Source organism: Eubalaena glacialis, chromosome 12 (genome assembly GCF_028564815.1).
Source record: "Eubalaena glacialis isolate mEubGla1 chromosome 12, mEubGla1.1.hap2.+ XY, whole genome shotgun sequence".
Taxonomy (NCBI): Eukaryota; Metazoa; Chordata; class Mammalia; order Artiodactyla; family Balaenidae; genus Eubalaena; species Eubalaena glacialis.
In genome coordinates this window covers 103,243,438-103,531,795 of record NC_083727.1, presented here as the reverse complement: position 1 = coordinate 103,531,795, position 288,358 = coordinate 103,243,438, and the positions used below count along the sequence as shown (strand labels likewise).

The window sequence follows — 288,358 nt, the reverse complement described above, 5'->3', positions numbered from 1 at the left end:
GTGATCAACTTGTCAAATGTGACCGAGACCAAGATGAGCATTTGAATTCCCCACTGGATTCAGCAGAGTAACAGTCACGGGTGATTCTGTGAGAGCAATTTAAGTGGAGTAGTGGTGTGATAGATGGATTAGGGTGGATTCAGGAGAGAAGGAGAAGAATTGAATTAGAGAAAGAGAGAGAGAGAGTACAGATAAATCTCAGGGGGAAGAGCTTGGCTATAAATGGGAACTTAGAAATAGGTAGGAGCTGCTGTGGGAAGTAAGAGTTGTTGCTTTAAGATGAGAAACGATGGTGTTTGTAAGCTGAGGGGAGTGATCTACGGGGCAGGAAAATTAGTGACATGGAACAGAGAGAGAGGTTCTCAGAAATATTGTGCTACTTCCCTCCCACCCAAATACACTCAAACCTTCATATTCTTCTCCAGTCTCTGTTTCTATGCCCCAGGCAACAAAGCCAAGGCCCAAGGCCTTAGACAAACCAGACCACTTATGACTCTCTAAAGCCCTCAGGATCCTCAATCCATCTAGCCACATACAGAGTTTTGTTTTGATTTTTGCTTTTGAAAAAGAAGGAAGGAAGCAAGGAAAGAAGGAAGGAAGGAAGAAAGGAAGGGAGGAAGGGGAGATAAATCATACTGTATATATTTTTGACAAATAGCTTTTTATTTAAACCTGCTTCCTCCTTTATTCTCTTTTAATTTTTATAACAACCCTTTGAGATGGGTATTATTTCCTTTTTCCAGATGGGTAAAGTGAGTTTATAGTGATTAAATAACATCTTCAGGATCTCAGAACTCGTAAGAGGCTGATTCAATTCAAACTCAGATCTATCAGACCCCAAAACACCAATTTCACAGATTTCTCTGACGTAGGAAACTCATGATAGGTCCGTGGTTTGACTCAACCTTGGAAACACAGATTCAGCCCTAACTTGTTTGCTTACATGATTTCATCACCTCTGTAGCAGAGCCATCTTCAATTATGTGATTATTAAGCATCCCATATTCCCTTTACTGAAAGCATTTGTTTCAAAGTCAAATTTATTTTACTATAAAAATGACCATCTCAATTAGTAAAAAAGAAGCGATCCTATGCAGAACACCCTATACACCTACCCTGCATTTACTGGATACATCTAGAAATAAGTCATTTTCTGAGACACAGAAGGACTCATGTAATTCTACCCTTAAGAGGAGGTTAGCGGAAGGGTCTTATTCTGCCCAGACCTTGTGAATATGATTGGAACAGAAAATGTAACAGGCAGCTGCTGACAAGGGGCTTCTGGAACCAGCAAAATCTGAGTTTACTTTTGTGTGTCCTCTTAGCCAGTTCAGCCCCAGGTCTCTTGGCTTCCTTCCTGTTGGGATATCTTGCTTCTCCTTACCAGTCTGCAAACTATTAGAAGAGAGAATTTCTCTACTACTGTGTTTGGTGCCTTGAAACTCTAAGTTTCTTACAGAAATGCTGATTCTGCTTTCTCAGGAGGAATTCTCACAGCAGGTATTTCCAACAACTTCTTCCTGGATGAGGAAGTCTTTTAGGGTATTCCTTGCAACAAAAATGAGATGCACCAAAATGGTTTGGTTGAGTAGGTTGGTAGAGTGTAGTCAAGTACAATCAAACAGGTGTGTCAGCTACCAATTCGTCACAAATGGCGTGTGATTGAAAAGAATGGCTGGGAAAAGTTAGGCAGCTGGTGAGTGCTTTGGAACACACATGATTCTTTACAGTCAAATAATTGGAGCCATACTAGGTATGTTGTCTTTGGAAAATAAGAAAAAAAAAAGGTACTCAACAAACAGTTCATGAATACCTACCAGCTATAGACTACAAAGTGGTTAGATGAGTTTCCTTCTAGAATGCCCAGCCTAGTGGAAGAGACTGATAATTAGGTGATAATGTAAACACCATAATTCCTACCATGAGACATTACTAAATGGTTATCTCCTCCAATCCCACCCCCCAAATCAGGGATGCTCCTGTTTAACAGTTTCGCAACCAACATGATGAGATATGTTGTCACGGAGAAGAGGGAAAATAAAATTGTATTTATACTTTCTTTTACCAAAATGGAAATCAGATTAAAAGAGTTCAGCCAAATTAAACACAAAATTGAAAGTTATCAAAGCTAATCCATAGCTTGGTGACTGAGAGGACAGCAGTAGAATAAGGAATATGAAAAGAATATGCAAAAGTTGAATTAAGTAGTCGTATTTATAAGGCATTTGTATAAAATCTAAATAAATTGTTTTTACTAGAGGAAAGAAAAAAAAAAATCCTTACAATTGAAAGTCAGCTCCATGACTCAATTTTGTAAGTTTTTCTCTTTTCCTCAATTAGTTTTTTCCTTCCATTCTCTCTCTGAGGTTTGGTAAAGAGGTCATCCAAGATATGTGGTTTTCTTCTCCTATTTCTTTCCCTGTTTGGGGATGTTCATGACAAGGTTTATTGGGTAGTATTCACATATTCATAAGCTACTAATCTTTCCTTTGTGGAATCCTCTTACTTCAAAGAATTCAAGATATTTTTATACAGGTTAAAAAATAATTTTTCCCTACACTCCTGGGAGATATATAGTAAAAAAAAAATAGGAGTTATTAAGAAAATAATTAATGGCTTTTTCATCCGAGTTTCCCTAGTATATTAATAAAAAATGTATTCCACAAAGTTTATGGGTACATGACCATAGGCCTGGTTACTTTCTTACTTATCAACAAATTCTTATTGTTTAAAGAGATTTAATTTCTTTCGATACTTGTTTTAAACTATACCTTCCTCTTTCATATTTGTAAAGAAGGATTATATAAATGTTACCTATTTAGCAGCACTAATATTACTTTTTATTTTTTTAATGCTTTTTTTGGATGCGTAGCTGCTAGTATTTTACAAGCTGAAGACTGCTCTTGTGCAATTTTTTTTTACCTGTTAAGTCACTATTTCCACATTAATAATAGGGTAAAGATATCAGGCTTCAGTTTAGATTATGACAGTACCTAATGTCTTTTCCACATTTACTTCAAGCAAGGAGAAGACTTCCTCTCTTGTTTTCATGGGAATTTTATGAATTCCAACATGTATATTTTTCCAGCTCTAGTATTTTAATTGCAATTGGAAATTACCAGATGAGATATCACTTTTCTTAAGAAAAATTTCCTAATACTAAATACTAGCAGTTAAAGCTGACTTAACTACTCAAGTGGCATGATTTCCTTATGCTTAACATAGAATTTTTAAATCTTTTCTTCAGTTATTTCCATTGATACTTTTAGGTCAGTGAGACGTTAGATTATATTTTTCTCCTATAAGCCACCTTTTCATAAGTGGAATTTCCTTTTTTTGGTATGTGTGTTATGGCCCTAAATAGGTGGTTAAGATAAATGGAAGCTCTCTTAGTTAATATTGCTAAAATGAAGCCATTTGATCTGATACCTGTTTTTGATTGCAAGTGAGACTCCTTGATTGCAAATATTTAGGTGTCCAAAAAATCCATGGTGGTGATGCATTATAGCAGCAAGTCTTAATCTTTGTTTCCTTTCAGTTAAATTGTTTCCTATTATAAGTTTAATAGACTAGCTCAAACAGACATGCAGGGCTAAACGGAAGGTTGTGGAGCTCACATGGTACTTTAGAGTCATTAGAAAAGACTTTTTCCTGAACAACACCTCTTTTGTTGCTGTTGTTTTTGAGGAATCTCCTGTTGCTTCCAAGAAAAGGAGATAGTGTTTCTTTTTTAGTGGGGAGCCTAAGCATGTGGGAGTCGGGGTATTTGTATCCACTAATTAATTCAGGGAGTCACTCCATCACCTGAGTTGAGGCTCTTCACCTATAAAGTGTGAGGCAGGATGAAAGTGAGACAGGGTGGGACCTGGGACCTGGGACCCTTTGCAGCAGTGCTTACACCTGAATAAACGTCTCCTTGAGCAATAGAATACAAAGAAATTAAAAGGGACTAAAAATAATTGTGTGCATGTGCAGTTGGGGCAAATTATGGACAAGACACAAAAAGACCAAAAACCCAACTGCTACTTCTGAAGTGACAGGAGCAAAAGCCAGGTACTGCGCATGGTCCCTGCACACAGCACCACCAACGGGGTGGGCAGGCCACCCAAGCCACCCCTCCAGCCCGACCCCTGGGCCCGCCTCACCCTCACCCCATTTAAGGGACCAGCTCGCCCCGCCGCCTCAGGGAGCGAGCAAAGGAACTTGTTTTTGCTCCCTTGTGCTGCAGCAGGGACCCCAATAAAGGCTTGCCTGAATTTCTGCTCTGGCCTCTTATCAATTGCTATTGATGAAATAGTTCAAGAACGCATGTCGGTATCTAAGGGATCCTGAAGGGATCCCTTCTAGGTAGGGTTGGAAATTACCTTATTTTCTCTACCTTTACCTACAAGTTATCCATTTATTTTCCCCTGACTTTGTGGTTGATAAATCTTTTAAAGCAGCCTCTAGAAACTAGGAGAGATAGAGTATCTACTACCCCAGGGAGCCAAATTTTGAAACTATTCCCATTCTGAGTATTCTCCTTTCTGAGGGAATGTACCGAGTAGGTCTGCGGGCAGCTATTATGTTGTAAGGCAGGATGCAGGCATTAATGATGGCATTCTCACCTAAGAGCCTAGAAAAGAATTGCCTCCATGAATATATGGCAGTAGCAACTTAATTGTACCCCCAAGGAAGTTACATTTAGCATCTATATATTATGATGAAAAGCTGACTGGAAATGGAATTTCACTGTCTCACGACTCTAATTTAAAACATTGTTTGTTTCCTCCATCATGTCTGCTTATTTCAAACTTCAAAATAAGGTTGATGAACTGTTCTATGAGCAGTTTTCAATCAGGCCATTCAGTTTAACAAAGTGAACAGTTAATAGTATCAGATGTAGAATGTGTCACGATTAACCATGCTTTCATTTAAGTGAAGAGCTACAATGACTGTCCTGAAGGGACACAGTGAGCCAGTGGCATAGAAGGAAAAGCCACCCAGGTGTCAGTTCTAGGAGTTGTAAATGTCACTGCCTCTAAAGTAAAAGTTCTCCTGTTCTCTGCAGGAGACATCAGATACACTTCTTTCCTTGTGTGTCATGGGAACAGTGAACTTTTTTCTTATCCATCTTTCTTAGTACATGGGTCACTTTTAATGATGATGAAATTTTTCTTACTGGCCGATGATACCTGTAAAGTACTATTTTTCTTAATGGAGATATCTAAGGATGTGAGAGAGAAACATGGAAAACATTTAAATGCAGAGAAATACCAGTCCCCAATTCAAAAATTTGGCCCTAGGCAAATATCACAGTGAATGGAGATAATCTTTGTTGTCTCCTATGTGTGATACAGAATACATTTTCAATATAAGATGAAAACATGAAGTAGTATGAAATTAAGAAAAGTCATAAGAGAAAGTTACATGATTCAGTTTTATATGATTATATAAGATTGATCATTTTGTGCTTCTGCTTATATATCTGAGATACTACAGAAATTAATGAACTGGCTTCTCTGTTACGAAAATTAAAAGAAAGGCACTAACTTTGTATTTAGAAGTTGTATTCTCATTATACTGTAGAATTGGTTTCAGGAGTATTTTACCAAGAATATATTAGTGTATCAAAAGTTACGAAGATGACTTTAAGAAAGGGAAAATGTACTCTTTTGCAATTTTAACTTTATCTTTGATTTTTTTGTTATTTATATATCCATCTCTCCTCCTTCAGATGACTCTGAAGTATTGGATATAGAAAGAATATGTTATTTAAGCTCATTGTACAGAGTTTTGGAAAAGACGAAAAGGCTGCTTTACCTTCCAAGGTTAGTTAATGGTAGCTTATGATTATAAGTTTATCATGTACTAATAGGGAGGTTATTTTAAAATGCCGTCTTGTGGGAAATCCAGTCCGAAAAGAAAATAACAGTTTTAAGTCCCAGGTCAATGGTAAATATGCGTTACATTACTGGTTTAGCTGGAGAGTTCAAACCTTCCCCATATGCTGTCTTTGGCTTTACATCTCCTGCTAACGCATCTTCTCTAAATCTGCTTGTGTCATTTCTGCTTCAAACGTTGTCATTAAGGATAAAAAGTTTTGTCTGCAGTTGCAGGTGATTATGTTTATACAGTTGGGAGAATAGTGGAATAATCTAAAAAACAGCACATTTTGTTTATATGTGTCAACTCCCACTTCCGTAGTGAATGGATTTTTATGCTCCTAGGATGTCATGTTACTGTCATCAAACTCTAGTCACCCATTGATAATAACAATTGCATTGATTGCTTCAGCATCACCTGACCTCTTGTGACTAAATAGCTTCACATAGCAGACTTCATTCAAAAAATCAGACCTAGAATTGCTGATATTTCTTTCTCGTTCTATGCCCAAAATCTCCATACATTTTTAGACTGAAATGTTGTCTTGAGATAGAGCTTTTCTTGAGATAGAGAAATGGAGCTTTGCTCCAGATGTTTAAGTAGTTTTTGTAGGCTTCATGATTCTTTCCATAGACATTTATTGTTATTTTTATAAGTGCCACTTAAGTAGCTTATGACTGAGAGTATTGCCTCTCCCAGTCCAAAGTTAGGACCCATCTTCTCCCCAGGATTTTTATGTAAGAGTGATTGATACTCCCTCTTCCTCTCTCTGCAGCCCACTTCTCTGCTACCTTTAGGTGTTTCTCATTTCAGGAAGTTAATCATGAAATCTATAAATTTAAATTGAACTAAGCTGTGTGATCTCCATGTTGATATGAAAAAGTAAAAAAAGCCTATTGATCACAGCACCAAGTCAGTTAAAGGGCAGGAAAGTAACATTCCTAACAACTGAGGCTGTGGAATAAGGCCAGTGTGGATTTGATTGAGTTCAAATTTGTCACTTTCTAGTTGTGTGATTTTCATCAAGGTATTTCATTCCTTCAAGTCCGTTTCTCACATCCATAAAATGGTGTTGATAATGCCTTCTTTGTAGTATTTTTATGGTATACAAATGGGATATTTTAAAAAGGCACTTATTATATTATTCAATTTTTAAACATCTTTATTGGAGTATAATTGCTTTACAGTGGTGTGTTAGTTTCTGCTGTATAACAAAGTGAATCAGCTATACATATACATACATCCACATACCTCCTTCCTCCTGTGTCTCCCTCCCACCCTCCCTATCCCACCCCTCTAGTTGGACACAAAGCACCGAGCTCATCTCTCTGTGCTATGCGGCTGCTTCCCACTAGCTATCAACTTTACATTCGGTAGTATATATATGTCCATGCCACTCTCTCACTTCTTCCCAGCTTACCCTTCCCCATCCCCATGTCCTCAAGTCCATTCTCTATGTCTGCATCTTTATTCCTGTCCTGCCCCTAGGTTCTTCAGAACCATTTTTTTTTTTTTGATTCCATATATATGTGTTATCATATGGTATTTGTTTTTCTCTTTCTGACTTACTTCACTCTGTATGACAGACTCTAGGTCCATCCACCTCACTACAAATAACTCAGTTTCATTTCTTTTTATGGCTGAGTAATATTCCATTGTATATATGTGCCACATCTTCTTTATCCATTCATCTGTCGATGGAGAATTAGGTTGCTTCCATGTCCTGGCTATTGGAAATAAAGCTGCAATGAACATTGTGGTACATGACTCTTTTTGAATTATGGTTTTCTCAGGGTATATGCCCAGTAGTGGGATTGCTGGGTCGTATGGTGGTTCTGTTTTTAGTTTTTTGAGGGACCTCCATACTGTTCTCCATAGTGGCTGTATCAACTTACATACCCACCAACAGTGCAAGAGGGTTTCCTTTTCTCCACACCCTCTCCAGCATTTATTGTTTGTAGATTTTTTGAAGATGGCCATTCTGAATGGTGTGAGGTGATACCTCATTGTAGTTTTGATTTGCATTTCTCTAATGATTAGTGATGTTGAGCATCCTTTCATGTGTTTGTTGGCAATCTGTATACCTTCTTTGGAGAAATGTCTGTTTAGGTCTTCTGCCCATTTTTGGATTGGGTTGTTTGTTTTTTTGATGTTGAGCTGCCTGAGCTGCTTGTATATTTTGGAGATTAATCCTTTGTCACTTGCTTCATTTGCAAATATTTTCTCCCATTCTGAGAATTGTCTTTTTGTCTCATTTATGGTTTCCTTTGCTGTGCAAAAAGCTTTGAAGTTTCATTAGGTCCCATTTGTTTATTTTTGTTTTTATTTCCATTTCTCTAGGAGGTGGGTCAAAAAGGATCTTGCTGTGATTTATGTCATGGAGTGTTCTGCCTATGTTTTCCTCTAAGAGTTTTATAGTGTCTGGCCTTACATTTAGGTCTTTAATCCATTTTGAGTTTATTTTTGTGTATGGTGTTAGGGAGTGTTCTAATTTCATTCCTTTACATGGAGCTGTCCAGTTTTCCAAGCACCACTTAGTGAAGAGGCTGTCTTTTCTCCATTGTATATTCTTGCCTCCTTTATCAAAAATAAGGTGACCATATGTGTGTGGGTTTATCTCTGGGCTTTCTATCCTGTTCCATTGATCTCTATTTCTGTTTTTGTGCCAGTACCATACTGTCTTGATTACTGTAGCTTTGTAGTATTGTCTGAAGTCAGGGAGCCTGATTCCTCCAGCTCTGTTTTTTTCTCAAAATTGCTTTGGCTATTTGGGGTCTTTTGTGTTTCCATACAAATTGTGAAATTTTTTGTTCTAGTGCTGTGAAAAATGCCATTGGTAGTTTGATAGGGATTGCATTGAATCTGTAGATTGCTTTGAGTAGTGTAGTCATTTTCACAATGTTGATTCTTCCAATCCAAGAACATGGTATATCTCTCCATCTGTTTGTATCATCTTTAATTTATTTCATCAGTGTCTTATAGTTTTCTGCATACAGGTCTTTTGTCTCCTTAGGTAGGTTTATTCCTAGGTATTTTATTCTTTTTGTTGCAATGGTAAATGGGAGTGTTTCCTTAATTTCTCTTTCAGATTTTTCATCATTAGTGTACAGGAATGCAAGAGATTTCTGTGCATTCATTTTGTATCCTGCTACTTATACCAAATTCATTGATTAGCTCTAGTAGTTTTCTGGTAGCATCTTTAGGATTCTCTATGTATGGTATCACGTCATGTGCAAACAGTGACAGTTTTACTTCTTTTCTGATTTGGATTCCCTTTATTTCTTTTTCTTCTCTGATTGCTGTGGCTAAAAATTCCAAAACTATGTCGAATAATAGTGCTGAGAGTGGGCTAAGATTTCCTGATCTTAGTGGAAATGGTTTCAGTTTTTCACCATTGAGAATGATGTTGGCTGTGGGTTTGTCGTATATGGCCTTTATTATGTTGAGGTAAGTTCCCTCTATGCCTACTTTCTGGAGGGTTTTTATCATAAATGGGTGTTGACTTTTGTCAAAAGCTTTTTCTGCATCTATTGAGATGATCATATGGTTTTTCTCCTTCAATTTGTTAATATGGTTTATCTCATTGATTGATTTGCATATATTGAAGAATCCTTGCATTCCTGGGATAAACCCCACTTGATCATGGTCTATGATCCTTTAAATGTTCTGTTGGATTCTGTTTGCTAGTATTTTGTTGAGGATTTTTGCATCTATGTTCATCAGTGATATTGGCCTGTAGTTTTCTTTCTTTGTGAAATCTTTGTCTGGTTTTGGTATCAGGGTGGTCGTGGCCTCGTAGAATGAGTTTGGGAGTGTTCCTCCCTCTGCTATATTTTGGAAGAGTTTGAGAAGGATAGGTGTTAGCTCTTTTCCAAATGTTTGATAGAATTTGCCTGTGAAGCAATCTGGTCCTGGGCTTTTGTTTGTTGGAAGATTTTTAATCACAGCCTCAAATTCAGTGCTTGTGATTGGTCTGTTTATATTTTCTATTTCTTCCTGGTTCAGTCTCGGAAGGTTGTGCTTTTCTAAGAATTTGTCCATTTCTTCCGGGTTGTCCATTTTATTGACATGTAGTTGCTTGTAGTAATCTCTCATGATCCTTTGTATTTCTACAGTGGCAGTTGTTACTTCTCCTTTTTCATTTGTAATTCTATTGATTTGAGTCTTTTCTTTCTTGATTAGTCTGGCTAATGGTTTATCAATTTTGTTAACTTCTCAAAGAACCAATTTTTAGTTTTATTGATCTTTGCTATTGTTTCCTTCATTTCTTTTTCATTCATTTCTGATCTGATCTTTATGATTTCTTTCCTTCTGCTAACTTTGGAATTTTTTTGTTCTCCTTTCTATAATTGCTTTAGGTGTAGGGTTAGGTTGTTTATTTGAGATTTTTCTTGTTTCTTGAGGTAGGATTGTATTGCTATAAACTTCCCTCTTAGAACTGCTTTTGCTGCATTCCATAGGTTTTGGGTCGTCGTGTTTTCATTGTCATTTGTTTCTAGGTATTTTTTGATTTCCTCTTTGATTTCTTCAGTGACCTCTTGGTTATTTAGTAGTGTATTGTTTCGCCTCCATGTGTTTGTATTTTTTACAGATCTTTCCCTGTAATTGATATCTAGTCTCATAGTGTTGCTGTTGGAAAAGATACTTGATACGATTTCAATTTTCTTAAATTTACCAAGGCTTGATTTGACACCCAAGATATGATCTATCCTGCAGAATGTTCCATGAGGACTTGAGAAGAAAGTGTATTCTGTTGTTTTTGGATGGAATGTCCTATAAGTAGCAGTTAAGTCCATCTTGTTTAATGTATCATTTAAACCTTCTGTTTCCTTATTTATTTTCATTTTGGATGATCTGTCCATTGGTGAAAGTGGGGTGTTAAAGTCCCCTACTATGATTGTGTTAGTGTTGATTTCCCCTTTTATGGCTGTTAGTATTTGCCTTATGTATTGAGGTGCTCCTATGCTGTGTGCATAGATATTTACAATTGTTATATCTTCTTCGTGGATTGATCCCTTGATCATTATGTAGTGTCCTTCTTTGTCTCTTGTAATAGTGTTTATTTTAAAGTCTATTTTGTCTGATATGAGAATTGCTACTCCAGCTTTCTTTTGATTTGCATTTGCATGGAATATCTTTTTCCATCCACTCACTTTCAGTCTGTATGTGTCCCTAGGTCTGAAGTGGGTCTCTTGTAGACAGCATATATACAGGTCTTGTTTTTGTATCCATTCAGCCAGTCTATGTCTTTTGGTTGGAGCATTTAATCCATTTACATTTAAGGTAATTATCGATATGTATGTTCCTGTGACCATTTTCTTAATTGTTTTGGGTTTGTTATTGTAGGTCTTTTCCTTCTCTTGTGTTTCCTGCCTAGAGAAGTTGCTTTAGCATTTGTTGTAGAGCTGGTTTGGTGGTGCTGAATTCTCTTAGCTTTTGCTAGTCTGTAAAGGTTTTAAGTTCTCCGTCGAATCTGAATGAGATCCTTGCTGGGTAGAGTAATCGTGGTTATAGGTTTTTCCCTTTCATCACTTTAAATATGTCCTGCCACTCCCTTCTGGCTCGCAGAGTTTCTGCTGAAAGATCAGCTGTTAACCTTATGGGGATTCCCTTGTATGTTAATTGTTGCTTTTCCATTGCTGCTTTTAATATTTTTTCTTTGTATTTAATTTTTGATAGTTTGATTAATATGTGTCTTGATGTGTTTCTCCTTGGATTTATCCTGTATGGGACTCTCTGTGCTTCCTGGACTTGATTGACTATTTCCTTACCCTTATTAGGGAAGTTTTCAACCATAATCTCTTCAAATATCTTCTCAGTCCCTTTTTTTCCTCTTCTTCTTCTGGGACCCCTATAATTCAAATGTTGGTGCATTTAATGTTTTCCCAGAGTTCTCTGAGATTGTCCTCAATTCTTTTCATGCTTTTTTCTTTATTTTGCTCTGTGGTAGTTATTTCCAGTATTTTATCTTCCAGGTCACTTATCCGTTTTTCTGCGTCAGTTATTCTTCTATTGATTCTTTGCAGAGAATTTTTCATTTCATTTATTGTATTGTTCATTATTGTTTGTTTGCTTTTTCGTTCTTCTAGTTCCTTGTTATACGTTTCTTGTATTTTCTCCATTCTATTTCCAAGACTTTGGATCATCTTTACTATCATTACTGTGAATTCATTTTCAGGTAGACTGCCTATTTCCTCTTCATTTGTTTGGCCTGGTGGGTTTTTACCTTGCTCCTTCATCTGCTGCATATTTCTCTGTGTTCTCATTTTGCTTAACTTACTGTGTTGGGGTGTGCATTTCACAGGCTGCTGGTTTGTAGTTTCCGTTTGTTTTTTGGTGTCTTCTCCCTGTGGGTAAGGTTGCTTCAGTGGGTTGTGTAGGCTTTCTGGTGGAGGGGGCTGGTGCCTGTGTTCTGGTGGATGAGGCTGGATCTTTTCTTTCTGGTGGGCAGGACCATGTCTGGTGGTGTGTTTTCGGCTGTCTGTGAACTTAGTACGATTTTAGGCAGACTCTCTGCTAATGGATGGGTTTGTGTTCCTGTCTTGCTAGTTGTTTGGCATAGAGTGTCCAGCACTGTAGCTTGCTGGTTGTTGAGTGGAGCTGGGTCTTAGCGTTGAGATGAAGATCTGTGGTAGAGCTTTTGCCATTTGACATTACATGGGGCCGGTAGGTCTCTGGTGTACCAATGTCCTGAACTCGGGTCTCCCACCGCAGAGGCTCTGGCCTGATACCTGCTTGGAGCACCAAGACCCTGTCAGCCACACGGCTCAGAAGAAAAGGGAGAAAAGGAAAGAAAGAAAGAAAGAAAAAATAATAATAAATAAAATAAAATAATTAAAATAGAAAAAATTATTAAAAATAAAAAAATGAAAAAGTAAAAAAAAAAGAAAGGGAGAAAGAAAGAAGAGATCAGCCAAACCAAAAAACAAATCCTCCAATGATAACAAGTGCTAAGAATTATACTAAAAAAAAGAAAAAAAAAAAAAAAACGAACAGTCAGAACCCTAGGACAAATGGCCAAAGCAAAGCTATACATAGAAAATCACACAAAGAAGCATACACATACATACTCACAAAAAGAGAAAAAGGGAAAAAAAGAAAAATATATATATAAAAAATTTAAAAAGGAAGAGAGCAACCAAATCAATAAACAAACCTACCAATGATAATCTCTAAATACTAAGCTAAGAGAAACATAAAACCAGAAAAAAATTAGATGCAGTAAGCAAACCCCAAGTCTACAGTTGCTCCCAAAGTCCACTACCTCAGTTTTGGGATGATTCGTTGTCTATTCAGGTATTCCACAGATGCAGGTACATCAAGTTGATTGTGGAGATTTAATCCGCTGCTCCTGAGGCTGCTGGGAGAGATTTCCCTTTCTCTTCTTTGTTCACACAGCTCCTGAGGTTCAGCTTTGGATTTGACCCCACCTCTGTGTGTAGGTCACCTGAGGGCATCTGTTCTTTGCTCAGACAGGACAGGGTTAAAGTAGCAGCTGATTAGGGGGCTCTGGCTCACTCAGGCTGGGGGGAGGGAGGGGTACGGAATGCGGGGCGAGCTTACGGTGGCAGATGCCGGCGTGCCGTTGCAACAGCCTGAGGCGCACCGTGCGTTCTCCCGGGGAAGTTGTCCCTTGATCCCGGGACCCTGGCAGTGGCGGGCTGCACAGGGTCCCGGGAAGGGAGGTATGGATAGTGACCTGTGCTTGCACACAGCCTTCTTGGTGGCTGTAGCAGCAGCCTTAGAGTTTCATGCCTGTCTCTGGGGTCCGCGCTGATAGCCGTGACTCCCTCCCATCTCTGGCACTCGTTTAGGCAGTGCTCTGAATCCCCTCTACTCGTGCACCCTGAAACAATGGTCTCTTGCCTCTTAGGCAGGTCCAGAGTTTTCTCCGGACTCCCTCCCGGCTAGCTGTGGCGCAGTAGCCCCCTTCAGTCAGTGTTCATGCAGCCAACCCCAGTCCTCTCCCTGGCATCTGACCTCCGAAGCCCGAGCCTCAGCTCCCAGCCCCCGCCCGCCCCGGCGGGTGAGCAGACAAGCCTCTCAGGCTGGTGAGTGCTGGTCGGCACCGATCCTTGTGTGGGAATCTCTCCGCTTTGCTCTCTGCACCTCTGTTGCTGTGCTCTCCTCTGTGGGCCCAAATCTTCCCCCCTGCCCACCCCCTGTCTCTGCCCGCGAAGGGGCTTCCTAGTGTGTGGAAACCTTTCCTCCTTCACAGCTCCCTCCCCGAGGTGCAGGTCCCGTCCCTATTCTTTTGTCTCTGTTTGTTTTTTTTTCTTTGGCCCTACCCAGGTACGTGGGGAGTTTCTTGCCTTTTGGGAAGTCTGAGGTCTTCTGCCAGCGTTCAGTAGGTGTTCTGTAGGAGCTGTTCCACATGTAGATGTAGTTTTCATGTATTTTTGGGGAGGAAGGTGATCTCCACGTCTTACTCCTCCACTGTCTTGAAGACGCCCCCCCATAAGTATATTATTATTATTACTATTATATCATTATGTTGAGTCAGTAAAATATCAGTCAAAATAGATTGTTAGACTTTGTTTCTGAACATGATTGCCTAAGAGAAAACACTTATTTTCCTGACATAAACGGTGGAAGACAGAGTAAAATGTATGAAACCACTGTCATCAAACATTGAGCCACAGGCAGTGTAAGACTCTGTTTCCTGAGTGGAGAGAGACAAATGAAATTAATCCAACCACACAACCACCCTGGCTTTCTGCCTCAGAGCACATTTTGGAATGTGGTATGAGAGGACTATCTTCTATCTCCAGCAGAGCAGGTTATTCTTAATGTGTTGAAGATACCCATATCAGAATTCAGTGAGGTCGTGTTAGCTGGAAGTTGTAAAGTGGAGTTCTGAAAAGGATTGAGCTAAGCAAACAACAACAACAACAACAAAAAAAACAAATCTGCATAGGGGTTCATTTGAGCCTTTGCTGAATCTTAATATGTGCATGTATTTGGTGAAATTCTGCAACGCAGGGCAAAGAACCAGAGAGCTGTAAGCTGAACACAGAACAGGGAGCTTTTTGAGCTATATTCAGACAGAGTGGAGAGTCTTTGTTGATTACACACATCATAGACAACTTAGAAAGGTCATGCCTTTATAGTAGGACTAAACTACATCTAGAATAAAGATTACTCTCGGCCCACTCTAACAAGGAATAAAAACAAGTATTAAAGGATCAAGTAATCCAAAAATAAATTGCTTGCTAAAATAAATCTCAATACTGTCAAAAAAAAAAAAAGACAACTAAATCCAGATACTCGTTGTCATTACTCACAATGTCCATCATCCAATCAAAAACTGCTATATGTGGCAAGAACTAGAATAGTTCATAACCAGGAAAATAATATTCATAACCAGGAATATTCATAACCAGGAAAATAATCATTCAATATAAATAAAACCAGGAGTCATAGAAATGATAGAATTAGCAGACAAGGACTTCTATATGGGTCTTGTAAATAGTTCAAAAATTTAATGCAAAACATGAACATAATGGGAAGAGAAATAGAAAAGATAAAAAAGACAAAAATGGAATGAAAGACTTAAATGTGAAAAAATAGAGTATCTGAAATGAGAAATCTATGAGATTCATGGATTGTTAGAAACTACAGAAGAACCCATCAAAACAGAAACCATCTAATCCAAAATGAAGCACATGGAAGGAAAAAGACTGAAAAAAGTAACAAAGAATATTTAGATCCCAGGAGTTGAAATCTGAAAAAAAAAGTGTGAAGAATCTGAAGCCAGATGATCACAAAGAAAAACATGCCAAACCACATCATAATCAAATTACTGAAGACTAGTGATAAAGAGAAGAAATTAGAAGCTATCAAAGACACAAGAGGAAAAAGGATGATCTCAGGCTTTATTTTCAGAAGATGATGGAAAAACATCTCTAGCGTGAAAAAAAAAATCCAATGAAGATATCCTTTAAACATGGAAATGGAATTTTTCAGACACACTGAAGCTGGTAGATTTTATTGCCAGCACATCTGCACTACAAGAAATGTTATAGGAAGTTCTTCAGATGGAAGGAAAGGATACCAGATGGAAGCTTGCATCTACATAAAGGAATGAAGAGGGCTAGAAATATTAAATATGTGACTAATAGGACAGGTATTTTTTCTAATTTAAAACATTTCCTTAGAATTTAGTCATAAATTTAGAATTTAGTCATAAATTGACTGTTTAATAAAAATTTATAACAATGTATTGTGAGCTTTTTAACATACATAGAAGTAAAATGTATGGTGACAATAGCACAAAGGACAGAAGTTAAGAAAGTGGAAGTATACTGTTCTACATTATGTGGTTCTTACATTATATGTGAAGCAATGTGACATCACTTGAAGATGGACTGTTATAAATTAAAGGTACATATTGTAAACCACAAAGCAATCAATACAAAATAAAACCAAGAGGTGTAACTTGTAATGCACTAGGGAAGATAAAATGGAATAATTATAAATTAAATTCAAAAAAAGGAATAAAAGGAAAAACAAAAGAAATATAAACAATAGTAAGATGGTGGACTTAAATTCAACCATAATAGTAATTACATTAAATGCAAGTGGTTTAACTAGTCCACTAAAAGAGAGAGATTATTAGATTGGGGGGAAAAAAACCCACAAAAAAACAAAAAAACCCCACACTCAGCTATATTTGTTCTTAACATTTAATCATTGTCTGATCATTCCAACATTTGTATATCTGAATCTGATTCTGCTCCTTGCTTTGTCTCTCATTCTTTTCTATTTTTTTCTTGACTTTGAGCATGTCTTGTAATTTTTTGTTAAAAATTGGGTATGATGTATCCATAATAGGAGTTGAAGTAAATAGACCTTATTGAGATTTTATGTTATTAATCTGGCCAGGAGTTGAGGTATATTTATTGTTTGCTTTATCTGTTGGTACCAGAGGCTTCAAATTCCTCCAGTGTCCTTGTTTTTGTTTCCCCTGTTGATTTTTAGCTTCTCATATACTCCTTCTCCAAGAAAGACTGTGTCTTGCAGCTTCTAGCTGTAATCCAGTGTTAGATACTGGAGGCCTGTTGAGGCAGTGGTGTGTGAGAGGGAGTAATTCTATAATCTTATGATGAAATTTGTTTCTTAGTGAGCCTGTATCCCTGGGCTGTGACCTTTACAAGTGTTTCTTACCTCCTCCCCACACCACCACACTTGGGGGGATACAGGAAGACTAGAAAGTGCTGGAGTGGGGAAAATGTTCTCTTCTCCCAGTTGGATAAGCCTATGGTAAAGTCTTCTCCCTTGGAGAGTAGGTCTTTCTGATGAAGTATGCTCTGGGCATATTACACAATGATACCTCCCCAGCTCTTCCACAGCCAAAAGGTTATCTTTCTCAAGCCTTCACTATGAGAACCTGGTGGGATTCCTGGAGGTAAAACCCACAAAAGTCTGGAGGCCTCCCCTAAAAATACAGTCCTCAAAAGTTTCTCCCAGTCATGTTAATCCACACCAGCCTCTAACATTTCTTCATAATTATAATTCAAGTGTTTATACTAGCTTATGGCTATAGTTGCTGTGCTCTTGGTAAGCAGATCTTAGCTATGAATCTCTAAATTCACCTGTCTCTTCAGATTTTGGGGTAGCAGTTGCCATGCAGCCTCAGCTGGGTCCAAGAAAAGTTACTGATTTTCAATTCAGCTTTTTCTTGTTTTAAGGATAGATGATGCCTTCCATGCACTTTACATGTTGGATCTGAAACCAAAAGTCTATACTTTCTCTACAAGGAACATACTTAAATATAAAAACAGATAGGTTCAAAGTAAAAGTATTAAAAAAGATATACCAAGCAAGCACTAATCTTCAGAAAGTTGAAGTAGCTATATTAATATTAAACAAATGGACCTTTGAACAAAGAATACTAGCAGGAATAAAGGGGGAACATTTCATAGTGATAAAGGAGTAAATTCAAAACGTGCAGTCCATAAGTATCTATGCATCAAATAACAGAGCTTCAAAATATTCAAGGCAAAAGTTGAAAGGAAAAGTAACATCCACAATTACAGTTGGAGGTTTCAGCACTCTCTTCTTGGTTTTTGACAAAAAAGAAGATAGAAAATATGGATGTGGAATACTCATTTTCTCCCATATTGAAGTACAAGTTCAGTATAATCCCAATTACAATCTCAGTAGCTTTCTTTTTCTTTTGTAGAGGTTGGCAAGCTTATTCTAAAATTTATATGAGAATGCCAACAATCTAGAGTAGCCAACACCATTTTGAAAAAAAGAATAACAAAATTTAAGGACTTAAAATACTTGATTTCAAGACCTACTACAAAGCTACATTATTATAACTATTGGCAAGAGGATAAGCATGTAAAGCAATAAAACAGAATAGAGAGTCTAGAAACAAACCTACACACAAAGGATTAATTGATTTTTGACAAAAGTGCCAAGGTGATAGAATAGCGAAAAGATAGTCTATTCAACAAAATGGTGATGGAATAATTGGATTATACATATGAAAACATATGAAACTTTTATAAATATTATATGTATTTATCATATACATAAATCAATTCAAAAGGGAATCACAGGGCTTCCCTGGTGGCGCAGTGGTTGAGAGTCTGCCTGCCAGTGCAGGGGACACGGGTTCGAGCCCTGGTCTGGGAGGATCCCACATGCCGCGGAGCAGCTGGGCCCGTGGGCCACAACTACTGAGCCTGTGCGTCTGGAGCCTGTGCTCCGCAACAAGAGAGGCTGCGACAGTGAGAGGCCGGCACACCGCGATGAAGAGTGGCCCCCGCTTGCCGCAACTAGAGAAAGCCCTCGCACAGAAACGAAGACCCAACGCAGCCAAAAATAAATAAATAAATAAATAAATATTTTAAAAAAAGGGAATCACAGACATAAAGGTATGACACTTCATAAAGGAAAATCCTCATAAAACTGGGACAGGTAAAGATTTCCTACTTCAAACATTTAAAAGGATGAACCATAAAAATAATTGATAAATTGGACTTCATCAACATTATAAACTTGTGTTCTTATAAATAAAATAAGGCAAATCACAGACTAGATGAAAATATTCAAAAAACATATATTTGACAAAAACTTGTACCCAGGATGTATAAAGAACTATTACAGCTCAGTAATAAGAAAACTAATAGCCCAATTAAAAGTGACAAAAGATTTAGACAAACACTTTAGAGAAGAAGGAATGATCAACTAGCACTGGAAAAGTCACTGAGAAAATGAAATTAAAATCACAATGAGGTACCACCTCATACCCACTAGAATAACTACAATTAAAAAGACCCACAACACCAAGTGTTGGTGAGGAGATGGAGCAAGTGGAAGTCTCATACATTGCTGGTGGGGATACAAAATGGAACAGCCATTTTGGAAAATAGTTTGGCTGTTTCTTATACCATTAAACATGTATTCAACATACAACTCAGCAATTCTACTCAATATTTACCCGTAGTGAATTGAAATTATATGTGCACACACAACTTTAAATAAATGTTAATAGCATCTTTATTCATAATAGCTCCATACTGGGAAGTACGACTCAGAAACTGGTGAAAGGATGAAAGAATTGTAGTATATCTTAGGATGGAAGATTATTCATCAATAAAAAAGAAGAAACTACTGATGGACACAACATCATGGATGAATCTCAAAGGCATTATACTAAGCAAAAGAAGCCAAACACAAAAGAGTACGTACTCATTCATGTGACAATGTAGAAGAAACAAATCTAATCTAGAGAGAAACAGAGCAGTGGTGGCCTGATGTTGGGACTGGTGTGGCTGACTGTCTGTGATGAGGCACCGGGACACTTTGCGGGTGGGAGTGGGGTGGAACTGTTCTGTATCTTGATTGTAGTCTAATATTTGTTTTACAAATGTATACATTTATCAAAACTCACCAGACTATCTATCTATCTATCTATCTATCTATCTATCTATCTATCTATCTATCTATCTATCATCATCTCTCTCTCTCTGTTTTTCCTATATATAAATTATACCTCAATAAAATTGATTACAAGAAAGGGCTTATGAGCAATTGACTAACTTTAACCTACAAACTAATTTTTTTGGATTAATGAAAAATAATGTGTGTCTGGAATCTTAAAACTTTCACATATGCTTTCATTTAATCCCTGTAATAAGCCAGAAATGTATATTTTATTTTTCTTACTTTATTAATAAAGAAATCCTTGCTTCAGATAAATACATTACCCAAATTCTCATAGTTATTAAGGTTTGAAACTTTAGTCTTCCATCTTCTCTGTTCTTTCTTCTCCTGTAAGTGGCAGCCCTCTACGCCATTTCTGGAAGAAAGAGCATAGGACAGTATGATCTAACATTAAAAGTCATTCCTATCCTTCCTGGAGAGGACTCTGTAACCATTAAGGGCCTTGCTACTTCTAATTTTAGATAAGCAGACTGAGAGAGAGAGGTACAACAGAGCAGGTATATGAGGCAGTAACATAGTGGGGAAGGGACTCAAAGGACGGCCTTTGACATGGCTCCTTAAATTGAGATGCTGTGATTTAAGAAATCATTAATTAATAATATTCATCCTTAGGCCTGAACTTAATTAAGATCTCAAGTAACTTTTACTTGGGAAGATCAACAGAGAAGAAGAATTGCAGAAATGCATTTTTTATTGAAGAGAAAGTGACATTAATCTTCTAAGTTTTATTTAGCCATGAGCTTAGTTGGTGCTTGATTTTTTTTCCTGTTTAAATAAACTTGGATAAGCAGTTGGATTGAAACAAAAAGTATGATATTATAGCTTATTGGTAAAATCCCAGAAATTATTATAAACTGACTCTGTTCCTGACTTTCATCGGATTAGCGGTGGTGGGATTCTGGGCTTTCTATCCGTCTATCTATCTACCACCTATTTACCTATCTATCTTATTTAATCCCAAGAACCCAGTAGTATACATATGATTATCCTGAGTTTACAAATGAGAAAAATGAGGCTTAGTATAAATACACTTACTGCTTATTTGTATTTCCTAGTTTTCTGTAATGAACACCTGCTGACTATACAATAAAAAAGTTAAATGTGCTTATTTAGTATTTACTATAAACTGAATTAAATTTATTTTTTAAAATTTTATGGGATTTTAGGGGAGTAGTTTCTAACACTTGGCAAAAATTTCATGCTTCCATTCTGAACATATTTCACTTTAGAGGCGGGAATAATTTCGATCAAGTTAACAACTTTCTATAAATAGAATTCTATTTTCTCCTTCAAGTTTTAATGTTAAATTATAATATGTTTTGTAAAATGTTTTAGGTTATGAAAAAGAAACCAAAGTATTCTTCAATTCTAATTTCTGAAACCAAATTTTTTTAAAAATGGAAAAGCAATAGAATAATACACTGATAGTAGATAAAGGAGGCTTCAGTATTGTGAGGAATAGTACTGCAATTTTACAAAGAAGTTAATTTTCTCAAAGTCACACAGCAGGCTACTGAGGGCCAAACATTTCCATTCTGTCACACCACCTGCATGATACTAATAAAATAAGTATTTGCAGAGTGGGGATGTGATGTATCTTGTTTTGTTTATTTGCCCACAGTAGCATAAATGTCTAAAAGTACAACAAATGATGGTCAGGGAAGAAGATGCACAGCATCTAAATAGCTGGTCTGCTTATTACTATCTGCCCCCATCCCTCTCCTACCTCCAGTAAACTGTGACAAAGCAGTCCACAAATCTACTTACATGCGTCTGTTCTTATCACTCTGGACACTGCCATCTCACGGAAATAAATAGCTTGACCTCCACTGAAGTAAGGAGCAATACATTTACTGATTATTGGTATTTTCTAGTTTGCTGTAATGAACATCCACTGATTATATAATAAAAAAGTTAAATATAGTTATTTTCTACTATGAATTTAGTTTGATTTATTTAAACAAATTAAAATTTTCAAAAGGAATGGCATCAAAAATTCAAACTGCTATAGTAAATGAACTAATTGAAGGAGTCATTGACACAGTCAGAACCATAAATTAGATGCTGGGCAGGTAGGATAGTTGTGGGAGAGTTCACTTACTAAAACTCCTCCTGAGTGTCTCTGAAAAATTGTATCTATTTTCTTCAAAAGTGTTTAAATCTGTTCCACGGTACATTCGGTAGCTGTTAATACCTACCTCACCCACCTGTGTTAGTGAGATAAATACTGAATCTGAAACACAATAGGTAAGATAATTTACAGTTTACTTTTTGAAGTTTGTATGATATTCTTCATTTGAGCAAGTTCCTAAAAAAGGTTGAACTCATTTCCTCCACTGAAAAATATTGCTTAGCACTAGCTTTAGAAGTTAGCTTACCTGCTCTCCCCAGCTAAGCCACTTCATCTTAAGAAACATCTATTTCTGAATACTAATTTGATGAAAACCATTCTAGAGATGTAGAATCACACTAAAGGCTTTCTCCAAACATCTGGCTCTGCTCCCTCATGGGAATGTTTTTCATGCAATTACATAAGGTGATTCAGGCAGACATTGTGAGTTGGAATGCAGTTTTCACTAGGGTTTTCAACATTCTTGAAGGTTAGATAAATCTCAGGAAATTCGTAGTTGACACATCCAATTATCACCTTGCTGTAGTTTACAGTGACCATGGCCAATGTCAGTCTTTCCTGACAGGCAAGGGGGAGCTTAGTGATGATTAGATCATACACATAGAACGTAAAATTTAATGCTGGACTTAGTCCTCATGAGCTTAGGAGTTATACTTAAATTCTTTGGGGCAAAGAAGAAATAATAGTTTTCTGGAAGTTTCTCTACCTCCAAATGAAACCCTAGGCAGCAAATCCCATTCATTTGTATTAAATTGTTCATCTGATGTTCGCACTAGAAGACTAGGGTTTCTTCAGTGTAGAAGAAATTAATTAAAGAAATTAATTAAACAAGAATTCAAATAAATATAACCTCAGTTAACTTTATTCTCTCTCTTTCTTTTCCTCCCTCCCTCCCTCCCTTCCTTTCTTCCTTCCTTTCTTTCTCTTTCCTTCTTGGCTTCCATTCTTTCTTTTTTTACTTATAAAATACTTGAATGAAGAGAGAACAAAATTATAGTATCAGGAACTTAAATGTAAAAATAATTCTAATATAATTTCCATACAGCGTCCTAAGGTTAGTAGATTCTCTGGCAGAGCTTATTTACCTGGGCTCTCTTTAATGCTGTCCCAGGAAAAGCAATTTTAAAATGAAAGCTTGAGGTCCTGTGGGGTCTAGAATCACACAAGATTCCTTGATCATTACAAGATACTAACACGACAGACTAGAATTTCATTACCTGAACATTTAAAAAAACAAATTTTACACATATATATGGAATCTAAAAAAAATGGTCATGAAGAACCTAAAGGCAAGACGGGAATAAAGACACAGACCTACTAGGGAATGGACTTGAGGATACGGGGACGGGGAAGGGTAAGCTGGGACAAAGTGAGAGAGTAGCATGGACATATATACACTACCAAATGTAAAATAGATAGCTAGTGGGAAGCAGCTGCATAGCACAGGGAGATCAGCTCGGTGCTTTGTGACCACCTAGAGGGGTGGGATAGGGAGGGTGGGAGGGAGGGAGACACAAAAGGGAAGAGATATGGGGACATATGTATATTTATAACTGATTCACTTTGTTATAAAGCAGAAAGTAACACACCATTGTGAAGCAATTATATATACTCCAATAAAAATGTTAAAAAACAAACAAACAACAAACAAGTTTTAGACTGTAATTCACATCAGATTGTATCTCATGCTGATCTTTAGAGAGAAAAGATATCTTCTTGCAAGAAGAAAGCCCACTGGTTTAAGGAGAAAAGCTCTTTTCTAGAGTGCAAATGACATTTTCCTCTGGTACGAGGGAGAAATGTGTTTTACATTTATCTGATTTTTATCTTATATTTAACATTCTTAAGTCAAGCTGTTTCAACAGTGTTGTCAAGAACATGATGGATTTAATTGTCATTACAATTTGATTTGTGGGGGGACTTTATAGAGAAGAGTGACCCCAGGAGGAGCTGGAATTATGGCATTAGGTTGTTGGTGACAGCTGGGGGCGGGTGTTGGGGGCTACTAGATTAGGAATGTCCTGCTGATGAGGAAGCTATTAGACCTCAGAAGAGCTCACTGCCAAAGCAAATCAAGTGAAAACAAAATAGATGGTTGAATGTAGCACTTTGGGGAGAGGGTCATCCACATTTAGGGGGCTGCCAAAGAAGCCAGCCTTGCTGTCTGGAAAGGAGTCAGAATGATAAACTTCTGATGACTGCAGAGTGACTGAAATGAAGTCTGTGGTTCTCAACGCTTCTTCCCAGCCTCAATTCACCTGCAGTCTATTCTTAATCGCTAAGGGGCCCACCATTGTGGCAATGCTTGGTGGAGTGGGGAGCTTCAAGAATCAGAATCTTGGGAAAGTCTCACGTGGATCCAGATATGTCCTTATTTGAGGATGGAGGTGGCTATCATTAAAGCCTCATTTGAATCAGATGAGCCATATTCTCATCCTGCTCAGGAAGGGTACTGCACATAACTTCGATTAAGCTACTTAGCCGAGGGGAGCAAGTCTATGTACAATACTTGGTCACTAAACTACCTTTAAAGCATGTGGATTGTTGTTCACCAAAGAGAATCAGTTGTGTGTGCAAGTTTGGGGGCAAGAGGAATTGCTCTGTGAAACAGAAGGTGGGTTTAGTGCTCTGTGTGAGTGAAAGAGGAGAACTAGGACTGGTATCAAGGGGAGAGCAAAACTGGAGAGAATAAGGTTAACAGAGAGTGGTTTTTGAAGTAATTTTGAAGAGTTTACTGACTTGCCCCTACAAAACCTTTAGTACATTTTTCATTGCTCACTAGTAATTTTGGTGCAAGTGGGGAAAATGCTGGGGGAAGGTGACAAGTACTTAATCTCTCTGGACCTGTTTTCTCATTTGTAAAGTAAAGATATCATGATTCTAATCACCCACTAGAGATAGTTAACCTTTGACTTCTCTCCAAAGAAAAATTTATCAATTCTTGGAATAATACTGTAAGGATATATAGTATTGGGGAAAAATACTACAATGGGAAAAAATGTTACAACTAAAAGGCTTGAACTGAAGGACGTAATTCGGAGAAAGGAATTCTTAGTTTTTGTAAAAAATTACTTTTATGGCATAAAAATCCTCTGTCCTATTACAACCATTATTTATTTTTTTTAAATTAATTAATTAATTAATTTTTTGGCTGTGTTGGGTCTTCGTTTCTGTACGAGGGCTTTCTCTAGTTGTGGCGAGCGGGGGCCACTCTTCATCGCGGTGCGCAGGCCTCTCACTGTCGCGGCCTCTCTTGCTGCGGAGCACAAGCTCCAGACGCGCAGGCTCAGTAGTTGTGGCTCACGGGCCTAGTTGCTCCGCGGCATGTGGGATCTTCCCAGACCAGGGCTCAAACCCGTGTCCCCTGCATTGGCAGGCAGATTCTCAACCACTGCACCACCAGGGAAGCCCATTACAACCATTATTATTCTTTAGAATATTTTCCCAGTATAGTATATGTTTGCACTTTACACAGTCATTACTGTAATATATAAATGATGTTGTATCTTCCTTTTTAATTTTACATGTGAAATGCATGTGATAGTATCTATATTTATATATATCTCTGTGTATTTATCATCTATTTATTTCTCTAATTATCAATCTATCAATAATTTTCTATTATTTATCAATAATCTCTGAGTTTAGCTTTCTAGCACTCTAGAAATTATTTACCTGAGTTTCACTTCCTAGTTCTTATTTAATGACCTCTTAGCTTCTTTTGTTCTGATATAGTTTTATCTGAAGACGACAATAATAAATATATTTGTTTGTGCATGGTCTTTATAACCATTATTTACTTTATATAAATCTGAAAGGATCTTCCAAAATGTACTTCCTTACTCTTCTATTATTGAATATAAAGTTGTTTGTAAATATTCACTATCTTAAATAACTCTGTAATGTACAACTCATGCATCTATCTAAAGGAACCAGTCAAAAAAGTTTAATCATTATACTTGTCCTTTTCCCTTTTAGCTTCTAAATAAACATGCATAAGAGGAGGTGTTGCAATATTAAAACTGTTGATTTTGAGGATTTAAAAATTTTTATTGGATGTTAGAGACTGAAAAACAATAGAAAAATCAATGGACCTAAGAGCTGGTTCTTTGAAAAGATAAACAAAGTTGATAAACCCTTAGCCAGATTCATCAAGAAAAAAGAAAGAGAGCTCAAATAAATAAAAGCAGAAATGAAAGAGGAGAAATTACAATGGACACCACAGAAATGCAAAGGTTGAAAAGAGATTACTACAAACAATTGCACACCAACAAATTGGATGACCTAGAAGGAATGGATAAATTCCTAGAAACATATAATCTTCCAAGGCTGAATCAAGAAGAAATAGAAAATCTGATCAGACAGATTACTAGTAGTGAAATTGAATCAGTAGTCAAAAAACTCTCAACAAACAAAAGTCCAGGACCAGGTGGCTTCACAGGTGAATTCTACCAAACATTTAAAGAAGAGTTAATACCTATTCTTCTAAAATTATTCCAAAAAATTGAAGAGAAAGGATCATTTCCAAGTTCACTCTACGAGGCCAGCATTACCCTGACAGCAAAACCAGATAAAGACAGTACTGCCCCCCCAAAAATTAGAGGTCAATATCCCTAATAAACATAGGTGCAAAAACTTCAACAAAATACTAGCAAACCAGTTCAACAATATATTAAAAGGATCATACACCATGATCAAGTGGTATTTATCCCAAGGATGCAAGGATGGTTCAATATATGCATATCAGTGTTATATACCACATTATTGAGACAAATGATAAAAATCATATGATCATCTCAATAGATGCAGAAAAAGAATTTGACAAAATCCAACTTCCATTTATGATAAAAACTCTCAACAAAGTGGGTATTGAGGGAACATACCTCAACATAATAGCTATGTTGTACACCTGAAACTAATATGATATTGTATATCAACTATACTTTAGTAAAAAAAATTCTATTGGAAACAAGTTCCTCTTTGGAAAAAAACAGCACCTTATTTTACTAAACAAAACAATATAAAATGAAGCAAACACCTCCTTCCCCCCATTTTTGTTCCTACACAGATTACACTCATATATATATTAATCATTTTCTTTGTAGCAAGAAATATCCATGTTGTAAATTTTGGCTCAGTGTTGTTTCAGAAGATATATATTATAATCAGAAAAATTATTCTGAAACTAAATATTAATACTTAAAATTTATTTAAATACTGTCATATATAAGGCATTATAAGCAGTATAAAATTAGTTGCATTAATGAAAATAGATTATAATTTCAAGAGTAAATTTTAGGATAATATTAAATGATAATGATAAAAGGAGGTAGATGATATATATATCAGTATGAACATATTAAACTATGTTAATGGTATAAAGTATATTTAAAGCATAGTTGAACTTACTATATTAAAGTATATTTACAAAACTTTAATTGAATGTTTTAATAGTTCATCAACTTGTGATACAGAATAAACTTCTGTGTGCTTTGGAATCGCAGGAAGTGGTTTCTTCAAGAGATTTTTGATTAATGTTCCTAAAAAAGTAAGCTTGGTCTCTCTCCTGGAACTTGGATAAAGGTGGTATTTAATTCCTAGTCTATGGAATGCGTGGTAGGAATCCTGCCAAGCATCTTACAAACTTAGCTCTAGGTTATATATAGAGAGAATGGTAATTGGTAGCAAGAAGGTATACTGCCTTCCAATGTGGCACTGAACTTTTACATCTTGAGCAAAAATCCTGGTGTGTGTGTGTGTGTGTGTGTGTGTGTGTGTGTGTGTCTGTGTACAGAACTAGAATCCTTACTCATTCTAACTTTAGGTTGGAGATGGTTGCTTAGTTGCATAAATCCCTATGTAATTAATCATTTGCAAGATTAGTGCTGCCTTTTTCCATCTTACCATGGGGATAATTCCTTGAAAATTTCACACTTTTGAGATTAGTTAGGCCTGCACAGTGCTGTCTAATTCAGTAGCCACTAGCCACACGTGACTATTTATATTTAAATCTAAATGAATTAAAATTAAATAAAATTGAAAACTCAGTTACTTGGTCTCACTAGACACATTTCAAGTGCTTAGCAGCTACATGTGGCTAGCAGCTGCTCTACTGGACAGTGCAGTGCAGGTCTGTGGCTGAAGGACATTTTCATCATAGTAGTTAGCTCTGCTGGACAGTCCTGAACAAGACAAAATATTTTATAAAATAGCGTCTTTATAACTAGAATCCTATATCTTGCTTGATTTCTCAAATAACGAAGAGTAAATAAAGTAGTGAACCAACAAAATAGTAAATAATAAATTTAAATGGCTGTTATCCTAAAAGCATGAAATTAAATTTGTTTAATGTGGCATATATGGGTTTATATTAAAATGAAGACACCTTTTATATGGATTGGTAAAGCAATCCTGAAAGGAAACTTGATGATGTTCCCAAGTTGCATTTGCATAGCTGCAGCTAACACTCGTGCAGCTCACAGGGACAGAGAAATTTCAGATTATTTGTCCAGTGCATTTTTTCTGTCATCTTAAAATTGTTGTTTTTTTCCTGCTTCATTTGTTCAAAAGATATTGCAGAAGTAGGAAGGAAAATAAAGTTCTCTACTTGAATAATGATAGTATTTTGCTTTCCTTTACCCAGTTTTTTGGGACTAGGTGTTAATTAGATCATAGTTTTTATATTACAGAGAGGTATTTTCCCAGGCAAGATACTCTTGAAACTATGACCTATTGAGACTTTACCTGGATGATCTCTCTTAAATTTTGGAAGGTATACAGAAAAAAAAAAAGAATGTCAACTTAACTTAGTTAAGAATAACATGGTTTAATGTATCTTGAATATTACCTCATAGCATACAAAAATTGGTATAAACATGAAAGATAACATTAAAATATTTTGGAAGAAAACATACAAGACTATCTTTGTGACACTTGGGGTAGGGAAATATTTCTAGCTATAAAGGAAAAAAATTGGTAAATTGTATTATGTTGAACTTAAGGACTTATGTTTATTAAAACATAAGTCCTTAAGTTCATATCATGAAGAAGGTGAGAAGGCACTCAGAATGGGAAAAGACACCAGAGAGCAGACAGCAGAAGCAAGAGGAACTACAGTTCTGCAGCCTATGGAACAAAAACCACATTCACAGAAAGATAGACAAAATGAAAAGGCAGAAGACTGTGTACCAGATGAAGGAACAAGATAAAACCCCAGAAAAACAACTAAATGAAGTGGAGATAGGCAACTTTCCAGAAAAAGAATTCAGAATAATGATACTGAAGATGATCCAGGACCTCTGAAAAAGAATGGAGGCAAAGATCGAGAAGATGCAAGAAATGTTTAACAAAGACCTAGAAGAATTAAAGAACAAAGAATCAGAGATGAATAATACAGTAACTGAAATGAAAAATATACTAGAAGGAATCAATAGGAGAATAACTGAGGCAGAAGAACGGATAAGTGACCTGGAAGACAGAATGGTGAAATTCACTGCCACAGAACAGAATAAAGAAAAAATAATGAAATGAAATGAAGACAGCCTAAGAGGCCTGTGGGACAACATTAAACACACCAACATTTATATTATAGGGGTCCCAGAAGGAGAAAGAGAGAAAGGACCTGAGAAAATATTTGAAGAGATTATAGTTGAAAATTTTCCTAACATGGGAAAGGAAATAGCCACCCAAGTCCAAGAAGCACAGAGAATCCCAGGCAGAATAAACCCAAGGAGAAGCATGCCGAAACACATAGTAATCAAATTGACAAAAATTAAAGACAAAGAAAAATTATTAAAAGGAACAAGGAAAAAATGACAACATACAAGGGAACTTCCATAAGGTTAACAGCTGATTTCTCAATGGAAATTCTACAAGCCAGAAGGGAGTGGCACGATATATTTAAAGTGATGAAAGGGAAGAACCTACAACCAAGATTACTCTACCCAACAAAGATCTCTTTCAGATTCAATGGAAGAATCAAAAGAATTATAGACAAGCAAAAGCTAAGAGAATTCAGCACCACCAAACCAGCTCTACAACAAATGCTAAAGAACTTATCTGAGTGGGAAGCACAAGAGAAGAAAAGGACCTACAAAAAAACCCCAAAACAATTAAGAAAATGGTAATGAGAACATACATATTGAAAATTACCTTAAATGTGAATGGATTAAAATGCTTCAACCAAAAGACACAGGCTTGCTGAATGGATACAAAAACAAGACCTATATATATGCTGTCTACAAGAGACCCACTTCAGACCTAGGGACAGGTCAGAAGATATTCCATGCAAATGGAAATCAAAAGAAAGCTGGAGTAGCAATACTCATATCAGATAAAATAGACTTTAAAATAAAGGACATTACAAGAGACAAAGAAGGGCACTACATAATGATCAAAGGGATCAATCCAAGAAGATATAACAATTATAAATATATATGCACCCAACATAGGAGCACCTCAATACATAAGGCAACTGCTAACAGCTATAAAAGAGGAAATTGACAGTAACACAATAATAGTGGGGGACATTAACACCTCACTTACACCAATGGACAGAACATCCAGGCAGAAAATTAACAAGGAAACACAAGGTTTAAATGACACAATAGGCCAGATAGATTTAATTGATATTTATAGGACATTCCATCTGTAAACAGCAGATTACACTTTCTTCTCAAGTGCACATGGAACATTCTCCAGGATATATCACATCGTGGGTCACAAATCAAGCCTCAGTAAATTTAAGAAAATTGAAATCATATCAAGCATCTTTTCTGACCACAACACTATGAGATTAGAAATCAATTACAGGGAAAAAAAGGTAACAAACGCAAACACCTGGAAGCTAAACAATACGTTACTAAATAATCAAGAGATCACTGAAGAAATCAAAGAGGAAATCAAAAAATACCTAGAGATAAATGACTGAAAACACGACAATCCAAAACCTATGGGATGCAGCAAAAGCAGTTCTAAGAGGGAAGTTTATAGTATTACAATCCTACCTCAAGAAACAAGAAAAATCTCAAATAAACAATCTAACCTTACACCTAAAGGAACTAGAGAAAGAAGAACAAACAAAACCCAAAGTTAATAGAAGGAAAGAAATCCTAAAGATCAGAGCAGAAAAAGATGAAGTAGAAACAAAGAAAACAATAGCAAAAATCAATAAAACTAAAAGCTAGTTCTTTGAGAAGATAAACAAAATTGATAAACCTTTAGCCAGACTCATCAAGAAAAAAAGGGAGAGGACTCAAATCAATAAAATTAGAAATGAAAAAGGAGAAGTGACAACAGACACTGCAGAAATAGAAAGCATCATAAGAGACTACTACAAGTAACTCTATGCCAATAAAATGGACAAACTGGAAGAAATGGACACATTCTTAGAAAGATATAACCTTCCAAGACTGAACCAGGAAGAAATAGAAAATATGAACAGACCAATCACAAGTAATGAAATTGAAGCTGTGATTAAAAATCTTCTAACAAACAAAAGCCCAGGCCCAGATGGCTTCACAGGTGAATTCTATCAAACATTTAGAGAAGCGCTAACACTCATCCTTCTGAAACTCTTCCAAAAAATTGTAGAGGAAGGAACACTTCCAAACTCATTCTATGAGGCCACCATCACCCTGATACCAAAACCAGACAGAGATACTACTACAAAAAAAGAAAATTACGGACCAGTATCACTGATGAACATAGATACAAAAATCCTCAACAGAATACTAGCAAATAGAATCCAGCAACGCATTAAAAGGATCATACAGTATGATCAAGTGGGATTATTTCAGGGATGCAAGGATTCTTCAATATATGCAAATCAATCAATGTAATACACCATATTAACAAATTGAAGCATAAAAACCATATGATCATCTCAATAGATGCAGAAAAAGCTTTCGACAAAATTCAACACCCGTTTATGATAAAAACTCTCCAGAAAGTGGGCATAGAGGGAACTACCTCAACATAATAAAGGCCATATATGACAGACCCACAGCAAACATCATTATCAATGGTGAAAAACTGAAAACATTTCCTCTAAGGTCAGCAGCTAGACAAGGATGTCCACTCTCACCACTGTTATTCAACATAGTTCTGGAAGTCCTAGCCACGGCAATCAGAGAAGAAAAAGAAATAAAAGGAATCCAAATTGGAAAAGAAGAAGTAAAACTGTCACTGTTTGCAGATGACATGATACTATACGTTGAGAATCCTAAAAATGCCACCAGAAAACTACTAGAGCTAATCAATGAATTTGGTAAAGTTACAGGATACAAAATTAATGCATAGAAATCTCTTGCATTCCTACACACTAACAATGAAAGATCAGAAAGAGAAATTAAGGAAACAATCCCATTCACCATTGCAACAAAAAGAATAAAATACCTAGGAATAAACCTACCTAAGGAGGTAAAAGACCTGTACTCAGAAAACTGTAAGATACTGATGAAAGAAATCAAAAATGACACAAACAGATGGTGAGATATACCATGTTCTTGGACTGGAAGAATGAATATTGTGAAAATGACTATACTACCCAAAGCAATGTACAGATTCAATGCAATCCCTATCAAATTACCAATGGCATTTTTTACAGAACTAGAACAAAAAATCTTAAAATTTGTATGGAGACACAAAATACCTCGAATAACCAAAGCAATCTTGAGGGAAAAAAACGGAGCTGGAGGAATCAGACTCTCTGATTTCAGACTATACTACAAAGGTACAGTAATCAAGATGGTATGGTACTGGCACAAAAACTGAACTGTATATCAATGGAACAGCATAAAATGCCCAGAGATAAACCCACACACCTATGATCAACTAATCTATGACAAAGGAGGCAAGGATATACAATGGAGAAAAGACAGTGTCTTCATTAAGTGGTGCTGGGAAAACTGGACAGCTACATGTAAAAGAATGAAATTAGAACACTCCCTAACACCATACACAAAAATAAACTCAAAATGGATTAAAGACCTAAATGTAAGACTGGACACTCTGAAACTCTTAGAGGAAAACATAGGCAGAACACACTTTGACATAAATCACAGCAAGATCTTTTTTGACCCACTTCCTAGAGTAATGGAAATAAAAACAAAAATAAACAAATGGGACCTAATGAAACTTCACAGCTTATGCACAGCAAGCGAAACTATAAACAAGACGAAAAGACAACCCTCAGAATGGGAGAAAATATTTGCAGATGTATCAACGGACAAAGGATTAATCTCCAAAATATTTAAAGAGCTCATGCAGCTCAATATTAAAAACACAAACAACCCAATCCAAAAATGGGCAGAAGACCTAAACAGACATTTCTCCAAAGAAGACATACAGATGGCCAAGAGGCACATGAAAAGGTGCTCAACATCACTAATTATTAGAGAAATGCAAATCAAAACTACAATGAGGTATCACCTCACACCAGTTAGAATGGGCATCATCAGAAAATCTACAAACAGCAAATGCTGGAGAGGGTGTGGAGAAAAGGGAACCCTCTTGCATTGTTGGTGGGAATGTAAATTGATACAGCCACTATGGAGGTTCCTTAAAAAACTAAAAATAGAATTACCATATGACCCAGCAATCCCACTACTGGGCGTGTACCCAGAGAAAACCATAATTCAAAAAGACACATGCACCCCAATGTTCCTTGCAGCACTATTTACAGTAGCCAGGTCATTGAAGCAACCTAAATGCCCATCGACAGACGAATGGATAAAGAAGATGTGGTACATATATACAATGGAATATTACTCAGCCATAAAAAGGAATGAAATGAGGTCATTTGTAGTGAGGTGGATGGACCTAGAGACTGTCATACAGAGTGAAGTAAGTCAGAAAGAGTAAAACAAATATCGTATATTAACGCATATATGTGGAATCTGAAAAAATGGTACAGATGAACCGGTTCGCAAGGCAGAAATAGAGACACAGGTGTAGAGAACCAACGTATGGACACTGAGGGGGGAAAGTGGGGGTGGGGTGGTGGTGTGATGAATTGGGAGATTGGGACTGACATATATACACTAATATGTATAAAATAGATAACTGATAAGAACCTGCTGTATAAATAAATAAATAAATAAAATAAAATACAAAAAAAAAAAAAAAGAATGGGAAAAAATACAGACACAGAATGGGAGAAGGTATTTGTAATACATGTAATGGACAAAGGATTTGTAACCAGAGTATATAACTCCCCCAAGTCAATAAGAAAAAGGCAGAAACCCCAACAGTAAAACAGGAAAAAGCTATCAATAATATGACCTTCAAAAAGAGGATGCCCAATATATATGACTAATATATATGAAAAGTTGTCAGCTGTATTAATCCTCAGGGAAATGCAAATTACAATTATAATATGATCGTATGACATATGTATCAAAATGGCCATGACGAGAAACTGAAAATACCAACTCTGAAACCCTGCTGGTTGGTGTGTAAATTTGATCAAACCTGTTGGAAAACTATTTGGCATTAAAACTGAGCATATGTGTACTCTAACACCAGCAGATCCACTCCTAGGTTTATATCCAACAGAAATATGTACCAGCGTGTGCCAAAATGTACACACCAAAGGGCATACAGAAGAGTGTTCATAGCAGCATTATTCACAGGCACACCAAACTGGGAACAGTCCAGACGCTCATCAAGGGTAACATGGATTCTTCTTGGTCTATTTCTGCAGAGGAATACTATACTGTAGTGAGAATGAATGAACTCCAAAATATGCAACATAGGTTACATCTGATAAATATAATACTAAGTAAAAGAAAACAAGACACGTTAGGGTACATAATTTATGAATCCACTTATATAAAATTCAAAAATCGTGTAAACTAATCAATGGTATTAGCTAAATCAGGATGGTGGTTTCTCTTGAAGGAATAGTGATTAAAAGGGGGGTGGTTACATGGTGTGTTCACTTTGTATATACTTACAATGAGCACTTTTCTGTGTGTATGTAATTTTTCAATCAATTCAATACAATGCTGAGAAAACGAATAACAGGTCATCAATTTATGACTTTGCTGCAGAGTAGACAGGCACCTGGGCCTTTGACAAAGTGCCTGTGTTGCAAAGTGCATCAAAAAAGATTTGAATAGAAAGCCTAGTTATTAATAAGCACTTTTCTCTTATGCAAAGAGACCTACAGAAAATATGGATATCTCCCATAAATCTGCAGAAAAAAAGCTTCCTGGGACCTCAGAAAACACTAAGGAAAACCTAATTGGTTCTATCCAGGACCCCTCAGCAGGGCTTTTGTTTTCTGAGCCCTACCAGAGGCTCACAGAAAGTCTTCTCGTTGTCTCAATCCCAGGGAAAGGCACTCTGATGCCACCGAAACGAACAGCATGAGCAGAAGGGGAAAGACAGGCCTGACTTATGTGAGAAATGCTTTCTGTTATCACCTACTGACCTCAGTGACCTCTGAGGGCTGTCAGAATGATGGCTTGAGAAAGCCCCAGTGCAGCCGCTTACTCATGATACACCAGTGTTAGTTCAGAGAACTCGGAGTGGTGGTACAAAATGTACTTAGATCATCATGGGCCTCCTTCCAGTGAAATGTCAAGCTGCGTGTGCCTAGGCATTTTGTACTTATACACGTACACACGTGCATACACTGTTAATTTATTCAACAGATGATTAATGCGAGGGTCCACATTGTGCAAGTCATTTATAGAGAAAGCAACATGGAACCTAATGCCACTGCTGGAAATGAACTCTAGTTTGAATTCTCTTGGGGTAAATGTCATGCTACCAATATTCTTCTTCTCTAGTGCCAAAAATCTGCAAGTGAAAAATTGTATGCTCAATTAAGTCCAGAAAACCAGACTAGAGCTCCCAGACTGTACTTTTCACAGTTTGTATACTTTTTGCCAAGACAAGTTAAGTTCATTACCTTCTAGGACATTTCTAAGTATTAATACACACAAGCGAAAACAAACACTGCTTAATATTCTCTGAAATTAGCTGCAGGGTATTTACCATAGGAAATCTTCCTCCTGAAAGATATTAGGAAGGAAAAAAAATACTTTTAAAGGAGAATTTTATTTTGAAGAAGCAAATTGCAGAAGAGTTTAAGAAGAATCACTAAGATGCATGAGGAAAATATTTGAAATAATTCCAAATAAAGGAACAGAGTACTTTTTATTACTTTGCTAAAAGAAAGATTATTTTGTTGTTTGATGGACTTGACTCATTAAAATCTACTTATATAGGTGATGAACTTGCTGGGTGAGAAGCTCCCAACTTTTGGAGAGAAATGTGATAATTCTTTGAATGCATCTGTCCATGAGCTGGGGGTCCATGAAGAAGAAATTCAAGCCTTTAGCCACATTTCATCTATGAATATTGAGAAGGAGCCCCACGAGCCCCACATTTAATCCACATTCACTGAAAACACTTGTACCTTTTACACTCTGCTTATTCATGCCGCTGGATTAACTAAGTACATAAGCTGCTGCTTTTAGCTCTGGTTCTCCTGTTTTCTGCCGGTAAAGGTCACACTGACTCATACACGAAACCTTTTGTTTATATCTCAGAGGTAGCTGACCCCATTGCACCTGCTTTTGAATATCTGGCAAGAGACAGGCTTGCAAATGAATATAGCTCTTTCAAGAAGTTGCTTATTTTCAAAATGAAATTAGCATTTCCATAGGTGCCAAACCGCTGGCAGAGGAGAATGGAGACCTTTGTGTGAGTGAAGACAGGTATACAGTCTTCACAGGAATTGTGGCAGCATCTGCATGTTCACCTCACACTATGAATGTGCCTCTAAATGATTGCTGAATGAATGAAGAAATGAACTAAATAGTTTCCTTTGCCCTGTTTTACCCAGTTGTTAATATTTTATTCTGTTTGCAGAGACCTATCTGATGATTACATCAGGGAGGAAATATGATTTCTGCACTTCTCCTTTTTTCTCAATACTACCTGCCCTTCCCCAGATATCAACCATGTGTGTTATATGGATTGAAATCCTTGCTATCACAGTGACTGATATTCAACCATTAGAACTCTCTTCCTTTTAGATTAACCAGTGCTTACACCTTTCAAAGGACGTGCAAGTGAGCCAAAAGGATAAACCTGGAGGGTATTGAGGATTAATTGGGGTGTGGGTTTAAATCACTACAGGCAATACCAAGAGGTTGGATTGCATTCTGGGATCTAGTGGAGAACCAGTGGAGGTTTGGGAGAAGGGAATACCATGGACAAATGTGTGTTAGAAAGAGTTGTTTGGTGGTTATGTGCAGAATTGATGAGAGAGAGTCTAGAGATAGGATGTTTAGTTCAGAGGCCATCCTAGTAGTACAGGCAAAAGGTAATCTGTGCTATTAGCCGTTAGGACAGTTGCTATCCCTGTGGGGTTAGTGACTGGGAGAGAGCACGAGGGGAGTTCCAGGGTATCGGTGAGATTTTGCTTCTTGATCTTGGTGCTGGATATTTGCAAAAATGCATAGAGCTATCCATTTTGTGCATCTTTCTGTATATATGTTACAGCTCAATAAAAAGTATAAAAGAAAGGTAATGATGCCTGAATCAAGGTAGTGGTAGTGAATAAGAGGGAGTAATTTCTAGAGATAGGCGCAAAGATTTGCACAATGACTGAAAGAGGAGAATAAAGGAAAGGAGAGAATAAAAGATGACTTTGAGATATTTAGTGTCAGAAATGGAAGATAGTTATTCCATTTAAAGAGTTAGGAATCTAATGAGGAAGAACTTCTTTTTTGGAGCGGAAGTGATGAATTAGTTCAGTACTGGGTATTTGAGATCTCAATGAGCTATTTGGGCGGGACTATGCAATAAGCAAATATGAATACTATTTAGAGCTCAGATGAGAGTTAAAAATAGGAGTCTATCAGAAGTTATACAGACAGAAAAAAAAAGCAAGTGGTTGAAACAGTAGAAATATAGGAGATCCCTGAGAAAGTAAAGGAAAAAGACAATTGAGTACTAAAACCTTAGAAAACTCTATTTCAAAATTTTGCCTATACCAGCCTAGTCTATGAAATAGTAGTTTTGGTATAAAATGCATTTTTCCAAATTGTCTTCAATTAAAAAATATTTTTGTAATTATATAAGAAATTTATACAATGAAATAAATATTTTACATGGAATGACAGAAGACTGAAGGTAGCAGAGTTGTCTACATAATATCTGCAAACGATTTACCCCACTGGTTTTATGATTGTATATTTTTGGCTTACAGAAATATGTATGTTTAAACATTTATTTAAGTTTTTTTCAAAGATACCCAAACAAATGAGGTTAGTGATCTTTGGACATGGCAGATTAACCTCACCATTTGTACCTTCTTCTTGTTCATTTTATTAAATTTGCACGCTTTTAAGTAAGGTAAAATATAGGTATATCCTCAATGCATATTTTATAAAGAGTATAAATGTTAAAAACATTATTACAGTAAAATAATTCGATTGGAAAGTATGTTTTATTTAAAAATTCAGCCTCAAGGAGGGCACCAAAAAAAAAAGTTCAGGGAGTGGGCTTTTGTTTTTGGATTTAGTCCTATTTGAAATGGTTTAATCAGTTCATTAATTGAAAGAGGTCTTAGAATGGATTAATAGAAAAGTTATAAAGAGAAAGTACAGTCTTAAAATAAATTCTAAATAACCCTAAACTCTTCTAAAAGGTTTCCATTATTAATATGAATTTTCTGGAAATGTTTGCTATTGTGCAATATACATGAATTTTCTCTGTAAACACTGTAAATTTAGTCTTTCAGTCATGAGTTCTTTTGCACTGATGGATGTGCTGTGACGATCCCATTTAAAACCATGAGACACTTATGCTGACAAGAGTTTGCTCTAGCTGTCACATGCTGGAGACCAGTGACAAGCACCTACCTTGGCCGAGTGTCCCTGAGACAGTAAATATGCCATCCCTATCTAAATAACGCAGGTAGGAAGCTAGTTTCCTGTAGCAATTTGGTCCTAATAGGGAAGGCTGGTTCATTGGATTTCTTATGTTTGAGGTGTGAATATTTTCAGAGTGCAAGGTAATTTCTGAGATTTGTAATAAAATGATATGTTTGGATTATAGGCTCCTGGAGAGCAAGATTTCTTTTATGTTCCTTAATGCCACCTCGTACAATATTCTTTATGTTCCATGAAAGACATGCTCATTGCTTGTTGTAAAAAAGAAAGGTGACTGCTATTTTCAGTATTTCACTTATTTAAGGAAAATACACTTATATCTTTGATTCCCCCAAATACATACATTTTTACCTTTGAAACTAGGGAACTGGAAAATTTTATCAGATGTACCAAGATACAGTAATAATCAATCTAGGATCAATATATATGATGACTGTAAAAGGCAAATTGAGACTTCCCTCTTCCTTAGGTAAAATGATTTTTATATTCTTAGAAGGATAAGATGATAGTATACGTTTCTTTCATGGTCAGTCTCTTTCAATACCTAATACTCTACTAAGGTGCTTAAATATATCAGCGATGTGAAATATCCAGGGCAGAATTCCCATATATGACAAGAATTTTACTCCCCATCCATTCCCGAGCTTGTCCCCATTTTTCTAAAACCCTTCAGTACAATGAACACATTCTTTACCGCCCCCCTTTGTTTCTGAGGCAACTGATGGACTCTACTGCCGACAACGATGATTCAAGATGTTAGAGGGAGCAAGGCCAGGACTGTCACTAGCCTTGCCTTTCAAAATGTTCCAATCACATATTAATCCTTTTCCACATAGTTGCCGGACAAATCCATTTTGACCCAGAACCAGAACGATGAAGCCAAATCTAGAATCATCCATTTTGGCTAAGGTCGCATCACTGGCAATACATTTTTCAAAATTTCGTTTTGTAAGGAATTAAATCCAATTCCTTTCCACATGGGGAAAAGCCAACAACGAAAGCTGATGATTGTAAAACTGAGACCAAAGAGCCACAGGACATATTTATTTTGGAAAGAAACTTAAAAGACTAAGAAATTAAACCATAAAACATTTTACACTGGTTTAGATTAAACCAACAGTTTAAAAGATAAATATTTTGCATTTTTTTAATGCAGATGTCCAAGTTAAAAATAGCTGTTGTGCTAGGAAAGCTCAAGATTACTGTGGAAAAGTCTCCATAAATGGTTCCCGAGGTATATGCAAAATGGGAAACAGTGTCATTTTATAGGGTTTTTTTAAAAAGTGTTTTTCAGAGAAAATTAATTTTCAAAATAATATATGTAGCTCGAGGGGAACTTGCAGAGTGAGGAACAAGGAAATAAATAACCTGAACTTGCTTTACTGTCTCCCTCTGATCTGCCGAGGCTCCAACCTTGGCTGAGCTGAAATCTAACTTAGATGTCCTTCACTGCAGAGCGATCTCTAAAGCAGTGAGCAGGTGGGGAAGGTTGGAGGGTGGATCTTGAGGGGCAAATTGAAGACACTTGGGCCAGACCACTAGCCAGTGATTAGATGGAAACCGAAAGATCCTGCTCCCCAACCTCAAAAGACCTACTTACCACCTCAAAAGCTAAGACATTTTTCTTTTTTCCCTTGTGCCTTAATTACACTGGCTTATTTCTAGTTATTCTCTCATGGTTTCATTCATTAAGTAGCCCTGTATGAATTTGAAGGTAATAACGATTTCTCTTGGCTTTCTTTATTCTTTTCAGTTTGAGCTAAAGTTATACTTAGAGTGATTCTTATCTTTTGACCTCTTATCGTTGCCCTCTGGACCCTGGACCCTCTTTAAAAAAATTCATCTCTTAAGAATACTGTTTGCCACATACTTTAATTATTCTTGTGTTTGCATACACACATCTGTGTGTGTGTGTGTGTGTATTATTCTTATTCTAACACATGTCCACAATATATGTATATGTCTTTGCAAGAAAGTTTTTCTTATCAAGGCCATTTTGGTTTTTTTTCTCACTGCTTTATTTATAATTTTTGTTTTATTGAAGTATAGTTGATTTACAATGTTGCATTAGTTTCAGGTGTACAGCAAAGTGATTCAGTTTTATATATATATGTGTATATATATATACACATATATATACATATATATATATATATATATACACATATATATATATTCTTTTTCAGTCTTTCCTTTATAGGTTATTATAAAATACTGAGTATAGTTCCCTGTGCTATACAGTAGGTCCTTGTTGTTATCTATTTTATATATAGTCGTGTGTATATGTTAATCCCAAACTCCTAATTTATCCCTCCCCCACCCTTTCTACTTTGGCAACCATAGTTTGTTTTCTATGTCTGTAGGTTTATTTCTGTTTTGTAAATAAGTTCATTTGTACCATTTTTTTTCTTTTTTAGATTCCACGTATAAGTGATATCATATTATCAAGGCCATTTTGAATTATAATTCGAGTATTAACAGGCTGACTAGTTTAGTAATGCTTGTAAATTTGAAAGCATATGCCTCATTCATTCTCTGCATTACCAAATAAATGAATTAAAAAGGGACAGCCTCAGGGATGACTAATGAGCCTTTGGGTGATATTATAAAATGTCTAACTCTTTCTTAGATATGATCTTGAAGCTAGACATTGACTGTATCAAGATTAGAATGGTCAAGATTATTCTATCCTCGTTGGAGATGAAAATGTCTTTAGGGCTGAGACAAAAGTATGTATCTTAGAATAACACTTATTTCTCATTACTTACCCATTCTTGGCTACCTACTGTGTGACTACCATAGAATGATATAATTTCCTCTTCACAATGTTGTAGTGTTAATAGAATTCTCTAGAATGGACCCAGTCCTAGACCATATATTTGTCAACACTTTAGTTAAAGTACAGATTCAACTCATCAATTCTCACGTGTCTCATAAGTTGTGTAACAGACACTTGAGTGTTCCTTGGATCCCTTTTACCAGCTCTTGTCTCCCAGCTTTTGTGTGTGTTGCTGCTATCCGCTTGCACCTGTGTTCTTCAGAGGCTTGCTTTTGGACACTGGAGCCTTCTTGCCCATAAGGAGAGCCAGAAGGCTGGGGAGTTTAGTAGAATATGATTATTATATAACTCAAACCTGTATAATAAGTCGATGTGATATTTTCTGTGTAATATAGGTGAAGAGCCTGGGTCCTAGTGCATAATAGTCTTATTATATTTAGTATTTATGACATATAGGGTTTTGTGCATAAAACAAAAAACATATTATGCATTTTAAGCAGATTTAAATACAGTGAATTATAATAATAGTTGTTGGAAGGGCTGGAAATCAGATGCTGGACTGGTCCCCAGGGAATGGCTCACATAATACTATGAGATTCACATGCCAAGGGGAAGCTGGGGAATCAGAAGGTTGCCATTGAAAAGGGTGAGCTCGAGAACATTCGACCACAGCTGCAATCTTCGGATCAGTAAAGAAGGATTGCAGCAATTGCCTGAATACTGTATGGGGAACACAGCTGCCTCAGTGGCTAAAGTCTCTCAATACCCATCAGACTGGTGATTGGATGCTGAATCTCTATAAACATTCCTGGCAGTAGGAAACAGCCAAAAGCAGTATGGAGATAAGATGGCCTCCACCTCATTTGTGCATTCCAAATATCTCATGATTGCTTCTAACTGGGAGACCAAAATCCTAGCAGGAGGAAAGGCTGAGAAGTAGAGTTTTAAGATTTCCAGTTATTAGAGTACTAAACAACATACTTGAAGGAGGTAGGAATAACTGCTGAGTGTTAATCTGGGCCATTATGTTCCCAAGGAGCATGATTCACCATGCCAGAGGTGGCTGGGCACTGCCAAATTAACTGTATTGCTCACAATACCAATTAAAGATCATCTAGAACCAAGTGTTCAATTTCAAGTGTCACATTTTAAAATATACATTGAAAACTAGTGTGTTCCTCGGTAGCCATTAAAATGGTAAGAGGTGTTAAAACCACATCAGAACAAGTAAGGGTTGGAAATGGGAATGAATATAACAATCTACAAACATCTGAGGACACAGGTATAGACTTGTTTTGAGTTTCACTCTGTGGTAGAAAGAAGATCAATTAGGACAGGTTAATAAAGAAGCAGCTTTCGGGTTGGATTTTTCATTTGAACTTTCATTTAATATTTCTTTCAAATCTAAGATTCTATGATCCTTCTAGATATTTGCAGATAGATCTAGAGTCCCTTAGTACTTCTTGAAAGGTGTAATAAAGTATGATTTTAACAGCCCCTTCATTTTCATTATTTTTTTACATTAATTCTATCTTTTTAAAAAGGGGTGTGTAATATTTTCATCTCTTTTACTACCTCTGTTCATTTTATTTTATTCAAAAATTCAGTTTTCATTATATGTACTTAAATAATGGCTTTATGTTATACAAAATTTCAAGAGAAATGTGCCCTGAACTTACAAGGCTTTTTTTTCATTAATATTTTAGTGTTTTTTGAAAATACTTCATTGTTAAGAAACGAATATTCCAGGCAAAGTTGGAAAAAAAGAAGTGAAGGCATAGATCGGTAGTTTGGGCAATGGAGAATCAAAATGAATTCTAACAGGAAAAAATTCAAAGTATATTAATAATTTGAAAAATAATAGTCCACAACTCAAGTATTTTATGGGCAGAAGAAACCTAGACTACTGAATTGCCAAAAGAGAAACAGATGAAACTAGAGATCGAATGATTTTGCCATATGTGGTGTCAATAAATTAAGGCTGATGTAACTTTGGCCTGTTAAGGAAGGATCCTCATGGACCAGGGTGGAGGTGGTTTTACAGCTTCAGCAGTGCAGTAGTCAGCTTTGGGTAGCTGAATTCTAGAAATAAATGACGGAGAAGTGCAGAGATTCAAGGAAACTGTTGGGTAAAAATAATTAAGAGACCTGAATATGGATACACAGGAATGATAAAAGAAATTGTGCACCAAGTCTAAGAAAATATTTTAAACGAGGTAGACAAATACCATAAATAAAATTCCTAAAATTAAAATTCATTTCATGTAACTAACCAATCAGGAAACAGCAGTAGAGTATGTTTAAAAAAAACCACTTTTATATGAAAACTCTTGGGTTGAGCAATAGCTGAAAAATAATTCCCATCCTTTAAGGGAGAAATAGGAAAATAAATCTTTATCCCAAGTCAATAATTGCCTAAGTGAGCAATACATTGCAAATCTCATCCCTTCCAATGTACGTTATTTGCTAATGGGAGAAAAGAATATAAATAATATCTTGAGAATGTGTATGCAAAATCAAACAAAATTTAAATCAAAATGATTAGCACATGGACAAAGGGATATTTAAATACAGCAGTTCTAGACTCATAGACATAGAGAACAGACTTGTGGTTGCCAAAGGGAAGGAGGGAGGGAGATGGATGGACTGGGAGTTTGGGGTTGGTAGATGCAAACTATTTTATATAGAATGGATACACAACAAGGTCCTAATGTAGAGCACAGGGAACTATATTCAATATCTTGTGATAAACCGTAATGGAAAAGAATATAAAAAAGAATGCATATATGTGTATAACTGAGTCACTTTGCTGTACAGCAGAGATTGCCACAGCATTGTCAATCAACTGTACTTCAATAAAAAAATAAAAATCAACAAATACATAAGTTCTAATTTTGGTTATCTATGCAATATAAATAAAAGAAAAGTATTTTTTCTTAAAAACCCAGGGTACTTTTCTCAGTATACTTTAGTTCTATTTCCTTAATTGACAGCGTTCATCCACTACCCCATCAATTGTGCACTGGTTTTCCTAAGCAGCATGTTTCATATATTGAGCTGAGCCTGCTTGTCAACTATTGTGTGATCCTGAAAGTAATTAGCTTAACTACTTACCCTTAGGCTGTGTCTCCTCTTGATGGCAAAACATTAGAAAAACAGTTGAATGTTTTGATCAGTCAACCAATTTGTTTTCCTACACGTAGTTGCTCAAATAGACACCGATGGGCAGAGGTGGAAAAAAAGGTCTCCATTAGGCCAGAGGTTATCAGCTTGTTGCTGTGACTTTGGAATATGAGATTTTCCTGTGGGGAAAGCAGAGGAGACCTGCTCTCAGTGAGGCTGGCTACTGCATTGCAAGATCAATAACCATGCAAACATGTCCCTCTGAACCCATTACTTACTATGTGCCAGGCGCTATATTTATATATGCTATACATATCTCATCATCAGTTTTCTCAGCCTTCTGAGGTAGTTGATATTATTATATCATCTCCATTCTACAATTAACTGGGGGTGTGCACTAGACAAACACAGTATTCAAACCCAGGCTCTTAACCATCAGCTGAACCCTACTGCCTCTATTACTTGGCATGAGAAAGAGATCAAGTAGCATCATCACTTTATTACTCTGAACAGAAAAATTTGCTTACACTTAAAATGGAGAAAGGAATTAATGTCTTTGGGCTATGGTTGGGTATATGGGGGAGGGACTAAGGAAGTAGGTCTAGGTTGGATGCTATCAGAAAGAGGGGTAATTGTATGATTGGGCATCCCAATAAATCTTACCTGTAGAAAGAGGAAACTAGGACCAAGGTAAAGCTATAATTTGTAAAGAATTAGCAGTCACTCATTTGGGCCAAGAGAAGAGGTGTCTGGCATTTTGTGGGTGCCACAATCAACTTGTTTTTGTCTTTGCTTAGATAAAATGTTGAATTAGCCTTGCTTCTTATTTTATTACGGTCTCAGAGTAACCTCGTCTGAAGTTGGTATTCTATTTATGTCCAACAGGACATAATAACACGGCTAAGCTGTGAGTGCCAGGCCAACTTCTGAATGTCTTTGGTTGCTTTATTATTCCATCTTGATTTCTTCAATAACTGCACGTACCTGGGACCCCTTCTCTCTCTACCTGCTGGAGAAGCCAACCAGCCCATGCTTGGGAGATAAATTCATGAAGAATTGAACTCAGTCATTTCATTGAAGTCCTTCAGAATTTTTTCCCATTTGGAGGGAAGGACAATCATATTTTATAAAGTAATAATAATATTTTTTAGTTTAAATTGAGCTCCAATACTTTCTTAAAGCCCTTTTGCATTGGGTTTATTTTGTTTTCCTAGGAATAAGTCCCTCTTTGGGATTTTGGTTTTCTGATCATATTTGTACTGTCCTTTAGTGAAGTTGTTTTTTACTACTTAATACCTGCTTGTCTGATGCCTTGTTAGTCTGTCTGTCTTGACTGGTGTTTGTCTATAGGGAGAGGATGAGCCCATAAATCTGTTCTCAAGCCAGCCTGGGGGTTGATATGTTCAGAAAATTTCTTATCTGCTTCCTTTGGACAAACTTGGTCCCAGGTCACCATTTCAAAACCTTATAAGGACTTCTTCCTCAATCTTGTCTTTGTGTTCCTGAGAATAGTTTCTGTTTTAGTTTCATCTACCCAGAATCAGGAGGTTTTATCTGGTTCCTGATAGGTGATGGTTGGTCATTGACCAAGCTCCAGTGACAAAAGCTCACTCAAACACCCATCTCACAGACACTTTGTGAGCTCATGGCATATTTTCAATCTAAAACTGTGCCTCTTCCAGGCCATACACCTGCTTCCTTTATGTTTTCTCACTATAATGCTAACCCGTGTGCATACTTTTCTCTCACAATTTCACCGAAGACAATTTGGAATTATAGTGCTCACCCTGGGGATCTTTTGATCTGGACAAAGTTGTTCATCTGAGACGCAGCTTAAACCAAAAAGAAACAAAATTTTGACTGTCCAATGGTCTACTTTCTTTACTTGGTATGAGGAGACTTCTAAACACAATTGGGACTAAAAAAATGCCTCCTTAGAGATTCTTTAGCAAAAGCTGATGCAAAATGTAAGAAACATAACTCTTCTTGTGGAACTATTCCAGTGCTTTCCTTCTACATTGCACTCTTTCCCTGACATCCTTTGCTTTAACCCTCAGACTCTTGTTCAAGATTTTTAGAGTGATGATCAAAAATTTCATGTCAGAACAGTTGGATGAAGAGATTGAACTTTTCTGGAATATTCTTTCATTTGGACACTGGGGTCCTGTTTGATTTCTTCTTCATGGGCACACAGGAAAGCTACATATTCCAGCTTCTTGGGAAGCTGTGTTGGAGTCATATGACTATGTTTTGGCCAAAGGGATACAGGGACAATGACGTATGCCACTTCCAGGCATGGCTATAAAACCCCCTGCATAATCATCTCACATTAACTCTCACTTTCTTTGGCAACCTTGATAGCCACATTTTTAAGATGGCAATGTCACAAAATGGAAGAAGCTTAGATCCTAAGTCATCACTTGGAAGAAATCCACCAGGAGAATCATCAGACTGTAATGTAGGTGAGAAACACATTGTTACTGTGTTAAGGCACAGAGATTTGGGGGTTATTTGTTTCAGCAGCCGATATTATTCTTCCTCATTGATGCAGTGCCCAAGTAATAACTCTCTGGTCCCATTTTTGGACTGAATAGATAATAAATATGAAGATAGAAAAAGGTACTTGAGAAAATAGAACATTATTTAGAGACAAAAACATATCTAGACATCTAATTAGACAGCTCACTTCACACATTTTAAACTTAAAGTTTGATACATTGATAAAGTTTTATTAAGCAGGTGAAAATTACATCAATTGGTATTAGTAAATAGAAGTTTTTTGAAAGAAGGCTAATTTGGCTTTTGAAGATTTCTTAAGTGGCCTCATTGATTTAGCAAACATTTATTTGACACCTACTGTGTGACAGGAGCTCTCCTGAGTGCTGGTGATACAGCAGTATAAGAAGGAGATAGGAGATTATTCTAATGGAGAAGGAAAAACAAACAAATGAATAAACAATTACAGTATTTATATTTTAGGAGGTTATAAGAATTGGATGAGAAATAAATCAGAAAAGGTGCTGGGGGGCTAGTAGAGAATCGTGCTTTTAGAGAGGGTGGCCAGGGAAGCACTCAGAGGAGGCAGTTTATGAGCAGAGACTTAACTGAGGTGAGGCAGCAAGCCCTAAGAGAGCACGATTCCAGAAAGAGGAACCAGACAAAGGCCCTGAAATGGGAGGATGCCACACATGCTAGAGGAACAGCAGGAGGCTACTGTGGCTGGAAAGGACCAAAGATGGGAGGAACTCTAGGAAATGAGGTCAGATGAGTGATGTGATTCAGATCCTGACCAGCCTTGTAGACCATTGTACAACATTTGGTTTTTGCTTTGATGGGTCAAAAAGCCACTGGAGGGTCTTTAGCATGATGCATCGACTGGTGTTCATTTTAACACAACCACTCTGGCTGCTGGGTTGGGATTAAACTATAGTGGGCTAGAAGGAAGGGGAGATACTGGTTAGGAAACGGTAACTGGAATCTGGATAAGAAATGGCGGTGGCTTGGGCCAGGGTGGTAGCAGTGATGGTAGTCAGAAGATCCTGCACATATTTATCGGTAGGTGCAGCAAGATTTGCTTTTAGACTGGATGTGATGTGTGAAAAAAAGAGAGAGGAATCAAGAATGGCTCGAAATGGGAGGATGGATTTGTCATTAACTTAGAAGGCTAAGACTGTGGGAGAATAGGTTTTGGGGGGTAAGAACAGAATTTCAGCTTTGGTTTTGTTAAGGTTGAGATGGCTCTTAGACATCCCCATATTCAAGAGAGCACCCACAATTTTACTTTACTAGTATAATATCTTGAACAGTTTGCTGTTTGCTTACTGTGTTATTCTTTCTTTCAAAGAGACTTTGATCTCCTTGAAAACAGGGATAATATTTTAGATTCGTTCTTTATCTTCCACATTGTCAAGCACAATTTTGAAACCCATCGTTTCTCTGTAAGTCTGTTGATTTATTATGTAAAGAATCAGATGAATGTATAATAAATCAGACATGTGAATTGTTTCATGTAGACTATGTTTAAAAATTCATGTTAGTATTGTTCATGTGTTAGCAGGCTCATGTGCCTTAGTATTCAAAGAACACAAGGGAAAAAAAAAAAGGTTTGGCAGGTAGAAGAGAAAAGCTCTCTAGCAATTAAATCCTGCATGGAAAATGTTACCTGAAGTGACTCCTGAACAATACACACATTTACAGGAAGAATCTCGTTTGTATTAAGTCTGCATTTCAGCTCATTCACAATGAGAGCTCATGTCTTAGGAGGCATAGCCAGGAAATATGCCAGAGACCCAGGGACTGAGCCCAGTTAGGTGGGACCCTGGCAGGCAGGCATGTAAGAGCAATCTTTCCTGCATCTTGCAAAGTTGATGGTGGGATTTTATTACCACGCCAAGAGTTCAAAACCAAATTATAATGAAACAAAATGACTTAAGTAAATGGCTCTTTCTTTAAAAAAATCTCTCATATGTGTTCTGGAAGGAAAGAGTTCATTTTATCATTTTTTTGTTATCTTTGAATAGAGTATTCAGCAAAGTAGCTTGATTCAGGTATAACATAATCTGTGACCTTGTGAACCTAAATGTAAACACTCTCAGTGGATGCCAAATTAAGCTGCTTTCAATTTGTCTTATTCTCTGATACTAATTCCCGGACACAATAGGTACTTAATATGTACTGGTTGACTTGAATTAACTTGGTATAAAATGAAAAAAATATGTAGGGGGGTGAGACTGTAACTTTCACCTTTCCATGGGTCAGGATAACTCAGAAAGAACACTCAGAGAAACTTGAAAAAAGTGACACATAGGAAAGATTTTACTTCCTATGAAAAATTGGGAAAAAATACATATGGTATTGTTAAACTAAAAAATATAGCTTATGTTAGCTAGAAGACATCAGTTATGTTCAAAAGGTGCATTTCGTCATTATTCTGTTAATTCAATTTCAGGTATTAGGTTCATGCTGAGACCAAAGTTGAATCCAAGGCTGTGATCTGGTCTTACATACACCAGGAGATTCCTCATGTTGGTATATGTCTCCCCAAACAGAGTACGTGACTAAGCACTGATATAAAGGCATGTGTTAATTCTTTCCTTCATTAATGACGTTATGGAAAGTTCTTATGCATTTGGAAAGGATAAAATTTCCCCTCACCTCTGTACATTATTCCCTTAGTTGTACAGTTTGATTTATTTTAAGGTTAGCTGGCTTTGCCAGTTTAGGATTAATTATAAAAATGATAAATAACAACAGGCTTTTTGTTGTGGCTTGACTTTTTGTTTCTCAGGAGGAAAGATTATTACTTGGTATGACTGTTTTACAGCGTAACGAAGAATTCATTTAGGGTCCTGGGTTTGAGGGTAGGGGCAGGGTGGGAAGTGGGACCCATTTTCTGATACTTTGCAATCTAGAGCCACTTATATTCTAAAGCAGAACCTCTCCAAGAAATTAATGTTAACATAGATACCTTTCTCTGCTAGATTCAGCTGAATTTTGTGGTCTTTGTGCTAATAAAGTAAAGTTTCCGGAAAGGATAAAAGTCCTGCAAAAGCAATTAGAATCAAAATGAGTCATAGTGCTAAAAGGTGAATTTGCTTGTCTACATTTACAATACATACGTCATTCCAATGATTCTTAACTAATTAACAGTATCACCATGGTTTTTTTGTTACTGTCACAAATCTGTTTTACTTATGTAAGAGAATATTTTTATTTTGAATTTTATGTGTGAGCTGATAAAAGGAGGCTAGAACTTTTTAAAAAAAGAAACTTCACATTACAATATCATTTATTTTTTATGGAACTTAGTGTCTAAAATGTGCTTGTATAGAATCGTGTCCAGTAGTATCTTACGATTTCTGCATATGCAGAACTGTGCCTATTTGCTTGGCTGAGGCCAAATATGTTCACTTTTTGTGTCTACATTTTGGTCACTAAGTCCAACTAAACTTCCTAATATAGAAGACTTTTTTCAGGAGACAAATGTCCAAATAGCTAATAAATGTTATACCTTTCCATATTGGCTTAGCAATAAACAGGCAGGGAATAAAAAGGATTTCAATATAAATCCTTCACTGAAGCTGTTATTATTTTGAGCTAATCATATTAGAAATGAAGCTATTAAATTCCAAAAGAGCAAATCACTATTAGGAATGCAAAATAAACAACAGTACATCATTCCTGACATCTGTAATTATTTATAATTCTCCTAAATCCACCCCCCCCCATTATTAGGCAAGCTTAGGTTAAAACCCTTAAGCATTTATTTGATATTAGTTGAGATCGCATTAATAGTTCTTTGCCAGAGAGCAAAGTAGCTCCCTTTCCAGTGGGACTCTGATGAGATCTTGACCCAGTTGACTTTGGGATAGTTGAACCCAATGGGTCTACTCCTTCATTTGCACAGGGAAGAGAACCTGGCACTTTGACTACACTGCCCATCTGCTCTCTAGAACTTAAAGGCACAAGTCCCTCGATCTCATTTCCTGTGGTAGGAAATCATACTGGTCCAGGTGCCCATTTCCTACAGAAACAATATGGAAAGAATCTGTACATCTGCAAAATAATACTTCTTGGAAAAAGTCTGTTGGGTTTGGAACAACTATTTTGATAAGCTGAATGGGGAGGGTGGTACCACACCAAGGAGATGCCTGAATGAAACTAATTGTGTTTCCCTAGGAGTCTTTACAGAGCTACGTTTCTCTGCTACCTTCGGATGAATGGTGTCATCTTTATGCAAGAATTGTTATCATTATTTCTTTAGCTTTTTTCTTTCTTCCCTGTATGGAGGTGAGAGGAATATAAGAGTGTGGGGGGGCAGAGTTGGTTTGGCAAAGTCGAGGAGAGAGCTTACAGAGGGGTTGAGTGTAACTGCTATTAAAGCAGTGGAGTCTGGAGAAGAGCAGGATTTGAGGGTGGTTTGCCTTGAAATGTGCTATACATAAATCCCCTATTTCATTTCTGCTCCGACGTCTTTAGCAAATTTAAAATTGCTCAACAATACTGCGTATGAGTGGGCTCCTCCAGGCAGAAGTTGAGAGTACAAGAGAACTGACTTCAGTGTTACGCCAGAGAGGAAAATCTTCTGGCAAAATCAAATGAGGGGCAAAACAGACTGACCAGCAACTAGAATCTATTTTTGTTTGCCATGTAATTACAGTTGGAGACGCAAGCCAAGATATATTGCCTCTCTAGTTCCTCTGCGGGAATGACTCCCAGCAGTGAACATGGAGGGCCATTTTAGGAAATGATAAACCTGGCAGACTCCGTCTGCCTGGACATATCCAGAATATTCTGCTCCATTCTTTTAGTATGAGCATTTTCCTGGGGCTGATGAGACATGGTGATGGCAGGAGACACATGTGGCCAGATTCCAAACTGAAGGAAGCAAATCTAGACCTGTTGTCAGAGAAAATTCCTGGAACTAGGAACACTTCAAGCTAGTTTGGGAAAAAAGAGGCCATGGCGTTTGTAAAGTTCTTCCTCCAGAATGGGCCTGCAGAATCAATGTGGATTCTTGACCAACACCGCATATTTTCACATTTAAACCCAAAGTGATACATGTGAAATGCTACTCAATTTTGAAATCTTTATTATCTGAGCCAATCCCAGGCCATCAGAATAACCTGCTGACCACTAAAATTTCTCAAATGCTTTGTTCACAACCACATATAGACTCTGTGAAGTCTTACCTTCTATTAGAATTTAACCCTGAAATGACATGTCTAGTCCCCCCTATTTGTGTGGAGGGTTCCATGATGCTGTGATTAAACACTTTAGTGACTTTTTCAGTTTTTTCCCTTCAATGGAAAGATAAATGTCTAGCTTTCAGTTGAACAAATTCAGAGCTGTTTTGATACTGATCTCCAAATAGATTTCAATTCAATGAAACTAATACTGATTAATTCTTTGTATAATACAAGCTTTATGCTAGGTGCTAAAGTAACTTAGGGAATCTAAAAATAGTGTCTGTTGTTCAGCTATTCTTATGGAATTGGTTCAGATTTGTACAAACCTTCTCTTATTCAAAAGGCTTTTGTAGTAGATAACTTGAGATTGTCTCTGTGAAGTTTCCCTACAGTATATTCACCACATAGACTTTTGCCTTTATCAACCATGGTGGTCTAACAACAGTAGCAAAGGATCCTATTTTAGTTTTCTTTAAAAATTTTTTATTGAGCATGTCTTTGACTTCTTTCACACTCATGGTCATTAATATGGATGTTGCAGAGTATTAGGTCAGTTTATCCTGGCCCTCATGATGTATCTTAGCTCCTGAATTTTATCATTAATTTAAAAAATGAAAGTCACTTGTTACCAAGTGGTACTGCAGCAGTTTCTGTCTTTAACAGAGGGTATTTTATTTCATTTTTTTACACTTTTCTGAAATTTTATTTCTTTTTTTATTGGAGTATAGTTGATTTACAATGTGGTGTTAGTTTCAGATGTACAGCAAAGCAGTAAAGTGATTCAGTTATACATTTATATGTATTCTTTTTCAGATTCTTTTCCATTATAGGTTATTATAAGATAGTGAATATAGTTCCCTGTGCTCTACAGTAGGTCCTTGTTGATTATCTATTTTATATATAGTAGTGTGTATCTGTTAATCCCAAACTCCTAATTTATCCCTCTCCCCCTTTCCCCTTTGGTAACTATAATTTTGTTTTCTATGTCTGTGTGTCTATTTCTTTTTTGTAAATAAGTTCATTTGTATCATTTTTTCTTTTAGATTCCCCATATAAGTGATATCATATGATATTTGTCTTTCTCTGTCTGACTTACTTCACTTAGTATGACAATCTCTAGATCCATCCATGTTTCTGCAAATGGCTGAGTAATATTCCATTGTGTATATAAACCACATCTTCTTTATCCATTCCACTGTCGATGGACATTTAGGTTGCTTCTGTGTCTTGCCTATTGTAAATAGTGCTGCTATGAACATTGGGGTGCATGTGACAGAAGGTATATTAAGTGGTACACACTCTCAAGGGAGCACTTCCTTTCAGAAATGCTATACTCTATGTCCATAATCCTGTTGGAAGAGCAGTGATTCTGTGTAACTCAGTCTGTGCAGGACTTGATTTGTTAGAACTGAGCCTGCATTACAAGTATTCTGTTGACCTCTATGGCAAGAGCTTTCCGCTTGCATATTACAGTAGCCTTTCTAAAGAGATTTCTTTTTTAACTCTTTGTTTATACAAACAGCAATACAGTCCTACTGGCTAGGTAACTTTCATTGGCTATTTAATGGTGAAATGTTAAAATTGACTTCAATCAAGGTTACCTTTATTCAATCAAGAATACCTTTGAAAGACTTCACTGAGAATTCTCCATAGAAGTAAATTCCATATTATATTGCCCAAGAAATTTCCAAAGTGGTGTGTATTCATTGCTTTCACTAGACTTTTAATTTAAGCCATTAAATTCTCTAAAATGTCCAACGTACAGTAAAAGAGTCCTTTTTAATACTTTCATGAATTTACCAAACGTGTGCATTCTAGGAGAGATCCTATCGTGAAATATCTTGAAGACATACTGATTAGGTTCCTCTTGATTGTTTTCGACACGGAGTAGTGTTTTCGGCATTTGAGTTTTGGAGATTCATCTCACCCCACACTCTGTGCTTTGCTCCAGCGTATTTAGTTTAATCAGAGTCAGCTCAAGTTTCACATGGAAACTCCAAGTCTGCTTATCAGGGTGCACCTGTTTGCCAGTTTAGGTTGAACTTATGATTGTATGACTTGCAGCTTATTACCTCCCTCTAGTTTATTTTTTCAATAGGCTGCCGTTCTGGTCACCAGAAGATGTTGAGATAGCAGAAAATAGGCAGGGGATAAACAAAAGTTCAGCAATATTTATTAACTGAGACTAGAACTAGTCTGAAGCAATTCTCTCTTCATTCTTCAATCCCATTATTTATAATTAGGAACTCAAAAGGTTATAACAATATGAATAATATATAATGTTAATATTGTACTATATGTTACCTCTAGTTATCAATAACTTCAGTTTATCTTGTAAAATATATTTCTTGTGTAAGGTATTGGCATGGAGAGGAAATATTGAGGAACTAGAATATGCAGTTTCTTCCTCTTGTACAATTGAGACTATAAGATCTCATTTGATAATAATATATTTAATGAGAGGACACAAGCCTAATAATATACATTGTTAGGCACCAATTTATCAGAGTAACTCCTGGATGTATAAGAAAAGCTTCTTATATTCCTACTATGTGGATGGAAGAAATTCAGTTCAGAAACATTAAGCACTAATTGATTATATGGTAGATGCTTGGAATACAACATCGAATAAGATGGACACCTCGTTCAAGGAACTCACAACTGCATGGGGGAATTGATCTAATCCCAACTAAATAGTCTGGGAAGGGGAGGCAGGCTTAGCCATCCATTGCTTCAACTCCCTGGAATAAAATCTGGCATTGCAACCCTTAAAAAAATATCTACGATCCCATTTTCTTTTTGGAATTGGTTAGAAAAACATATAAATCAGACATCTGAAGTATGCACACAGAATTCTTGAAGCCATAAAGACAGGGATTTTCCTTAGTTTTCATCTAATAAAATAGAAAAGCAACCCACTTGACAGAAAGTGGGCTTCCTGAAGGCTCTGGCAGAGCCAGGTCTGCTGTACACAGCGCTGTACATTCAGAGAACAGTGCTGTGTTGACACCCCGCAATAAATGGGGCGCCGCTGTTGCTGCTGCCGCCACTACTAACTAAAGGAAGCACTTCCAAGATACCTTTTCCAGGGCTAAGATTTTAATGACTTTCCTTAGTTCTGGTGGTTCACTCTAGCAAAGTACAGATAACTCTTGGCAGCACATGTGGAAGGGTCGTCCATGGACCTCTGAGTGCCATTGTGGGGCTTCCAGGGAAGAGTGCCACGTGCTTTTTACAGTCTCAAAACAGCCACATTGGTTGGGAGGTGGAGATTGTTAATCATTTTTCACGATGAAGACAATCTTTGATCTTCCTACATTTTTACTTTGTCCCAGTTCACACTCCTTTTAAGAGAGCCTTAAAAGGAAGGCTCTGTCTTGGTACTCTAGAACCCTCTATTGGTAATAATAAGCATTTTTGCCTCAAGGGAGGTGTGAAGAGAGATGGAGATAAGGAGCACATCGTAGCCATTTTAGTTTTAACTTATTTTATGAAATGTTTCCCCCACACACACACACAATTTTTCTTTCAGGGGTTTAGCTGTGCTTCTGCTTTATTGATAGAGCACAACTTGCTAGGAAATGGATAGAACATTAGAGAAAGACGTGAAAGATTTAGTCCTCAAGCAAACAGAAAATGTGTGAAGCACTTTGACAATAATAGAATGGAAATTATGAATATATGCATGTTTCTAGCATTTTATTCCTTCCTCACGTACCACCTGCTTCTACTTAACCTCAGAGGGTATGAGGTGTGAGAGTATTTTATGCTCTCATGGTGTACAATCGGGAAGAAATGAGGAGGAGAGAATGGGATCGAAGTAGAAGAGGTAGGGAATCTTTAAGGAGAAGCATTAGGAAGCCCCTTTGGTGTGAGGAAAGTGGATTGTAGGGAGAAGGACTTCATGGAGCATTATTGTGGTCTGTAGAGTCCCTGTTTGATATTTAGTAGATTGCATGTGAAAATTATGAGTAATTATGAAAGAGTTTTTTATCTTCTGGACGGGATTTTCTCAACTGTCATGCCATGCCAAGAAGCTGCATCACGTGAATAGTGAATAGCCACTTACTGAGTCATCTATTCAAAGATAACTTTACTTAGTTTAGTATCCTTTCTGGGTATCTCACCTCATAAAGGTTTTCTTTAATTTTTATGGCATGTCTTCCATGGATCCCTTCGAAACAGAGCCTGACCAGGAGTTCAGGTGCCCTTGATTTATGGAGGGGGTGGTCTTCAGAAAAAGCCTCTCTAGGAGGGAGTGAGGCCGAGTAAGGAAGGAGAAAGAGGCAAGTGAAGATGTGGTTTCAGGTCAAGTCCAGTCTTGGTCTGATGCGTGGGGGAAGCGTTGGACTCTTCACTGCACTGAAGAGTGCATCCTTGTACCATAATCACTCAGCCATGGGTGTGCTAAAGAAAAAATTATCCATGACACTTGTTAAAGACGATAAGGCAGACTTTGTTCATGGAAGATTACTACAATGGGGTTTTATAGTAGGGAAAAGAGATCGGACTCAATTCTGACTCCAACAAGGACAAGTGGAAATTTATAACCAAGGAGCAGGGTCAGTGGGTGAAAAATTATTAAGGAATAAGGGTTTTTTTGTTTTTGTTGTGTTTTTTTTTTGCTAAACTGACTCAACAGAATTCTTGCTGCAGGCAGGCCAGGGTGATAAGATAATATCAAGGGTAGGGGATGAGAAATGTCATCAGATAGAGGGGGTGGTCAGATACCAAGGCTGGAGGATTTTTGCCAAACGGACTAAGCCAGATTCTTGCTTGAACTGGATTCTACACGGACAGACTGGGAGGCCCAAGGTCCAGCCAGTGGAGTAGAGGATTCAGAGGAGCCTGATGAAAGCTCAGTTAAGGGAGAGAGCCTTTGTCAGGTGGTGCATATCCCTCCTGGGTGAAGTGGCTTCCACTAGCTCAGGGCAGTTTTCTGGAGGAGGGCAACATCTATGAGCTGGTAGCCACCAACACTCACTGCGGCTGGGCCATGGGTAGATGCACCAGATTGGTAAAGGTGGATTGGTAAAGGTGAAGCACCAGGATTTGGATTCATAAGAGCTGTGGCACAGAGTTGGATCTGCACAAGGCAGATGAAGCTGGCATGTGTGTTGGGCAATTTAAAGAAGTATAGTATTTTTCTCTTCATGTCAGTCAGACCACATGATATCTGGACTCCTTTACAGGGACCTTTAAGACTTGTGCCATGGTCTCCAGCCTCATTTAAGAACACTGTATTCCTCACATTTTATCTTTATCATATTCCAAGCTTCTTTGATTCCCTAAATCCACCATCCCTTCTCTCATCCATACCCTACTCCTTCCTCATAGGTACTTTCATTTGACTGTTTCCTACCATCCTTCTTGCCATAACTTAGATATCACTCCCTCCTAGAGGCTTTTCTTCATACCCTGAATTAGACATCCCCTTCCAGCCTTCTAAGGCACTTTGTACTGCCCTTCATAGTAATTTCCAGAATACATTTTAATTGCTGGTTGGCTTCTTTATCCGTGCATCCTTATAGACTACAAGTCTATGAGGGCAGACATTAGCACCCGGCAAATAGTAAGTACATGCATTATGAATTTATATATGAATATACAGAATAAATAAAAGAATATCTAAAATTTTCATTTTTATGAGAATGAATCTTTCTGTTAAAATGTACAATAATACAAAATACAGATTAACCCACACATCTAAAAGAAGACCTTCTAAGTCAAATGTAAGTTTTGGCAGGATCAAGAAAGAGCTAGATAGTGAATCCCAATGATTAGGCTGCAGATTTAGGTAAACAATTTATCTCCCACACAATAGTAAATCTATTTTTCTAATGTATATGGCTACTGTCATACCTAATAACATGCCCGTCTGTATGAAAGTGTATCTGCAATCAGGGTAGTGTTTATCTTTGTGCATCATCCAAAAAGAAATGAAAAAGTCCAAGTATCATTGAGGAGGGATATGATAGAAGTCTACATAGTTTTTATCTTTAAAGAGAAGCTATTCAGGAAAAGGCTGGGAACTGCTTGCCTAGAGCAAAACCACTTCTTCAGATGGATCTGGATACAAGTACTGGTACAGTGTGATGAGGAAGTTCGTGAGCTTTAAAGTCAGACAGGCTTTTGGTTTAGTGCCAGCTCTGATGCCAGGGTGACCTTGGGTGACACCATCACCATCCTCATTCTACAGGTTCATCGTTTGTAACAGCTGTTGTGGAAAGTCAGTGAGATTATGCCTGTGATACGGCTGAACACCGTATCAGAGCACAGTCAAAGCTCATGGCCTTTGCTAGTTCACCATAACACACCGTGGTGGGACAGCATGGGGTGGGGGTGTAATTGCTTAGCCTGATGGATGTGAGACTCCTGGCCAGCTTCATGAGAGGAGGTATCCTTAAGTAGAATGGTGGGGGAGTACAACGGACCACAGAATCCACGCATCATTCCATTGTGCCTAGTTCAGACCTGCATATAGAGTGTAAGAGTGTGATGACCCTTGCTACATCTATTAGCATTTTCTGTGTGTCAGGCACTTTAACTTACACTCTCTCTAGTTTTTACATTGTGTGAATATTATATACTATCATCTCAATTTTACATACACGAAAAATAGGCTCAGAGACATCAAAGGATTTGCCCAAGCTACTACAGCCATGAAATGACAGAGCCAGGATTGGACCCAGATTTATCTAGCTGAAGGCAAACGTTAAGGTTAATTTTAGAAAAAAAAAATATTTGAGGGAAAAATGAAACCCAGGATCTTGGCACTGCCTTTTCTTTTCCTCCGGTCCTGTTAGCAAGCCATTAGAATGTCACTAAAAAGTAATTTTGTTATGATTTCCCTTGACCCTGGTCTCCAAGGTGACTCCGCACCGTATCTCATTCCAGCTTCTCTAAGTGCTGGGCAACGGATATGCTTTGGGTTCCTTTTGATTCGTTCTTTTTCTCTGTAATTTACTCTGCACTGTCCACCCATATACTGGATATACATCAACCTTACAACCACAGGTGTCTATAAAGTGGAAGCATCTATTTAAAGATACTTTTTCTGACTCTTCATTTTATGTATTTGGCAAATGATAAAGATGTTCTCTGCACAAGAAAAAGGATACTACTGTATAAAGGCTCCTTATTTGAGATGTGAAAGCAGTAACCTTTAATGCTTAATAATCTTATATCTATTCCATTTTCCCCTTGATTTATGTTGCTGTTTGACAGCTCTTTGTGGTGTGGAATATCAGGAAACGGGAGTATTTGGCATCAATCATTTTCAGTAGGAATTTTATTAGTCTTTTATTTTTCACCATATTGTAAATTTTCTGACATAACTTATATTGTAAAGTTTGCTGACATAATTGTCTTATAATCAGGACACATCTCACTACTACTTTTTAATAGACCAGCATAGCATCAGCAAATTCCAGGGCTAGACGGGATGCTAATAATTATAAAATCTAGTTTCTCAAAGTGTATTCCAGTGTTCAAGGTTCTCACTATCTCCACCTTCTCTGTAAAACAACGACAAAATGTTTGCATGCTTAAGTGAACTGTGGAAACAGTGATTTAGGATGAATTACAAAGGTTTCTTCTAAGTGTCCGCTTGGCTAATCCACACTGCCTCTCTAACAGGGAGCACAGGGTACAGGATTGCTCAAGTTCACTGTGTTTAACCATCCCCTTATCCCACTCCACCCCTGCCCATCTTTTATGGACCATCTTGTGGGGCCAGTATGCCTCAGAATACACTGATCTATTCAAATATTTGTCTGCAGATTAGGAAACTAAGCCCCAGAGAAGTTAATTATCACCCACTGTGAGACCATGGGCGCCTCCATGTATTCTTTACTTTTGTTGCTGAAATCTATTCACCTGTCCTTTAGGCCTGGGCATAGCAGTCAGACTAGAGAAGGCTTACCCTGCAGGCTACAGAAACTTTGGTAAAATCACGTAATAGTCCATAATATCAAGGTAGAATCGTTTCTGAAGAAAGAAATGCATTACAGAAGCTAAATCAAAACAGGAGTTTTAAAATTCTAATTTAAAATGAATGATGGTTTTTGTTAATGGGATTTGACCCAGCTTCTTAGTTCAGAAAAGTATTTTTTAATCACTGGAAAAACTAGTGGACTTTTGGTGTCTTGCATAAAATCTGATTTTTGAAATAGTCAAAATAGTTCAACACGTTTAAATGTGCTAAGTGATCTAGTTGAGATTACTTTTTGAAAAAATAAAAAGTGATTCATGTTTCCAGATTGTATTAATGTAACACTAACTCTTATAAGTTTTGTTTTTATTTATGGAGAAGTATTTAGTCAGGAGAGTCAAATGATTTTTAATATCTAGTTTATTTTGAAATAGAATGGATTATACCATTGACAGCATGTGACCAGTTTTGGTAAAGTACTTATTTTGGTGTAGTATATAACAAGGCAGTATAGGAAAGAAGGATAAGGCTAAACTGAGAAACTACTTAACAATTCTCTTTTTTCATCATCTAATCAGGTAGGAGGAACAGCTGGCAGTCTGGGGTGCTCTTAGCATCTGATCATAATGTCCTTAGGGGTGTATGACACAGCAGTGAAGGAATTTCACTTTTGGCTTTGTCAATAATTACAAAAGAAAGGTCTGTAAGCAGTTTTTTACTGCAGTTCCTTCTTCCCCACTTCACCCCCATTCTTCTTCCCCTTCTTCGCAGCATCCTTTAAGTGTAGCTTGCTGAATTATACTTGGGTAGCTGCTAAGGAGTAGAAGAAAATGTATTTATCTTTCCTCTCTTCTCTTTACTTAGCCATCTAGTTAAATCATTGGTCTAGTTAAATCAATAACGATATTTTATATTTGTACAGACTATTGTGATATATATATAGTACTTTCACAAGCATTTTTATTTAATTCTTACAAAAATGCATCAGGTAGGCAGACCAGACGTTGCTAATTGTCTTTACAGATGATGAAAATGAGGATTAGGGAGGTCAAGTGATTTGTCCAGTTCACAGCTGAAAAACAACAGACTGGAATCAGAGCCAGGTATGCTTTTTATTTTAATAAAGTGTAGGCTGTGTTTTTCTCCACTACAAAATGAATTCATATGTATTATAAGATATTAGAAAAAGTAAAGAATAAGAACATGAGGAAAAATTACCTATATCTCCAACATCCAGAGATAATCATTCTTCTGTTCAGTTGTTTTAAATATTTGGATTTTTAAAAAGTAATTTCGGTCAAATTGCATATATGCCTACATCCAAGTTTTTTTCTGGTTGACCTTTTTAGATACATATTTTTAAAGGTTATTATAAAATATGTTTACTTGACCCTTTTGAAAATACAAAAATTAGACTTACTAGTTTTAACAAGTTAAGCTACATAAGTGTCAATCATCTTCCACTCCTGACACCTCTGTTAACAGCCCTGTTGTATATAGCTTGACACCCTTACAAATCAGCATATGTAAATTAAACTCTATTTCTTCCTAATTTTATATATGTAATATAACCATATAAACATATATAAACAAAATATGTATTACAATATATAAATGAGATCTTAACGTACATATCATACATTACGTGCTGGGGTTGTTTTTAGTGTGGTATTTCTTCTTTTAAGAGTTGCTGTCTCTCTGACCCTTTCTTTTTTCCTCTTTCTACATTGCAACGACATCAATAGAGGGTGCATGTAGTAACAACATTTACTAAAGACATAAATGTTCTAAAGTAGAGGAATGTAAAAACAAATTATGATACCTTCAACATCTTGAACAAGTTTTATAGCTTTTAAAGGTGTTTATGGTGAGTGTGCTATACTATTAGGAAACACTTATTAAGTATGTAAAAAATTCATAAAAATAAATTGGGAAGGAAATACATCAGAATATTGATGGCACTTTTCTCTAGGTGACATTTTAAAATTCTATTCAAAATTTTTATTATTTTAAATAACCCAAATTATTAATAATAAAGAGACACATTTTGAGGTAGAGATGGGATTCTCATCTGTGTATTTGCCCTTGATCTTTTCCTTGACTGTCCTACTCGGTGAAGTTTCTTATTTTTTGAACAGCCCTCTCCTAGTCTATGGTAATAATTCTAATGTGAATTATGAACCAATTTACTCTTTCTCTTATAGGATCCTCAAAGTTTACCTTTTTCCTTTAGTGAGCTGTTTATCAATTGATTAAGAAGACTACATTTTGGGAGATTGGCTTTCTAAACCCCCTTTTGATTAAATGGACTCTGACAGAATGTAAAAGAAAAAAACATTTACTTTCTTCATTTACTAGATTCGTGTCTTTATCATATAATAGACGCGTTGATAATATTTAGCTAGGTTCTTATTAGTCATTTGGGCAATTAGGAGTACAACTGTGGGGCACTGAATTAAGAAAAAACACATATAGAAAATCACTCAAATTTTAAAACTTTCCTTAAAAGCTTTGTGGTTGGCAGTACATTGCGAGACACTTTAAGAAGGCTCGTAGGAGCTCAAGAAATACAAAGTAGCATAAGGTATCCTTTGCTCAAGCCTGGACATATCTCTTAACAGTACAAAAATGAATGCTTGGTCCAGTTTATTTTTAAATTTCTCCATTACTCTGTAATGCGCAGAGTATATTGAAAGCATTCTATATCTCCTTTTTTGTGAGATGTGCATCTTCTGTGACAACAATTTGTAACCAAGGCAACCAAACCTTTGCTTAATGTCCTATACTTTAGTAAAATAAAATGCATGTCATTTTAAGTACAGTTTTTTTTTTTAAATAGAGATGGTTTGAGATTTTACTTCTAATGAAGACGAAACTGTTTATTATTCTATTTCCCACCAAATCACATCTTTCTAAGTGTTGAGAGGGATCCTTCTCAGAAATATGATTGCTTCAGGTCTGAGGACCCATTCTTCTCTCCCTCTGCCTCCTAAGCTTGACACGTTAACAATTATTATCAGATTTTGTTTTTGGTCTCCATCCATCTATGCGATTTGAACTTCCTTGATCCTGTTTGAAACACAAGTGAGTATAAAAAAATAAAATATTCAAATTGAATAAGAAAGTGAAGCTATCCAAAAAATTCAGCCTGTAGAGACAATCAGCTGGACAGATTCAAGCTGAGTAATACTTTTAATTTTTTCCCAGTGGTTTCAGTGTCCCTATGGATTATCAAAATTAATATTGATGCTTTCTGCTTCAGATTTGAAGACCATGTTAGATATATGCAATTTCCCAACATTCAGCTCTTCCAGGGTTCCATCGCCTGCTTTTTTATCTGTAAAGTATTTGATTTGTTGCCTCAGTTTATCCATGGAGGACCTTTGTGATGGAGAATAACTTTTCCAACTCTTTCAAAGCCTTCAGTATGAGTCTACTTTCATTTCAGATTGAGTTGATTTGTTCTGTTCTCGACCACCAACAATATAGTGTATTTGCTGGTTGGTTCATTCATTCAAAAGAATCTTTATGTCTAGGAAAGTGAGGAAGAAAGGGAGAACAGAGATCGACTCTATTCTGTGGATCTAAAGCAGAGGATCGAATACACAGTCTTCCTTGTTAATTTCTTGAAAGGAGGTGAGGAACTATCAGCCAGCAACCATGACTGTAAGAACTTTGTAAGATTCTCAAACTTGTTTTCTTTCTGCTGTTCATTATTTGTTAGTTCCTGTTATCCCAAACCGAGTGGCATTTAACAGCTTAAAGACATAGGATCGACGAGCTGGTCTCCAGAAGCTGCGAGACTTGGGGAGATTGGGGAAGGAATGGTAAAAGGGGGGGAAATCATCCAACTGCTCAGCAATTTGAAGGAGATGGAGACAATTGTGCAAGAACTGGGTGAGTGAATGGCAGCACTGAAGGAGAGCTCACGGGACCCCTGAAGTCTGTACCATGGAAGAAAGGAGGATGACGATGGAGATGAACCAGAGCTTGAGACTGGCCAGCACTAACAATGGAAATGCCTGTATGATCTTGGCATACAGCATCCTTTAGTCAGCTTCCCCAGCCTAATCTTGGCTTTCTCAAATGCTTCCCTTCTTGGATAAGATCGCCAAGATTTTCCTACTTGCTCTTTTGACTTCACGGGATGTTGGGATGGAGAGACGGAGGTCACAATCCTTTGTATGTAATGAGGCAGGATGCAGAGAAAAGCAGGGGTGACCTCTGTGAGCTTTAGTTTTTTTTTGTTTTTTTTGTTTTTTGTTTTATCTGTGAAGAGTAAATAATAGTATCTGTCTAGTAGTGTCTGTCAGCAATCAAATTTGATAATCGCTGGTCCTACTTTGATTGTTGTTTGTCTCTTTTATTTACATTTCTTGTCTTCTTAGTTGGTTTGTAATATTCTTAAATACCAAGATCACATCTTAAACCTGTTGTATCTCTGGTGCCTCGTACTACATACTCTGGACTCTGGGACTCAGTAAATGGCTTTTTATGAATGTTGTGTGCCCTTGGCTGGAAAATAGCAATAGCTAAAACTTATGGAGCACTTACTGTATGCCTGTCTATATTGTAAGTATGTTGTGTAAGTAATTGCACAACGACGTTGAGGGCAATTGATCGTCACCATTTTACAGGTGAGGAAACTGAGGCCCAGAGCTGAAGTAACTTGACCAAGTGGTCCAGATGGTAATGTGGCTCCAAAAACCACTCCCTTAATCACTGTGCTCTACTGAGAACCACGTGGCATCCCTCACTAATTCCCTAAGTCACGGAAAGAAGAGGAAACATTTGTGCCTGTACACAACGGGCAAGGGGCCACCACTGCTTCTGAGACCGGAGTGAGTTTTGTATGTGCTTCATGCCCAATAGCAGAATATGTTCTTCTTTTCCCAGGAAAGTAGGAGAAATAATCTGACAGTGCAGATCCAGGAGCAAGAAAAGTGTGGATCTGTTGCTGCTGTTCTAGCAGTTAGCTCTTGCTCTTTTTTCTTCACTGAGTAGTTTCCACAGAGAAGCTGTCTTGCTCTGCACACCTAAACAACAAGAACAAGAACAATCACAGCAGTGACACACTCATACTAAAAATGTAGATCTATTCATATGCCATCACTGCTCAACTCATGAGTTTTCAAATGGAGGGAGCTGACTGTCATCATGTTCATAAATATATTATAGATTTGTATTATTTATTTTAAATGGTGTCTTTTTCCTCAGAAGATCCTTAGGCTGTGCTGGGCAGAAAGAGATGGTGGAATGGGAGGACCATGAACTGTAGGGATGGACAGATCTGTGTTCAAGCCTAGCTGTACTGTGGATTAGCTGCATGAATTTGGTCAAGTTACTTACCTTCACTGAGCTCCCGGGGATGATAAGGCATGATTGCAGGGCTCTTATGAAGATTATGTTTTGAATTTCAAACAAGTTGTACGGACAATGAGAATTTTTTAGCTGCCCCAAAGTGAGCTTTGCTTACTTTACCAGTATGGCTGCTCATGGTTACCCAGACTCATGAAATCGTTACACAATTACATATTTCCTTTTGGCTTCACAAACCTGAGCGTAAGTTTCTTTCAGGGTCTTAGAAAATTCAAATGACAACAATAGTTTTTTGTCTTGGGCACTAAATACAGCACCTCACCTCCAGGTGCTCTAAGAAATCTGTGCATGTGCTATTCCATGAATCATCACGATTTTCTTATATGTTGCAGAATAGAAAAATATGATTATGTTGATTCAATGGCTTAAAAAGAAGTTGTGTTCTAATGAGTACTGTGAATCGAAACATACTCTGTATTATCCAACATGCTGTTGTAAATGTTAGCTAATCAATGAAGTTACAGCAATATTTTCTTTTCCCAGTATTGATGTGTTCCGTACAGGTGGTATGATCAACCATCCCAGTTTCCTGGGATATAGGACTGTCAGTGATAAAACTAGGAAGGTCCTTGACAAACCAAAACAAGTTGGTCACCTTACATATAAGGGTGAGAGGGAACTGTGTTAATATCAGTTACACGAATCTATCTTCTGATAAATTCATTAAAATGTCAAATAATTATTTTTACTTAGTTGCTCCTAAATGAAGTGACTGTGAATTTTATTTTCAACTTAAATTTCTAGGTTTTATATTGTTTGGAGCTTGTATCAGAGTAGGTATAAGAAGTTATTAGTCTTTTATCAAAATTAGAGAGAAAATTGTAGGTTTCAGTGGTTCGAGACCTAACCAGAAGATAATTTTAAGATTTTATAATTGGATTCCATTCCACATCCTTCTGCATCCCAGAAATGGCCATCTCAATGCCTGGGCCCATCATATTATACTATTACTGTGTAATTTACAGCTAGAGTCCACTTTTTGCCAGGTTTTGAGCCATACCTAGATTCTAGAACAATTTTAGGAAAACTCATTAAAAAAAAAAAGGGAAAAACCTGCCAGAAAACTGTCACTACTTATCAAGAATAAGAGAAAACAGAAAATCTCAAAAAGAACAAAAGTAATTTTCTTTTCAGTATAGGATAATCCAATTCTCATTTTCTAATAAAAATGCACAAAGACTCAAAGATTGAGAGTTTGAAATTGAAATTAGTTTTTGTTCTTTTGGAGTGGGTCTTTGATACCTTTAATGTGTTTCTCCTGTTCCCTACCGATTTAGTTCCAACTTAACATCTTGGAATCTTCATTATAATCCTACCTCTCTCTTCTGCTTACCAAAACTAGTTCTCAGAAACAACACAAAATTAGTTCACACTGCTGTGTAATAATGTAGAGTTTAAATAATTATCCATCCTCCAGAAATTCCATTTTAACATGAGTAAGTTTCCTAGTCTAAGAAATAGACCTCTAAAGGTATGATTCCAGATACAAGGAATTCTAGGCAGTAGGAGGACAGAGGTGAACCTTGCTGTTACCTCTGAAATCATACCATGGAATAATCATTTTCCTGAGGAAAAATCAGGAAAGAGGTTTTGCCTGGTCATGACTAAAGGCCCATATCTGAGTCCAGGTGTAACTTTGAATTAACTTGTCAACTACTTCTTCAGCAACAATTCTCAATGTATATGAAATACATTGCCACCTTTGAATGCCTAGAGACCAGACTAATTTTTACATTCTTCTTATTCTCGCAGGTTGACTAAAAATGCAGAACGCTATGGCTGAAGCAAGGATCCATCACGGATACAATGAGAGAATGATGGTACCCGGGGATGTGCTGGTGAGTAGCTTTAATTCTTGCATGTCTGCATAAGCCCCTTGCAGCTGTGTGGCAGCCTGTGACTCTTCCCTGTTGGTGACATCACAGCTGTGTTTTGTTAGGCAATGTAGGCTCTTCAGCCTCCAAGGGCATGATTAGTGATCAGTACAAGCCAGTCTTGGCAGTCCTATTCCTCTTTGCTTCTGTTTGGTTTAAGGGTAGATATGACTGAGTTCTGGTTACTGGGATGTAAAGAAAGGGTCCTGGGACAGATTTTCTCCTATGTTTAAAAAAAAAAGCAGAGCCTCAAAGACGGTTCTCTCCTTCTTTTCTTGAATGCTGCTGGGGAAGGGTGTGATGCTTCAGCTTCAGTAGACGTCTTGACATCATGGTGATATACCCAAGGACAAAACTACATGCTCTGATGATGGTGGGACAGACAGCAACTCAGTTTGGTGCAGCAACTGTAGAGTTGCTGCACCAAATTTAGAATTGCATGTCTTCTGGCTTCTTAATTTTTAAGATAATTAAAAATTTAGCCAAATGTTCTGCAACTTGCAGCCAGAAGTATCCCCGGGTGCTGCCATCTCATAATAATAAAATATTTTAATATGAACTATAAGTATTTAAAAATATTATGCAAACTGTGAATAGAGCCTCTTTAGTAAAGTGTGTTATATTTATTTTTCTCTAATTTACATTTAAGGAGAATAATGCCACTTACATAAAAACATAATTAAATGATAAATCCCTTGGTTTTCTCTTCCAACCAAATTGCTACCCCTAACTGTTTCCTATAAATAAGATCTAGAACCACCACTGACAAGAGGATCCTGATAACTTGGTGTTTCGTATATTTCAGATGTATCATAGGCTGAATTGGGTAGTTTGTAATATACATAGCCCCATGGATTCATGTCTCATCACCATTAACATCTCCATCCACTCACTTCCTTCCACATAAACACAGCAATTTAACAGCTGGCCTTTCCTGTTTTCCCTGTTCATTTTTCCTGCAAGCTTTAGTTTGGTCTTTTGTATTCTTCCTTGTTTTTCTTATTGCCAGATGTCTTTGATACTCAGGATTTTAGCTTAATTTGATTTTCACCTTGCACTTTCACCTGATTTCACTTCTCCATCATCTACTTTTGCTTCCTATTTGCAGCCATTCCTGATCTGTTTACCAAACCATCTATCTCTCTTCTTTACAACCCCAATGAATTAGGCATTCAAATGGATCAGGCCCTAATAACTGGAGTTCCAGTGTCATTTAGTATCACGAATGATCACTGGAGTGCCTATACTTTTAAAGTGTTTGTTTAGTTGTCCATAAATACCTGACAAGAGTGACAGGAGGCATTGGTAGAAAGCACAAGATTAGTAGAATAAAACTGCACTAGAGGTTTTCTCATGTATGCTTCCGTATGTTACATAATCTGTGAATGAAAAGATTCATAGACTCAAATAATGTAGCACTTGGAATTGAAATAAGAATATATAGCCTAAATTTCTGAAATCTCAACCATCTATGACTACAAAATAAGGTTCAATCATGTAATATGTTCAAATTAGCATACCCCAGTTGGCCTGATTGCTTGAAATCAGCTTTCTCTTAAGTGTGTTTCCTGCCTATTTTTTGAGATGCCCCATGAAAGAGCATTGTAGAACTTTTACATTTCTGCACTTGTGAAGGAATGCAGTTAAGTGATATGAAGTTGTATTCTGATGCTTCAGGGAGAATTATCTAAAAATTAAATCTTAATTGGGAAGTGAGAGGTGGGGTAGGAATGGAGGCAAAAAAGAGTAAGGGCCTGGGATGCTTCTCTGCCCCTTTCTTGCATTACAGATTCTGTGTTTATCTTTGCTCAGCACTGATAACTCTTTACTGCATGAATCATTACAGTTACCTGTAAGGTTTAAGGAACCAACATAGAAACATCATGAAAAACCACAGGAGGAAAAGAGAATTACTAAAGAACAAGTGGGGAAATAGCATTAGATAGAACCATGTCATTTGAGAAAAGTTAAATTAAACAAGACACTAAAAGCAAAGCCCAAGAGGATTTTATAGCGCAATGATAATAATAATAAAAAAATGGTTATGAAGAACCTAGGGGCAGGACAGGAATAAAGGCGCAGACGTAGAGAATGGACTTGAGGACACGGGGAGGGGGAAGGGTAAGCTGGGACGAAGTGAGGGAGTGGCATGGACACATATACACTACCAAATGTAAAATAGATAGCTAGTGGGAAGCAGCCGCATAGCACAGGGAGATCTGCTCAGTGTTTTGTGACCACTTAGAGGGGTGGGATAGGGAGGATGGGAGGGAGACGCAAGAGGGAGGAGATATGGGGATATATGTATATGTATAGCTGATTCACAGTTATAAAGCAGAAACTAACAGACCATTGTAAAGCAATAATACTCCAATAAAGATGTTAAAAAAAAAAAGATAATAGTATATTTCAACAAATCAGTTATATATTTTTTAAAAACCCTACACTTCTCACTGTGTGAAAAGTATTGATAAATCCTTCTAGGAAAAATTTACTTTGCTAAAGGAAGCATGGGAAATTGTAGCATATGCCAAATCTCTTGAAGTGGACCACTAGCAAATGACAATATAATAAGAAAAAAGGTTAGTCTCTGAATCTCAAGAAATAAAGCTTTTATCCACCCTATTTTTTCCACGTTAGCAAGGAGTCCCTCAGAAGGATTCTTTGAGGTCTTTATTTTTTTTCCCCTATTGAATGAATGAAGAGAAAACTGGTCTTCAATGGCCAGACAGGGATGATTTAACAATCTAGGTGAGACTAATTTAGTTAGACATCACTGCTATGGCCAAGCTTTCCCCTCAGGACTACAGTGAGTTTGCATTCTTGGTCAAAGTGTCTGTTGACTAGTGAAATAGACACTAATGTAAACATGTTGAGGTCAGGAAGCGTCATACGTAGCAATAGAGAAAGCCGTTTACGTTTTCTCTGAATCTTTCTTTAAGAATCTATGAAGTACAATGAAATATTTAGCACTAAATAGAAATGAGCTATCAAGCCATGAAATGAACCTTAAATGCATATTGCTAAGTGAAAGAAACCAATCTGACAAGCCTACATACTTATGATTCCAACTCTCTGACATTCTGGAAACGGCAAAACTGAAAACAGTGAAAAAAGATCAGTGGTTGTCAGGGTTTTTAGAGGTAGGAGGAATGTATAGAGGATTTTCAGGGAGGTAAAAATATTCTGCTTGTTGCTCTCATGGTGGATACGAGTCACGTTTTTTCAAAACTCATAGAGTATACAATATCAGAATCCTAATGTAAACTATGGACTTAATGTATCAGTATTAATATTGGCTCATCAGTTGTAACAATGTACCACACTAATGCAAGATGTTAATAAGAGGGGGAGCCTGCTGGAGTGCTAGGGGATATATGGGAACTCTGTATTTTCTGCTTATTTTTCTGTAAATCTAAGACTACTCTAAAAATAAAGTCTGTTAATTAAAATATTATAATAATATTTGCTATAAAATAAAAAGCTATGAAGAAGCTGAACTATTCAAATGCATAGGTCAGGACAACTTGCACTCTTATTAGTAGTAAACCTTTGGTCTTGATAGGATATGCCTAAACCTTATCACTAATACTATATTTATAAGGAATATTTTGGTAGGAGATGAAAAAAAAGGGGCTCAAGGAGAATTATAGGGATGCATTAAGAAGTGAACACATTTTTAAAGAGAGAAAACATACAGAAGTAAATCCCTCCAAAGTTTCATATTAGAGAAATTTTAAGGAATGTTTCTTCTTTGCATTTGACTGGCAATATATATCTTGTTTAATTATAAAGACAAAATTTAGAAGGGACCATGAGGAAAAGGCATAGTTAAGCTATAGTGGTGGTAGGATTACAGTTGAACAATTTCATTGTTAAAAGTTACCTCTTTCAGTATTGTGTTTTGATACTGTTTATTATTTTTTCCTGATTTTTATGCTTATAGTGGAAAATTTGGAAAATATGGAGAAGAACATTATAGAAAACATGTATCTCCTACGATCATTTCACTCAAATATAATCAGTATCAACATTTTGGTACATGTGCTTTCAAACTTCTTTCTCACATTTTCATTCATTCTTCATTTATTCATTTATCTTTCCTCACTGTTTAAGAAAATGTTTGACTATATCCCTGAGTGAGTTTCCTAAGTCTGCAGTAGTAACTTATCGCAAACTTGGTGGCTTCAAACAATAGGAGTTTCTTTTCTGGCAGTGCTGGAGGCCAGAAGTCTGGAATCCAGGTTTTGGCAGGCCTGCGCCTCCTGTGGGGCTCTAGAGGACAATCCTTTGTTGTCTCTCCCAGTTTCTGGTGGCTCCTGGCCTTCTTTCTCTTGTGGCTGCATCAGTCCAGTCTCTGCCTGCGTTTTCACGTGGCCTCCTCCTCTTCTCCCCGTGTGTCTCTCCTCTGCGTGTCTCTTATAAGGACACTGGTCATTGAATTAGGGCCACCTGGATAGTCCAAGGTGATCTCATCTAGAGCTCTTAAGCTTAATTACATCTGTAAAATCCTTTTCCCAAAAGAAAGTCATATTCACAGGTTCTGGGGAATTAGGATGTGAGCATATATTTTGGGGGGCTGCCATTCAACCCACTGTGCCAACTATTATTGAAAATCAGTGGGTGAATGAGTTTGATTTTCTTTCTATATTAAGATTCTTGCAATAACGTATCTCATTGTTCTAAATTGCCCACCTTTTTACTTTTTTTTCATCTCTGCAATTCACATGCATTTTACAGATGATGGCATATCATGTTGTTAGCTTGTTTTTGTTTTTTTGTTCTTTTTTTTTTAGTGATACTTAAAATTGTGCTGTACCTTACACTCACTCAGATAAGATGAAATACACTATATTGCTTTTTTTAAAAAAAAACTTTATTTAGATATGATTGACATGTAAAAAGCTGTACATATTTAATGTATACAACTTGATGAGTTTGGAGGTAAGTATATACCTGTGAAACCATCACCACCATCAGGCCATAAACATATCCATCACCTCCCAAAGTTTCCTCCTGCCTCCTTTATTATTATTATTATTTTGTGTGTATGTATGTGTAGTAAGAACACAGCATGAGATCTACCTTCTTAGCAAATTTTAATTTTATAATACCACATTTTCAGTTATAGGCACCATGCTATATAGTGAATTTCCAGAACTTATTTATCTCGCATAAATGCTACTTTGTACCATTTGACTGTCACCTCCCCATTTTCCCCTCCAACTAGTCCCTGGCAACCACCATTCTATTCTCTATTTGTATGAGTTCAACTATTTTAGATTACACATATAAATGAGTTCATACTGTATTTGTCTTTCCTTGTCCAGTTTTTTTTCACACAGCGTAATATCCTTTAGGTCCATCCGTGTTGTCGCATATAGAAGGATTTCCTTCTTTAAGGTTGAATAATATTATATCTACATACCACATTTTCTTTATCTGTTCATCTGTTGATGGACATTTAGGTTGTTTTTATACTTTGGCTTTTGTGAATAATGCTGCAATGAACATGGGAGTGCAGGTTTCTCTTTGGGACCCTGATTTAAACTTATTTGCGTAAATATCCAGAAGTGGGATTCCTGGAATATATGGTAGTTCCATTTTTAACTTCTTGAGGAACCTCCATATTGTTTTCCATAATGGTTGTACCAATTTATATTCCCACCAATAGTGTACCAGGGTTCCCTTTTCTCTACATCCTTGCCAACACTTGTTATCTTCTGTTTTATTAATAACAGTCATCCTAACAGGTGTGAGGCGATATCTCATTGTGGTTTTTAATTTGTATTTCCCTGTTAATTAGTAAAGCTGAGCACTTTTTCATATACCTGTTGGCAATTTGTAGGTCTTCTTTAGAAAAATGTTTATTCAGGTTCTTTGCGCATTTTTAAAAATGTAGTTTTATTGAGAAATAATTGACATACATCACTGTCTAAGCTTTGCCCACTTTAAAATAAGATTTTTTTTTTTAACTATTGAGTTGTATGAGTTTTTTATATATTTTACACATTACCTATTTATCAGGTAAATGGTTTGCAAATATTTTCTCCCATTCAGCAGGTTGCCTTGTCATTTTGTTGATTGTTTCCTTTGCTGTGTAGAGGTTTTTAATTTGATGTTGCCCCACTTGTTTATTTCTGCTTTTGGGGCCTGTGCTTTGGTGTCATACATATCCAAAAAATCATTGCCAAGACAAATGTAAAGAAGCTTTTTCCCAATGTTTTCTTCCAGAAGTTTTATGGTTTCAGGTCTTACATTTAAATCTTTATATGTTTTGAGTTGATTTTTGTGTATAGTGTAAGATAAGGGTTCAATTTCATTCTTTTGCATGTGAATATCCAGTTTTCCCAGGAACATTTATTAAAGAGACTATCATTTACCATTTGTGTGTTCTTGGTACCGTTGTTGAAGATTTAGTTGACTGTATATGGGTGGTTTTATATCGGGACTCTAATCTGTTCCATTGGTCTGTATGTCTGTTTTCATGTTAGTACCATACTGTTTCAATCACTATAGCTTTGTAATATAATTTGAAATCAGGAAGTGAGATGCCTCCAGTTTTGTTCTTCTTACTCTTCTTCTTTTGCTACTCTGGGTTTTTTGTAGTTCCATATGAATTTTATGATTGCTTTTTCTATTTCTGTAAAAATTGCCACTGGAATTTTGATATGAATTGTATTAAGTCTGTAGAGTGCTTTGGGTAGTATGGACTAAATATCTTCAAGAAAAGTTCTATCAATTTACATTATTATCAATAATTTGAAAACAGGTTTGGAATATTGAGTATTTTTTAAATTGCCCCCAAAATTTTTATTTTGAATATTGTGTATTTTTTAAAATCATTTAAATAAAAATGATAAGCCAGGATTTTAACCTACATTTATTTGTTATTTTGACTACTTGCTAACCTCTTGTTTTTGTCATTTTATTTTTTCTATTAAAAGATTGGTGTTTTTCTTTTAAATTTATTATTCAGTATGACTTGCTGAATATCTACCAAGTGCTTGTCAGTTACCAACCGCCACAAAGCAAACATTATTTTCCTTATTTTCTTCATGAGGTAACTGATTTGTAGAAGTGATTGATGTATTTTCTAAAAATATTAAGTTTATTAGTCTGAGAAATATTTTCTGGATTATTTCTGGTTTAAGAATTGCCTTTTCCATTTGTTTATGTTTCTTAACATTCAAAAGTATTTTTGTTTTTTTTATTTGTTTAATGTGGTCACTATTATTGAATTTTTTTTTTTCTATAAACATTATGCTTTGGAAGGCCTTTCTTACCCCCAAGATCCATTAAATATTTACTTCTATTTTTGTCATGCCTTTTTATAATTTACTTCTAAGGCCACTGGAATTTTGATTGATCAATCCTAAAGGCAAACTGCAGGTCCCAGAGAAAATCTAGTGGGTGATCTAGATGTGCTCAAGTGACCAGGAAAAAAAAATCCAATCCAGTTGTTTTTTCCTTTTGTGGGGGAAGAGGAAAGGAGCAGTGACCATCAGAGTTACAATTTTTTTGGCTGGTCCAGCATTTTGTTGTCATTCTTGTTGTATCATGCTGGATTAGGACCTAACTGGAGTTTTCTCAAATCCCTGATTTGCCCAGTACCTTTTAAAAAATTATTTGTCCTTTATTTATTGGCTTGTGATGTTTACTTCATAATATAAGTTTTATACATGCCAGGGCTTCCTTTATAGATATTGCAGCTATTCTGTTTACCTCTGTGATATATTTTTAGTGGTAACACATTATTAACTACTGTGGCTTTAAAATGTATTTAGTATTTTTTAGAGCAAGTATCTTCAGAGCATTTTCTCCCTCTTTGTTCATTCCCACAATATTTCCTCTTCTCATCTAAGTTATTTTACAATTGATTTGATAATGACTTAAGAGTATGATAAGAAAAACATATACCTAATACTTTTCCTAGCCACATTTATTGTCTTTTATTTCATTCAAAATATTATTTATTGAATGTCTCTTATGTGCCAGTCACTGTTTTGGTCACTAGGGATGCAAACTTGAATAAGACAATTATGTTCCTGCCCCGTCAAATTACATTTAAATTGGGAAGAATTATAATAAATGGGTTAATAAATACATATAGGCTATAATTTCAGGTAATAAGTGCTGTGAAGAAAAATAAAGCAGAGTAAAGGGCTAGACAGTGAGCAAGGGTTATTTTATAAAGGATGGCTGGGAAGGTTCTTTCTGAGGAGCTGGTATCTGAGCCCGTGGAGCCAGTGAGGGGCGTGGGGGAATCTGGAGGAAGCACTTGCTGGGCAGAGAGAATGGCAGATGCAAGGACCCCCAGGAAGGACCCAGGGTGTTATGCCCAAGGTATGGCATTGCTGCTTAAGTGGCTGGAGTGGAGGGCACCTGGACAGAGTTGTCGGTGTGAGAGGGCTAGACAGATAAATGGGACCAGGTCTTTTGTGGTTTCCTAAGTGTTACAAAAAGGAGTTAGTTTGGGTTTTATTCCAAGCCATTGGAGGGTCCAGAACAGGGAATCAACATGATATAATGTGTGTCTTCTGGGTAAAGAAGAGAAAGCAGCTAGGGATCTTTAGCTCAAATCCAGATAAGAGATGCTGGCAGCTTGGGCCAGAGTTGTAGCAATAGGGTGGTGAGCAGTGATCAAATCCTCATAGAGCAGGCAGGAATCGCAGCTGGATTGGATGTGTGTGGCAGGGGATGGCGAGGTGGTAAGAGAGACCCCTGGGTGTTGGGCTGAGGGACTGTGTGGTGGCACCTTTACTGGGAAAAGGAAGAGCCCAGGCAGAGTTTCAACTGGCCATCCAAGTAGAGAGGTCAAGTACCTACCCTGTGGGTCAGGAACTCAGCATATATCAGAACCAAAGAAATGAATTGGGATGTCATCAGTGAAGGGAAGGGAAGGGAAGGAAGAAAAAGGAAGCAAGAAGACTCATCAAGACCAACAGCAAAGGGGGAGAGAGCCAGGTGGGAGTGATACCTGGGGAGTCAAGTGCTGCGGTGTTGCAAGGAGGGAGTGATCAATTGTGTAAATGGGGTTGAGAGGTCCCAGGAACTGAGTGCTGGATTTAACCAGGTTGCTTTCACTGGAGCTGAGCTAGGGGAAGAAAAGCCAGCTTGGGGGTGGGTTCAGGAGAGAATGGTGGGAAACAGCAGAGAGACAGTATAGACAACTCCTTACAGAAATTTTGCTGTGAGGAGGGGCAGAGCAGTGAGGCTGGAGATGGACTTAGGATGGGGGGGCTTTTAATATGCAGCATTTTATAGCTGATACAGGGGATTAGAATGCTGATGGCAGTGATCCAGGAGAGAAAGGGGATGCCTGCAGGAGCCAAATCCTTAACAGGCAGGAGTGACTGGAATCTCCAGTACACGCAGAAGGTTAGGCTTTGGACAGGAGAAACGGTGTTTGTCAGCTTTCATTTAAATGAAGTCATCTCTATTTTAAGCGGCTCTGATATGTAACTTATTCAGGAGAGCACACTTGTCTCTTATTGCTCATCCAAGTATTTATGATGATGTGCAGGTAATCTGTGAATAAAAGAGCCGTGCATTAAGTGGCAAACCCGCAAACTTCCTATGACAGATTCATTTAAATCACCTTATTTGCAAAAGTGAAAAAAAAATCCAATCAACCTGTTAAATGCAACTTGTTCTGTCCAACTGAGCCCTCTAGGCATCTGTTGACTCTTCAGTCTACATTTTCCCATATTGAGCACACATTTCCGGTTTATGATGATCCTGTACTTGAATGTGCTACTGAAATGTAGGGGGCACCTACGGGAAACAAACAACAGATTGTTGCATTTCGTGGGAAGCCTCAGGCTCAAAGGTCCTAACCTGTGCGGGCATTCACTCTGCATCCCTGGAAACCAAGTGCCAGGGGAGCACCGCCCTTCAGTACAAGCAGCGCTGCCTGGGAAGCAGGGGGTTTCCAGACTTTTTTGCTTTCTGTTTAATGAGCATATTCTTAAAAAATGATGGTTACCAGGGATTTTGTACTTATATTAGCACTTCCAGCTTGTGGTAGACCTTTGCCTACAGGAAGTAAATTGGAGGCAGGGCACAGAATAGAGTTACAGTGAAATAGTGTTTTCATTATTAAAATAGATTGTCACGGAATGCAACACCCGGTAGCCTGTGTTGGAATCAGATCATGTGGGTCCTCTAGAATGATAATGAGAATTATTCTCAGAAATTTCATCGGCATAAATTACTTTGTTTGCTGTGTCTCTTTTAAGCTCCCCAACACATGTTTCTTATTATTAAGAGAAAGGTGAGTGAAAGTGATACTTGATTCACGTTTTAAAACAATTTTTATTGAACTGTAGTTGATTTACAATGGTGTGTTAGTTTTGGGTGTACAGCAAAGTGATTCAGTTATACATACATACATTATATATACATATATATATATGATATATACATATTCTCTTTTAGATTCTTTTCCACTGTAGTTATTACAAAATATTAAGTATAGTCCCCTGTGCTATACAGTGGGTCCTTGTTGATTATCTGTTTTATATATAGTAGTGTGTATATGTTAATCCCATTCTCCAAATTTATCCCTCCCTCTCTTTCCCCTTTGGTAACCATAAGTTTATTTTCTATGTCTGTGAGTCTATTTCTGTTTTGTAGATAAGTTCATTTGTGTCATATTTTAGATTCCACATGTAAGTGATATCATATGATATTTGTCTTTCTCTGTCTGACTTACTTCACTTAGTATGATAATCTCTAGATCCATCCGTGTTGCTGCAAATGGCATTATTTCATTCTTTTTTATGGCTGAGTAATATTCCATTGTATATATGTACAATCTTCTTTATCCATTCCTCTGTTGATGAACATTTAGGTTGCTTCCATGTCTTGGCTGTTGTAAATAGTGCTGCAATGAACATTGGGTGCATGTATCTTTTCGAATTAGAGTTTTCTCCAGATATATGCCTAGGAGTGGGATCGCTGGATCATACGGTAACTCTAGTTTTAGTTTTTTAAGGAACCTCCATACTGTTCTACATAGTGGCTGCACCAACTTAACATTCCCACCAACAGTGTAGGAGGATTCCCTCTTCTCACTTTTTAAAAAAATTTTTTATTGGAGTATAGCTGATTTACAATGTTGTGTTAGTTTCAGGTGTACAGCAAAGTGAATCAGTTATACATATACATATACCCACTCTTTTTGTAGATCCTTTTCCCATATAGGCCATTACAGAGTATTGAGTAGAGTTTCCTGTGCTATACAGTACGTCCTTATTAGCTATCTATTTTATATATAGTAGTGTGTATGTCAATCCCAATCTCCCAATTTATCCTTCCCGTCCTTATCCCCTGGTAACCATAAGCTTGTTTTCTACATGTGTGACTCTAATTCTGTTTTTGTTTTTGTTTTTTTAAGATTATTTTCCCATGTAGGCCATTACAGGGTGTTGAGTAGAGTTCCCTGTATTTTACTCTCCATGGTCCTCTTCTTGAAGCTGATGGCTGCATCATCACTCAGGGTCAGGCTAAGCCTCCAGTCGTTATCATGGGGAGTGATGGCAAGTGTTACAGGGGACATTTAGCAAATACCAACCAACCACTTCTTCTCTGTAAGAGTGGCCAGAATTGCTTTCTGATATGATGGCTGCGACCATCTCAGCAGGCACCTGGTGAGAAATGCATTCACTTTGCCACCCACTGCGCAGGGTCTCTTGAATGATGGCCAGAGGAGCCAAAGAGCCTTCCGGGGTTTCTCTGCTCCCAATGCAATCAGACAGCCATTGAGAGGCTGAAATCTATGCCTCACAAAGACTCAAAATATCAACAGAAAGTCATAGGAATGCACATTTCTTACAGGAAGATAAAAGCATCTTAAGATGTGAGAACCTCAAAATGAGTTATAACATTTGTTTATAGCTATTTTCCCTTGAGGACAACTCAGAGGTCCTGGGCATAGGTTAGGTTACATTTTATCTTGGATACACCAATCCTCCTTCTTCTTATTATCGGTAATCGGAGATGGTGCTACTGCCTGTAGCAGTGGATCATGCCTGACCTATCGCCAAAAGGTATAGATCGGAAGACAATTAGCCATCAAGTGCAGTATTGCACCTGGATGCCAATACCAAATGACACTTAGAGGTACTCAAACATATTCCAAATAGAATTTTCTGGCTAAAAGGGGTTGTCTTATTGACATGGTGGTGGGTAAGGAGAGCTAACATTTACTGAGAAACTACTGGAATTGTCCCTGAACTTTGTATATGTTCTTTCATTTCATTCTCTCAATAATTTCATACGTAAGAATCCTCTCTCCTATGCCAGGCATCGATTAAAGCCCTCAGATATATCAGTGAGCAAGGTGGACATACTGCCTGCAGATTCAGAGCTTACACTCCGGTGATGTAGACAATGATGATAGAATTAATACTATCCATTGATTGAGTCTCTTTTTACAGTCACTGCAGTAAGCATCTAATTCATCACCACTTGGCAAATGAGGGAAGCAAGGCTTACGGAGTGAAGTGACTTGTATTAAGATTTGAACCTAGGTCTTGCTGTCCCCTCTGGGGACAGTTTGAATCCCGGTTCTGCTAGTTGACAACTATGTGATCCTGAGAATGTGACTTCATCCTTCTGAGTTTCCTGAGATGATGAATGGGGACAGTAAGGTACCTTCCATCCTTTTCCATCTTCTACCTTACCCGTTTTACTCTTACATGTGTTAGAGGCTCCCCATCTTTCAGCTCCTCAAGAAAGCCTTCCCTGACTGCCTGTCTCAGCCCCCAAGAATCTTTTGAGTGAACTTGTTCCATGGTGCCTTGTGGCATTCCCTTATCATAGTACTAACTCCCTGCAATGTGCCTGCCTGTTTATCTGCCTCAAGGCAAAAAGATGAAGAGTATAGCCAGAGGGGTCAACTGTGTTTCATCAAGCTCTGCTGCAGATAGGTAACAAGTTCAACACACCCTCTACTGCCTTCCCAAACTGGGCAACATCTATCTTGATTCTGCCATATTTGTGAGGATAAAAGAGCAGATCTGTCTTATTCTGGTATTGGATAAAATGGCCTTTGAGTGAAAGCTTAGTCAAGAAGTTAGCCTGAAGCCAGAGCCGTGGCTAGAGAGGAAAACAAGACCAGGTTGCCAGCGGCTGGGCAGGCAGGACTTTGCTGGGCAGTGCAGAGAGCCCTCCGTTCCTGCCCAGTGCTTCACCCCTCCTGGCACATTCATTCAACACCTCAGTCTGCAGACTGATATATTTTTGATGAGGGAGAAGTTAGGGAAATCCTGGAGAGTCAAAACACACAGAAGACACAGTTCTTCTATCCTGAATCAATGGGACTCTTTGGGCCAGACCTTTGCCTTCCTGAAACCAGGGTCCAATCTGGTGCAAATCAATATTTGCTGATGCATGATTTTAGGGAGCAGTCTTGTGTATCAATATTTGCTGATGCATAATTTCAGGGAGCAGTCTTGTGTTTTCTGTAGCAAGGTTGTCTTTTAATAAGATGACCAAGCACGACTTTATAAGGCAAACAAATGAAATAAAACCTTCCAGACGACCACTGGAAATGTTTCTTCTTCTTGTTTTTTTTTTAACTCCAATACAGACCTTTCAGTGAAATGGCCTGACAGTTTTATGCATTCCTTCCTGTTTAGCATGGCAGTGAGGGATGGAATTTGAGCTCGTTCTGTCTGAATTCAGGCCCACCATGACCTGTTGAAGTCACTTTCTCAAAATAAAGACAGACTTAAATAATAAACTTTAAAAAGTCATCCTAAACTAGGACTTCTTGGCATTTTTCTCTTCACCTGTAATTTTTTTTAATTTAGAGATTATAAAAATATAAAAACAATGAATTACAGTTGCTGTGCTGTCCAGAACATGGATTATTCTAGAAGTATGTATGAATGTGTATAACCTATTGGAACTGTGACTGTATGGGGTGGGGTGGTGGGGAGAGAATCATAGAGCCTCCAGGGGGAGTTAGTGTCACTAAAGAATAAGGTTTAAAGATTCTTCCTATTGCTTAGCTAAAGAGAAAACTAAATAAGATGTTCTAGATTGGCCATAGCAAGCCCTATATATAAGAGAGCTCTAGGGCTTTTCAGCTAATCTGATGAATACTTATTGAAAGGATAGCTTTCCATTCATTTATTTTTAATAAGCTGTATTTTTAGAGCGGATTTAGGTTCCCAGAAAAACTGAGCAGAAACTACACAGAATTCTCATGTAACTCCTACCCCGACACATATGCAGGCTCCCCCCACTCTCAACTTCTCCCACCAGAGTGGTGCATTTGCTACAATCAACGAACCTACACTGACACATCATCGTCACTGAAAGTCCATAATTTACATTAGGGTTCACTCTTGGTGTCGTATATTCTATGGGTTTTGACAAATGTATAATGACATGTTATCTACCTTTGTAGTATCATACTACATGTGAAATGTTTCACTGCCCTAAAAATCCCCTGTACTTGCCTATTCATTTCTTCTTCCCCTTTAACCCCCAGTAACTGCTGATCTTTTTTACCGTCTCCATAGTTTTTCCTTTTCTAGAGTGTCTTATAGTCGGACTCATACAGTATGTAATCTTTTCAGATTAACATCTTTCACTTAGTAATATGCATTTCATATACTTCCATTTATTTTCTTGGTTTGGTGGCTCATTTCTTTTTAGCTCTGAATTCTGTTGTCTGAATGTATCAGTTTATCCATTCACCTGCTGAAGGGCATCTTATTCGCTTCTAAGTTTTGGCAATTCTGAATAAAGCTGCTATAAAACATCCATGTGAAGCTTTTTATGTGGACATAAATTTTCAACTCATTTGGGTAAATACCAAGAAGCACGTTGCTGGGTCATACAATGAGTCTGTTTAATTTTGTTAAAAAAAAATGCCAAACTGTCTTCCAAAGTGGCTGTACCATTTTACACTCCTATCAGCAATGAATGGGAGTTCCTGTTGCTCCACATTCATGTCAGCATTTGGTGCTGTTAGTGTTTTGGGTTTTCACCATTCTAATAGGTATGTAACGGTATATTCCTGTTTTTTTTTTTTTTTAATTTTTCCATCCAATTTTGAGAGCTACCTCTTCAATGTGGGAGAGAAGCATGGGATCCAGCCATCAGGAGTAACTGAGACCAGAGAAGCGGGGCTGACTTTGATGTTGGAGGTGGAGCAGTAGGCAGTCTTGGTCTAGAAGGTACCCCTGGGCTTGCTGAGTTTTTCCTAAAACACAGTCTAGAGCCCAGGGAACTAAAGGGAAGGTCAATTCCAAGTGATGGGAAAACTGGAAGAAACTGTGGATACTTTATAAATGCACTCATTCCCTCAGCTTAGTAAAGCAATGTGTGACTTTACTGAGTGTGAAACCTGATGTGCATATTAGTTTAGAATTGGTATTTGCAAAGCATGCATCAGCTCTCCACAGTTTTGTAGTTGCATCACCAGTGGTCCTTTGCTCACCAGGATCTCAAACTATGTCTTCCCGCACCTTGGAGGTTGATTTTATCAATAGGCATCTCAGCTGAACTCTTGCTATACCATTCCAGTCACCAGGTGTAATCAGATTAAGAAACTAAGGTCAGGGTCAGTCTATAAAATCAAACAATGTGCCCTTCTCTGTCTCTCCTAATTATCCTGAGGTGCAAAATCCCTAGGCTGTCCTTTCACTGTGAGTGTGATAATGGCCTTGAGCAAAGTAAATGTTACAGCGGAAAGAAAGAGGAATGAGGAAGGAAAGCTCTCATTTACTCCCTGTCAACACTGCTTCTTTCCTCTGGGCCATTGGCCCCTTGCAGAAAGGCTACCCTCCAAGCAGCTAACGGTCCATTCTTTTGTCCAGTCAAGTACTGAACAGCTTTGACAGGAAGCTCATTTGTCCTTATACTGTAGTATATTTTGAAATTTTACAATCTCTGTTGCCTCCATACTCATTTATATGTTTATATAGACAGTCCTTACTTTGCAGGGTACCTTGTTACAGAGACTTGTGCATATTGAAAGTTGGCCCTTGTTTCCATGTATCTGAGATTTGATCTGATTTAAAAGCTTCATACTTCACTGGGAAAATTGTCACCATCAGAAATAAACTTTCTCATCTTCTCATGTCTAAACCAACCCATATTTGCATCCATCTATCATTGAGGAAGTGTCCCTTCCTCCATGGGTCACAGCATCACCTGGACTCTCCATCCCACCCTAGGGGAAGAAAGAGATACTACTTCAAAATATCCTCCATTTAACACTTTCCGTGATTCACCACTTTTTATCCCCTGTGCCTGTCACTTACCAGGACTTCACTCTCTTGGTTTTGAAACACTCGCTCTCCTGCTTTCCTTCTTGCCTCAGTCCATTCTTGTTTTGGTATCTTGGCTGGCTCCTTCTCCATCTGCCTCATTTGGAGGAACTCAAGATTTGTCTCAGGCTCATCTTTTCCATCTCTAACCTTTGTCCTCGAGTGATCTCATCGGTTCCCAGGGATGCGAGCTCTCCTGTGCTGATGACTCCCACATTTCCACTGGAGTCCACACCTCTCCCTTGAGCGCCTTACTTTCATGTTTCCATGTCTCCTGACATCTCCCTTTGGATGTGTCTTCAATTCTGCAACTTAACAGATCCCAAATGGAATTCTGGATTTTCCCCCTTCCATGTCTACCTTCTCAAATGCCTGTTCTTCTCCTTTCATGTAAAAAGCACTGCACTTTAGCAAGTTAGTCAAGCCAAAATCTAGGAGTCCTTCCTTTCTGATAAACTAGAGATCACATATATTAGTAACCCTTATGGATGCTGCTTTGAAAATATATCTGAAACTCTCTTCTTTACTTCATGTCCACGGCCACCCTCTTGGTCCAGGCCCCCAGTGTCTCTCACCTCCGGGAACACCTCAGCCTCTAACTGGTTTCTCCACTTTCACTCTTGTGCCTCACCCCCTCCCCCCATGGCTGCCCCCACCACTCCTCAGGCAGCAGCAAAGGGGAAATTCTCAACGATAATCTGATAACGCCCTTCCCTTGCTTTTAAAATCCTGCAATGGCTCTCCTTATATTTAACATAAAATTCAGCCTTCCTCCCATGACCTAGACTATCTTGCCTCACCTTGCTTAGCCCCTCAGCCTTACTTCTTCCCACTCTTCCCTTCACTTGTTCAAATATCACTGGTATTATGTGGAAGGGAGGGAAGGAGGGAGGGAGGGAGAAAGGGAAGGAGGGAGGGAGGGAAGAGGGAAGATTTCTATTTTATGATAAAGAATTGAGGCCCAATGTAACACTAAATAAATAGCAGAAGTGAGATTCACCCTCAGCTCTGCTTTATTCCCTAGAGCTGTCCTCTTTGCACTACTCCATTTGGTGTAATACAAGGCAAATACCAATAAAACCTCTGTCCTATATAAAATCAAGAGTGTATTTAGAGAAAAGGGAACCCTCCTGCACTGTTGGTGGGAATGTAAATTGATACAGCCACTATGGAGAACAGTATGGAGGTTCCTTTAAAAACTACAAATAGAACTACCATATGACCCAGCAATCCCACTACTGGGCATATACCCTGAGAAAATCATAATTCAAAAAGAGACATATACTACAATGTTCATTGCAGCACTATTTACAATAGCCAGGACATGGAAGCAACCTAAGTGTCCATCAACAGATGAATGGATAAGGAAGTGGCACATATATACAATGGAATACTACTCAACCATAAAAAGAAACGAAATTGAGTTATTTGTAGTGAGGTGGATAGACCTAGAGTTTGTCATACAGAGTGAAGTAAGTCAGAAAGAGAAAAACAAATACCGTATATTAATGCATATATATGGAATATAGAAAAATGGTATTGATGAACCTAGTGGCAGGGCAGGAATAGAGATGCAGATGTGAAGAGCAGACCTGTGGACACGGGTGGAATGGGAGGGTGGGACAAACTGAGAGAGCAGTATTGACGTATATACACTACATGTGTAAAATAGATAGCTAGTGGGAAGCTGCCGCATAGCACAGGGAGATCCGCTTGGTGCTTTGTGACCACCTAGAGGGGTGGGATGGGGAGGGTGGGAGGGAGTCTCAAGAGGGAGGAGATATGGGGATATAAGTATACGTATAGCTGACTCACTTTGTTGTACAGCAAAAACTAACACAACACTGTAAAGCAATTATAGTCTAATAAAGTTATTAAAAAAAAGTGTATTTAAGGAATTCATGGGATTTGCAAAGGAAAAATAGTTCTGAGTTCAGAGAGGCCTATCAGTTACTCACTGTGGAATTGTTAGCATACTTATGAACCTCAGTTTCTTCATCTATAAAATGGACATAATAAATAATGGACTTCATAGCATGGGTGTAATGATTAAACGATAATGTGTTGGCATGCTTACTTAGCATGTCGTGGTATGACAAAGCTGCTAGTTTCCCCCCCTCCCTGACTCCTCCTGTTTTCAAAAACACTTTATATGTGTTTCATATAAAAATCTATGACTCTCCTTGCCCGGTGATAGAAGAGACAGTACCTCCATTACAGCCACCATCACCAGCCCCTTTCAGTGAGCACCAGCTCTGTGCCAGGCGCTGCAATGGGTGCTTTACATACGTCATTTCCTGTAGCCTCCCAACACCTGAATCTGGGTTTCCTGGAAACTTTGCGAAGGTGTTTCTTCAAGAAAATTTTCCGTCGTCAAGCACATTTCATAAATGTAGAAATTACATATTCCTCGTGGAAAGTTATAATATGGAACTTTAACTAGAAAATTAAAGATCTTGAGCAGTCTTGTATAAACAGTGTTTCATTAACTTACATATCACGGTGGAAATCATCCCTCCATGACTAGCATTTGTGTTTGTTTGTTTGATGTTTGTGCTTAGCAACTGCTTGCATTCTGCAGCCCTAATGCTCTTTGGGACACACACTCTGTGCACTAGAGCTGTGCTAATGCTGCTTAAGATAAAATGTAAGTTTGGTAAAATTTTGCTTTCCAGACAACGCTATCTTCTTTCCTGCTCTCACCGTTGGGTGTTATTCATTGTTATCTTCTCTATTCATTTACGACTGTGACGGGTTGGTTTTCCTCTGCTGTGAAATCTATTTCCTCCTTCTCTCATCGCAGATCAGTCTGCTACTCGTTATAAAAGTCAGCATTTCTACCGAGTGTGGGAAAAAAAAGAAAATCTGATAAAGAGAGAGGGAAGGGGGGAGGAAGGGAGGGAGAAAGCTGGAGAAAAAAGAGAGAGAAGGGGAAAAAGAGAGAGGGAGAAAGAAAGAGGGAGAAAAAGGGCGAAAAAAGAGAGGGAGAGAGGAAATAATCTGTATAGAATTTGGGGGGAACACTTTGGGAGACGATGACTTTTAGTCTAAATTATGTTAAATGGGTTTATTGTTGTTAGAATTTTAAGCATCAAGTGTGAAAACAACAATGATTTATAGAGTAGTAATATTTTCTTCAAGACTTATTTTTCCTTATGATACTATTTAAAAACTTTTTCAAAATTTGTTCAGTTTTATGTATGATCTAATCATGTCTCAAGGCAGGAATTGCTAGGGTTAAAATATAATAAAAGGGAACAAAGAAATAGTATAATTTTTAAGGAGCTCTTTAGGACAAGGATCTTGTCTTATTTTTATTTGAATACAGCAAAATCATGACAGTATCTGGTGCAGAGTAGGTATTCAATACATATTCAATAAATAAATGAACTCCTGTGCCATAAGGGTAGGGTCATATGTCCTAAAACCACAACTGACATAAATATGCTTTATAAGTTCTCTAATACCCCAGTTTTTCATCTATTTTAGAACTGGGCTTGGGTTCTTTTAGATTCGGTTGTTACTATTAAGAGTGTCCAAAGGTAGTCATTTAAATTATTATGCTTTTTATCTTTTTTAAAAAAGGGTCAGAATTTTGTTCTGACGATTTTTGGAAGGATGGTTGTCATTAAGCAGATTTAAATTACTATTGCATTTGCACAGATGTCAAGGTATTGTCTTAGTCCATTCAGGCTGCTATAAAAAAAAATACCATAGACTAGATCTCTTAAACATGAAGATTGATTTCTCACAGTTCTGGAGGCTGGGAAGTCCAAGATCAAGGCTCCAGCGGATTTGGTGTTGTGTGAGGGTCAGCTTCCTGCATCATAGACCACTGTCTTCTCATTGTAACCTCACATGGTGGAAAGAGAAATAGACCCACTAATCCCACAAGACTCCACCCTCATGATCTCATCACCCCAAAGCCCCACCTCCTAATACCATCTCATTTGGGGTTAGGATTCAATATATGAATTTGGGGGGTATACAAACCTTCAGTCCATAGCAAGATGCTTGGTTTTGTTATCAAAGACAAAACTCTCTCACATTTCTTCATGTTTTCTTAGGATTCTTTACCTTGTTCTTAGCTTCTTAGGGTTTCTTTATCTCCTCTCATAATTATGTAAGTGCTAAGATTTCTTTTGTCTGTACTTCCCAGGAACTATTAGAGAGAATGGCTGAAGTGAGAAATTACTAGACAGTGTGTTCAATGAAGATCATTTAATTCCTTAGGAAAAAAAACATATGAATTAAGTTACTTTTATAACAAGCACAGTACTGGGTTCTGGGGGATTGTGGTCAGCCTGGGCTGAGGTATTATTCAGCCACACCTGAGTAGTGACTTTGTTTTCTCCCCAAGATGAAGTTATTCTTTTTTGGTATTGAACTTGGTTCAAGAATGAGGTAGGGGGACTGGTTGCAGTACACAAAATAATGTAACTGTGAATGCGGGAGTTCTTCCAAGATGAAGGTGTAAATACAAATAGAAAAAGGCCAGGCATGGCACTTCCTCGCTTGAAAATCTAAGTAATGATTACATGCCCTCTTCAGGAGCAATAGGGGCAAAAGAAAGTGTGTTCAGATACACTACATCTGCCTTGGTGGTGAGACCAGCCGACTTCTGATAAGACTTGATATCTTCAGCTGAATGCATTGGAAACTTCACTTAATGTGTGTCTGTGGCAGCAGCGGGGGTTGTCTGTGTGTGGACATGTGTATGGTCTCTTCGCACCAATTTGTGACCCGTGAAACATAGCAAAATAAAATTCAAAAACTAAGTCTAAGAAGGGTATTTGGCAGGGCAGTTTGCTACTGCATACACAGGTGACATTAACAAAATGCTAACCAGTCATTATAAGAGGTCTGTATCATGCAAATAATTTCTGATTCAACTGAAGAGTCACAGAGTGCCGGGGGTGCTTAAGTCATCCGCTTTCAAACATAAGCTTGCTCACCCCAGCCTGGGAGTGGAAACCGTACCAGCTGTGGCCACAGCTCCTTTCACTGTTGAGGATTTATACGTTAAAAGTCTTCTTTATGTCAAGCGCCATCTCTATCTCTATCTCTGCAACTTCCATCACCCTCTGCCCTTTGGGGAGACAAAGAACAAATTCAATGCCTGTTCTCTATGACAGCCGGCCATTCAATTATTCATTCACTCATTCAACAGACCTTTATTGAGTTGCAGCCATATGCAGGCACTGAGAATGCAAAGGTCAAAAATACCAAACCATGTTTCCAAGAATGCCCCAGTCTTTGACATCTGTTACAGCCTTTTGGAGTTTCTACTCTACAGGGTATCACCTCTTGTTCCTTTGGTCATTCGTCATGTGTCCCCATGCTAGGCTTCCTTGCTATTCCTCTCTTTTGAATGAGTTGGAGTTTATCACAGTTCTTCAAAGGGCGGGCCCCTCAGCTGCAAACAACTCTATAGGATTTGCTTGACCAGATCAGAGGACACAGACCCTGACATCTCTCCCTCTGGGAGCGCTGATGAGATGATGCAATCAAAGGCATTTGTCAATCACATCACACGTGACAGCAATGATTTTTCTTTTCGATTTATTGAATTAAATCCAAAATCATCATCCTGACTTCAAGGCCCTGCCCTACCTAGCTGTATTATTTTATCCACCACTACTCCCCAGTATGAACTTGTGGTGTGTCTTCTTTCCTCTCTATCTTTGCCAGTTTGTTCCTCTTCCTAGAATACCCCCATGGTGGTCTGTTTCAAAGCTAAATGTTTTAAAAGGATCATCATTGATGCTTTTCTTGTTGTTGTTGTTCCTGAAACATTCTCAGTCATCCCCTGCTCTGCGGGAGGTCTAGAAGAGTGCCTGCCAAATTAGTTGGAGGCCTGTTGTGGACCAGACATGGCTAGGTATTGAATAATATATGTGTCATCGGAATATAACTCAGAGTTCACACTTACAACTGATTGATCCTCACAGTAACTGCATGAGAAAAGAACTAACTTTTACTAATACAGTTAATAAAACCAGGGTCCCCATTGCTTTCTTACTCTGTATCTGCTGATGCTTGTACTGCCTGAGTTTTATAGGAATTATTATACCATATCATGTATATCGCTACAGAGAACTTTCCTATTTTCACATCCGATTCTAGAGTTCCTCTTAGAGAGGCAGCTGTCTCTATTTAGGAAAACATGCTACTAACATTGCTTTAGGGGAAGATATGAAAGCATACTCTAGAAGCCAGTGAAATAAAGAAAATCTACTTAAAGGGGTTAAGGAGAATTAGGGCCTAAAGAGTAAGCAGAAGAGAGAAGAGAGGGAAGGGGAGACAGAGAATGATGGGCAAGTGGGGAAATGGAGAACAGTGAACAGAGAAAAGTGGCCGAAGGACTTCTGAGCACAGGAATCACTTCAATTCCACGATCAAGTTCTTTGCTGTTGGATTTTGTGATCTAACACTCATTGCCACGAACCTTCAGTGAAGTCTGCCACCTTCGAAAATGCCTTGGTGTGAGTGATGTTTCAGGTGAAATCAAGCACAGGGGACTCTACTGACCATCTAGGTGGTGCAGGGCAGAAGAATGGTGGTGAGATAGAAAGTTCTGCAAGAAAGTACCAGAATCAGAAATTAGCCTCAGAATACAAACCCCAGGGAATTAGTTCCATTTTATAGGAACTCTCAAAGGATGGAATAACCCCAGCCAACATGTGGGTTACATTTACATTTGTGCCTGCTAACTAGACATGAGGCAACTTGAGTGCAAAGGCTGTGGTTTCAATTTTGCTGTCCCTCGTGCCTCACACTCAGATTTCCTCATTGCCTGCTTTATTTTCAGTTTCACGTTTTACACTCAGCAGCTTTTGAGCTGTTATTCAAATGTTTACCGTTTCCAGGGAAATTTCTCATTTGCTACATGTCTAAAGTTTAAGGCCACCTTTTTGAGTATATTGTTTACACAAATACAGTATGTTTTTCATTAGTAACTGTGAAAAACACCCACATATGCCATATCAATCAATTCTGATTTTCTTGTTATTTTTTGTCACTTAGATTAACATCAGTATTATTTCTCCTTGTTCAACCACAGAATTCAGACACATTTTATATGGAGGCTAACCTGAAATTTCTTCCCATTTAGATCTTCTTAGAAGTGATATTAATTTAGGAAAAACAGTAGCAACAAAAACCTACTTCACAAGTTGAGGGGTGAGTTAGGAATATAGATTGTAGGGTTGCAGTACGTAATATTATGCTCTGTGATCTGTTTCATTGTCAACCTGAATTTATTAAGATTAACTTTGGGAATTAGTTTACTATCTACTTTTCATAGCTGTTAGAATGACCGTAGTACGCCTGTGGACAATGTAAAAGTGGAATTAATTTCTTTATTTATTATGATCAGATATTTTGACTGTAATGTTTGAATAGAAAAAATAAAATATAGTGAAAGCACTGAATTGGTAAAATTTAAGGTAAGCCAAATTTATCAACACTTTCCACAGAGAAAGGATGACAAAATTTGCAATTCATGAATTCAACTCTGTTTTCCTTACAGAAATAACTTACATTTGTATCTGCATGCATCATTATTATATTTATATCCTACTTAACAGAATACTGGTTAGTGATTGGTTGGTTAGAACAGTGGGCTATGAATCATGAACACTTGTGTCTGGCTGTGACCCTGCCACTAAGCAGCTGAGTGAATCTGAACACCCTTCTAGATCTTAGTTTTCTTACTTGCAAAATGAGAAGGGGTTTTGCAGCCTCTCTCAGCGCTAATAACAGTTATAATTCTCAATGATAATTCCTCATGGGAATTAAAGTTGTTTTCCAAATTTAAAAAACCCATCATGGCAAGGATTCCAGTTAAAGGAAATATTTCTCAGCATGCTGATAAAATATTGAAGGACTAAGCCAAGAAGTTTTGCTGATTACAAAAGTAGACTTCACTAGTTCCAGTGGTGTATTATTTTCAGTGGGTCAAATATATCACCTTAAAAGTGGACTTTTAATGCTCGACTAATGGGCACAGCATCATCTATGAAGGGCATTTATTTATTTATTCATTTGGGTTATTTTTAATTTACACCAAAAAACAAGGTTGCAACTGCAAGGAGGACCACAGAGAAAACAGGACAAAGCTCCTGGTCCAGTGGAGGCATCGTTCTTTGTCTTCTGCTTTCGTCCTCAAACACTCTTTCCTCTGTGGTGGGATTTTCTTTTTGGCACCTCATCCCTTTTTATTCCCAAGTGCCTTATTCTTCTCTTTAGGGTTTAAAGAAAATTATCCAATTTCATCTTGTCTGGCCAACTTGCCAGGATAGTTTTCCTAGAATAATTGCCTGGACAGCCACTCCATTGTGGTGTGGTTCCTTCAGGAAAATCCCTTTAGAAGCTTCCACTGGGAAGGAGCCCATTTCTCAAAGACAAAGGACAAAAATAGCCAGTGAGTGGATTTCCTGGAAGATTTGTGTTTTCCAAAAGAACAAATAGATAAATTCTGAAGTTTAGGAAAGGAGGTGAAAGGGTAATGGGTTAAGAATGGGTACACTTTATCTTGAAATACATAATCTGGGATTTAAATTAAAATGTTAGCATATGAAAGCTTAAAACTATCTTTTAAAATGATGCATTTTGGCTTTCATATTGATTGCTTCTTTGCTTTTCAAAATTTAGTGAAGTAATAATATATTTATATAGGACACAAACCTTGCTCTTAATATTTAGAGTGAGAATAAGTCTGTAGAGGACTACTAGACAAGGATGCATTTGTATAAATTAGAGTTTAAGCATGGAAAGAAGTGATGAGAATAAGGCCTTCATTATTGTATGTTCACTATGTGAGAGACAACTTCCAAGATAGCATGAAGATTTAATTTTTATACCCCTAGCTCCATTCTAACCAGTGGCCCAGTGCATTGATTCTGTGCATCCAAGAGGGGAAAAGCAATGCCAAAGATCTGATCATTAATGACAGGCAACATGGCTAATTTGGGGCCCAAAGGTTTTTTGTTTTTTTTTTTTAATTAATTTATTTATTTACTTTTGCTGTGTTGGGTCTTCGTTTCTGTGCGAGGGCTTTCTCTAGTTGCGGCGAGCGGGGGCCACTCTTCATCGCGGTGCGCAGGCCTCTCACTATCGCGGCCTCTGTTGTTGCGGAGCGCAGGCTCCAGACGCGCAGGCTCAGCAGTTGTGGCTCACGGGCCCAGTTGCTCCGCGGCATGTGGGATCTTCCCAGACCAGGGCTCGAACCCGTGTCCCCTGCATTGGCAGGCAGACTCTCAACCACTGCGCCACCAGGGAAGCCCCAAAGGTATTTTTATACAATATCAAATTTGAGCATAAATTACCTGATCAATTGCCTCAGACTTTCACTCTTCTTTGTTTGTGTGCACTTAGTCATCGATTTAACTATGTGTTCTCTTTTCTTCCTGTAACTATGAGATCTTTCCTCTCCAGAGACTTCAGGAAAAATTTTGGATATTCAGACAGTTCAGATTAGTACCTGAACATCTGTATCATATCCAGGTTGATTCCCAGGGCTCCTAGGGAAGCGTGTGAATTTTGTGGTGGAAGGGAGCATAATTTTTGGTCCACTGAGGGGTTGAGACTATTCTGAATCAGTTCTTGAGTTGCTTTGTTCCTTTTGATCCTGATAGTTGGAACATATTAGCAGCATCAACTGAAAGTAGTGTGGTACCAAACCAAGAGTTAAATTTTCAGGTCTGGGTGGAGCTAATGTGCCCGTCTTATTCAAGTCATTTTAATTCATTGTTGTCATGCAGTAGGTCGGCTTTGTAGGATATGAAAAAGAAAAGATATGTAAAACAAAATAATTGTGGATTAGTCATGACTCCTTTGATTGCGAATGTCAGAAACATAACCTGAACTAGTTTACGCCAAAGAAAAGTTTATTAGAATGGTACTTGGTTCTTTAGCAATTGAAAGAAACAATTAAAGGAAGAGCATTAATGAATTTTGAGACAGGTAGAGACACAACTGGATCATCTGAGAGTCAAGAGCAAGTAGAAGCAGGAACTTCACTTCTCAGGATATCTGTTACAACTTCTTGTCTCTGCATCACTCTGCACCTTAGTCTTGTTCTCTCCTTCGAAAGACCAGCCTCATCTACATGAAGCAGAAATACCAGGCTACTCTACATGAAACAGAAAGACCGGCCTAATCTACATGAAACAGAACATGGATATCAATTGCTTCAAAGCTTCCTGGTTTACTGTTCCTACCACTAGTGCAGGAACTTCCTCAGTTCTAAGTAAAAAAAAAAAAACCTATACAAGAACTCTCAATTGCCAAGTATGGGTTATGTACCCTCTCTCTCTCTATGGGATCTTTTATGAAGGTGGTAGCTGATGCTGAATCTGCAACTAATCTTAGGGCACTTGCCTTTTCGCAGCTTGTGTTTTATTAGCCACATTAGGGTAGCCAACAAGGAGTTAGTCCTGTGGGAAAGGTGGGCAATGGAAATGAGACACATACTCAGTGAGAGGTTAGAGGAGCAGGAAAAAAAATGCCTATTAAAAAAGAGAGATGGCAAAGGAATTTAATAATCTAAGCCTGAGCACTGGTGAAAAAAAGTCTCCCTTTAGAAATAGTAACCAGTGGTCTACCCTGATACAGTTTCAGGGATTGAATTTATATTTCCTTCATGGTTTAGGAAACTCATTCTAAGAAACTAACCTAAAACTATCCTCTGGGTTTCTAGTGTCCTGGATATCTTGACAGAAGCAAAAAAAAATCTTCCCTTGTTGGATACACAAACCAGGTCTTGCAAGATTCCCACAGATAGAGCACATCTAAACATGAACTCACGATCCAAAATTGCAAATCATCTGAGGAAACTGCCAAACAACAAAGGCAAAGAGACGATCTTAAAAGCACTAAGAAAAAAAAAAAAATCAATTAATTTTAAAGGAAAGATAATTAGTGTCATATCAAATTTCTCAACAACACCAATAAAGATAGAAGACATTAAAATAATATTGTAAAAGTGATGAGAGGAAATAAATGTCAAACCTGATTTATGTATCAGGTTCAACCACAACTCAAGGGGAGGGAAGAAAGTTATCTAAAAGGAAGGTATGAGACTCAAGCAGAAATGATAGACAAATGGGCAAATCTAATTAAATGTGTAAATCTAAATTAATAAACTAATAATTGTATATGTTTACATATATATGCTTATACATACATATAAAAACAATGAAAATGTCTCATATGGGTAATAAAATAGTTATTATATAATTAAAATGCTGGGCAGGGATAACGTAAATTGGGAGGGTGACAACAAAATTTAAACATTCTAAAGCCCATGTATTGTTTAAGAAGAGGGTAGATATATAGATAAACATCACAATTTGTTTTAATTTATCTTAAATATTAAAACTAAGTACCAAAGGAATAGAAATAGAATATTTAATAGAATAATATAGAGTGTATCTTTCCTACTTATTAGAGGAAACTTTAGAGGAAGGCAAAAAAGAAGAAAGAAAGAAGCATAAATGAAATAGTCCAGTGTAAAATACAAAACTAATTCTAAAAATCAGTCTAATACAAGAATATTAACAATCTCAAAAATGTAAATAAATTAAACTTACCAATTAAATTTGGAGATTTTTCAGATTCAACAAAAGTATATTTCTGCTATTCATTATTTGCAAGTAAAACATGGGATTGCAAATAAAACATGGGATATAGAAATATTGGCTATAAAGAATAGAAAAATATGTAGCAGTCATATACTCACCAAAGAAGCTCATATGGATCCTTTAATATTAAACAAAATAATCAGGAAAGCAAAAGCATTATTAGAGCTACAAAATGTACAAGTGTTTTAATTTATCAGGAAGATATGACAACCAAACTTGCATGCAGCTAATAATATTAATCTCAAATAAAGTGAAAATTAACAAAACTGGAATTAAAAAGAGATGTTTGACAAATCCACTGTCATAGTGGGAGATTTTAACACATCTCTCTAAGTAACTGATAGATCAGGAAGACCAAATATTGGAAAGAATACAGAAGATTTGAATAATAATGAGCTTTCTTTAAAGAGCATTTATAGAACTCTGCACCCATCAGTTAGACCATAATTTCTTCTTATGTATTCATACAACAGTTATGAAAATTAACCATATATTAGGTTATAAAGTAAGTCTGTCAAAGAACAAATACGAATGTCCCAATATTATACAGCCTCGAAATCATAGTCTTGTATATTTGAAACAAACAAAAAAATCCAATTCTAAATGATTAATGGATTAAAGAAAACTTTATAATAAAAGCTAGAGAATACTAAGAAGTAAATGATAAATAAATTATTACATATAAAAGCTTGTGGAATGCAATTGAACTCTTGGTTAGAGGGAAACATATAGCTTTAGATGCTTACATGACAAGATGATAAAATCTAAATCTTGAAAAGCTAAGGGTATGTCTCAATAATTTGAAAAAATTAAAATTAAAATGAACCTAAATCATTTTGTAGTCTTTTATGAGATAGTCAGGTGTGGCTACAAGAGGAGAGGTTTGAGAGAAAACAAGTTTATTTTACTCACAGATCCTAGAGAGGAGGCACTGCACATGCAGGACCACATGGGAAAGATTCCAAGATGATCAGGAGGCAAAAGCCAGGGGAAGATTTAGGCCACTGACTTTATTGGGGTTTCTATGGAAAAGGCAGGTAAGGCAGAGTGAACAGTTTAGGATGAGCTATTTGAATAATTTTGGAAGGGCTTTGGGCTTTAGGAGCGGTCCCTGGTTGAATGGTTTCTGGCCCTGGATGATAAAGGCAGAGGAATAAGAGTGTAAGAGCCAGATGGAGGAGGTGTGGCTCTGGGCTGTTTAGTCTGCATATCAAGGGCATGCTCCTTCTTGGGTTCTTGGCTATCTTTAAGAATTGGCTAGCCCATCATAAATACAGAAAAGGTAAAAAATATTTTAAATACACAAAGTAGAAAGAAGGATATAATAAGAATCAGGCATTTATGAAGTAGATGAAAATATACACTTAAAAGGATCAACAAAGCAAACATCAGTTTATTGAAAAGACTAATTACACCAGTTAAAGAACTCTGGCAACGTTGATCAGGGCAAACACAATTAAAAGCTTTTGGAATAAAAATAGGAAATAACTAAATATACTGGAGATGTTACATAATATGCAACAAAAACTTTAATGTAGAAAAAATTTGAAAACTTAGATCATTTTCTAAAATGTGTCAAAATAGACTCAAGAATAAATAGAAAATTGAAATAAACCTATAATCATTTTAAAAGATGGAATTGACACTTGGCAGTATTATGGGATATCACATGTGGTATTGTCTCGGTTGTCTGGAAGTAGATATATTTTTGCAGAGAACTGGGTCCAAAGTGCAGGTGGGGTCATATGTGGTTTACTAGTTCTACTTTGGTTGGGGTGAGAGCTCAGGAGAAATTTAATGGGACTTTACCTCACACAAGTGGGGAAAATAGAATTTGAATCTATATTAAAGGATTACATTTAGCCTGCACTCTTGAGAGAAGATTTCTTAGAGCTACTGGTCTGTTGTTTTTCTTGGTAACTCTCGTCTGGGCAGTGTAGGTGATAAATACCATAGGATATCCACGTACTTTTTATAGACTTTGCTACCTCAAAGGAACCACGGATTGGGAAAAGACAGAAACTGACTCTCCTGATGCCATATATAAGTTTTCCTGGCTAGGCTGTGGTTGACTTTCACCTTTTCTCCAAAGGGTTGGACTTATGTGGGAGGGGGAGTAGGACAGAGAGTCCATACTCATGTTTACAGATGATTTGAATTCCTCTTCTTTGATGGGTTTGTTCATATTTTCTGCTTATTCCTGGGCTTATTGTTTCTTAATAATTTCTAGGATCTTTTATTACATTAGACATATTAACCTTTTGTCTGTCAGTTATATGGCATGTATTTTTCCAGTCTGTCATTTGTAGACATTTGCCATAACATAAATATGTACTAAGTGTGTCAGTGTTTTCCCCTTTATAGGTTTGGGTTTTCTGTTTTAAAAACATTTTCTTCATAAAAGGAACATGGTAACACAAATATTGCCCTAAAAATCCTCTGTGCTTACGAGTGTATTTTTGACCATGAAAAAAATTTAGCCCTCCTCTAGTATGGTATACACATTGGAAGTTTCTGCCTTTCATTATTGAAATTTGTCACAATGGGAGTTGAATTATTTTTGAACTATTATTTTTGAAATTCAAAAATTTTTGAATTTTTTCTCCAAATTACTCTCTCACAATTTTTAGATTTTGTCCAGTATCAAGATTCAAAGGAGGTGATAGTCTGTTCCTAGAATTTTTTTTCCTTCTTTTTTAAAAATTTCATTGGGTATTACAGCTTCTTCTCCACTGAGCTTATGGTACTAGTTTTCTCCTTGGCAATTAGAAACGCTCCTGGGCAGAAAGCTGTAGGTTTGTTTGTCTTCTTGAGTTGAAATAATAAGTGAAAGCTACAAAGTTTGGACTCATTTATCCCTATAAGGCTTGCCTGCATTTGTGGAGCCCATCTCATTTCCTCCAAGTGGGTTGCCCTTAAACTGTAATGAATATTCAGCTGGAACATGACCACTGGCAAGGGAACCTCAGCCTTAAGCAACACTCTGCTTAGCCTAAGGAAAGCCAACTGAGGGCACGTAGACTGTGGCCCAGCATCACAGCTTTGCATTTATCAGCTGTCAGAAAGGTGGTCCATTCTGATTGATAGGATTCTCTGTAAATAAATTATTTGACTCTTGGAATTTCTTTTCTTTCTCTTGTTTTTTTTTTTTTGTTTGTTTGTTTTTTTCCATGCAATTACTTTTGATTCTTAAATACAAGTTGGGTTTAGCTTCATGAAGTGTAACAAAAGAGCTAATTAAAACATTTCTGCCAATTCTCCTTAATTCCACAGCATAGTTTTTCAAATAATGTGTTTAGTTCATATTTTGAAACTGTAACCACTTTAGAGATCTTAATTTTATTTTTTTGGTTTAATGTTTGTTTATACTCATTCCTTTCAATATTTCAGGAGGGTATGATATTTAACCAAAGGCAAAGAACATGATGCTTAGCATTTTTTCCTAAGTTGGAATGGAAAGTGGGGAACTGTGTCAAGAGTGGTGTTTTAACACTATATGTCCTCACATTTTAGTTCAGGTGAACAAGAGCTTTGCTAATCTGTCTGAACACTTTGTTTGGCGTGAACAATAGTACGCTCTGTGATGGATGGGAGAGGTAGGTCCAGCTGGATGTTGGGTCTCATTTGGATTTTGGTCTTTTTGCAGCATGCTCTGAGGCTAAGTGTATACTGTAGGATAGATAATTCTCAAAGTTATAGGATGATATGCAGTAATGCTTGGAGAGCCTTCGAGATTCAAGTCTTTATAGTCTATCTTCCCCTCTTGGAAGGTTAATGGGTTAATTTTCATGGCAGAGTTTGCTAGTTGTTCCAATATCCATTCTATCCTTCTTTGTTAGAAGCGAGAATCCTGATTTTTAGTGAAACCTATTTCCTTCATGATAAAAGACTCCTTCTCACAGCTTTCCTTGAATCTGGGAATGGCCAGGTGACCTATTTAGTCAATGAGAAGTAAGCATAAGTGTTGCCTGTGAATTCCTAGAAATCTTGTTAAAGATAAGATTGCTTTTTTCATGCCCCTTTCCTTTATCCACTACCTGGAAAAAGGAGGATATTGTTGGAGCTTTAGCATATTGCTTGAACCATAAGAATGAAGTCGATGCTTTCAGTTGTTGGAGCTGAGTACTGAAAGATGTCTCCATCTCTTATGTCTTTTGTTGCATGAGAGATGAATAAACTTGTATTTTGTTTAAGCCAGTTTTTTTTTTTTTTTTTTTTTTTTATGCAGCCAAACATTCCTAACTATGTGGTAGGATTTGGTACTGGTAATGGAATGCTACAATAATAAAAACTAAAATGTGGCAGTGGCATAGCAGAGGCAGTTGGGTAATAGGTGGTGCAGATTCTGTAGTCTAGACAGACAGTGACCACTGTAATGTAATAGTAAAACATAGACAGGCTATCCCCTTGGAAGGCATACCACCTATGGACTGAAGCCAGACGTAAGGGGAAAAGTATAGCAAATTCAGAATGTGAGAAAGTGTTGTCGGCTACATGATACTTTCAGAGAAGTCTTAAAATAGAGAGAGACATTGAAACTGAATTTAGATACTCATCAAGTAGAAATAGACATACAGAAGATTTTCTTCTTTGCTAAAGGAGAACTTCCCTACCTATGGCTCCAAATTGTCTTGACTGGGAATCCCATAATTTGCACCCTTACGGGGGTGAAAAAGTCAATTGCTCCTGTGTCCAAACTTAAGCAGTAGTGACAAAACTGAAGTCTTAGCTGGTGGTAAGACTGTGGCCCCTTAAGGGTCCTTGACCAGGCAGTGGATTCAAGCCTTTGGAAAACGGTCAAGTTAAAGGTGTAGTGTGTATTCATTCAGCAAATAGTAAATGAGCACCTATAACATTCTTAACTGCTGTTGAAACAGAAAGAAAAAAAAAGGTAAGTGGGGAGTGAAGGGGTGCCATTTTCAATAGGGTGGGTAAGGTAGTCCTCATTGAGAAGGTGGCATTTACTTCAAGACTTGCAAGGGTTGAGGGAGTGAGCCCTATGGCTCTCTGGGCAGAGTATTTCAGGCAGAGGGAGTGGCCCTCCCTCTGCCTGAAATTAGTGTGAAAAGTCCTAATTTGTGCCAAGTGGGCCTGTAGAATGGTAGAGGCCAGTGTGATTAGAGCAAGTACATAAAGTCAGAGAGTAGATGGGATAGGGGCAGACCCTGTACAGTCTTGTAGACCACTGTGACGATGTTGGCTTCTGCTCAGGTTGGGAGCCTTTGAAGATTTTGAGCAGAATAGCAAATTGATCTTATTTGTTTCCGAAGTGTTTCCTGTTGCAGTTTTGAGAATAGTCAGTAGAGGAGCAAGGCAAGAAGAAGAGGGATGAGTAGGGGACTACTGCAGTATCCAGAAGAGAGAGGATGACGATCTGCCCCAGAGTGTGCCTGCAAAAAGGCTGAGAAGTGGTTGGAAGTTGCATATATTTTCAAGGTAGAGCCAACATGATTTTTTAGAATTTCTCTTCCCACCCAAACTTACTTTTTCCAGAAGACTTGCGGCAGTGGCTATTTATGTGATACTTTAAATCTGTAGACTTTGAGTAAAGCAGATTGCCCTCCATAATGTGGGTGCGCCTCATCCAGTCAGTTAAAAGCCTGAATGGAATAAAAAACTGACCTCCCCTGAGCAAGAGGGGATTCTACAGCTGATGGTCTTTGGACTTGAACTGCAGCTTTGGCTCATCCCTGAGTCTCCAGCCTACTGGTCCACTCAGCAGATTTTGGACTTGCCAGCCTTCACAACCAGCCTCCATAGCCTCTGTAAAATAAATCCATATATACACATCCTATTGATTCTGTTTCTCTGGAGAACCCTGACTAATCCAGGAGGAGAGAGTATTAGCCTTGTGAGGAATTTTAAAAAGTTTTCTTTCAAATGTTAATCTCATCCAAAACAACCTTATAGAAATATCCAGAATACTGTTTGATCACGTATCTGGGCATCACAGCCCAGCCAAGCTGACACATAAAATTAATCATCACACCTCCCAAGTTCATGTGCGTATTTCCAAAACTTCATGTCACTTTTCCTGATGATCTCAGGTGTAGATTCAGGATTCTACTCAACATAGTAGTTTAAACAGCCGAACTAAAGTTGACATAAAGATTGGAACATGTTTTCTATCTCTGATTCATAAACCAAAAAACAAATTCTCAGTTTGACAAGAAAGACCCCAAACTTCTATTTCCCTGCAACATCATCCCCCTTTCTGATTCCCAGGCTTTGCTCTCTCTCTCTCTCTCTCACTTTTGCTCTCTCTCTCTCACACACACACACACACACGTACACCCACATACAAACACACCAGCCTACTCTCTAACCACACCTAATAACTCATTCTTTAAACTAACCACAAACTTTTACATCTTCACATTTGTGAATCCCACATCCTTCAGGATGATTTTCCTCTTATTCACAAACTCTGTCAATTCTCAACAAACATTGCTTTCTCTATGAAACTTCTTAAGACCTTTGAGAGAATTAATTGTTTTACCCCCTATATTGGCCTGACACATTGCACATCTTCTACAATAATCTTATTATAGGAATTGATATTTGGAGTATTACATGATTATATGTATTATGTCTGCCCAGTTGGGCTGAGGACTTCATGAGGACAGATACTACATAACCATAACACCTGGCACAGTACGTGAAGGGTAGTAGATACTCACCAAACATTTGTTCAGTGATTGATGAATCTATAGCCTTTAGAAGGTTTATCGATTACAGTTAGGTCCACTACATAGAATTCAAAAAATACACCAACAAATTGGACAACCTAGAGAAAATAAATACATTCCTGGAAACATACAACCTACTGAGACTGAAGCATGAAGAAATAGAAAATCTAAACAGACCAATTACTAATAAAGAGATTGGATCAGGAATCAAAAACCTCCCAACAGACAAAAGTCCATGACCAGATGGCTGCACTGGTGATTTCTACCAAACTTCTAAAGAATAATTAATGCCAATCCTTCTCAAACTCTTCCAAAAAATAGAAGAGGAAGGAACACTTCCAAACTCATTTTACCACGCCAGTATTACCAAAGCCAGACAAGGATACTATAGAAAAAAAAAATTACAGGTCAATATCCCTGATAAACATAGATGCAAAAATTCTCAAAAAAATATTAGCAAACTGAATTGAACAATATATTAAAAGCATCATACACCATGATCAAGTGGGATTCATTCCAGTGATTCAAGGATGGTTCAACATCCACAAATCAATCAATACGATGCACTATATAAACAAGATGAAGAATAAAAACCATATGAGCATCTCAATAGATTCAGAAAAAAGCATTTGACAAAATTCAACGTCCATTTATGATAAAGAGCTCTCAACAGAGGGGGTTTAGAGGGAATATACCTCAACATAATAAAGGCCATATATGAGAAGCCCACAACTAACATCATACTCAACAGTGAAACACTTAAAACTTTTCCTTTAAGGTCAGGAACAAGACAAGGATGCCTACTCTTACTGCTTTTATTCAACATAATATTGGAAGCCCTAGCCAGATCAGTTGGGCAAGACAAAGAAATAAAAGACAACCAAATTGGAATGGAAGAAGTAAAAATATCTCTATTTGCAGATGACATATTATATATAGAAAACCCTAAAGAGTCTAGCAAATAACTGTTAGAAATAATAAATGTAGTAAGGTTACAGGAAACAAAATCAATACACAAAAATAAGTTACATTTCTATACACTAATAAGGAACTATCAGAAAGAGAAATTAAGCAAACAATTCCATTTACAGTTGCATCAAAAAAAAAATACCTAGGAATAAATTTAAACAAGGAGGTAAAAGATCTATACACTGAAAACTATAAGGAACTGATGAAATAAATTAAAGACACAAATAAATGGAAATATATGCTGTGCTCAGGAATTGGAAGAATCAATACTCTTAAAATGTCAATACTACACAAAGGAACGTATAGATTCAGTGCAATCCCTATCAAAATTCCAATGACATTTTTCACAGAACTAGAACAAACGATCCTAAAATTTGTACTGGAACCACAAAAGATGCCTAATAGCCAAAGTAACCTTGAGAAAGAAGAACAAAGTTGGAAGCATCATACTTCCCAATTTCAAACTATATTCAAAACCATAACAATCAAAACAGTATGGTATTGGCATAAAAGCAGACAGATCAATGGAACAGAAGAGAGAGCCCAAAAATAAGCCCACATGTATATGGTCAATTAATTTACAACACAGAAGCCAAGAATATATAATGGAGAAAGGATAGTTTCTTCAATAAATAGTGTTGGGAAAACTGGACAGCCACATGCAAAAGAATGAAACTGGACTACTATCTTATACTATAAACAAAAATCAACTCAAAATCAATAAATACTAGAACCTAAGACCTGAAACTATAAAACTCCTAGAATAAAACACAGGGGTTTAGCTCCTGACATTGCTCTTGGAAATAATTTTTTGGATTTGACATCAAAAGCAAAGGCAACAAAAGAAAAAAAATAAGCAAGTGGGGCTACATCAAACTAAAAAGCTCCTTACAGCAAAGGAAACAATCAAGAAAATGAAAAGGCAACCTAGCTAATGAAGAAAATATTTGCAAACCATATATGTATATAAATAACTCATGCTTCTCAACAACAACAACAACAATAACAAAACAATCTGATGTAAAAATGGGCACAGTATCTGAATCGACATTTCTCCAAAACAGACTTACAGGTAGCCAACAGGTATATGAGAAGGTGCTCAACATCATTCACTAATCATCCGGGAAATGCAATTCAAAACCATAATGGGATCTCACCTCACACCTATCAGAATGGGTATTATCAAAAAGACAACCAGTGTTGCCAAGGATGCGGAGAAAAGGCAACCCTCGTGCATTGTCAGTGGGAATGTAAATTGATGCAACTATTATGGAAAACAGTATGGAGATTCCTCAAAAAATTAAAAATAGAACTACCAAATAATCCAGTAATTCAGCTCCTGGGTATTTATCTGAAGAAAATGAAAACACTAATTAGAAAACATATATGCACCCCTATGTTCATTGCAGCATTATTTACAATAACCAAGATACGGAAGCAACCTAAGTGCCCATCAATAGATGAATGGATAAAGAAGATGTGAGATACACACACACACACACACACACACACACACACACACACACACACATGCACACAATAGATTATTACTCAGCCATAACAAAGAATGAAATTTTGCCATTTGTGAACAACATGGATGGATATAGATAGAGGGTATTATGCTAAGTGAAATAAGTCAGACAGAGAAAGACAAATAGTGTATGGTTTCACTTATATGTGGAATCCAAAAAACAAAACAAATGAACAAACATAACAAAACAAAAACAGAGTTATAGACACAGAGAAGAAACAGGTGGTTGCCAGAGGGAAGGGGGTAGGGGGAGGAAAGAAATAGGTGAGGGAGATTTAGAGGTAGGAACTTCCAGTTGCAAAATAAATGAGTCAGGGTATGAAATGTACAGCGTAGGGAATATAGTCAATGACTATGTAATATCTTCATATGGTAAACATACTGTAACTAGACTTATCATGGTGGTCACTTTGAAATGTATAGAAATATCAAATCACTATGTTGTATAACAGGAACTAACATAGTGCTATAGGTCAATTATACTTCAAAAACAAACAAAAAAACATACCCATAGAAAAAGAGATCAGATTTGTGGTTACCAGAGGCGAGGTGGGGGTGGGGGAGGGGGAATTGGATGCAGGCAGTCAAAAGTTACAAGCTTCCGGTTATAAGATAAATAAGTACTAGGGATGTAATGTACAACATAATAAATATAATTACCACTGCCGGGGACTTCCCTGGTGGCGCAGTGGTTAGGAATCCTCCTGCCAGTGCAGGGGACACGGGTTCGAGCCCTGGTCCAGGAAGATCCCACGTGCCGCGAAGCAACTAAGCCCGTGCACCACAACTACTGAGCCTGTGCTCTAGAGCCCGCGAGCCACAACTACTGAGCCCGTGTGCCACAACTACTGAAGCCCGCGCGCCTAGAGCCTGTGCTCCGCAACAAGAGAAGCCACCACAATGAGAAGCCCACGCATTGCAATGAAGAGTAGCCCCTGCTCACTGCAACTAGAGAAAGCCTGCGTGCAGCAACGAGGAACCAACGCAGCCAAAAATAAATAAGTGAATAAATAAATAATAAATTCATAAAAAATAATAATAATTACCACTGCTGTAGGTTATATATGAAAATTGTTAAGAGTATATCCTAAGAGTTCTCATCACAAGGAAAAATTTTTTTCTATTTCCTTAATTTTGTATCTATATGAGATGATGGATGCTCACTAAACTTATTGTGATAATCATTTCAAGATGTATGTAAGTCAAATCATTATGCTCTATACCTTAAACCTATACAGTGCAGCATGTCAATTATATTTCAATAAAACTGAAAGAAAAAATAATAAATTTCATGAAACTCCAAAAAAAAAAAATACCAAAAACCCAGAACTACATATGATCCAGCAATTCCACTTATGGGTATTTATCTGAAGGAAACAAAATCACTATCTTGAAAAGATATCTGCATCCTCATGTTCATTGCGGCATAATTTACAATAGTCAAGACATGGAAACAACCTAAGTGTCCATCAGCAGATGACTGGATAAAAAAGATGTGGTATTGTGTGTGTGTATATATATATATATATATATATATATATATATATATATATATATATATATATATACACACATACATATATACACACAATGGAATACTATTCAGCCATAAAAAGAAGGAAATCCTGCCATTTATTATAGCATGGATGGAACTTGAAGGCATTATGTTAAGTGAAATATGCTAGAGAAAGTTAAATACTGTATAATATCTCTTATATGTAGAGTCTAAAAACAAAACAAAACAAAAACTAAACTCATAGATACAGAGAACAGATTGGTGGTTGCCAAAGGTGGGGGTTAGGGGGTGGGTGAAATGGGTGAAGGTGATCAAAAAGTACAAATTTCCAGTTATAAGATAAATAAGTTCTGGGGATGTAATATACAGCATGTGTTGTTTTTAAAAGACTTTTAAAATCCCCAAATTATTATGACTTAAAAAGTTTTAAAAGCTTTTTATGGCTTCTCTTACAAAACAGAAGTCCAGAGGAAGGACTAGGACGGATTACCTGGGGGTATGTCTAGAATTGTTAAAACAGTTCCATAATGTCATCAACATCCAATTTCCTTCATGTTCTCTACTCTGCCATTTGTAAGGTGTGGCCTTTATCCTTACAGTCCACGATGGCAGCTGGGGTGCCAGCCATCCCAACAGCATTCAGGGTTACCAATAAAAGGAAGAGCAAATTAAGGATGCACACCCTAACTTTTTAAGGAATTTCCCAGACTCACAAAACACTTTTGCTTACATATTGCTGTCCAGAATTTAGTCACATAACCGCAAGGTAAGTTAGGGAATGTAACTAAGCTTTGAAGCAACGTGTCCAGCTAAAATTGAGGTTCTGTTATTAGTAAAAAGGATATGAATGGATATTGAATGGCAACTGGAAGCCTTTAAATTAAAAAGGAGGGCTGAAGATGGATCCCTATATCAATTTTTAATGGGTAAATGAGTAGAGTAAAAAATAAGTCTGTGAAGTAAACTGAAAAACAACCAGATGGGTAGGGGAAGAATGAAGCCAAGTTTCAAGGAGAGGTAGATAGTAATGTTAAAAGTCAGGGAATTGTCCTGAAAGCACGACAATTTAATTTGACCTATAGGGGGCCATTGGTGACATTCAGGTGTTCATTTCCATTAGCAGATGCCTGTCAATGGAAAACCCACCAAATTCTCCAGAGACTGGGAGGTAGCCAAGGCAAAACTGATCAGTTATGCTACTCACATGGAGAATTTCCATGGTCTGGATTCATTTTCTCTCTTTGCAATCTTCTGGGTTTGCAACTGAAGCAAGATCAAGGGGTAGAGTCCAGAAAGAAACCTTTATAGTTCTGGTCAATTTATTTTTGACAAGAGTGCCAAGACAGTTCAATATGGAAAGAACATTCTTTTCAACAAATGATGCAGGAACAACTGGACATCCACATGCAAAAGAATAGTTGGATACCTATCTCACGCCATATACAGAAACTAAAAATGGATCAGAGACCTAAATATAAGTGTTAAAACTATAATACTCTTACAGGAAAACATAGGAATAAAATTTTCTTGATCCAAGATTAAGCAGTGATTTCTTAGATATGAAATGAAAGCATAAGCAATAAAACAAAAAATTGATAAATTGGAGATCATCAAATTTAAACACTGTTATATTTCAAAAGACACCAACAAGAAAGTGAAAAGAACACCTACAGAATAGGAGGAAACATTTGCAAATCATACATCTGGTAAGGGATTTGTATCTAGATTATATATAAAGAACTTACAACTTAACAGTAAAAGGAAAAATAGCCAAATTGAAAAATGGGTAAAGGAGTTGTATAGACACTTCTGAAAAGAAGACATACTAATGGCCAATTAGCACATGAAGAGATACTCAAAATCATTGTCATTAGGGAAATGCAAATCAAAACCACAATAAGAGACCATGTCACATCTACTAGGATGGCTATAACAAAATAGGACGATAACAAGTGTTGGCAAAGCTGTGGAAAAATTGGAATTCTCATACATTGCTGGTGGGAATGTAAATGATGCTTTGGAAGACAGTTTGGAAATGCCTCAAAAATTAATCATAAAGTTATCATATGACCAAGCAATCCCAATCCTAGGTATGTACACGAGAAACAAAAACTTATGTCCACAGAAAAACTTGTACATGAATGTTTATAGCAACATTATTCATAATAGCCAGTTAGGGGAAACAACCCAAATATCTACCAACTGATGATCAGATAAATAAAATGTGATGTATCCATTCAATAGAATATTATTCAGCCATAAAAAGGAATGAATTGCTTATACATGCTACAACATAAATGAACCTTGAGAACATAATGCTAAGCAAAAGAAGCCAGTCACAAAAGCCCACATATATGATTCCATTTATATGAAAGCCCAGAATAGGCAAATCCATAGAGACAGACAGTAGATCAAAGGTTGCTGGGGGCTAGGGGGAGGGTAGAATGGGGAATAACTGCTAACAAGTGTGGGGTTTCTTTTTGAGTGATGAACCTTTCTGGAATCGTGGCTGCACAAGTCTGTGAATATATTAAAACCCTGAATTGTAAACATTAAAAGGTGAATTTAATGGTAGGTGAAATATATCTCAATAGAGCTGTTAAAGAGGACAACAGGGAATTCCCTGACGGTCCAGTGGTTAGGACTCCATGCTTTCACTGCCAACGGCCTGGGTTTAATCCCTGGTCAGGGAACTAAGATCCCACAAGCCATGCTGCGTGGACAAATTTAAAAAAAAAAAAAAAGAGAAACAACAAAAAATATAGTGGGATAGAGGGGTAGAGAGTCCAGAGTGGGTTTATATGATTACCAGTGATTGAAACAGATGTAACTGGCTGTTAATATAACTGGCTCCAGTAGTGCTGGGAAACGTCAGTCCCTGTGCCTGCTGTTTAGGAGCTTCGGTGCTTGGACCTGTTCTACATCCTGTCAGTGATCACAGACTTGCACCCATCATCAGCATGCTTGTCACTCTTACACTTCCATCCCTGGCTCCCTCATCCCATGACCACATCCGCCCACTTCCATTTGGCCATAAAATCTCTTCTTACCCATACAGTTTCCTTCTTCAGCTCTGCTTTCACTCTAACATTTCCTTCCCAGTGGGGATGGGGGCGGAGCAGAGGCAGGAACCATGTTATGCGAGTGGCCGGTTTGAATGTGCTGTGCTTCTAATGGTCTCCATTCATCGTAGGGGTTCTCAATCCACCTCATAAATAAAGAGGGACTTGAACAAATCACTGACCCCACTGACTAATGGAATTGGAATCGAAATCTCTTTACATTTCATTTACAATTCCCTGGGCTTAAATGAAGTGAAAATGCTTCTAGCAAGGAATTAAAATAGAGACTCAATGAGCAAAACTGTCATATTTATTATAATAACAGCATGAGCTTGTTGAACACTTACTGTGTTACTAAGACATGTTCTAATTGCTTTGTGTGTGACATTTAATCCACGCTGCATCCTAATGGAGGAGGTTACATTATTATTCTTGTCTTAAACATGAAGAAAACTCAGACTAGGAGAGGTTGGGTAATTCACTCAAGGTCACAGACTGAGAAATTGCAGAATCCAGATGTCTGATGGAGTTTGCATTTCTAACTGTTGTCTTCACTGTCTCTTACAGTCTCTTGAGCACATGCCTCACACACATTTAGAGTCTGCGCATTTATGTTTACCAGTCTTATTGATAATAATTATCAGTATCATTGCAGCAAAAAATTTGTCTTCTTCTTATTAAGAAATAACCCAAGGTTTGGAACTTAAGTTCAAACAGATTTGTAGTTGTTTTTTAAAATTTTTCCCTCTAAACTTGATGTAGCAGAGACCACTATACACCCAAACTTGATTTCTCTTCCTTTGGACACACAGCTGACTCTATTCCCTAGCCTCCCTTGCATCAGCTGTGGCCATATGACTGAGTTCTAGTGAACGGAATCTGGATTCCAGAGCTGGCCTATCAAAAGCTCCCAGGTGCTTCTCTGTTCTCTTTTCCCTTCCCAGTGGACTGAGATGACAGCTGTCCAGGTGATCTTCATAGCTACATTTGAAGATGACAGTCAGGGGTCCTGAAAGATGGTATAGAGGAGTTGCCTCACCTATCTGAATGAACAGGACTGTAGCTTAAGCAAAAAGTACAAGTCTGTATTGTTCAGTGACTGAAATGTTAGGGTCTATTTTTTATTGCAGCATCACATCCACCAATACGTTGTCGTTCTTCTGAATTGCATGTTACCTAATCATTAAGAAATGAGTGAATGAATGAATAAAGGGGGGGTGATCTGCAGGAGGTTAAGTAGGCATTTTTTGAGTCCTTAGTATTTGCTAGAATGTTACATGATATTTCAAATCCTTTTAGCTCCTTGAAGTGAATAATTGACACAAGGACACATATAAAATCTATACTTTCCACTACTCCAGGGTGTCTCAAATGATAACTTACTTGTCTTCTCCAAATATGATTAAGTAGAAGAGGAAACACATGGCAGTCAGGTCACAATGGACCTGCCTCCACTCAAGGATGGGTGGGTTGGTGAATGTCTTGTGGTCCTAATATTCCTAAACAAAGAGTTCCAAGACTTTGAGACCATTTTCAGATTATTGTCTCAGGTTTATACCATTTATGTCTTTCTCTTTTCATAAAAAGAGTTTTTCTCTTCCTTCAGGTATTGATCATCTTTTACAATAATTTTATAGTTAATCAACTCTTACTCCAATATAAAATAAACATTAAAAAAATTATAATATGTTAAATCTAGACTTTTATCCTTGGGCAGTGATCAAATTGACTTTTCTTTCTTTCTCTCTCTCCTTTTTAAAACCCAAAGCAGTATTAATCTACAATAAAATTTGTTGACAGATACACTGTGATAATTTAATACAAACTATAATAGTAATTAAGTAATAGGAGTAATATTTTTATACATAAAAGAAAACATTCATCTAAGTAAAAGTTTTCCCAGTTATCTTCTAAGTCCTATTCAGTACAAAACCAATGATAAAGGTGAAAAGTTTAACACATTATATTATGTTTAATTTATACATATTAATATGGATGAAAAAAACACGTATGCATATTACTTATCTTTTTAAGAATTAGGAAAATATATTTGTGTGCTTAAGGTAGCTGTGTGTTGTAGTATTGTGTGACAGTAATTAATGTGAGTGAGGCTTCCTTTCTGAGCAGCTGCAAGAGGAGGAGCTCTCCTTTCCAGAGACACAGTAGAAAATGAGTTTGTTCTTAATCTAAACTGAAATGTCGGGACTATGGTGACAAAATCCGCACTCTGTCCAATTTGGACATCATTTGGAGTTGATTTAAGCTTGTCACATGCAAACAGATTTCTTGTTTTAATTTCAAGCTGACAGCTACGGATGCTTTAAGCACCGTTTGTGCTATAAAATGAAGAACCTCCTTTTTAAAATGAAGAACCTCCTTTTTTTGTTTATCCTCCAAATGAGTGTAGATATTTGTCAGGAATTTGGACCCGAGGAACAGTATTCTTCAAGGCATCCTCTAAACCCACTTAGCAAAACATGTGAAATCTTTTACAACATGCAAAAGTTTCCTGTATGTACAAAGCACTGGAGTTTTAAACAGCACCTGCATTCATGGTCAGGACCGTTATTCTCTTATTTTTGCCTTGCTCTCTGTGTATTTAAAGTTCTCATCCATAAATCATTTTTATGAAATGAATAAACAACTTCTTTCACTGATGAAGTACAAACTGGCTGCACTGGTTATATTTTAGCTAAGAGTAACATATTGATAGAGAGTCCTGCAGAAAGGAAATGAATGCTGGTTTGTGCCCGAGAGGAAGGGAACTCATTAAAGCAAAAGTCAAATTAGATTGGGAATGATGACAAAGAGCAAAACTCAGTTTCAGTGAAGATTAAGCCTACTGACATTTTATTAATAATTATTTAATAAGGCTACTGATGCATTTTTGTCAGGAATTTTAGACAGTGGCTAACTGTTGATGAACGTGAAACAAACTGCTTAAGTGTTTGATAGAAGTCATCAAAGCCAGAGGAAATGACCTGATGAAAAGAAAATTAGAGATGTTCATTTTTACCTGATATTTCATGTGAGAAGTACATTTTACAGTAATTAGCATACCACATCTCTTTAGTGCTTAGTAAACATCCTCTCCGTTGTATATAATGAAGGAAATAGAGATTAGATTGACAGAATAAAGTAAAATGCAGAGTTCATGTAGGCACTAAAATAGTCAAATAATTCAAACTCTCCCAATAAATGTCTATGTAGAAAAACGTATTTTTATCTATATAGATGTTGTGACACAAAAATTAAATAAATGATGAGTGCAGTTGTCTTGAAGAACTTAATCATTTTAGTAAGGCAAATAATTGTATTTAGACAGATTGGATGTTTGATGTCATGTAGGCCAAACATCTGGTTTACTAGCTGAAAAACCACTGAGGTGCGTATACTCAAGTATGCTGTTCTGACTCATGTGGCAGAGCCCTGAGCAGATGCTAATGTCTTATATTGTTTTCTTATTTTAAGTTATACTGTGCCTTCAGTTTGCACTCGATCTAATGTAATTTTCTAACAAGATTGACTGAGTTACATATTATCCAATAATTTAAAATAAGATCTCTTAAATAATGAAGTGATTCCAGAAATTTGAAAAAGAATATGCAATCTCTTTTAAAAAAGCTATATTCTGACCTTTGGAGCTGTATATTGTTGAAACCTATAAGGAACAAAAATAACCATCTTCTAAAGCTGAAGATTTTACCTATAAAACATAATTCGCAGATTTAACATTTAAGGTATTAGTACAGTCATTGACCACAGAGCTGCCTCGTTTATGAATTTCTTTCTACTTGTGCACAATTTATGATCCAACAAAATTGAACTTATTGAAATCCCATGATCAATGTCAAAACCATTTACAAAACTTCCTTTTGTACATAAACGCTTCCCGTTTTACCTCCTAATTCAACCCTAGAGATCCCTAACCTCATGGTATGATTGTTGACTTTCCACTCTTCCCATCTCTCTGTGCTTTCCAAGCAGACCCAGCTGTGGTGAGCAGACTTTTCTCATAAAGGCTTTCCCTCTGAGATAAGACCCGCCTTCACATAATCCTAGCACATGCCTTCATTTCCTCTCATGCTTGAATACTTTTAAATGCAGCCTTTCCAATTTTCAAAGTGCCATAAACATTTTCCTAGCACATTAAAGACTATTATCGCTTTTATTTTTGATTGTATGATAGATAAATCCATTGCTATGCCATAATGAAGTCAAAATCATTTTGCAGCATTGGGAAGTCTAGATGCCATGAAATATCAACCTGGATTCCTTCTAAAAGCAAATTGTAGTGGGGAATTTAGGTAATCAAACCTCACATTGGCACCCATCAACACTCTCACTAATAATTGAGTTTCCAATTAGGAAAACAATAGGCAATGAAAAGTCGGTCATGTTCTCAAACACAGCAGGGAAGAAGATGAAAGCTTAAGTCAAATCTTGAGAAAGGGACGTGGTGGTGGTGTCGGGGAAGGGATAGGGTAACCTATTAGGTCGACAAGCTCTGGTCCCAGCCTTCTTTTGAACCTTTTCCCATCCACATTACCTGAATGCAGAGTTTTCTGAAGACCCATGCTGTTATAATCTCCCCTTTCTTTCTGCCCTCTTCTTCCCTGTCCGAGGAAAAGTTGGGTATTTCTTGTTTGTTTCTGGGGGAAATTTTATGTAATTGTGGTTAACAGTTTCAGCTTCTAAGGACAGTCACTTCCTGAGATAGACTACTCCCTGTCAGCCAGCCCTTCTGAAGCAACTCAGAATCCACACAGTAATTCTTCAGCATGAGAGTCTTCAAATTTTTGGAACTCATTTACATGTTTTCTCCCAGCTCATCTACTCCAAAACCCAAACCTCCAGTCCTATAAAACAATCTTCATATAAACAATTTTCCCAGAAGATCCTTATTCAGATAAACCTCTTCTGGTTGTATGACTTGGCCAATATTCCTTTAAATGATGGTGCCTAGAACTAGACACAAAATTCCAATTCTAACCTAATTTTATCTAGATATATACCATTATTAAGGCAATAGGAATACATTAGCTTTTTTAGCATATATCTTAGACTCGTTAAATTTGGGGTCAAGTAAAATGTTCAGATTTTTAAAAATGAAAATTACCAATATATTACAAGAAAAATGTTTGCAAGGTTTTTGCTTTGTTTTGTTTTTTTCTTTTCTCATTTCTTTTTCTCCCGGATGTATAAAGGAATATGGAGGAACATGGTGCTAATTAAGAGCTTTAATGCCAAACACCTAGAAGCTTGGCCAGAGCAGGTGAGCAGTTAAAAGAAACCCTGCTTATTATCAGAAGTAGATTGAAAAATGTAACATTCAAATATTTATGAGGTTAAACCAGAAATAAATATATATTTGCTTGCACATTCCTAAAATATTTGTGAAAGTATACACAATAACTGGTATACCAATTGCCTCAAAGATACGAATATGGGTTGCTAGAGGACAGGGTGAGAGAGGAATTTTCACTCTCTACTTGTTTGTATCTTAAATTTTGACCGTGTGAATATATCCCCTATTCAAAAATAATAATTTTTTAAAGAAAAAGAATGGATTATTTCCATGTATATTTTTGTATAGTCAGAATTTATTTTCTGGAAAGATACACAGAAGTGATTAACAAGGGTTATTTTGGGAGTAGGGTATTTTGAATTACCTAACTCTATTATTTGAATTGTCTAATAATAGGTATATATTCAAATGTCAGCTGGGATTTTCTGCCACATGATTTTTCTTCATTAAAGTTTTTCCTCTATTTAAAAAAAAATTTCTCTGATAGTTGCTATGAGAGCAGGAAGATAGTGTGATGAATCAAAACTCAGGATGTCAATAAAATGCATTTGAAACAGCAATAATCTGAGGTTCTTCATTAACACTATTTCAAGAAACAATCAGCTTTCTACATGCATGATTTTTTTTCACCCCACATTCTTTTCTGATGATTTAACTTGGTATTTTCCTTGTGATCTATTTTCTACTTTATTACTGATGACCTGTGTTCCATGTTGCTCTGTTTCTACATTATTTTAACCAAAGTTAGGCCATGGAGATAGCCAGAGACTGCATTTTCCAAAGGCAGTGACCATATCATTTGTGTCTTCCAAATCTCCTAATAAGCCTTGGCACACAAAAGATCATTAATTAATACTTACAGATTTGAAAACATAAAAAGGAAAGTGGCCACTTGGATGCTTCCAAAAGACATTCTTTTTTTTTTTTTTTAAATTATTTATTTATTTATTTGTTTGTTTATTTATGGCTGTGTTGGGTCTTCGTTTCTGTGCGAGGGCTTTCTCTAGTTGCGGCGAGCGGGGGCCACTCTTCATCGCGGTGCACGGGCCTCTCACTGTCGCGGAGCACAGGCTTTCAGACGCGCAGGCTCAGTAATTGTGGCTCACGGGCCTAGTTGCTCCGCGGCATGTGGGATCCTCCCAGACCAGGGCTCGAACCCGTGTCCCCTGCATTGGCAGGCAGATTCTCAACCACTGCGCCACCAGGGAAGCCCCAAAAGACATTCTTAAATAGAACAGCGTGTTGATCTTGAGAAATGGTATGACATTAATTGACCTGAAACGTTCTCCAAATTTCACCAGTAACTGAGAGATTCAATAAGGGTCTCAAAGAAAAATTTTACCATCAGGGGAAAATAAATATTTGAGAAGATCAACCCTTTCCTTTATCTATCTGCTTTGAAGAAAAATGCATTGTACGGGTGGCATCAGCTTTCTGGGAATGGAAGTGGGGGAAGAAGGTAGCATAGACATTCATAGTGATCAGCTAGCAGAGCATTACTAAGTCCAAGTCAGTCATCAGAAGACATGAAATACATCACTTATTATGGATGGACATTTAGGTTCTTACTTAGGCAAGTGAAGTACTCATCTTGTTTTTTTCTCTAACCAGAAGATCTATTATGAAAACAAACTAATATTTTAGATTGCCGAGAAAGATACTAGAAGGATTAGTATAATCATATTGTTTTATAATGTATTTGTACTTTTAGATGATTTGTCCTATTTAGTAAAATATAAAACAATAAATTCATTTTTAAAAACTGTTAAACATGAAACAGATGTTCAAATGTGCTCTAACCAAGCCTCTTTATTGAAAGATACACCATAAACCAGACTTCAAAATCTCAACAAATACCCCAACTTTGTCTTTATTCTCTGAGACAGTATGAAAACTCTATAGAGGTAGCAGTCTTCCTTATAGTGGTAAGCAATAAATTCAGCTAACACACTGAATTATAGCAGCTAACACTACTAAAATTATAAAGAAACTGCTGGTAAATAATAGTAGTAGCTAATGCTATTAATTAGTCTTCAAATTTTATATGAACATGGATGGACCTAGAGATTGTCATCCTGAGTGAAATAAGTCAGACACAGAAAGACAAATATCATATGATATTGCTTGTATGGAATCTAAAAAAAAAAGGGTACGAATGAACTTATTTATAAAACAAATAGAGTCACAGATGTAGAAAACAAACTTATGGTTACCAGGGGATAAGGGGGGGGCAGAAATTGGGAGATTTGGATTCACATATACACACTACTGTATATAAAATAGATAATTTTTTAAAATAGATCTTTATTGGAGTATAATTACTTCACAATGCTGTGTTGGTTTCTGTTGCACAACAAAGGGAATCAGCCATATGCATCAATATGTCCCCATATCTCCTCCCTCTTGAGCCTCCCTCCCACCCTCCCTATCCCATCCCTCTAGGTCTTCACAAAGCACCGAGCTGATCTCCCTGTGCTATGCAGCTGCTTCCCACCAGCCATCCATTCTACATTCGGTAGTGTATATTTGTCAATGCTACTCTCACTTCGCCCCAGCTTCGCCCTCCTACCCCATGTCCTCAAGTCCATTCGCTATGTCTATCTCTTTATTCCTGCATTGCAACTACGTTCATCAGTACCATTTTTTTTTTTTTTTTTTTAGATTCCATATATATGTGTTAGAATACGGTATTTGTTTTTCTCTTTCTGACTTACTTCACTCTGTATGACAGACTCTAGGTCCATCCAAATAACTACAAATAACTCAATTTAGTTTCTTTTTATGGCTGAGTAATATTCCATTGTATATATGTACCACATCTTCTTTATCCATTCATTTGTCGATGAACATTTAGGTTGGTTCCATGTCCTGGCTATTGTAAATAGAGCTGCAATGAACATTGTGGTACATGCCTCTTTTTGAATTATGGTTTTCTCAGGGTATATGCCCAGTAGTGGAATTGCTGGGTCATATGGTAGTTCTATTTTTAGTTTTTTAAGGAACCTCCATACTGTTTTCCATAGTGGTTGTATCAATTTACATTCCCACCAGCAGTGCAGGAGGGCTCCCTTTTCACCACACCCTTTCCAGCATTTATTGTTTCTAGATTCTTTGGTAATAGCCATTCTGACTGGTGTGAGGTGATACCTCATTGTAGTTTTGATTTGCATTTCTCTAATAATTAGTGATGTTGGGCATCTTTTCATGTGCCTCTTGGCCATCTGTATGTCTTCCTTGGTGAAATGTCTATTTAGGTCTTCTGCCCATTTTTCAACTGGATTGTTTGTTTTTTTGATATTGAGCTCCATGAGCTGTTTGTATATTTTGGAGATTAATCCTTTGTCTGTTGTTTCATTTGCAAGTATTTTCTCCCATTCTGAGGGTTGTCTTTTTGTCTTGTTTATGGTTTCCTTTGCTGTGCAAAAGCTTTTAAGTTTAATTAAGTCCCATTTGTTTATTTTTGTTTTTATTTCCCTTCCTCTAGGAGGTAGGTCAAAAAAAGATCTTGCTGTGTTTTATGTCAACGAGTGTTTTTCCTATGTTTTCCTCTAAGAGTTTTATAGTGTCTGGTCTTATATTTAAGTCTTTAATCCATTTGGAGTTTATTTTTGTGTATGGTGTCAGGGAGTGTTCTAATTGCATTCTTTTACATGTAGCTGTCCAGTTTTCCCAGCACCACTTATTGAAGAGTCTGTCTTTTCTCCATTGTATGTTCTTGCCTCCTTTGTTGTAAATTAGGTGCCCATATGTGTGTGGGTTTATCTCTGGGCATTCTGTCTTGTACCATTGATCTATATTTCTGTTTTTGTGCCAGTACCATACTGTCTTGATTACTGTAGCTTTGTGGTATAATTTGAAGTCGGGGAGTCTGATTCCTCTAGCTCCATTTTTCTTTCTCAGGATTGTTTTGGATATTCAGGTCTTTTGTGTTTCCATATGAATTGTAAAATTTGTTCTAATTCTGTAAAGAATGCCATTGGTAGTTTGATAGGGATTGTATTGAATCTGTAGATTGCTTTGGGTAGTATAGTCATTTTCACAATATTGATTCTTCCGATCTAAGAACATGGTATATTTCTCCATCTGTTTATGTCATCTTTGATTTCTTTCAGCAGTGTTTTATAGTTTTCTGAGTACAAGTCTTTCACCTCGTTAGTCAGGTTTATTCCTAGGTATTTTATTCTTTTTGTTGCAATGGTAAATGGGAGTGTTTCCTTAACTTCTCTTTCTGATTTTTCATTGTTTGCATATAGGAATGCCAGAGATTTCTGGGCATTAATTTTGTATCCTTCAACCTTACCAAATTCATTGATTAGTTCTAGTAGTTTTCTAGTGGCATCTTTAGGATTTTCTATGTATAGTATCATGTCATCGGCAAATAGTGACAGTTTTACTTCTTCTTTTCCAATTTGTATTCCTTTTATTTCTTTTTCTTCTCTGATTGCTGTAGCTAGGACTTCCAAAACTATGTGGAATAAGAGTGGCGAGCATGGACATCCTTGTCTTGTTCCTCATCTTAGTGGAAATGCTTTCAGTTTTTCACCATTGAGTATGATGCTTGCTGTGAGTTTGTCATATATGGCCTTTATTATGTTGAGGTAGGTTCCCTCTATGCCCATTTTCTGGAGAGTTTTTATCATAAATTGGTGTTGAATTTTGTCAGAAGCTTTTTCTGCATCTATTGAGATGATCACATGTTTTTTATTCCTTAATTTGTTAACGTGGTGTATCACATTGATTGATTGGTGTATATTGAAGAATCCTTGCATCCCTGGGATAAATCCCACTTGATCATGGTGTATGATCCTTTTAACGTGCTGTTGGATTCTGTTTGCTAGTATTTTGTTGAGGATTTTTGTATCTATGTTCATCAGTGATATTGGCCTCTAATTTTCTTTTTTTGTGATATCTTTTTCTGGTTTTGGTATCAGGGTGATGGTGGCTTCATAGAATGAATTTGGGAATGTTTCTCCCTCTGCAATATTTTGGAAGAGTTTGAGAAGGATGGGTGTTAGCTCTTCTCTAAATGTTTGTTAGAATTCACCTGTGAAGCCATGTGGTCCTGGACTTTAGTTTGATGGAAGATTTTTAATTACAGTTTCAATTTCATTACTTGTGATAGGTCTGTTTATATTTTCTAATTCTTCCTGGTTCAGTCTTGGAAAATTGTACCTTTCCAAGAATTTGTCCATTTCTTCGTGGTTGTTCCTTTTTATTGACATATAGTTGTTTGTAGTAGTCTCTTATAATCCTTTGTATTTCTACAGTGTCAGTTGTTTTTTTTTTTCACACACACACACTGTATTTTATTTTTACAAGAGATAAATAAACTGATACCAAGCATTGCAAATGGATGACCACAACAAAAGCAACAATGATTGCAATTACCAAACACGAAACACACTCATACTGACATATTGACATTCAGTCCAGTAATCCTCCACTGTAACAGCTCCTTTACTTTGCAGTGATAATTGATTTGTATATTTTTTGCCTCTGGGTCCTTGTGGGATTTTTTTTTTTCTATTCAAACAGAAAGTCACAAAAATTATAATCATCCTCCTTTTTCATTTCTAATTTTATGATTTGCATCCTCTCCTTTTTTTTCTTGATGAGTCTGGCTAAGGGTTTATCAATTTTGTTTATCTTCTCAAAGAACCAGCTTTTAGTTTTATTGATCTTTGCTATTGTTTTCTTCATTTCTATTTCATTTATTTCTGCTCTTATCTTTATGATTTCTTTCCTTCTACTGACTTTGGGTTTTCTTTGTTCTTCCTTCTCTAGTTGTTTTAAGTGTAGGGCTAGATTGTTTATTTGAGGTTTTTCTTGTTTCTTGAGGTGAGATCGTATTGCTATAAACTTCCCTCTTAGAACTGCTTTTGCTGTATCCCATAGGTTTTGGGTGGTCGTATTTTCATTGTCATTTGTTTCTATGCATTTTTTAATTTCTTCTTTGATTTCTTCATTGATCTCTTAGTTATTTAGTATCACAGTTTAACCTCCTTGTATTTGTGTTTTTTACAGTTTTTTTTCCTGTAATTGATTTCCAATCTCATAGTGTGTGGTTAGAAAAGATGCTTGAAACGATTTCAGTTTTCTTAAATTTTCCAAGGCTTGATTTGTGACCCAAGATGTGATCCATCCTGGAGAATGTTCCATGTGGACTTAAAAAGAAAGTGTATTCTGCTACTTTTGGGTGGAATGTTCTATAAATATCAATGAAATCTATCTGGTCTATTGTGTCATTTAAAGCTTGTGTTTCCTTATTTATTTTCATTTTGGATGATCTGTCCATTGGTGAAAGTGGGGTGTTAAGGTCCCCTACTATTATTGTGTTTCTGTCAATTTCCGTTTTATGGTTGTTAGCATTTGCCTATGTATTGAGGTGCTCCTATGTTGGGTGCATAAACATTTATAATTGTTATATCCTCTTCTTGGATTGATCCTTTGATCATTATGTAGTGTCCCTCCTTATCTCTTGTAACAGTCTTTATTTTAAAGTCTATTTTATTTGATACGAGTATTGCTACTCCAGCTTTCTTTTGATTTCCATTTGCATGGAATATCTTTTTCAATCCCTTCACTTTCAGTCTGTATGTGTCCCAGGTCCGAAGTGGGTCCCTTGTACACAGCATATATATGGATTTTGTTTTTGTATCCATTCAGTGAGCCTGTGTCTTTTGGTTGGGGCATTTAATCCATTTACATCCAAGGTTATTATCGATATGTATGTTCCTATTACCATTGTTTTGGGTTTGTTTTTGTGGGTCTTTTTCTTCTCCTGTGTTTCCCACTTAGAGAAGTTCCTTTAGCATTTTTTGTAAAGCTGGTTTGGTGGTACTGAATTCTGTTAGCTTTTGCTTGTCTGAAAAGCTTCTGACTTCTCCATCGAATCTGAATGAGATCCTTGCTGGGTAGAGTAATCTTGGTTGTAGGTTTTTCTCTTTCATCTCTTTAAGTATATCCTGCCACTCCCTTCTGGCCTGTAGAGTCTTCACTGAAAAATCAGTTGATAATCTTATGGAGAGTCCTTTGTATGTTATTTTTTTTTTTCCCTAGCTGCTTTTAATATTTTTTCTTTGAATTTAATTTTTGTTAGTTTAATATGTGTCTTGGTGTGTTTTTCCTAGGGTTTATCCTGTATGGGACTCTCTGTGCTTCCTGGACTTGGCTGATTCTTTCCTTTCCCATGTTAGGGAAGTTTTCCACTATAATCTCTTCAAACATTTTCTCAGATCTTTTCTTTTTCTCTTCTTCTTCTGGGACCCCTATAATTCGAATGTTGCTGCGTTTAGTGTTGTCCCAGCGGTCTCTGAGATTTTCTTCAATTCTTTTCCTTCTTTTTTCTTTATTCTGCTCCTCGGCAGTTATTTCCACCATTTTCTCTTCCAGATCACTTATTCTTTCTTCTTCCTCAGTTATTCTGTTATTGCTTCCTTCTAGTATATTTTTCATTTCAGTTATTATGCTGTTCATCTCTGTTTGTTCTTTAGTTCTTCTAGATCTTTGTTAAACATTTCTTGTATTTTCTCAATTCTTGCCTCCCTTCTATTTCCGAGATTCTGGATCATCTTTACTATCATTATTCTGAATTCTTTTTCAGGTAGATTGCCTATTTCCTGTTCATTTTTTTTGTCTTGTAGATTTTTTACCTTGCTCCTTCATCTGTGACATATTTTTTTGCTGTCTTATTATTATTATTATTTTTTAATGAGTGGGCTTGTGTTTCTGTCTTACTGGTTGTTTGGCCTGAGGCTTCCAACACTGGGGCTCGTAGGCTATTGGGTAAAGCTGGGTCTTGGTGCTGAGATGAGGAACTCTGTGAGACCTCACTCTGATGAATATTCCCTGGGGTCTGAGGTTCTCTGTTAGTCCAGTGGTTTGGAGTTGGAGCTCCCACTGCAGGAGCTTTGGCCCCAACCCAGGCTCGTGAAACAAGATCCCGCAACCTGCCTGGGGTGGCAAAAAAAAAGAAAAAAAACCACTAACAAAGTAAAAAATAAAATTAGACTAGGAAGCTAACAGATATGTTAGGAAGAATATAAAAATAAAAATATAGATGAATCAACAACCAGAAGGTACAACAGTACCACAATAGTAAAAAAGAGGAGGAGGGAAAGGAAAAAACGGGGAGGGGAAGGCCTTGGCTGTGGGGAGCGGGGCCTAAGCAAGGGTGAGGTCTGGGTGGTGGGTGGGGCCAATGCTCAGGACCCACAGGGCTGGAAAAGGCCCTGGGGGCTTTTGGGGGGTGGGGCTTAGGTTCAAGTAACAGAAGGGGCCCAGGTGTGCCCCCCACCCCTGGTCTCAGAGGGCAGGGGACCTCACCTGGGAGCCCAGCAGGCTTCCTGGGCTTCAGTGGGTGAGGCAATCGCCCTCCTCTCCTGTCCTGCTCCTCCGGTCTGGGAGGGCCCCTCCTACGTGCCTCTCCTGATCTCCCTGGCCTCCCTCCTATGCCCCCAGGACCCACGCAGCCTGGATGGGACTTTGGGGGGGGGGTAATGGCCTGGGAGCTCAGCAGGCTCCCTGGCCCAAGTGGGCCAGGAGGTCACCCTCCGCTTCTGTCCTGCTCTTCCCAGAGAGTCCCTCCCGCCTGCCTCTCCTGATCTCCCCAGCCTTAGGGGTGCCGATCCTGTCTGGCCTCCACTTCTCCTCCCCCCCTCAGTACCCCCTACATCCTACTGGTTCACTTTGGGGCTCCTCCCATCTCCTTGGGCATCAGAGTCCCCCACCAGCAGCCGGCAGGCACCCTAGTTGTGGGGAGATGCTAACTCCACGTCTTCTTACACTGCCATCTTGACTCTGCCTCTAAAATAGATAATTAATAAGAACCTGCTGTAACTCTACTCAATAATGTGTATTGGTCTATATGGGAAAAGAATCCAAGACAAAAAAGAGTAGATATATGTATATGTATAACTCATTCACTTTGCTGTACACCTGAAACTAACACAACATTGTAAATCAACTATACTCCAATAAAACTTTTTAAAAATTTACATGAGAGGGAAGTTATAGGTTAGGTTTTGAAGTCTTGCTTTCAAAATTCACCCGTTAAGTATGATGGGAAATAAATTACTCAATAAATATTTATTTAAATTCAATGTGACAGGGATTCAACTAATAGTAAATATGACCCATTTTCTCTTCTTTTAACTTTTAAAATCAGTGTCTTTATTTCTTTTTTTTTCATAACTCCTTAGCCATTGTGACGTTATGTTCTGGCCCAAGGTTTCTTGAGATTAGCTACAGTTATAGCCTTGATCATCTTTTCTCTGGATTTTCTTTTCCAGGGATTTGGTAAGATTTAACATAAACTCAGATATGGTAAGGTTTCCCCTTAAATAGTAGTAGCTTTCACAAATAGTCCTGTAGCAGTTAATTTGATGCAACATCTTGAGATGTTTTAGAAATTTTTAGAAAATTTCAAAGACACAGAAAGCAATCTAATATTCATATATTATCTATGGTCTATTGTTAATTGTATTCACAAGGAAAATTATCCACTATCTTAAAAGGGGATTTATTTTCTTTATATTGTTGAGAGATTCCATAGATGTAGAATACTGAGTTGCAGGTGTTTATTTTGCAAAATGCTCATCACAGAGGGAACAAATAAAGGCCCAGATGAAACATGATTCTATTTCCTGCTGAATAACAAGCAGTTTGCCTCAGTTGAGTTTATGACATTGCAACTATGTTGGCAGATCAAGAGTTTTTTGTAACATCAGTGAAAACAGACTGACATGGTTTTGGTTTATGACCCAAAGCTCATGAGCAAATTTTTTGCCAGTGAGCTACACATGTGAAGCACATGGGCAGGTGAAAGTATGATTGCATGGTTGCTTCTTTCCTTGCCCATAATTTATTCCTTCCATGGTCCTTTGAACATCTGTTTTACATTTGAAGATCTTTGTTAATGCATTTATTATTTTTACATGTTACTAAGTAGAACTAATCATCTAAATTACAAAAATATTATGAAATGATAAGGCTACACAAACAAATCTTTCTAGTATCTCTCTAAACAACCCAAAACATTAGTTTATTTTCATAATATAACTGCTGGCTAGAGAAAAAAAAAAGTCTTAAGAAGAGTACTTCACTGAAATGTTCATCTGTGATAAATGAGGCACTTCAGGTCTTCTGATAACTGGCTTAGACTTATTAAGTAGTGCTCTTCCAGCTAGTCACTATGAATATCTACACTACTTTCTTCCCCACCCCTATGCTCAGAAAGTTTTACCACCTGGGTGATGCATTTTTCTTCAAAACAGGTAGAGAACAGGGAAGATTTTATATGGAAGATTATTTGGAAGATTTTTTTTTTTCTGATGGAAAGACAGATCTTCATTGAATCTCTAAATTAGTCCTGAAATTTAGTGAGCTTGTCAGACCTACACCCACCTCTTGATGCCATACCACTTCTCCAGATCAACACTCTTCTATTTGAGGATGCCTTTTGGAACCATCCAAATGGCCACTTCTCTTTTTAAGTTTTCAAATCAACAAATATTTATTAATCATCTTTTGTTTGCCAAGTACTTTAGGGAGCTTCAAAGACAATGAAAGATACTGTCACTACCTGTGATGAACACACCTTCAATGAGTCACGTCCTTGTATAAACTCCTCCCCTTAATCGCAACCAGAATTGGTGACTTACTTGCTTCTAGCCAACAGCATATGGCAAAGGTGATGGGACATGATTCCCTTGACTAGATTATATGTATGGCAAATGTGAAGGGGTTTTTCAGATACAGGTACAGTAGATTTTGTGTTAATCACAATGGAGATTATCCTGGGTGGGCCTGATATAATCAGATGAAAGCCCTTAAAAGATGGACTCTACTATTTTGTGAGACTCTTCCTCAGTGGCTTTGAAGAAGTAAGTTCCTGTCACAAGAGGGCCTGTGAGAGGCCACATGGCAAGGAACTATGATTTGCCCCAAAGAGCCAAGGGTGGCCTATGATTGACAGCAAAAAACCAGTAACCTCAATCCTACAGACACTAGGAACTGAATTCTGCCAACAACCACATGAGTTTGGCAGAGGACCCTCATGTTCCAGAAAGGAACACAGCCTGGCCCACACCTTGACTGTAGTTTTGTAAGACTGAACAGAAAACACAGTTAAGCTGTGCCGGGACTTCTGACCCCAATCTGTCAGATAATGTTTTAAGTTTGTGGTAATTTGTTATACAGCAATAAGAAACTAATGCACTATCTTTAGAGCATTCTCTGAGGTATTCTCATGGCCCCAACTTGGATTTAAAATAATGTAAATAAAAATAAAACAAATCAGAGAGTAATGCAGTTCATCTAATAAATTAGAAAATAGATCACAAGAAAAATACCAAGTTAAATCATCTGTTGTGTGTTTATCAAACTGTGCAAAGAAAAAAATTGGGATGAAAATGTGATCACATGAGTGCATGTTGAAAGCTGATTATTTTTTGAAATAGTTTTGTTTTACAAAAAACCTAAAATGACTGTTGATTCAACCTCATTTCATTAACATTAAGAGTTTCAATATGTCAGGCTGTCTTCTTGCTCTTACTGCTACTATACTTGAGAACAGGAATTCTTTTCAACTTGAGCCAGAAGATATTGGAGACTTTAGTTTAATTCCACAGTGCTTATGGTATAGGCTTTTTGGAAAACTAAAATATAATTCTTAAAAGAGTTATACTTACTTATTGAACAATAGTGCTTTAGATATGAGATATTTTTGACTACCCTGAATACAGACCATTTCATGGGAATCGTCAGTTTGCAATGATGAGAAACTTAGAAAAATGAAAATTGCATTTTGTAGCATTTATTTTAGCCTTTTTGGAGGAAGTGAGAGCATGGTTATATCTAGGTGACCATAAAATTTATCATCTAACAGGGATGCATTAAAATGAAAGGAGGAATAGTTGAAAATGGGCTGGGACAACAGGAGGGTAAGCAGGACTCTTCCTGGTGAACCAGGCTTTTTTGTCACTTCTGTTACAAAGCACATTCCTGGTAACAGATACAATGCTATCCTAGTGTTCATTTGACTTTCTTTGAACTTATGTTATTTACAATTTTGACTGATACCAAAAAACAAAAACAAAAACACTTTAACCTGAAAGAATGTCATAGATTATTCTGAATCAATTTAAATTTCAACTGTGAGAAAGCCAGTGTTCCATGCTCTAATTTTAGGTGACTTATTAGACAATAATTGATACCACTGTATTGTATAATTGAAATTTGCTAAGAGAGTAGAATTTAAATATTCTCTCACACACACAGAAATATAAATATGTGAGGTGATGAATATGTTAATTAAATTAATTAGTCTTTTCACAGTATATACATTTATTAAATCATTACATTGTACACCTTAAATATCTTACAGTTTTGTTAGATGCACTTCAAAAAAAATCGCCCAACTATGGACCCCACCTCTTACATATTCTGACTTTATTTCCCTTGTTCCTTGGCCTATTACTATAAGCATATTCTGTTTAGCTCATTCTATATGGATTGACTTCTCTTCCTTTTTGTTTTTCATTTCCTTTTGTTTGAGAGGTAGTATAATGTAGGGATTAAAAGCACACATGCTGGATTCTAACTGCCTTGATTCAAATCTTGGTTCTACTATTTGTGACCACTGACAACTTAATTCATCTTGTTGTGTTTTAATTTTCTCACTTGTGTTGGGAATAAAAATGGAGATTTAAGAAATATTTAACTCATGGATTGTTGTGACAGAGTGTTGGGCATATAAGTAAGCACTTAATGAATATTAACTATTGTTATTATTTTCTTCTTAATAAAGATCCCAGTGAATAACTAATTCACTTAGGTTTTGCAGCATAAACATTTTTCTATAACTAGGAAAACACAAATTTTTCTATAACCAGGAAAATAAAACTAGTGCTTTCTAAAAATCAGCTTGCTAGCTTAAAAGGAAACCTGCTTGGTTCTCAAGGAAATGATTTTAAAACAAAAGGACTATGGCAATGGAAAAATGTCTGCATGTTAAAGCCAAAACATACTTCCGTGACTTTGGTCTTTAGAGACTAAGATTCCAGCAGGATTAACTGACTGAAGTTCTAAGCATGCTTGATAGTTCTGAATCAAGTTCAAGTATTCACATTTACAATCAGTGCCCTAGAATTAGATATGGTTTAATTTGACAATCAAGTTCAATGGATAAATCACTCCTCATTAGAATTAAAGTACTGTTAAGAGCATAGCATGTGGCCTTTGGAAGGTGGACACATTTCCATGAAAGAGACTTCGAGTGACTGTATAGTAGAAATTTAATAAGCCTGGATAGGGAATGTTCAGTATGATTCATTTTGCTAATTTAGTACATTAACTCAAATTTGCCATTAAACTAAGCAAAGATCCAAGTTACTCAGTTACCAAAATATCCAGTTTTTTGTTTCCAGATTTAAAAAAAAAAAGGCAAGGAAAAAGGAAGGTGTTTCTTGAGATGTGAGTTAAATTATCTTTCAATATTTTGGAAAGGTGAGTCATCTCTTGGATATATTGCTTTTGTCACATTAGTTGGTCTGGAAAAAAGCAATGACATAAAACAGAAGCACAGTGATCCTCAAAGAAGAAAATTAAGTGAATAGATTCTTCCTTTTCTTTTCTCCTTTTCCTTCTTCCTTCCTTTCTTCCTTCTTTCTTTCTTTCTTTCTACCTTTCTACCTTTTTCTTTCTTTTCTTTCTTTCTACCTTTCTACCTTTCTTTCTTTCTTTTCTTTCTTTCTTTGTACCTTCCTTTCTTTCTCTTTTCTTTCTTTCTTTCTTTCTTTCTTTCTTTCTTTCTTTCTTTCTTTCTTCTCCTTCCCTCCCTCCCTCCCTCCTTCCATTCCTATTCCCCTTTCTTGCATTTGTTGATGAACTTCAGTAAGTCCAAATATGAAGTTACTGCATGATATAAAAGAAAATAGGTTGCGAAATAAATGTTGGAACCAAGCTGCATGACTGAGTGATCTAGAGAACTGAGTAATTCTTCAAGAAATCTACATAATGCAACTCAAATAGGAAATAACTCAAATAGGAAGTTCAGACCCTGATCCTCCTTCTGTAGATGGAGTGGATGATCCCTCACTCTTTTCTTCACAGGAGCAGCGTAACCATAGACTTCATACATATTTAGATTTAATTCTCAAATTTATATATTTATTTCTGAAGTTTTACCTGAGATCTAAACTCAAGTCTCTTTTGGGTAGTTACACCTGGATGTTCCCATAGGCACTTCAAATTTTACGTGTTAACTCAATTTGTTCTTTCCCATCTGGTCACACCTAATCTGCCTTCTATATTCTTAACTATGGTCAACAGTTTCACTATCCACTGAATAACACAGACACACAGTTTTCCAACTTCTTGAACAAAGACAGGACTCATTAGCGAAGTAACAGCTATGAAAAATTCTAGAGTAAAGAAACTGATTTAACTTCACTTAATCCACAGTTTTCTGATCACAGAATCTTTTTTTCATGGAACACCTATTAACACTCCATCAGAGTAAAAATTGAGAATTTTACAATAGACTGTAAGATCCCATACCTATACAGTCTGACTCCTGTTATCTCTGACCTCACCTCCTACAGCTCTCTACCCTCACTCACACCTCTCTATCCATATCGGCCTCTTTGCTGTGGACTAATTCTAATTCACCTCATGGCTATAGGTTTAGCCAGCTCCTGGAGGACCTTGGGGCAATAATTCCAAGGAAAGACAGCTTTAAGGTCACTTCAAAAATGTGAGGCAAGCAAAACTGCCAGAGCAATATCTAACCTTAGTAAAATCTTTGTAACCCCTTTGGAAATTTATTTGCCCACAAACCTCAACTCACTGATTTTACAAACCATAATTATTTATTTCTTAAAGCAGGTATCAAAGGGCCTCTCTTTGTCATCACTTTGTAGATGCCATTATTTTTTAGACAAAGTGAATCTAAATATTTGTAGTAATAAAATGCAAAGTTTTAAAACTTTTCTATGAAGGAGTCTTTTAACCTTTTCAGGTTAGAATTTCTAATGAAGTCAGTTACTAAACCATAGACAGTGGAGATAGCAGAATGGTTAAGAGCCTGGCATTTGAATCCAGATTTCTACACCCACATTTAGGTTCTGCCACTTACTCATTGTATGATTTTTGGTCAAGTTACCTCTTTGGGCTACATTTTCTCATATGTAAGCCTGGGATGATTGATCTTTCCTTTCCTACTAGTTAGTTTCTAGAAGTGAAGACAGACTAGGTCAGTATTCTTAAACTTTACCATGGTTGAGAATCACTCTGAGATGCGTGGGGAGAGGAGAAGTTAGAAGGGCAGGGAGGGAAGACTGTTCTCATCTTTGTGCTGACTTTGTGAAATAATACACTCTTTTCTTTCCTTCTTTTTTATTTTTTTTCCCCCTGCATCACCCGAACTGCCTTTTGTTGCTTCGGGCTCTTGTCTATATACAAATCTTGTTTCTGGGACTCTTTCCAGCTTCAACTTCTGGATCCCATTTCGTCAATCTTGCCTGTTCTGTGGTCGACATAATAGCTAAGAATTATTGATCAGGGCTTTATTTTAAGTGTTTTACATGTAGCCTTCCCTTTAATCACTAAATATCTTATCATCCCAATTTTATAAATAAGGAAACTGAGATCCAGAGGCCCCTCAGCTTCAATCTGATAGTTGTCTTCTATCTGTTGTCTTGAACTTGATGCTTTGGACCTTCTCTTGCTTAGGGTCCCCCTTTACCTGGTTTGTGGGCTTCTCTGCCAAACTTGGCTCCTGGAAAGGAGGTACAGGCTCGGATGATAAAAATGTCTGCTCCTATGTTCTTCTCAGAGATGTTGGAGAGTTACAAAATATTACAAAAGCTTTCATGTGAATACTTTAAACTCTTCAAAAACCTATAGCAACCAAGGAATTGCTTTCTTCTCTTTGGGCTTCATGTAGCTCTCATTTCTTTAGTGAAGTCTCTGTGCCCAATGAATTATAGCAACAGCCTGGGTCAGGTTTCCCTGAATATCCACCCCTTGTTTTAAATACCATTTTAGAAAGACAGGAAAGTACAGTGGGAAGAATATGGGTTTTGGAGCCAGATAAACCTGGTATCAATTCCCTGCCCCCCTATTTAACCACCTGTGGGATTTTGAGGAGGACACTTGGTAACTCTAGGCCTAATTCTTATTTGTAAAATGAGAACAACAGTAATTACCTCAAAGAAACGCATTTTTAGGTAAAGCATCATTTTTCTGTACTGCAGGGGTCTGCCGGAAAATCAAACAAGAGGTGGCTGGACCAGTAAGAGCTTATGCATCTGTAATTAATTAACAAGATGTATGGATCTGTTCGTTACAATTTTTTCAGCTTATATGTGCTGCGAAAAGATGAGTTTAGTCTCCAGAGACCAGGATTAGTAGCATGAAGAATTTGAATTAATCCTTCTTTTCTAGCATGACTATTGTTTTTCATCTCGGTTCAGATCGCCAAGTTGATTTATTTCATAGTTCTAGATTTGCTTGCATATTAGCTGATTATATATTTTTCAGTTTACAATTATATGTAATGGATTGTGTGTACTTTAGCATTCTGTTAGGCGTTACTATGGATACAAGAGAATTAAAATGCATGGTTCCTGATGCTAGGGAAGTTACATGCTAATTGGGATAAAGTCAATACTCTAGAAACAGCTCTAGAAAAATTCCAGATTGTGTATTATACAGTATCAGACTGTGCGTATAGGTGTACACCTATAGTGTAGGACTGGGACTTTCCTTACCTTAGATTTTGAGAGAAATTTATCACATGAATGCTCTACAAGGGGCATTGTATTATCTGGTAGATGGTATCTTGGAGTATAGTTTTACAAGATACAGAAGGGGTGGATTTCTGTTACGTCACCCCTCAGACACATTCCAGGTGGGTCTTATCAGAAAACTGGATTAAGATAGGGAGGAGTATGTAATTATCTGTTCCAGCAGCTAAGCCCTCCAATTTTAAACAAAGTTTTTAAAAATACATTCCTTTTCCCAATTTATTCTCCACAATGCTGTCAGAGTAATCTTTTAAAAATGCAAATCTGATCATGTCAACTTCTGGTCTACCCAGTGGTTATTTCAAGTTTCTTTCTTTCTTCCCTTCCTTTTTTCCTTCATAAAAAAAAATTCTACTGTGTATCTATATGATATCAAGCACTTTGTTGAGTATTGAGGCAATAAAATATAATAAGAAATAGTGCTTGTTTGCCCTTTAGGATTTTCTATTCTATCTGTGAGGCAGCTGAGTAGACAAAAACTTACAGTGTGGGGTAATATCGAGACTCACAGTAGAGGGGTCCCTAACACAGACTCGGGGTATTAGTGGAGGTTTTGCAGAGAGTATGATGCTTGAGTTAATTTAGAAGTACTAATGGGAGTTGGTCAGATGAAGGATGTGTGCATGAAAGATGCAAGATGCTTTAGTAAGATGGAAGAGCAAATTCTAAGCATCAGAGATAAAAGAGAGCACATACGTTATAAACAGTTCATATGGGTTCTGAGGCAGGTAGAGGCAAGAATGAAGCTACATAATAAAGACCCTACATGTCTTGGGAAATTTTTTGGAATTTATTCTAAAAATTTTTAGGGACCACTTAAGGATTTTAAGTGGGGAATCATTGTGTTACTTTACACTTTTATATGTACCCTAGTCAGCCAACAATTATTCTTTCTTGCTCTGGAAACTCTCTGCTTAATCCACCTGGTGTGTTTGTACTGTAGGACCTTATCTCTCTGGCTATGGATTGTTGGTTAAACTTCAGATAGATTAGCCCAATCAGATGCTGTGTCTTTTGAGTTGGATCTGAGGACCACCCAAAAGTAGAGATGGGAATCTTTACTTGAGAGCCATGGAATTATATATTCTGTCTAGAAGGTTTGGAAGCAGAGAGTTAAATATGGAACAACTATCAAGAGAAAAGCAGAGGCTGGAGACAAAGTGAGACACCTTTCCTGAAATTATTCTTGTCTTCTTTTGTATTTCTAGTCTTAGCTCCTACCAAGACCTGAATGCTTTCCTAGCCTTGGGTCCTGTAGACACCATGCATTCTTATTTTAGTTTGGATTCCTAGATGCAGACTTTAAGACATAGATTCATGAGAAAAGTATTTATTTTAGAAGCATTCCCAGAAAAATAAGGAAGTAGAGTAAATAGGATCAGGGAGCAATGGAGGGTGCAGTGTGAAGACAAACCTAATGGAGGGGACTCTGGCTCAACACCTCAGGGCAATCCTAGAGGCAGTGTTGTTCACACCCTCGGAGTTTTCACAGTCAGGTGTGCAGGGAACCCCAGGTATTTCTACCCCTGCCCCTGTCAGTCATTAGTTAAGAACTGCCCCTGTGAAGACCCCAATGTTAAGAGAATTCCAGTTTTCTGTGCCTACATCTGAGAGAAGCTCTTGAACACTGATTCCCGTTCTGGCTGTGGAGATTAGGGGTACACCTGGACCCACTTGGTGGACAGTGGATACTGATCCAAGGACATGTGGGCAGAGAACTGACACTATTGCTACAATCCTTGAAGTTAAGTCCCCTTTTAAATTTTTTCAGTGAGCTTAAGTTCATTTTCTGTAATCTTCAACCAAAAAGCCTAAAATAACACCATGGTTTTTAGGTTGTATTTTACAACAAGCACTCTAGCTACAGATAAGGGATGGAAGGGGTGTCAAGTATGAAGATAAACTGGTTAGAAGGCTGTTGAAATAATCCATTAACTAATTATTTAATTTTATTTATTCATTCAAAAATATTTATTAAGCATCTATATTACCAATTGATGGGGATACAGCAATGATTAAGGCTAACAAGGTACATGCTTCAGCAGTTCTTTTGTCTAACAGAGGCAATGGGACAAATTGACAAAAAATTGTAATTGGGTGTGATAAGAAATGTGTGCTTTAGGGAACCATTTGAATGCACCCAGTGTAAGGGAAAGTTCCCCAGAGAAAGTGATGTGGAAATTGGATCCCAAAGAGAGAAGAGATAATAATGGCCTAGAAAACTGCAATATCAATGAGTAGAAGTGAATTTATTTGGAAGTTATTAAAGAGGTAGAAGTAATGGCCATGGTGACTGAATATGAAAGATTTTCTACTTGGTTGGCTAGAGATAACCATTAGCTGGGGCAAAAAATACAAAAAGTATATCTGAGAGTCAAGACTTAAGCTTATCTTGGCAATATTAAATGGGAAATGTTATGAGACAGCCACATGGACTTGCATTCTTTTTTGGAAGGCTAAGGTCTTCCAAAGACCATAAGAATGGAGGTCTTAACAAAGAATTTTACACTTAAAGCCATGACCTGACTTTGAAGGAAGGTTTGATTAAAAATACTGACTCAATCAACAAGCTTTAAGAATTTACTGGACTTAATCCCAACACTTTTCAGATTCTCCTTGACTTTCATTTCCCTTGGTTAGATTTATTTTTTAAAAGTCAAAGAGTCAGTTATGACTGTAATTTATTAGGGGAATTTAATGTGCCCTTTTTGTTTGTTGAAAACTGTGTTTCCCAAACTTTATCATCTGGATTTGCCTCTCTATGATTTTGCCTTAGCCATGTATTGGCTATACTATTTTTCTGTAACAATACTCTTTTTTCCCTGTTCCCAAGCAATAATTCCATAAAACCATAGTTTTAATGTGCTAGTTATACTTTTATAATGCACAATAAAACAAATGCATAACTGTCATGTACTACCATTATTCATGTATCACATCAAATCCTTTCATATGCATAGCGGTATACACATTATATTTTGGTAAATACTAGTTTAGCTAATTAATCCTGTTAGAGGATTAGACTCCGGGTCTTCCCTAGGTATGGCTTATCACATTGTTACTTTTCCAAAAGAAAAGGTAGATTTTGCCAGTGACAAAAATGTACATAAATCAGACCACACTTTTTTCTTCTTTTCCTTTTTTTTCTTTTATCTTTTCTTTCTTTTTCTTTTTCTTTCTTTTTTTTTTTTTTAAGATAGAGACTCAATGATTTAGAACCCACATGGCAAGACTGTTGGCAGGTTCATGCTTCCTTCAAGCCTGTAGGGAGAATCCTTCCTTGCCTCTTCCTAGCTTTTGGTGGTTTACTGACAATCTTGGTGTTCTAGGCTTTGCAGAGTTTATTTGGAGGTTAACTCACTGCTTTCTTAAGGAAAGGAGGAAGGTGGAGACTGTGACAAGAGCTTTCAGCTCCCTCCTGAACACTCTCCTTGAGTCTGAGGGGAACAGCGGTTCTCTTTCGAGCACTGTATTTATTGGACTATATTCCTTAGATTGGCAATTTTATAAGAATGGAAGACCAGATGATGTTATTATTAAAGAGAAATCAAATGAACTAAACCAAATAGAGTTTAAGATGAAGCATATGAAAGAGTAAATATTCTGAAGTAGGAAAGAATGAGGCCTTCTATCTGAACAGAAATATCTAAAGCTGCTCACAAATACCCTGCGTGACTGTAGCGATGAAAGTGATTTCTCCTCAAGAAGATGTTTCTTTAGGCTTGAAGTATGGGGATGAAACCCTTGACACATTTCTGAGGTGAGATTATTTGTGTCTTAAATACCTGGAGGCCTTCAGGCAGCGAGTTTGCAAGACAGTGAGCAAACAAAGTGGCACTGTGCAGTGACCCCAGTGTCATTGCCCCAGAGGCCATATGGAGCAGCAGACCAGCGGCGTGACAGTGCAACCCGGGCTTTAAGAGCCTACACGGGTACTTAACCACCACAGCATGGCACCCAGGCCTTTTCGTCCAGCTTACTCAAATCCTGTTTGGGACAAGATTAGAAAATACCTTTAATAAACAAAAGTGCTGCTACACATATTATACTGTGATTCTATGGAAAGTCTCAAAGGCAACATCCAGCGGCATCTAGGGTATAGCATGATCTATTTGTGAGGTCAGCAACTTTGTTTTGTTTTAGATTAATAGACTCTATTTAGAGAAAAAAATTGAGCAGGAAGTACAGAGAATCCCTCTACTCTACCCACAGTTTTCTCCATTATGAACATCTTGCATTATTAGGGACACATTTGTTAACAATTGATGAACCAGTATTGATATATTATCCTGAACGAAAATCCATAGTTTACATCAGGATTCACTCTTTGTGTTTTATAGCTTTAGAGGTTTTGATAATGTCATGTATCCATCATTACCATATTATACAGAACAGTTTTACTACTCTAAAAATCCCTTATGCTGTACCTATGCAACCTGCCCTCCTTCCCCTGGTTCCCTGGCAACTATTGATCTTTCTATTAACTCTATAGTTTTGTTTTTTTCTAGAATGTCATATAGTTGGGATCATACAGTATGTAGTCTTTTTCAGATGGGCTTCTTTCACATAGCAATATGCATTTAAGTTTCTTCCAGGTCTTTTCATGGCTTGATAGCTCATTTCTTTTTATCACTGAATAATATTCCATTGTCTGGATGTACCACAGGTTATTTATCCATTCATCTGCTGAAGGATATTTTGATTGCTTCCAAGTTTTGGCAATTATCGGTAAAGCTCTTATAAACATCCGTGTGCAGGTTTTTGTGTGAACATGTTGTCTTTTTTTCTTTCAGTTTTACTGAGATATAATTGACATATAGCACTGTATAAGTTTAAGGGATACAGCATAATGACTTGACTTACATATAGTATTGTGAAATGATTACCACAGTAAGTTTAGTTAGTAGCCATCATCTAATATTGATACTCATTTGTTTATTGGGAGCACAACTGCTGAAGTATGTATGGTAAGACTACATTTAGTTTTGTAAGATGTACCAAACTGTCTTTCATAGTGGCTGTATCATTTTAAGTTCTTTTGTAAACTTCCTCCTTGGTCATCTCTGTTTCTCTCCTCATCCTTTCATATATTTCCTAGGTGACCTGGGCTCTCCATGTGACCTTCACCAAGCTGATTAGTACCCAGAACCCCACCCCAGCTCCTTTCCAAAAGCACATGCAGGTCTCATCTCTTTATATCTCTGATCTCAGCTAGGAAAACAGATAACAAAGAGCATTCAGGTAGCCCTTACTGTTTACTATGAACGTCGACTCGACGTAAAATTTTCCTTTTAATCTTCAAAGACAATTCTCTGCTAAGGGCTTATTTTCCCCAATTTGAAGATGGGGAATCCACGATAAAACCAAAATTCATATAGCTAGTCAGTGGAGAAATGGACTGGATACTACTCAACCATTTAAAAACTCTTCTGTAATAAAGAAATTTAAATAAGCACACAAATAAACCAGATACTTCTTTCAATTGAAACTGGAAATTTTAATGGCTATCTTGGCTGACATGTTACTCTTCCAGAAAACACAGCCTTTTAAAAAGTTGTGTTTCTAATGCCATGACCCAAAGGAGCAAGTAATGGTGGTTATTTTACTCACTAGAATATGCTTTAATGACAAAGTTGGTCAAATATGCAATCAGTCAGACAACATCTGCCTTTTAAAAAACGGTTTTATTGCTCTTTTAGTACAGCGAAGAAGTAGTAATGATCCTTTCTGAAATTAGAGAAAGTTGTTAAGGAAGATATGGTCTGCAAGGAGTGAACAGACTTTCCCAACATTTTATAGGTTGTGTGCTAAGCTTTAAAAGGAAAATTTTTTTTAAAGTAGAAGTTAATCATGAACATAAAAGTGCTATATAAATGTTTAAATTGTTTTCTATTCCATTTATAATAAAGGCAGGTCCTGGAAGTAAAAACTGAAATTGAAGTCAATTTTTGAAGCAAAAAAAGATTAAGAATCGCCTTGTACAACTTGGCATTATGTTTTAATTAAATGTATTCCATTAACATTCCCTGATCATTCCTCTTGTTTCCCTAATCCTCCAAGTGGTTTCTGGCCATTGTGTAGGCCTCTGAGCACATTCAACACATTACTCCCAAGTGATGCACTATTTGTAAATGACAAGCTGGATTCACTTGTCTTTCTATGCTCCCCCCACATCCAACCCTATTCCCAAGATATCAGTGAAACAAGATATTTAGCATCTGTATATGTTTCCTAAAACCACTACAACAAAGTACCATACACTGGGTGGCTTAACGCAGCAGAAATTTATTGTCTCAGTTCCGGAGGCTGCAAGTCTGAAATCAAGTTGTTGGTAGGTCCATGCTCCCTTCAAACCCATAAGGGAGAATGCTTCCTTGCCTCTTCCTAGCTTTTGGTGGATTACTGGAGATCTTTGGTGTTCCTTAGCTTGGAGCTGCATAACTCTAATCTCTGCCTTTGTTATCACATGGTGTTCTCCTTGTGTGTATCTCTGCACTCACATGGTCATCTTTGTATAAGGACACTAGTCATATTGGATTAGGGGCCAGGCTACTGCTGTATGACCTCATCTTAACTAATTGTATCTATAACAACCTATTTCCAATTAAGATCACATTCTGCAGTACTGGATGTTAGGACTTCAACATATCTTTCTGGGGGGGAATGTGGACACAATTCAATCCATAACAGCACCCTTCCCTTTTTTATCTGGGAACAGCAACTTTCTTTTTGTGGAAAAAATGCTCTTTACCTATTTAAATTATCTAGTTCTAGTGTGTGCATCGAGCCTCAGTACTGGTGCTGAGTACTCAGTACTCAGTTAAAGTTAGTTGTCGCAGAGGTTGGAATGAAACTTAATCTACACCTTTCAGAGTCCTTTCTTAGGGTTAAAACAAAACAAAACAAAACAACAAGACAAAAAAAAAAAAAGCACTGGATCTGTGAAAAAGATTCAGCTTCTCTTGGTGATAAAAGGCATCTGGAAACATGGGACATGTTGACACCTGTTTCCAGACTCATGGAAGGAATCAGTCTCAGAGAATGAAATCAACATGCAGAAAATGACAGAGACAAGAGATAAGAGAGCTTCTTTGGCTAGAATTACATAAAGTCTATTCTTGCTTTAGTTAGTTGGAGAAGTTGGTTTTCTTTTACTTGCAAAACAAAAGAACAGAAACCATTAAAATTACCAAGGAACATCTACCTTCTGGAGTTGGGTGGAAGTTGCCACCATGCCACTATGAAGACTATCTTTATGATGCAGACTCAAGAAATTGTTCAAGGGAAAGTAGATTTCACATGGAGTAAGCCAAGCTGGTTTTTCTGTGTTTATCTATAATTCACAAATTTTGGACCTACAAGGCTAGTGAGTCCAAAATTAAGGGATTTTAATTTTGATTCAGACAACAGATCACTGCATAAATTAGGTAATTTACTTATTTGTCCTTTGCCTCATGTCTATGTTGATACAATAGGAATAAATTATGTTTGCTGAGTCTAGAGGCATGATTCAACTTGTGTTAAATATGTTTTCAGAGTTAATACAATTCTTTCTTTCTACACCATTTTTGATACACATAATTTTAAAATAATATAGGCAATTTTAAAGAAGACATACCATTTAGATTTCTGTTTATATTTTAAAAGAATGTCAATTCTTCAAAATCATATGACTATGAGGACTAAAAAATGTTATTAGAAATGAAAGAGAAGTTTAATGATGAATTGAAGTTATTAAATTTAGTGTAGTTTAACATATCTTTTTTGGTTCTTTTAAAACATATTTCAAACCTCTGTTATACGATGCATACATATGTAGAATTATAGCATTCTGTTGCACAAGTCCTTTTATCATTATAAATGGCTTTCTTTAATAACACAATGCAGCATGCTTTTATAATCTTTTTTTGTTTGTTTTATCTTTTATTTTGAACTTTATTTATTTTTCATACAGCAGGTTCTTATTACTTATCTATTTTATACATATTAGTGTATATAGGTCAATCCCAATCTCCCAATTCATCCCACCACCATCATCCCCCCGCCCCCGCTTTTCCCTCTTTGTGTCAATACATTTGTTCTCTATATCTGTGTCTCTATTTCTGCCTTGCAGACTGGTTCGCCTGTACCAGTTTTCTAGATTCCACATATATGCGTTAATATACAATATTTGTTTTTCTCTTTCTGACCTACTGAACTCTGTATGACATTCTCTAGATTCATCCACGTCTCTACAAATGACCCCATTTCGTTCCTTTTTATGGCTGAGTAATATTCCATTGTATATATGTACCACATATTCTTTATCCATTCATCTGTCGATGGGCATTTAGGTTGCTTCCATGACCTGGCATTGTAAATAGTGCTGCAATGAACATTGGGATGCATGTGTCTTTTTGAATTATGGTTTTCTCTGGGTATATGCCCAGTAGTGGGATTGCTGGGTCATATGGTAGTTCTATTCTTAGTTTTTTAAGGAACCTCCATACTATTCTCCATAGTGGCTGTATCAATTTACATTCCCAGCAACAGTGCAAGAGGGTTCCCTTTTCTCCACACCCTCTCCAGCATTTGTTGTTTGTAGATTTTCTGGTGATGCCCATTCTACCTGCTGCGAGGTGATACTTCATTGTAGTTTTGATTTGCATTTCTCTAATAATTAGTGATGTTGAGCCTCTTTTCATGTGCCTCTTGGCCATCTGTATGTATTCCTTGGTGAAATGTCTGTTTAGGTCTTCCACCCATTTTTCAACTGGATTGTTTGTTTTTTTGATATTGAGCTCCATGAGCTGTTTGTATATTTTGGAAATTAATCCTTCATCAGTTGAATCATTTGCAAATATTTTCTCCCATTCTGAAAGTTATCTTTTCGTCTTGTTTATAGTTTCCTTTGTTGTGCAAAAGCTTTTAACTTTCATTGGGTCCCATTTGTTTATTTTTGTTTTTATTTCCATTTCTCTAGGTGGTGGGTCAAAAAAGATCTTGCTGTGATTTATGTCAAAGAGTGTCTTCCTATGTTTTCCTCTAAGAGTTTTATAGTGTCTGGTCTTACATTTAGATCTTTAATCCATTTTGAATTTATTTTTGTGTATGGTGTTAGGGAGTGTTCTAATTTCATTCTTTTACATGTAGCTGTCCAGTTTTCCAAGCACCACTTATTGAAGATACTGTTTTTTCTCAATTTTATATCCTTGCTTCCTTTGTCATAGATTAGTTGACTATAGGTGTATGGGTTTATCTCTGGGCTTTCTATCCTGTTCCATTGGTCTGTATTTCTGTTTTTGTGCCAGTACCATATTGTCTTGATTACTGTAGCTTTGCAGTATAGTCTGAAGTCAGGAGCCTGATTCCTCCAGCTCTGTTTTTTGCCCTCAAGTTTGCTTTGTCTATTCGGGGTCTTTGTATGTCCATACAAATGTTAAGATTTTTTGTTCTAGTTCTGTAAAAATCCCATTGATAATTTGATAGGGATTGCAATGAATCTGTAGATTGCTTTGGGTAGTATAGTCATTTTCACAATATTGATTCTTCCAATCCAAGAACATGGTATATTTCTCCATCTGTGTATGTCATCTTTGATTTCTTTCATCAGGGTCTTACAGTTTTCTGAGTACAGGCCTTTTACGTCCTTAGGTAGGTTTATTCCTAGGTATTTTATTCTTTTTGTTGCAATGGTGAATGGGATTGTTTCCTTAATTTCTCTTTCTGATCTTTTGTTGTTGGTGTTTGGAATGCCAGAGATTTCTCTGCATTAATTTTGTATCCTTCAACCTTACCAAATTCATTGATTAGTTCTAGTAGTTTTCTGGTGGCATCTTTAGGATTCTCTATTTATAGTATCATGTCATCTGCAAACAGTGACAGTTTTACTTCTTCTTTTCCAATTTGTATTCCTTTTACTTCTTTTTTTTCTCTGATTGCTGTGGCTAGGACTTCCAAAATTATGTTGAATAATAGTGCTGAGAGTGGACATCCTTGTCTTGTTCCTGATCTTAGAGGAAATGCTTTCAGTTTTTCAGCATTGAGAATGATATTTGCTGTGGGTTTGTCGTATATGGCCTTTATTATGCTGAGGTAGATTCCCTCTATGCCCACCTTCTGGAGAGTTTTTATCATAAATGGGTGTTGAATTTTGTCAAAAGCTTTTTCTGCATCTTGAGATGATCATATGGTTTTTATTCTTCAATTTGTTAATATGGTGTATCACATTGATTGCTTTGTGTATATTGAAGAATCCTTGCATCCCTGGGATAAATCCTACTTGATCATGGTGTATGATCCTTTTAATGTGTTGTTGGATTCTGTTTGCTAGTACTTTGTTGAGGAATTTTACATCTATATTCATCAGTTATATTGGTCTCTAATTTTCTTTTTTTGTAGTATCTTTGTCTGGTTTTGGTATCAGGGTGATGGTGGCCTCATAGAATGAGTTTGGGGGTGTTTCTTCCTCTGCAATTTTTTGGAAGAGTTTGTAAAGGATGGGTTTTAGCTCTTCTCTAAATGTTTGATAGAATTCACCTGTGAAGCCGTCTGGTCCTGGACTTTTGTTTGTTCGAAGATTTTTAATCACAGCTTCAATTTCATTACTTGTGATTGGTCTGTTCATATTTTCTATTTCTTCCTGGTTCAGTCTTGCAAGGTTATACCTTTCTAAGAATGTGTCCATTTCTTCCAGGTTGTCCATTTTATTGGCATAGAGTTGCTTGTAGTAGTCTCTTATGATATTTTGTATTTCTGTGGTGTCCGTTGTCACATCTCCTTTTTCATTTCTAATTTTATTGATTTGTCCTCTCCCTCTTTTTCTTGATGAGTCTGGCTAAAGGTTTATCAATTTTGCTTATCTTCTCAAAGAACCAGTTTTTAATTTTATTGATCTTTGCTATTGTTTTCTTTGTTTCTACTTCATTTATTTCTGCTCTGATCTTTAGGATTTCTTTCCTACTATTAACTTTAGGTTTTGTTTGTTCTTCTTTCTGTAGTTCCTTTAGGTGTAAGGCTAGATTATTTATTTGAGATTTTTCTTGTTTCTTGAGGTTAGATTTTATAGCTATAAACTTCCCTCTTAGAACTGCTTTTGCTGCATTCCATAGGTTTTGGATCATCATGTTTTCATTGTCATTTGTCTCTAGTTATTTTTTGATTTCCTCTTTGATTTCTTCAGTGATCCCTTGGTTATTTAGTAATGTAGTTTTTAGCCTCCATATATTTGTGTTTTTTTCATTTTTTCCCCTGTGATTGATTTCTAACCTCATAGTGTTGTGTTTGGAAAAGATGTTTGATATGATTTCAATTTTCTTAAAGTTACCGAGGCTTGATTTGTGACCCAAGATCTGATCTATCCTGGCAAATGTTCTGGGGCACTTGAAAGAAAGTGTATCTGCTGTTTTTGGATGGAAAGTCCTATAAATATCAATGAAATCCATCTGGTCTGTTGTGTCATTTAAAGCTTGTGTTTCCTTATTAATTTTCTGTCTGGATTTTCTGCCCATTGGTTGTAAGTGAGGTGTTAAAGTCCCCCACTATTGTTGTGTTACCATCGATTTCCTCTTCTAGAGCTGTTAGCATTTGCCTTATGTATTGAGGTACTCCTATGTTGTGTGCATAAACATTTATAATTGTTATATCTTCTTCTTGGATTGATCCCTTGATCATTATGTAGTGTCCTTCCTTGTCTCTTTTAACATTTTTTATTTTAAAGTCTATTTTGTCTGATATGAGAATTGCTACTCCAGCTTTGTTTTGATTTCCATTTGCATGGAATATCTTTTTCCATCCCCTCCCTTTCAGTCTGTATGTGTCACTAGGTGTGAAGTGGGTCTCTTGTCGACAGCATATATATGGGTCTTGTTTTTGTATCCATTCAGTGAGCCTGTGTCTTTTGGTTGGAGCATTTAATCCATTCACATATAAGGTAATTTTTGATATGTATGTTCCTATGACCATTTTCTTAATTGTTTTGGGTTTGTTTTTGTAGGTCCTTTTCTTCTCTTGTGTTTCCCACTTAGAGAATTTCCTTTAGCATTTGTTGTAGAGCTGGTTTGGTGGTGCTGAATTCTCTTAGCGTTTGCTTGTCTGTAAAGCTTTTGATTTCTCTGTCGAATCTGAATGAGATCCTTGCCAGGTAGAGTAATCTGGGTTGTAGATTCTTCCCTTTCATCACTTTAAATACATCGTGACACTCCCTTCTGGCTTGTAGACTTTCTGCTGAGAAATCAGCTGTTAACATTATGGGAGTTCCCTTGTATATTATTTGTCATTTTTCCCTTGTTGCTTTTAATAATTTTTCTTTGCCTTTAATTTTTGTCAGTTTGATTACTATATGTCTCTGCCTGTTTCTCCTTGGGTTTATCCTGTCTGTGAGTGTCTGCACTTCCTGGACTTGGGTGGCTATTCCCTTTCCCATGTTAGGGCAGTTTTCGACTATAATCTCTTCAAATATTTTCTCGGGTCCTTTCTCTCTCTCTTTCTCCTTCTGGGACCCCAGTAATGCACGTGTTGTTGTGTTTAATGTTGTCCCAGAGGTCTCTTAGGCTGTCTTCATTTCTTTTCATTCTTTTTTCTTTATTCTGTTCTGTGGCAGTGAATTCCACCATTCTGTCTTCCAGGCCACTTATCTCTTCTTCTGTCTCAGTTATTCTGCTATTGATTCCTTCTAGTGTATTTTTCATTTCAGCTATTGTATCATTCATCTCTGTTTGTTTGTTATTTAATTCTTCTAGGTCTTTGTTAAACATTTCTTGCATCTTCTCAATCTTTGCCTCCATTCATTTTCTGAGGTCCTGGATCATCTTCCTATCATTATTCTGAATTCTTTTTCTGGAAGGTTGCCTATCTCCTCTTCATTTTGTTGTTTTTCTGGGGTTTTATCTTGTTCCTTCATCTGGTACATAGTCCTCTGCCTTTTCATTTTGTCTACCTTTCTGTGAATGTGGTTTTCATTCCACAAGCTGCAGGATTGTAGTTCTTCTTGCTTCTGCTGTCTGCCGTCTCCACGTGCTATAATCTTTAGTGTAACCAGCAAGAGAAGAATTTAGTATAAATTAGTACCTTTACCACTTCTCGAATAATCTAATGATCTTAGAACATTTAAGTTAATTTTTTCTGAAACTAGAATAAAGTACCAAGATGACCTTGTAAACTCCTTTTATGAGACAGGAAAACATGCTCAGTAGCATGAGAGAAATCTTAGTTACTCTCAAAGAGATTCATGATACTTTAAATGAAAAGGAAAAGAAACTATTTGTTCCCTATGTTCTTGTTATTTATACATTAGAATCTATGGATCTATGTTATACATATATGTAATACATTAACATATACAGAATATATATGCATATATAATATATAATATTATAAATAACAGGATAATAGGGGACAAAATGTGGCATAATAGAAGGTACTTGAAGACAGAAAGGGAAAGAAAAGTTACCATAGATTAGGGAGGACATTAAAAAAATAGTAATATTACAAATCTCAAATAATTCAGTAATAACATTAAATAAAAATTAACTGAATACTCTAAGTAAAAGAGTATAAATGATAGTTATATGGCACTTATAAGATAGACAACTTAAATATGAGGGCACAGAATGATAGACAATAAAAAATGGAAAAAGAAATAGTCAAACACTAATCAAAAGAAAGCTACTAATGTAGACGATCATACTTAAGGCATGAAGCATTATTAGACAGTCTTAGTTTTTATCAAAAGAAGCATAATGCTTTAAAGAGAAGAGGAAAAAACTGAGCTAAAATGAGAACTGGATGAAATGAAAAGTAGTTAATTGAGATAATCCATGGTAGGTAACTAAAATTATAATGGTAGAATTAAAGTTCACTCTGGATTAAAGTAAAGAACTTTACTAAAATTTGCTCAAGAATTAAAGTAAAGAACAAAACTGTGTGGAAAAAGAAATGAGTGAGAAGGAGAATAGATTTTAAAAATGTTCTCAGAAGTAAAAGGAAAGAGAAATAATATATAAATAATGGTGGAGGGTACTGAATACGGGAAACATAATAATTATCTAACTTTTGAGTAACTTTCATTTCTGAAGTAGAAATAAAAATAGAACAGAAGCAAAATCAGAGATAAAAGACTTTTGATCTGTGTTCCAAGTAAAGTCACTGTAAAGAAACTTGTTCTAGAAGAGAACTGGCAATATTTTTTTAAACTAAAGTTGGAACAATGTGTTCTAATTAGACTGAAGATGAAACTTAAAAACTCCCAGTTGGCTAAGATAGGCTATGTGCTTCCCCATTTATGTCTTTTTTTGAACATTTATTTGCATGGTTAAGGCACTTCCAAGGGTTTGTGAAGATAAGGAGATACTATAATCTTTTCTATAAATAGGATCAGATGGCTGTTGGACAAAAGCAAGTATAGAAGAGGGCAATGAAAGTCTTGCATGACTAACCGCACTCTTTACAACATTGGAGCATGCGTCCCAGCTTCCCGTGGAGGCCACTGCTCGAAATCATCCGAGCTAGTCACCCTAGGAGTTATGCATATGCCCCACAAAGAGTTGTAAGAGCCATATCGTAGAATTCTCTAACCCTTCAGTTCAAGCACATCCGTCTCCATTTTAGCATACTTTCCTTTGTAAGAATCAAGACATGGATTTCTGACATCAAGACATAGCTGAGTTCCAGCTCTACTGTTAATGGTATTGTGGGACTCCAAATTCATGGCATCAAGTTTCGGTAGATTTCCAGCACTCTAAAGTGACAAAGTTTTAGCTTAAAGGCACCAAGGCAAAAAGATTTGTTGTTGTTGTTGTTAATTTTCCTCGGCACCTGGGCAATGGCAACTGGGTGGCTTGAGCACTATGAACAGAGTTCCAGCTCTAAATGACATCCCTGTGGTGCAAAGGAGTCCTAGAGCTGAGAATTTCTAACTCAGCTAATCCAGTGGGAAACACTAAGGATGATTCATAGATACACATAAGCACACTAAAGAATTCTGGAAATACTTGGGGGACAGGAATCTTGTGAAAGACTGTAACAATTGTGATCAAATATTTTGAGCTTGGTGCCGTCCATTGAGATAGTGTTAATAGGACCACAACTGTAAACATAAGCTAATAAAATCTATTCACAGGTTACACAAAGTTAAAAGAATAACAACAACAACAAAACAAACTCCTAGAAGCATGTAAGAAAGTATATCAGTCAGGATCCAGTTGCAGGAAACTGAAAACATTGTGGCTGTATTAAGTAAAAAAGAATGTAATAAAGGAATTATTGTTAGAAGATCTTGAAGACGAGTCTCTAGGTTAGCCTTTTAGGTAAAAACTCCCTGAACAACATCACTGAACTGGCCAGAATGGGAGCTAGTACCCGTATCCTAATTAGGAAGGGGAAGAATCAGTTGGTCACCACTTGAGGTATTCTAGACTTTTTAATTAAAAATAAATAAAATGATAGCATACTCATAGATACATAGAACAAATGAGTGGTTGACAGAGGGGAGGTGGGTGGAGGGTTAAGCAAAATAGGTGAAGGGGATTAAGAAGTACAAATAAATTATAGAAATAAAGAAGCCACAGGGATCTAATATACAGCATAAGGAATATGGGCAATGATATTGTAATAGCTTTGTATGAAGACAGATGGTTACTAGGCTTACCACAGTGATCATTTCATAATGTATATAAATGTCGGATCACTATGTAGTACACCTAAAACTAACATGTAAGTCAACTACATTTCAATTAAAAAAAAAAAAAATATATATATATATATATATATATATATATTGCTGTAGTTACAATGTAGGGGTCAGAAAACTGCCACAATTGCTGCTAAATACTCACGTAGCTGGCGACTGAATCCTTGAATGTTGCTACAAGGAAACCCAGTGCATCTATTGTTAACGTGCTTGGCCATAGCAATAAGTAAAATGGAAGGAAGAAGACCTCCTCCTTACTTCCATGATCTAGATATCATGTGAGTGCATCTAAGTGGTAAAATGTAACTGAAATGCAGATTCCTAGCTGTAGAGGAGTTAGAGAAATACAATTTGTGATTTCTGTCCTTTGCAGTAGAGGAAGGGACACTAAAAGAAGGCTGCAGTAGGTTTTGAGTATCTGCCACAGCAGACTAACCTAGTCATCAACAATAAAAATCAGGTTGGCTTTTGCAAAACAAAATGCTAGTCAACAAAGGAAATTCCATAATAGAATTTCAAAAGGAGAACATAGTAACTCCCAAGTTATTCTTATCTCATTTTCTTTCTTTTATGCAACACATTGTTAAATAAGCAAGGACTTAGAAAATGTCATCTGTTATAAAAAAAATTTACTTAAAGACTAAACTTGGTCAAACGTATGATAAGTTGAAATGAAAATCTCAAGAAAGGAGAAGTGTTGGTATAAAGGATTTATGGATTATTTATGGGTTATCTGTTAACTAACTGAAATCTCAATCCCAGGGATCCAGTTGGATCACATTTTGTCAGGTGAATTCTGTAGCTCAGGGTGGAATTTGGACCTGTATGTTTGCTTCAATTATTTTGTTTCTACTTCTGCTCCTTTGATAATAATAGGAAAAGTCTTTATCTCTGTTTATCCCACAATATAGATGCAAGGCACTTAAAACCCCAGGGACCATCCTCCTCTACTTGCCCTTGCTAACAATGTCTAAACTATTTACAAAATTGGGCAGTTGGATATAGTGCTTTTGCTTCTATCCACAAAAGCAGAACTGCACAAAGAGAAGTCTTTTTAGTGCCAAGGAATTTCAGTCATGTTTTTCTGGATCTTTAAAGCTCTTATTGAAAGACCTGAGTCTTTGTGGGCTGTATTTTAAATTGGAAAAGATTAATAAACCAGGCACGGTAGACATTATCTGTCATCAAGGCTCTCTTTATATTATCTCATCTCTTCTATCTGTGAATATTTGCCCCAAAATCTGTACCTACAGTGTCTTCAGCAACATGCACAGCAAAATGGCACAAAAATAACGAATGTAAAATAATACCTTTAGAAGGGTGGTGGGTATGGTGATTTTTTTCCTCTATTTTTCTGTATTCATTAAGTTCTCCATGATGAGTTTATATTTTAATAAATAATTTATTAAACTAAAAAAAGGCACTATACTCTTTTACTAGGATGGCAATTTTATTTTTTCTATCGCTTTATCTAAAAGACTGGGTGGTTATCACACACATTAAAGATGGTTATGAATATTGGGATTAAAGGAAGTGTATACTTTTCTGTATTTAAATTTTTTATTAATAAGCATGCATTAACTTTTTAATTGTAACAATATCTTTAAAGGCCCATTGTACTGTTCTGTAAATGAGCTTTGATGAAAGTCTTGGCTCAGAGCAACACAGAAGGACCCCTAATTTCAGAATTGGGGTTTTTTCTTGCTGAATTAGGGATTGAACCTCTGATTTTTAGCTTCCCAGGGCTCACTGCTTGTCATTCAATATGAGTAATATTTCTGGAAAATAAAGTCTGGAAACTATTTGTTTAAACAGTCTGCATTTCTTTTATGTTTTTGCTTGAGGTCAAAGGACCTGATGATTCAATTTCAACCTTTATATTCAGTCAGTTGTATTTCAATTTAAATCTGAATGACAGAACCATGGCTCATGTAGAAACGTAGTGAATTCCAGTTTTGAATGCTTGTTTTTGTTGCCAGAATCTTAAGAGCCATTCAGAGATTCTCTACAGATTTATGAAACAAAATTGCAATACACACATAAACACAAACATATACACACAGAGACATATGTAAATAATCTTACATATACACATATCATATTTAAAAAGTTATTTCTAAGATAAGCAATGGGACTCTTGGGTGGAATATATATATCTTATAAAAACCAGTAAAATCAAGTAGAGTCATAAAATGCCTTCATAAATGTTTGCATAAAGTTGGGTACATAGTCTTTCACTTTTTTTTCCAACAAAGATACACAAAAACAGGACTGTGCCTGTTAAAAATGTGAAATGGATGGATTTTCTTCAACTCTCTCATACATCCCTGTTAACTGCTCTGTGTTATCAACTCCTAACACTTTCCAGGAAGTCTCTTCTATACCTATTCCCTCAAAACCTGTTCTTTACTAACCATGATGTTAGAAATTATATGGTAGCTTAATTCCTACTAAATTACAGATGACTTAGAAAGATCAAATGCAAACTGCCTGACACACTTGACATTAAAAGAGGGGTTTATAGTGCATAGTAGAAAAGAAAAACATCAACAATAAAGGAACATAGATTCAAGAATTCTACGTTTACAGTTTGATCTTTTCATTTGTTATCTTTTTGAATTTAAGTCACTTAAACTCTCTGAGCTTTAGCTCTTTCTTTCATCAAATGAAGATAATGAAACGTACCTTGGGGTGCTATGATGACCATTAACGATCTGTATGATTTTTCACATAAAGGCTGTCGTGTAGTAGGTACTTAATATTTCTCCACTCCCTATTGAGTCACTGAACCCACAGGACTAGAATCCTAAGGATAACATTTCTGATGTTACTTGTAACCTAGAAAGAAGACTCTTTGGGGCTTTTAATCTGGTGAGAATGATTGACTACAAACATTGGTGGGTAGAGTAAATAATCTTCCGGAAGCTCTTTTGGGCTTTGTTCTATAACTCAATATTTATGTCCACTTAAATGATCTGATGACCCTATCTACTTAAGCAATCTTTTACATTTCATGCTTATTTATATCCTAAAATCATTTCTGACGGAAGACAAAACTGTGGGATATGAGGACAGTATAATAGCATTACCAGGATTGTTTATGAATGGCTATCCAGTTTAGTTATTCCCTGGCTTGGTAATCTCTACAGTGCATCATTCTGACCAGCGATGATGTTTGGGTGCTGCAGAACATAGCTGATGAACACACTTCCTAAGCCTCCCTGTTGCTGAACTCAGCCAAAAAGCTACACATGAGCCTGAACAGATGTTTCTGTTGTTTAGGTCGATGAAGTTTATAGAGTGCATGTTTATCTTTCAAAAGAGAATGTGGAGGGTTCATTCAGTCTTGAGATCCAATCTTTCCGGAGTTTGGACTGCCTAGTAAAGTTGGAACAGAAACTGGATGAGCACATGAAGTCATTTGGGGGCTGTCAGAAAAGAGAGTCCTTTACTACTTGGTAGGAAAGAAAGAGGACACATGGAAATTGATTTGCCTACACATGGTTGATATTTTACAAGACAGAACCTAGGCAATAGTTTGCATTTTAATACATGACATGTAACACATCTTTGTTATAACGGATACTGAAAAAAATGTGCTCCATGGCAATTTAGTATATATGACATAAGCAAAAAGCATCACAATTTCCTACACATATTTCATATGATTAGAATAAAGTTATCTACACAAGGAGGAAAAACATCAAGAAAATGAAAATTTTGCATATCATATGTGTGAGTCATCCCTGATTTAAAGTGTTGGCGATGGAAAAAGAAGATTGTACTTGTCCAACTAGGCGTTTGTCTTCTAACAGTTTAGCAAAGGAGACAGACATGAAAGTAGTCAATTGCAATGCAGTGCTATAAAATATATATAAGCTCTACCTTGGAACATTTATCTTTTTTGTTGCCAAATATCAGATCACTTTCCTATTTTGGAGGAATGCAAACATAAGTGGAAAGGTGGGCCCTATTCTTCATTTTAAAGATTGAAAAGAGTAGACAATATTCCTGTGAATCTTCTCAGTGAAGAGTATGGGTATGTCACCCAAGTATGACTAAAAGCCAGAGCTAGCATCATAGGTGTGTGGCCTGTGCCTAGAAGGGTACAGCATTTGGTTTAATGCTCTTCTGTCACTGTCTTAAAATTCTTATTAATTTTTGGATGCGGGACCTCACATTTTCATTTTGTACCGGGCTCCACAAATTGTACAGCTGGTCCCTGCTAAGAAGCACTTTTCACCCAACTTGAGAGAGTGAATCAGAGTCACTTGGGTAGCTGGAAAGGGCTGATGGTGCCTGGGAATGAGCTGGAGATTCAGGATGCAACAGGAAACGTTCAGAGGTGGTGGAGCCCAGAAACACCAGAAGTGTACATGGAGGGCTGGCAGGGCTGTTGGTAATAGCAGGTGTCAAGAGACAGCTTTCTCAGGAAATCATTCTGGAGAAGGATTTTAACTCCACCTTGACTAACTAACAATAGCACACATTTTTATTCTTCCTACTGATTATCTGGCCTACTGTAGTAGTCTCCTAAGGCTGCCATAGCAAATACCCACAAACTGGGTGGCTTAAACAGTAGAAATGTATTATTTCCCAGTTCTGGAGGCCAGAAGTCTGAAATCCAGTTGTTTTAACATTGGTTCCTTCTGGAGGCTCCAAAGGAGAATTTGTTACATACCTCTCTCCTTGGTTTCCATTGGTTGTCAGGAACCCCTGGAGTTCCTTGGCATGTTTCTTAGGAGATATACATCACTTCAGTCTCTCCCTCTGTCATTACATGCACATGACCTTCTCCCCTGTAGTTATGTATATCTATGTCCAAATTTCCTTTTTCTTATAAGGATACCAGTCATATAGGATTTAGGGTACACCCTAACTAAGTATGACCTCATCCTAACTTGGTTATATCTGCAAAGACCTTATTTCCAAATGAGGTCACATTTACAGGCTCTGGGTAAGACAAAAATTTTTGGCAGACACTATTCAACCCAGTACAGCTATTAATACCCTTTTTAATCAATTTCTTTTTTAACTTAAATTATCCAGAATCTCATTCTGTTATTTTCAACCATGAATTTGACAAGTATGGGCATCTCTGTAGACTTGGGTTGGTTAGGGAAAAAAGTATTCTCAGACAGATTTACATATGAGCTGCATCTTGAATAATACCTATGAATGAACCAGAAAAAATAGAGTAAGGGGATGCCATTCCATGCTGACATACAAAGGCACAGAGGCTGAAAGATAGCAATAAATCCTCTAGATCTTCAAGTCATTAATATGTGTGGAGGATTTGGGGAGCTGGTGGCCAAGATGGGGGATTTGAGAAACAAGGCACTAAAGAGATCTAAAGGGATCAGACCAGAACAGGATCTGCAGCTCAAACTTTATCCATAGGCAATGAAAACGATATGATGATTTTTACATGAGAGTGACATGAATATGAATGTGTTTTGAAAAGATCCCTCAAGCAGCAGTAAATAGACTGTGGAGGGAAATGGGAAAAGGGGAGATTAAATTTTTAAAAAGTGATGTAGGCCAGGAGATGGTATGAATTAAAGTCGTGACTGTGGCTGTAGCAGTGTGGAGATCAATTGTGTCTAGAATCCATGGGACTGGTGAACGTCTAGATGTGAGAAGTGAGAGAGAGGAAGAAAATAGGGATAACTTCAAGGATGAATGATGGTGTCCTTGTTCTCTGAGGTATTAACCCATTATCCATGAATTAACCATTAAATTAACCATTTCTCAATCATTTTGGAAATTAATCTTTTCTCAAACTTGGCCCTACTGACATTTTGGGCCAGCAAATTCTTTGCCATGTGGTGGGAGAGAGGGTCCTGTAAATTTTAGGATGTTTAGTAGCATCTCGGGATCTACCCATCATATGCCCAGTATTCCTCTACCACAGATGTCTCTAGATATTGCCAAATATCCCTGGGGGCCAAGATCACCACTGGTTGGGAACTACTGGGTTCATAGGAAGTAGAGTAGGTTTGGGGTAGAGAGAGATGTGTCCACTTTTGTACCTTTTAAGTTTGTCATGGTTGTGGGACATCTGATTGAGGATGTTAAATATGTAGCTGGAGGGAGGTAACTGGAGCATACCTGAAAGATCTGGGCTATATTACAAATTTGAGAATATGGTTTCCATGTGATTACTTGAGACTTGGGTAAAGGCAAGATCACCCACAGAAAGTTTAAGGAGAATGGAAGACCAAGAACAAGCACCTAGGATCTGCAACATTGGAGCTAATGTAAATTGAAGACACTGAGCTTGTCAAAGTGACCAAGAAAGACAGCCTGAGAGTCTTCCTCTCTTCTTCCCCTGTGCCTCTCAACAAGTGTACACTTGTACAACCCTGTAATGATAATTATTAAACCACTGAGGAAACAACAACAACAAAGAAGTGGTTTAGGGACCCAAAGCCAGGGTTTAAGCTACTTGTAGAGTTTGGTAAATGGCTGTGGAGAAGGGTGATATCTCATAAGTAACTTAGAACTTTAAAACAATTTTTAAAATATCTTCACTCTGAAAAAAGTATTAGAAGAAAAGTTGTAAGAGTCTAGCTTTACATTTTTGGTAGTATATTCTCATTTCTGGGCAGGTTCTTGGTAATGCTGCCCAAAGCTAAAACTCTAAGTACATTTAACATATTTTGATACCTTTAAACTTTTCAAGTAAATAATTTAAAAATAATGAAAATCTCCTAGAGAGATGATCTCCTGGGTAACAGACCCAAGCAGTAATTGGCCTTAGAACCTAACACCAGTAGTTGACTTCACAAAAATTAACCTTTAAGCAGCATTGCAAGTAAAAGCCCCATTTCTCATTGACTGAATGCATCTTTTATTTTATTGTCCTTTTAAAATCACACAAGTCATACATGAATATGTTATTGTTGTAAAAGATTCAAACCACACAGAAATATTTAGAAAAAAACGTGAATGTGCCCCTTCTCCCATCCAGTGCTCCTGCTGCTTTCCCCTCCTTTCCCCAGATGCAGCAATTCTCAACCGTTCGGAGCTCCTCCGTCCAGTGCTCTGTGTTGGACACCGAGTGCATGCCACTGAATGTGAAACATGGTTCTGCAACTGACTTTTTTCTCTTTCCATATCTTGGAGGTATGAAAGAACCTTTAGCGCCACATAAACAGAAACGTTTTTCTTTCAATAACCAGAGAGAGTGAGCAAATGTAATTAAATCAACCCAACCCAACATTTATCACAGAGAATGACAATGACAACACCACTGACAATTCAGCTAGCTGACACAAAGCTTTTGGAACCCATCTGCAGGATAAATTTGGTGAAAAGCACGTTGAATTTGAAGGTCTCAATATTTAGATTTGGTGACTGCAGAGGTAAAATAACATCCCTCATCTCGTGGCAACAATAAACCATAAGGGTGACAGTATTCTGTTTTGCTATAATTATGTCTTCATTCTATATCAGACATATTTAGAGGTAAGATAATGAAATTACCTGAAAAAAAATCTGGAAAGCAAGATAAAATAATTATTTTCTTTGTAGCGAAAGATACTTAGCCACTTTCTTATTCTCGTTATTTCTGTGCCTTGCCCTCACGGGACTATTTCCTAATAAGGAATTAACTTGGCTGAGGAGGAGCCTCTGACATTGACCTGACAATGTCATTTGCTCTGTAATTCCTATTCAACCCTCATCTGACAGAGATGATGCAAAGAGGAGTATTTGCCATGAATCAAATCTTTAGTAATCCTATAGGGGTATCTTCTCTAAGAATGTTAAAATTAAGCCTGATATTTTTCACCCCTGATTTTCTTCCCCAAGTTAATGCTGTCCTGACAACATTGCTTATCATCTTGACATAAGTGTGGAGTATTTCTGTATCATCAGAGAAAATTGCTCTATTTATTCCACATAGAGTGACTCTTTCCTAAATTAGAATAACAAAGTCTATTTTATTCCTCCCTGTCATTTACTAGATAAATCCCATAAATAAATCTGCTGCTTCTTTGTGAATAAATTCTCTCTGCTATCATTTTCATTTTATTGCTAGTCATATCTTTCATCCGGGCCCTATTACTCACCTCCTTGGACTTTAAGTTCCTCCTTCTCAATGAAATAAGCTGTTCTTAGTACTTTTTCCCCCAAGTCAGTACTGAATGCTCACATCAAATATTAATGGGAAGAGGACTGGCTGGGGATTAAAAACTTATGGGTCAGAGTCCCATTTCCATCCCCTCTGTCCAAACATGTGACTTTTGGGCAAGCTGCTTGTCAGCTCGAGTTTCTTCATCTGTAGAAATGGGGGAGTGTGCTATCTGCACTACTTACATTCCCATGGTGGTTTGGGGAATAATAGAAGAAAGGTCTATGTAAAAGATCTTTGTAAACCATAACACATTTTATAAAGGCAAATTATTAAAGTACCAGGCACAGCTGAGGTACTCCTAAAACATTCTGTAAGTATTAGTTGAATCAATTTCTCCCACTCATTGTTTGCCTATACCAGGGGCTTCACAGAATAAGGGGGACAAGAGTTGGAGTGAACTTTCTGACTTATAACTTTGTTCCCGCCCACTTCCACCAACTTCACCCATCTCAGAGATCAGTCAAAACAGGCAGATGGGCCTCCACTGACTATGTCTGAGCTGGTGATTCTGCCACTCTGGGCAAAGCTCATTGATCCATAGAGTAGGTACTTTCTCCAAGCTGAGTTAACTGAGCCTGTCTTCTGGGAATTTGTCCTTTGATAGGGGAGAAAAACTTTCCTTGTTACTAGAGTGGAGTCAGTTAATGACTGGGCCCTAGAGAGAAACCTTTTGAATCACTGCTAACACCCTTAGCTTTACCAGGATATCTTTTCTTCCTATGTCAGATTATTAAGTACTTCCTAGGAACCTGTGAAATAGACAAAAGATAAATAATACCTACCTTATAGGGCTGTATAGCGTGCATGCACCAGTGCCTGAGACATAGTAAGCATTCAATAAGTATTAGCTATTATTATTATTACTTTGAATAATACCTAGCATATATGTTATTTAGTAATATTATTTTTTGAAGTGATTTTTTTCCAGCTTCATTGACATATAATTGACATGACATTGTTAAGTTTAAAGTGTACAACATGTTTATATATTGCAAAATGATTACCAGCATAGCCTTAGCTAACACCTGGATCACATCACATAATTATCATCTTTTTGTGGTGATAACATTTAAAATCTACTCTCTTAGAAACTTTCAAGTGTGTAATACAATATTGTTAACTATATTCACCATGCTGTACAGTAGATCCCCAGAACTTATTCATCTAATAACTGGAAATTTGTACTCTTTGACTAGTATCTCCTCGTTTCTTCCATCCTCTAGCCCCTGATAACCACTGTTCTGGTCTGCGAGTTTGGCTTTTTTAGATTCCACATATAAGCGAGATCATGTAGCATTTGTCTTTCTTTATCTTACTTATTTCACTTAGCATAATGCCCTCAAGGGCCATCCTTGCTGTTGCAAACAGGAGGACGTCCTTTCTCATGGCTGAGTAATATTTCGTTGTATATATCTACCACATCTTCTTTATCCGTTAATCCATTGATGGACACTTAGATAATTTCCATATCTTGGCTATTGTGAATAATGCTGCAATGAACATAGGACTGCAGGGGTCTGTTTGAGTTCTATGAATATATACCCAGAAGGAGGATTGCTGGCTCATATGGTAGCTCTATTTTTAATTTTTTGAGGATCCTCCATATTGCTTTCCATTGTGGCTGCCCCAATTTACATTCCCACCAACAGTGCGTAAGGGTCCCCTTTGCTCCACATCCTGGCCAACACTTGTTATCTCTTGTCTTTTTGACGATAGCCATTCTAACAGGTGTGAGATGAGATCTCATTGTGTTTTTGGTATGCATTTCCCTGATAATTAGTAATGTCAAGTACTTTTTCTTGTACCTGTTGACTATTTGTGTGTCTTCTTTGGAAAAATGTGTATTCAGTTCCTCTGCCCATTTGTAATCAGAGTGTTTGGCTTTTTTGTTTGTTTGTTTTGCCATTGAGTTGTATGAATCCTTTATATATTTTGTATATTAACCCCTTATCAGATGTATGATTTACAAATATTTTCTCCCATTCTGTAGATTGCCTTTTCGTTATGCTGATGGTTTCTTTTGCTATGCAGAAGCTTTTATTTTGATGTAGTCCCACTTGTTGATCTTTGCTTTTCTTGCCTTTGCTTTTGCTGTCAAATCAAAAAAAAAAAAAAAATCATTGCCAAGATGGATGTCAAGGAGATTACCCCTATATTTTCATTCAAATCTTTAAGCCATTTTGAATGGATTTTGTGTACAGTGTAAGGTAAGGGTACAGTTTCATTCTTTTGCATGTGGCTATCTAGTTTTCCCAACACCTTTCATTGAAAAGACTGTCCTTTCCCCACTATATATTCTTGTCTCCTTTGTAAAAAATTAATTGACATTAATATACATGGGTTTATTCTGGGCTCTCTATTCTATTCCATTGATCTATATATCTGTTTTTATGCCAATATTATACTGTTTTGATTACTATAGCTTTGTAATATAGTTTGAAATCAGGAATTGTGATTCTTCCAGCTTTGTTTTTCTTTTTTCAATATTGCTTTGACTATTTGATCTCATTTGTGGTGCCATACAAATTTTAGGATTTTTTTCTCTATTTCTTGAAAAAGGCCATTGGAATGTTGATAGGAATTGCATTGAATCTATAACTTTGGGTTGTATGGAATTTAACAATATTAATTATTGTAATCTATGAGCATAGACTATCTTTCCATTTATTTGTGTCTTCTTCAATTTATTTCATCAGTGCCTTATAGTTTACAGTATACAGATATTTTACTTCCTTCATTAAATGTATTCTGAAATATTTTATTCTTTTTGATACTACTGTAAATGAGGTTGTTTTCTTAATTTCTTATTCTTATAGTTTGTTGTTAACGTTCAGAAATGCAACTGATTTTATATATTGATTTTGTATCCTGCAACTTTACTGAATTTATTAGTTCTAACATTTTTTTGGTGGGGTCTTCAGGGTTTTCTATGTATAGCACCATGTCATCTGCAAATAGTGGCAGTTTTACTTCTTCCATTCTAATTTGGATGCCTTTTATTTCTTTTTCATGCTTAATTTTTTTCACTAGGAATTCTGGTACTATGTTGAATAAAAGTGGCAAGTGTGGGCATTCTTATTTTGTTCCTGGTCTTAGAGAAAAAGCTTTCAACTTTTCACTGTTTAGTATGATGTTAGCTATGGGCTTTTCATACATGGCCTTTATTATGTTGAGGTATGATCCCTCCATACACAGTTTGTTGAGAGTTTTTATCCAGAATAGGTGTTGAATTTTGTCAAATGCTTTTTCTGAATCTATTGAGATGATCTTATGATTTTTATCTTTCATTTTGTTAATGTGGCATATCACACTAATTGATCCATGGATGCTGAACCATCCTTGCATCCCTGGAGTAAACTCCACTTAATTATAGTGTATGATCCTTTTAATGTACTCTTAAATTTGGTTTGCTAATTTTTTTTGAGGATTTTTGCATCTATGTTCGTCAGGGATATTGGACTGTAATTTTGTTGTTGTTGTTGCATCCTTGTCTGGTTTTGGTATCAAAATAATACTGGCTTCATAAAATGAGTTTGGAAAGTGTTCCCTTCTCTTCTGTATTTTGGAAGAGTTTGAGGAGGGTTGGTATAAATTATTATTTAAATGTTTGGTAGAATTCACCAGTGAAAGCATCTGGTTCTGGATTTTTCTTTGTTGGGAAATTTTTTATTAGTAAAATCTCCATACTAGTAATTGGTCTATTCAGATTCTCTATTTCTTCATGATTCAATCTTGATAGGTTGTAAATTTCTAGGAAATTATCTATTTTTTCCTATGTTGTACAATTAGTTGTATAATTGTTCACAGTAGTCTCTTACAATCCCTTGTATTTGTATAGTATCAGTTGTAATGGTTCTTCTCTCGTTTATAAGTTTTAATATTTGAGTCCTCTCTCTTTTTTTTTTGGTGAGTCTAGCTAAAAGTTTGTCTACTTTGTTTATCTTTTCAAAAAACATCTCTTAGATTCTTTGATCTTTTCTATTGTGTTTTAGTCTCTATTTTATTTATTTCCGCTCTGATCTTTGTTATTTTCTTCCTTCTGCTAATTTAGGGCTTAGATTTTTCTTCTTTTTCTAGTTTCTTGAGGTGTAAAGTTAGTTTTTTTATTTAATATCCTTTTTTCCTTAATTTAGGTGATTAATACTACAAACTTCCACTGTAGAACTACTTTTGCTGAATCCCATAAGCTTTGATATATGTGTTTCCATTTTCATTTGTCTCAAGATATTTTTTTGATTTATCTTTGGATTTCTTCTTTGATCCTTGGTTGTTCAAGAACATGTTGTTTAATCTCCACATATTTGTGAAATTTCCAGTTCTCTTCTTGTAATTGATTTCTAGTTTCACACCATTGTGTTTGGAAAAAATTCTTGATATGATTTCAGTTTTCTTAAATATATTAATACTTGTTTTGTTCTCTAACATATGATCTGTTCTGGAGAATGTTCCACTTGCACTTGAGAACATCTGTAAGGACAATTACTTTAATGGATTTAAGCACATATAATATATTTAAATGCATGTGTTTATAATACTTAAAAATACATTCTGGCCACCTTTGAAAGTGCCAACTCATTATTTTGAAAACTGGTAAATAAAGAATAATATTTTTTAAAAAAGAATGTGTATTCTGCTGCTATTGGATAGAATGTTCTGTAAATGTCTGTTAAGCCCATATGGTTAATGTGTAGTTTAAGTCAAATATTTTCTTACTGCTGTCTGGGTAATCTATACATTGTTGAAACTGGAGTATTGAAGTCCCCTGCTATTACTGTATTGCTGTCTAGTTCTCCCTTTAGGTCAGTTAATATTTGCTTTATGTATTAAATGCTCCTATGTTGCATGCATGAATATTTACAAATATGATATCTTCTTGATTAATTGACCCTTTTATCATTATATAATGATCTTCTTTGTCTGTTGTTCCAGTCATTGACTTAAAGTCTATTTTATCTTATATAAGTATATCTATTCCAACTTTCTTTTGGCTTCCTTTTGCATGGGATATATTTTTCCATTACTTCACTTGTAGTCTGTGTGTGTCTATATGTCTGAAGAGAGTCTCTCGTAGACAGAATATAGGTGTTTTTTTTTTTGTTTTTTTAAAAAAATCAATTTAGCCACCCTAGCTCTTTTGATTGGTGAATTTAGTCCATTTACATTTAAAGTAATTTTTGATAGGTGTGGACTTCCTATTTCCATTTTGTTAATTGTTTTCTGGTTGTTTTATAATTCCTGTGTTCCTGTCTTTCTCTCTTATTCCTCTCTCTCTCTCTCTCTCCCTCTCTCTCTTTGATTTGGTGATTTTCTGTAGTGGTATGCTTTGATTCTTTTTTCTTTATCTTTTGTATTTCTGTTATAAGCTTTTGCATTGTGGTTACCATGAAGATTACATAAAACATCTTATAACAGCCTGTTTTAATCTGATAACAACTTAACTTTACATTCTCTACATTTATCCATTCCCTCCCACATTTTATGTTTCTGATATCACAACTTACATCTTTTTACATTGTGTATCCCTTTGCAAGTTGTTAAAGTTATAGTTAATTTTAATACTTTTGTCTTTTGACCTTTATACTAGAGTTATAAATGATTTACGCAAAACCATTACATTAAAGTATTTTGAATTTAAATATATATTTACCTTTACTCATGAGTTTTATACTTTCATATGTTTTCCTGCTACTAACTAGTGTCTTTTCATTTCAGCTTGAAAAACTAACTTTAACATTCCTTATAAGGCCAGTCTAGTGGTGATAAACTCCTTCAGCTTTTGTTTGTCTGGAAAATTCTTTATCTCTCCTTCAGTTCTGAAGGACAACTTTGCCAGTTATAGTACAATATTCTTGGTTGGCAGTCTTTTCTTTCAGCACTTTGACTATATCATGCCACTCCCTTCTGACCTGCAAAGTTTCTGCTGAAAATCCATTTATAATCTTATGGGGGCTCCCCTGTGTGTAACAAGTTGTTTTGTACTTGCTGAGTTTAAGATTTTTTCCATAACTATTGACAATTTAATTATAATATGTCTTGTTGTGGGTCTCTTTAGATTAATCTTATTCAGAACTCTGAGCTTCCTGGATTTGGATTTCTGTTTCTTTCTCCAGGTTAGGGAACTTTTCAGCCATTTTTTTTCTTTGAATAAGCTTTCTGTCCCTTGTCTCTCTCTTGTCCTTCTGGGACCCCTATAATGCATATATATTGTTCCTTTTGATGGTGTACCAAAAGTCTCTTAAGTTATCTTCACTGTTTTTCATTCTTTTTCTCTTTTTGCTTCTCAGATTAGATGAATTTCACCATCCTGTCTTCAAGTTCACTGATCCTTTCTGCTGCTCATCTAGTCTGCTGTTGAACCCCTCTATTGAATTTTTTAGTTTACTTATTATATTCTTTAGCTCTGTGATTTGCTTGGTACTTTCTAATATTTTCTATCTCTACTTTAATATTCTTACTTTGTTCATGTCCTCAGTGAACATCTTTATGACTGTTATTTTGAACTCTCTAATAGGTACATTATTCATGTCTATTTCATTATTATCTGTTTCTGGAGTTTTATTTTGTTCTTTGGGATATTTTCTCTTTCTTCATTTTTCTTACTCTCTGTATTGGTTTCTGCACATAGATAAAGCAGCCACCTCTCGCAGTCTTGACAGAATGGTCTCATGTGGGAGATGAACTCCGTCAATCAGTCCAGCCTGAAGTCTTGTTTGTCTCTTAAATTTTTGTAAATACAAAGCCACCTTCTTTGTTCCTGATGCCTCTCAGTATTTGAGGATGTGCCAAGACCCATCAGTGTCCCAAAGGGGAGAAACACAGCCAGCACTTAGATGCCAATTGATTGGAAACTGAAGTCTCAGACAGCAGCTTGGAAAGTATGTAGTTAGGCCACACCCAGGAAGAAACCAGAAGGTTGGCATTTTGCCTGCTCCCCCTGTGCTTGGTCCAGGTGTAAAGCTGTGTGTGCAGAGGTGCTTCTATACCCATTAAAAAATGCTTCTTTGCTGCAGTCCTGTGGCACTTGAGAATGCAAGCCCTGTTGGTTCTCAGAGCCAAGTAATCCAGGTGCCCATCCTTGGCCTGTGGCTGGAAAAGCTGGGGAGCCAAATGTATATACAAGCTTCTTCCAGAGAAACACTGGCATCTTGAAGTAGGCTAGAGGGAGTGAGCAGAAGGGGTTCCACAAGCTTCCTGGTCTCCAGGAAAGATGTCATTCAGTCCATAGATGTGTGCTAAATTAGAAATCTGATGCTCAGGCAGCAGCTTTCAAAGTATGCAAATAGACCTATTTCAGAGACAGACTGGGAGATGAGTGTTTCTGTTTGTCCCCTCTGTTCTGAGCTTGGGAAGATAGCCAGTTAAGAACTGTTTCTTTGTTTGTGGCAGTGCTGTGGGACCTGTGAATTCAATCCCTGTTGGATATTAGAGCCAGGCAATCCAGGAGCCTGTCTCTCACATGACAGCCACCTAGCCTCGAGTGCAAACATATGTACAAGCACCTTCCAGGGAGATACTGGTGATTTATAGTGGTCCAGAGGAAGAAGGCAGAGGAAATATCCACTGGCTTCCCTGGTCACCAGGTAGGATGGCAGTCAGACCCTAGATATGTGCTAAATTAGAAGCCATTCCATCTTTGTGCATGGAGAGTGATTTCATTTTCTTAAAACTGCTGAGAGATATTAATTAGTTTTCCCTTTATTTATGGACATTTATGTACATTTACTTTTTTCAAAAATCTGCAACAAATTCCCATATAATATGCTGTCTTGGGCATGTATTTTTCTCTCTTTCTCTCTGGTACTGCCGTAACTGGATCATAAGGCATATTTAATGTTAATAAATTATGAAAAATTACCCAATAAAGTAGTTCTGCCCATTATCTATTATGGCTGCATGTTTCTCTATTTACCAACATGTCATGTTACCACATTTTTGAAAGATTTAAAGGTGTTATGAACTCATTGATTTAATTTGCATTTCCTTGATTACTGCTTAGAAGCATTTTCATATGTTTATGACTATTTATATTTCCACCTTTGTAAACTGCCTGTGTTCTATTTGTTTATTTGGTATCTGATTTAGAAAGTCTGTTTTCCTCCTGAGAATAGTGGAGTATTCCTTGAGAAGCCTGAGAATGTGTTACATTCTCTCTTAGGCCCACAACTTTTGGGTATAGACAAGTGAGAATGAATTCTTTTAGAACAATATTTTAAATAAGAATTAGACTGAGCTCTCAATTATAAATTTAATTTATAATCATCATCCTTACGAAGAGTTTTCAGACAAGTGCATTCTCAGGCCTGCTTCAGACTACTTCGTCAGAACTTTAGGGGCAGGTCCAGCAAGCTATGTTTTAATTTAACAAGCCTCTAGGTGACTGAGAAGCACTAAATTAGACCATTAAAAGAAAAAAAAAAACCAGTTAGTGATTCTAAAGCTAGTTTAAGATTATATTTGTTTTATTAACGTTTTAAAATGTTATTAGTAGTATACACAACTTGAATGAGTCTCAGGAGAATTATATAGAGCAAAAAAAATGTCATTCTCACACATACTATATGATTCTATTTATATAACATTCTAGAAATGACAAAATTATAGAAATGGAGAACACATTAGTGATTGCCAGGAGTTAGGGTAGGTGGAGGGTAGTGAAGGGTTGGGAGGTGGGCTTGATAATAAAAGGACACAACCAGGAATCTTTGTTCTGATGGAACTTCCTGTATCTTGACTGTGGTGGTAGATACACAAACTTAGACATGTGGTAAATGCACAGAACTAATACACACACACACACACACACACAAACACACAAATTAGTGCAAGTAAAACTGGGGAAATATGAGTAAGACCAGTGGATTACATCAATGTCAATATCCTAGAGGTGATATTATACAGCTTTGCAAGATTTGCTGAAAATTGGGTAAAGGATTTAAAGCATCTCCTTGTATTACTTCTTACAACTAGAAGTGAATCTACAATTATCTCAAAATAAAAAGTTCAATTAAAAATGACAACAAAAGTTTTATTAGATTTAATTGCTGTAAGTTCCCTCCAAATATTCACAGGAAACTGGGAAAATGGCTCATTGTCATTTTCATTCATAATTTGGCAAAATGTTCCAATTCTCTTAATCATATATTTAAAGAATTAGATAAATTAATAAACATGCTGGGTGAAGAGCATTTAATTTCCTATTGAAAAAACTAAGAAAAAAATCATTTTTAAACATATATTTAATTATTCTTCAAACAGTATATCTCTAATGTTTTAATCTTATGTTAACAAAGACATGCTTAGAGAGGAAACAGTATCATATATTTTAATTTTTAACTTTTAGAATTGGGCCAATTTTTATTTGAATGACAATCCACTTTGGGATAGTAAAAAACTGAAATTAGACTGTAATTTATGCAGAACAGACTTAGAAAGAACCATGGGAACTCTTGACTACAGATGGGATTTTAGTTTTCAAATAATTATAAAATAAGGTTTTTTAATAGTCTCAAACACCTAAACATTTGTGCTAGTAATTAAAGACTCCAAGAGGAAGAATGTTCATGGATCTTTGGTAAATCATTGCAATTTTCATGTTGACACAATTTCCCATGTAACCAACCTAAAACACTCCAGGCTATCAATTTTGTTTCTTTTTCTCCCCAGAGGTGACCTGGAGGTGCTCATGATGTACCTATAGGAAAACATTTATACTGTCCCTTTCCTAGAACATTGATCTTCTGAACCTTATTGACTTTGATTCATATTTTTTAAAAAGATGATCTGAATTTATTCAAAAGTAAAATTTAGAATAGTTTGAGGATTAGCTATCTGGCAGGAATTATTATATATTCACTAAAATTCATATTCTCTTCAACTTCCTGGGCACATACCTTGTGTGTATAAGCAGCCTTCCTTGCAGTTAAGTGTAGCCATGTGATTAAGTTATAGGTATTGGAATGGGATAAAACTAAAGCTTCCACTTCCAAGCCTCATTCACAAAAATACTTCTAAGCACATTTATTTTTGCTTTATTCACCTTCTGGTTGCCTGGGATGGAGAGGAGTGCAGTGATCTCGTGAACTATCTGTTATGACCCAGTTCTAGTATCAGTCTTCCCTCTGTGATTGGCTGACATTTGTTGAATATTTATTTCAGTCTTGTGTGGTATGTTTTAACACAGACTCTTCCCCTGTGAACTATTAAAGCAGTCAACAGAAGTTGAAGGATGAAAGAGGATGGAGTTGTCTATGTTCTAATTAGAGTCTTTTCCTTTATTTGGCTGTCTTATTCCTGAATTGACCAGGTTAGGTTTCACTCCACTCAATATTCTCTTTCACCTGGGACTTAAAAGCTGACAAAAAATTTATCAGGACTGTGAGTAGAATTTATCATATTTAGAATCCGTAAACCACATGATTAATTCCAAAAATTGTTTAAGCATTTTTACAATTTAAAATCAGTTAAATGTATATGCAGCTAACATGATCTATCATTATAAATCATGTTTTATTTCTTTTCATATATTCATGTCCCCTGGTGTCCTGGGAGGTAGGCATGGGTTGCTGTCTTAGAAATGGATATTTGATGAATATAGCATAGAAACTGGAAGAATGCATGAGCTGGTAGCTTTACGTTGGGATGACTTTCTTCTTGAATTCTATTCTCAGAAAACTTTTGGAAATATATTTTATGTGGTGTCTGGTTTGAGGGAAACTGCACTGCAGTATTTACTCAAATAATAAGAAAAATCCATATTCTAGAAATTTGAGACCAACTTTTATTTGTAAGTCTATGTGTTTTTTCCCTGCATTTTGGGAATCTCTCCACGTGTAGGCAGCAGGAAGGTGTCTAACATGGGCTTTGAGCTCCCCTTAAAACCATAGGGAGAGAAACTGTCTTTTGTAGTTCCTGCATACTGAGTCATAAGACAGCAAGTTGCTGGTGCCAAAACCCCACACTCACTCACCTTATCCGGTCTCTACGAGCAGGTCAGTGAAGGGGTCCTGGAAGTATAACTTATGGTGCTTCATGCAGTGATAAGAAAAATGCTGGACTGAGTTCAGAAACAAGGGTCAAATGATGACAATGAGAAAAAACCATTTCAGATTATTTTAGTTGTAGCTGATTACGAGGCTGCTGGGAGGGAATGCATATCAGGGAGAACTAAACAGTCATAACTAAGCCAAGTATGTATGTATGTATGTATATATGTATGTATTTGAACAATGCTTTCTTTGATCTCTTGGCCGGGTGGGGGGCTCGGGCGGGGAAGCTAATGTATTTCTTTCTCCTAAAATGTTTGCTTATAAAAACTGGGCAAGAGCTCCTTTTTTGTCACAGATTTCCAAGGAAATTGGTAAGACTCAATTATGTGAGTTGATTAAAAACACAAAATATATATTTATACCTTTGGTCAAGGAAAGAGTGACCCTCGGCTGTTTAGTTACTGATGTTAGCCTGATCTGTGCTTGTTCTGTCACATAGCAATGCAGTACAGTTTTATTCTCTTGTTTCCAAAATAATACAATCTTTCTGTATATTGCCACATTATTACTCACCATTATCTGTCACCATTCAGATCCTTCCTTATTTTTAGCTAATAAAGTCTTTAAGATTCTTTAATAAAAGTAAGATAACAAGTTGAAAGGGGAAAAATAATGTCTCAAGTCTTATTTGCCTAGGAAGAGACTGAAAGTCTCAGTAGAATTTCTAGGTAATAGAAAAATCTCAAATATTTTGAAAAATGCCTACATTACTAGTCTTTAAGTTGAAAAAGAAAAAAAAGTATGTAGCCATACCTTTCTGAAATAAAAAGAAAATAGCTATTATATGTTCTGGTTCTTCTTCTGTTCAGTTTGTGACAGCTGGATCACACTGCTTTCAGTCAGGGCAGTTCTCCCAACCTACTCTGGCAGAATTTTCACAGGCTTTTCTCTTATCTTAGTCTCTCTATGAACCTTACCTCTATTTCTGTTACTTTATCTAATTTGGGAGATAAGCAGGGTCAAAAACAAACAAAAAGAGCTGCCAAAGAAATAATAGAGGCTTTTGTCTCTCTCCTGAATGGGAACATTCCTACCCACTAAAAGTAATGTAAATTGAAATGCAGTGAGTCATCCTTCTCTGTCATTTCCATGAGTATCACACCTGTTGTCCACCTTTGCAAGAAAGGTCACTCACTGAAAATAATGGCTCATGTTCCCCACCCCTGTTCAAGGACTTTCTAGCTGTCCATGCTCATCAATAGCATCTGTAAAATTAATTCCACCTGGTACTTTCTACATCCTGGAAATCACTAGACCTGCCCTGCCTCTGAGCAAGGATCTTCTTACCTGACTTAAACTCACCTGAACAATTCAGGCACATGATGCTGACCTCAAGTACCCTAGAAAGAGCCCTGAAATTCAATATGTATAAAGCAAACCAAATTTGATTTGTTAGTAATAGAAAAGGCAACATCATTCTGCATCCTTCATTCTTTGTCAAGAGAAAGCTTGAACTTCCTCTGTTATTGTTTAACAGTAGTTTGATATTGTGATAAATTTTCATTTTATTTTGTTTATATGAATACCATTAAGAACTGCTGGGGAACAGAGCAATAGTTAACAAGTACTACATAGCCACTCCTGTGTTAAATGTTTCACAGTCATATTTGGCCTCATCCAAAGAGATAGGTGCTTTAATCTTCATTTTTCAGGAACAGAAACTGAGGTGTAGTTAGATTAAACAAGTTATCATCATGCAGCTAATAAGAATTGGAGGAGTAATTGAATCAAAGACTTTTATCCTTCAAAGTGTGTGTTCTTCTCCACTTTGCTATATCACCTCAAGAAAGAAGAATTTTACTAATTCTGAATCTGCCTAATAGAATTTGTAGTAATTTAAGCAAAGCAGCCATACACATTTATACTCTGAGGATAAATCTAATTCAACAAATATTTACTGATGAGAGTTACATACCAAGTGATTCCTTTTTTTTCCTAAGTTCTTCAAGTATTTTTCCATTTTAGTTATGTGGAGACCTGTTTGGGAAGATAATACTTATTTCCCAAGCAGAAATGAAAGACAGTGATTCATCTGTTGTCAAAGTTAGAATGTTGGGCCTATTAGAAATCTTTAATATTTACATTCTGTTTCTTCTTTCAGGCTTGAGTTTGAATCTGAAGTAACATACTTCTCTTTGAAAAAGACCTTTTAAAGACCAGGATTCCTAGTTGTTAGGAGAAAGTATTTTAAACCATCATTGTTGAAATATTTTGAAACTTAACAAAACACTTAGATTCCATAATAGTGTTAAAATAAAATAAAACGGAGACCAGGCTTGTAAATCCCTCAAGACAAAACCATTTAAGCCATGTTAGCAAAACTAAATCTAACTTATTTCATGAACATAAGTGAAACTTAGGCCATTTCTTGTAAATGTTTTCCTCTGATAATCACAAAAGAAACTTAGCTCATTTTCCTAAAACGGTGTAAGATAAATCACTTTTAACCAGTCCTCTGCCATCTGCAAAACCCCATTGTAATAACCAATCATTGTAAGGGTTAAACAACTTCCTCATTTTCACTTTATAAGCCATCCTGCAGTGTCATGCCTCTGAACTTAATTACAGTTTTAGTCTGAAGACTCCTAGTTCATGAACTGTTCTTATGAGCACAATAAACTCTTACTAATACTATTTTACTGATCTGGTTTTAATTTCTACTGTTTCTGAATTTTTGATAGTTTCTGGGGTCAGAAGTGAGAACCAAAGGAGACCTCCCTCAGTGACGTTCACCTTATCCATGTGCTGGTCCCCGCAGAGCCCACTGCACTCACTGCTTTCTCACCAATCTCAGCGTCCTAGGATAAGTTTCCATTGGATTAAAAAAAAGCTCTGCTTTTTTTGTGTGATTTGAACTTTCTGACTTTATTGTGCATATCTGTGTTTTATTTGTTGAAGCTTCTTAGTAAGTCATCCTTCTGTTCATATGAGAGAACTCAGTATTTCTGGTTTTGGGGATTTATATTTATATCTATATATAGATATATAGATATAGATATGATTGTAGATATATAGGTATAGATATGATTGTATCATGTGCAAATGAAGAAAATTTATTTTTCCCTTCTGATTTGGATGCCTTTTATTTCTTTTTTCTTTTCTAATTGCTGTGGCTAGGACTTCCAAACCTATGTTGAATAAAAGTGGTGAGAGTGGACATCTTTGCCTTTTTCCTGATCTTACAGGAAATGCTTTCAGCTTTTCATCATTGAGTATGATGTTAGCTGTGGGTTTGTCATGTATGACCTTTATTATGTTGAGGTAGGTTCCCTCTATGCCCACTTTCTGGAGAGTTTTTATCGTAAATGGGTGTTGAATTTTGTCAAATGCTTTTTCTGCATCTATTGAGATGATCATATGGTTTTTATTCTTCAGTTTGTTGATGTGGTGTATTAGACTGATTGATTTGCATATATTGAAGAATCCTTGTATCCCTGAGATAAATCCCACTTGATCATGGTGTATGATCCTTTTAATGTATTGTTGGATTCAGTTTGCTAGTATTTTGTTGAGGATTTTTGCATCTATGTTCATCAGTGATATTGGCCTGTATTTTTCTTTTATTGTGTTATTTTTGTCTGGTTTTGGTTTCAGGGTGATGCTGGCCTTGTAGAATAAGTTCAGAAGTGTTCCTTCCTCTTCAATTTTTTGGAAGAGTTTCAGAAGGATAGGTGTTAACTCTTCACTAAATGTCAGGTAGAATTCACCCATGAAGCCATCTGGTCCTGAACTTTTGTTTGTTGGGAGGTTTTTGTTTGTTTTTGTTTTCTAATTTTATTACTGATTCAATTTAATTACTGGTAGCTTATCTATTTGTATTTTCTATTTCTTCCTGGTTCAGTCTGGGGAGTTAGTACATTTCTAGAAATTTGTCCATTTCTTCTAGGTTGTCTATTTTTTGGCAAATAGTGGTTCATAGTAGTCTCTTATGGTTCTTTGTATTTCTGTGGTGTTGATTTTAACTTCTCTTTTTTAATTTCTGATTTTATTGATTTGGGTTCTCTCTCTCTCTCTCTCTCTCTTTGATAAGTCTGGCTAAAGGTGCATTAATTTTGTTTATCTTTCCAAAGAACTAGATCATAGTTTCATTGATCTTTTCTATTTTTTTGGTCTCTATTTCGTTTATTTCTTTTCTGATCATCATGATTTCTTTTTGTTTTCATTTGTCTCCAGGTATATTTTTGTTTCTTCTTTTATTTATTCAGTGATCCATTGGTTGTTTAGTAACATATTGTTTAGCCTCCACATCTTTCTGTTTTATGCATTTTTTTTCTGATTTCTTATTTCATAATGTTGTGGTTGGAAAAGATATTTGATATTATTTCAGTTTTATTAAATTTATGAGACTTGTTTTGTGGCCAGCATGTGATCTATCCTGGAGAATGTTCCCCATGCATTTAAAAAGAATGTGTATTCTGCTGCTTTTAGATGGAATGTTCTATTTATATTTATTAAGTCCATTTGGTCGAATGTATCATTTAAGGTATGTCCTTGTAGATTTTCTGTCTGGATGATGTGTCCAGTGATGTAAGAGTGGTGTTAAAGTCCCCTATTGTTATTGTGTTACTGTCAATTTCTCCCTTTATGCCTGTTAATATTTGCTTTATGTATTTAGGTGCTCCTGTGTTGGGTGCATACCTAGTTACAACTGTTATATCTTCTTCTTGATCTTTTAGTCATTATATAATGTCTGTTTCCTTTCCCAGGTCAGGGAATTTTTCAATCTTGATTTCTCCAAATATGTTTTCTGCCCCTTCTCTTTCTCTTCTCCTTCTGGGATCCCTATAATGCAAATGTTAGTATGCTTGATGTCTCAGAGGTCTCCTAAACTATCCTCATTTCTTTTCTTTTTTTTTTTCTGTTCAGTTTCCATTACTATGTCTTCCAGCTCACCAATCTGTTCTTCTTTATCTTCCATCAACTGTTTATTCCTTCTACTGTATTTTGTATTTCAGTTATTTTATTTTTCAGCTCTGTGTGGTTCTTTTTATTTTTACACTATTTGATAAACTTCTCACTATAATCATCCATTCTTCTCTTGAATTTTTTGTTCATCTTTACAATCATTACCTTGAACTCTTTATTGGGTAGATTGCCTATCTCTTTTCACTTAGTTCTTCTGGCATTTTATCATGTTCCTTTTTTTTGGAAAATGTTCTTCTGTCACCTCATTTTTCCTAATTTGGTGTTTTTATTTCTATGTATCTGGTACGTTTGGTTATGTTTCCTGATCTTGGAGAAGTGGCCTTTCTTAGGAGATGTCCTATGTGTCCCAGGAGCATACTCCCCTCTGGTCACCATTGCTATATGTTCTAAGGGTACTCCCTATGTGGGTGGCAAAGGTCCTTCTATTTTGGCAGGCTGACTATTGTGAGCATTGTGGTAGGTGTGACTGGCCCCTTGTCTGGTTTACCATGGCTATTTCTAAGTCTTTTATCACTCACAGACAATTATTGTTTTACACTTGTTTCTCCTCTGAAAGTGTTTACAATCAACTACAGGCAAAAATGTTTCACCTTCAAGCAGATTCATGGAAAAGTCCCTGACAATTACTCTAGAATACAGGTTTCTATTAACTTTAGCTCAAAATGCTGAATTCAGTAAGAATTTTTAGAATTCTAATGGAAAAATTGATTGATTCATGTAACTGTTAAACCCAGATCAAGAAAAACAAGAATTACTTACATAAAACTGAATGAACTGATAAAGATGTTTATAATTTTTATGACTTTGTTTGAAACATTGCTGGTACTTTGTTTTGTTTTCCAGATTTAAAGAAACTCCTTTTCTCCTTTCTTTTAAGCTGTCTATAACTTACAGCAATTTGGTAAAATATACCTATACAAATAAAGATTGAAACATTTATCTTTTTCTCCCTGTTTCCTCTAGAATTCAGAAACAATTATTAAATATTCTTATTTTCATGACAATATAGGTATTTACATAAGTTCATAAATAATCTGTTCTCCTTATAACAGGACACAATTGGGCAAGTCCTTAACTTGGCTTCTCTGCCTAAAGAGACTTTTAAAGTTCTCGTCTGAGATTTATTATTACTTGAGAATTTTAAATACTGAAGGTTAGCTTTGTGGAGTTAATAAACAAACTTGGATACTACCAAAGCTTTGATTGGAGTATTATATTCAAGAATATACAGGGGCTTCCCTGGTGGTGCAGTGGTTGAGAGTCCGCCTGCCAATGCAGGGGACACGGGTTCGAGCCCTGGTCTGGGAGGATCCCACATGCCGCGGAGCAGCTAGGCCCGTGCGCCACAGCTACTGAGCCTGCGTGTCTGGAGCCCATGCTCTGCAATGGGAGAGGCCGCGACAGTGAGAGGCTCACACACCAAGATGAGGAGTGGCCCCCGCTCGCCGCAACTGGAGAAAGCCCTCACACAGAAACGAAGACCCAACACAGCCATAAATAAATAAATTAATTAATTAAAAAAAGGAAAAACTGCTCTCAACCTGTTCTTAAAAAAAAAAAAAAGAATATACAGATCATCACTGTTATTGCTACATTCATGTAAATAACCAGGCCATATTTAATGCAGCCAGACTTATTTTATAAACAAATTAGTCTCACTGTAATTATCTTTGATAAAAAATACCTTTACAAAATGTAGACAAAAATATATAAATATAGACAAAAATTGTTTTAATAGAAAACTATAGTATACCTGTTATCAGATTCTAGTCCTATTAATTGTCTTTGAGGTATTGTTATCTACCTGTCAACTTCAGAGAAATCATCATAACAGATCATGTATGGACAACCTTCATGCTTGCTGCTGTATGGGACACTCAAGAGAGTTCACCAGAACATCCAATGACACCATCAAAGACAGTCAAACTGCAAATCTGGAAGCTCCTTCAGATTGAAACTGCCACTGCATTTCACCATCTAAAATGCCTCTCCAAACTCAGGCACTGAGTTTATATTTTGCTCCAACTATTAACCTTTGTTTTTCTTTGGTTTCCATAGAAATTCTTCTTAGTAAATTACCTGATGGCTCAAATCATATAGAGGCCTAATTTAGGTGGAAGCCCACCTGCAACACCACCTCCTGAAATAAAACATCCTCATGTCATCCTTCCCTAAGTAATCATGAGGATATGTGATTGCTAATACATCATGTTGTGCTATGTAAATAACTCAGAAAAAAGTGGAAACCCAATTGCATGTTATCCCCCCAAATGTAGGTTGACTTAGAAATGTGAAACCTTAATATGATTATAACTCATTTGATTTATTTAAATCTTGGCTTCTGGGAATGTGCTCTGGGTTATTTTAAATCCTTGGCTATTATCCTCCTCATAGTCATCGTATTAACAACCTCCCTAGTGCATTGTATCCTCTCAAGGCTTTTAAATGCCTTTCAGCAGCCACTCACATCTCAAATGGTATTCATCAGGATTAGACAAGTCAAAGGACTCACTGAACCAACCACATGTATCTGTGATGATGATGTATCTGTTGGTAACAGTGGCTACATGACCATTCGTCTCAATGACTATGTCGATAGTGGTATCTGAGAGTAACACTATACTAGTTGGTCATATAGTCAGCTTTAAGAGAGAGTGACCAAAAGGAAGGAGTTGTTAAAATAAAATAAAATGGAGACCAGGCTCGAAAATCCCCCAAGAAGGTAAAATCGTTTAAGCCACATAAACAAAACTAAATCTAGTTTACTTCATGAACATAAGCAAAACTTAACTTTTTTTATTTCTTGGATACATATTCATCTCATAATCATAAAAGAAACCTAACTCATCTTTCTAAAATGATATAAGACCTGCACTTTTAACCAATCCTCTACCATCTGGAAATCCTCATTGTAATAACCAATCACTGTAAGGGTTAAACAATGTCCTTATTCACTTTATAAGCCATCCTGCGGTGTCATGTCCCTGAGCGTCATTCCACTGTTGGTTTGAAGGTTATCAGTTTGTGAACTGTTCTTATGTGCCTAATAAACTCTTACTAACACTATTTTACTTATCTGGTTTTAATTTTTACAGTTTCTGGATTTTTGATAATACTTATGTTACAACATATTTTACTTGAATGTCTTCTAACCATAAGCTACATTAAAAGTCCCTTTTTCCATTGAGATGTAATTAAATTGTTTTCAAGTTTTTCTACTCCAGCTTTTGAATTTTCTGCACTCTCTCTGTAGTTTTCCTCAATCTCTGAAATATGATAAATGATATTTATGAGAAGAATCAGAGGAAGAATAAGTAAAGTTAATAAGCAGGAGAACAAAGGCAGAAGGAAGAGAAAATATCCTAGGAAACAAAAGAAATTTTTTAAGAAGGGGAAGAGGGAGTAAAGAAGAAACAAAGTAAAGCTAGAGTTCCAAGCAAATGGAACGTTAGGGACAGCTTACAAAAAACCCTTTCTTGCCTTTGCTAGCATATTTTTGTGCACAGATGAACATTTGGAGGTTGATCAGTGGACACTTCATTTTTGCTAGCTCTTTCTATGGACCAGGTAAATGGAACGTGGCCCACTGGTACTTGATAACATTGGTAGTACAGGATCTCCTCCTTCAAAGAGCTCTGCTAGGGCCTTTCTCTACTTGAGGTGCTCATGAGCCAACCTAGAGGATGGCGTAGAGGAAAATTATGAACACCTGTCTGCTATTTGGGAACCTGAATGCAATCATTCACTTATGCATTCCCTCAATCATAATTACTCATTCAAGTAAGTGTTTATTGAAACTAAAGGCTCTGTGCTGAACACTACAGGAAATAAAAGGAAAGTTACACACAGTATCTTGCCTAAATTCTTTCATATTAAATGCCTTCTGGGATGTTCCACAAGATCTTCAACCTCAATATATACAAAACTAAGCTCAGCATGCTCTTCATATCACATTTGCATCACTAACCACCCAGCCCTTCCACCTACAACCAAATCTATTCTTCCACTAATATCTCCTATATTTGTTATTGATGAAAACCATCCAAGCTAGAAACCTCAAGTCTTTCTCTGTTCTTTCAGCTTCCTCATCCTATTCTCTAATCAGTCATCAAGTACCTTCAACTCTTCCCTTGATTACACCTCCTTTTCTCTACCTCCTTGTTATCTCTCACTTGGACTTAACTGAGATAGGCTTCTGTCCAAATTTTCCATCAGTCCCTTTTTACTATCCCTTTTATGTGCACTATAGTCTAAATGCTGCCCCTAAAATACAAATAGTGTATTACTTTCTTACTAAAAGTTTTGCAGTTACTCCTCATTGCCAAACAGGGAATAAAGCTCCTTAAATTATAGAGAAATAACCTTCCTATCTATTCTATTAGCTCTCTACATATCTAATCTTTCTAGTTTCATCTTATATGTTCTTTTCCATGAGCACTTGGTTTGTTCTATGTTATATTTTTCTTGAAATATTTGTTAGGAGCCTTTTTTTTTTTTTTACTTCATTTTATAGGACATAGAAAACTATTGGATTTATTTTAGTAAGAAAGAGATAAGATCAGGATATGATTTATAAGGATAAATGTAGTAACAATTTGAACAATGAAAAGAAGAAGGGGGGACTGGCTATAGTAGGTGGTTACTGCAATGGTGATGAGGATCTGAGCCTGGGTAGTAGAATAGGAAAGAAGATGCAATGAGATAACGTGTGAGATAAGATTGCATATGAATATACATGAGCTGTTTTCATTCATCTTATCAGCCTGGTTTCTAGGCATTACACAACGGACAACTGAAGGAATAGAAAGAACAAAGAGTTTTAGATTTTTCTTAAAAGTCAATGTGAGGAATTCAGTGGAGAAGTGAAAAGTAAATATGCAGAAGACTACAGTACAAATAAATCAGAACCACTGATATTTAACATAAGAGTTGTATAAAAATATTACTAAAACACTGGTGTATCTTTTGGTCACTATGTATTTAAGCCATCTCCTGATTTAATAGTACAGTATTAATTTGTTAACAAACATTTTATAAAACTTTTAAGAGTGAGTAAAATCTAAAGTAAAGAGTCACTTTTGTGGGGGTTTTTTTGGGTTTTTTAAGGGTTTTTTTTTTGTCCTTTTTCCTTTGAAGCCATGTGTTATGCTCAGCGCTGTATGGAGCCCTGCAGAAAAAAATAAACAGAGATAATCCCTACCCTCAAAGGAAATTACAAACTTGTTGAGGGTTTATAACAAGCAAAACAAAAATCTAAAATTTAGTCAATTAAATAGAAAATTTAGGTCCCAAACACTTTCCTCTGAAATGTGTATAACCAAAGCATGAAAAAAGGGATATTTAATTTGTTTTGCTTAATTTATTGGTAACCTACTGGAACCAATGGCGCCCAAACACGAAACGAAAAGAAAGTATTAATGGGACATATTCAACATGCAAAACATGCTTGCCAAGAAACCAAACAACCCACACATAGCCAATAAAAGTGAAGTCTTACTTCATACTCTAAATGCCTCCAGACTGAAACTGTGTCAGCGAGAGAACGTTTCACAGCTGTAGGACCTCTTCTTCGAGAGATTTTTTTCTGCCAGTCTCGAAATTCTGCAACACAAATCATTACTTGGAGAATCACACCCAAACTTCTTAAATAATGAAGGAAATGAAGAGGAATGTTGTTATTTTAAATTTTCAGGGAAGAGGAGGCTCTGTTGGGCATACAACTACTTTGCAGCCCTTCGAGTTGTATAAAGATCACCTTCAGAGCTGTAAACAGGGTTCATGCAGTCTAATTAGGAAGATTAAAACCCGAGAGATCTTTGAGCTAGAACCCTAGCAAGGACAGATAACTCTGTAAAGTTTGGCTTTGAAATCTTTAGTCTAAATAACTGTCATTAAAAAATCAGAATAATTTAAAGTGCTGTACCATAAACTATAGATATGGGATTTTTGCAGTTCTACAAAATTCAGTTTTTTTGTTTGTTTCCTCATATGTAGCATAATCAGAACTATCACATACTGACTTGAGGATGAACGACTAATGTCATTTAATGCAATTTTGACAGTAATTTCTATTCTGCTTTGTCCTTTGAAGATGATTAAATGTTTTTACTTCTCTCTCATGTTTAAAATGTTTCCCGAGGTGGGCCTAAAGAGAGAGAAGTATGGAGTAAAGAAGCATTTATGGGGAAATAAATTTTTATGAAGAGTCATAGAGATTTAAATTTAGAGAGAAGGCATATTCATATTGAAATTTCCAAAGTGAATTTTGCCACTGGGTAAAATGTTCATAATAAAATGTGCCCTGGTTGCACTTGAGTGTGGGCTGGGTATAGTGACTTGCATCTTACCAATAGAGTATAGGAAAGGAAAAAAAAAGAGACTTTACAGTGCAGAAATCTAGCAAACACCACTTTAAGCAGATCATAAAGGTTAACATCATCAGTAGTAATTCATGCTGATATCATGTACCCCTTGATATGATATGATGAGAAGTCAGCTCATCTTGTATTCTTAGCCTAATCATGAGAAAAACATCACACAGCCTAAATTGAAGGATATTCTACAGAATAACCACTACTCCTCAAAATTGCTACGGTCATGAAAAACAAAGGAAGACAGATTGGAGGAGACTAGGAGACCAGATGACAATGCATTGTGGCATTCTGGATCAGATCCTGGAATAGGAAAAGGACATTCATGGAAAAACTGGTAGAACCTGAATGAAATCTGAAGTTGAGTCAAAAGTAATGTACCAATGTTATTCTTAGTTTTGACAAATGTACTATTCTTACGTAAGATGATAACCTTAGGGAAAACTAGGTTAAGGGTATATGGAAACTCTCTGTACTGTCTTTGCAACCTTTCTGTAAATCCAAAATTATCCCCAAATAAAACATTTATTAAACACACACACATATATACACACCCCACAATCAAGAGTTAACTACAATTTTAAAAAGGGTAAGAAAGACCAGTTACAGCAATAGTACCCTTTTTTTCATGGACACACAAAATAGTATTTTACTAGTTTCTTGATTTTTAAACCTAGGCTTGGTGTTTTAAGTCTAGGCTCTGAGATTTTAGCTTCATTAAAAATTTAAGCAGTCCAAATGAGACTTTTATTTACCTTATATATGCAGAAAACCAATGGTAATGACTCATGAAAGTAATATTACTCAGTTATTCTTCCAAGTATTATTTATTGAATACTGGCAGGACATAAGGAACTCTTTAAAGCATTACATTTATACATAGAGGTGCTGATACCTAGAAAATTTATTATCAGACCTGGAACCAGAGTACAGTCCTTCTGAGTCCTGGGCTCTAATTCTTTCAACCACACCTTGGAGCCTACTAGACATCTCCCACAATTCCAAGGGACGTGTGAGATATTGCGTGGGAAAAACATTTTTCTCAGTGAAATTTTGAGACGTCAGTCAGAGGGCAGCTTCTATACCAAAATCCTATTAAATGGTCAGAGATTGTGGAAATTTTTCCATCCTGATTTGTAGAACTCATTGTCTGCATCTTTGATGGGGATTTTGATTATCCTTTTTACCACTCTACCTAGTTTAATTGCTGGGATGATCAGAGTTGTGAATTAGGATAATAACAAAATTGCTTGCAACGTTCTTTTTCAGGTTGATGTAGAAAGCTTCTGAGATGGCATCTAATGATCTTCATATAATCCTTCTGTGTGATACCCAGGCAATTAGTGTAGGCTTGATTTAGTGACTTGCTTCCAGTGAATAGAATACAGCAGAAGTGAGGGGCTGTCACTTCCAAGATTGGGTTTAAAAGATTGTGGCTTTCATCTTGTGGGTGCTTGAGCTCTCTCATTCTCACCGGAATCACTCAGAGCTGGGGGAAGGTCACCTGCAAGTCATGAGGTAGCCCTGTGGAAAGACCCACCTGGTGAGGGCCCAAGGCCTGCAACAATGACATGAGTGAATTTGAAAGGGGATCTTCTTCGATACCTCCCTACCCAACTTGGTTGTGACTGCAGGCCATGAGAAAGCTTGAGCCATAGCTGTCTAGCTAAGCTATTCCTGAGTTTCTGATCTGCTGAAATTGTGAGATAATAAATGTCTGTTATTTTTTTTTTAATTTATTGAAGTATAGTTGATTAACAATGTCGTGTTAGTTTCAGGTGTACAGCAGAGCGATTCTGTTATATATGTATATACATATATATATATATATATATATATATATATATATATATATATATATATATTCTTTTTCAGATTCTTTTCCATTATAGGTTATTACAAAATACTGAGTAGAGTTCCCTGTGCTATATAGTAGGTCCTTGTTGACTATATATTTTATATATAGTAGTGTGTATATGTCACTCCCAAATTCCTAATTTATCCCTCTCCCCACTTTCCCTTTTGGTAACCATAAGTTTGTTTTCTATGTCTGTGAGTCTCTTTCTGTTTTGTAAATAAGTTCATCGGACCTAGAGATTATCATACTAAGTGAAGTAAGTCAGACAGAGAAAGACAAATATCATAGGATACCACTTATATGTGGAATCTAATGTTTTGATGAGATGAAAACATGTTTTATAGCTAAAACTTTTTCTTGAAAAATTTAGTAACTCACCTGCCTTATATTCATTTAAAAATATCAAAGGAAAACACATAAGTATCTCCATTTATAAGAAAACCAGATTAGTACCTTAATTGGCACAGCAGCTCATGTGATACTTTGAAAAATGCCTGTTCTTTCTGTTTTCTCTATTATGATTAAATCATTTTTGTACACATTCAAAAATTTTTGATATTATTTCTTATTTTGTATTTCACATTTCTAACTCTTGGGTTTAAGGCCAGATAAAATGTCTCAGTACTATTTACATGTCATCTACCTATTTATTTATCAATCTATATATATATACAAATATAAATATGTACATACATATTTATCTATCTATAAATATACACGTATATGTATACATGTATAGTATGCAAGTAAGTGTATGCATATACATATATTTATTTCTTCATTGCCTTTGTGATTGTAACACATTAAAATTAACCTAAAAAATCAAGCTGAATCTTTTATTACTATGATTCTAAGTCAGACTCACATATCAGAATCTTCTGGAAACTTTCTTAAATGATACATATTCAGTGTGGAGAAGATGGGTATGTGACCTTGAACAAACCTTCCCAGATAATCCTGCTGTTCAATCTCAAGTAGATGAATGTGGCTCTAAAGGAATTTTCTGTTTCCTCTGAAATCAGAGATTTTTATGAATTTGTTTTCTTGAATTCAGAAAATACACCCTGGGGGTTATTATTATGGAACAGTTGTGATGGGATGTACTGGAGACACTGAACATAGATTCTGCACTCATCTACCTTACAGACTGATGGACGGCACAGAAAGAAAGCAACTTACCTACAGTTTTGTGCTTTATGTATAGCATCTTTCAACTTATGGTCCAAAAGAATAGTGACTCAGGTCTGCCTACCCTGACAGTTGGCACGAGCAGGGAAGTATGAACATTTTAGTCCCTGTCACCACATTTTGGCTGGATTACTGTCTTAGTCAATTCGGGTGGCTATAACAAAATATCACAAACTGGGTAGCTTACAATAGAACAACAGAAATTTATTTTGCACAGTTTGGGAAGCTGGAAGGCCAACATCAAGGTGCCAACATGGTAGGGTTCTGGTGAAGGCCATCTCTCTGGTTGCAGACCGCTGACTTCTTGCTGTGTCCTCACATGGTTTAGGGGCATGTGATCTCTCTGGAACCTTTTCTATAAAGGCACTAATCCCATTCATGAGGACTCCACCTTCATGACCTAATCACCCCCCAAAGGCCCCACCTACTAACACCATCACCTTGCACATGAGAATTCCAACATATGAATTTGGGAGAGACACAGACATTTAGACCATAGCAAGTACTATGATTTTTTCAGGTTTGCCTTTCATGTTGAGATGTTGGCCATTATTAATTCTGTTATGGTCAACAGGTACAAAAGCAAGGAGAGTTTTAAGAAGAGGCATTATGATGACAATGGAAACCAAAATGAGCTCATTGGAAGTGCAAAGTTATTTGAGTATAGGAAAAATTCAGAAGGACAAACAAAAGAAAATCATTGAACATGTGATGCATGTTATCTATGCAGTCAATAATTCTTTATCTCAAAAAAAAGATAGGGAATGGTTACAGGTGAAATAAAAAAAATATTCATTTAAAAATTTTCACTGTGGTTAGAAAGATCAGCATCAATATGGAATGCCTGTTGACCTGATACTATCTCAAGAGAGGATAAGACTTTGAGAAGGTAGAGATGAAAGAGCTGATGATGAAATTTTTTTTTCTGGAAAAATAGAATGATTCACAAGCTCAAAGCCAGTTGTCTTTTCTATATATCATCAAATTATGTGGTGGTACCTACTAGCTGCTGAGGAAGAGACTTGCTGTATACCTCATCAAGAGAGGCATTACCCGCATCAACAGATTTTCATATGGATGCAATAGCTTATTTTGAGAAAAACTATGGCCAAAGATGCTATCAGCAGAAGGAGAAGAGTGTGCCTTGTTTCAAAGCTTCAGAGGACTAAAATAAGTACACACTCACGTCCTGGAGATGCAACTGGAGACTGTAAACCAAAATCCCTTTCAGACACTGTAGGCTTAAACACAAAGGTCTGTTGGAAGCCCTGCTTTGTGAAGGAGGGTAGGCACAAGTTTCAGAGAAATATAGTTTGGAGAAAACAAGACTAATCTTTAGGCTACTCTCCCATTGGGAGGTATTAAGAGTCCCACTGAAACCCCCATCTTGTAGCTCAGACCACAACATGACCAGTGGTCTCTTCTTGAACACTTTGTCTGAGATTCAGCTCCCCAAGCCTCTCCTGATGGCTCTGCATCCTTGTAGCTAAACTCTGACCTGCACTTGATAAATTCCGTTATCTGTTGCACTTCACCTTGTCTTCTAGTTTTGGGGTGTTTCCTAATTCTTGAATCACAGAGCCCTTAACAGCGCCTTTAAAACTAATGGAATATGTTTGAGGAGGGTGAACCTAATGGTCTCTATTCTCCATTGGATCATAAAATGTCTACTAGATAAAAGTACATTTTGTATAGTTGAAGTCATGGTTTCTATGAGTCATTAATGTGTTGTAAAAAGCAGTAATTTCTCATATCATATACAGTGAATGCTTATCACATATGATCTAAGGAGATTATGTAAACAATATAGTGTTTGTGTTATAAAAAGATATAATGGTATGGATGTAATAATCTTGATGAACATACAATTTAGCTGTAGTCATGCGTACATTATTTATAAGAGTAGGAAACATGAAGATAAAATGCAAAAGCCATAGAGTAAGTCTTTTAACTCACAAACAGATGTGACGTTGTTTAATCTACAAGTAGCTTGGAAAGAGTGGGTGGGTGTTTATCATATTCCTTTTAAAGTTTCCAGCCCAAGTTGTAAAGGGCTATGTAAACCTTCTACATTTTTGTCAGTAAAAATTATTTCATCCCTTGCTAAAATTCAGTCAGTTCGAGGGTGAAAAAAAGCAGCTGTTAATACCATGTAACTTTGCTTACTCAGTGGTTGAGGATACAGCATAGTGAAGGGCCTCTGCTGTGATGCAGGAAAGGCCCAATACTGGAACATGAACTAGCACAAATATTTGTGATGACTAATGCACCTTTACTCATTTACTATCCTAAAGTAAAAGTGATTTACACTAAATTACCCACATCAACCATCTTTAGCCAACCAAGTTTGAGCCTTACTAAAATTTCAAGGAAGAGTAATAAATACCAAAGGTTTGGTCAACAACTCTTATGGAGGAAAGAACATCAACAGGATTTGTTGAATGAGGGAAAAACCAAGTTGTGGTAGATGTGTTATAACTTTCATCACTTCCTACAATTCCTACATTCCTGTAGTCCGTCCTGTGAACTGTAGCCTCCTTGGTCTCCTCAGCTCAGGGAGTCTGTATGGTTCTAAAGATGTTCCTCCACTTTGTGTTGCACCCTGGGAACTCTTCCAAGACCCTATTTGGGGCAACCCTACTCCTCACCTGCTTCCGTTCCCTTCCCTCAGGGATCACTATTCTTCACTGCTTAATGTGTTCAGAACTGTTATGTCCTATATTTTGATTGTTTTCTGGTTGATTCAGTTAGGAGGGTAAATCCAACCCCTCTTTATGTTGGTCAGAAGTGGGAGTCTTGTTTTCTTTGAGTTCAACAGTTGGATTCTCCTGGTTTGCATCAGTTTTCAGTCAGCTGCCAGTAATGATCCATTTTGAATTTTTATGTTTGGAATGAAGTAGAGGTTGAGGTTCATTTTCTTGTTCTATAGATAATCCAGTTGTTCCAGCACCATTTGTTAGAAAGTAAAATACTGCATGGTTTCACTTATATGTGGAAACTGAAAAAAAATTTTATAGCCACACTCGTAGAAGTAGAAAGTAGAAAAGTAGTTGCCATGAGTTGGAGAGTGGGGATGATGGGGGAGGTTGATAAAAGGTTACAGATCTTTCAGTTATTAGATGAATAAGGTCTGAGTATCCAGTGTATCACATGATGACTGTAGTTCTTAACACTCTATTGTATAATTGAAATTTGCTAAGAGAGCAGAACTTAAATGTTCTCACCAAGAAAATAAGGTAAATATGCAAGGTAATGGATGTATTAATTAACTAAATGGGGGAATCCTTTCACAATGTATACATATACTAAATCATCACGTTGTACACTTTAAACATCTTACGATTTTATTTGTCAATTATATTTCAGTGAAGCTGGAAAAAAAAAGATTTTTTCCCATTGAATTTACTTGGCACCTTGGTTGAAAATCAATTGACCAAACATATGTGGGTTTTGTTTTACAGTTTTTAATGTAGAAGTATTATACATATTTCATTAGATTTATTCTTAGACATTTGAGGGTTTTGATACTATAATGAGTAGTATTTTAAAAACTTCATTTCCATTTGTTTGTTGTTAGCATGTAAAAGTACAATTCAATTAGTCATACTTTAGTAGTTACACTGATTTCTCTACACATATAATCATGTCATCAGTGAATAATGAGTTTAACTTCTTCCCGTGTCATAGTTTTTCCTTCCATTTATTTATTTTTCATGGACAAGAATGGAGAATCCTTATCTTGTCTCAATTTTAGAGGAAAACTATTTAATGCTTCACCATTGAATATGATGTTAGCTGTAAGGCTTTTTATAGATAACATATGTCTGATTGAAGTTCCATTCTCTTCCTAGTTTGTTAGAAGTTTTTATCAGAGCTGAGTGTTGAATTTTGTCATATACTTTTTCTGCATCTATTAAGATAATCTTATTATCTATCTGTTATCTATTAAGATAATTCTAAATTCTCTTTTATTCTGTGTAAAGTAGTAATTTATACTGATTGAATTTTCATTGTTAGACCAGTCTTGCATTCATATGATATACCTCACTTGATCATAAAGTATTGTTCTTTTTGTTTGTTGCTGGATTTGATGTGCTAATATTTTGTTAGAATTTTGCATTGTTTTTGAGGAATTAGTCTATAGTTCTTCTTCTGGTGACTTTTAGTATCAGAGTAATACTAATGTTCCAAAATGAATTGGGACATATTCCTTTCTATTCTTTTTTTGTGGAGGAGTTTAATTAGGATTTGTATTATTTCTTTCTTAAATGTGTGATAAAATTTATCAGTGAATACTTCTGGGCCTAGAGTCTGCATTGTAGGAAAGTTTTTAATTATACATTTAACCCCTTTAGCAGTTATAGGTTTCTTTAAGTTAAAAAAATTTTTTTTGTATTAGGTGTGATAATTTGTATCTTTAAAGGAATTTGTATATTTTATCTAAGATGTCAAATGATATCTAAGATGTCAAATGTATCTACTAGAATCTGTAGCAGTAATCCTTGATTTCTTGAGATTGACAGTTTGTGTTGCCTGTACTATTTTTCTTGCTCAGTCTAGAGATTAGTTAATTATATTAGCCTTTTCAATAAAATAACCTTTGTTTTTTTTAATGTCCTCTGTTATTTATATGTTTTCTATTTCATTACTTTCTTTTCATGTTTTTGTTATTTCCTTTCTTCTGCCTATTTTAGGCTTAATTTGCTCCTCTTTTCCTAAATTCATAATTGGAAACTTATTTTGCTGACCTCACACATTTTTCTTTTCTTTAATGACTATTTATAAAGCTATAAATTGCCCTCTAAGCACTACTTTAACTGAATCTGACATATTTTGATATGTTTTGTTTCCATTCTTTTAGTTCAAGTATTGTGTGTTAGTTCAAAGAATTTTCTAATTTTCTTATGTTTCTTTGATACATAGATTGTTTAATGTATATGGCTTAATTTTAAAATATTTTGGAGATTTTCCAAATCAAGATGACTTGTTATTTATTTCTAATTTAATGTTACTGTGGCTGAAGAATATACTCTGTATAATTTCAACCTTTTTATATTTGAGCTTTATTTTATGGCCCAGCATATGATCTAGTATCAATATTCCATGTGCACCTAAAACTAATGTGTATTGAATGTAATGTTCTATAAGCATCATTTAGTTCAAGTTGGTGTTTAGTATTGTTCAAATCTTCTATTAAGTGCATGGGCCTTTAGAATTGTTATGTCTTCTTGATGGGTTAGTTCTTTTATCATTTTGGAATACTCCTCTTTATCTGTATCTTTGCTTATCTTTTCTTTGTCTTTAAGTCTTCTTTGACTAATAGCAATAAAGCCATACCAGATTTATTATGTTTAGTGTTTGCATGTACAGCTTTTTCTACACCTTTACTTTCAACTGTTTAGTCTGTCTTTATAATTATCATGTGTGTCTTGTAAATAGCATTTATTGGACTTTACTTTTTCATCTAATCTGACAAATATTGCTATGGTAGTGTTTAAATATATAAAACTGCTATTTGTTTTCTACTTATCCATTATTTAATTTGTTCCTCCTTCCTTACCTTTTTTTGGGTGAATCAAGTATTTTTCATATTGAGTTTTACCCTCATTTAGCTTTTTGTGTATACCTCTTTGTGTGTGTGTGTGTGTGTTTGTGTGTGTGCTTAGTAATTACTCTATAATATAAATAAGTATCTTTAATTTATCACAGTCAACCTTCAAATAATTGTATACTTTTTCATGAATCTTAAACACTATAATCTCAGTTTTTGTGCTCTAATTGCATTATATTTTATTTTACATATGTTTTAAACACCAAATATATTATTATTTTTGTTTTAGACAGTGAAAAGGTTTTAAAGATATAAGGGTATATATAGTTTAAGAAAGGTATTATGTTTCTGATGCTCATCATTCCTTCCTGTAGATCCAGGGTTTCATCTATTATTTCCTTTCTGTCTTTTTTTTTTTTTTTTAAAGCATTTTACAGAGAGCATTACAGAGAGTGAATGTCCTCTTTTATTTTTCTCTTTATATTTCAGTTTAGATATTTTCTGTTCTCCCAGCTTCCAATGAACTGATATTTTCCTCTGTGCCCAATTGTTAAGCCATGAATTCTTCATTTCCAATAACATTTTACATTTCTATCTATTCTATTAGTTTTTCTTCAGAGTTTACATTCCTCCAGTAAAATTCCTCATCTCTTCACACATGTGGTCCTTCTTTCCCACTAGATCTTTTAGTATTTTTATTGTAATTATTTTATAATCCCTTTTTGATAATTCTAACATCTACATACTGGCATGAATCCAGAGATATCTTTGTGTTTTAGAGTAAAGTCACTATCTTTCTGAACCATGGAGATTTTGTCTCTAGTTTATAGTGCAGCTGCCAGCTCTTTTTGCATTATAGATAAACTCTCTGCCCTCCCACTCTGCCTTTAGTTTGCGGGGGTTGCTGCAAGCTGCCTTGGAAGGATTTCTCTCTGCAGCTCTTACCTCCAGCCTTCTGAGGGTGCCTGCCTTAGTTTCAGTGGCCCACACACTGGAAGATCTCTCAGGAGGATCCTCAGCCCTGCTGTCAGCCTTCAGTGTAGTACACGTGGAGACCTGTGGGAAAGAGTCTTTGGGTGAGTGCAGATTTGCTCTCTGACTGGGTCTTCTTGGAATTGTATCTGTCAGGCCAGCCTGCCCATGGTCATTAAAAGTTCATTAAAGTTTTGGCTTGTTTCTTCCTCCTTATATCCTTTTTTTAAGAATTTTTTTTGGAATATAGTTGATTTACAATATTGTGTTAGTTTCTACCATATAGCAAAGTGAATCAGTTATACATATACATATATCCACTCTTTTTTAGATTCTTTTCCTATATAGGTCATTACAGAGTATTGAGTAGAGTTCCCTGTGCTATACAGTAGGTCCTTCTTAGTTATCTATTTTATAGTACTATAGTAGTGTGTATGTGTTATCCGTTAATGAGAGATTTCTTCTCCTTCCTCTCCACCAGAAATGAGAGCAGGCATGTGTCTCTTCTCTCCTATGAAGGGCTTGTTATGTTTTGGAGTTGAGTTCAACTAGGGTCCTTTGTCTCCTCAGCGCTCCAGTGGATTAAAAACACCAACAGTGCGATAGCTTATTCAGCTTGTTTTGGTGGTCATGCCAAAGGCAAAAGTCCTTTGTGATGTTACTATCAAAAAAAAAAAACAAACAAACAACAGAAGAAATCCCTCAAACAGAGTTATAAAAGTGTTTCCAGGGAAAATAGGTGCTTTCTCCAATGTCATTGGGATGCCTACTATAGCAAGTTTGTCAGTTCATTAAATATGTCAGAACAGAGGGAGGGAGTTGCCTGAAATCTAGAAAAAGAAAAGGCAAGAGGTTCGCTGCCCCCCGTGCTGGGGAACAGGGTATAGAAAACAAGGCAGTTTTGTCCAGGTGAGCAGCTCCACCAAGTGCATACAGCTTTCTTAATCCATTGATTGGTGTAGTATTTGATCAGAGTACTCATTAATTTAATGAATAATTTATCAAATATTGATTGAGGCATTTTACATGGATTTTTGTTGGAGAGATAGGCATATAAACAGGCAGGAAAGAATGAATTTTTGTACATATTGTAATAGAGGTACAAGTGCTCAATGCACGTTAGCTATTTTTACTACTAATTTTACTGCCAAGGCCCCTGAAGATACCATAAACTGGGGTAGCAGAGAGCTGCTGAAGAATTCCTTAAACCACTCTTTCGAATGAAGACTGAGAGTCACGTTGGTGCTGGTCGAGCACATACAGTTATTATTAGCACCCTGGGTTAGATAGATATTCTGGGACAGGAGTACAGTTAAGATAGAGAGCAAGAGTTTCCAGGCGCTGGATGATGGTCCTCAGAGATGCAATGCCAATGTCACATTTGCAGTGGAAACAAGGCAAGAACAGGTAAGGAACTGAGTGAGAATTTTTAAGGAGAATAAAAATACAACTTGTACAATTATAGAGAATTTGACCAGATCTAATAGGCATAAGACCAGGCATATGTGTGCATAAGACAGATGTGACTTGTGTTCTGATAAGTGTCATTTTCTGAGAATGGGGAGTTTCATGAAGCTAGCATATCTAAGCAGTTTTCCCAGTAAATCCCATCTTTAAAAGCTCATGTCCATTGGAGCTAGGAATTTTTCTAAACTTCTTAAATGGAAGAGGCTATTTTGTCTAGCTGATACAAATATTTTATTTCAAGTCAATTAGAAAAATTACTAAGCATCTAATGACACCAGGCACTCTGCTGGGCACTGGTGATATAAAAATAAATAAGACACAGTCCCTGCACTCAGGGATCCCACAGGTTACTTGGAGAAGAAACCATGTAAATAAATGGTATTAATATAAACTGAATTTCTTTATGAAGGACAATCCTATAGTTGAAATGAATGCATCAAGCTATTGTAATGTGATAACAGCATTGCTTAATTATTTAACTGATTTATTAATTCAGCAACCATTTATTCAGTAGCTATTATGTCCCTACTTCAGTGTTGATGTGAAGTGTATTTCAGCCCACATTAATCCACCTAAACCCTTATGTCCACATTTCACTTGCAAACACTTTCATATGTAGTATTATTCATTGCATTCATTTGCATTTTGACTTCATTTATTCAGTGAAATGGATTACTAGTGAAATAAATTTTTATATCATCTGATCTGATATATATTGCCTTTTTCACTAGAGGAATTAAAAATGATTAACGAAACAGTGAATTTTCTTTTTTACTAGTTGGTTATAGGAGATTATATTTAATTTCACAGAGAATTTATACTTAGGCAAGATTTAAAGCATGTTTTCAGGCATGTGAAAGGAGGCTTAATGGATATTTGAAACAGAAAGAAAAATATGGGAAAAATAATATAAGCTTTGCCCTATTATAAAAAAAACTTTAGTGAAATAAATTTCACTAGGAAACAAAAGACAAACACCCATGTTCTACTCTGACTTGACATGGAGAAACACAAAGGAAATTGAAAATGTAATTTATCTTTGGAATTGCTAAAAAAATATTGAACCTAAATAACTGACAAGAGAGAAGCTAGAGCTACTGTCTTTTCGAAGTGTGCTTCTTATGATTTCAGAGCAATTTGAGAAGGTCAGGGGCTCTCATTCTCACTGACTGCAAAGTAATAGAAGACTGCCTCTAATTGTGGGATTAAATGAACATATGGCCAGTGACTTTCCAGAAGAGAATTAGATAGAATTCTCAGAAGATAATTTTTATCCAAGGTGATGAAGAAACCGAGAGCTACTTTTGCTTTTTATTTAGGGAAGTTGGTATATAAATATTATATATATATATACATGCATAATATAATTATATATAATATATAGTGATTATATATTATATTAGGTTATATCATATATATGCTTTCAATTATTTAGATTTTTCTTGGACTTTAGATATAATTTTTGAAACTGATTAGAAGATTTAAAAAAACACCTAAGCAGTCTACTTCTTGTTGTTATTAAAAGATATGTCTCAAGGGCATTTTTATCCCTTTAATATTCACAGCTATATTGACACCTGTGACTCAGGTGTCAGATTCAGCCCTGAGCCTGAATTCAGCTGACCTTCACATTTTTGAAGGGTATTACAGACCCAAAGATAATTTCTATGAGTCTGGCTTTTATAATTTTTGGAATAAAACTAGAACCTTTCTAAAGATTAATAATTAGACATAGGAAGCATTCTAAAGAATGGCAAACCAGTTAAATAAACATTTAAAAGTACAGTAGATAACAAGTGCTTACCTTTGGAAGTTCAGAGTCCAAACGAAACGCTAAATCTAAACACCAACTGGGAATTCAAACTCACGGAGCCCCTAGTTCAAAAACGGTAAACCTAGGAAGTAGGTTTATCTTCTTTCCTTCCCAGTTCCATTGAAACAACAAAGTTGTTTCACAGGGAAAATAAATCCATAGCTGCATGGCAAATAGGAAGTGATACTGGAGAATACTGGAGAATTTATCTTATTGATAAATAATGCAGACTAGGAGAAAGCATACAGGGGGTCCACCACAGTCAAAGGAGACGTCTTGGATATGTTGGGAAAAGCTCCAAGTTCAGTTAGAAGGCATGGAGATGGGGGAGAGCAGTGAAACCGTCATCAGGATAAGTATTTAATAATCTGTAGGCTAACAGGACTCATGTGTCTTTTCTCCACTTCCCCACAGAGTGGAGAATGCCTCTGACAGCAGAGGCATTTCTTCCCTAGCTTAAGCCAGAGAACTTCTTCCTAAAGAAACTGCATAGGACGGGCTAGCAATTCAGTGTGATATTTGTCTCTTGACACAGAAGCACAGCTGACTTTTAGGCACATCAAGCTGTACAACCATACAGAGAGAATGTAAGAGGAAAGCCCTCTCAAACCAGGAGAAAATTATGCTGAAATACTCCATTCTCAGAGTAACATTCTTGTTATTTTGGCATTTAGGTTGCCTGCCTGCTTACCTTCTGGCCACATATCCTAAAATAATTCCTACCAATTGACACATCCTCACCTATTTACATAGACAGGAAAGCAGCCTGGTCATTTCCAGGGAAAGCCCTTTTTGGGAAATAGATCCAGACCTATACAGAGAGTGTGTGACAGCTACCTTAATTCATCAGTCAAGTCCTTTATTCATAAATATGAATCACCAACTTAAGATCATCAGAGAGTTTAAGAAAACCAACAACCTAAATGCAAAGAAACAAGTGAAAGAAACAGAACAAATGACTATAAAGGAAAAAGAAATAGTTCAATGGACATAAGAGAACTTGAAAAATAGTCTGTTTACATTCTCAGAAAGATTTGTTTGGGTATTAAATATATTTTAAAAAGGAAGAAAAGAAAGAAAGGAAAATCAGACTACTATTAAAATTAAGCAAAACTTTTTGGAACTAAAAACATATTTTCTGAACATTTATAAAGGAAATCAAACATACCAAAATAATGATCTATTCTGAAAGATAAAGTTGTTAAACTCACAAGACATCGCGCAAAGAAAATGAAAAGTATGAGTAGAATAAGGATGAGTCATTGAAAATTAGTTCAGGGGCTCTGATATTTTTCTAGGAGTTTTAGAAAAAGAGTCCGGGGAAAACAAAAGTGTAGAAATGATTTAACATTAGAAAAAATTTTGTCCTAGTCAAAGAAAGGTAGTGCAAATTTTCAGAATGAAAGACTCACCTACACATGATATTTTAGAACTCAAGGGATAATGAGAAAGTTGCAAAAGTTTCCAGAGAAAAGACAGGGTACTGAATGATGCTAAATGCTGATTTAACAATAGGCACTAAAGAAAGGCAATGATTCCTGACTTTGAGGAGTTATGAGTTGGCCATATGAGCAAAGGAAGATTTCTCAGCAAAGTATTGCAACAAAATCAGTTAAGTACTCATATTAGCATAAGTATAAAAGACCACTAGAGTTCTGGCCTTTAGGTACTCAGAAGAGGCTTCACAGAGAGGATGCTGTCTGACCTGGGTCTTGAAGCATAGTAGGAGTTCACCTTAAATGTCAGAAAATCAGAAACAAATACAATAACCTGCTTACTTTCCTGACCGGGAATCTTCTTTTCTTTTGATTTGATATCCAAGTTTTCTTTTCCATTTCATTCTCATTACCATGTTTATGTTATCTTCTCTCACTCTAAGCTACTTCAAACTTCTTGTAGTAAGCAGATCACATAGCTTAAATAAATAAAAATATTTAGTTTCTTAACTATAAAATGCAAGTAGGTTGAAAGTTTTATATTTTTCAGGGAACTAAATAAAAATAATCACAAATGATTTTTAAGTTTTCATGGGAAGGTGTGCTGCTCACTCTTGTTCCAGAGCCTTTATTACATAGTTTTAATGATTTAATGACGTAGATGAGATAATATTATTACTGGACGCATTGATCAACCAAGGCTCTTCAACAAGGAATGAAATCTTCTCTAGATTAAATATTTAAATATAGGGCTTTCTATTTATGCCAGAACAGGAGAGAGAAAGATAAAGAAGGGACATCTTGTGTGAAAAGGATTAAAGGAGGCTGCAATGACCATTCTCTGGTAGCCTACCTTGTCATTTGAATGTTTATTAGAAAATGGAAAATAGGATGGTGAAATCTGAAAACAATATGGTGTGTTTTTTCATTTTCAAGGACCATGGATTTCCATAAATTATTTTCAGATAAATATGTTTTAAATTGATGACACAAAGCAGTGGCAGTCTTAGTGAGTCAGTAAATTGATGAGCAAGCTTTACTGAGTACACCGTGTACGCAGGACTCGACAGCGGCTATTTTAGGGAAAGCATTGTCAATATTAATGCTGATGACTCCCTTTGGGAATAAATTGGTGACAGTGAGAGTTTCCAAAATAAAGCCAAGCCTGTTTCAACATTTTCATGTTATATGTTCTTTTCAAATTATTACAATATTTGGAAATTAGGGTTTATATTTTAATAATGCAGTTGACCTTGGGGTCAGAAAAAAATAAACATTAATGTTATATTACTACTTGTTTTGCTCCACATAGCATTTAGAATAAAATAGGACATTTGGAGACCCTCTGCACACAGATATAGAGTTGGACTTGTTAAAATTGACTTTCATGGTCTTTCACTTTGTTGGTTTATGACCATTCGAAAAAGAAAGAAAAGCTGGTGTTTGGGGGCAAAGGTGCTTTGTAGCTTCATCCTTTATCCCAGAAATCAAGAATATTTTTTTTTGAAATCTAACTGTAGTAGTCTGGCCATCAGGAAACCTTGAAAGCTATCCCGGAGGCTGTTTTCTGTGTCTTTGGCAAAAAGCAGGGAGGCTTGTTTGAGATGGCAAGAAAAGATTTACATAAGGCATCTGATTCTGAGAAAAGGGATTACTTAAAGGTACAAGAGAAGTGTTTGGAACCCAAACAGGAATTTAGAAGGCTTTTTCAGTGTCACCATTTGAAAAAACCTTGTTGTTTTCTGGTTGATAAGGTATCTAATCATTTGGACAGAGAGCTCAACCCCTTCTGCCCAGAGATTCAGAAATCTGACCTACAAAGAGCCTCGCTCCACCAATGGGAGGTAATGTTGTGATTTCGTTCCCCTACAACCACCTCTGAAACGGTGCTGGCAGATTTCCCTCCTGTGCAATGAGGCTGCTGACCTTGATGGTCTCAAAGTCCTCTTTCAGCTCTAACGGTCAGAAGGTTTTTCAGCTCACTTTTCATTTTCTCCCACATAACCCATATTTTCTAACATTTTTAAAACAGATATACATTATTTATTAGTGTAAGTGTTTGCACAGTTGCCTGAATGCTTGTATGTTTATTTGTGTTCCTATTGTCTAATTTATGCTAGAACTTCTAGGGAAGCAGGGACCATGTCTTATTTGTTTGATCTCAGCACCCAATCCATTGAAACATGTGTTGTAGGAAAAACGATGAAAAAGTGTGTGCGTGTGTGTTTATAGATAGATCAATGGTATGGTTTTCAAGTTCAGAAACACATAAAATGTTTATGAATGTGGTTATGGGAGACTGGCTGGAAGTAAACAGAAACAGAGAATGGGGAAAGAGGGGACACTTATTCTAAATCAAGGTTTCCATTTTCCTAGACTTTACAGTGTCTTGATGTTTTATGCAAATATGCCAAAGTAAAGGAAGCAGAGCATAAATCTTCTCCCTACTGACATATTCTGGATTTATGTCATTTGCTATTTTTCCAGAAAGTCTGAAAATTTCCAAGGGTAGAGCCATTAATCTGTGACTGAAGAGACAGATGGACTAAAGAAAAAGAAGCCCTGCTACATCTCCTAGAAAAACAATTATATCGGGGTACAGAGAAGGCCTTCAATTGAGAACATGTCCATTCACAAATCCATGAAAGCAAAAGAATGTAGAATTCCAGTCTTAGCCTACAAATTATTTTGTGGAGTTACCGTTGCAGTACTTGAATTTGATTAAAAAGTCCATGATTTACCACTAGGCTTAGAGTACCATGTTTGTTGGACTAAAAATTATGTGAGAGAAGATCAGAGGGTCAGGTCTAGTTAATTTCTCAGTTTTATGATTCCTTCTCCCTCCATCGTTGCTGTATTATTTATCACCGTCATGTTTGGTCAATACAATTATAATTATAGTAATGATGCGTTTGGCAACTGAGATAATTCTTATCTCATTTGAAGGGTAACTCAGACGACTGTCTTGCATTCTTATCATCAGTTACTTCATGTCTTACCCCAGGGGACATGCCATCTATGAAGCATCTTCTGCCATTCTCCTTTCTATGGTCCCCCCTCCAGTCTGGAACAACTGCCAATCACTTGGCAATTGTCTGTCATTGTAGCACCTTCTATTTTCATATATCTCAGTGGAATGACCTCTTTGTCTATCTTTAAGTTTCTTGAGAGTTCAGCAGCGTGGTGTGTTCATTTGGGACACATCATCTGGCCCTGGTTCCAGGATGTTCATATGGAAGATGCTCAAAACATGGTACATAAATAACTGACAGTCTAGATGAAAGGATAAATTCTATGTGCTACCTCCATAGTGATCTAATTTGATGTAACTCATACTCGGATACCCTTAGAAATGATACCTTGGGATACCTTATGTTTTTATTTTTTTCTTCTTACACTATTTTGTTGACTCAAATCCCTGTCAAGATAACTGGGAAATTTACTCACAGAAACAAGCTATTTCCATTTATAAGAACTCTATCATTAGAAGAATATGTGGTTACAACCTAAAAATAGCAACAAATTTCCAAACCCATAGAATGTACAACACCAAGAGTGAACCCTAAGGTAGACTATGGACTTTGGGGAATTATGATCTGTCAACATAGGTTCATTAATTCTAACAAATGTACCACTCTGGTCAGGGATGTTGATAATGGGGGAGGCTGTGCATGTGTGGGGGCAGGAAATCTCTGCACCTTCCTTTCAATTTTGCTATGAACCTGAAACTGGTCTTAAAAAATAAAGTCTTCAGGACGTCCCTGGTGGTGCAGTGGTTAAGAATCCACCTGCCAATGCAGGGGACACGGGTTCGAGCCCTGGTCCGGGAAGATCCCACATGCCGCGGAGCAGCTAAGCCCATGCACCGCAACTACTGAACCCGTGTGCCACAACTACTGAAGCCCACACGCCTAGAGCCTGTGCTCTGCAACAAGAGAAGCCACCGCAATGAGAAACCTGTACACTGCAACGAAGAGCAGCCCCCGCTCGCCGCAACTAGAGAAAGCCCACGTGCACCAACGAAGACCCAACACAGCCAAAAAGAATAAATAAATTTTAAAAATAAAAAAAAATAAAGTCTTCAAGCCTTTGGATGCCCACTGTACTCTAAGCTTTTTGAATCAATCCATCAAATCCATCAGTGTGTCTGAACTCCTCTAACACAGAGCTTGGTACATACTAGAAACTCAATAAATAACTTAAATGTGTGGCAAAGACTATGTAGCAATTGAATGAGTCTGGAGATTAAATATATACAGAAAAAAAGAGTCTTAAAAATATAGCAATAAACACTCTACTTAAGATAAGGCATATTCCACCATGCCTCCACCTCACAAAGTCCAATGTGGAGACTCATAGCTGTGCTTCCCAACCTCACTCACAATTCCCTGGGGTGTGTGTGGGTGTGGGTGTGTGTGTGCATGTGTTTCCGTGTTGACATCTAAGAGGTCTCTGCTGGCACATCCTGCCTCCTCCGTTATTGAGTGGTCTGCTCAACTCGAATACTGGCTGATTTTCTTTCCTTGTCATGATGATATCTCTCTGTCTCCCTGGGTGGGATCTCCTGTGTGTCCCTGAACTCCACTGCCCTCTATGCTGGGTGGCTGATTTCCCCCCTGAAATGAATTCTTTCCCAGACACCTAGGACATTGGGGATACCCAGGTATCTATAGAAGTTTGGGAATTTTTTTTTAATCTGTCCTGTAATTTCTGTATACCTTATGAGCACTTTCACTCATGTCAATGCCCCAGCTTCCATCACTCTGAGGTCCAGTATCTTCTATTTTCTGCTCTGTCACCATAAGGCAAAACTTCTGGCATCTATCAGCCATAGCTTATGAACATATCCGCTACTGGGACATATTTGTAAAAGAAACCAGTTATTATCTTTTTGAGCACTTTATTCAACAAGTAAACAATGATGAAGTCTTCAGAAAAACAAAGAATTAACAGCAATCACATATCCTAGATTCTTTGATTCAGTTTATGTTTCAACTGTTTTATTCTTCTGTCCCACAAGGGATCTGATACTTAGAATAAATGCATTGGTTTATTCCATGAACATGGTTACCAGATAATCATAGGTTATACCAATTTTGAACCTAATTGAGAAGTGAGGTAAAAATGAAGTAGCCAGATGTTTTAAGAAGGAAAAGATTATTGAATAGAAATATCCTCCAGATTTGGTTTCAAAGGCAGAGGGAAAGTAAGTGAGACAGTCATCATCATTATAAAATAATACATGATTGCCAGATTTCTCAAAGCTAGTCAAATATTGATTGGAAAAAAGTTTTTTGAAGGGCAAAATCAAGTAAACTACTCTCAAATTTTTTAAGATATTCACGAGCTAAATTTTAATGCTAAGAACAGATAGTTAGTTGCATTTAATGTTTAGAACAGATATCTTCTGGGGCGTGGGATGGTGTTTTTGAAAAATAATATCATCTTTGGAAGAAGAGATGTTAGTATTTTCAAATTCTGTTCTCCTACTCAATTAGTTTTGGCCATCACAACTATTTTATGAGCACCCACTGGGAACAAAGGGTCAACCAGGGTCTTATGCAATTATAGTTCTTAAGCTATGGACGTGAAATAAGGAAAAACATTCTGTAGTTGATTATGCATCCTTGGTGTCCAGTGTTGCATCCGGGTGGTTTCAGTGGGCTCCATTTTAAACAAGCAGCAATTTGTACAACCTTAATATCATCCCCTGATACTCAATTGAGATAAGGTTAGGTTTGGAGATTGGCTTAAGGGAATTACCTAAATAGTTTATTTTGTTTTGCTGTCTTTCAGGTATCCTACTTCATGCTAAAAAATGTTAACATTATAACCTAAACTGAAGTAAGACACTAACCCATGTTTAGCTGCATTTGAGTCTTTGCTAGGTTGTAATAAATGATTCATAGTTTTGGTGGAAGGGATTTCCAGCTAGACTGTAGAATATAAAAGCAAAATGTATGAATTCTGCCATCAGAAATCTTTATCATTTAGCCTATTTAACCACGCTATCATGATCTTTAGAGAAATTTTCTAAACCATAATCCCATGAAAACCTAAGTCTTCCCAGAAACTCACAAACTACAAAAATTGGATATATGCCAAATGATATCCTGGATACTGGAAAAGCAAATTCCCATAAAATGTATTTACTTCTGAATTTTAATTAAGTGATAAGGAAGCCACATAAATAAAAACAAGCTATCTCATAGGCTGATGCTTCAGGTATAACAAATATTTCATGGTTGGCTTCTCTCTTTTTGTTTTCATTGACCTAAATGCTAAGTCTATCCAATTCTTTTTTCTATCATTCAGTGTTAAATAATAAGGACTTTCGTCAGAGTTGAAAAGATAACTGGCCCATAAATTAGAAAATCAATTTAAATTCTTTATAGCTGTATGTAATTCATTTATTCATTTAAAATATATTTATTTGGAAAATATTTGTTTTGCTAACCACCTGCCAGGCATTGTGTAAGATATTCAGACAGAAGCGAGTGAAAGAAAAAGACTGCCTTCCCATATGGAGTATATAGATCAGTGAGATGTGGATTAGTGAGCATGTAGAAGAACTAAATAAGTAAACCAATAACAATAATAATAAATTTAAAAAAAACTGCTGACAGTATCAGTGAATATTTCTCTGAGGTAACAAACTGACACCTAAAGGAAGATTCAGCCATGCAAACAAATAGGTAAAGAGGTAAAGAGCATTCTGGGCAGAAGGAATAGCATAAGCAAAATAATTCGATCATGGAAGAGCTTAGAGAATTTCAGGAACTGAAAGGAGGCGGATTTGATTGGAGTAGAGACAATAGGTGGCCCACAAGGTAAAATGATGGAGGGCTTGCAGGACAAGACAAGGAGTCTGGAAACCAGTCAATAATTTTAAGTTGAAGAGAGAGATCAGATGTGCTTTCACTTTATGGAACTGCTGTGTGAGACATGAACTGAAGGAAGCAAGGTAAAAACAGAAACAAAGATAGCAGGGATCACACTTAGTAGGCTGAGAAAAGAGTCCACTCAAAATGTGATAATGGCTTGGATGAGGATAATATAATAGAGAAGTAAATAAGAACAGATGTGAGATATATTTTGGAAGGAGAACTTGTAGGATGTGCTGATTGATAGAACATGAAGCATGAGAAGAAGGGGAGGAAGGCATGAAGCATGTCTACTGGGAATGTGGGTTGAACCATTGAGTAGATGGTGGTGCAATTTACTAAAGACCTGGGAGGAACAGGTTTGGGGATGAGGATCCAAGTCCACTTTTGGATTTGGTGGGTTTAGGATGCACTTCAGACATCCGTGGGCACTTTTATATATGTCTTGAGCTCAGTGGAGAAGTCTAGGTTGGAACTGTGTATTTGGGTAGTTAACATTGCATGTTCAAGCCATAGAACTGAATGATGATACCTAGAGAAAAGGAGAAATGTAGGGTGAGAAAAAGAGCAGACCAGGAATTAAGTCCTGAAGAATTACATTTTAAAGCCGAGTCAAGGAGTAGAATCTGGAAAAAGAGACTTAGGAGTCTACAAAGAGATAGTATGTTTAAAGAAGGAAGCAATGACTCATGATGTGGAATGCTGTTCATTGCTCTTTAAAAAAAAAAAAAAAAAAAAAAAGCCTTGGATTTGGATTTGGAAACAAGAAGGCTTTAGTGATCCTGATAAGAGCGGTTTCAGTGGCCTGCCTGGAACAGATGCGAGATAGTGGTAGGAGAGTGGGAAGTAAGTAAGTGGAGACAGAACACATTATAAACAAATTGTTTCTGGGAATAAAAACAATAGTTGCAGAGGTTTTCAGGGACAAGTCAGAGTATTTTGTTGTTTTATTTTAAGTATTGGAAGTATAAGAGATTGCTTTGGAAGGATGGAAGGATGGAAGGATGCAGTGGAAAAGGAGAGACTGGTAATGCCACAGAGAGAAGAGATACTGAAAGAATAACATTCTTGATGGACTGAGAAGTAGATGAGGGTCTTCCGGAATCTTTGACTAAGGAAATAACACTTTACTCAATTTTTTCTATCTTCCTTTTTTCTCGAGTGATTATTATTTTCATCTTTTTCTCCTCCTCCTCCTCCTCCTCCTTCTTCTTCTTCTTCTTCTTCTTCTATATATATATATTTTTGGAAAGACTCTTCTCCCTGTATCTTTAAAGAACCTGGTAGCTTCTACCTTCCACTCCCCGAATGAGTATTTATGAATGAGCAAATAAATGTACACCTTACCTATATAAATATGTACATTCTTGTATGTCAGGTTACTTTTGAGTCTGTCCATTCTATTTCTTTATTTTCCCTTAAAATTTGCACTACAACATTATTTGTTTATGATGCCATTAATGTTAATACTCAGGAAAAGATAGTTGGTTTGCTACAAATAAAAAATAATCCTGAAGAATGTTGACTTGTTTCTCAAAAAATGTTGCAAGACTAATTCAGTTAACAATAAACATTCATTAATCTCTTTCTAAACATTAGGCATTGTGATAAATCATGGAAGAAATCCCAAATTATTTACCTATGGCAAACACTAGGAAATCATATGATATTTAATAGCATGTATTTCATTTACTTCTGCTACTCCTGACTACTTCTAATACTCATTCTTTTTTTTAATTTTATCATATTTTATTATATACTTTTGTTTTTGTTTTTTTATTTTATTGTTTTATTGAAGTATAGTTGACTTACAATGTTGTGTTAGTTTCAAGTGTATGGCAAAGTGATTCAGTTATACATATATCTCTATCCTTTTTCAGATTCTTTTTCTTTATAGGTTATTACAAAATATTGAGTATAGTTCTCTGTGCTATACAGTAGGTCCTTGTTGGTTATCTACTTTATGTATAGTCGTGTGTAGATGTTAATCCCAAACTCCTCATTTATCCCTCCCCCACCCCTTTCCCCATTGGTAACCGTAAGTTTTTTTTTCTACGTTAAATCTACTCACTGAAATAGGGTATGTGTCTCAATTTATTTGTATGCACTTTTTAATTTGTATGCTCATTTACTCACTCTTTCATTCACTTTTGTATATAGCACTAACCCATAAATGATTTAACATTGCTTACAGAGTGACTTAAAGTGTAATAATTCAAATAATATTAAAATATATAATAAAATATCTTATATTTTAATAAAATTAAAAATCGCATACAAAAATAAATTGAGACACATACCCTATTCCTATGGGTAGGTTTAAATTTGGTGTAGGGATTTTAACTTGGAGGTAGGAGAGTAGAGAACAGTAATAACTATAACACAAGACAAAACTTAGTAAGTATTTGAGAAGTGTGTACAGTATTTTTAAAAAATGTCTAAGGAGGGAGAATACAATGTTTTTAATGGAAGGGGAAGTAGCATTTTGAGAGTTGAGATAAGCCTAAATTGACTTACAGGATTAAAACACATTTTTAAAATTAGCACCATGCTCTAACCAACTGAGCTAACCAGCCAGCTGATAAAACCCAAAAATTTTAAACCTCATTGAAATAGTATGCAATCCCATGGTGGAGAAATTGTATTATGGAAAAAAAACCCATACAGATGAAAATAAAAATTCATATCACTTTATAAAATTATTAAAATTTTACCAACTGGAGGAAGAGCTAGGGAAGGAAAGACATTTTCAGGCTAAGAGAACATCATGGCAAAGTCAAGAAGCGGGGTAGAGAACAACAGGAGTTGGGAATAATGGACAATTTAACAAATAGTGTGGTTGCTCACGACTGGAAATACAGATTTGGTTTTTAGCATGGAAGCATTGAATGCTCCTCTGAAGAATTTTAATGGGCTTCTGTAGGATCAGGACGGGATATCCTGTATTTGGTTTTCCATTTTAGGATGCCTAATATGGTGATGGCACATGACAAATACGAAAGGGAATGGATGGTGGAATTAGGAAACCAGTTAGGCTTCCTATTGCAAAAACCCAGACCTGAGCCATTGGCTTCATAGTGGGAAAGAAAAAGTAGAGAAGACTGAGTGACACACTGCAGAATGAAAAATTTTCTAGATCTGGCAAGTGAGTGTGGGAGAAAAATAAAAGGTTACTCCAAAGTTTTGAACTTGAGTGCCAGGCAGGTTGGTGAAATGGAGATAGGAAAGGCAGAAGAAGAACTCATTGCAGTGACAGAAGAACAATGAGATTCATTCTGAGCTTGTGGAGTTCCTGATGTCAAAGTCTGGCAGGGAGTTGACAATATAGTGAGAAGGGCAGGGCTAGAGATCATGAATTTGGGTACCTTGGTATCAAGGTGGTAGATAAAGCTATGGAAGGATTAGCATTATGAGGAAATTACACAGCTGGAGAAAGTAAAAAAAAAAAAAAATAGTAAACAAAAAGTTAATGTTTCATTGTATTTCTTCCCTTTCCTTTACAGTCCTAAAAATTGACATCTCGGGACAGAGTGATTTTTTTAACAGGGGGAATTGATAATATGCATGGGTGGACAAAGACCAGAGATCTTGGCATGTATGTATTAATGTTAAGAGTATTGATTGCAAATGTGGATCCTGGAAACAAGCTTAGTGTAGAAGACAGCTGTTATTTTTTTTTTAATTTATTAGAAATAATTTTAATGTGTGTAACTGTTTGAATATAGTAAATTGTAGTTGAGGTTATGGGATATATTGGGTTGGCCAAAAAGTTCATTTGGGTTTTCCATAGCATCTTACAGAAAAGCCCAAACAAACTTTTTGGCCAACCCAATATTGTATAAAATCACTCATATTAAATACTAGTAGAACTTAGGCTTCTTTTTAAAGAACTAGCTAATGGGTTCTAAAAATGGGAATTGGGAGGGTCTGAACAGCTGGAAAGCAGATGGGGGTTAGGGTGCGGTGAATAGAAAAGTCACTACTAAGAGACATGTTTAATCTTATGGTCTTCTGTTTGATTTGGTGACTTTATAGTGGAATTTGAGACATCGTTTTGGCAGCCAAATGGATTTGGGTTCTGTTGTAAAATTTATGGGTAGTACAGTGTGGCTTTGCAGAGAACGATAGAGTCTGTTGTCATAAATTCTCTGCATAAGAACTTCTGTTACCAAATTGTGCACACATAACAAGTTTAATAAACGATGCTAAAGCATTTAAATTGCGGTATTCCTGCAGGGTCTTTTAAAGGTAACATTACAGAGAGAGCTTCCTGTGCATCTTGTAGAAAGTAGTCCCTATATCACCTGTTCCATTAGTTTCTATGCTCTTTGTTTTCTCCCTAGTACTTATCTACGTATAGAATATTATAGCACACGGTGCTATGTCCATTTGTTCATTGACTGTCGACTGCCCTAGATCCTAAGATCACTGACATAGGCACTTGGCACTTCTTGTTCATTGTTGTGAGTGTCTCATGTTGTGCCTGATCCAAAGTAGAGCTCAATAAATACCTGTGCACTGACTGACAGCTGACTGAAAGATAAGAGCTGGTTGTTTTCTCTATTAGTAAGTATGGACCTTGAGAAGAGAGATTGTTCCTTGTTCTCTCCAATTTAACCCTTCCCCTCTCCATCCCTTCTCCCTTCCGCATTCATTTACTTGCTCTTTTATGTGTGGGACAGGATTCCCAGCACCTTGAACAGTGCCTGAGACACAACATTGACACTCGACAAGTATTTACTGAATTTGCAAATATATGTATTAATTCACTCCTTCACCTGTCAAACCCTATGTGTATGTGTACATCTTCTTTATACTAGACATTCTTGTGGGTCCTAAGTGTGTAAGGAATATCTGTACTAAAAAAACCCAACTCAATTGGCTAAGGAGTATAGTAACTGCTCTGTTAGAGGGGTGCCCTTGGGGCTTTATGAGCAGAGAAGAAGGACAGCTAATCAGACAATGGGGAGGAAAGGTGTATGGAGAGAAGGGAGTATCAGTGAAGGCTTCCTTGAGCTGAGAATTTAAGGAGACTCACAGACTTCATAAAGGCCCATAAATATAAACCAAATTGAATTAAATGCATATTATCTTTGAGCAATTGAGGAAATTTTAATACTGTGGTTTTTCAAATGTGGGTGACATGGGCTGAAGTAGATATATCAGTATAAATTGGAGAGCTTTCTAAAAAGAAACATCTCCTTCCCGTTCTCATATCTGAGATCCTGTCATGCAGAAGGCATATATTTTGACAAAACATCAAAGATAATTTTATACAGTCCCTTCCCCCCACATCCCCCTGGTAAAAGAACCCTAGCCTAATAGATTGGATACTGCCATCTGAGATAGTGATTTTATATCCTGAAAGAATATAAAATATTTGTATTTTTTTCTGTGTTATTCTTTATTTAATAGGTTGAATATATTTATAGATTTTAAAGTGTTACTTTAAATACCTCTCAATTTACATGTCCTTTAAGAAGAACTATTCCTTTTTTTAGAATAAATTTGACATAAGGCATTTTAAATGGTAGTACATATGAGTAAGATATAAAACATAAAGTTTCCTATTGGAACGATGTAAGAGGGAAATATAAGTGGGCCATGTGTATATTTACTTACATACATATATACATATGTTTAAGGTCCATCAACAACTAGCAAACAGATGTCTGTGTTGAAAACTCTTCAACTTGATGTTATGTTTACTAGACTGATGGGTTCTGTTTTCATTCAAAGCTCTTAGCACATGTTTATTGAACCTTACAAAATGACACTGTACTTCTGTTTATTCTTTTCTCCTAAGATTCATTTTTGTTATTGTTCAAAGACTTTTTGATGTTCCAACAGCCCCTAATTGATGGCAGTTGAATACATTGTTGATAACTAATTATGACCAATTCTGTCCAAATTTTAATTTACTAGCTAAAAGATTCAGAGGAACATATTTAACTTTCATATTGAAAAACAACAGGGTCCTCAGTATTCTTAATGACTGGGAGAAAAGGAAGTCCCCTTAAACCTTTACCATGAAACTTTAATGTATACAATTTTGAAGGTGGAACTTTTGGAGAAATATTTCATTCCTGTTGCTTTTAAGATAATTATTTTCTCTGCTTTAAATTAAAATTTTTTCAGAGAAAGTGAAAAATGTGGAGTTTCCAAATCCAAACTTGACTTGAAATGTGTAGTATATATAACTCACTGTGATATACACATGAAGAAATGTTAATTATATTTTCATATCTAGACCCCCAACAGTATCTGTCTGCTAACCCTCTTTCTCAGTTGGTAATGGAGAATGATATCTTGATTAGATTTTCTTTCTTTTTTTTTAAAATTTAATTTTATTTATGTTTTTATGCAGTGGGTTCTTATTAGTCATCAATTTTATACACATCAGTGTATACATGTCAATCCCAATTGCCCAATTCATCACACCACCACCCCCAGCACCCCGCTGCTTTCCCTGCTTGGTGTCCATATGTTTGTTCTCTACATCTGTGTCTCAATTTCTGCCCTGCAAACCGGTTCATCTGTACCATTTTTCTAGGTTCCACATATATGTGTTAATATACAATATTTGTTTTTCCCTTTCTGACCTACTGAACTCTGTATGACAGTCTCTAGACCATCCACATCTCAAAAACTGACCCAATTTCGTTCCTTTTTAAGGCTGAATAATATTCCATTGTGTATATGTACCACATCTTCTTTACCCATTCATCTGTCAATGGTCATTTAGGTTGCTTCCATGACCTGGCTACGGTAAATAGTGCTGCAATGAACATTAGGGTGCATGTGTCTTTTTGAATTATGGTTTTCTCTGGGTATATGCCCAGTAGTGGGATTGTGGGATCATATAGTAATTCTATTTTTAATTTTTAAGGAACCTCCATACTGTTCTCCAGAGTGGCTGTATCAGTTTATATTCCCACCAACAGTGCAAGAGGGTTCCCTTTTCTCCACACCCTCTCCAGCATTTGTTGTTTGTAGATTTTCTGATGATGCCCATTCTAACTGGTGTGAGGTGATACCTCATTGTAGTTTTGATTTGCATTTCTCTAATAATTAGTAATGCTGAGCAGCTATTCATGTACTTCTTGGCCATCTGTATGTCTTCTTTGGAGAAATGTCTATTTAGGTCTTCTGCCCATTTTTGGATTGGGTTGTTTGTTTTTTTAATATTGAGCTGCATGAGCTGTTTATATATTTGGGAGATTAATCCTTTGTCTGTTGATTCGTTTGCAAATATTTTCTCCCATTCTGAGGGTTGTCTTTTCATCTTGTTTATGGTTTCCTTTGCTGTGTAAAATCTTTTAAGTTTCATTAGGTCCCATTTGTTTACTTTTGTTTTTATTTCCATTACTCTAGGAGGTGGATCAAAAAAGATCTTGCTGTGATTTATGTCAAAGACTGTTCTTCCTATGTTTTTCTCTAAGAGTTTTATAGTGTCTGGTCTTACATTTAGGTCTCTAATCCATTTTGAGTTTATTTTGGTGTATGGTGTTAGGGAGTGTTTTTATTTCATTCTTTTACATGTAGCTGTCCAGTTTTCCCAGCACCAATTCTTGAAGAGACTCTCTTTTCTGCATTGTATATCCTTGCCTCCTTTATCATAGATTAGTTGACCATAGGTGCGTGGGTTTATCTCTGGGCTTTCTATCTTGTTCCATTGATCTATGTTTCTGTTTTTGTGCCAGTACCATATTATCTTGATTACTGTAGCTTTGTAGTATAGGCTGAAGTCAGGGAGTCTGATTCCTCCAGCTCCGGTTTTTTCCCTCAAGACTGCATTGGCTATCTGGGGTCTTTTGTGTCTCCATACAAATTTTAAGATTTTTTGTTCTAGTTCCCTAAAAAATGCCATTGGTAATTTGATAGGGATTACTTTGAATCTGTAGATTGCTTTGGATAGTATAGTCATTTTCACAATATTGATTCTTCCAATCCAAGAACATGGTATATCTCTCCATCTGTTTGTGTCATCTTTGATTTCTTTCATCAGTGTCTTATAGTTTTCTGCATACAGGTCTTTTGTCTCCCTAGGTAGGTTTATTCCTAGGTATTTTATTCTTTTTGTTGCAGTGGTAAATGGGAGTGTTTCCTTAATTTCTCTTTCAGATTTTTCATCATTAGTGTATAGGAATGCAAGAGATTTCTCTGCATTAATTTTGTATCCTGCAACTTTACCAAATTTTTTGATCAGCTCTAGTAGTTTTCTGGTGGCATCTTTAGGATTCTCTATGTATAGTATCATGTCATCTGCAAACAGTGACAGTTTTACTTCTTCTTTTCCAATTTGTATTCCTTTTATTTTTTTCTTCTCTTATTGCTGTGGCTAGGACTTCCAAAATTATGTTGAATAATAGTGGTGAGAGTGGACATCCTTGTCTTATTCCTGATCTTAGAGGAAGTGCTTTCAGTTTTTCACCATTGAGAATGATGTTTGCTGTGGGTCTGTCATATATGGCCTTTATTATGTTGAGGAAAGTTCCCTCTATGCCCACTTTCTGGAGAGTTTTTATCATAAATGGGTGTTGAATTTTGTCAAAAGCTTTTTGTGCATCTATTGAGATGATCATATGGTTTTTATTCTTCAATTTGTTAATATGGTGTATCACATTGATTGATTTGCGTATATTGAAGAATCCTCGCATCCCTGGGATAAATCCCACTTGATTGTGGTGTATGATCCTTTTAACGTGTTGTTGGATTCTGTTTGCCAGTATTTTGTTGAGGATTTTTGCATCTATATTCATCAGTGATATTGGTCTGTAATTTTCTTCTTTTGTAGTATCTTTGGTTTTGGTCTCAAGGTTATGGTGGCTTTATAGAATGAGTTTAGGAGTGTTCCTTCCTCTGCAATTTTTTGGAAGAGTTTGAGAAGGATGGGTGTTAGCTCTTCTCTAAATGTTTGATAGAATTCACCTGTGAAGCCATCTGGCCCTGGACTTTCGTTTGTTGTAAGATTTTTAATCACAGCTTCAATTTCATTACTTGTGATTAGTCTGTTCATATTTTCTATTTCTTCCTGGTTCAGTCTTGCAAGGTTATACCTTTCTAAGAATGTGTCCATTTCTTCCAGGTTGTCCATTTTATTGGCATAGAGTTGCTTATAGTAGTGTCTTAGGATGCTTTGTATTTCTGCGGTGTCTGTTGTAACTTCTCCTTTTTCATTTCTAATTTTATTGATTTGAGTCCTCTCCCTCTTTTTCTTGGTGAGTCTGGCTAATGGTTTATCAATTTTGTTTATCTTCTCAAAGAACCACCTCTTAATTTTATTGATCTTTGCTATTGTTTTCTTTATTTCTATTTCATTTATTTCTGCTGTGATCTTTATGATATCTTTCCTTCTGCTAAGTTTGGGTTTTGTTTGTGCTTCTTTCTCTAGTTTCTTTAGGTGTAAGGTTAGATTGTTTATTTGAGATTTTTCTTGTTTCTTGAGGTAGGCTTGTATAGCTACAAACCTCCCTCTTAGAACTGCTTTTGCTGCATCCCATAGATTTTGGATCATCATGTTTTCATTGTCATTTGTCTCTAGATATTTTTTGATTTCCTCTTTGATTTCTTCAGTGATCTCTTGCTTATTTAGTAATGTATTGTTTAGCCTCCATGTGTTTGTGTTTTTTACGTGTTTTTCCCAGTAATTGATTTCTAATCTCATAGCGTTGTGGTCTGAAAACATGCTTAATATGATTTCAGTTTTCTTAAATTTACTGAGGCTTGATTTGTGACCCAAGATGTGATCTATCCTGGAGAATATTCCATGCGCACTTGAGAAGAAAGTGTAATCTGCTGTTTTGGGATGGAATGTCCTATAAATATCAATTAAATCTATCTGGTCTATTGTATCATTTAAAGCTTCTATTTCCTTATTTATTTTCATTTTGGATGATCTGTCCATTGGTGTAAGTGAGGTGTTAAAGTCCCCCGCTATTATTGTGTTACTGTTGATTTCCTCTTTTATAGCTGTTAGCAGTTGCCTTATGTATTGAGGTGCCCCTATGTTGGGAGCAAGTATATTTATAATTGTTATATCTTCTTCTTGGATTGATCCCTTGATCATTATGTAGTGTCCTCCTTGTCTCTTGTAACATTTTTTATTTTAAAGTCTATTTTATCAGATATGAATATTGCTATCCAACTTTCTTTTGATTTCCATTTGCATGGAATATCTTTTTCCATCCCCTCACTTTCAGTCTGAATGTGTCCCTGGGTCTGAAGTGGGTCTCTTGTAGACAGCATATATATAGGTCTTGTTTTTGTATCCATTCAGCAAGCCTGTGTCTTTTGGTTGGAGCATTTAATCCATTCACGTTTAAGGTAATTATCAATATATATGTACCTATGACCATTTTGTTAATTGTGTTGGGTTTGTTTTTGTAGGTCCTTTTCTTCTCTTGTGTTTCCCACTTAGAGAAGTTCCTTTAGCATTTGTTGTAGAGCTGGTTCGGTGGTGCTGAATTCGCTTAGCTTTTGCTTGTCTGTAAAGCTTTTGATTTCTCCATCGAATCTGAATGAGATCCTTGCCGGATAGAGTAATCTTGGTTGTAGGTTCTTTCCTTTCATCACTTTAAGTATATCATGCCACTCCCTTCTGGGTTGTAGAGTTTCTGCTGAGAAATCAGCTGTTAACCTTATGGGAGTTCCCTTATATGTTATTTGTCATTTTTCCCTTGCTGCTTTCAATGTTTTCTTTGTCTTTAATTTTTGCCAGTTTGATCACTATGTGTCTTGGCCTGTTTCTCCTTGGGTTTATCCTGTATGGGACTCTCTGGGCTTCCTGGACTTGGGTGGCTATTTCCTTTCCCATGTTAGGGAAGTTTTTGACTATAATCTCTTCAAATATTTTCTCAGGTCCTTTCTCTCTCTCTTCTCTTTCTGGGACCCCTATAATGCAAATGTTGTTGTGTTTAATGTTGTCCCAGAGGTCTCTTAGGCTGTCTTCATTTCTTTTCATTCTTTTTTCTTTTATTCTCTTCTGTGGCTGTGAATTCCACCATTCTGTCTCCCAGGTCACTTATCTGTTCTTCTACCTCAGTTATTCTGCTATTGTTTCCTTCTAGTGTAGTTTTCATTTCAATTATTGTATTGTTCATCTCTGTTTGTTTGTTCTTTAGTTCTTCTAAGTCTTTGTTAAACATTTCTTGCATCTTCTCGATCTTTGCCTCCTTTCTTTTTCCGAGGTCCTGGATCATCTTCACTATCATTATTCTGAGTTCTTTTTCTGGAAGGTTGCCTATCTCCACTTCATTTAGTTGTTTTTCTGGGGTTTTATCTTGTTCCTTCATCTGGTACATAGCCCTCTCCCTTTTCATCTTGTCTATCTTTCTGTGAATGTGGTTTTTGTTCCGCAGGCTGTTACTGTGGAGGGTCTCCTGCAGAGGTGGGGGGTGGCTCTGTCTCACCATGAAGACAAGGACACTGGCAGCATAAGTTCTGGAAAGTACTCCTTGGCATGAACCATCCCAGACTCCACCATTAGCCCCCAATTTCTTAATTTTTTAAACTTAAAAGTCTTATTTCAATCCTGTTCATTTTGAATTTTTAAAGTCAAGTCTGACTTAAAGGTCTTCTTATCCTTTCCCTCTTTCACAAGCTCCATCTATTCTCTCCAATTGCTTCCTCTCTGCCCCTGCTCTGTGTGCATGTGTGTGTTTAGAAGAAGATATGGTTAAGGATGGGGTGAGGGTGATATGGAGGGGAAGGCATTCTGGTCTTACCATAGAATCCCCTCCTCCATTTCAAGTTTATCTGGTTTGCTGGGGCCTAAAGATTGCCAAAATTACTCTTAATCTAGTAATTGCTTTTAAGTAAAATTCAAGATATGGAAATGGTTTACTTGAACTTTTAAAGTTATAGAAATCCAACTTCAAAATATACCTCTTATTATTTTTCTTTTGATAGTCTTCATTCTTTTCAAATTCTTCACTTCATATTCTTTCCTTCAACGACTCAGCACTATTTATGCCATATGAATCATCTTGTTTTATGAACTATTTCATTCTGTGCTCTCCTCAATTCTGCCTTTAGTTGAAATAAGTCTTTCGGGAAACTCTTGTTTCTCCCTGGTAGATTCTACCAATTGTGCAGAGTGAATTATGCAAGAAGCTATAAAAATTATTAGTAATAGCATGTCAGATTTTATGTGTCACAATAAGGATGACATTTTTCTTTGTAAAAGCCTTCAAATAGTGTGTTTGATACAGCCTGTCAAAGTGTTTGTGTCTGGGTAGACGTTTCGAAAGTGGCATACCTATTTCTGAGTGTATATTATTAGAAGAATCATCTGCTGAATGTGTGATGAAAATTTAGTCCCGCCAGGAAATTGTGTGTTCAGACTGACATGCCACCTCCAACTTACGTCACCATTGGATTCAAATCACATAGGTTTGGCACAGCTAAGTGACCTTCTTTAAAATATTCATGCCATTCTCATCTTCTGGGTCATTGTGTTCCTATTCACATTCAAATAAATTCCTTATTAATTATATAGTTTGCTTCAATAGCATTTTTGGTGTACAGATGTATTCATGAATATTATGCAGTCTTTCCTAGAACAGCCAGATGGTAGAGTTAGCCAAATTCCCTTGGCTAATTAATGCTTAGATGTGGCTTTTATCACACTAGAGCAGAACTTCTGTGACCTCGGGGTAAGTCTCTTCAGCCCACAGTAGATTGTATGCTGTTGAAGAACACACCAGAAATAGTTCTCTGCACGGATGGAACTTCTACTCTGAAAGAAGTAGTATATATAGATATAAAGAGATTAGAATTAGTACTAATAAAGTGAAAATTATATTGGCGCGGGCTAAGAGATGTTGAGTAATGAATTAACTTCAAAAGTAATAGGAGGTGGGGCTTCCCTGGTGGCGCAGTGGTTGAGAATCTGCCTGCCAATGCAGGGGACACGGATTCGAGCCCAGGTCTGGGAAGATCCGACATGCCGCGGAGCAACTGGGCCCGTGAGCCACAATTACTGAGCCTGCGCGTCTGGAGCCTGTGCTCCGCAACAAGAGAGGCTGTGATAGTGAGAGGCCCGTGCACCGCGATGAAGGGTGGCCCCCACTTGCCGCAACTAGAGAAAGCCCTCGCACAGAAACGAAGACCCAACACAGCCATAAATAAAAATAAATTAATTAATTAAAAAAAAAGTAATAGGAGGTAATAACAGCATTTGAAGAACAGATTGTATTGGATTAAGAGTTTTTTCATTGAAGGAAAAGTTATGGGTTGGGAGGAGGGAAGAAGGGCTTTGATAGACCAGTGACCTGTGATGTCATGGAGGTGAGGAAAGCAGAGTTAGAAAGCTGTGATCCTGGATAGTGGAATCTGTGGGGTAGGGTTCTGTTGTACAGGGAGTGGAAACCAGCGAGGGTAAATGGCAGAGAAGTGAATCTGGGAAGATGCCGAGCAGTTGGAAGAGACCCATGAAACACACAATCGGTGGAGTTTTTTATTCTGTAAACAGATGGGTTCTTGAGTCACAGAGCAATATGATCAAGCCAGTGTTTGCACAAGATGAATGTCACATGAAGGAAGAGAGAGATTCTAGAGGCAGGGGATCTCTTTACATGATGATGGTTATTTTTCTTTTTTAAAAACCTTTCATTTCTAACACATAATAGGAAAGTTTTACAGGTACATGTGGAAAATATGCATGTTCACAACTGAGGGTGCAGAAAACCTAAACAGATAGTTCACTGTCTGTTAGCTGGTATATAAACTGAAATTAACTGGAAGTCACAGCTGTTGTTTTAGGATGTTTTACAGTTTTAGGCATTTAATTTTTTTGAAGTAGAATTTTAAATTATGTAAAATATTTACATAGTTCCAAGTCAAACTAGGAAAAAATTCACTATATAGTCTTGTTTCTTTCCCTGATCTATTAATCCTTCCCCCCTACTCCTTGCATAAGCAAAATCTTATTGCTTTTTGTTACATGGAATCTATTTTGAAAATTTTATAAAAACATATATATGTATATACATACACATATACAACCCCCTTTTTCTTACACACATAGTGTCAGTCTATAAATAATATTTGGTCCTTTTTTCCACTTAAAATGTATTCTAGAGCTGTCTATATCTATCTATCTATCTATCTATCTAGGATATAGACATCTATCTAATTTTTCTTTAGAGCTGCATAGTACTGCTTTGAGTGAATGTACAATAGATTTTTTAACCAGTTCCCTATTGATGGATCTTTAATTAATGCCACAACTAATAGCCTTGCTTATGGAATATTTTGTATATTTGACAGGATCTACAAGTGAGATCCGAAAGTCAAAGGCTAATACATAGATAAATTAGCTAAAGATTTTCAAATTCTTCTACATAGGAATGCATCATTTTGTATTACTGTAACAGTGAATGAGAGCATTTATTTTCTAAGAACTGCCTCTATAGAGCATTTTCTCAATCTTTTAGATTTTTACCAATTGGATAGTTAAACATGGTATTTCATTATAGTTTAATTTGCTTTCTATAATTTTAAGTGAAAGTGGGCATTATTCATATGTTTAAGAGTAGTTTGCATATATTGCATATTAATCATGTTTTTATATAATTTCTCCATTTTTCTATTGGAGTATTGGTCTTTTAATTCCAAGTTTTGTAGTTTTTCATAAATAAGGTATTATCCCTTTATAATTTAATACACATTTTTTTTCCATTTTTTATTTATATTTTTCATTGTTTTTGGTTTTTGCTATATTATTTGTCAATAATTTCTTGTTTTGCTCTGGCTTTTGAATATTTGCAGGTTATAAAGTAATTTACCTATGCTTTCTTCTAATACTTGTATTGTTCTAAATTTGAATTCAGAGCTCTGATCCATTTGAAATTTACCTTGGTTTTGGTGTAAGATAAAGCTCATTTTTTATATAACCATACAATTGTTACCACATGAGTTATTAATAAGTCCATATTTTCCTCCACTGATTGATATGCTGCCTTCATTGTCTACTAAGTGTTTGTATGTAAAAAGTCTATTGATTCTTCTTTTTGTTTCATTGACCTTTCTATTCGTGTACAAATACCACTATTTTTATTTTAGTGGCTTTACAATATGTTTGAAATTTTGGTATAGGTAGACTATCTTTTCATCTCCTATGTGTTTTGCTTTTTACTTGGGAGGTTTTCTGGCAATTTCTACTGGTTTATTATATATATATATCATATAACCTTTATAATAAATTTTTCTTCTCTAAAAAAATTGATGGCATTTTTTTGTCATGATCACTTTACATTTATAATTTTACCTACGGAAAATAAATGGCATTTTTTATGATGTTGAATTTTTCTATTCAAGAGCATAGTATATCTTTCAAGTTGTTCTTTTGCATCTTTGAGAGTATCTTATATTTTTCCTGATATAAGCTTTAAATATTGTATTTAATTTATGCTTAGTTATCTCATTTTTATTTTCAATATATTAATGGGATCTTCCATTATATTTATGCACAATAATTATTTTTTGTATCTATGAAGGCTCTTAAATTCTGTACACTAATTTTCTGTTTTTCTAGTCTTGTGGCAGCTTTTCCATTGGTGCTTTTGTTGTTTCTAGATATCTCATCATGCCATGGACAAATGGAGATAGTTTTCCTCTTCTTTTTAAAAATCTTATGCTTTTAATTGTTTTTTCTTTTCTAACTGCTTTGTCAAGTAAATCCAATACAATTAAATAGTTAAATAGTAGCAGAGATAGGAGTTTTTTTTTGTTTCATTTACATGAATGCTTCTAATTTCCTCATTAAGGTGCTAATTTAAAGCTGAAATGCACATCAGCCTTTAAGGAAACTACTTATTTTTTAAAAATCATAAATTAGTAGTTGATATGTGAAATGCATTTTTCTAAAAATATCATCTCTATTCAGATGATTATATGATTTTTTCTTTATATATCTTGATGTGATGAATTACATTAAAGGATTTCCTAATATTGAAACCCTCTTGCCTTTCTTGAATAAACTTTACTTATTTCTGAAATGATTACTTTTTAATTTTCTTCTTTCAGTTTTCTTTTAAAATCTTTGTTTTATTTTTAACTTCATTTTTTATAGTAGTTTAAAGTTCACAGCAAAATTGAGGGAAAGCTGCAAAGATTTCTCATCTACCTCCTGCCCTTATACATGCACAGCCTCCCCGTTATCAACATCCCCCACCAGAGTGGTACATTTGCTACAACTGACGAACCTACACTGACACATCATAATCACCCAAAGTCAATAAGTTTACATTATGGTTTACTTTTGGTGTTATACATTCTATGAGTCTGAACAAATGAATAATAACATGTATTCATCATTATGGTATCATACAGAGTATATTCACTGCCCTAAAAGTCCTCTGTGCTCTGCTCTACCCCCATCCCAAACTCTGACAACCACTGATCTTTTTACTGTCTCCATAGTTGTACATATTCCAGAATATCATATAGTTGGAATCAGAGAATTTGTAGCCTTTTCAACTGGGCTTCTTTCACTTAGTAATATGCATTTAACATTCCTCCATGTCTTTTCAGACATGGTATGGCCGTAACAATTTGCCATTAGAGAAAGAATATAAACAATTTTGTCCTAGTGCCTAATATAGAGTAAATGGAGAAAGAGAAATAGTCTATTTGTACTATATACACAATATTTTATAGTATTTGCATAAAAATTAAGCAAGAGAATATATTAAACCAAAATTTTATTTTAGAAATCATCAGAAAAATTGCTCAGTAATTTATGTAATGACTGAAAGCAACTTTCAAAGATACTAAATTAAATCCAAACTCTAGTGCTTTGTGTGTGTGTGTGTGTGTGTGTGTGTGTGTGCGCGCATGTGTGTGTGCATACGGTGTTAGTCTATTTATCTGCCACACATATGGGTTACTAATGTCCTAATGCTTTCCTATAATTTTAGGTTAAATGAAACTGATTTTCCCTTTGATACAGGAAGAATTGTTCAGTGATGCAGGGTGAAAAGTTTGGCAAAGAAATGAAAAAAAAAAAAAATTTAAAACATTTCAATGAAATGAAGAGTGAAATCAATCTACCACATCAACACTTTTTATTACTTTGAGTAATTTGTACACTGTTGAAATGTTATTTTGAATGCACATCATTTGAGTTAGTAATAACTGCATTCCCACAATTAACATTTTGTGAGTAATTGTGTGTCCTTCTACTTTAGCTATTTCTTTACAAATGTGCAGTAGTCATTCTAAAAAATGTTTGTAAAAAAGAAGACTGCCACTAAAGTTAAAAAAATCTAAGTATTCAATTTATTGATATTCAAACAAAAATGATAAAATACATCTCTCTTGGATTGAAAAAGTGGGAAAAATATTTATTAATTTCATTCTCTCTGTATCATCTTGATAATGTCAAAAGACTAGGGCACTAAACTGAGGGCACATTTGGTGCAGCAAGGTTAGGAGATCTATGAATCTATTTCTCAGAGGCATTCTTTGAAGAAAGATTCTGAGATATTTGGTTTTGTTTGTGTGAATTTTGAGTTTTCTACCAAATCTCTACTCACTAATGAGCTGTCACCTTTCAACAATGAGTTTCAAGTGTCATTTGTCATTTGAGTGGCAATGATTTCAATATTCATATTAATTAAAGTGAATATTTTTTCTTAATTTGTACAGAAATATAACCTTTATAGACCAGCCTAACATTAGCATATTACATGCTAGCTTATCTATCTGTTTTTTCTTTAAATGAAAAATATGCTATTATTAAAAATTGTTTTTTGATAATGTAAACATACTAATTGTAATCAGGTTTTTATTCTGTGTGTGTGTGTGTGTGTGTGTGTGTGTGTGTGTATTTAAGATATCCTTAATATGAATGAGAAAAAAATTGAATTCAAAGGAGACAAGTTTTCTCTTAGAATAATTTCCTTGAAACTTTCATGATTCTGGTGCTAACAAGTGAATTTAAATATGAACATTCCTTTTCCGTGTAGTTACCTATTAAGTCTAATGTAATAATACAGTGAAATCCACACTAATTAAACACTTTATTCCCAAAGGGATAATATGTCATGCCAAGCAAATACTAAAGGATCCCTCCTGGTTTATTGTAATCCAATTATATGCTAAGTTTTAAAGACTTTTTTCTTTAGCAGTGGTTTGAATAACCAACAGTTTTCTTCACATTGTTCTTCTGGCTTGTTTTATATCCGTTTTAATAAATATGCATTGTGGTGTCTAATTTAGAAAAAGTGTTTGAAGTTTAAATCATCCTATAAAGAATTACATAAGAAATATAAAACCATACATTATAGTAGAATCTTGATATTAAGTAATTACTAAAACTTTATTCAGTAAGAGGAATTGAATATGAAGTAGATTGTTTTGGTTATCTATCACCACATAATGAACCACCACAAAATTTACCAGCTTAAAATAACAACTTGTTTTCTCTCGTGGTTGTGTGGATTGACTGGGGTGAGTTCAGTGGTGCTTGCTAAATGTCTCTCATGCAATTGCAGTCAGATATCAGCTAAGGCTACAGTCATCTGAAGTCTTGACTGAGCTGGACATACAAGATGGCTCAGTTACATGGCTGGCAGTTGATGCTAGCTGTCTTCTGGTGCATGTACTTGTGAGCTCTTCATGTGGCTTGGGATTCTTACACTATGGCAGCTGGGTTCTGAGATAGAGTGTTCCAAAGGTGAGCATTCCAGGAAGCTCATCTTCAATAACTTTAATTTATATTTCAATCACACATCTTAATTTCTTATGAGATTAAGGCTAATGAAAGAAATGAATGTTATTGAAGATGGAGAAGCCAAAAACTCTGAAGATAGGATTTGGGGTGGTTGTCCATAGGAACAATAAACTTATCTAGGAAAATGAGAGAAACTGGAATTGAAAGAAGGATATGGGTCAGTTGAAGATTCACAGATCTTTTGAACTCTAAAAGAGTTTACTATTTTACTTCTAAATACATCAAAACCACTTCTTAACACCTTGTTTTAACCTAACATCCAATCTCCTTCCTTCCTTCCTTAATACTTGCTCTGTGGCTTCAGTGAGACATCAAGTACCTTAATCCCTTCGTTCATTTTTCCTCAATTATGGCTTCTCATGTCTTTGTAAACCAGCTTAGACTCTGTGAATCAGTATAATAGTTCAATGATTTCCTCACAAAACTCCTAATTTCCTGGCTGTCTTTTTTTACTACCATTTCCTGCATCAAATAACCATAAGCTTTTCCCTTCACAAAGAAAGTCACGCAAGCATGCATGAGGTAGCCTTCAAAAATATATTTTCTTCAACGTGAGCTGGACTTTTATTTCCATGGAGTAGACTACTATCTCATTGATAAGCGTCCTGTCTCTTCTTACAGTAACCATTCCAAATCTTTATTGTGTCATTACCATTCAATTCATATTTCATAACTTTCAGAAAAAAATTGCCTCTTACATGAAACAAAACAGGCCATCCTACAGCCCGAACCTCACACCACCATATCCATAAACATCTGCATCCATCTTTCTCTTGTTTCTCAGAATAAGGTATTTCTAGTCAAGGAAAATTCTTCCATCTAGAACCAAACCCCTCCCTTCTCCTCTGAAACTGTGATCCTTCTACTTTTCTCTCCTGGATTTTTCTTCTCTTATGGACTAAACTGCTTTCTTTTCTCCCAAGGATTCCAGCATTAGCCCCTTTTTCTTCATACTCTTACTGGACTCCATGAACAACCTTAATTTCAATGACAGTCCACTTGTATATAACTCTCTAATCTCTGCCTCTCTCCTGAATCCCTCTTCTTATTTCCAACTCATATCTGAATGCTTATTGGACATTTGTACTTTGATCCCATTATCCTTCAAGCTCAAACTATCCTAAGCCTAACCTACAGGACCTCCAACCTTTATTCCAAACCCATTCATTACTTTCATTCCCCCTTCTCAGTGACTAACATCATTCTCTAACAAGTGCCTAGGTCACAAACCTTGGAGTTATTCTACTTTCCTTAATCTTGCCCCTAACCACAAATCAATTAATAACTAAGTCCTAATATTTCTGCCTCCTTAATATACCTTATATTTGTTCTTTCCTTTCTAAACACACTGCCATTGCGTTCTCTCAGTTCTGATCATTAGTTGCTTTCTGAAATTTCCTATTTTTTTCTGCCTCCATCCTTGTTTGCTTCCAATCTATCTTCTACATGGTTGGGAGGATCTTAAAGGCCAATATAAAGGCATCTCTATTGCCTATAGGTTGGAGTCCAAGCTCTTTGGCATCTCATAGAAGGCCTTTCTTGTTGGAGCCTTACCTTCCCTTTCTAGGATCACCTTCCACAGTCCCCTTTTAGCAGCTGTACTGTGGTCCAATAAAATTGCTAGAATACTAACATCTTTCCTAAAAATTTTTATATGCTTTGTTCTCTCCAATGTGAGTGGCTTCCTTTCTCCTCTTTTATTCCTGAGTGAATACCTACCATTTAAGACTCATTTCAAAGGCTGTCTCCTTTCTGAAGGCTTTGCTCTTATTTTTCTTTTATTTTTTAAATTTAATTTTATTTTTTTTATACAGCAGGTTCTAATTATTTATCTATTTTATACATATTAGTGTATATATATCAATCCCACTCTCCCAATTCATCCCATCACCACCCCCTCTGCGCATTCCCCCCTTGGTGTCCATATGTTTGTTCTCTACATCTGTGACCCTATTTCTGCCTGGCAAACTGGTTCATCTGTACCATTTTTCTAGATTCCACATATATGCGTTAATATACGATATTTGTTTTTCTCTTTCTGACTTACTTCACTTTGGATGACACTCTCTAGGTCCATCCACATCTCTAAAATGACCCAATTTCGTTCCTTTTTCTGGCTGAGTAATACTCCATTGTATATATGTACCACATCTTCTTTATCCATTTGTCTGTCAGTGTACATTTAGGTTGCTTCCGTGACCTGGCTATTGTAAATAGTGCTGCAATGGACATTGGGGTGCATGTGTCTTTTTGAATTATGGTTTTCCCTGGGTATATGGCCAGTAGTGGGATTGCTGGGTCATATAGTAATTCTATTTTTAGTTTTTTAAGGAAACTCCAGACTGTTTTCCATAGTGGCTGTATCAATTTACATTCCCACCAACAGTGCAAGAGGGTTCCCTTTTCTCCACTCCCTCTCCAGCATTTGTTGTTTGTAGATTTTCTGATGATGCCCATTCTAACCTGTGTGAGGTGATACCTCATTGTAGTTTTGATTTGCATTTATCTAATAATTAGTGATGTTGAGCAGCTTTTCATGTACCTCTTGGCCATCTGTATGTCTTCTTTGGAGAGATGTCTATTTAGGTCTTCCGCCCATTTTTTGATTAGGTTGTTTTTTTTTTTTAATATTGAACTGCATGAGCTGTTTATATATTTTGGAGATTAATCCTTTGTCTGTTGATTTGATTGCAAATATTCTCTCCCATCCTGAGGGTTGTCTTTTCATCTTGTTTATAGTTTCCTTTGTTGTGCAAAAGCTTTTAAGTTTCATTAGGTCCCATTTGTTTATTTTTTTATTTCCATTACTCTAGGATGTGGGTCAAAAAAGATCTTGCTGTGATTTAAGTCAAAGAGTGTTCTTCCTGTGTTTTCCTCTAAGAGTTTTATAGTGTCCAGTCTTACATTTAGGTCTTAAATTTGAGTTTATTTTTGTCTATGGTACTAGGTCGTGTTCTACTTTCATTCTTTTACAGGTAGCTGTCTAGTTTTCCCAGCACCACTTATTGAAGACACTGTGTTTTCTCCATTGTATATCCTTCCTTCCTTTATCATAGATTAATTGACCTTAGGTGCATGGGTTTATCTCTGGGCTTTCTATTCTGTTCCATTGATCTGTATTTCTATTTTTGTGCCAGTACCATATTGTCTTGATTACTGTAGCTTTGTAGTGTAGTCTGAAGTCAGGGAGTCTGATTCCTCCAGCTCCGTTTTTTTCCCTCAAGACTGCTTTGGCTATTCGGGGTCTTTTGTGTCTCCATACAATTTTAAGGTTTTTTGTTCTAGTTCTATAAAAAATGCCATTGGTAATTTGATAGGGATTGCATTGAATCTGTAGATTGCTTTGGGTAGTATAGTCATTTTCACAATATTGATTCTTGCAATCCAAGAACATGGTATATCTCTCCATGGTATATCTCTCCAAGAACATGGTATATCTCTCCATCTGTTTGTGTCATCTTTGCTTTCTTTCATCATTTTCTGAGTACAGGTATTTTACCTACGTAGATAAGTTTATTCCTAGGTATTTTATTCTTTCTGTTGCAATGGTGAATGGGATTGTCTCTTTAATTTCTCTTTCTGATCTTTCGTTGTTGGTGTATCGGAATGCAAGAGATTTCTGTGCATGGATTTTGTATCCTGCAACCTTACCAAATTCATTGATTTGCTCTAGTAGTTTTCTGTTGGCATCTTTAAGATTCTCTATGTATAGTATCATGTCATCTGCAAACAGTGACAGTTTTACTTCTTCTTTTCCAATTTGTATTCCTTTTATTTCTTTTTCTTCTCTGATTGCTGTGGCTAGGACTTCCAATACTATGTTGAATAATAGTGGAGAGACTGGACATCCTTGTCTTATTCCTGATCTTAGAGGAAATGCTTTCAGTTTTTCAGCATTGAGAATGATGTTTACTGTGGGTTTGTCATATATGGCGTTTATGATGTTGAGGAAGGTTCCCTCTATGCCCACTTTCTGGAGAGTTTTTATCATAAATGGGTGTTGAGTTTTGTCAAAAGCTTTTTCTGTATCTATTGAGATGATCATATGGTTTTTATTCTTCAATTTGTTAATATGGTGTATCACATTGATTGATTTGCGTATATTGAAGAATCCTTGCATCCCTGGGGTAAATCCCACTTGATCATGGTGTATGATCCTTTTAATGTGTTGTTGGATTCTGTTTGCTAGTATTTTGTTGAGGATTTTTGCATCTATATTCATCAGTGATATTGGTCTGTAATTTTCTTTTTTTGTAGTATCTTTGTCTGCTTTTGGTATCAAGGTTATGGTGGCTTTATAGAATGAGTTTGGGCGTGTTCCTTCCTCTGCAATTTTTTGGAAGAGTTTGAGAAGGATGGGTGTTAGCTCTTCTCTAAATGTTTGATAGAATTCACCTGTGAAGCCATCTGGCCCTGGACTTTTGTTTGTTGTAAGATTTTTAATCACAGCTTCAATTTCATTACTTGTGATTAGTCTGTTTGTATTTTATATTTCTTCCTGCTTCAGTCTTGGAAGGTTACACCTTTCTAAGAATGTGTTCATTTCTTCCAGGTTGTCCATTTTATTGGCATAGAGTTGCTTGTAGTAGTCTCTTATGATGCTTTGTATTTCTGTGGTGTCCATTGTAACTTCTCCTTTTTCATTTCTAATTTTATTGATTTGAGATTTTCTCAAAGCACCAGCTTTTAGTTTCATTGATCTTTGCTATTGTTTTCTTTGTTTCTATTTCATTTATTTCTGCTCTGATCTTTATGATTTCTTTCCTTCTACTAACTTTGAATTTTGTTTGTTCTTCTTTCTCTAGTTCCTTTAGGTGTAAAGTTAGACTGTTTATTTGAGATTTTTCTTGTTTCTTGAGGTAGGATTGTATTGCTATAAACTTCCCTCTTAGAACTGCTTTTGCTGAATCCCATAGGTGCTATTATTTTTCTTTCCTTATTCTATTCCTTGATTAGTACTTACCTCCTTGTCACACCAATAAGTCTGCTCATGTCCCACCAAAACAGGTCCTTGAGAGCAGAGATTTTGTTTTATTCATCTAGTACTGAGCCTGGTACAATATATACTTGTTGATTAAATGACCTCAGATGGCCTGGAGTGATGTGAGTTTCAAGAAAATTTTATTTGAATAAAGTAAAAGAAAATGAGCTATGTTATATCAATATTGTTTTTCTAACCCTTTTCTCCTTGAGAAGATTCTGGATCTTTGCATTGGTAGATAAAGATTATGTAGTTTGATAAGTGAGTGGCAACATCAATGAGATTTTTGTTAGAGTTGATTGGGATGATTTAAATGGAAAGGGATTTTGAAAATAAATTTCAAATCTACTTGTAAAGCTTGAAATAATAAGCATTCATTCTTTTTTCTTTAAACTGGCATCATTGCAAAGGTCAATAACTCAGTAACTTAGGAATCAAATACCTGAAAGTAGACAATAAATGTTATTGATTGTATTGATTTATCCTTTATAGAGAATTTTCTGTAAGCAGATTACCAAAGCACTGCTTTCTATAGTGAAATAGAAAGAGTTTTGTTATGGAACCATCTTCAATGAACAAGAAATAAACTTTACTAATCCAGATTTTAGCATCAGTCTGTAAGAGAAAACGCACTTGGCTTTAGCAAAAAAACACTGTGTTTGCATTGTCAAAACCACTGAGAGCTTCCATGAGAGAGGCCACATGTGGTTATATAAACATGGAGAAAGCATCTTAAATTATGGAGATGACCCTAATTTCTGGCTAAGAGATATAGAGTGTAGTGATTTTGTTTAATATTTTTCAGCCATCTGTAAGTCAGACTGCCTTTTCCTCCCTATGGGAACCAAGACTCTATCAAGCAAACAAACAAACAAATTTACTTCACCGAGAAAAATGGAAATTATTTCATGCTCTTTGTTGTTTGTTTCTTTCCTTTCTCTTCTCTTCCCTCTTCCTCTTTCTCTCCTTCCTCCCTTCTCTTCCTCCTCCTCCTCCATCTTGTTCTCCCTATATTCTCCCTCTCCTCTGCCTTCATTCTTCACCTTCTCTTTTTTCCTTCTCCTTCTTCCTCCTCCTCCTCCTCCTCCTCCCCCTCCCCTTCCCCTCCTCCTCCTCCTCCTCCTTCTTCTTCTTCTTCTCCTCCTCCTTCTCCTTCTCCTTCTCCTTCTTCTCCTCCTTCTTCTCCTTCTTCTCCTTCTCCTCCTCCTCCTCCGCCTCCTCCCCCTCCTCCCCTCCCCCTCCTCCCCTCCCCCTCCTCCCCTCCTCCCCCTCCTCCCCTCCCCCTCCTCCCCTCCTCCCCTCCCCCTCCTCCCCTCCTCCCCCTCCTCCCCTCCCCCTCCTCCCCCTCCTCCCCCTCCTCCCCCTCCTCCCCTCCTCCCCCTCCTCCCCTCCTCCTCCTCCCCTCCTCCTCCTCCTCCTCCTCCTCCTCCTCCTCCTTCTTCTTCTTCTTCTTCTTCTTCTATACATACAAACTTACAATGTGTAGGCACCAACAGCCTTTCTTATTTAAATCAAGACTACAATCTTACCCCCAAATTACATAGATATAACCCAGGAGTTGACATGATACTAGATTTTTAACATTATGGATTTTCATCTTCATTATTTGTCAAGTTCTTAAACTTCGCATTTGGCATAATTTCTCATTTGGGCACTAAACCCAAGAAATGACTCATTTGTGACAAAATATTACCTTTAGATGCTCTATCTTTGCTTCTTTCCAAAGCTCAACAACAAATTTCTGTTTCAAAACAACATACTAATATCAGGATTCTCTTAGAGCATATTTGTCCTATAAATTCAATTAATAAAACCAACCCTCATTTTCATACCTGTTTAAACCATTTCAATGGCATTAAGAGAATAGCATATGTCAAAAGTGTCTCAGCTCTAAGGAAGAGTATAGAATTACAATAATCTGCCTAGACCTATTGATCTAGTGAAGCCAGAAATGTTCCTCTAAAAGGAAGGGAGTAGGGTGAGAAGACCACCTACAGGGAAGGAAGAAAAGAAATTGTGGACAAAGCCAAAGTATGTGGTGGAAAGAGTAATATGTTGGTCACTCATGCAGCTCTCTTGGTTTTCCTTCTAGCTCCTTCATTCCTGGTTTATATTTGATATTCTATTCTTTTCCTTAGACCTATACTACTATCTTTATTTTTCTCAATTTTCTGACTTCTGTATTTCTCTCTTTGCCCAGTAAAAAGACAGTGGAAGTGTCCTGAGTCTGAGAGGAGTGGGTAAGCTTATGTCAGATGCTTTTGGAATGAAAACAAGCTGTAAGAACCTTGAGTTGTGACCTCTACAATGAAAGAGAATGAAAAATAGCCAAATCTCCACATGAGAGAGATGTTGGACTATTTTCCAGTGACAACCCCATCTGATTTGTATGAAGGAAGCAGGTTTTCTCTCCAAGAGTTCAAAAAAAATATTCAAATATTGAATATGTTTTCTTGATAGTCTCAAAATTGAAATAATAAAAAAGTATCAAGGTTTATTCTACCTTTTAACTGTATAAAACTCATATATGGAGCATTAGCTTGCTAATAACCTATCTGTAATCATTTTGTGTTTTCCAGGAGCTTTCACAAACACAAGTGAAGAGGCAAAATCCGTCAGTTAGTAAGCTGTGTAAATCCCTTAGCTTCTTGGAATCCATAAAATAGAAATGATAAAATATCTACTTCATAAAATTGTTTTGATTATTGAGATAAAATTTATGAAACTTCTTTGGATTCTGTAAGGTTTTACACAGCCGTCAAATATTATTGTTTGATAATATCCCATTTGGAATTAATAATGTCCTCAATCTGGACCTATGCATTTTAGTTGTTCTAATTCTTCTTTGCATCCTCAAATTGTACATTAATTTTTAAAGATAGAATTTTACAGGGCAAGAGTCTTTCTACTCACTACTTTCATTGAGATGTAGTATCTGGGCCTTGGGGTCAGCTAGATCTTAGTTTTATATAATAATTTTGATTGAGTCCTAGTTCCACTGGGTCCTAGTTGATGACCATGGATATGTAACTCCTCTCTGAGATCTTCAACTTTTTAACTTGTAAAATGGAGACAATATTGCATTTCACAAAATAGGTTTGCTGTGGCTCATGAGTGAAATAATGTATTTGAAGCCTGGTACAGTGGCCAGTAGTCAAGCTCCCAAGTCTCCCTTTCCACAATTTCTCATTTGTCCCTCAAAAAAAAAAAATCTTGGTACCTTGCTTGGAGGCTGAATCTATATCCCTATTATTATCATGTTCAGCATCTTGCCCTACTTCCCTTCTGTCACACCTATGTGAAAAAATCACAACCCTAGATAAACCTAGCTGGGTATCTTACCCCTGTCCATGTCCAAGCTGATAAGTACCATGGAAATAAAAATGACACAGTATCCCAAATTTGTCCTATAAAATTTATGGTCTCAACCTCAATGGAGTTGCAGTGCCAGGAGGCACTTACTAAGATTCCCTCCCACCTTCCTTTCCCATTCCCACAACAGCAATTTCAAACTTTTCTCACTTTCATCAAGCTTTCTCCTCTCTTACCTCACCCCCCAACCTTAGCATAAGACTTCACAAGGAATAGAGAAGGCATGTCCTACCTTTCCTGCCTCCACCCTACCTTTCTTCCTTCTCTCTTCCTCTTGTAGAGAGATGCCCCCCACCCCTTCCTTTCTGTCTAAAGCTAAGCTTTCTTTTGGCCTTTGGATCCCCATCCATCATGGCTAACCACAGAGCTTTATCTAGCTCCACTTTTCTCTTCCAAATCTGTAACCACTGACTGACTACTGGTTCCTTGTCGCTATTATTTAAACATACTTAAGTCTTCAGCATCTTTACGATAAAATCTAGTCCTCCCTGGGTCTCACACTCTCTTCTAGCTCCACCTGCTCTATCTCTCTTCCCTTTCAAAGGCAAACTTTTTGAAGGAATCGTTCACAGGCATTATTTCCTCACTTTCTCACCTCCCACTTACTTTTCAGCTTACTGCTATCTGGCTCCCACATGAAGAACTCTACTGAAACTATTCTTACCAAGACTGCAACCTGCTTGTTGCAAAATCAACAGTTAGGCATTTTCTTGATATCCTTTACTGACTGTGCCTCTTATTTTAATGCTTTCTATTACTTTCATAGCACATAGCTTCCCCCCCCCCCCACTCTTTTTCTGGAGTCTCGCTCACCCCCTTGATTCCGTCTTTAACAGTAACTCCTAAATCTATATTTGTATCTGACATTGCTTTCCTGAGTGCCAGAACCATATATCCAAATCTGCCTTCTAGACATGTCTTTTTGACATATCACATTTAATATATCTCTGCCTAGTGCAGTAATGCACACATTTGAAAAACAAAACAAATTAAAAACAAACCTTTTTCTTCTCCCATGTTCCATGTTGCAATTAACCTTTCAGCTAGTTGTCAAAGCTGTAAATCCATCCTTGCTTCCTCCCTCTCTTCTACTACCCAGCTTCAGTTACTTCATTAATCTCTAAGTCCTAGGGACCAATCTCCTCTACATCTCTCAAATATCTACGTATACTCATCTTCATTTTAGCTTCCTAATTCAAGCCTCTAGCATCTCTCTCTTTCTCTGCCTAGTAAAATGTTCTCTTAATTAGTCTCTTCCATGGAATCTTGCTTCTTCCCTCTATCTTTCCTTCATACAATAGCCAGAGCGATATTTCTAAGAGGTAGATCTGATTATGTCATTCTGCAGCTAAAGACCTTTTAATGGTTTCCCATTGCCCTTTGAAGACTATCCAAATATTAAGAAAGCCTGTAAAGCCCTTCAGAGTCTTTTAGCTCTTGAATTCATTTGTTTCTTCATTAATGTAACAAATGTGTACTGAATGACCACTAAATGCTACTACTCTAGGCATTGGATATGCTACTCTAAGCATTGGATATTCATAGTGAAAACAATAATGTTCCTAACCTTTTGGGATGCATATACTCTTCTCAGTTCATCCTTGATCTCCTGGCTTCACCTATGCAGAACTATTTTCAGTTTTTTAATGGAATATGCTGCCTTCCCAGCTTAGAGAGACCTTTGGAGGTGTTCTCTCAGTGAGAGACTGTTTCCTCAACATCCTTCCATCTGATGGCTGCTAAGTCATCATAGGACTCAGCTTACATGTCAGTTCCTCTGGGAGTTTGCAAGGCTATTGTGGAATTCAGGGAAACTGAGAGCCTAAACATAGGATAGATTTGAGAGATCTAAATCAATATGGCTTTATTGAATATGGCAAGAAATGGAAGAGAAGTTTAGGTTAACTCCAAGATTTCTGGTTTGGGTAGAAGAAGGTTACATTTATGGACATAAGGATATTGATGGATTGATGATGATTTTTAGATACCACTGGACCTCTAATAGGAGGAGTTTGATAAGTGAGTCTTGAAATGAGAAAAATAGTTTGAATTGAATATAAGATGTTAATCGAAGGTATGAAATGGTTAAAATACTCAGAAAAAGTATAAAATAAGAAGAGAATGTTTGAGTTTCCTTAAGGAATCATGAATTTATAATTAGAAATCAATACTTTTTGTCTCCTACTCATTTCATAATATAGCTACTAATCAGTTAAAATCAGCTTTTTAAAATTTCTATAAGTTAATTTTAGCATCAACTCCAAGTGCATTCTATTCTCTTTCTATGTAAGAAAAAGATCCTTTATATTCAATTGGTTAACTTTTCAACAGTATTTTACCTGTCTGTTGAAAATTAAGAAAGAAAGATACAATACTTCCCAGATTACAATTAAATGAAGTTTTGTAATGCTTAAGCCTGTTACGTATTTGTAAGAGCGCCCCTATTTTAGAAAGTTTAGCATAATCTTCAGATTTAAATGCATCTACCTCTCTTAGAGGTATAGAATAGTTCTTTTGGCTCTAAATATGAAGGTGACTTCTACTAGTAGCATTTATTATCTGTAAGCTTTCAAAAAAGCAATTCTGTGTCCTGCTGCTGAATAAGGGCCAAAGCAGAGGAGTCAATCACTATGTGCTTTAAATTCAGAGCATTTCTTTCACATATTCTCACTATTATTGTTCTATATTACATATACATTGAAAGCAACAGTGAGACTTTAACAAACTTTTTTTTAAAATTAATTTATTTATTATTTATTTTTGGCTGTGTTGGGTCTTTGTTTCTGTGCGAGGGCTTTCTCTAGTTGCGGCAAGAGGGGGCCACTCTTCATCGCGGTGCGCGGGCCTCTCACTATCGTGGCCTCTCTTGTTGCGGAGCACAGGCTCCAGACGCGCAGGCTCAGTAGTTGTGGCTCACGGGCCCAGCTGCTCCGCAGCATGTGGGATCTTCCCAGACCAGGGCTTGAACCCGTGTCCCCTGCATTGGCAGGCAGATTCTCAACCACTGCGCCACCAGGGAAGCCCTAACAAACATTTTTTAAAGTCCTCACTAAATTCCAGTTGAGTGGCTCCATTGAAAGCTCTTAGGAGTTGATAATATAGTTTATAAATTTTCACCAGTAATATTCTGGTATCTGTGAAGTGCTGAATTCTATTTATAAAATTATTATATTACATACATTACATATTATCATTAAATTTTAAAAATACAAAGTCATTTATTTTTTAAACGGAACATAGCAATTGACTAATCTAAATAATCTTATCTATAGATTTCTTCATTGTAGCAATTTACATTTATTAATTTTAAAAGATATTAAAAATAGCAAAAAATAGAAAGTATGCCAGTAACTCATTTAATGCCATCCAAAGTTGTCACTGATTACTAAGACTGCTTCACTGTGTGTTTAAAAGACTTTTTTTTTAGATCTTCAAGTTTTCAAATTAAAGCAAAAATATATTGCTGCTTTCCTGAGAATAGAATTTTTCAAATTGCATTTTTATGCCTTTTTTTCAAAAACTGCTCATAATTATGTGCTTTTCAAATGCCTTTTTCATTTTGTAAATGCTTTTTAATCATGAGCTTACAGAGAAAAGTGAGATTTGAAAAAAGCTGAGATGTTTTAAAAATTGCATATTTCTTAGAATATCTCAAAATAGGTACTTTAGATGTGTGTGGTGCAGTGGTTTATGAATGGTTGGCAAAAAGTTACTATTTACTACACCAGTGGGAAGTGTAAAAGGAAAAGAAATTCCGCATCCTGCAGGTTTCTTGGAATAACAGCTACAAACTGTCCTTGTTTGGAATGAGCCAATCAGAGGCTGCATTTGGCCTGGAACTGATGAGGCTCTCCCCCATTGGCTGCCCTGCCTTGTGTGTTACAGAGGGCTGGCTGGCTTATGAACTCAGCAATGCAAATTAAATGCTCACTAGCTAAAACATCCAGTGGAGGTCTGTGTTAATGGTTTGAGAACACTGTCTGCTTAAACAATGGAAACATGGATCTTCTATGGAGTATTTTCTAATTATACTATGAAACCATTATTACTGTATGCATTTTACTGCCCTCTTTAACATTTCAAAAGCTTTTTATACCTATTAACTGTTTTAGTTCCACAGCAACCTAAGGAGGTAGGTGAGGAGGGGGCTGTTATATGAGATAATGCGTGAGAGAGTGATTTGTTAATGGCAAAACCATGCTAGTTATGCCATTAAGATACTTGTTTTAGGGGAAGTTCAAGATGGTGGTGTAGGAACTTAACTTCTCCCATGGACACAACAAATATATAGCTACCTATATATCAATTCCTTCTGAAATGAACATGAGAATTAGCTAAACACCTGCTACACAACAAAAGATTAAAAAGGACCACATCAAGATGGGTAGGAGAGGCAGAGAAATGCTCTCACTAAAAACCCCTCCCATCCCCATGTGTCAGCACACAGTAGAGAGAAATCTCACTAGACAAGCGCTGCTCCTGGAGGAGCAAGGGGTTTTCGCCCCACATCAGCTCCCCTGGCCCCTGAGATCAATACTGAAGCAATGAGCCCCCAAAACATCTGGCTTAGGAAACCAAGGTCCTGACACCTAAGGGTCCCAAAGTGCTGAAGGAAACTGAGACTCCCCTCTTAAAGGGCTTGCACGCGGTTTCACTCACGCCAAGACCCAGTGAAATAACAGCAGTTCGAAAAGTGCCGAGACTACATGTGAAGGACAGTCATTATCAAATCTGAAAGCATTGGCAGGAAGGGCAGAGGATGGTGGAGATGGAGGCACTGGTAGATGTCATTGTTATGCTCTCCAGCTAACCTGCTAGCATAGGAAGGCAAGCTCTGACGCTGGGGTGAGCAATCCCGCTGTATTGCTGAAGCTGGAGAGCTTTCGCAGTTGCAGCACTCAGGTGGGCATGTGTGAATGGTTGTGGCACTTTTCTGCTCCCTAGCTGAAGTCTGTGGGTGCGAACAGCTGCAACTCTCCCCTTCCCCCTGGCTGGCGCTGGCAAGCATGAGCAGTCATGGCATTCTCCCACTCCCAGCCTAAAGCCAACAGGCACACAGGCAAGGCACTCCCATGCTGCGTTGCTTAGCCCACAGGCACGCATAGTCAAGTCATTTTCCTGGTGCCTTCCTGAAGCAAGAGAGCAAGCCCCGCCTCCTACATTCTCCAGCCACCCAGCTAAAGCCAGCAGGCGTGCACAGTCCGCGCAGGGGACACCCCTTGATCTCCTGGCCCTGGTGGCCAATGGGGCTGGAATCCCTGAGCTCCATGGGACCGTAACAATCAGAAACACAGTTCTTGCCAGGCTACCACCCTCAGAGTGCTGCATGCACAGCAGAATGAAGCACAGCCCCAGTCTTCCCATGAAAAAGACCTATTTACTTGACATGGAACTTCACCCTGAAGGACAGGCTTCAGGTTTTCCACACATCTAGAGGCAAAGGAGGTGCTCCCAGGGAGTGTAAGCGGGAGACACCATCCATGTGCACCCCTTTGGCCTATTATAGCTTCATGAGCCTCCCCAGGAAGGAACTAATACACTCATCAGAAGCCCAGATTTTTGCAATTGTCATCCAGGGGACACCTTCAGATCTCCTGGTTCAGAGGCCAGCAAGAATTACAATTATGGCCCTACAGGACTATATTTATCTGCATACTTGAAAAGCTGCTGCCTGAGGATCTGGCATCTAATCAGCCTGAAACTGGATGCTAAATGAGATTCTTCCTCTTGGAACACTGACATGTCTCAGCATACCCTCAACATCAGAGGCATATCAAGAATGAATCAGGCAATATAGGCCACCACAAAGATTTAAGAAACAATCAAGAGATAGAGCAGCGTTGAATGAGAAGAATCATCACCTACACAAAGCCGTTCCTTCAAGAAAGAGAGTGGTAGCAGTTTTACCTCATGCATAGAAACAAACACAGAGGGGCAAGCAAAATGAGGGGAAAAAGAGACATGTTCCAAATGAAAGAACAAGGCAAAACCTCAGAAAAAGACCATAATGATATGGAGATTAGTAATCGACCTGATAAAGAATTCAAAGTAATGGTTATAAAGATGCTTACAGAACTTGGGGGAAGAATGAATGAACACATTTGAGAACTTCAACAAACAGTTAGAAAATATAAGAAAGAACCAATTAGGGGCTTCCCTCGTGGCGCAGTGGTTAAGAATCCGCCTGCCAATGCAGGGGACATGGGTTCAATCCCTGGTCCGGGAAGATCCCACACACCATGGAGCAACTAAGCCCGTGTGCCACAACTACTGAGCTTGCGCTCTAGAGCCCGCAAGCCACAACTACTGAGCCCATATGCCACAACTACTGAAGCCCATGCACCTAGAGCCCATGCTCCGCAACAAGAGAAGCCACCACAGTGAGAAGGCTGTGCACCGCAAGGAAGAGTAGCCCCTGCTCTCCGCAACTAGAGAAAGCCCACGCACAGCAATGAAGACCCAAGGCAGCCATAAATAAATAAATAAATAAATAAATAAATAAATAAATTTATATATATAAAAAAAGAACGAAGCAATTAAATCTGAAGAATACAATACCTTAAATGAAAAATACATTAGAGAGAATCAATGGCAGATTGGATGATACAGAGGAATGGATCAGTGATCTGAAAGATGGAGTATTGGAAATCACCCAATCAGAACAGCAAAAAGAAAAAAGAATTTTAAAAAAATGAGAATAGTTTCAGACACCTCTGAGACTACATTAAATGTATTAATATTTGCATTAAAGAGCTCCCAGAAGGAAATGAAACAGAGGAAGGAGCAGAAAACTTATTTGAAGAAGTAATGGCTGAAAACTTCCCTAACCTGGGGAAGGAAACAGACACCCAGGTACAAGAAACACAGAGAGTCCCCAAAAAGATAAACCCAAAGAGATCTGTACCAAGAAACATTATACTAAAAAATGTCAAAAGTTAAAGATAGAGAATTTTTAAAGTAGCAAAAGAAATACAAGTAGTTACGTATAAGGGAACCCCCATAAGACTATCAGCTGATTTTTCAGCAGAAGCTTTTCATGTCAGAACAGGGTGGCATGATATATTCAAAGTGCTGAAAGGAAAAAACTTACAACCAATAATAATACTCTGTCCAACAAGGTTATCATTCAGAATTGAAGGGGAAGTAAAGAGTTTCCCAGACAAGAAAAAATGAAAGGAGTTCATCACCACTAAACCAGGCTTAAAAGAAATGTTAAAGGAACTTCTGTAAGCAGAAATAAAAATGACATAACTAGAAATAAGGAAATATACGAAAGAAAAAAAATCTCATTGACAAAGGCAAACATATAGTAAAGACAGTGGATCAACCACTTATAAAGCTAGTATGAAGGCTAAAGACAAAAGTAGTAAAATCAACTATAACTACAATAAGTAGTTAAGGGATACACAAAATAAAAATTGTAAAAATAACATCAACAACATAAAATATAGAGGAGGAATAAAAATGTAGTGCTTTTCAAATACATATGAACTTAAGTGACTACCAACTTAAAATAGATGGCTTTATATATAGATCGTTATATATGAACCTCATGGTACCCACAAGCCCAAAGCCTATAATAAATACACAAAAATCAAAGAGAAAGAAATCTAAACATAACACTAAAGAAAATCATAAAATTACTAGGGAAGAGAACAAGAGAATAAGGAACAGAGAAGAACTACAAAAACAACCAAAAAACAATTAACAAAATGGAAATATGTAATACATATCAATAATTACTTTAAATATAAGTGGACTAAATGCTGCGATCAACAGACATAGGGTGGCTGAATGGATGAAAAGAACAAGACACATTTATATGCTGTCCACAAGAGACTCACTTTGGATCTAAACACACCCACAGGCTAAAATGGAAAGGATGGGAAAAGATATTCCATGCAAATGGAAACAAAATGAAAGCTGGGATAGAAAAACTTGTATCAGATAAAGTAGACTTTAAAACAAGGACTGAAACAAAAGACAATGAAGGGCATTATATAATGATATAGGGGTCAATTTAACAAGAGGATATAACATATGTAAATATTTATGCATCTAACATAGAAGCACCTAAATATATAAAGCAAATATTAACAAACATAAAGGGAGAAATTGACAGTAATACAAAAATAGTAGGGGACTTTAATATCACATTTACATCAATGGGTAGATCATGCAGAGAGAAAATCAATGTATCTCAAAACTGTAGAATACACATTCTTTTCAAGTACACATGAAACATTCTCCAGGATAGATGACATGTTAGGCCACAAAACAAGTCTTGATACATTCAAGAAGACTGAAATCATATCAAGCATTTTTTCTAACAACAACAGTCATCAATCACTAGAATCAAACTAGAAATCACTCACAAGAAAATAACTGGAAAATAATCCACAAACACATGGAGACTAAACAACATGCTACTAAAAAAAATCAATAGGTCCACAAAGAAATCAAAGAGGAAGTCAAAAAATACCTTGAGACAAACAAAAATGGAAACACAACATGTTAAAATCTCTGGGTCCCAGCAAAATGTGTTCTAAGAGAAAAGTTCATAGTGATACCGGCCTACCTCAAAAAAAAAAGAGAGAACAATTTCAATTAAACAATCTAACTTTGCATCTAAAGGAACTAGAAAAAGAAGAACAAACAAAACCCAAAGTTAGTAGAAGGAAGGGAATAATAAAGATCAGAGCAAGAAGAAATGGAGACTAAAAAAAAAGTAGAAAGGATCAATGAAACTAAGAGCTTATTCCTTGAGAAAAAAAATAAACAAAATTGATAAATCTTTAGCAAGTCTTATCCAGAAAAAAGAGAAATGAAAAAGGTGTTACAGCTGATACCACAGAAATAAGAAGGATGATAAGAGACTACTATGAACAATTATATGGCAATAAATTAGAAAACCTAGAAGAAATGCATAAATTCCTAGAAACACTCAATCTTCTAAGGCAATCATAAAAAAATAGAAAATCTAAACAGACCCATTACTAGTAATGAAATTGAATCAGTAATTTAAAAATTCTTAACAAAGAAAAGTCCAGGACCAGGATTCACAGCTTCACTAGTGAATTCTATCAAACATTTAAAGAAGAGTTAATGCCTATCTTTCTCAAATTATATCAAAAAACTGAAGGGAAATAATGCTTCCAAGCTTTATGAGGCCAGCATTACCCTGATATCAAACCAGACAGAAACAACAAAAAAAAAGAAAGAAAGAAAGAAAGGAAAAAAGAAAATTACAGGCCAATATCTCTGATGAACAGTGATACAAAAACCCTCAACAAAATATTAGCAAAATGAATTCAACAATACATTAAAATGATCATACACTGTGATCAAGTGGAATATATCCCAGGATGCAGGGTGGTTCAACATCTGAAAGTCCTTCAATGTGATGCAACAAATTAACAAAAGGAAACATAAAAATTAGATTGGGTTGGCCCAAAAGTTCATTCAGGTTTTTCTGTAGGATCCTGGATTGGCCAAAAAGTTTGTTCCAACCCAAAGGAACTTTTTGGCCAACCCAATACAATCATCTCAATAGATGCAGAAAAAGCATTTGACAAAATTCAACATCTATTTATGATAAAAAATCTCTCAACAAAGTTTGTATAGAGGGAACATACAACAACATAATAAAAGCCATATATGACAAACCCACAGCTAACATCATATTCAATGGGGAAAATCTGAAAGAATTTCCTCTAAGATCAGAAACAAGACAAAGATGCCCACTCTTGCCACTTTTATTCAATATAGTATAGGAAGTTCTAGCCACAGCAATCAGACAAGGAAAAGAAATGAAAGGAATCCAAACTGGAAAGGAAGAAGTAAAACCAGCACTATATGCAGATGAATGTGATGCTATATATAGAAAATCCTAAAGATACCACTAAAAAACTATTAAAGCTCATCAGTGAATTTAGTAATGTTGCAGGAGACAATGAATTTAATAAAGCTGCAGGATAAAAATTAATATACAGAAATCTGCTGTGTTTCTATACACTAATAATGAACTGTCAGACAGAGAACTTAAGAAAACAATCTCATTAAAATTGCATCAAAAATAATAAAATACTTAGGAATAAATTTAACCAAGAAGGTCAAAGACCTGTACTCTGGAAACTATAAGACACTGGTGAAAAAAATTGAAGACAACACAAATGAATAGAAACCTATCCTGTATTCATGGATTGGAAGAATTAATATTGTTAAAATGTCCACACTACCCAAAGCGATCTACAGATTCAGTGCAATCCCTATCAAAATACCAATGGCATTTTTTGCAGAACTAGAACAAAGGGTTCTGAAATCTGTATAGAACCACAAAAGACCTCAAATAGCCAAAGAAATCTTGAGACAGAGAAACAAAGCTGGAGGTATCATGCTTCTTGATTTCAGTAAAAACAGTATGTTACTGGCATGAAAACAGACATACAGATCAATGGAACAGAGAGCCCAGAAAGAAACCCATACATATATGGTAGATTAATTTATGACAATGGAGGCAAGAATATAAACGGAGAAAAGACAGTCAATAAATGGTGTGGGGGAAACTGGACAGATACATGCAAAAGAATGAAACTGGATCACTATCTTATACCATATACAAAAATAAATTCAAAATTGCTTAAAGACTTGAATGTAAGACCTTGAAACCATAAAACTCCTAGAAGAAAACATAGGCAATATGCTCTTGGACATCAATCTTAGCAGTATTTTCTTTGGATCTGACTCCTCAGGTAAGGGCAACAAAAACAAAAATAAACAAATGGGACTACATCAAACTAAAAAGCTTTCACACAGCAAAGGAAGCCATCAACAAAACAAAAGGTAACCTACTAAGTGGGAGAAGACATTTGCAAATCATATATCTGATATGGGGTTAACATTTGAAATATGTAAAGAACTTATACAGCTAAATATCAAACAACTAGATTAAAAAATGGACAGAGGACCTGAATAGGCATTTTTCCCAAGAAGACAAACGGATCGCCAATGGGCACATGGAAAGATGCTCAACATCACTAATCATCAGGAAAATGCAAATTAAAACCACAATGTGATATCACCTCACACTTGTCAGAGTGGTGATCATCAAAAAGAGAACTACCATACTATTAAGCAATTCTCCTGCTGGGTATTTATCTAAAGAAAATGAAAATACCAACTCAAAAAGATACATGCACCCCTTGTTCACTGCAGCATTATTTACCATAGCCAAGATATGGAAACAACCTAAGTGTCCACTGATAGATGAATGGATAAAGAAGATGTGGTATATATATACAATGGAATATTATTCAGCCATAAGAAGATTGAAATCTTGCCATTCAGGACAACATGAATGAACCTACAGGGTATTATGCTAAGTCAGACATAGAAAGACAATTACCATATGATTTCACTTACATGTGGAATCTAAAAATCAAAACAAACAAATAACAGAAAGAGACTTATGGATACAGAAAAAAAAAAAAAAATTGGTAGTGCCAGAGGGGAAGGGGTTTGGCAAACAGGTAAGCATGAAGAGGTACAAATTTCCAATTATAAAATAAATAAGTTGTGGACTTCCTTGGTGGTCCAGTGGTTAAGGCTCCACGCTTCCACTGCAGGGAGCGTGGGTTCCATTCCTGGTCATGGTGACCATTTCAAAATGTACATACAGAGAAAGACAAATATAATATGATATCACTCATATGTGGACTCTAATTTAAGAAAAAAGAAAAGAAAATGAACAAATGAACTTATTTACAAAACAGAAACAGACTTACAGATATTGAAAACAAACTTATGGTTACCAAAGGGGAAACGTGGAGGGGGAGGGAGAAATCAGAAGCTAGGGATGAACACACACACACACTGCTATATATAAAATAGATAACCAACAAGGACCTACTGTATAACACAGGGAACTCTACTCAATATTCAGTGATAACCTATATGAGAAAAGAATCTAAAAAAGAATGAATATATGTACATGTATAACAATCACTTTGCTGTACACCTGAAACTAGCACCACATTGTAAATCAGCTATACTCCAATAAAAGTTTAAAAAGTACATAAATATCAAATCACTGTGATGTACACTTTAAACTAACATGATATTGTATGTCAATTATACTTTAATAAACAAAAAAGATGCTTGTTTTATGGAGGAGAAAACAGAGGTCAGAGACACTAAATGATCTGCTGCAGATCACATAATACTGGGATGATGGGAACGTAGCTCAACTGACTTGTATTTAAAATTGTTTATCAAATTTTTGTACTCACCATTCACTGATGAAGCTGTAGCAGTCAATATAAGAAAAGAACTAGTGTTGTAGATGAACAAATATAAGGATAAAGCACTTCAAGAGCTTATTTGGAGTTAGTCATTAAGAGGATATACACTCAAGTTTTTAGAACTATTTTTGAGCTAGTATCTGCCTGAAAATCATGGAGTTCAGAGTGCCCCCAGAACTGTGGTTATAGCTATTACAGTAAGAAGTAGTATGACAACCTGGCCAGGTCTGTATCAGTGATCCAGTTGGAAAGTTTCTGCATTTCACTAGTAAATTCTGGCTCACTTTCCATTCATTAATGTGGTTCCATGCAACCTCTGTACTATAACTCCATTAACTCTTTTCCTAGTTTCAAAGCATGACTTATAACAGATCAGTTGAATTCTCAGAAAAGAACTGGAATGTGACCATCTTTTCCTCCTTCCTAAGATTTAAACCTTCCACCCCCTTGTGTTTTCTTCTCTTGACAGGCAGTTGAGGACAGAATGTTGAAAAAAACAGAGAACTCATTTTCCCAAGTCTTAGATTTTTATGCCCCTTACTTAACTTTTATTTGCGCTACTCCCCGCTTGACCTCAGTTCAGAACACAGGATAGGGAGAGTGCATTGGAAGGACATTATAATAGATAATAATTATGAAGTAGTAGCACAACAGTACACAGAGTTTATTGAGAACCTACTCTTCCTCCCTTCTCAGGTCCTGTGAAAAGCTCCATATGCACAGTCTCATACAGATGTCAAGCAATTAGTCCCAGGGTACACACCAGTGAGTGCTGGTGTCAGAACTTGACTCCACATTTGTCTAGCCCCCGAATCTGTGTATTAACTACTATGCTCTTTCCTCTTCTGGCCAAACGAAAGTCAAGAAGTTCAGGAAGAATCTGTATAATATGGGTCCCAGTGAATGGCTGGTTCCAGGAAACTCTGATTCATTTTAATAGCCAAGGTTTATTTAGAAAAAATAAATAAATAACCACATGGGCAGTTCTTTCCACAGATAAGTGAAGGAAAGCAAGCCAAGGATGAAGTCAAACATCCAACTACGAATGGTGTGTCATAGATGCAATTATGTTCAGTGGGGATGAAGAGGCAGAAATTCCCCTGTGCACTGATGGTGTGCTTTTTCTAACAAGTTCTATATGATTTCTGAGCCTCAGTTTTTTTCATTTGTAAGATGGGGCTAATGATCTTTATATCATAGTTTTTAATAAGGATTAAACACATGCACACACACACACACACACACACACAGAATTTGTAATATCTAGTATAGCTTCTAAATTAGTAGTCACTCTGTAAATGTTAGTTCTAGCTCCTGTCTCTGATGTTCCCAAAGAGGCAAGTGTTGGGTATGATAATACCAGGACTGTGGATTGCAGGAACCCAGAGCTCAGGACCAAGTAAACCTGACCAAGACGTTAGGCAAAGAAACACAGCTGACAGGGGAAGAGCTGAAATCCAGACAGTAAACTCCAGATGTTTGAAACCAGTTGAGCTGGAGGACACCAAGTACCTCCCTTAGGTCATCAAAGTAATAGGATTGAACCTAGGCAGCCAGGAAAGAACCAAGAGTCACATATTTGCCAGTCAAAGTGGTGAGGTCTTCAGGCAGGAATTTAAAGCTCAGAACCCTACAGGCTGACAAGGTTTGCAGGTCAGGGTCAGGAATCCATGCAATACTAGATTATAGATTGGTAGCACCTGCCAAAACGAGATCTTGGGACAAAGGTAAAATTACCACCTGTCATGAATTGTTGTACACACTTTTTGCTCAGGTGCTATTCAGTCCCAGAGAAATATTGAACATTTAAGTAGGTATTCCTTGGTGGATAGGGAATAAAGAATTTGAGAATATAAGATTTCCTGAGGGAGGAAGGGCAGCTGTGTTATGGTCTAGGTCTACTGGGGGTCCCCAAACTGGGCTGTGGAGGCAATTGAGAAAGAAGCTTCAGTCCTCTTGCCTTCAGACTCCCTAGAGAGATCACAAACTTAACTAGGGTTATTGCCCTATCTTTGTCCAATAAATATGATATAATAAATGCCTACTGGAGCTATATATTTGTTTAGTTACTATAAATACATTAAAAAGTTTTAGTCTATTTTTATAGGACCTAAGATCACTAGTTAAAAATTGAAAGTTCTTCTACCAAATTTAAGAGTGAGAAACTGAGGCACAGAGAGGTTAGTTTTCTAGGTCATTCAGCTAAATTCAGCAAAGCCATGATGTGAACCTAAGCAGTCTAGCTTCAGAGAAACCCACTTAACTGCCATATTGTGTTTCAGTTTAGAGAAACTTAAGTTCCATCTAACACTCAAATCTTTGGGAAAGCAAAACAAAGGGAAAAATTATTCTCCTTTTTCATCCCTCCCTTTTTTACACTTCCTAATTGCCCTCATTTGTTCATTTCCTGTGTGTTGGAGTTGCTGTCTCTTTTCATAGAAGTGGAGCATATTTAATTTTAATTTTTAACTTTCTCCTAAAAAGACATAATTTTTCATAATGTGTATTTGTTCTGCTATGTATATTAAGACATAAAAAATGGATGTGAAAAAATTTTTGATAAGGTTGTTAGCATCTGTTCTGGGATAGCCTCTTGGTTTACAAGGAACAGAAACCTACTCAAACTAGCTCAAATAAAATTTGAGCTTTCTTGTAAGTTTCCAGTGAAATCTCAAAAAATTCTGGAAATAAGGAGACCCTAGACCTTAAGATAGCCAGACCCAGCACTGTTCTGGTGACCACAAGAGAAGAGTTCCATTCTCCTGTGGGACTGTCAACAGTCCTGCTTGTCACATGCTATGTCAGCACAAGTCACATTTATCACAGGAGACCTAAACCCTGGCATCAAAAAGTGAGCTGGGTCAATTAGATCTGAAACTGAGCAGGACCTCAATGGGGCTCCTGGGCATGGAAGCCTTTCTGTGTCCCCCATTTCTTATTTGTGGGGTATAGACTCCAGCCTCCACGACCTTCCCTGAGTTCTAAAGGGCAGACACCAACAGTTGCTAATCAGGAGAAGGAGGGGATGCAGAGACAAGGGAAGACACCACCTGAGGCCAGATTAAAGGAACCAGAGAAGCTCATCAGGAGACCACCTCAGGCCAGATTAAAGGAGTGCAGGCTATGCACACACCCTGATCCTTATTAGCAACTCTACCCTTGAACCATTGCTATAAAATTCCTCACCGAATCCTCCCAGATTGGGACACACAGTTTTTGAGGCATGAGCCTGCTGTGTCCCCCTTTGACTGACAAAGCAATAAAGCTATTCTTTTCTACTACATGCAAAACTCTGTCTCCAAGATTTGATCTGGCACTGGTGCAGAGGCCAAGTTTTTGGCATCAAATCTATCTCTCAAAAATTTAAACTAAGACATTGGTATACGGGAGAATCCATGATACTCAATAGCTGGATAGAAACAGGCAGATGCAGAGCCAGAATTGAAAATGGCAACTAACATAATAATGCTGATGGATTTTCATAACACACTAAAATATAATCTTACACTTTTTGTAACCTACCTATGTTCTATGTTGACTTTAAGCAAATTTGTTTAGCCCCATAGGGTTTATTTTCTAAACTGATATACAAAGAAACCTATTTGTCATCTCACAAAAATTTTATCAGTGGGATACATTTGAAGAGGAGTTCAAATTCTTTGCCTATCATATAAAAATGTAAGATATGTAGAATACTTAATAGTTTCATGTCCCAGTGTTGTCAGACATAAAATGTGAAACTGAATTCTAGATAAATTTCATTATTCAGAAGTGATAGTAACAACCTTGTCAACATCCCTCACTCTACCTTTTTAGGTCTTAAATATGATCAAAACATACTTACTGAGCCAAAATGAATCCTTATCATTAAAGGATTTTTCAAAATTACCTGTAGTACTGATATGATGCATATGCCAATAAAGATTTATTAAGTTATCCTTAGATTAATTCAAGAGTATAGTTCTTTTTTTAAAAATTTTATTGAAGTATAGTTGATTGACAATGTTGTGTTAGTTTCAGGTGTACAGCATAGTGATTCAGTTATACATATACATATATTCATTCTTTTTCATATTCTTCTCCCATATAGGTTATTACAGAATATTGAGTAAAGTTCCCTGTGCTATACAGTAGGTCCTTGCTGGTTATCTATTTTATATATAGTAGTGTGTGTATGTTAATCCCAAGCTCCTAATTTATTCCTCCTCCCCACGTTTCCCCTTTGGTAACCGTAAGTTTGTTTTTTAAGAGTATAGTTCTTATAATTTCTATCACTTTGCATCCAAGAACTGGAGATATATCCATGAGCAGAATTAGAAAGTCACAGCATGTGGTTTCTGAAAGGAGACAATCTAGCAAACTTGTAACTGATCTTTCTGAATTCAAGTCTTCAGGCTTATATTTTACAAATATTTATATATACTTCAGGCTAGATGAAGCCCTGCATTCAAGAGGCTTAACATTTTATTGACCAAACCATTATGATTTTGTATTTTCATTTCAATGCACAAAGGAATTACTGAATGTTAAAAGATCTGATGACAACTTAGTGCTCATATCTGTCATAGGATGTCCTCAGTATGCTGAGTCTGGACAGATTTGACTATGAGCATAGTGTATGTTTTACTATTTGTCTAATAAAACTTCTGTAATTTGAAATATGACTTGGAGTCCTTGGAGACAGCATAGAAGTTAAGGCTCAGTCAAAGGAACTATCCAAATAATTGTAGAAATTCTTTCTGAATTATGGGAGACATAAAATGTACTAGATAAAAATGAATTTCAGAAACAGATGAACCATGATCTAAAAATGTATTTGACACCTAACCACTTTAAGACTCCATTTCTACATCTGTGAAATGGAGATAGTAACAATCCCTAACCCACAAAAATATTTGTTACTGTGAGGATTAAATGAGCTAATGCAGATACATCTCTTAACTACTACTGTAAATGGTAGGAACAGATCACAGGACAGGAAATATTAAATGAGAAGATAAAGAGTTAATCATAGAAAAAGTGGAAACACTGGAAATAATTAAGGTTATTTTTAGGGGGCAAAACTTGTTTGTAGCCCTAAAGTTCAAAGTTCAAATCAAGTATTTATCATTATTCCCTTTTTGATGTTTCAAATTATTACCTCTTGAATTTTTGCCCTACTACTTTAGGGCAAAAATACATGAACTAAGAACAACTGTTAACATATGTACAACCTGAAATAGAAACGTATCTACAGCCCTGGTAATGTCCAAGGCTGAATAACTAAGACTATGTTTCTCAAATCCAAGGTGAATCAGTGAATTATGATTTGGTAAATTTGTTACTAACCACTGTTTAGAAAACATTGTCCATTAGATATTTAGAAGAGAAGGGAAAATGTGAATTCCAGGACACAACTGATAGAAGACTGAGGCAGTTTGTTTAATATTTGATCTTCCAATTAATAATGTGTTTATAGAAACACATAGTGAGGCTGCTTTGCATCTGGAGTACCACAGAACGGGAAGCCCAGCTGCAGGAAATCACTAGTGGGGAAGGCTTATTAAAAGAGTTGCACCCCTTCTTCAAAAGAACTAACTGGTTTTAGGAGAAAGTTCTGGTACTTTTTTTTTTTTTTTTTTTAATTTATTTTTGGCTGCATTGGGTCTTCATTGCTGCATGTGGGCTTTCTCTCGTTGCAGCGAGCGGGGGCTACTCTTCGTTGTGGTGCACGGGCTCTAGGCGCGTGGGCTTCAGTAGTTGTGGTACGCAGGCTCAGTAGTTGTGGCTCATGGGCTTAGTTGCTCCGCGGCATGTGGGATCTTCCTGGACCAGGGCTCAAACCCGTGTCCCCTGCATTGGCAGGTGGATTCTTAACCACTGCGCCACCAGGGAAGCCCCTCTAGTACTTTTCACACTTGTGTCACCTTGAACAATTTTCTGGTTGGGTAATCAGAAAACATCTTGAAACAGTAGAGTGGAGGTGAATTTGCATTGATGGCACCAACCTGAGTTGCTGGTCTTGGCTGCCCACAGGCCTCTAGCTTTTCTGAGATTCTGCTTCCTCCTCCTCTAAAACCCTGGGAAGCTGGGTAAGAAGTAGTGGTTTTCAAAGTGACTTTACTTGACCCTTCAAATGAATCTTAAGGAGAAGTCAAATAAATAAAACCCCCAAGTTGTTCTTTTTGAAACAAAGTGTGTGTGTGTGTGTGTGTGTGTGTGTGTGTGTGTGTGTGTTGGGGGTGTGTGTGTGTGTGCTGGGGGGTGTGTGTGTGCGTGTTGGTGTGTGTGTGTGTTGGTGTGTGTGTGTGTGTTGGGGTGTGTGTGAGTGTGTGTGTTGGTGTGTGTGTGTTGGTGTGTGTGTGTGTGTGTTGGTGTGTGTGTGTGTGTGTGTGTGTGTGTGTGCTATCTGCTTACCTTTCCCTCCCCCACAGCATGACTCCTCCCTCCCCACGATGGCTACCTCCCACCAACCCCTAAAGCTTCTCTGTACCAGAGCATAGGAATATTCAGAGAACAGTTGCCAACACTGTACCAGATGAACTTCATTGTTCTTCTCAATTGTTGTATTGTTGTTGGTGTTTCCAAAGAATTTAGATAGTCAACTTACAAAAGAAAAACATAAATAGCCATTAACAGATTTAAAGTTCAGAATATTTAAAATAAAAAAGGAAATGCCTTTTTATTTTACCATATAAGCAAAAAGTACCATGAAAAACTTTACAAAAGCTGGGATGGTCCTGGGGGTACAGTGGCTCTCATTCACTGCTAGTGGAATTGTAAACTGATGTAGCATTTCTGGAACATATTCGATAATATATACCAAAAGCTTTGAAGACAGATGTATCATTTGACCACAAAAGTCCTCTTCCAGTAATTTAACACAGTGAAACAGGTGGGAAAGAGGAAAGATGTACAATTTAATTATCTGAGTTATTTATAATGAGGAAAAGTGGAAACACCCTTAGTTATGCCATTATTACAGAATTTAAATACCTATTTAACACATATTATAAAGGAATTTTTTAAATTATAAAATTTGAAGAAGTTTGAAGAAAGTGATAAGTATAGGGAAAATGAAATCTCCTGGTTCTTGTTGGGTGCTATTGGAAAAAACAATGAAAAACAGAAGCCAGAGGTTTTCTTAACCGGCAGGCATATAAAGAGACTCTCATTTCCAACAATGAGAGGGCAAAAAATAGCTGAGAATAAGATGTAGGACCTAATACTAAGTGCAGAAAAGTGCCGGCTAATGTTGAATCCTTAACTCTGGCAGGACTGCTGTGCTCAGGACCTTGATGGCTAAGGTGTCTGACCCTGAGATGTGGGATGGAGACATCTGAGTCCATGTACTTGGATATCTTGAATCTCCAGCTTCCCTTGGGCACTGGACCTAGAGAAGTAGCTCAGTTTTTTTCCTGTTAAAGTCAAGCATTCCTGCCCTGCTTTAAGACAATGCAGAGACAATGTCTGCCTTACAAGACAATACACACCCTTTCAGGATCTATCCTCACCTCTCCTACTGGCCATCAGAAAAACAACTAGGGTCAAGTCACAATATTGCCCTGCCAGACACATGCTGGCACTAAATAGAAAATGCTGTGGGACTAACCCACGTGTACCAGCCAGAGCCTGGGGAGTATATATGGGACTGAATTCTGAGGGTGCTGGATCTGGGCAGGCAGATGGAACATAACCTTGGATAAGAGAGAGTTCATCAGTAGGGGAGGACTGTCTCACAAGCTAAGATTTATTACCCTCTTGAGAACCTTAGGAAATAGTGGTAACATGCTAACACTCTTGGAAGCTGGAAAAAGTGATGGCCCTCAATAAATAAATGAGTGATGCTGGAACTACTATGGCAGACGGTGGAGCAAGATGTTCAGAGAAGTGAGTGTGTTGGGAGAGGTATATGATGTAAGGCTGCAAAACCCTAGCCCACTGTGGGAGAACCGAGAGGAAACTCCACCTACCAAACTGATAAGAGATGCTCTGATGAGTACCAGGTTGCAGGACTTCTGAGTAGCTCAGTGATGAAGTCTCTTACAGGTCAAGGGTGACATAGGAGATGCTGTTACAGAATTGGGTTTCCTGATAGCAATGAGGATGAGGGGTTGTGGAATAGTACTGACCAGGTGGCAGAACTTAAACTTTAGAAGCAGTGTAGGTACAATCATCATAATTGGTAGCAAGGTCTGAAAGATGGCCGAGGGGAGCTGGCCTGTAGAGAACTACAGAGAGATTATAGGACATGATATTCCTAGGTGCAAGATAAATGGACAGCCAATAAAAGTATTGCTCAAGTTATAAAAATTATACAGCCAGAGGAATCAAAGATTTGTTGGATAGCCACCCCAATAAAACTTCATGATCCTTTGTCCAATTTTTGGACTTCTGAGATCCTTAGATCCTGGATCTAATCTTCTTAGATTCTTAGATCCTGGATCCTCATGAGAAAGCATCTTATAATACCATAGCAGATATATCTAACAATCCCCCTAGAGCAACCTATGGGCATTTATACCAGTAAGGAGAATACTCAGATATTTTGGGGACAGTTAGACATGGGGTATAGGTTGAGGTTGATACCCTGGGATCCAACATATCACCAAGAATCCCTCTTTTGGGGTGGGGGCATATGTAGATTAGATTAAAAAGTGGAATCCTGGCCTAGGTCCAGCTCACTGGGTCCACATATCCATCTGGCAGTTATTTTTCCAGTCCCCAAATATATAATTGGAATGAATACACTTGGTAGTTGGCAGAAGGCCTGCACTGGTTTCTTGTCCTGAGGGGTAGGAGCTAACACAGTAGGAAAGACCAAATGGGAGCTCTGAAGTGGGCTTCTCTCCCACCCCTGCCACTCCCCAGCCAACATAATAATTAAAAAAAATAAAATCACATCCCAGAAGAAACATCAGAGAACATTGCCCTTAAAAAGCTAAAGAATTCAGGGATGGTGAGCCCCATCATATCTTTATTTAATTCACCAGTCTGATCTTTAAAGAATAGATGGACCTTGGCAGATGCTAACAGCTTACTACAAACCTAGGCAAATAGTAAGCCTGATTGCAACTGCTGTATTAGATGTGGCATCTCTTCTGAAGCAGATCAACACAGACTTAAGTCCACCAGTGTGGTGAATCTGTGTGTGTGTGTGTGTGTGTGTGTGTGTGTGTTTTCCATAGCAAGAAGGAGTAACAGAGGCGATATGGATTAACATGGGACAACTGAGTATGCATTTATGCTTTGCTCCAGGGTAATGTTAACTCTCCTACTCTCTGTCATCATTTAGTCTGAAAGGGCCTGCACCATCTATCTGGATATTCCAGAGATGGTCCATTACACTTGATGATGTCAGGTTCATCAGACAAGCAAGTAGTGGCAAGGATGAGGCTTTTGATAAGACATAGCTGATCCAGAGGGTAGAAGATAAACCCTATGAGAATTCAGGCTTCCTGTTTTGACCAGTGTACCTGGTAATCCAAGTTAGGTGGAGAGAAGTATCTTGAGGTATAACATATATCGACTCATGGGCAGTGATAGATAGCTTGGCTGATTCTGTTTAGGGTCTTCGAAGGATAAAGCCTGAAAACTCAGAGACCAAGAGGTATGGGGAAAAGGTATAGGTATTTGTGTTACTCATGTCTTATTATTATTCGGTATTTTTGACCTTTTGACATCTTGGGGCTGACACTGGCAGGACTGTTTGTCCCAGGGCTAGCTAATTTCTAAAGACAGCAAACAACTCACCTGCAATTGCACCTTTCATATCTAAAACCACCACCAACCTTATCAGGCTCTTATGCTCTGGGTGTCTGTTCCTCTGCCCTAATCATCCAGGTCCAGGTAGCAGACAACTAGGGATAGTCCCTACACCCCGAAGCCTGAAGAAGTTATTCAGACTAGCCAGTCCTAAACTTGCTTATCCTGTCTAAGCTACTCCTTCCCACAGAAGCCACAGTAATAAGTTCTTGCCACAGATTCCCCTCCCCTTCTGCCTTCTGACTGGCTTCCCTGCGTGACTCCCTGTGGTGTAGCCTGCCTCCTTCTCTTGGGATCTGTGATGATAACAAACTACTTTTTCAATGGCAGTTGTCTCCTGATCTGTTGGCCTCACCGTATCTGAAAAATAAGAAAACCTGTACTCAAAAGCAGGATGGACTTAGGGGAACTTGCATGAAGGGTGTCGAATTTGGTACCACATGCCCACAAGAGAGCATCCACCAAAAAAGAGGCATGAAACAACCAAATAGATAGAATGAGTCAGCTATCAGATGATACTCAGCCAGGACTATCTTTGGCCAACCCCAGGCTACTCAATGAGCTCATGGACACATTAATCATGGTAGCAGGAGTGGAGGCTGTGCAAGTGCACGGCAGCATGGACTTCTGCTCGCCACAGCTGGTCTACCTGCCATGCTGCTGGACATCCATTTGTTCTCCTGTTATAAACAACGCTGCTATAAATATCTTTGTACTCATCTCTCGCTATTCATATACAAGTCTCATGGTTTGTTTTTGTTTTTGTTATTGAAAACAAGTGTGCCCTTTGCACGGCTCACTGCATGCCCAGGGCTGAATGTAATCTTAGCATGATGTCTCTGCCTTCTTATATAAATATAAAGAAATGTTGAAGCTTCTCTTTGCTATTTGTGAAAGGTGCACATCTGCAGTGAAATCCATCCATGATACTTAGTGAGTGGGCAGGGAGCTTGCAGCACCGATGGGACTGGAGACAGAAGGAAACGGTTGATTTACTCCCTGCCATCATGTAACTTACAATCTTACTGCGAATTCCTGTCTCTCACTAAAAGACAAATCTTACATGATAGAAAAAAGTGTAAAACTGAAAAGAACTTAAGGCCTAAACATCTAATTGTAAGAAAAATTATTTAATAAATAATGAAAACCTATGAGCTTGAAATGATTAAATATCAAGATCTTGGTACTGTATCCATGTACAAAACAAGCTGAAAGAGAATGAAATATTATGTTCATAGTCTTATTTTCCTTTTGGTTTAATTTAAAAAGTAAATCTCATTGGTTAACAGATGACTTTTGCACTTAATCCAGAAAATTTCTACTGAATGGAAAAGCAATTTACAAGAAGCTTTACAAAGAAATGTCATGTTGATAATAATGTTTTCAGAATTGAACTTTTTTTCTTTAATTGATCTTTTCAATGCTGACTCAGACTAATTTCCATCAGGATTTCTTGATTATTCATTTTTCCCTCAAGCCTTTAATTAAAAGTTTAAAAATTGGGATTCTCCTTTTACTAGTTTGATTGTTAAGTCTTAAGTTGAGAGAGCTGAAACTACCTGGCTTTCTTCTGCCATAATTCCAGTGCCAAACAAATTTCCCAAATGCCATGCTATATTTCAGGATATATTTGGTACATGGTTGCCATGTTAGCAAAAACAAAATGAAACTAAACTAAACTAAAAACAAAAAATAGGATGCCCAGTTAAATTTCAAAGGTCAGATTGATTTGGGGTGGAAAGATGAAGATTTTAGAGCTTCTGAATTAGATCTGACAGATAGAACAGAGGCAATGACCTGACACGGATGAGACATTCATGCTTACAACTGCTCATTATTATTAGCAATTGGGGCAATGCATGTTACAAATATCATAAAAATATACGCCTCTAGCTTCAGCCTTAGACAGTGTGATCAGCATAGACCAGAGCTCCAGCCTGTCTGGAAAAATCTTAGAACAGAAGAGCATATACTTTTTTGAGGTTGGAAAAAAATGAATAAAAAAATCCCAGAACACTGAAATAAGAGAGAATTAATATTATAAATAGATAAGAAGAGGACCACATGTTTTGCTTGAGTTCAGAGACTCCCAGGAGGTTCTACTATTGTCAAAATTATGTTTTTCTTTTCCCTCTGTTCACTTTCTTTTTCTTTGGGTCATAATCGATGCCTGAAACCTCATTTCTCTGGCTTTGAAGAATATTAAAATGCCAATATCTCATGATGCTTTGTTTTGTTCAAGGCAATGGTGAGCCAAGTTGGTGGGTTATCACTGGGAATCTCAAACTTCACTGCACCTTAGAATTCCCTAGAGAGTTAAAAAAAAAATACCAAATGTCTTGGCTCCATCCTGAGAGACTGATTCAGGTTTTCAGGGTAGGGCCCACCATCGGACATTATCAAAAAAGTTCCCTAGGTGAATTTTATATGCAGCCAGGATTGAGCATTAGTTTGTTGTAGCGTGGGTTGGATTACACGTGGGCAGCAAGGTCAAAGGAAGTTTTTCAGTGGTGTCAACGGACTGTGTAGGATTGAGCTGAGGGGTGCTCCAGGCAACACACACAGAACAGGCTTGGTTGACGTGTCATCAATCATGGGGAGATCCCTGGGTGGTTTCTGCTCAAGAAAGGTTTCATCTTAGTTGAAGTTGTCCTTACACCTTAGGTCTGGACTGCAACTTGTAGCCATCTTCTGAGAGGGTGAGTCCTTGTGGCCCCTCCAAATATGCTTAGAAAGACCCATTTTTCTACTAAAAGAGCCCACTGAGTTCTCACCCACCCACATATTTTTGTGTATGTCTTGCAGGTGGATCTAAGACTCAAGGGCAGTGTTGATGGTTTCTCTGTAAGTTTGGTTACTCAGGGAACATGTGTTCTATTTCATTAGATGAATTCTTAGTGGATGAGGGCAAAGATTTTGAGTAGACTTTGACCCTGGTGAATGGAGGGACTTTTACTTAAATATTACAAATAAATTTGTTGTGGTTTGAGGGACTTCACCTTGTTAGATCCTATTTTATGATGAATCACATGATTTTATTGTTAATTTTTAAAAATATTAAACTGACCTGCATCTCTGGAGTAAATATAACTTAATCATGAGGTATGGTCATGATGCATGATGCATGATCATACTCATGAAAAATAGATGCAAAAATCATATGCAACATAGCAACAAACATATATATGATCTATTTTTCATGAATGTGATTGCCCTGTAATTTCCTGAAAAGGGAAAAAATTGGGGTTATCAAATATAACTTTATTAGTTTCACAGTTGTCAATATTCAATCCTCTTGAAGCTTGAGATATATTTTTTCTTTTACTTTTTCAACAAATCTAAGAAGGTACTACTCTGCGTTTTCACAGTGAATAATGTACACTAGGACTTCACCATGAATTGTAAAAAAGAAATATACCAGTAGATACAAAGAAAATTTTGATAAAGTTAGGGCATCTCAGGGTTAAACTAATGGAATTAAGTCTGGTAGAGGTCCCTTGATAAAAATGTCAGAAAGAAATGTATGATCTGATACATTACAATATTTTTCTTAACCTTTCTTTTGAAACTTATTATAAAGGTAAAACATATTAATTAGATAAAATGAAAAATTCAGAAAATATAAATACACTAAAGTAGCAAAACCTGTCATAATCACAGTTAACATACTGGATTACTTTCTTTCAGTCTATTTCCATCCATTTGGAAGTAATTGGGATATTCTTGTATAGTTTATATATACTTTTATATTTTACTCTTTTCATTGTGTATTTTATTGATTTTTCAAAAAACTCTTTGAAAAAGCAGATTGAATATTACCCCTTCATACTGGCTCTGTTATTAGACATTTAGGTTATTTCTAAATTTTCACTATTATAAATAACTGCATGTTGTACCCTTTTGTATCTGCATTACATTTCGATAGCTTTTGAAAAAAAACTCAACCACATTTTTACATTATGGGGCCAGATTTATCCTAAATACTTGCTACTCAAAGTGTAGTCTGTGGAATAGCAGCTATAGCATCCCCTGGAAGCATTTTAGAAATGTAGAATCTCAGGCCCTATGCAGACCTACTAAATCAGAATCTGCACTTTAACAGATGTTGAGGTGATTCCCCGTGCACATTCAAATTAAGGGAACACTGCCTTAGAGTCTATTTCATCTACACCAAGCCGATTGGTTCACTGAGAGGCTTGGGTTATCCTGATTGGTTCACTGAAAGGAGGCTCAGAGCATCCTGATTGGATACCAGCAAGACACTCAGCCATGTTTCCTGCCCTACTTCAGCTTTCCATCCTAACTCCCTGTGAACAGGATCTTCTCAATTCTGATTACACGTTAGAACTACCTGGAAAGTTACTTAAAAATATTGATATTTGGACTCCACCCCAGACCTATTAAATAAAAATCTCTTGGGAAAGGACAGGGGTTTTAAAAAGGTGTCTAATAGACAGCCAGGGTTGGCAATCATTGTAAATGAACCGAGTGAAGAGAGGAAAATAGTTTTCATGTGATAGAAGATGATTGTTTTTCATCGACCTGTCCTGCAAAAGCTGTACTCTTCTGTGCCATCAGTACCAAATCTGCAGAGCCCCGGAGAAAGGGAGAGAAGGCAGGAAATGTGGTTTATCTGGCTAGTGTTTGGAGATTGAAGGAGTTCCTTTAACTGAATTTCCAGTAAAAAAGGATTATACTCCAACGGACTCAGAGCCAAATTTAAAAGCCCAAACAATCAAATGGCTGCATGTGTACTTTGTTTTGTAAGTGAAAGGCAGGCAGGTTGAGAGGATAGTTGCGGTTTAAGGCGGACCTTCCAAGAAGGGTTGAGTGTAAGTAAAACAATCAAATGAGTTTTTTTCTGGAAACAATCTCCCCATAACTAATTTTATTTGCTATGATTAATGTTTCAAGGCCTTTCAATATTTATCAGATTATTTGGAAAGCCAAAATATATCTTGATAATTCCAATTTAATTACAAATTATGAAATAAAACAACTGGATGTATCACTGTGTCTCAAGCCATGGAATTTTCAACACCATTGCATTCTTTTTAATAGGGTTTGAAATTTGGGTGCTGGCTATCGCCTCAGTTTATGTTTGCTTTGGCCTCCATTCACACTAAGGCTTTGTGAAATGCCTAACGTGTTATTATATTATTTCTAATGGCATAATCTTCTTGATTTTAGCTATAGCAAGATTAAGAAGAATTTAAAATGTTAATCTTGGGACTAATATCAATATATCATCTTTTAATTCTATTCCAACCAGTTATTTGTTTTTATCTGTAATATATATCTCATACTTCTAAAAAAGATAAGGGATAGTTTTCAATAAAACCAAACACATGTACACGCACACATGTGAATATACACCCAATTATCAATACTTTATTATTTTAATTACCCAACTACAGTCTGCAACTCACAAACTTATTTCTTCCTTTCCTATCCGTTTGCTTGGCATTGTTTTTTTTAAAGAGCAAAAACAAGGACAAAATATATATTTAACCTGTAACCTTTCTCTTCTCCATAATTTCATAAATTTAGGATATGCTTATTAACAAACTGTGTCTAAATTATGCTGTTCTTTTCTTGGATTATCATGGAAATGAGTTTCTTACCTCCCCCCCCACCTCATCCTCCCTTTAGTGCCTTCAGGCTGCTATAACAAAATATCATAAACTGGGTGGCTTACAAAGAACAGAAATTTATTTCTCACAGTTCTAGAGTCTGGAAGTCTGAGGTCAAGGTGCTGACAGATTTTGTGTCTGGTGAGAGATAGTTTCCTGGTTCATAGACATTTGCCTTTGCACCATGTCCTCACAAGTTGGAAGAGGCAATGAATCTCTTGGGGCCTCTTTATAAGAGCGCTAGTGACTGGACCACCGCTCTCATACCCAGTTGTCTCCCAAAGGCCCCACTTCCTCATACCATCACAATGAGGCTTAGGGTCCAACATATGATTGGGGGGGCACAAGCATTCAGTCTATGGCATCCTCTTATTTTAAGTTCTAGATCCATGAAGCATTGCATTAATAAATATAATAAAATGTAATATAATCAGTAAGTATATAAATATAATTTACACTGCTGTATGGTACATGTGAAAGGTAAGAGAGTAAATCCGAAGAGTTTTCATCACAAGGAAGATTTTTTTCTCTATTTCTTTACTTTTGTATCTCTAAGAGATAATGGGTGTTCACTAAACTTACTGTGGTTATCATTTCATGATGTACGTGAGTCAAATTTTTGTGCTGTATGCCTTAAACTTACAGTGCTGTGTGTCTATTATATCTCAATAAAACTGGAAGAAAAAAACTTGCAAGGAAATTCAGAAATTGTTATTAATGAAAGGGCCTTTGACGCAGACTGAATGTGTGCATTCCCTTCACTGGGGATGAGCCTTAGAAATCACTAATGAAATTTTAATGTGGCATACACTCCTTTTCAACCAGAAAAAGTTCTTCAAGTCTATGGTCAATGATTAAAAACAGCAACAAGAACAGTATTTTCATTCATTTAAAAAAACCTGCTCATACTACCAGATAATTTACTGATTTTGGCCAGTGGTTGTACAGGTTACACTTGAAATTAACCAGAGTTAAATCGAATGAAGAATTTTACTTTCACTTTCTGAAGCACCTTCATGAACCATCTTGATTCTCTTAAAATCAGCAGGGAGTGAAATGAGCTACCTTGACACTGTATTTCTCTTGCCCTGGCCTGAGACATTATCCATCCTGGACTCACAGGGTGGTTTTTGTGGTTTTTTTCTCTCCAAAAATGTTGAGTAGAAGGTATTCTCCTTCTTTATTATCAATAAAAATGTTTTTTTTCTTCATAAACATGCAGAGAAGTATCATTTCCAACTTCTTCCAGGATTCCTCTCTTCAAAGTTGTAACAGATTCTCCAAATAACCCCATGGAACTCAATTCAGTATTTTGTGGTTCATACTATATTGAAAGTGTCATTTGTCCTTCTATACGTCAAAATAGGTGCCAACCTGTGTTCCTTGTTTCAGTATTCTAGGAAAATAAGGAAAGACCAAAAGGGTCCTCTCGAATTATCAGAAATTTTCCGTAGATTTGTCAGGATTAGAACCCACAGCTCTTTCCAAAACTTTTTAGATTAAGCAATTGTAAAATATGATCTTGACCTTTATTTTTATAAACAATACCATGGGCATGAAAAAGTCTTTTAGATGGTGGGAAAATGACAAAGTAAATTGTGTGAGTGTGATGGCAAAAATTGTTAGATAATCCAATTGAACCAAAATTATCTAAGACAAACTAATGTGATCACAATGATTTGAGCCCCAACCAAGAATATGGGGCCATTTTAGAAGAAGAATTTCATGGGTCTCTAAGGTGATTTTGGTTTATAACTCTATTTTAGAAGAACAGTTCTATGCTTTAAAAACAAACAGCTGTACAAACTGAAGTTGAAGATCTGTGTATTTCCATGTCTAAATACTTGATTCCTTTCTGTATTTCTTTATTTTAATGCTAGTTTTTAATCTGCCGCATCCTTTTGTTTGTTACAAAGTTAGCCTTGTGAGACCAGTGAAATAAACATCAAAATGTGTTCTTCATTTTGCCCAACTACAATCTTTGTTGTTTTCCTCCTTGTATTTTAATTTTACTTTTAGTCTTCAAAAAAGGAACAATAATACCAAATGGCACAAGTCTGATGCCATTCTTTGCCTCTTTTTGTAAAGTCAGGTGGTCGGCAACATAAGTTATTCATGCCAAAGATGCACTGAAGTTCCATAGATGGGGTAGTCCCAGAAAAGTTCATGGAGTAGGTGAAGTGGTCTTTGGTCCATTCCTGCTTTTCATAATAGCACCTCTTTCTTCCTTAGCCTCTTCTAGGCCCCCAATAATATAAACATTTTTTTTTTTTTACAGGAGTTCTAAAGTGTTCACTGAAGGTGCTAACTGATAATTAAGAGGCTAATTAATGGTTGATTATTAATGGAGTCCATTCAGTCTCCACTGTCTGTAGACCCTGGATTGGCTTCTGAATCAGTGGGGAGTGGCCTAGGCCACCCCCAAACTATGGATCCTCAGTGAGGTAACCTATATTGGAGAGTCAACCTGTATCCCCCAATGATGAAACACAATGTCACCTCCCTCAGAGAGCCCATGGCACAGTAAAGAAATCTATGAATGAAAATTTCTCACCACAAATGACAGGTGCTAAGAATTTTGAGCTTCATAAGCTTTATGGGTTTTTCCATAGTGATTTAAAGAACTATTAAACATTTAAATGTGTTGCCTAGATAGTGGAATGGGGACGTTTTAGTGGTGAAAGTTAGATGGACCTACAGATCAGAAAAACTAAAAAACTATAATAGTTCTAATTTAGGTAATTAATAGGACATATAAATGATAAATTATCTGTTGCTTACTGTACCCATGGTAATCAAGTATGGTAAATATCTATGAACCTAGTCTTGTCGTTGAATGAAGTTTTAGTATTAAAATGTTAATTTTAACTTCTTAATAATGAAAGATTATTAAGGATAAAGTAACCATCATACAAGGTGATAAAACTCCTGGTCAGTTTCACTATGATATCAAAATCTAATCACATAAGTTTATTTTCTTTTCTGCTCTTACAAATGTGTAGAAATAGAATCAAACTTATAGATAAATGAACTACAGACCTGATATGTAGGTGTTATTCAGAGCTATCACTGTTGGATTTGTCGCTATGAGGAAATTGTCAGACCTAATGTAAAACATGAGGACGAAGAAGAATCTCAGAAGTTAGTCCTGGAATAAAGCCAGCAGCAGGTCTGACCCAAGCTGGGAAAAAACGCCACAGACAGGGCCGGTCCAGAAAGCACAGTGGGCTACATCTATAGGAAGGCATCGAATCCAAGAAGGGAGGAGATACGAGATATCCTACATTTCTTGCATCTGGAAGGGGATTCGGTTGCCAGAAAACCAGAAAGGCCTCTTGAGGCAGACTCATCTATTCTTTAGATGCAGAACATGACCTCTATAGAATGGGTGATGGGAGGCCCTATAGCTAGAGTGGAGGCTTCAATTGATTCTGAATGACTTCACAATTTATTCTGTCCTGCTTGCAGTCTCCTGAACTCCTTGATCTGTGGCCACATAGTGAAGCTGAATCAGGCCTCTGTACCCTGACATGGAATTATATCTTGGAGACATAGTTTTTGGTGAAGTAGAAAAGAATAGCTTTATTGCTTTGCCAGGCAAAGGGGGTCACAGCGAGCTAACACCCTCAAAATTGTGTGTCCAAACCTGGAGGGGGTAGTGAGAAGTTTTATAATAATGGTTCAAAGAGGACATGATCAGCTCATGGACATTCTTCTAATTGGTTGGTGGTGAGGTAAATGGGAGTCAGCATCATCAACCTTCTGGTTCCAACAGGTCTGGGGTCTGCGTGCTGGTGGTCAGCATACAGTTAACTTCTCCCACCTGATGGGGGTTTCAGTATCTGCAAAACAGCTCAAAGATATTGTTGTGTGTTGATATATCCCTTGAGAGGGAACCAGGACCCTGCCCCAAGGCCTCACTATTGTTTCTTGGCTGTTCCTCCCTTGTCTCCGCATCCCCTCCCTTCCCTAATTAGCATCTGTTTGAACTTGCCTGTTGGAACTCAGGGAAGGTCATGGAGGCTGAATGAAGCCTATTTCCTGTAATCAAGAAATGGGGGACACAGAAAGGCTTTTGTGCCCAGGAGCCCCACAGGGTCCTGCTGGGTATAATTAGTGCTAGGTAGCAGGTGCCCCAGTAAGAAGCAGAGGGGGCTGTACATGGTGAAGGGAGGGAGACAGTAAATGGGCTGTTGACAAAGCTTCAGTCAGACTTCCCAGGTTCAAACCCTGACATCATTCCTTGGATAGTGTTGTGATTTGGGGCAAATTACTTTCTCTGTTAAAACCTTCAATGTCCTCATCTGTGTAATAGGGGTACTAACAGAATCAACCTTATAAGATTGTTTTGAGAATCATGTCCATGTGTGAGCATTTAGCTCACTGCCAGGCAGCTCTATGTATGTTAAATTCTGAGCATTATAAGAGAAAGGCTTCTAGAATTCTCTCTGGTGAAAGAAATCACTGCCAGTAAATGGATTAGAAGTTTCATCATCGACAACTTCTTTTCTCTCCATATAGTAATGAAAGGAAATGGCAAAGAAGTAAACAAGGATAGTTAGATTGCTATAGTGCCCAATTATTCTCAAGCATAAAGTTACTATGTCTGGATAAATGGCTTCTGAAGAGAAAAGACCATTCAAAGTGCTACTCTAAGGTAGGACTAACAATCGGCAATTAGGTATTGACACGTAAGCAGCTCATAATTTTATGACTTATCAGAAAGAGGCGAGATGGACAATGTGGGCAGAATAAGAGTATGTGACTGGGTAGGAGGGGTACTTTCTTGAAGAATGAGGCTATTTGGATCTGTTTCAGCTCTAAAGTTGAAAAGCCCCTACAATTTAGGTAAATCTACTCTCTTGCTCTCTCAAATTCTTTGTTTCTATATGATAGGTATGTTGGTAAGACCAAAGCAATGACTCTAAAAAGCAATCTTGTTGAGCCCAGACACTGCTCTCATTTGTTGAGGGAGCCTGAAGCACTTCCTGTAACACTTCTGAGGTTGCCTTCAACCTGGGGGTGATGCTGTCATGATTTATTAGTGATGTTTGTCAGGCAGAGAAGAGTAAGTGCCTATAAACATACCAGGAAAATGGCATCCTTGGTAACGTACACCTGAATTTAAATGGAAGCTTCTCCACTTATGAGGTCCTCGTGACTTTGAGTGAAATATTTAAGATATCTATCTTTATGATAAGTTATCTGGAAAACTGGAATAATTACCATCCATTTCTTATTTAATTATGAGATTAAGTGAAATAACAAGGGCACCGAGTGGAGTTGGGTGCCTATTAGTTGCTCAGCCCATGTTAGGTCCACGGAACCCTCCAGAGGAGCCTCCAGGTTCACAAACTGTCTGTAGACATGAGCAGCCTTAGGCTGGATCTGACAGCTGTCCACCCAAGACTCAGTTCCATGCCCAAGAGAGGCTCCGGGCATCTGTGGAAACAGCTCTGGGGATGTGCGGGGCAGCATCCTCTCCCTCTTTTCTAACGCGCCACTTGGATGGCAAGAGAAACTGTTAATAGCATCTGAGCAGGGTGTCCTTTCACTTAAATTGGCATGCATTTTTCTTTTCAGAATGACCAGAAGAGTCCTTCAGTGACAGTGATGAATTAGGATGAATCATGTCAACGTGATACCAGGAGAACTTCTTTACCGGAAGGCCTCTCAGGGTGAGTGTATGAAGAGGAGGGTTTAACGAATAGTGATACCCCAGCCCCATCCCTGTGACGTGTTCCAGCGGAAGGATGGAAGTAGTGAGGTGATTAAGTGCACTGCACACTGCAGTGAGGGAAGCACGGCAGAGTGAGGGGAGCAGAGGTGCTCAGCCCACCGGACAAACATGGCGGGAAGAAAAGAGAGAGAAGGGGGGTGGCAGGTCGTGGGACAAAAGAGGCAGACAGTGCCAGAACTAACATGTCTGACAATACTTGAGAAAGGAGATAAAACTATATTTTATTTTTTTACTGAAGTATAGTTGATTTACAATGTTTTGTTAGTTTCTGGTGTACAGCAAAGTGATTCAGTTATACATCTATCTACCCTTTTTCATATATTTTTCCATTATGGTTTATTACATGATATTGAATATAGTTCCCTGTGCTATACAGTAGGACCTTGTTGTTTATCTATTTTATATATAGTAGGTTGTATCTGCTAACCCCAGACTCCTAATTTATCCCTCCCCCACCCCCTTTCCCCTTTGGTAACCATAAGTTTGTTTTCTGTCTATGAGTCTGTTTTTGTTTTGTAAATAAGTTAATTTGTATCATATTTCAAATTCCACATATAAGTGATATCATATGATATTTGTCTTTCTCTGTCTGGCTTACTTCACTTAATAGGATAATCTCGAGGTCCATCCATGTTGCTGCAAATGGCATTATTTCATTCTTTTTATGGCTGAGTAGTATTCCATCGTGTATGTATGTATGTGTATATATGTACCACATCTTCTTTATCCATTCGTCTGTCGATGGACATTTAGGTTGCTTCCATGTCTTGGCTATTGTAAACAGTGCTGCTCTGAGCATTGGGGTTCATGTATCTTTTCCAAAAAACTATATTTTAATATCTCTCTACCTCCAAGCCCTGATAGCAACAAAGGAAGAGCATTTAGCTAAATGCAGTCATTTCAAAGTCTCTGCCATTCCTCAGGATGCCCTGGTCCTCTCTCTGGAATGCATTTCCTCCCTTTCCATCCCTGGTACCTTTCTACTCATCCTTTTTGGCCTTTTGAAACCTCCATGAACCACGCTGCTCTCTGAATATTTTGCTACTCCCTCTTCTGTACTGTGTGTACTTTGGTCAGGCACCGATGCAATGTATGTCTGAATGTCTCCTTGAGGGAACTGTGAGAGCCTCGGGGCAGAGACTGAAACATTCTTTTTTATGTCCCCTCCCTTTACAAGCACAGTACCTGGCATCGGTGATTAATGCAGTGTTCCACATGGAATTATTGAAATGAGAAGAAATTATAAAAACTGCCAAACTCATTTAATTCACTCAGTCTTCTTCAATTTAGGTTATATCAGCTGACATGGCTTTTGCTTTCTCTCTCCCTCTTTCTTCTCAGACTTTTGGAAGAATTTCTTTTGTTTGTTTTTAGAGGGAGGAGAAGCTGTCTCTTTCTTCCTTAGTTCTTTCTTTTCCTTTCTTTCCTTCCTTTTCCCTTCCTTCCTTCCTTCCTTCCTTCTTCAGATGGTCAATCAGTTTCTACAATGTACCAGGCACTGTGCTAGACATAGAAAATAGAGGTATGAGAGACACCATCCTTGCCTTAGGAAGATAATATTTTAGTTAGAATTAAAAAAAATAAAAAGTAAGCACACAAATTGGAGTTTTCCACTCTGGGGCAAACTACAATCAGCTGTTTGAACACATGGGAGAGCCACAGAGGGAATCTAGGGAAAATATCCTACAAGGGGTGATGACTGAAGTTTTGAAAAAGGATAAAATTTATCAGGCAACAAAAGGATGACAAAGTTAACATAGCTAGAGGTAACACCACTTACAAAGGGAGGGAGGGAGGGCAAAGTCTCATTCAGGAAATGGAAAGATTACTGGTGTGACTGTAGGGAAAGGTACAAGCTGCCCAAGGAGAGGGAAAAAGAAGAAGAGAGGGGCAGGGGACACATCATAAAAGACCTCTTGTCCTAGCAAATCTATCTGCCCTTCATTGTGAAGGTTTGAGAGAGTCAATTAAGGATTTTAAGCAGAGGAGAGGTATGATTATATCTGAATTAGAAAGGAGGCTGCTGGGTGAGTATGAAATGGTAGCAGGAGATTAGAGGCAGGGAGACCCAGAGGGGAGGCTGTTTTCAATGATCTGGGTAAGCAAGTCAGGATGGTCTGGATGAAGCAACACTGTATAGGGGCAGAGAGTGTTTTAGGGACTCATTCAAATGACTGGATATTCAGTAGAGCTATTAAAAAATTAAACATAGTAAAGCTAGAGGCATTCTACAGAGGAGAGAGAAAATAACAGTAGTAAAAATAGTAGTGCAATAGTACTAGTCAATAGTAAACAGTAATAGTAAATAGGGGAGGATTTCAGCAATTGCCAAAAATATAATGATAAAAAAAGAAGGGAGCTGTCAAGAGCATCCATACAATGGAACACTCTAGAAAGATACGGGATTCTAGAAAACTCCCTTTGGGATATATTGCTATTCCCTCCAGCACCCTGATAACCTGGGTATCTCTTCAAGTTTCAGAGATCATGGTCATGTGGTAACTGAGGTTTTCTTATTCTCCAGCCCCTTTTTCATGTCCTGTAATGCTCCCTGAATAAAGGATAAGCTTCCTTAAATGTCACACCATGACTCCATGCTAAGAAGGCAGGTCATTATTTCCTCTGGCTCTCAGACTTCCCCGCCTGTGGATTTCTCCATCCTATTTTGCAGCATGTAGCCTTTGGGTCTCTAAATTAGTATCTTCACTGGTTCTCTTCCCTCTTCCTCTATGAAACTTTGTCCACATCTTACTGATACTTTCCTAGGACCCCTTCCCTTCCTCTAGTCAACAGCTGTTATCCTATTTCTACCCAGGTGCGTCAAACTTTTTGTGAAACTGGGTAGGACATACCCAAATAAAACAGAGCACCCATTTTGATTCCTAATGGCACTGCAATTTGATTGCTGCAGCCTCCTGGCTGGTTTCATGTATCTTTAGTCCTGTGCCTTCATTCAGTCCTACACAAAGAACATGAGTCATCCCCTGAGAGGTCTGTTTTGATCATCTCTCTCCTTCTCTGAACCCTGCAGGATCTCTGAGTTTCTGCTGACGTCAAATCAAACTGATCATGAGTCACTCTTTATCTAACTGTCCTCCACTTTCATCATAGGCTGATTGTTCTCTCTGCTTAATTCAAGCTGCCTGGCTGGTTCGGAGCACACACACGCTGTCTCTCTTCTCCAGGGCATTCGCAGAGTCTTCCACCCACCTGGCATATTTCCGCTCCTCCGGCAATGCCAGTTCCCTGGCTGCTTGCTTCAGAGCCGGGCACAATCCTCGCCTCCCTCTGAAAGGCTTTCTGGCTTTGCCCACGTTCATCTCTGTTCCCCCCAGCGAATCTCTCCCCACTACCTTGCTTTTTTTGCATCTTTACATGCTACCACCGGGCACTTTTGTTCATTTCTGTATTCCTTTACTTATGCGTGCATTGCTCTTGTAAAATACTGGAGAAAAAGCTGTGAACATGTAAGCCGTGCCCTACTCCACGGGGGCTTACCATCTAGTGTAGGAAAACATTATCACCAGAGATAGATAACCCAAAACATTAATGACTACCATGAAGTAAAGTAAAAGGTGCAAAGAGATTTTAATAGGGCACCTGATTTAGTTGAGCAGAGCTGGGGAGGCTTTTCTGAGAACGTGGCAAAGGACGAATAGCATCCCATCTGCTGAAGAACTGGGGGAGGGCGTTTCCAAACTGGTAAACAGCAGATACAAAGTCCCTGATGTGGGAAAGATCAAGGAACTGTGAGACGTCTGAGTGACTGCAGTCCAGGCTGTGGGAGAGCTTCACACTCGCATGTGCCTCTCATAATGTGCTCACAAGCCCCGTATCATAAACAAAGTCCACCTAAAGTGTTCAGTACCCAGATCAGTGTTTTCCAAACAACCTTGATGATAAGAATCACCTGGAATATGTGCTAAAATTCAGCTTTGCAGGCTCCTTCCTTGGAACATCTGGTTCAGTGGGAGTGGGGTAGGGCCCTGGAATGTGCATCTTTAAAGAGACCTCCAGGGGGCTTCCCTGGTGGCGCAGTGGTTGAGAATCTGCCTGCTAATGCAGGGGACACGGGTTCGCGTCCTGGTCTGGGAAGATCCCACATGCCGTGGAGCAACTTAAGCCCGTGAGCCACAACTACTGAGCCTGCGCGTCTGGAGCCTGTGCTCTGCAAAAAGAGAGGCCACAATAGTGAGAGGCCTGCGCACCGCGATGAAGAGTGGCCCCCGCTTGCCGCAAATACAGAAAGCCCTAGCACAGAAATGAAGACCCAACATAGCAATCAATCAATCAATAAATCTTTAAAAAAAAAGTAAAAAAAAAAAAAAAAGTCCTAGTGATGAGTAAGAAATCGGACTATTCCCATTAAAAAAAATTCCACTAGGCTGTGTCCAGACACAGCTGTTTAAAAAAAAAAAAAAAAGAGACCTCCAGGTGTTTTTTATCATCAGGGTTGTTTGGGATTCATCGATTTTTCACAAGGTTTGGATAATTCTGAAACGATACGAAACACAGGAAGTGGACAAATGGCAAACTGTAACATAGCAGAATTTCTTAAAATCCTACTATCTTTGGTTTATCTTTGTTAAAAGCAAACATTGCTAGCTGCTGTGCATATTAACCTGTCTCTAGATGTTGATTCCATAAATCTTTGCCTGCTCCCCCATTTGACCATACAGCAGTGGAGTCCAACACTGGCTTCTTATCAGAATTCCCCCTCCACCCCAAGACTCTGGGCTGGAGCCTGGGGTTCTCTTGTTTTTAAAAGCTTCCCAGCTGATGCTGATCTTCACCAGGGTTGTCAACCACTGTTCTTGGATGTGTGTGGAAGTAGGCAGTGTGTTTTTCTTCCTTGCCACTCCCTTAGCGCTACTATCAGTTCTTCAGATAGAGCAGGTTCAGGAATTTGGTTGAGCAACTGATCCACCCTCACTCCCTGCTGTGTGATCACATACTTACAAAACTCATGTGATCAATTATTGTCCACCTCTGCATGGTAAGTATGGACTGGCCCCAGAAACTCAAGTGCAGTGACTCTCCTGTCACTGATAGAAGCAAGGTGCCACCAATGGCAGTGTCCCGAATACCTAAGTTTCTGATTCTTTACTGAGGAATCATATACATCTGCTTGCATGTCTCAACCACTTTTTTTCAAGGTAATGGTTATATTAGTGCCTATACCACAAATGGCAAGGGGTTCATGATGAACCCTTGAGAAAAGGTACAGTGTGTTGTTTATATTTTACAAAATTCAGAAAGTCAGAGTGAGGGAAGAAGAAATGTATCATCTGTCAGTTCCTTATTAAAAGGTTAGGGCGGTAGGACCTAGTATAGGAGTCAGTTAATTGTGATCATGAGGAAAAAGACCAGATCAACAGGAAGAACATTTTCCCCCCAGGGGCAAGCAATGGTCACACTGACCAAGCAAGTGAGGACAATTGGGGGGTCTAATAAGTGGAAAGAGGAAAGTGATGGGACACTAAGAGTCTGGTGATAGTTAGAGATCCTTGGGTACAAAAAGGCAGCTAGTACTGGAAATAAGTTGATTCACATGGAAAGATCTTTAACCACTGGGCTGGACAAAAGGGAAAATACGACTCTATTCCAAAATGGTTTGGAACACTAATGAAGTTGTCATAGGCAAGTAATCCAAAACATGGCTGGCCAGAAAACAAGACAAGTCCGTGTTACCATAATTGAGACCCACTTAGCAGGGACCAAATCAGAATCCCAAAATTAAAATGTACATTTTTGACTAGTTTACAAATAGCAGGTGTTTATGCATGAACAGCAACTATAACTTGTTGTCAGCCGCAGTGTTTTGGACTTGAGTTCCCTAAGTTCCTCCTGCTCAGATTGACTTGTATCTCAAGACTGAGAGTGGAGTTCAGAGCTTACATCTGATGGTCAAGTGTCTTTAGCTGCGGAAAAAGAAAACATATGTAGGGAAAATTGAGAAAAATGGTTACAAAAAGATAGGCTGAGTGTTTGATATCATGCTTAATATTTTGCAACTATTTCTAATTTCCCAACTATGATTTTCCACTGCCTTTCAGAAGGCATCACCGTCTCTAGTCAGAAACAGTGATTGCCCATTCCTCGCATAAGCCCTGGCTTTTGATCAAGTTCTAGAATGTCCTTCTCATCTTTATAAGTTCAAATTCTAGTTCTCTTTTGAAACTAAGCAATTATCCTTCCATCTAGAAATTTCTTTCTCCTGCCAATTTCCACGGCACTTTTCTATCAGTTTTCTCCTACACATAATGCATTCCTGAAAACTTGTTGAAAAATTAAAGGTATTAGAAGCCAAATAACATGCTCAAATATTTTTTTATGTTAAAAATACTACTATAAATGGTAAAATCTAAATACTTACCTCACCCTTTAGTACAAGGTAGTCTTTAATAATACTCTCCAAGCCTTCTTCTTCTTCACTTATCAATTGAACATATAGTCTGATGTCTTAATTTTAAGATACTTAATTTTGTAAGTGTCTAAGCTATAATTTGAAAAATTTGGCTCACTCAATAATATCTTTTCTTCAACTTTATTAAAAGTGAGATCTATAATTCTTAATATTAGGTTCTCTACATTAAAAAAAAATCTTTACCACTTCTTATGAAACAATAAGTTAACACAGAATTAAATATCATAATAATCATAATAATAAACATACCAGGTGGGTTAATATATCATATAATTTACATAGATTATATTTAGCCAAATTGCATCATATGCATATTCAGTATTTATATATGCATATGAATATGTAAAACTCAAATATTTCTTAGTATAACAGTTATTCCTTTAAATTGATCCTTTTTCTGATTTCTTTTCAGTAGATACCTGGAAGACTGTTATTTACCTCTTTGGATGTTAATCCAGGCACAAACCTTGCCACAGTTTCCCAGTTGATGGTCTGGTGGATTCCACTTAATGGGTAAAGGATCATGTCCAACACCATTTGGTTGTTTAGGAAATTGTTGTTTTCTGAATATCCACGACTGATCTTTTGGAACTAGAGACAGAGAAGACAAATAGATTTATGTGCATCTGAAATCCAAATGTTTGCAGAACATTATAAATCAGTTATAATTCATTCCTAAGAATTATCTACTACTACATAAAGGAAAAATAAAACTCACCTAAAATCAAAGCAGAATATATAGCTCAAATCTCTTCAAATGTAACTGCATTTGAATATTATGGATTGGTGGATAGATAGATAGAAGGATGGACAGATGGGTAAATATGTGATTAAAAAGTATGATAAAATGTTAAGGATAGAATATAAGTGACGGGTATACAAGTGTTCACTATAAAATTCTTTTGATTTTGCTGTATGTTTAAAATTTTTCATAATAAAATGTTGAGAGAAAAAGTTGAATACAATATATCTTCCTTAAAAAAAATCATAATAATTGAACAAATAGGCATTGCTATACAAAGATGTGATGCTACTGAATTGGACCACTGACTAGCATGTGTTAGCTGCAAATACTAATTCTTTACCCTTCATCCGAAACTTTGAATTTAGCGATTATAATATAGGAGTGACAATGTATAAAATAGCAGGTTGCCCTGAAAATCAAGACCTTCCTTGATTTATAATACATTGCTATGATTTTTCATTTAGGACTGATATTTTGCTGGTATATTCTGGCACTGTCTCCCTGGTTGGTACCATTGTAATGCTAATTGCTATGTATCACCCTTGAATACATGCATTATCTCCCTTATGGGGTAGGGATTCCTTATACCCATTGTAGCATCTAGAACAGTGATTTGTGCAAAGCAATCCCACATTCATTGGTACTGCACCTAATATTTTCCAAATACTTTCTGGAACATGGTCTCCTTTTAAGCTAACAACATTACAGGGGCTTGGGTATGCTGGATGTTTGTGAGGTCTCAGGCAGAACGCATGTCTTTGCAACAGCAAAATGGAAAAAATGGAAGGATGGACAGAGGTGACTTGCTCATGTTCATGAACTTGCTCATGAATTAGTAAGAGGTAAAACTGGGCCCCAAATCCCAATTGTCAAGTCCTTTTGTTCCAGAGGGCTTCCATAATGATTGATTGAATGTATGTGTGAATATATAGGTGGTTCCTGTGGTCTGTCTGTACTCTGGTTAATTAACAACTTTTTCTGATGTTTAGAACCATATCAGAACTGTGCCTCCCCTAAAGTTCAGGATTTTCAGAATCCATCCAGGGGCATGGAAAACTGGCCTAGGGCCTGATGCCAGAGCCTTCTCACTAACACTAGAAGGGAGAAAAAGGAATTATGACAGTGGAAGAGAAGTCATTTGCTGAGGAGTAAAGGAAAATCATAGTTTGGTGTCAGTACATACACATATATAAATTACTGATAGGACCCAACTAAAGTTTGGAACTAGAGAAAAAGAGTTGGAACTACAGCATTTTGTATTGAATGGTGGGAATTTACCATTAAACAAGGCGAATTGAGAAGGTAGGAAACCTAACACTTTGGTGGGGGACGGTGGAAGGATGTCATTAAATCTTACTGCTGTAAAAAGCTCTAAGGGTGTAACATTGGTCATACATAGACATTTTCTGTCATTCCAGTTCTTTATCTGTGAAAGAGTTTAATCTCCTTTTTGGTTTTCATGGAGTCTTTGAGTAGAGAACAATAAGCTCTAATCTCATTGAGTAACTACGAAGTGATACAAGGGCCCCAGAACTGTTTGCCTTTCTGTGTATGTTGAGGAGGGCCCATGAGAACTGATGTCAAAATATGTAAGTCTTGATAAGAAACAAAAGCGCTTAGATTTTCTCAAATTTCTCCCCATGAAAGTCTGTACCTAAGTAAATACAGATACTCTCTGATACATTAATTTCTTCCCAAACCTGGACCTATTCCAATATAGATGTTTTTTAGCCAATGTTCTACTCAAAGAGTATTTATTCTGTTTTTTCCCAGTAAAGTAAATATTTGTCAATCTTTTGATCAACTATGTCTTGATATATTTTGCATGTAGTGATATGTAAGTGAAAGATAAGGGCATTATCTAAAGCTACATGGGTTGGTCTTTGATAATTTGGTGACATTAGATGCAAATACTCATTTACTGACATTTCTTCTTCAGTCAGAGACTTTAGAGAATAAGTTTTTCTTTTGAACTTGTATCAGTAAAGATAGAGTAATCAGAAATCCTAAAATGAGAACACTCTAGCATTAGAAAATGAAATTCTGCAGTTAGGGAAGTTGGAAAATATTTATCGGACCCTATTTTAGAAGTTTAAAAGACAGGGTTTGGCTACTGCAGACCAAGTAGGAATAAATCTGACTGAATCTTTAAAGTTATTAAGAATACATCCTTTTTAGGAAGGATTGAAATCCAGTGTAGAATTAGATAATGATAACGACTTGGGAATTCCTGAGTTTGTTTTTCTCTTGGTAGAGAATACATTCCTCATACATCTGGCATTAAGGGAAACTCCATCTCAGTCCTGGAAGAGTGCTTGTTTTGTTTTGTTTTGTTGATAATAGTCTTTAGTATGAGTTTCTCTCAACGGATGCTGAGTAGAACTCATCATATAAGAATAGTTGGTTTACAGAACTTTGATGGCTTTCTATGTCTTATCTCTTCTTTCCTCTCTTGTAAATAAAGGTTCTCAGCACTGTTTTCATCATGAAAGACTGAAGAATTACCATTGGCTCATTTTATAGGAAAGCAAGACCTCCATGAAGTAGCAGGTATATACCTACTTTGGAAATATGCAGTATCTTGTAAGAGCTGGCTTAGAATGTAAAGAAACTTGACAATCAAAACCATAACGACCTAATGAGAAAACACTCGCTCTTTGCCATAAAGTATATCAACTGCATAGACACTTCACAGATGGATTTTGTTTCTTTGGTTTTTTAGGACCTATAATTTCTTGATGCAAGTCTTGTGGAAAAACACCTGTCCTAAAATGTTTAAACATTTCTAGCTTGACTTAAGATGTCATTTGATTTGAAATAGGATATGCAGTATGAAACCAATCCATAACTGAAAGAGATCTGAAGAGCAATATTGATGATTCAAACATATCAGAATGACAACATGCTCATTGGTCTCATTGACTTGAAATAATTTTCTCTGTTCATTGTATATTTTCGTAACATTAAATTTATGGCCTTTTGCAGAGTGCATGAAATCATCAGTGTTTGCCCTGACAACAGTAGTAAGTAAAACAAGGACCACCAACTGGGTAAGACTTCTTGCATATATCTCTGGGCTCTGTATCACTGTAGATTTAAAACGTCAAACATTTGTGCTTTGTCTGACTCAACTAAAGCAAGTGTGGCACTGTACTCTTTGTCACCCAATAATCCATGATTAATTTTTGGAAGAACCCTATCTACTTTTCTTGGTACACGGTTTGCCAAATCAATATTAGAACCACATTTACTTGATCTTTCATGGATATTAGCATTCAAATAATCAGAACTTCACTGATTATTTGAGAGTCAGACAAATGATTTGAAGGAAAATGACACATGGTCCTGGGCAGGGTATATGGGTGCAAGAAAGTGGTTGGGTGGGAATTTAGTTGCAATTTGTCCTCGATTCTTCTAAGTTCTTAGCCTTAGCCCATGTTGGCAGGATATAATAGAATATTATAGCTGGAAGTATCCACCGTGTCGATTTTCTTGGCCACAAGGTCAGCAGAGTATTAGCTTCTGTGCTTTAGTAATCAACTTTCAAATTGTCAATGAATTCCAAGGTCTACAGCACCATGACTTTGCATGCATCTCCTTTCAGTGTTGACTCATCCTACACCAGGAAATTCTTCCTAAAAAAACCTTGAAAAATAACTGTCAAGAATGGTAAATATAAGGAAAAAGATGTTTTCCTTAGATCTGACTGAATTCTCTGCAACTAGTACTCACTCCTTCTTATCTAAGTTTTGATAAAGTAAACGATCAATGGATTAATGTTTTCTTCAAAATAATCCTTCCTCTTCCAAGAAATGGTCATGAAACCATCAATAAAAACGTATAGATTTCTGTTCCTCAAAGAATCAGAATTTTTGTTTTTGTTTTTTAGTCCATGTACCTATTTTTATTCCTTTAATAAGCGTTATTTATTCATCTTTATGAACGCTTTCTAATCACTATCTGTATTCTTAAATGTTGAAAATTGAACCCATTTCCATCCAGTTTTTAGTGTCAGTTGGTTTTTACTGCTTGTGATGCAACTTAGGCACCTGTAATTTTTCCTACGTATAAAATGTTAATGTAATGAGAGTCTTACTTTTAATCACGTCATTTCAATGCATCCCCAAACTGTCCTTATTCCAAGAATAGGAAGCTGAAAACGTGAAGCCAGGTTCATCTTTGTCCCTGCTAAAATAGCTGTCATTTTATCTTAAGACAGTTGTCCTTTTCTATAAGTATGGAACATTGGGGAATAATTCTCTTGTTTCTAGGAGTCAGAAAGGGCAATGAAGTGTGCAGAATGACATTTGTTCAAGCAAAATAATAGAGTTATTCATCTAGTCAGCAAATATATACTTTATGCTCACTGAATATAAAAAAATGCTTTCAAAATACCATAATTTATTTAAATTCTGCTCTTCTTTTGGAGAGATAAATTGTATTTTAGGGAAGTATTTATATTTGTTTTTTTCTATTACTTTCTACAGTCTTTGAAAATGTTATTATGATAGATATATCTTCGTATAGAAAATCTGAAAAAAATACAGACATGGATAAAGATGAAAATGAAAATCAATTAAAATTCCACAAAAAGTAGAGATTGTTGTATATCCTTTCAGTTTTTTTGAAGAAGATGTACACATTCATAATTTTTAAAAAATCATTTATCAAATGTTCACTGTATGCCTGTATGAGCCAGGTACTACCATCAGAATATCTACGCTACTGAATGAAAGTGTTTCTCTCCTAACGGAGTTTGCAATGTAGTTGGGAACACAGATGATCAAAGTGTAAACCAAGATGCATTTAGTATTACTAATTGTAATACTGATATGAAACAAACAAATAAACAAAAAAAAGTGCCATGATTGAGAATAACAGAGTTAGGGCAAGACATACTTAGCTGGGGTGGTTAAGGGAGTTGTTACAGGGCAGGTAACAGTTCAGATGAAGGCGAGAGGATGACAGATGACAACCATAAGACTTACAGGAAGAACAGCATTCCAACCCACCACCTGGTTCTATAAAGATAGTTGAATATCTTCCTTTGATGCTGTTAATTCTGTTATGCCTCGTAATAGCTATTTGAGTCCTTAGACCTGATCTTCCAAATGTGTCCCTGCTAACTTCCTAGCTGTCTGGTACACGGCTGACAGAGTTGATGATGTTTTAATCACTTGGTCACCTGATCCAGTTTCAGTCTACTCCTGTGAAATATACCTGTCATCACAAAGGTGAACACCAACAGAATTCAGAAAATGTTGCAGAGGTGGTAGAACATCAAGTCATAAATTTTGAAGTTGAGAGAAGAAATGTTCTGAAGTCACCCCAGCTCTTTAGTTCAGCTAGGTACTACAAATGCTGATGATATAAAAGCTGTATTTTTAAAATCAATTAAAGCTAGTGTGTAGATTCAGTTGGTTCTAATGCATCAGTGGAAATGTACTCTTATTCTTTAATTCATTGAGGAGGATATGATGACCAGAGTAAAATAGGCTTTCTCAGAAAACGAAAACTATAATTGTGGGAAATAAGTTGAAGTAGAGAGAACAGTCCAACTGTTTACCTTGCCTTTTGCATCTGAAGAGACAAGGCATACCCAGCCGTATCTATATCCCCTTTTAAAATTAGATCAGAAAAGAGCAAACACTTCATATTTCATCCTAGGGAAACACAATTCGTACTCTTTGTTTCATGAGGACCCACCCCTTAAAACATAAGGCCTGCATTTCTCAAGGTCCTAGGAATTTTTCTGAAGTGACATGACAGTTAAGTCAATTGAAAACCAAAATTCCAGATGCTTCACAAGGGGACTGCTGTGTGAAGACATCCATACTCAATGTTTAAGCTTTGGCTTATGAGGTGGTTTATTCAGCATAAAAATTTTCTGTGGGTCAGAGCAATTGCTGTTTTAGTGCTTCAAATCAAACACACTCGGAGGTTTAGAGATGAAAAAATAAATATTTGCAAACAGTGGTTGAATTGGGCAGACTGTTCACTCTAGTTCTCTTTGAGGATTTTCAAATCTTCTATTTTATTACTATTTCTGAATTTACCAATAAAAACAGTGACCTTGGCCACCAAGACGGGACTTTAGAAGGAGCTATTATGCAGTTCCATGAATGTTAACAGATGAGACTTAACGCCTGAGAGGGTCCTTCAGAGGCCCCGCATCTTAACACACATGGTCCCTTACAGTTGACTGTCAGCCATCAGAAAGGCTATTGTTCCTATTGCCCTGTAGAAAGGGCATATTGAATAATAGAGAACTTGCTTACAATTCTTAATAAAGTTTGTACATGATTTAAATATTATAAAAGAATGTATTACCCAAGGTTCTTGGAAAATTTGAAATATATGTCTAATTTAGAGTTATGTAACTTTTTATGTATGGTAAGGCATTTTTAGAACAGATTAGACGAATACAAAGGCTTCCTTGTTTATTTTACACATTTTGAGCTAAATATACATATGCCTCACAACTAATGCTGATTCTTTTGTGTGGACTATTTTATGATGTATTTTGTTATGACTCTTACTTCTTTCCTAGAGCCTATTTCAGGATAAAGCCACTCATAAAGGGAGAAAGGGAACAATATACAAACTTATTTGAGACTGGGAATTTTCCCTCACAGAATGTGTGTGAAGTAGGTGGATAGAGATGGCGGTACAGGAAACAGAAAACATCAGCCAGTTTATCAGCGTATTGTAGAGCCTAAAATTGTGACCCTGAAATTCTTTTTACTGACTCTGCTAAAGGCAAATCTGTTCTGTCCAAAATACTTACATTTCTGAATTTAAATTATCCTAAATTTATGGCTTATTTCCAAGGAATAGACCAGCTCTAACATGCAGATGAATGAAGGTTGCTCTTTCTTTTGGTTTTAGAGCTTTCTGTTCATATTATTCAAGGTTCTATTTTCTCAGTGTTTGTACCAAAGAATATCAAATGCAGAATATGAAAAATTCTTGTGGATGGAGGCCTCAGAACATTCTAGCCACTGATTTTCAATTGGTGTAATATGTCATACGCTAATAGGCTCTCCAGACCTCTCCAGAGGCCCTGGTCCACATATTAGCATTCTCCAAAGAAACAGAAACAATTTTATATATACATATATATGAATATCTAGAAGATGTACATTTGTATAAAGATATAGAGATAACACATATGCATATTGTATACATATATATGTACTTACGGAAATTTACTATAAGGAATTAACTCATGCAGTTATGGAGACTGAGAAGATCCTCCCAGATAAGCAGGCAAACTCAAGAGCCAGGACAGCCAATGGTTTAGTTCCAGTTCAAGTCCAAATCCAAAGGCAGGAGAAGACCAGTGTCGCTGCTCAAAGACAGTCAGGCAGAGAGAGAGAGAGAATTCTTCTTCCTCAGCCTTCTGTTCTAGTCAGGATGTTAATAGATTGGTGATGCCCACCCACGTTGGGGAGGGCAATCTGCTTTACTCTCTGTCTGTGGATTCAAATGCTAATCTCATCCAGAAACACACTCATGGACACACCCTGAATAGTGTTTAACCAAATATCATGGTCCGGTCAAGTTAATACACAGAATTAACCATCACACTCAGGACTTTTAAACAGTTTAAATGGACTCAGGCTTCACTTAGGCACCAGCATTATACATTTATCTTTTAAACTGGTAAAGCTGGGCTGGGGAAATTAGCTTAGGTCTGAGGCCAAAATCAGGATTCTTATACTCAACCCTAAGTCTAAATCTTCCACACATGAGGGGACAGACTAAAGAGCACACTCACCTGGCCAGCAGAAGACAGAATTGTCACCTGAATTTTGCCAAACAAGACCCAAGCAGGGTGCCAGGCAGAGCTGTGTTTATGGATGTAACTCTGCAGGTTATCCGCTGGGCTCTAAATCCCAGCTCGAGGGATTGTATAAAATATTCATTGGGTGGTTTAGGAGGCTCTGTTGATCCATTTTTATATGTATTCAAAATCGATCTGAGTTTTATGTTTCCCACCTCCTCACTGTTTTAAAAAGAAACTCCATTGAGGTACAACTTATGTACAATAACCTGCACCCATTTTAAGTGTGTGGTCCAATGAGCCTTGACAAAGGTAACCAAGTAACCACCATCACAGTCAAGATACAGATGTCTCACCCCCAAAACTCTCATGTGAGCCTTGGTCATCAATGTCCCTCCATCCCACCCCTGAGCTCTGTTCTTCCAGTGACCCACTTTGTTCCAGTGGGTCCAAATCCTTGGTCACATTTGGCATTGCAAGTCTTTCATTGCCTTGTGTTTTAACTTTTATTTTCCTGATGAATAATAATGTGCATCTTTTCATGTGCTAATGACTCCAGTTTATCAAATATTTCTTTTTTAGTTCATGCTTTCTTTGTTCTATCTGTGAAGTCTTTGAACTTTGCCTCCTGCCACGTTGAGCTAGTAAGGTTGCAGTTTTCCATGAGGAGCACCTTTGAGAAAAAAGGCCACACACAATTCTTACCCGCCACAATAGCAGTTTCTTAAGAGTGAACTCATCCCCTGGTTCTGTCTGCTTTGGGATGCTTTTCACTGCCTTTAAATAGCTGTTTTTAATTTTGTCCAGCTTTTATAAACATAAACACTGTGCTACTATGATTGGATTGGTACAAAGATAAATAAGCTAGTCATCGGAGAATTATTTTTTATTAGTGCGTGAGCAAGAGAAGAAACAGGAATTATTCTTTACTGTGAGTAGAAGTTAGGACCAGATGCTTTAGAGAAAAAAAACTGGACGTTTTCTTCCTTCAATTAATATCTTGCTTATTGGGCCAGTATCCAAAGGAGGGAGAGAAATAGAGTTGTCATTAAATTAATAGTTTTAGGCGTTCTGGGAAGTATGTTTTCTGCCTTCCCCCTTTATCAGACTGCTACCCCTACACAAATGTGTGCATGCACGCACACACACACACACGCACCACACTCTGTCCTGGTCTTGTTGTAATAGCACATCATGATGTTTTAGGAGGTATTGAATAATTCACACAACTCAAGAAAAATGATAGTACATTAAAATATCTGTATAACTAGAATAATTTTTTGGCTTAGTTTGTTTGGTGATTGAGTAAAAATGGTATTTTTCTCCTTAAGGGAGAAAATTTTAAAAAATAGAAAGAAGAACTGTGAATGCCATGTCATAGCTGTGGACACCAGCCCCCCGCTCCCCTCTACTTTAAATGACCGTCTTCCACTCCCACCCCCATTTTTGTTACAATATCCTTCTGGTTTTCACAGCCACAAGATTCAAGGATCTTTAGATAAGCTATGAGTAGAACTTGCACCATACAAATGTAGTAGTATAGGGGTGGCCTTAAGAAATTCAATGAGTGATTTTCTTTTCTTCAGTAAGAGATTTAGCAGATGCCTTGGGGACAGAAAAAACATGTTTGTCTAGTGCTGGGAAGGTTCACAGAAGTGGTGTTCCTTAATTATAGAAGAACAGGGGCAACAGACACCATTGCAACTGTTCCAAGAATAAGGAATAGCTTTAAAGCTATTTCTAACTTTACAAGTAATTCTTTGAACAACCGAAATCACTCAGGGCCTTAATGACCTGGGAGAGCATGTCACGGGGCAGAGCAGGCCAGGGTGGCGCATGAGGAACGCCAGCATTTACATTCTGGGTACAGGAGTCACTCCTGTGGGACTAAGAAAGTGAACCCCTCACTCTGGACTAGTGTCCCTCGACAAGAACGACCCTCAACCTTACTTTCAGTTCCATTTTGTCCATTGTGAAATGTGCCTCTCCCACAGTTCAACATCCTCTTTTGCATCTGACTTTTCTGCTGGCTGCTTACAATACACATTTGACATCCTAGGAAAGGTACATGGTCGCTAGCTTTACTTCAACCTGGTGTTCGTGACGTTACCTGCCACAATTTTGAATAAATGGTGATATAATGAGGCATGAGTGTTTTAATGAAGTTTAAATGGAACAAATAAACAGGACTTTTGGAAGACATGTCTCTCTTCTACACTAAGAGAAACATGATAAAGGCTAATATGTAATTTGGCATTTAAAGTCTCAAATGTTGTGTGGACACCTCTAAATCTTGTCAGACAAAAAGCAAATAACTTTTATTGACATGAGCCAAAAAAAAAAAGGCTCAAACTTTGAGTCCTCTCCATATGTGACGAGCAGAGAATTGTTTTTATTGTAAAATGCTAATAATGTTAATAAAATATTCAATATTTGATCACTTATGCTACTCAGTGCTCTAAGTAATTATTAAGAAGTAATAATATACACAAATATTGGTTAACTAGTCTCTTACAATAACCGTAAGAGGTAACTGTTACTTTTCCAGAAACAAGGTTCATCTAACATTTCTTTGTGAATTAGATTGTTTTTTATAACCTAATTTGTTGATCATTTTCTTTTTCTAGCATAAAAAAAACACGCCTTTGTATGTAGTATATGTGTATATTTTAAAGGTGCTTCATCATAGATGTACATAGTCATAAATCCCAGTTGGACTTGCTGTTACATATATAAAACTAGTAGAAAATAAATAAAATTTTCATTTCTTTTTTTGGAAAATTCCAAAAACTCATCCTGCCATATACACAGAGCTGTCAGTACAGTTGCAAATAAACTTTTCATTAGATGATGGGTTAAATACTTTGAAAGATCATTGTCATCATCTATAAGCAGCTTACAGAACCAAGCAAATATATTATATGTAATCTCTGTCTAAATCCAGGAAAAATAGGGGAATGTTTTGTCTGATTGGCTTAAGGAGGACCCAAACCGTCACATACTCTAAATATTTTCACCGGGGCCTAAACATTTGACATCATGTCAATTATGGGGTCATGTCTTTTGAAAGCTTCTGTTATCTCTGAGCTTTCTAAAGAACCTTGCTTGGCAGCATCACTTCACATCTTGACATAGTCACTTGTCAGATTTGGTAGCTGTTTTCAAGCAGAGGGCCGATCCTTGAGCTCATGAGCCACACAGTTTGTTCATTTTACAAACATTTATTGAACACCTGGTATATTCTGGACATATTCCTCAATGAGCTTATAACCATATAAATAAAATCTTGCAGTATGAGAAAACAAAATTACAAGATGGGTAAAGAGAAGTCACATTTTATATGGGGTTAGAATATAAAGTAAACATTTAAGGCAAAACATTTAATGTAGTCAGAATTATCCTTGAAAATCCCAAAAGAAGCTATCAGCTTGGAGACTTACATACTATTTCTCAATGGCTCTAAACCAGCCTGCTTTTCTTCAAGCATTTAGAAAAGATCGTTGTTTTTTTTCAGTTGGGTATCAGATGAAGCAGTTGGCTTGCATCAGCCACTAGGTTTTATGAAATAAGCCTGTTTTAAAAGTTGCATAAGCAATGCAGGTTGCCCTTCGTATGACAGACACATAGGAGCAGACCAGCAAAGGAGAGCAGATTCAAGTCTTCTCTGTCACTGTCGCTGTGGGGATTATACCTGTAGACAGAATGGCTGGTGCTTCACTTACTTGCATTATCTCAACTTTCTCATTTGATTGAATGCATGTAACAGAATGTGTGTAAATTAAATACATGGATGAGGCACTGTCCAGTGAAAACTCATAGTGGATAATCTAGGAAGCTTCTTAATCAGAGGGGATGCTTGACCTGCACTTTGAAAGATAAGTAGCAATTGAATAGCTTGCTAATGTGGAAATTCCAGGCAGCAAATAGCATGAGCAAGATAATGAAAGACAGTTTCTGGTGCATTGAGGAAACTTGAAGTAGTTCTCGGTGGCAAGAGGATGTAGCTACAAAGAAGCCAGATTCTGAGGAAGTTTCTCCTTTGGTGAAGTCAGAGAAATCCTTTTAACAGCAGAATGAAGGGTGAGTGGTGGGAAGACAAGAACAAAAGCAGGGAAGACCGACCAAGGGGACATTAGGCAGCGACAGCTGAGGGAAGTAACTGGCTCCAGAGATTTTCCCAGGAAATTTCCTAGTCCTAGAATGGGGGCCAGACGCCCACCCCAGTGTTCTTTCCAATTCACCACACTGCCTCTTCCATTGCTTTTCCCTTTATGTCAACCCCAGTTCTTCCTAATGAAGTATTATATATACATATATATGTGTATATATATATATATATATATATATATTCTCTCTCTATATATATAGTTTTTCTTTTTTTTTTTTTTTTCCTCAACTGATTTCCACAGATTCTTTTTGGTCCTTCGAGGTTGCAATGAGAACGACTATTTTCTGTCTATCACTTATATAAAGCCTCTTAGGATCAGCTGATCTTTTTTTTTTTTTTTTTAGGTCACTAGGATCTCCCTTATTCTCCAAAAACATACTCTAAACTTCAAGTTTATTTATTTTTCAAATGAGTATTATTTATTATTATGTTTTCTGGTTTTTTTTTTACGGCTGCACCACGCAGCACGTGGGATCTTAGGGACCAGGGATCGAACCCTTGCCCCCTGCAGTGGAAGCACAGTGTCTTAACCACTGGACCGCCAGGGAAGTCTCCTATTTACTATTATGTTAGCTTTTTATAATTATTTATTATTTTAAAAAATGTTTTAGTCAAGGAGAGGTCATTAGCTCTCACTCAGGCTATTAGCGTGACTCTCCATAAACACATTTTGTCGTGAACAAAGAGTGGAGTTTTAGTTTGGGCACCTTATCACCCAAAACAATTTTTAAATGATATATACAAGTTTTCATTTTTGCCATGTTTGCCAGCTCTGGGTGTTATGATGCCAGTCTGGTAGGAAAAAGGTGCCTTCTTAGTCTAATTTGCATTCTCTTATTATGATAATGTTTATCATATTTCCATGTTGATCACCTTTGGCTTTCTACTTTCACAGCATATTCATCTTCTTAGCCATTTTTATTGACGTGTTTATCTTTTTTTCGCACTGAGTTGTAACAACTCCTTGTGCAAAATAAATGACCATTATCTTTAAACTTTGTTTCGATTATCTCCGTCAAACTTATCATTTGCCTTTAAGTTTTTATGTTGTTTTAAGATATATGAGGTTGTGGGTTTTATGTAATTAATTTATTATTTTTCCCTTTTTACTTCTGTCTTTTATGTTATACCTTTTCCCAGCTGAAGATTATACAACTCTAGAAAAAAATTGTTTCTTTTCTTGTTTTGTATTTCACACTTAATACTGTAATCCTTTGGAATTGATTTCAGCCTGGAGAGTGAGGTAGAAATGTAACCTTTTCTTTTCACTGGTTGTGACAGACACAGAGACACAGCATGAGCATCCACCTTGAAAAGGAAACTTGCTGCTGTGCTGTGAGGGCTGTGGTTAGCTGCCAGCCGCCAGCTGTTAGGCCCTCCAGAGTCCACCTCTGCTTTCAAGCCAAGGTCATAGTTTTCTTGGGCTGGCCCCTGGCCAGTGACCAGGCCAGGCAGCTGTAGAAGGCCTGGTTTTTTCCAGTCAATGAGGGACTCCCCCAGTGCTGTCGAGCTCCATCCCTCCCCTTTGGACTGTCATCAGGTCAGGTCTGCTTCAAGCTCTGACAGCTCACCCAGCCCAACCTGCTTCCTCCCTTTTACCTTCTCAAGTGTTAGTCCCCAAGAAACTTTTGTGCTTCTAAAAATCCATCTCAGTGTCTGCTTCCCAGAGAGTCCAACCAATACTCTGGTTTACCAGTTAACTATTTCCATATCCTTAGTTAGAAATAACTCCTAACAAGTCAGGAGACATGTCTCCTCCTTGGTTTTTATTCAATGGCACTGATCTATTAATGTGCTCTTTTGCTGGTTTTACAGTTTAAATTACTAATTAATTAATTAGGAAATTAGCATAGCATATAAGAATATATATATACCATCTATGTATGAATATGTATGTGTATATGTGTATATATTCAGAGAGAAAGAAAGAGAAAGAGAAACTCTGTCTGAAGCAAGTTCTTTATGAATATTTCCCTACGTTGCCTATTTTCCTTCCAAATAACATTTAGACTCACTCAATCAAATTCAGAAACACTTTTGAGCTTTTGCTTTCTCTATCGAGGAAAACATGTGTTTCCTTTGCTCACACCTACCTTCTATTTCACCTCAGTAAAATGTTGCAGACTGTAAATACATATACCCTGCATAGTTACCATTGAATTGATACCTAAGTCTTTTGTAGTTGTTTATGGCTATGGAATTTTTTTTTTTTATCGTTTGTTACCAGCATTAGAAAACCTACTGATTATGAATGTTGAGTTTTTAAATCATCCACATTGCAGAACTTCCCAAAGAATCCTAACAGTTTTTGCTTGATTTTCGTAGGTTTTCCATGTAGCAAAAGTCTTACCTACACATATTATCAGTTAAGACACCAGGGTTTATGTAGCCCTTGGGAAGCAGGACCACTGCAGACAACAGCAAAGTGATGCCCACGCAGAGGAGAGGGTGACAGTGATGGGACTGGAGGTGATGTGTGGGTCAGTGTAGCTATGTGCGCATTGGGCAGGCTGGCAATGGGGAGTCGGGGGGACAGCACAGGTGACTTTAAAGCAGTAGACAGGTGACATTAGGCATAGTTTGGGAGAAACAAGTGAGAGAGACATCTGGAACAGAAAGAAGGCAGAAATATGGGCAAAAGCATTAATTGTTTTTTTTTTTTTAAGAGAAACTCTTTGGAGATCAAGAGACCTCTCGTAAGAGGGGCAGGGCTGCTGTGCTGCCATTTGGAATGTGGAGTAATTGATCCAGCAAGTCCTCAGTGTGGTGTTTTGTTTTGGTTTTGGTTTTGGTTTTTGGTGCAGTGCGTGGCTAGCGGGATCTTAATTCCCTGACCCAGGGATTGAACCCGGGCCCTGGCAGTGAGAGTGCCGAGTCCTAACCACTGGACCACCAGGGAGTTTCCCTCAGTGTGGTATTAAGACCGTACGTGATCTGGCACCGGGATCTCTCTCAAATCTCTTCACCGTCACTTTTCCCCTCATTCATCCCAAAAGAGCCCGTGCTGTGCAGTTGCCTGAAATGTTTGTACCCCAGGTAATCACAAGGCACACCCGCTCCTCAAGTGTCACTGCTTCAGCAAATCAGACCCTCATCAATTCATCTAAAATAGAAACCTCAGTGCCTCTCTCTCACTCTGTTTTAGGTATTTTATTTTAAATTTAGCGCAACCAGCAATTATGTTACTTAATGGTTTGCCACCTTACTCACTAGAAGGTAAATTCCCCAAGTTCAAGGATTTAGTCTGTTTCCTTCACTTTTAAATCACCACCACAGGATGGTACTATACTCAATTGTATTTTTTTTTTCATAATGTGACATTTTATTTATTTATTTATTTTTAAACAATTAGACATTGGATTTTTATTATTATTATTATTGGAGTATACTTGCTTTACAATGTTGTGAACCTATTTGCAGGGCAGGAATAGAGACGCAGATGTAGAGAACAGACATGTGGACACGGGGTGGGGGGAAAGGGGAGGGTGGGAAGAATTGGGAGGTTAAGATTGACACATATACACTACCATGTGTAAATAGATAGCTAGGGGGAACCTGCTGTATAGCACAGGGAGCTCAGCTCGGGGTTCTGTGATCTAGATGGGTGGGATTGAGGGATTGGGGGGGAGGGGGATGGGAGGGAGGTCCAAGCGGGCGGGAACTAACACAAAATTGTATTTTTTGAATAAGGAAATGAAAGGGCACATGATTAACCTGAGCTAGGTGATATTATAGTTGCTCTATTATCCTAAGAGTTCTTTTTGTTTATCAAAAAGGTTATTTGATATTATCAAATACCATTTTGTAATCTTGCATGATGACCTGCTCTTTTTTCTCTTTCGCCCTCTTTATATGATACACTGTGTTAATATATTCTCAAATATTAAATCAACCATGCATTTCAAGAAGAAACCATGTTTGGTCACACTGTATTAATTTTTAAAATACTATTTTGAGCCCCAATTTAGCAATACTATATTTTATTTAGGATTTCCTCATCTATATCCGTAAGTGTACTGGTTGGCAATTTAAATATTACTTCATCTTTATCAATGTCAGGGTTATTCTAGCTTCAAAAAGGTATTGCAAAACTTCCTACCTTGTTTAATGTTTCTTAAATAGGTTTTCAAAAATTGCATTTTTATCCAACTAACACAAGTGCACAGACACAAATTTAGGGCTTTTAATAAAATTGGCCCATTTCCTTTTTCATTCCTCCTCTTCCTGAGTCTTCTTTCCCAGAGGCAACCTCTTTTATCCATTTCTGTTTCAGTTTCTCAAAGTTTCCTCCACATTGCTGAATAATATTCCTTCATTCATTCACGTACACATTATCTATTGACTGTTGAGGACTTTGCACTTACATGACCTTCTATAGGGAATGTATAGAAGAACTTGATTCTGAGAAGTTTTTTTCTCTCCCGTTCTCCAAACTACTGCTCTTTCCTCTGCTATAATTTTTCAGTTTGTGTCTCTCGGTCTTTCTCTTTCATGTTGTTGAAGCATCTCTTTTTTCAGATTCTGACGATTGTGGATTATCCATTCATACTTTAGGAATAAAGCAACTGAGAGCTGAATGAGGCCTCGTGGATCTGGATAGTTTCTCAACTGACAGCAACTGCCTCAGAAAAGGTGGGCAGGGCTCCCTCAGCGAAACGGGGTGATCCCCAAGGGCCAAAAAAAGAGGGCTTGAGGGCAAGAATATCTACCCTAAACCTGCCCTATTTTTCCCCAGAGAACTGTGCTATCATTTTTCCTTTTTCTCTATCTCCCCTTCTCTCTCCTTTCTTCTCCTCGTTGCTTTTTCCCTTTCTCTCTTCTCATTCTTTTTTCAGAAGCTTTACTTACAGTGATACCTGACTCCCAACTCTTCTGTGTGTACAGGTGATGGGGATGGAGGAAGGATAATTGAGTAGAGGAATCCATTTGTTCGTATTTTGAATTTCAATCAGTCTGGCTATAACTACCCCACGTGTGCCTGCTACTCTCTGTTGCCCCTGCCAACCATGAGCTTGTACCCTCTCTGTTCTCCCAGGCAGGTTGGCCTCTTTCCTTGCACTAACTGCCTCAGGCCAGTTGAATTCAGCTTTGCCCCACTGGTAAACACATAATTCACTTCAATTCTTCTAGAAATGTGTTGAAAACCCTCATCTGCTTTTAGCTTTCCTACTATTTAGTGTGTAGTTTTAGGTATATACCGTCTGCATTCCTTTATTACCATTTAATGTAGTACCTGGATAAGGAGTAAGCTTATAAGGAAATATATATATAATATATATATGTATATATTCAGTCCCATGACTTGGCTTGGAAATGGAACCATTTTAGCCTGGAAATTATTTGTTCTCTCAAATTTGAAAGAAATTTGGAAGGGGTAAGAGAGTGTAGCAGTGAGAAGTGAGCCTATAAGAATTGATTCTTCACCCATCCATCCTTAAAACCCATGCAGGACTGTACCATTATTTTGAAGCATTTATTCACAATATTTTCAATTCTTTGATGTTCAGATCTTTTATTGGAGTATAGTTGCTTTTATTTACGTTTTCGTGAGCCAAAGTTGGTGATTTACATTTTACTAGAAAGTTCATCAATTTCTTTACTATTTTCAAGATTAAGAGTGAAGCATAATAGCCTCTTTTTAAAATTTATTTTATTGAAGTATAGCTGATTTACAATGTTGTGTTAATTTCTACTGTACAGCAACGTGATTCAGTTATACATATACATACATACATATATATATATATATATATATATACACATTCTTTTTTCATATTCTTTTTCACCATGATTTATCACAGGATATTGAATATAGTTCCCTACGCTATACAGTAGGACCTTGTTGTTTATCTATTCTATATATAACAGTTTGCATCTGCTAATCCCAAACTCCCAATCCATCCCTCCCCCATGTCCCCTACCCCTTGGCAACCACAAGTGTGTTCTCTATGTCTGTAAGTCTGTTTCTGTTTCATAGATAAGTTCATTTGTGTCATATTTTAGATTCCACAGATAAGTGATACCGTATGATATTTGTCTTTCTCTGTCTGGCTTACTTCACTTAGTATGAAAGTCTTGAGACCCATCTATGTTGCTGCAAATGGCATTATTTCATTCTTTTTATGGCTGAGTAATATTCCATTGTATGTATATATACCACATCTTCTTTATCCATTCATCCGTCAATGGACATTTAGGTTGTTCCTATGTCTTAGCTATTGTGAATAGTGCTGCTGTGAACATTGGGGTGCATGTATCTGTTTGAATTATAGTTTTGTCCACATATATGCCCGGGAAGGGGATTGCTGGATCATATGGCAACTCTATTTTTAGGTTTTTAAGGAACCTCCATACTGTTTTCCATAGTGGCTGCACCAATTTTCATTCCCACCAACAGTGTAGGAAGGTTCTTAACAGGCATCTTTTGATTCAACATTATTTACAAAAACAGGCAGCCGGTCAGCAGGCTGTAGTTTTCTGACCCTTGTTCAAGAGACACTCTCTGAAAAAGACAAACCAGACAAAAAATAGGCAAGATCCGAACAGGCACTATGTAGAAGATAATGTGCCATTAGCCAATAAGTATACAAACAGTTCAATCTCTCAAGTCACCAGAGAGTTTGTGATCAAATTCCCTCCCTGAAAGCCCAGGAGGCCTTCAGGTACTTCTCCTAACAGGGCAGGAGGCAGCCATGCAAATGATATCAGTAATGAGAGCATCTTGGGGCAGCTCTCCTCACCCAGAATGAGGGGGCCATCCCTGTCTACTCTTTATTTACATTGAGAGTATTCAGGACCCTCCTTGGAGCCTTCAGATACACTTAAAAACTGTATATCCTGCCGTTTAGCAAGTAAGAGAGGCAAGACTGCATCTGCTGAAATCACTGATACGGTGCAGAGAAAATTTCCAGACCATCCTTCCTGAAGGTTAAATTCTTTCTTCATGAGAGAAGAATTGGACAATGGGATCACAGAGCAGAGCAAAGAGATTTCCGAAGTCCTTTCTGCTTGGTCAACTGTAATATGCTTCCTCTGAATATTGCTGATCTCAAACATTTTATTTATTTATTTATTTGTTTGTTTGTTTGTTTATTTTAATACATCTTTGAGTACAGTTGCTTCACAAAACTGTGTTGGTTTCTGTGGTACACCAAAGTGAATCAGCCATATGCATACATATGTCCCCGTATCCCCTCCCTCTTGAACCTCCCTTCCACCCTCCCTATCCCACCCCTCTAGGTCTTCGCAAAGCACCGAGCTGATCTCCCTGTCCTAGGTAGCAGTAGTGCGTATGTGTCGATGCTATTCTCACTTTGCCCCAGCTTCCCCCTCCCACCCTGTGTCCTCAAGTCCATTCTCTATGTCTATCTCTTTATTCCTTCCCTGCAACTAGGTTCATCAGTACCATATTTTTTTTTTTTAGATTCCATATATATGTGTTAGAATATGGTATTTGTTTTTCTCTTTCTGACTTGCTTCACTCTGTATGACAGACTCTAACTCCATCCACCTCACTACAAATAACTCAATTTAATTTATTTTTATGGCTGAGTAATATTCCATTGTATATATATGTGCCACCTCTTCTTTATCCATTCAACTGTCGATGGACACTTAGGTTGCTTCCATGTCCTGGCTATTGTAAATAGAGCTGCAGTGAACATTGTGGTACATGTCTCTTTTTGAATTATGGTTTTCTCAGGGTGTATGCCCAGTAGTGGGATTGCTGGGTCATATGGTAGTTCTATTTTTAGGCTTTTAAGGAACCTCCATACTGTTCTCCATAGTGGCTGTATCAATTTACATTCCCACCAACAGTGCAGGAGTGTTCCATTTCACCACACCCTCTCCAGCATTTATTGTTTCTAGATTTTTGGATAATAGCCATTCTGACCGGTGTGAGGTGATACCTCATTGTAGTTTTGATTTGCATTTCTCTAACAATTAGTGATGTTGAGCATCTTTTCATGCGCCTCTTGGCCATCTGTATGTGTTCCTTGGTGAAATGTCTATTTAGGTCTTCTGCCCATTTTTTAATTGGATTGTTTGTTTTTTTGATATTGAGCTCCATGAGCCGTTTGTATATTTTGGAGATTAATCCTTTGTGTGTTGTTTCATTTGCAAATATTTTCTCCCATTCTGAGGGTTGTCTTTTTGTCTTGTTTATGGTTTCCTTTGTTGTGCAAAAGAATTTAAGTTTAATTAAGTCCCATTTGTTTATTTTTGTTTTTATTTCTGTTCCTCTAGGAGGTGGGTCAAAAAAGATTTTGCTGTGGTTTATGTCAAAGAGTGTTTTTCCTATGTTTTCTTCTAAGAGTTTTATAGTGTCTGGTCTTACATGTAGGTCTTTAATCCATTTGGAGTTTATTTTTGGGTATGGTGTTAGGGAGTGTTCTAATTTCATTCTTTTACATGTAGCTGTCCAGTTTTCCCAGCACCACTTATTGAAGAGGCTGTTCTTTCTCCATTGTATGTTCTTGCCTCCCTTGTCATAAATTAGGTGCCCATATGTGTGTGGGTTTATCTCTGGGAATTCTATCTTGTACCATTGATCTATATTTCTGTTTTTGTGCCAGTACCATACTGTCATGATTACTGTAGCTTTGTGGTCGAATTTGAAGTCGGGGAGCCTGATTCCTCCAGCTCTGTTTTTCTTTCTCAACGTTGCTTTGGCTATTCGGGGTCTTTTGTGTTTCCAAACAAACTGTAAAATTTTTTTGTTCTAATTCTGTGAAGAATGCCATTGGTAGTTTGATAGGGGTTTCATTGAATCTGTAGATTGCTTTGGGTAGTACAGTCATTTTCACAATATTGATTCTTCTAATCCAAGAACATGGTATATTTCTCCATCTGTTTATGTCATCTTTGATTTCTTTCATCAGTGTTTTATAGTTTTCTGAGTACACATCTTTTGCCTCCTTAGGCAGGTTTATTCCTAGGTATTTTATTCTTTTTGTTGAGATGGTAAATGGGATTGTTTCCTTAATTTCTCTTTCTGATTTTTTGTTGTTGGTGTATAGGAATGCCAGAGATTTCTATGCATTAATTTTGTATCCTGCAACATTACCAAATTCATTTATTAGCTCTAGTAGTTTTCTGGTGGCATCTTTAGGATTCTCTATGTATAGTATCATGTCATCTGCAAACAGTGACAGTTTTACTTCTTCTTTTCTAATTTGTATTCCGTTTATTTCTTTTTCTTCTCTGCTTGCTGTGGCTGGGACTTCCAAAACTATGTTGAATAATAGTGGCAAGATTGGACCTCCTTGTCTTGTTCCTGATCTTAGTGGAAATGCTTTCAGTTTTTCACCATTGAGTATGATGCTTGCTGTGGGTTTGTCATATATGGCCTTTATTATGTTGAGGTAGGTTCCCTCTATGCCCATTTTCTAGAGAGTTTTTATCATAAATGGGTGTTGAATTTTGTCAAAAGCTTTTCCTGCATCTATTGAGATGATCATATGGTTTTTATTCCTTAATTTGTTAATATGGTGTATCACATTGATTGATTTGCGTATATTGAAGAATCCTTGCATTCCTGGGATAAATCCCACTTGATCACGGTGTATGATCCTTTTAATGTGTTGTTGGATTCTGTTTGCTAGTATTTTGTTCAGGATTTTTGCATCTATATTCATCAGTGACAGTGGTCTATAATTTTCTTTTTTTGTGATATCTTTTTCTGGTTTTGGTATCAGGGTGATGGTGGCTTCGTAGAATTAATTTGGGAGTGTTTCTCCCTCTGCAATTTTTTGGAAGAGTTTGAGAAGGATGGGTATTAGTTCTTCTCTAAATGTTTGATAGAATTCGCCTGTGAAGCCATCCGGTCCTTGACTTTTGTTTGTTGGAATATTCTTTTTTTTTTTTTTTTAACATCTTTATTGGAGTATAATTGCTTTACAATGGTGTGTTAGTTTCTGCTTTATAACAAAGTGAATCAGT

The 288,358-nt window shown here is 36.8% G+C and overlaps 1 long non-coding RNA gene across 1 annotated transcript; it reads left to right on the top strand.

Annotated features, from left to right (window-relative positions):
• The first annotated feature begins 67,570 nt into the window (after nucleotides 1-67,570).
• On the top strand, nucleotides 67,571-266,190 carry LOC133102608 (uncharacterized). Its single transcript, XR_009703017.1, has 3 exons — nucleotides 67,571-67,608; nucleotides 259,134-259,228; nucleotides 266,130-266,190. It is a non-coding gene; the product is annotated as an uncharacterized LOC133102608 (long non-coding RNA).
• Nucleotides 266,191-288,358: the final 22,168 nt, after the last annotated feature.